This window comes from Anolis sagrei, chromosome 2 (assembly GCF_037176765.1).
Source record: "Anolis sagrei isolate rAnoSag1 chromosome 2, rAnoSag1.mat, whole genome shotgun sequence".
NCBI classification, from domain to species: Eukaryota; Metazoa; Chordata; class Lepidosauria; order Squamata; family Dactyloidae; genus Anolis; species Anolis sagrei.
Genome location: NC_090022.1, coordinates 215512224 through 215800581, shown reverse-complemented (window position 1 = coordinate 215800581; position 288358 = coordinate 215512224).

Below are 288358 nucleotides of genomic sequence, written 5' to 3'. Positions count from 1 at the left end.
CAGCTGCTGTGTTGATGCGTTGCCATGGAAACCAAGCTTGCAGTAGAAATGTATCTATTTCAGCAGAGCTCAGGAGGCAAGGGGGTGGAGCTAACTGCCAACAGGAGTAGAGTGGACATTTTAGAATGTTAGCCAGTCTTTGGCTGGCTGAGCCAAAGGAAAGGTTGGTTCTAGCTATGTTGGAGCTAGACCAAGTAGTTTAAGACTTCAGACTTGAAATTCAGAGTTTTAAATGAACCACTGTTGAATTAATAACTAGCTTGTGAGCTAAGGGAAAGAAATTCCCAGTAATATTTTGTGACTTCAGTGGGAGAGCTGAAGTAAATAAAAGGCAAAACTGTGCCTAAGGTCAATCACTGGAACTGAGGATAAAAGTGTACATTGGGAGATAAAGACACACTTAACCTGTTGCTAAAGTGAATAAACTAAAAGATTATATTTACCCAGTCAGAAGACTGAGAGAGAATAACATTTTAAAGTGAAGCAAATTATTAAAGACAGCTTGGCAAGAAGATAAGCCATTCTGCAAGTTACATAGAAACTGTTTCAAGTGTTCCTGATAATAAAAGTTAACTGTATCTGTAACTAAAGAATACTGAGAAGAAACTACTGTGTAACCATTAAGCTTTGTGTGCCTGAGAATCTTTAAATAAACATTTCTTTGTTCAATTTCTTATAACAAATACTTGTGTCCAGTTTCTGAAGTGAAGATTTACTTCAAGGAAGATGGCTGAAGATATTTTGGAACAGGATTCAGTATATGGTATTTGGTTACACATATTAAAGTGTATCCAACAAAATATTTTAAAAGTCAAGTCTCTCTCATACAAAAGTCTCTCTTACAAGCCTCATCATAGCCTCACTCAAATCTCTCTCAAATACATAAAATAAGCAATTGCTCAGTCACACCACCACCATCATATTCTATTCTTTGCCCTGTTTTATTTCTTGGATGTTCGTTCTTTTTTTACAGGAGGCAATCCTTTTTTGACATGGGAATCCAGCATAAATTTCTAATCTTATGAAAAATATGGCAATGTTTGGACATGTCTATTTTAACATCATAGTGTTGTTGCACCAGTGGGAATCATGTGGCATTCCAGATGTTATTGGACTGCAACTTCCAGAAATCCTAGATTGGATTTGCTGGGACTGGCAATCCAAGAATATTCCTGTTGCACTCCTGTTTCATTCCAGTACAACTTAGAAGGGGGCTCTCCCCAGCTTGTATTTTGTGGGTCAGCTGCCAAATCACCGAAATAATCTGAATTCCAAATAAATCTCTGGAATTCTGTGCATCCCTACTGTATTTATCAAATATTAGGCAATGACAGGGAATATATTGCATACTTCACAATTTCAGCAAAACACTGAAGCAGCTCCTCACTTCAGAGTGAGTGTGAACAAATGATATGGCTCTAATCTAAACTGGTTCACTGTCCAAATGGCCTAGTGCCACCATCAGCAGAGGAGGGAAAGGGGGCTGTATCAAGCCCCTGTTGCTCTTCCATTGCCATGGTAGATGACCACATGGCTCCAGAAAGCTTCTGGCTGTTGCTAAGCACATTTGTGACTAAGAAGTAGAAGAGGGATAGCTGTCCAGCAGCTGCAACAGGAACAGCCAAGGCAATGTAATCATCCGATGGGGGCTGAACTCATCCCATCACTGCTGTGAGATGGAGACAGACAGTTTATCTGCCCTCCCCCCAGGTCTGCCTCAAATTATAGGATACCTATAGATGGAAGCATCTCCTGCACTGGGGAAAGTTAATGGCTCATATAGAAATTCCAAATGATATAAGTGACATTCATATAGATATCAACCGAACAAATGAACATACATGTAAAATGTATGGATGGGTGAGAATTTTGTTTCAGCTTGTTTTTGGTAAGAATTCATCCAGATTTACAAATTTTGTTATATTTTCATGTAAACTACTTGAAATTGGAGGAAGAGGAGGAGGAGGATACAAGAATGAACGGTTTCCATTCATTCAGTGTCAGTGCTATGAGAGCCAACCTGGTGGCACAATGGATTAAACCCTTGTGCTGACAGAAATCTGGAGAGCGGGGTGAACTCCCATCTGTAAGCTCCAGCTTCCCATGTGGGGACACGAGAGAAGACTCCCACAGGATGATAAAACATCCGGGCGTGCCCTAGGCAATGTCCTTGCAGATGGACAATTCTCTCAGACCAGAAACTATTTGCAGTTTCTCAGGTCGCTCCTGACACACACAAAAAAAGTACTATGAGATTTTCACTTGTAAAAGCCATGGCTTGAATTCTGGTGATGAATTGGGTCTTTAACTTCACTTTATTTTATGAGAAACACATCATCTTTAATACTTACATGGGAGGTATTCCCCATGCTGGGGTCAATTGTAAGAAATGACAGATTTTACAGATTCTCTTTCTAGTTCACTTTATTCTTCCTTTCTGTGTTTGGCTTTACCCTTAAATCCTGAGCCTTTAGCTTGGTAGACCTGAATGGCAGATCAAAGCTCTGAAAGTTATTGTTTTCCATTAAAGCTTTTTAAAATTCATTTTTGTGCTTTTCATGATGATAACCCTGCCAGAAACCTACTTTGTAGATAGTGACATGATTAAGGGAATGAATATCTAATCTAAATTTATCAGTTCATTAACAGATCCAGGGCAGAACACTGGAAAACACGAAGACATAAACAGGAAATCAAATGAAGATTATCTGCTTTTCTGAGGAAAGAGTCATGTATAACCCTCTAAAAGAAATTACTAGTGAAAAGAGCTCTTATCTCTTGCTGCAGTGCTCTTTTACAGGGACTTCCCAGCACAAAGGAAGAGCTAATAATTAGGGAACTAGTTTGATACAAGGTGGGGTAGGCAGACTTTGTTTTGATAACTGCTGCTTCATGGACCATTATTTTTTCTGATAAAAAGGAGATAAATAACATGCTCCGAAAATCTTCAAGAAAGCAAATTCCTCTTTAAATAGATTCCAGGGACTTCCATGTGGCCCCTGAAGATTCCCAGGGGGAAGAAATTGGGCTCTGGATGTGTCAAAATTGCCTACTCTGGCAAATACGAGAGTCTTCTCCACAAGATTTGGATTGCAAGTCCCATAATTCCTATCCAGTGACTATCTTGATTAGGGCCAATGGAAGTTGCAGTCCAAAGCATCTCAACAGTACCAGGTTGTGGAATGCTGGGATAAAACATGTTTAATATTTAATGATAACTTTATTTAAATTTCCATTCAACTATTTTGTTCACTCATTGATGTTAGGCCAGTGGCTGTTATTCAGTCCAATCTAACACAAAGATTTGTTATGAGGATCAAAAGAGGAATGAATATTTTAGAGCTTGGAACAGTTATGGACTACAATTCTAAGGGCCCTTCCACACAGCCATATAACCCAGAATATCAGGGCAGAAAATACCACAACATCTGTTTTGAACTGGGTGATCTGAGGCCATACTGCTATATAATCCAGTTCAAAGAAGATAATGTGGGATTTTATTCAGCTGTGTGGAAGGGGCCTCAGAATTCTGCAACAATCATCATCCCTGGCAATGCCATGCTGACTTGGGATACTGGCAGTTGTCATACATAAGATAACTCCCAAGATCTGGACTATAAACATTTCCTTACTGAGTAACATACAATGGGTACTATACAATACATTGGAGGGAGGGAAATAATGTATTTTATTTACCTGAATTGTATTTTCAAACATCACCATTACCTTTCAGCTGACACAAGAATTAAGATTTTATCTGTACTTACTTGTTACTAAATCTATGAAAACTAGTGTTGTCTAATTTTAAACAGAGATACAGATACCTGTGTTGCAATTGTGATAGTAGTGTAGGATAAGGGTACAGGAATGATGCCTTTATTCAATTAGAAAATTCAGAATCCTCCAAATAGTACAAATAGCTGAGAGTTTCTGAGAGTTGTGTGCTGTTGTCCTCTGAGTTCCAAGGCATGCCAGTCCATGGTATAGGAGTCTCCCTCTATTACAATATGACATTTCTGAATCTTTAATGAGGCAACACTTGTGTGATAAGTGAATGAACTCCAGCTAATTCCTGATAAACTCAGCCGGATCTTTTTTACTCTAAATGGCACTTATATACTAGAATTCATCTATATGCTATATAGAATGAAACATTCTGCCGGTATAATTGTATCATTCAGATAGGGAGATTTGGCGTTATAATTATATTTTTGTTTATTTGTGTATTGTATCTTTGTATATAATAGAATAATAATGTTGCCATCAAATCACACTAATCTATAAGAATGTTCAGTTGAAGAGAATGTATTTTAATGCCCAGAAGACATGCAGGTTGATAACCATTATCTGAAATTCTGGGGACAAAAAGTGTTTTTGATTTCATTTCCCCCCTGCATTTTAGAATACTCATATTTGTATATACTGATAAAATGCGATATCTTGGAAAGGGAACCTAAATTGAAACACAACATTCATTTATGTTTAGTATACAGGTTGTACACATAGCCTGAAGGTCATTTTATACAACATTTTAAAAAGTTTTGTGCTTGAAACAGTGCATTGAACCATTAGAAAGCAAAGGTGGTCTTATCTCAGCCATCCAAGCAGACAATTTCAGATGTTGGATTTCCAGACAAAGGGTCTGCACTATCAACTAGTACAACGAAGTAAGAGTGTCCTCAATATTCTTCTACAAAGGTGATAATTTGATGCATACACAAAGGCTTGAGATGTTCATTGAATCAGGGTCTGATTGTGCCAATTGGGGCTGTAGGACCAACCCACTTCTACTCGTGGGTCTGGCGTTAATCTTGATATCAGGTGACTTTAGACTTTGGCTTGAAAGGCTGTTATCTGCACTGAATGGTTTCTGGGGTTCGGGTTTTGAAGGTAGCCTAAAGAATTATTATTTTTCCTTCTGGTCCATTCCTAGACCATTTGTAGAAGATCTAACCCAATGGCTTCAATAGCACTGCTATGCTAGTTTCGCAGTCCCATGCCCCTTTAAATATTTTGTCTGCTATGGTTTACCAAGACCATTCCTCTTTGCAACAGTATATAATAATTCAATATGTATTAATGATTTATACAGCTTCCAAAAGAGTGAATTTAGAAGCCGGAAAAAGTCTCTTCACAATAACGTCCTATTATCCCTCTAAATATGAATGACTCACGAGGTATTCAAAGCAGGGAACTGATTCATATACATTGTCCTAGTTGCTTTTAAATCTTTTTATCAGGGGAAAAAAAGAACATTTACAGCTGCCCTCTGCCTTTAACACTAAAGAACAGCTCTCTTGCTTTGCTTCAACGGACGCCCATGGGCAGCCTTTCAGAGTGCAAAGGCTTCCCAAGCGAAGTATGATAATTTGTGGTGTTGGCAGCATCGGTGTATTGATTCACCTTCTTCCTCTTAACATTAAAAGACCAGGGAGAAGATAACAAGTGACCAAACGGGAGGACGGATCACAGAAGGGAATAAAGGAGGCATCGTTTTGCATGACATTTCCCATTGACTCTTTTCGGTTTTCATATAATCAGGCAAGTTATTATAACATCTTCCTTTATGATTTTATGCAACTGCAGTGCCCTCTGTCTTTTAATGTTGCAGGAAGCACCTAATTAGTCCCACAAGACACAACACCTTTTTATTGTTCAATAGAAGAAGCAACATTTTGGGAGAGTAGTGGGAGGGATACTTTGCGACAGCAATATGGTAGCAATTATGCTAGGACTGCTTTCCAGAGTCAACTTATTATAAGGTATATAGAGCAATTTGTTATAGATTTAATGTCATCTGAGGACTTCCATGGTCTTCTAGAGAACCACAGTTGAATGCTTTCATTTTTAAGCTGAATTGGACTCCCTCCTTGACAAAATTAATTTACATACTCCAGAAACTGAATTCCTTGGTTGCCTCCAGTTAAAATTAACAGGCAATTTTAATAATATATCCAAATAATTAATTCACAGAAAGCTACTACCATGTTCAAAGGTGTTATTGCATTAATTAACACTTAATAATTAATATCTTGCACACACAAGTCCATAGGGTTCTTGGTTGCTCCATATTGTTCAAAAAAACTTTTCTTCTGGACCAACATCCCATTAAGTATGCCAAGGAATGCTAGTCTCCCAGGCATCCTGTCTGAGAAGCAGTTATGCAAGATAAGTGGTTGAGATGTACAGCAAAGAGATAAACAAATTACAGGCACAACTGAGCCTATTTCCCAAAGAAAAGTGAGCCTCCGGAGCCACATGTCAAATGATGTGGGGAGGGGAACGCCTTTGAGAAAATAGCCTTGGAAAAATAAGTAAGACAAAAGTGGCACCTTTGTGAAACGTTGGCTTTGTATTTTCTAAAGAATAACAGAAAAATATGTGACGACAAGGGTGCAGGGAGATTTCAATTTTTCTTTAAAGAAGCTCACAGTCCATACTTTAGTCTAAAAATGTATTTTGTGCTGTGATTCCGCATGTGTAGTTTGGAACATGCTTCGTCCTGTGTGTTTATCACATAAAGGTGATTCAAACAGCTTGCTTCATGGAGATATTATACCACCATTCTATGAAAATTCATTGTGGCTCTTCCCTCCTCCTCTTTCCCCCTCTCCTTCAGAATTAAAGCAGCACCCAGGAGAGCTCTGAAAGATGTATAGGCTAGAACAAAGGGAAGGAAATCTGGGGCACTGCCATAAAAGATGAATCTGGCTGGGTTTCTTCTGCAGCCTGTAACAGTGCAAAAGCATTAAACATTTACACATCTGCTTGTTATCAAAATTGCTTATCTTGTACTTTTTAAATAATACCTCCTTTGATTTTTTTTTTAAAAATTGCAGAATGTGATCTTTTCTTAGCAGGCGAAAAATACAGGAAGAAACGTTCACAGCCTAAGCTAATCTTGTCCCCCTGCAAAGAAATAGTTTATATGCAGGAGGATAAAAAAAAATCAGTTAAAAAAGGGAGGGGAGAGAATGCAAAGCAGTTTCAATATAGAATTGATATATTTCCCCTTCCTTTCCCCATCTTTTGTCTGGCTTAAATTGGCCTGGTTTATACAATTATACTAATACAGCTTTTATGTGAGAAAGGAGGTTGCTTCATGTCATGCTGTGTTTACAAAAAATGGCAGAAATTGCCTTGCCGTGAAGCAATAGGCAAGAGTCACATACAGATAACACATACAGATGCCACATTCTTCCTTTTCTTTGCCTCTGAGCACAATGTCTGTGTGTCATTCATTCTTTCTTCTTTTTGCCATGTCCCAGAAAGACTGTCATGTTATGCTGTGTCGGGTATGAAGAGCAGCACCACGCATGTCAAGAAATTAAACTGCTGAAATTGACCTATGGTTTGTGAAATCTTCACATGGTCTTATGTGGTCAAGACCATCCAGTTACTTTAATTCAGATGCTGAATAAACCTCTATCCACAATTAAGATACACACATTAGAAATTCACAATAGTAAAGTTTCTATCTATACAGAGGTTAAAGAAATATCTCTCAAAAGGCCAAACTGAATATTTGAGATCAGACAAAACCTATATTAGAAGAAGAAGAGGAGGTAGGAGAAATAGCTGTTGTTATTAGGGCTGTGCAAAACTATCATTAGTCCTCATAAGTTGTTAGTAATTCATTAGATTTTTGCAAATGAATCCTTGAGAAACATGCAGAAAAGGCAAGGAAAAAAATTAAGAATCAAAACACTCACCAATCATTTTTATTAACATTCTGTAACATTCAGAAGTCTCCCAAAGTCAATTTAATTTCAGTATAAGCATTAAGCAACTTTGGCAAAGCCAAAGAAGCTATTGCTAGTGTATAAATTAAGACCCAGGCTGCTTGCTGGTCACCATAAAGAAGGACAGCTGGGGCAGGACTATCTGAACTGAGCAGGAGACTGAACACAGTGTTCTGGGAAATGTAGTTTGGGAAGACAAGTCCCCCTTTGGCAGATAATTCAAAAGGTCCTGCCCTGAACTTGATTTCCCAGAATGCAGTGCTCAGCATCAGAAAGCCCCAGTGAGGGCTGCAGCAGCCAGCCAATTTGAGTCAGTCTAATAATAAATAAAATTATTGAATCTGCAAAGAGGACTAAAGTAAGTAATTAATAGTATATGTGCTGTCGCACGCTGGGCCTGTACATCAGACTGTAGACAGGACATAAATTCTGTCTGCCCATCAGGACGCCAGGCTACCTCAGATTAAAGGCCTTTGGATTTCCTTAAAACACAGAGTCTTTAGATTGCTTAAAGGTTCAACAATGTTCTTTATTAAGGAAAACAAACAGGTATTTTAAAGCTTTCTTAACAGTCCATAGGCTCTTTCAATCTTGTTCACAGGGAACAGGCACTATCTTCCTAACTGTAACTAATGGGGAAATCCTTAACGTCTAATCTGGGCAGTCTGTCTTTGCCTCTGCTGGCGTGGAGCCCCTACACCCGGTACCAACTGCTTCTGGCTTCTGCGAGAGGCCCTTACCAAGCAGATCTTTGTAGACTTCCAGGGGAAAAGGAGTTCAGGTTTCGGTGATGGCTGGCTAAAGTCCCTCAGCAAAGGAGCTGTAAGGCTGTATGATCCTCAGCCAAGCTGTGGGCTGTATATCTCCCCGGCCAAGCCGTAGAAGACGAAGCTTTCTACAGGAGCTCTTGGTATTATTTCCTGCATGGAAAGCTTCTCTGTGTGGACTGAACTCAAAAAGGCTCCTATTCCCTCCAAAAACCCAAAAAGGGGGCGGGACCAGGGAACCTAACTATAATTGACAGGTGGCTTGCCCTATGATTGCAGCCAAAAGAAGCCACCTATCTGCAGAGTCCCTGAAACTTGGGACTATAACAAACATTCAATGCAAAGCAAACAAAATTGGAGCTCCCGGTACAGCTATACCTGCACAGTATAAATCTGTGCTAAGTTGAAGTTCTATGGTTAATTGTGTGTCATATAGACACGGTGTTAGACATTCAAGGGGATTGCTGTACTGGCTTTTTGGTTAAATGTTTTTGTCTATTTTTAAAAAAATTCTAAAAAATCAGTAGATGCAAGAATTTTTCTGAAACTTCTGGAGATTGATACCCTGGTTATCTTGTGCATTGTAGATAAAATTCAATTAGATAGCTCTTGTAGTTTTTTTAAAAAAAAATGTTTGTAAAAAATTCCAAAATTCCAAAAGAAATTAATGGATGGGCTAACAGTGGATCCAAAATTCCAAAAGAAATTAATGGATGGGCTAACAGTGGAAAATGTGTGGTACAATAATAGCAAGCTCTACAGATGAGGGAGAAAAGAGCCCTTGCAGTTTCCCCACTTGTTCAATTGCTTAGCAAAAAGTAACAAAAATGTTACTTCATTATAATTACAAAAAATATCTATAATTTCAGAAACACCCTCAAAAATGATTTCCCCCCTCCCCCAATTTAGTAATGAGTAATTAAACTTTTTTTTCATTGATCACACAGACCTAGTTGTTATACAGATTAAGTATTCCTTATTCAAAATTATTGGGACAAAAAGTGTTATAGATTTTAAGTTTTTTCTCACATTTTGGAATACTTGTTTATACATAATAAATATCTAAGAGATGAGACCTAATTCATATATGTTTCATATACATATAGTCTGAAGGTAATTTTACACACAATCTATCTATCTATCTATCTATCTAAAAGGTTAACGTCATCATTAGTGGTTCAAAAACGGAAAAACTACAGGACCAAATATCACCAAATTTGGCCTTCTAATGCCTCATACCCCAAGGTATGACCAACAATCATCAAAATTCAAATACACACCAAAACAAACTCACAAATTCAAAACAACACAGAGCATGCGCACAGGAGTCCTGGGAGGCCTGGCTGTCCCTCTCTTTCCCCCTCCACGTGTTCCTTCTCCTTCTCTCCACCTGGATGGCTGATGATGATGAGGAGGATGCAACCCTGAGGCTGAGGCTCCCTTTCCCAAGCCTACCATGCTGGGCGCCACGGGGGCCAACCTGGCGCTGAACCCACGGGCCAAGGCCAGACACAGATCTGCCGTGCGATGAAAGCACCGCAGGGCCGGGAGGGGAAGAAGCAGCACGGCGCGGGTCACCTGGCGTGCACTCATGGCCGGACCACGCCCCCTCCGCGCAAGCCATGCCCCCTCCCTTCGCCAGCCTGCCCCTTCCCACCCTGACGCAATCCTTTGCTTCTCCCCCTCCTCCTCCACTGCCACCATCTTCAGCAAGGGCAAGGCTTCTGGGATTGGTTTTGGGCCTCCCTCCCAGGCAGGCACGGGCCTCCCCCACACAATTCCTCACAGCCGGTAATAATAAATAGTAATAATGTAACAATATATTTACAAAGAATTATAATCTTTAGAAGTGGCAGTGATGTGTCTCTTTTGGGGTTTTTGGCACCAAACTGTGGGGAGTAGATGGTGCGGCCATCTTTGAGAATGGCGAAACAACAAAAATGGCGCCTTCTGGTTGGAATGTGGCCAGGATGAGGAAAAGTTGCACGGGAATAGAAACATACATAGATAAAAATAATAACATTCTAAGGAAACAGTACAAATATGTTATATATAATAATACTGTCAATAATAATACAATATAATAATAGAGTATATTTCATATTTAGTATTACTAATAATATAGAATAGTGGTGTCAGGAATATAAACATAAATAGAAATAATAACATTCTAAGTTAATAATACTAATATATATATAATACTGTCAATAATAATACAATATATTTCATTTTACATGTAATATTACTAATAATATTATAGTATAGTGGTATCAGGAATCTAAACAAAAATAGATAGAAATAATAACATTCTAAGGTAATGATACTAACATATTATATATAACAATACTGTCAATAATAATACAACATTGACCTTCCATTTTGGAGTTGTAGTTCACCTACATCCAGAGACCACTACAGACTCAAACAATGATGGATCTGGACCAAACTTGGCACAAGCACTCAATACACCCAAATATGAACACAGATAGAGTTTGGGGAAAATAGACCTTGACATTTGGGAGTTGTAGTCACTGGAAGTCACAGTTCAGCTACAATCCAAGAGCATTCTGAACCCCACAAATGACAGAATCAGGTCAAACTTCCCACACAGAACCCCCATGACCAACAGAAAATACTTAAGGCCATCCAATCCAGCTCCCTTCATCAGGGCAAGAAAATGTAATCAAAGTCCTCCTCACAAAGAGCCACCCAGCCATAGATAGATAGATAGATAGATATGATTCACACAAGAGATATAGTATCATAGATTTGAAAGGGACTCTTAAAGAAGGACAACTATATGTTCCATGTTCCAGGGTGGGCAAACCAGACACTCTCCACATCAACGCTCACAAAGAAACAGCAAGAAATACTGTTTACCCACAAGCAGAAAGAAATTACATATATTAGAAACCAAGACTTTCTCATTACTTTATTTGCCAGATCAACAGACTGGGCCACAGCAACGCGTGGCAGGGGACAGCTAGTATTTTAATAATTTTGTGCATGTGTACATTGAATCTCATAAAGAAATGGCTTCACTATCTCATCCATTGACATGGACAGTTAGGGATTTTGAAGTACTTTGGATTTCGGAATTCCGGATAAGAATATTCAACCTGTATTAGGTGACAATTAGGTATACTGTTTCTCTGGAAATAGGGCCCTTTGACAGAATTGAATTTACATCTAAGGTTATAAATATAACTTTTCACTTTAACATAATATTACCCCAAAGGACACTGAGTTGGAAGACTATGCATTAAAATATAATAAATCACGATTCTTAAAAAAATGCTGCTTACAAGTTAAGCATGTCTTTAAACTTTCCTGAACAATAATGTCTCAACATAACATCAGGTGAACTCCAGCAATTCCCATGCACCAACAGAGCATTTACTGTTGATGAAATTAGTTAAATAATTGGGTGTCCATTTGGGAAGTTGGTGAGTCTGGATGTCTCTCTCTCCGATCTATATTTATATCCCTATATATACATATAGATATGTTAAGTAATAATTACAAATCTGAAGGACATTGCTGTATTTTTCTCAAGGGGCAATGTCAAGAAAAGTCAGATTTTTTCTGCACAGAAAACCATATTTCTGTTTAGAAATATCTTTTTCTATACAGAAAATTTGTTTGGTTTATTGTCAATATTCTTAGGATTCTCACCAGCCCAAAAACTGTTTTAGATAATTTTTCAAATATTCTTTCCACCCCTAGAGAGGAACTGGCATCTCAGGCTAATTTGGATGGCAAGATCTCACAAGGAAGTTGGAGGGAAGCCTGCAAATGTAGTCTTGTTATGCCAAGATGACAGTTCTCATTTAAAACTGAGGAATTCTGAGATTTCTTTCCATCCCCACTGGACCTCGCTTATAAAACTCTATCGTTTATTTTCTATCTTGTATCTGCTATAAACCTCTCTTTAAATTCCAAGTAAATATGTTTTCATTTATGTAGGTCTTCAATTAGATGTAGTGGGTTTGATTAAAGCAAACAATTCATTGCTCCTATCATAACTAGAATTCATCTATTCTGGCTTTTGTGAAAATTCTAATGCCCGTATTTTGCAAAATTTTAACAATGATAGCTTTATTTTACCATTTTACAAGCTGCATTCAATCTTAACATCTAAAGGCATAGTAAAATATTTTAAAAACCTACCTTTAACCAAAATAATAAAAGGAACAATTTACTTTATATTACTTCCCTTAAAAACATTGAAAAGATTTTGCCCATGGAAGCAATGACATACCATGTGTGTTTGTTCAACTACATGCAAAGTATATGTACAGTGGTTGTAAGGTTGGTATGAATTCGGATTGACCTGATCATGATCTCATGTTGATTTGCAATGAACCAGACAGATTGATAACACTGAGCAACACAGATTTTGGTGCCTCAAATGTTAGCCCTGTTTCTGGGTATATTTGACCTGCTAAGTCCATAAATGGCAGCAGATTTCCCCTTTAATTTTTGACATACAGAACATATGCCATCTATCAGTTGCCATCTGCTTACCCCTAAAAAACCATGATAACTATATTTAGGAAACTAGAGCTGATTCAATATATCCAATGCAGTTTCCTGTATCAGTGCCCCAAATAACCCCAAGAACAGACCTAAATATGAAGACACCAAGATTTGTTTTGTTGTGCTAGGTAATTAGCAATGATTAACAGGTGCCATACCAAGGAAAATATCTTGCAACCTTGTTTGAAGCAACCATGTAGAACAGAAGTAAGAGGGAGAGTGTGTTTGGGTCATGGTGATGGGGGCATTGGGATGGGGACAACATCCATGTTCAGAGAGCTTGGCTGTTTCATGAGATTTCTAACGAGTCAGGCCCCTTCCACACAGCTGAATAAAACCCCACATTATCTGCTTTGAACTGGAATATATAGCAGTGTGGACTAAGATAATCCAATTCAAAGCAGATTTCCTGCCTTGATATTCTAGGATAGAGTACTGTGTGGAAGGGCCCCCACAGCCTGCGAATCGACTCCAGGTAATTCAAGTAATTTACTTAGGACAAAAACTGCTTCATTGAAGAAGGTACAGATACACCCCATGCAGGTGAAAAGTACAAACATGTTTTGCATGAAAGGACAATGCATGCAGTCAGAATTTTTGTCTTGCTACTTCCATGTGCTAACACGCCCTGCCCAAAGTCATGTCATCAGCCTGAGTATGTGTGGCATGACAATATTCAAATAGGTCCCTGGAATTGGTGAACATCTCTGGAGGGACGGGGGATATATCCGCCCTCAAAACAAATTTGAAATATCTATATAGAATTTTCATATACTAATTGATATCTGTATTTTTGTAATAATATGATTACAACACAAATACTATAAATACTGAAACAAGGTAGCACCTGAATTTCAACAGGGTGAAACATATGGTACTACACTTAGGCAGAAAAATAAAATGCACAGATATAGGATGGATGACACCTGATGTAAAAACACTATATGTGAATGGGATCTAGGAGTCTGATGCCCCTTCCACACACTACTCCTATATCCCAGGATCTGAACCCAGATTATCTGTCAGTGGGGACTCATATAATCCACTTTAAATCAGATAATCTGAAATCAGATCCTGGGATTTAGGTCCCTTCCACACAGCTGTATAAAATCCACATTGAAGTAGATTATATGGCAGTGTGGACACGGGGCCCTTCCAGACAGGCTCTATATCCCAAGATATGATCCCAGGTTTTTATCTTTAAACTGGATTATATGAGTACGCACTTATTATTAATAATAATTATTATTAACTTTATTTGTACCCCGCTAGCATCTCCCGAAGGACTCGATGCGGCTTACAAAGGCCAAGGCCAGATAATCTGGGATAAACAGAAAACCCGGAATCAGATTATGGGATATAGCACCTGTCTGGAAGGGCCTCCAGATAATCCAGTTCAAAGCAGTTATTGTGGATTATCTGCCTTGATATTCTGGGTTATATGGCTGTGTAGAACAGCCCCTAGGGGCAGCATGGAAGGGGCCTTCTACACTACATTATCTGCTTTGAACTGAGTTATATTGCAGTGTGGTCTCAGATAACCCTGTTCAATCCAGATATTATGGATTATCTGCCTTGATATTCTGGGTAATATGGCTGTGTGGGAGGGCACTTAGTAGACCATGAGTTGAACATGAGTCAACAGTATAATGCAACAGCTATAAAAGCAAATGCGATTCTAAGCTGCACCAATAGACATATAATGTCAAGATTGCGGGAAGTAATAGTAATATCCTAGCTCTATTCCACTTTGGTCAGACTTCACTTGGAATGCTGTGTCTTCCAGTTCTGGGCATCACAATTCAAGAAGGATATTGACAAGCTAGAATGTGTCCAGAGAAGAGTGACCAACGTGGTCAAATGTCTGGAAGCCAAGCTCTATGAGGAGTGGATTAGGGTGCTCAGTATATTTAGATCGGAGAAAAGAAGGCTGAGTGAGGACATGACAGTGATGTCTACATATTTGAAAGGAAGCTTATTTTCTGCTGCTATGGAGACTAAGGGTCCTTCCATAAGCCTTATATCCCAAAGTATCAAGGCAGAAAATCCCACATTATCTGTGTGTGGACTCAGATAACCCAGTTCAAAGCTATATTGTGGGATTTTCTCCCTTGATATTCTGGAATATGCCCCCAGAATATCAAGGCAGAAAATCTCACATGTGCTTTGAACTGGTTTATTTGAGTCCACACTGCCATATATGCCAGTTCAAAGCAGATAATGTGGGATTTCATTCAACTTTGTTAATGTGTCCCTCCCATCCCCTTTAGTGCCTCCTCACAAAGTGCTTTGACCCCTCCTATCAGTCTCCCCCACCCCTCAGTTCCATACCTGTTACATTAACCTGTGTTTTTAAACTGTGATTTTAAACTGTTTTCCAATCTGTTTGTTTTTTTTTTGAATAACTGCTTCACTGGGGAGCTGTGTTTCCCCCTTCCAGATGACCTCTATGATTCTATCACTCAAGTGTATTTTCCAGGAGCTACCAGCTGGTAGGCAACTGCAAGGACCCTGCTCTCCCTTCCTACATTTCTTTGTCTTTAATCCTAGCTTTAACTGTGAAGCCCTTAAAACAGAGAACTCCCTTTTTTTTTTTTACAAAAAGAGGTGGTGTTCTCTAGCAGCCCTTTAAGTAGATTGCAGTTCTTTGTAAAGTAGGGCACATGACCTCCTTGCTTAAGATGCAAAGACTCAAACGTTTTCTGTGGCATTTCTATTCTCAGGCTCTAGAAAGGTAGAAGACCAAATATTCAGCCTCCTCTTCCTATGCATTCATTTGCTTCATCGGTGCCTGAATGATTGATTTCTTCAGATGGGTTCTGAACTGACAATTCTTTCCCCTCCATATCTTAATATTGATCAAAATGCTATGCACTGTCTTGAGTACTTTCTCTAAAAGTACCTTAATGCATACTGCTTGATTCTTTTACACTCTCTTCTCACTGAAATTTGAAGTGTTGTGATAAAGGGAAAAAGGAATGTTTAGAAAGAAAGTATTTGAGAATGGATGAATGTATATTCCACTTTGTTTTGCATTTGACTTTGCCTGCCATGATTCTACCCTATGAACTCCTAGAAATGCCTGCGTGAAAACCCCTAGTACCTCACCAAACCACAAACTCCAAGACACCAGAGGATGGAACCATGGCAGTTGAAGTGGAATAATTGTGCTATAGTTGTGTAGTGTAGTGTGAAAGAGTCCCTAGTTTTTGGGGTACAACATTTTTTGTTTTGATGAGTGAAGCAGTTCCATCAGGAGAACTGGGAAAGGTGATTCAAACTGTATATTTTTAAATATATTTTGATAAGTATGTATTTGATATGTATTTTGAGTTGAGGATTATTTTGAAACAAATATGAAACCCAATGGATAACTCAACTTGGACCCATGTGTCAGTCTATGAAGTTGAGATCAAGACCGTTCAAATTCATATTTTCCAGATAGTATGCTATAATCAACAGAATGCTGAATTGGGGAGATCAAGCTTCAGATTCAGCCTCTGACATGCAATTCATTGGTGATATTGAACCACACAATCTTTCAGCCTGATTCACAGAGATGCTGTGACAATGAAGTGCCTAGTCATGTACATTACTTTAAGATTCCTGGAAGAAAAGTAGGATATAATCCAGGGCTATAGCTGGGGGGGGGGGGGGGTTAGGGGTTCAACCCCCCCCTCATTTCTTCAGGTTAAAAAAACCTTGTTTACTCATGAATTTTAACTGGTTAACCAAATTCTCATGCTAAATTTATGAGAAGCAAAAATTAAACAAGTCCCTCCAGAACTGCAAGCACTATCTCAAGCAATTTTTGACAATTTATTCACAGTCATTACTTGCAGCAATAGCTGATATAGTGGTAGGCAAAGCCTAAGGCATGGGAGGGATTTGAAGCCCCCCATGAAGGAGACCAGAAAATTGATTTAATTAAGACTATATAAAATATAGAATGAACCATACTATTTTAATTATTTTGTGTTACGGAACTACTTCTTATGATTCACTGAAAAAAAATATTTTTAAAACCCCTCTCGAATGTTTTTCTGGCTATGGTCCTGATATAATCCAACTAATGAATAAAATGAGATGTAAATAAATCCTTTGTTTTGTATATTACCATTTTTGAGAGGGAATTTAGTCATTGATTGGTTAAAAAAAATGTGTATATGGCAATGATTTCCCAAAATACTTTCTTGTATGAATCCCCAAAGTTCCATAACATGGAACAATAAAGGAACAATAACATATTTGATACAGAGATTTGATAGTATCTATTGATAATTCATTCAAGAACATTGGCTGAAAAATCTCCCCTTATGATGTGAGGCTTCGCTAGGAAGTGGTTGTTAAATAAAGGGATCCACTGAATGACATGTTATTCCCTCCATATGACTGCATTCTAAGGTTTGTAGAAGTGGTTTCATCCATGTGTTCTTTTTAAAAAAATAAAGTTTATTGATTTCATATTATTGAGAGTCATGTTCATTGCTCCTTGAAAATGACCCTTTATGAGTAAACGGGAGACTTGACCAATACCCCTCAATAGATACTTGATTTGCTTCTGCATAATTTGATTTTTATGTACTGTGCATAATTTATATACACTTCATCAATGTCTCATTATTTTTTCTTCCTAACAATTCAATGACAGTGATTAATTTCTGAAGATTGGTAAACAAAAATATAGCTCAGGAAGGCAGTAAAGCTGAGCCGGAATATTTGTGAGCACATGCACAGATATTTGTCTTGCAAAGAAGGCTGGCCTATGTCACAAATGGAAAGAAACAAAGTGGAGGACACACCTCCTTAAGGGTGATTCACAGACTTTGTTTTCCATATACAAGATCTCTGTTGTGAGTGATTTCCATGATTTTGTATGTATGGAAATAGCTGACATGAACAAGTTACATGCAGAATATATTCTCTGATTTATCAGAATTACTTCTGCCTGGTTGCTTTTTGCTAGCCTGTCAGCTGAATGGCTTTTTATTTTGCCTTGAGAATCATTAGGTTGCCTGTACATCTGGACCAGTTATAAGTCTAGGGAAGAAGAGAGAGAAAGGTATAAGCTTTCTGGGAAATGTAACACATATCTGTGGTTTAGTCATCTTCTAAAGGATATGACAAAGCTCTGAATTACAAGATGATTATATTTCCCAGATTCACAGTGAAGAGAGAGATTTGATTTAAGTGCATATATAATGCCGAAATAGCCATTCTATAAAAGTTTAAAAGCGAAAATCCAACCAAATGCACAGGGCGAAGGCAAGACTTTATGACCCACTTGATCCTTTTTAAGGCAGGTAATAAGAGAGGCTTGTTTAGTATGCAGAGCTTTATGCACATCTACAAAATATGGTAACTATCAAGGTAAAAATACTATGACTGCAGTCCACTGAAGCAAAAGGTCTGGAAAAGCAGGGAGTTTTCAGAAATGGTTTGTGGTACCTTTGGGTAGGGAGGAATAGTGGGGAAAGTAAGATGTTGCTATTTCAGAAATAAAAGGAAGATTGTGCCATTGAGCATTCCTGCAGTGTCTTACACCTGCATGTAAATGTATAATCATTGCTGGCCCTCAAAAAAAAATTCACTCAATGCTAGGAGAGTGGAAGAGCTCACAAACTCATCAGGGGCCACACATACATTCCACACTGTACCCAAGGTCAAGCAGCTTCCTCCCTCTTACACAAGCAGACAGGCACTGCTTAGAGACTCCCAGGACAAGTCTGACAATACGAATGTGCTTGCAAACAAGGAAAAAAGCATATACTTTCCTATTTGAAAGAGGGACAAATATTGTCTTTAAAGGGTCCTTCCACACAGCAATATAATCCAAAATAACCTGCAAGGCAAAATAACGTGCAATATCTGCTTTGAACTGCAATATCAGAGTCCACACTGCCATGTATCCCAGTTCAAAACAGATAATGTGGGTTTTTATGCAGCTGTATGGAAGAGAACAATGTTTTCTCCATGGTTTGGGGGAATTCAAATTAATTTTGGGAGACTTTGAGGAGGACAAAGAAATAGACAGGGAAACAAATGTGGCCTACAAACATTGTGCCGTCCACTCCTACCTTAAAATATCCCGAGTAGATTTTCTACTATGCTTGATTTCTATATTTATATCTCATAATATAATTATTTTATGACATAATATGTTAGCACAGCATAAGATACCATTCTTAGCCCATTTTCAAATATATAATCTGCAATGGGAATAGGTCAAGGTAAATCATTATAATTTGAAGATGACTTTTATTACATCAAGGGGCGCATCTACACTGACCATTTAATGTGGAAAGCCCCTGGATCAGCTCGGTGGTGACCATACACCACATAGATTCAGAGCAATGAAGGCCACACAGGAATAGTTCAAATTCTAGCCCAGAATTGCAAATATCCCCTGACTTTGGCTCTGTTTGAACTATTGGGATGATTCAAAAACAAACCAGCTGCAAATGGTTTCACTGCTATCCTGTGTTTCTTGACCAGCCCAAAGAAAAGGGATGACACTATTTCTTCCCATTCTCTTTGTCATTGTGGTCTCCAGTTATGACATAAGTCCTGCCAGCTGGCCATCACCTTCACTGAGATCACATGGGGTGACTGGGGAAGGCAGGGAAGAGCAGAGGATAAATCCACCTCCCTTTTCCCTTTTTTCATTGCCGCATCACCCTGTCTAATGCACTGCATGTGATGACCAACCAGCAGGACCCATGTTGCATCCGGAGACCACCACAACATGGAGAATGGGATAGGATGATAAGAGTAACTATTTGGCAGGGACAAACTGGATTCAGAGCTGCTAGCACCTGGCACCAGTATACACCATATCAGATTGGTTCCAGGTCAGCAGGTCAGCATTGATTTACCCATATCCACTATCCACAGTTTTTCTGGATTTGATAAAAGTGATACCAACTGAAAGTATCAACAACAGGAAAGCTTTCCAGGTTTCCTTATGCTTATCCTTTAATTTTTTAAAAAAACCCTGGAGAATTGCCTTAGAAAAAATCAGTGCAGAGCAGGACAGCTGACATAAGGACTGCACAGTGCACATCAATGGTCTGTAGTACCTCCACCGTTGCCTCCTAGGGCTTCCAACAGCAAAATTGAAAAGTGAATATTTGGAGTGTGCAATTTCAGTGCCCAGTTTTCAGGTGCCTCCCCTCCCCCCTCCCAGTTCCATTTTTAGGGGGCTTCCTGAATTAAGGAGGGCTTTCTGTTTTCATGCTGAAAAGATTCAGTCCATTGTAACTGATGAGGAAAATTTAGAGGCTCATTTCTCCATCATGTGTAGGCCTTTCAGTATGAAACTCACCTCACTTGTAGGCCACATTTACTTCTGCAAGCCTATCAACATTCAGGACGTTTTACCAATCAACTATGTTTTTTTGGAAATTTTTAAAGTTTTTATCATAACATTTTTTAGAAAAACCACAAGAGGGGTTCAGGGAATTGAAATCCCAAGTTCACGCTACAAGAGGGGAGGAGAATGAACACAGTCAGCCAGGCCTCTGATTAACTGAGAATGAAAGTGAGAAACACACACAGAGAGAAACCTCAACTCCCATCATGCCTCAGGAGGGAGCACAAGGCTCCTTCAATGCTTGCATAGCACAAAGTGCTGCTGGGAAAGTGAGTTTTCATTTGCCTCAAGCAGGAGGGGAGGTGTGGGCCATCAGGAAGGGATGGAAGAGGCTGCTGGGGAGAAAAAGTAAAGAAGAAACAGTTGCTTTCCTGATTAGTAAGGCTCCTCTGCCCACACAAAGCCACATCCACCCCAGGTAGAGTGCCTCTCTCTCAGCATCATTGGTTCCTATTAGCCTTTATCAGCCAAAAAGCTCTGGGTGCTGTTATCTGTTCCAGCAAAGGCTTCGGCTGCCCCCTGCCTGGCTTGTTTCATGGATTTGGCAGCCAAATCCTCTAAACCATCCAGAGCCCATTTTCAAAAGCAGGAATGTGCACAGCCCTAGTGAATATATATGGCAAGGCATATTGCCATTCATAATTGTACCATCATTATCATCTAGAGGAGATTTCTGCAGGTGCTGTGGATTTTCAAAAAGACAAATAAATGGTCCCTAGAGTATATCAAGCCTGCACTCTCCCTAGAAGCCCAAATGACTCAACTGACACTGTTGTGCTTTGGATAAATCGTGAGATAAGGTGTGACTCACTAGAAAAGTCAAGAAGGCTTGGCAAGGCTCGCCAGAAAAGTCAAGAAGGCATTAGGAAAAGGGGAAGACCACATTTCAGGGCCATAGACTCAATCAAAGAAGCCAAGGCACTGAGTTTGCAAGACAAGGGATGCTGGTGACAGGTTGACCTGGAGGATGAAACATTTTGTCGAATTTGATTTGAGAGCAATTAACAACAACTATGGTATTGCCATTGTTTCCATCTTTTTAAGAGTCATCTTAAAATAAAGTTGTGTTTCTTTGACAGCTATAGCTGATTTACATTTCTCCTTTGCAAAGAGCAGAAACACTTTTGGAGTAATATGTTTGCAAAGCTAATTATTCCATTTCTTGTTTTTCCAATTCCCTCTTTGTGATGGCTGCCATGAAGTCTCTATGTCTCAAAATATAAACCCATCTACCTCTGAAAAATATGAATCTTTCTCAGGAAATGGTACTATTAAAAAGCCCCTTTGCCTTTCCTTCAGATCTATGTCTCAAATTATAACACCCCCCCCCCTTTATTGTGCTTCCATGATTAAGAGCACCATCTTGTACATATCTAACCAGGCACGATAATGTAGTAGTTAAGTGAGTTGGACCAGAACTTGAAAAATTCAATTTTTTAGTTCACAATGAGTAAAAAAGGAAAACATCCTTCCATATTGTTTTGAACATGGACCTTGGATGTAAATTGTCATTGAGAACTAATTTGCTTATTCTAGTTAGGAGGCCGTTGGTATCTACAGGTCTCCCATGGATACCAAAATCTGTGGATGTTCAGGTTCCATTACATACAGTGGCATAGTTTATTTTTAGTTTATTTTTAATATTCAAGTTATTACCATACTGAAAATGTTTATGTGATCTTGTGAGTAATTGTGCTATATGAGTCCTGTTTATTATTTATTTATTTATTTATGACATTTATATGCCGCCCTTCTCACCCCGAAGGGGACTCAGAGCAGCTCACAAGTAAAATGTAAATACAATATATTATATTATTAAAAGGTAAAGGTAGTCCCCTGACATTAAGTCCAGTCATGTCTGACTCTGGGGTGTGGTGCTCATCTCCATTTCTAAGCCAAAGAGCCAGCGTTGTCCGTAGACACCTCCAAGGTCATGTGGCTGGCATGACCGCATGGAGCGCCGTTACCTTCCCGCCAGAGCGGTACCTATTGATCTACTCACATTTGCATGTTTTCGAACTGCTAGGTTGGCAGAAGCTAGGGCTGACAGCGGAAGCTCACGCTGCTCCCTGGAATCGAACCTGCGACCTTTTGATCAACAAGCTCAGCAGCTCAGTGCTTTAACCCACTGCACCACCAGGGGCTCCCCATTATATTATTACCATAGCACAATATTAATATTACAATATAATATTATAGTACAAATAGTAATCTACAATATTAATATTATATTATTACCATAGCACAATATTAATATTGTAGATTACTATTTGAACTATAATATTATATTGTAATATTATTAGTAATATTACATGTAATATAAAATATATAATTAAATCATATAATTGTATTATTAGTAGTATTATGTTGTATTACATTATAATATTATCAAGATCAATGCAGTTTGTCATAGCTCAGTGCAATAGAATTCTGAGAATTCTGAGTAGTCCCACAATAGGTGGGACTACTAATAGGAGTCAACCTTTTATGTACTCAAGTTATGTCCAACATTTGATGCAACTAGCCAACAATTTCCAAGATAAACAAAAAAAAATGCTTTACTAATTACAAGAAATGTCAGTCTAACTATGGATAACACGCCTGGATATATTTAGCTCTGACAGTTTTACAAATGAATCTCAAGAGCAGAAAATACTATTAAAATACAAAGGGAACCATCTTTTATGTTAATCAGAAGATACAAAAATTCTGTCCACAATTTGCCCACTTATATTTAACACTAATTGCCAAGTGGGGAACTTAGTAGATGGAAGAATTATAACTGCTTCCAGGAATCCCAAAGGGTTACTCATTTGAGATGGGCTAAAGGTGTTTTCATAGGGAATCTATGAAGTGTGTAATAAACTTCTCTGTTTAAACTACTTGCTGACCAACTTTCACAAAGTATCATACTATATTAATAGCTCAGTCTGTTAGTTTCAGGCCTCAAGGGGAAAATGGAATCCTAGTAAACTCGTGCAGAAAACACAAAGTAAATTAAGCAGCAATAACATGGATCAAGAACCACGAAGAATTAATCAGCAGTCATGGGAGGGAGAAGCACTAATTCAAATTATTTTCTCCCTACCTTAGAAAATACTGTTTTGTTTGTTTAGTTCTGGTTTAATGCCTATATCCTATCCAGATCGTTGAAAGGATCCAGGGACCACTCTGAGGCATAGCATACTACTAGAATACATGAAGTAATAAAGGAGCATAGTAAAAATAAAAAGTGATCATGTGAAGGATTCTTGTCACCAAGTAAACATATCAGAAGGGAATTCTTGTAGATATCCATGTAAACATGACTCTTATCTTCTCTTCATCTCCCTTCTCTCTATGATGCAGTAATCATCCAGTTACACATTCTAAATAATAGTGCAATGTGTTGAAAATATGTTGGAGAAATATTTGGAGTGATTATAGCTAGGGAGAATCCTTATTATCTATTCCTGAAGTATGGGCTAGTTGGATCTTCTGGCGGTCCAAGGCACTCTCAAAACTTTCCTCCAGCACCACAGTTCAAAAGCATCTATCTTCCTTCGCTCAGCCTTCCCTAAGATCCAGCTCTCACATCCGTAGGTGACTATGGGGAATGCTATTGCTTTTATTATGCAGATCTTCATTGCCAGTGTGATGTCTCTATTCTTCACTATTTTATCAAGATTGGCTATTGCTCTCCTGATTTCCTGGCTGCAGTCTGCGTCTGTAGTAATCTTTGCACCTAGAAATACAAAGTCTGTCACTGCCTCCACGTTTTCTCCCACTATTTCCCAGTTGTCAATCATTCTTGTTGCCATAATCTTGGTTTTTTTAATGTTTAGCTGCAACTCAGCTTTTGCGCTTTCTTCTTTCACCTTGATTAGAAGGCTCCTCAGCTTCTCCATGCTTTTGGCCATCAAAGTGGTGTCATCTGCATATCTAAGGTTCTTAATAGTTCTTCCAGCAATTTTTACCCCAGCCTTGCATTTGTCAAGCCCCGCACATCGCATGATGTGTTCTGCATACAAGTTGAATAGGTTGGGTGAAAGTATACAACCCTGCCGTACGTCTTTTGCAATCTTGAACCAGTCTGTTGTTTTATGGTCAGTTCTCACTGTTGCTACTTGGTCCTTGTACAGATTCCTCAGGAGAGAGACAATGTGATTTGGTATGCCCATACCACCAAGAACTTGCCACAATTTATTATGATCCACACAGTCAAAGGCTTTAGAATAGTCAATAAAACAGAAATATATGTTTTTTTGAAACTCCCTGCCTTTCTCCATTATCCAGCGGATATTGGCAATCTCGTCTCTCGTTCCTCTGCTTTTTTTAAACCCAGCTTGAAATCTGGCAACTTTCGCTCCATGTATTGCTGGAGTCTTCCTTGCAGGATCTTGAGCATTACCTTACTGGCATGAGAAATAAGGGCCACTGTACAAAAGTTTGAGCAGACTTTAGCATCCCTTTTTGGTATGAGGATATAAGTTGATTTTTTCCAGTCTGATGGCCATTCTTGTGTTTTCCATATTTGCTGTATAGTGTTAGCAGAGGCATTATATACTTCACATTGTCAAACAAGACTCAAAAGTCTATGTGCACTATCAGTTTGATACTAGAGTTTAAGAACCTCTGCTCCAGACAATGAATGGCTGGTACAACTCATGTCATGCCTGCTGGCAGCAATGAGAAGGAGGTGACAGTGAGTGTCCCAGGGACATTCCTGTGTCCTTGAGCCACCTGAACTCAAGGAACATGTCATGGCTATGTAAACAGATGAGCCAGTTTCATCTAGAAACTAGTCCAACTGTTTACATGGACTCAAAGTTGCAATTTGCTCTAGGTTCTGGGGAAAATTTTGAAGGAACCCACAACTTTTGTTAATGAAGTCAAGGCTGCATTAAGCAGTTTTAACCCACATTAACTCAGAACAGCTTCATGTGCTACCATGAAGCTGATTTTACTGGCTTTTTACTGTGTCCCCTTCCCAGGTAAGTTGGAAGTTTAATTCAAGGATCCTTTGTCTAGAGCCATGACTATTATAGGTTTTCAAAGTGCTGTACTTTGTAGTGAAATAATGCTTCCATGAACCTTTACAGCCCAGCCCTATTTGCTACCTTGTTAGACATCTAGGGCTTCGTATGTGTCCCTGGTCAATTGTGCAACACTGGAAATGAAGCATCCACATCCATCTCCTCTTTCAGTGGTAGACAACTGAGGACTTATTTCCTCAGTTGTGTTTGGACCCCAGTCCTGGCAGGGAGCAATTGTAGAGATGTCATAAGACTGAATCAGTTCAAGTCATGCTGTGTTTACTTCTGGTTAGCTGGGAGGAACATTATGATCCAGCGAGAGAAGAGGAGATCTCATGTTGCAAAGAAGGCCATTTGAATCTATGCTGAATGACACTTCAAACATGTGAATCGGCCTTTGGAGTGTTTTATATTCACAGCAAGTATTCAGCCAGCTTAGCAACACAGCTGCTTGGCCACAATAAGCCTACTCAGTAACTCTCCAATTTTTAAATATTTTCCCTCTTTAGTTCCTTGTAAGAAATAATTAGTTCCAGTTAGTCATCATCAACCTGTTTCCATCTTTGAAAAGGGGTTCTTTAAATGAATAAATGAAAAGATTATAGCATGAATTAATTAGATATTTTGTACCAGATCAGCAATTATTTAGCCATTTTGTTTTAACAGAAATGTATTTACCGAGTTGCATATTGGAGAAAAATAAGCCCTGGAGTACAAATTATTGGCTGTAATAAAGAAACAGTAAATGTCAGTGTGTTAACTAGGCTTTATAGTGACAACTAGAGATTCAAATGCTAGTCATGTTAGCTCTCTTAAAAGGTCTGGGCTCTGGCAAGTGCCCAGTGTCACTAATACCCAATTCCATTTATGACTCTCGGTTTATCAAGTCAAGTGATGTTTCAATGCCATGTCAGTTATCTAACCCTCCCTGACCATCCATTATGTCCAACTCCATCAGTATTAAGAGACTCTTCCAATGCTGTCCCACTTTACACTTCTTACAACTTCATACTTACCTCTTGACTCCGTGAAGACAGATGAAAGATTCCTATTAGTTAAATATTAAATGCCATATGACCTGATCCTATGTATATTTAATCCAAATGCATTCCATTGATTTCAGCTGGATTAATTCCCATGGTGCTTATGCATAGACAGCACCCTAGATAATTATAGCTATATCAAATTGTGAAGAGCAATTAAGGAACACTCATTGAATTAATAGGATTTACATAAATGTTGATTTGCCAATCAGCCATTGATTCAATGGGTAGCAATTAGATGTAGGCAATAGATTCAGAGTTGTTGGGGTTTTTTAGATGTCGTTTTTAGTAACTGCTTGGAGTTGAAACTTTTTTTAAAAAAAGCTACAAAAATGAACTTGGACAGAGAAGGGCAAAGAAGTCACATTTTTCTCTAATTCAAAGGACATCTATCCTCTTTATCTGTTACCAGTAGATAAGCATAAGAGTTGGTCTATTAAAACAGAAATTGAAAAGTTTTTTTGAAAATCAAGGCTCTTGAGAGAACTGTTGTGATATATGTGATGAGACCAAAACACTGCTAGTTAATACAGATACATAAATTTTTGTTTTGTTTTTCAAAAGAATGTACCAACTATTTGTGCATAGACAAGACATAAATAAGGATACATGAAATTAATCAAATTCATGGTAAGATATGTTAAGATAACAAGTCTCTCAACCACATGTTTCCAAGCCTGTTGCAATAGATTTTCAAAACAAAATATCCCCCCCCCCCACCACCACCACCCACCCACCCACCTAAACCCAGATTCAGACGGGAACAATATTTGTTAGACTGCACGGTGCTCAGACATATTGACAATATTGATCTTTTATTGAGGGCATCCCTCCATATGATTTTTTGTGCTTAATTTTTGTCTAAGATATTTAATTGTATATAATTTAGGTAACTACAGTTGCAGATAAGCTGCATATATTCTGAAACTCCAAGCATTATAAAATATTGCCTGAAAATATTAATTTCAAATATGTAAATGTACTTTCAGGCTATGTGTATTTCATGATTAAGATGCGAATCCCATTTCAAGATATCTCATTATATATATGAAAATACAGGTATTCCAAAATTGGGGAGAGAGGAAATCTGGAATCCAAAACCTTTCTAATCTGAAACATTTTAGATAAGAGATACTCAACCTGTATCTCCACTTCCATCAGATGAGAGGCTATGGCAGGCAGAAATTCAATATCTGCATCTCAGTCCATGATGGCATTTCCATATAAAAAAAGGTGACATATGCTGACTTTGTGTCTGCTGCACAACTTGGAGATGTGGACTCTCTGTCATAGTGACAAGGTTATTATACATGCAGTTCAGCTAAGTGCTGAAAGCAAAGCATTGCTAAGAAAATGCATATTTCTATTGTAAATGTTACCAGCCAATGTGTTTATATGCTTCTGAGTGTAAGTATAGGTTTGTGTGTGTATACTCAGATGGGGAGACCTAACAGAAAAGGGTCAGCTCAGTAACAGCAATCATCCCTCAAAATATTTTTGCATCTCTGTGTGAGTGGATTTGTACATATTATTTCCCTCACTTTGCTCTGAAGCACTGCTTCCTTCCTTCACAGCTTGAAATTGGGCTGCTCGTACTATGATTAAGGTTTCTGAATGGGCTTGTTCCTTGAGTGCAGTCAGATCTACTCCTCCATCTATTTTTCAGCTGGTCTGTGTGGAGTCTTTGATGCATGAATGCTCTTGTAAATAAATTATTATAAGCTTAAATAAATGATAAGGCTCCCTGTCCTATAAACCCAATGACTATTGCTGCTCTTACCTCTTTGTGACCTACTTTTTACTCCTCCGTGCTTTTCATATGCGTGTTCCACCTAATACTTCTATACTGTTCAATATTTTACGGACAGAAAGAAGGGAGGAAGGAGGAAGTTATGAACACAACATGTTCTTAACATTCCACTTGGAGGGCCAACTGGGAGCAAGGCTAAAATGCTATAACCCCATGAAGTGGTCATGTTGGTAAACTTGTTCATAACCCTTTATTAGCTACATCTTATACAGAGCTGGACATTTATTGAACACTTTGCTAATAAAATATCTTCATGTTGTAGCTAGGATTGATCTTGGGGATGGTGGGAGGCTAGAACCCATAGTAACATATACCAGTCTTTTGGACCCTTCCTATTTTCTGGGTTTGGCAAACATGTTAGTCCCTAAACTAATGTCTCAAGATGAAGATCTGAATCCTTGAAAAAGATTCTTCTCCCTTTAGTGAGAAGAAAGGTGCCACATCCCCATTTTCTACTCAAACAGATCCCTTCTGGTACTTCCAACGTCTGATCCTGAATATGTGAGAGAGTGAAATTATACAGGTCACATGGCTAGGAAGGGGGAGTGGAACCACCATATAATAATGTGAGTTAAAATTTCTATCCAAACTCAGCCAATCTCTATGCAAAAAATACAATAGTCTCAAAAGATTGTGGGGAAGTTGTGGGCAAAGCCCTACAAATTGCTTTGCAGGAGTATTTTATGTGCTCACATACTTTACCAGAGAAAAGTCTCCATTCATTTCCCTCCCCAAAACTTGCTCCAGGATCAACTAGCACAAATTTATTCCCTAGCTTGTAGCAAGGCTATACCATAATCCAGACATTGCTGCTGATACTAAACAACAAGTGAGTTTTCTGGGCTATAGAAGACACTAAACAACAAAGAGCAGAGGGTCATCCTTCCGCCACACCTTGCACATCATAAAAATGGATGTTTTCATTGAACAGGGACCAAGGCTTTTACATGAAAGACTAGAATTCTCCTTACTCTGGTGTTTCCAAGGTATTCTTTATACCTGAGGCCTTAATATCACTCTGTAATGCATCGAAAGAAGTGGGTATATATAGCTGCGAAAGCTCAAACTAAAACAAAAACCAGTTAGTCTTAAAAGTGTTGTCACATTTTAAGAGTTCCCCCACCCATGGATTCTATATCCACAGATTCAATGACCAACAATTTGAAAATATTTTTAAAAATACAAAAAAGCGAACTTTGATTTTGTCATTTTATATAAAGGACACACTTTTATAATACTATTGTATACAATGGAGCTTGAACATCCCTGGATTCTCATATCTATATGGTCTCCTGGAATCAGACCCCAGTGGATGTTGTAACTCAGCGTGTGCCTCATGTATCTACTAGTGCTAGTAGGAGGAAACGAGGCTTGGAAGAGGAAGAGGCTCAGCAACAGCTGAAGCGCATTAGGGACTTGTTCTTAGAGTCTACTGATGAAGACTTTCAGGGGTTTACTCATGAGGAAATGGAGGTGGAGGATTACCGTGGTGTAAAGAGAGTAGCACGCAGCTCAGACAGTGATGAGGAATCCATTTCCAAGCGTCTTAAAGACGTAGCAGATAGCGATGCGTCTGACAGTGAGGATGAAGAGCTGGACTGTTCCAGGGTTCAGGAGGTTTTGGATGTGGTTAATGCTCCAACTTCCAGCGATGAGTTCCAAGGATTCACAGACCCATGAGTTTCGGATACTGCTTCGCAGGATGCAGCTCGGAGTGCAGACTGGCAGCAGTGGAGAGAACGCAGTTCACCTGTGGAACTGGAGGCACCTGGAGGGGAATCTAGTGATTCTGATGGGATTTAAGGAGTAGCCTTGGGTCCATCTTGTTGCAGAGTTCAAAGTGTCGTGTTCCTGTGCTTCTTGATGCTAACTCTTGCCTTGAGTCCTTGTATCCAGAACTGTGCCTTCGTGATCGTGCTGACGTCTTTGCCTGGCTTGGAATCGTGAGTCTTGTCTCCTGCCCTGACCCTTGGACTGTCTTGACCATTCTTCGCTTCTGCCTATCTCCTGTGACATCGTTAGATCGCTCCTCATGCTGTTTATTGCCTAGTGATTTATTGGACTGTCTTTATTCTGTGTTTATTGCGAACTGTCTGCCAGTTTTCCTTTCTGCAGCTCAGGCTGCCTGGGCTGCGGCTTTGTTTACATTCTTGCCAGCTGCAGCCTCCTTTGTTTACTAGCTCTGCTGTTAAAAGCCTTTTGAACTGTTAATTTGACATTAAAGACCTTCTGTTAACGCTTAAGCTGCTGTTTTGCCTTGTTGGTCCGCCTGGGTCTTGACAGTGGATACCAAGGCCCACTGTATAGAATGTTTGCTATAAATGTGTTGTTGCTGTAGATATTTTTGTTGCCCACGATCGTGGTTACCAGCTACAATAACACCACTCCTTTCTTTATCAGGACCCTTTTTGTTATCAGTTACACAATGTGCAAGTATTTATCCCTATATACACAAATCACAAAGCAGTCTGCTTCTCTTTTGGCTAGGACCACAAAAATCACTTTCCATTCATTGTTGTGACAAAAATTTGGCACCTGTAAATTAAAATATAGCACTGTTTTGTGAGTTATCTTTCCAATCCTGATTCCAATAGAATATTCACCAAACAATCTCCTTATTCCCCATAAAATGTTCCATGGTGGTGGTGGGGCATTTATCATGCTGTAGTGAGACATGAAAACCTACACAAAAGATCCATGTGTTTTTAGAAATAGTAATATCTGGATAGTCAACATTTTCCCCTCCCCACTACTAGCATATTCATTGCCAGTAGATTAAGCATGGTTCCAGTTTAGCTTGTCTTAAACCATTTTTCTCTTTTGAATAGTTCATTCTTAATTTCACAGTCAACTATTTAACTCAGTAGTTTCCAACTGATCTCAGCAACATATTAGAAGAGCATGAAAATATGAAATTGATATTATATGCCTGTTGTATTATAAATGCATTGATTTATTTTACAAAAATATTTTTTTTAAATAAATAAAAAGAAAGAAAGAAAATATGAAATGGAAATTCTGATTCTGACTATGCCTCTGCATTGGAATTCAGGGCCTGGTCAGCAATCTATACCTGAAATTTACTGATGACAACATTCTGAGTAACATAAGATGTGGTCAAGCTAAGTGGAACTAAAGGCAAAGGGCGGGAAGTGGCAAAGGATGTAGATAAATGTCATACCCCTTCTTAGACTGTAGTCCATTAACAGAGAATAATTTCGTGTCTCGGGACCTAATTCATTGGATGCACTTGATAGGTGTATGCATCTTCTTTGAACCTTTTGTGTGTTCCCCTCCCTTCCTCCCAGCTTCCTGGATATAGGACACACACCTCATTCCCCCTTGAAGATTTATCACGCTTCAAGGGAGAACAAGATCTCTTTGTAGATATTTCATGCTGCTGAAGCTTATTTTTTAAAAGAACTGCTGTTTTATGCCTAGTCTTGACCCATTTCCAGCAGTTTCTCCCTTATGTGGGAAAGCTTTCATTATTCAGACAACTGGTTCACAGGCTCCCGCTATGTGCATGCATGTGATATGTTTCAGAAGCCTCGCAGACATGACATGGTTTAACTTGAATTCCATGTTAACACTGCAGCCACTTCTGCTAATGGGCCTTCACAGCAGGAACCAGCAGTACAGCAAGATTTAATGAAGACTTTCTGTGACAAGTTGGGAAACAAATTCCTGTCACTACCAGGTTTTACACAGTCAGTTTTTTATCTTCCAATGAACTACTGATGGATTTCCCATAATCACTCTTGCAAATACACTACCTAGATTTGCCAATTGTCAGAAGATCCACCTTGTTACCTACTAACTTTCTTGTAAACCTGGGTTTATCAACTTTAACTAGGGTTTACACTGAAACCATGAAATTCTTAAGGATGTTGACATTTCCAATCAGTTTCATCTGCAGGGTTTTTTAGTTTACAGCCACATTGCCATCCATAACATGATTTTAAAAATGGGGGGGGGGGGGACACCTTGCATTCATCTATAACAGGAATGTGTTGGATCTGTTACAGCAGATTTCTTCTGTAGGCTTTGTTTGGCTTGCATTTCCAAGACTGGCTGCAGAGAGAATTGAATGGGTGCTTCAGAACTTAATAGGTGCTTTATGCATAGTTATGGACATATGTGGGAAAAGTGTGAATGTTTGAAAAATATAAATAAAAAGTGGTCACCTATCATATGTTCACCAAACAGTGCATAGGCATAATTTATGGGTCTTATCATATAGGCCAGGTGAAGCATCTCACTTCACTGAAAAAAGAAGAGGCAGCAGAGAGAATCTATTGCCCAGTGCGGCAACGTCGTGGGATGGGCAACATGCCCATCCATTGCTGGAGTGGTGGTGAAGCAAGCTACGATGCTTAAAAAGCAAGGTCTGGTTAGGTCATAAAAGCTATTTGAAAGCCATGCATAAAGTCTTTCAGATATACAGGGGGGAAATAATCCATTTAAATATTATCATCAGTGGCTGTGTTCAAAACTGGAAGGAGGTCTTAGGTGGAGTACCTTGAGGTTTTATTCTTGCACCATTTTTCTTCAATATTTTTATCCATGAATGACCTTATCGCAAAGGTCAGGCAAAATGTCCCACTTCCCCTGGCTTTACTGAAGAAAAGAAAGGCAGCAGGGTGAATCCATAACTCCACACATAGCTCCCTCATAGCGATTCTTCTCCCACCACACGTGGGAAGCTTTGCCCTCAGGGCAAGGATCCATGCAGGCTCCATTGCAGCCAGCACAACACAAGCAGGCTGCCATGCTGGAAGGGAAGTGTCATAAGATGCTTCCACTCCACTTGTGGGTGGGGCCTCTGCTCAAAGACCAGCAACATTGTGAAATGGGCAGCATGTCTAACCATTGCTGGACTGGTGGGGAATCATCCTAGGATGCTTCCCAAGCCCTGCCCAATAAGGAGGTTAGATGACAAGGTGGAGGGAATATTTATCCAAATTGCAGTTGACACAAAATTGGGGTGAGTTGGCTTACATATTACAGAATAGGAACAAATTTCAAAAGAAATTAGATTAACCAGAAATTATGCAAACATTTCCAAAAATGAAATGTAATACAGACAGATGTAAAAAATTTATAGTTAAACCACAAAAAACAATTGTATCACACTTATATGTGCTTGATTGAATTGTAATTTGAGCTTCTCATATTCAAGGGTTATCAAAGCCGCAGGCATGAACCCTAAGCTTTTTAACTTCTGTAGCAAAGGTCCCCATGTTGCCAGACAGAGTTGGAGGAGCCAGACTTATTGGAAGAAAACAAGCAGTTTTAATCAGCAGTGAGTCTTAAGGATTTATATCTCAGTCATAATTTGTCCCGCCTTTAGTCAGACCACTGTATTAGATACACACAAATAGAAGAGTTCCAAAATCAACATGAACTGGCAGGCCTGATTACTAGCTGACTATATGGATCTTCAAAATTTATTTCATTGGGGAAGTGAGCAAATTAAAAGTAGTCAACCCCAAGTCCCTAAAACTATGAGGTGACACTACACAACACATATTTTAGTACCTCAAATCATAGAATCATAGAATCAGAGTTGGAAGAGACCTCATGGGACATTCAGTCCAACCCCCTGCCAAGAAGGAGGAATATTGCATTCAAATCACCCCTGACAGATGGCCATCCAGCCTCTGTTTAAAAGCTTCCGAAGAAGAAGCCTCCACCACACTCCAGGGCAGAGAGTTCCACTGCTAAATGGCTCTCACAGTCAGGAAGCTCTTCCTCATGTTCAGATGGAATCTCCTTTCTTGTAGTTTGAAGCCATTGTTCCGCATCCTAGTCTCCGCATCCTAGTCTCCAAGGAAGCAGAAAACAAGCTTGCTCTCTCCTCCCTGTGGCTTCCTCTCACTTATTTATACATGGCTATCATATCTCCTCTCAGCCTTCTCTTCTTTAGCCTCTCCCTTAAGCCTCTCCTCATAGGGCTTGTTCTCCAGACCCTTGATCATTTTAGTTGCCCTCCTCTGGACACATTCCAGCTTGTCAATATCTCTCTTGAATTGTGATGCCCAGAATTGGACACAATATTCCAGGTGTGATCTAACCAAAGCGGAATAGAGGGGTAGCATTACTTCCCTAGATCTAGACACTATGCTCCTATTGATGCAGGCCAAGATCCCATTGGCTTTTTTTTTTACAACCACATCACATTGTTGGCTCATGTTTAACTTGTTGTCCATGAGGACTCCAAGACCTTTTTCACACATACTGCTCTCAAGCCAGGCGTCCCCCATTCTTTATCTTTGCATTTTGTTTTTTCTGCCTAAGTGGAGTATCTTGCATTTGTCCCTGTTAAACTTCATTTTGTTAGTTTTGGCCCATCTCTCTAATCTGTCAAGATCATTTTGAATCCTGCTCCTGTCCTCTGGATGTTAGTCCAGTATCGACCACTTCATCATATTGAGAGGGGGAAGCATGGGTGACCATCCCTTTTAAAGTAGAGAATCGCCCCCCCCCCCTATATTATCAGCAGTCCCATTTCTCATTCTGCCTCCCCATCACACTCACACTCATACTCACATGGGGAATCTTAAGAGCTGGCAATACATTCATTTTACATTCATCACAAGGTCAGATTAACTTTTTTGTTTTTAATCAGGAGAAACAACAATAACCAAAAAACAGGCAATCCCTTGCCTTGCCCAAAGCCCCTTACATTAAAGGAGACTGAGACAAGGTTAAAACCTATGGTTCTGCATCAAAGCCCACAGGATACAAGATACTGTGATCCAGGTTAAAAACCATTGCTTTCCATGGGATCCTATTGGTCTGCATTAAACCCTTTAAGATTCAACAGACTGCTGATGGTTGGGCAATGAAACAGGACATGAAACTTTTGATGATTTCCATTCTGCCTGTTTTTCAGTTGTAAACATGGTAGTAAAGTGCGATAAGAGATGAACACTATTGCTGTTGTTCTGAACACTATTGTTCTGAACACTATTGCTGACCCAAGTTCAGAGTTTCCTCCTTTCAGGACATTTCAGCCCTGGAACATGTGATGAGATCTGTGCCTCTCCATGCTTGAAAAGAGGCTGAAGTGTCCTATGAGGGGGAAATGTCTCAATATCTCTGATAAACACAGAATTTCTCACTGTTATAGGCAATCATATCTTAATATAAAATATAGAACTAAAATAACTAATTATACTAATTGATTTTTTTAAATAAAAAAAAAACATTTCCTTTGACTTTTGCAATGTTGCCAACCATACATAAATGGTGCTAATTATCTTTTTATCTTAAGGAGTAACACTTACATGGGAAGCTAAGTTTTATAACAGTTTTTTTTTTTACATGAAAGAGAAAGATACCTGTCAATATGTTTTCAAATTTCTTTGATCTACCTCTGGGAGGCTTTGAAAAAGTAATATATCTTCCTGCAAATTCCTCTTTTAGAGTGATTTGTGAGATTTGCCAAACCAGTAAAAAAAAAAAGCCCAAGGACCCAGGGCGTCAAACCACATGAAATTTAAAAAGAGATGTGATCTTCAAGTCTAACTCTATTTGTGGTCTACATCCCATGCCTTAAATAAGAACTATGTAACATTTAATGGAAGGAAACTGAACAACAATGTTAAGCAGACAGTGCTAACCAATTTTAAAAAGTCAAGGTGAGAAATTATGATCCTATCGTTAGTGTGCAGTGTTGTTTTGTTTGGAATGTTATTCTTTAGTATACTGCTTTTATCATGTTTTGTAGTGCATGGTATATTTTCCTGTTAGCACATATTGCCTTAATTATTATAATGAGGACTTCTGTCAGCCTACTGTTTTGGCTCCCTTTTTTGTGTGAAGGACTCATTTATTCCGACAAGCTGGAGCCAGTTTGGCTTCAGATAATCCTCTTTGGCTTCATTGGATAATAAACCATTGAAATGAGACCAGTGTGGTTCAAGCCCTGGTTAAGAAATTTATTTTATTTTATTTTACTGGAATTGTTCCAAGACTGACAGAAACAATTGCTGCTCCAAACAGCACTTCATGCATCAACACGAGGGAATAACTGTTTGCTTATAACCTGCTGCTGGCTTTGTATAGATGCTGGCTGCTTGGAATCAGTATAAAGGGCTATTTTAAATGAAAGCATTTCTTAAGGACATTGTGTCTAACAGAAACAAGTGGATGAGGTTTACGAGATCTGGTTGTAGACTGCTGAGGAGGAGGGGTGACTGAAGTCATATCTAAGAGTTTTAGTCTATAAGGCACAGAGTAGAAGGTCAGACAAAGGAAGGGGGAACGTATCACACAACTCCAACTACCTGTCTCTATTTCTGCTGATCCTCTAGCCACATGGTTGCTTTTGCTAACAAAGTGACACACTTTCCCACTTTCCGTATAGACTTCTTTAAGATAGCCATGTTAGCAAACCAAGCAAAAGTTGTTGTTGTACTTCAAAGGTCAATATATTGATTGTGGTATAAGGCTGTCACGGGCAAAAGAGGCATGAAGTAATTGCAGGCACTTTCATGTATGGATTCAGTGTCATGTGAAGGGCCAGGCAGGCCTGGGGCAAAGTATAATCTAGCATACACACAGTGCTTACTGTTGTTCATTAATGATATTGGTGAAACTTCAACTTTTTGTATTCAGTTTATATTCAGTCCACTTTCTCAAAGAGAAATAAAAGGACAAACTATCCTCTCTCTCTCCCCCGCTCCATGGTTATAACCCTTTAACAAACTCTCTTTAAAAATTGTTTAGGACTGACAGATGAGGATAAGTGCAAAATCAAACATTACCACCATAACCATTCTCCTAATCATGGTAAGAGTTTCTGAAAGATGTCTAGCTGGAACATGTCTGGAGGAGAGCTACCAAAATGGTCAAAGGTCTGGAAGCCAAACCCTATGAGGGGCTGGACATGTTTAACCTCAAGAACAGAAGATTTAAAAGGTAACACGATAGTCATGTTTAAATATTTGATAAGATGTCAGCAAACTTGTTTTCTGCTACTCCAGAAACTAAGGACCCATCCAGACAATACCTGTATCCCAGGAACTTCTGCAGCAAACAGGAGAGTGGCCAGACACCATTCCCTGGAAATGCGGAAGCAATCGCTAAAAAAGGCAAAACCCACAAGATTTCCAGCTACGGGAATATTATGGCTCTGAGCCGAATATGTCTGTATGTCCTTGCAATTGGAAATCACAGGATTTTTTAATCTGGGTTTTAGATGTTTGTTCCTCATTGTTCAGTTCACAAAAAAGGTGACATGTGAGTAGAAGGCAAAAACATTGTTTGTGTGCCAGAAACTTCATGAAACGTGTGGAGAGCACATTTTCTCTGGCCAGGACAAAGTTGGGAACCCCTACTCAATGTTGTACGTCTTTTCACAAGAAGAGCAATCAGGAACAGCCATGTATAACCCATGAACATCACCCCATTGTTTGCTGCCACAAGTACACAACCAAATCTGCCTGGACAGATGGCCAGGCAGCCAGGCTCTAAAAAGTGTCAATAATGACAAAGTTCTGTTCCTGACTTGAAAGTGTATGTTCCTGTTTGATTGTGCAGTGCTGACTTAGGCAGAAGTGGTCCTACCCTGTAAACTTTGTGTGACAGAAACTCCATGAAACATCTGGTGAGTAGAGTTTCTCTGGCCAGGACAAAAAACAGAACTTTTGTGGTGATTTGCATATCCAAATCTCTGAATATCCACATCTTGAGAGGTTTTGTTTTTTTTAAAAAGAAAAAACAACTTTAGAACTTTCCAGCAGAAGTTCCATGGCAGCCCTCTTGGGAGCCTCTAAATCTCACAACAAAGCATCAAGTCTGGACATTGGAGGCAGAAATCCCAGGACCAACAGGTCTGAGGGCATTGGTGTCACAACAAACTACAAATCTTAGCATTATATAGGATGGAGACATGGCAGTGAAAGTGGTATTACCCTGCTAATTTTTAGCATGTCTGGTTTCCAGGACATGGAATAAGAGATTCAAACTACAGGAAAAGAGATTCCACCTAAACATTAGAAAGAACTTTTTGACATTAAGAGCTGCTCAACAGTGGAATATGCTGCTTCAGAATGCGATGGAATCTCATTTGGAGGTTTTTAAATGGAAATTAGATGGAAGTGCTTTAGTTATTTATTCTTGCATGGCAGGCTGTTAGACTACATCACACTTGTGGTCTCTCGCAACTCTGTTATTCTATAATTCAAGTAGGAGAGGCTTCCTTCAGTCTCATTGTTCTGTTTATTGAACCAACTTAAAAAGGATGTATGGTGGAACAACACAATCAATTGACTGAATTATGGAATGGTGGCTAGGGCTTCTATAAGAAAGAGTTTCTTGGACTCAAATGGACCATGTACAATCCCATGATCTGATTGGATGAAAGTAAAGAATCTAAAAGATAAAAATCATGCTTTGATTTGTTGGAACCATGAACATGCAATAGACTAAAACCTCCCAGCGAAGAGAAGGAACACCAGATTGGATTTTGTTCCTGTGCAGGAAAAGGAAAGCAATTTTGCCCTCATACTAATGAACAGGCATAGAAATGGAATAACTAAAAGGATCCATCTCAAGTAGCCAAATGCTTAGAGGCATGATGAAAATGTTTGGAAGCAATACTTTAGACCTGAAATATTTCACCGAGTATGGTTTTATTAATGTCTTAAATGCGCCAAAACCACCCAGGACAGAATAAAATGTCCCAGAACACTAGCTCAGGCTCATTCCTACCATATTTTTTCATTGTGTTAGGATATGCCCATATCTAATATAATACTCCCTCCCAGATCAAAAGTGCTTCAATTTTTTATCATATACATGTATATTGGAGAAACGGTGGCCATATTCGAACACACCCCCTTTTGAAGGGTAGTAACATACCTCCATGCTTCAATCTGGTACTCTTAAATTGTACAACCTGCCAAACACTTTTTAAAGCAAGCAACTCCAAATAATACTAACTTTAAAAGGGGAAACTGAATATTAGGATGCTTCATCATTATTCTAATACACCATCAGCTTAACTGGATGAGTCAAAACATAATTCCACTAGCTGTGTCTTCCGGCAGATGCTACACCTGCTACTCCACTGGAGGTAAGAGAAGACTAACACAGAGACCTAAATCTATACAAAGTAGGAAAAGAGTTCACATTCTGGATAAACCAGACTGGAAATACATATAGTTACCCCTCAGTATTCATAGAGTTTGTATCCACATTTCCCACCATCTCAGGCTTGAAAGTGTATTTTTTAATTTAAAAAACCCAAACATTTTGCCATATTATGTAATATTCAGCATAGGAATCTTAAGTAGAATTACCATTCACACAAACACATATCCACATTTGGTTCTGACATGCACACATTTTCTCCTCTATGTATACAATTGCACAACCTATTTGTGATATTAAGGCTATATTTACAGCTTTAGGGAGAAAAACATGGCCCATGCCATATTTCCTTCAACTACCATTATTATATGCATTAACAATATCTTTTTAAAAAGGAATGAGGGTGATACTTTAAGACACAAATATGCTACAGGAACCACTTTCTTCTACCTCTTAAGGTCAAAAACATCCATATTATGGGAAATGGCCCAGGAAGCCAACTTTTGGGATAGCCATAACACCAAATTCACCTAGAAGAGTGATGCATTTGGTATAAATCTCTCTAAAAGGCTTTTACCAGAGACAGCGGGGGATGTAGCTAACTGCTCCTCATAAAAAAGGACTTTTTCCTGAATATCTAATAAGAATGCATAATGTTGCTGCATCAAACAAGCCATAAAAAACAGAATCTACGCAACTTTGAATACTAGTAAATGTATTCTAGCTTTTATCCTGCTTTGTTATGACCATTCTACTTTATTCCAATGGTGCCACTGCTTTCTGTGTAATCTTTGCAAGGATCACGCAAAACCGACTTCAGCAAGACTGTCTTTAAACTACTAGACTTCCTTGCATAACTGGAGACTCATACTGAGGCCCCATCTACACTGTCATATAATACAGTCTGAGAATGTATTTTAACCGCATTCAACTGGATTATATGAGTCTACACTGTCACATTGCTTAGCTAATGCTCTAACTCTGCTGTCACCAGCAGTGCTAGATGTGTGACTTCACTCATTGGTTAAAAGCAATTGAAGGGTACGCCCTCACACACATAGACCAGAAGAGTGCCTGTACATTTTTTTATTAGTCTGAAAGGATTAGTATTTGTTTTTGTATTTATAAAAATAGAATCTATTCTAAATCACAATCCAAATGAGCACTGAGTAGCATGCCCAGAAACCAGCATAATTCTGACTAAAGCCAATATGGCAGTACTTGACAGAAGACATTGAAAGATGGAATGGATATTATCAGAACAATCCTAAGGTTGAAAGGAAAGGGAGCCTGTGGCACACCAACAGTGACTTTCTAAATCAAGATCTCCATCCATTCTTTATTAATTCAGGTCACAGGATAACGTCTTATTTGGCTTTCTTTTGGTGGAATATTAGGAGAACCTTGAAGCATCTCCATACTGTTATATTTCCTCCAGAATTGCATATTTCCACTTACATAAAATTTTAGCATTGTTGAGACCAGTATGACATCAGAGTGAATCTAGCTGATGTGACCTTGCCCCACCATCACACATTAGTAGACTTTGATTTCTGGTTCTTTCTTTCTTTCTTTCTTTCTTTCTTTCTTTCTTTCTTTTTCTTTCATTTCCAACACTGGCAAACCCTTCCCCAACAATGTAACACATGGGAAAAATGTAGCACATGTTATGCATGGTTACTCCCTCTTATCTATTTCCCAGAACTGCATGCACTTTGTCCTCTTTATGTAATATAACTCTCACTGAATATGATTTAGAAAGAATAGCAGTTGGTTCATATTTAATACATCCTATTCCCCTCTATTTTGTGATGAATAGATCAGCTAAATTTATGGGAGGGGGGGGGGTTTCTGGGAGGTTCAGTTCTAAAACAAACTTTTCCAATCACTGGTCTGACCTACCTGGGATCATATAGTACTTTTAAAAAAGTGGTATAATGTTATATTACAAATACGATGTCACTACAGTATCATCTTCATTTTCCCCCAAGGAAACCAATTTACATGCAGTGGTGGGTAAATGAAGCTGTATATGATAATTCAAATGCACTTGTCTAGCACAGATTTATGAAAACTTTCAAAAGCTATTTTATACTGAAAGCTTACGTTTTTCACTGTTGAATTCCTTTGCCAATTTTAAACTCTTTCAGGAAGCAAACAAACTGTTGTTTAAATGAAAGGTCTTCAAGATTTTTTACACACACACACAAACACACACACATCTCCCTTTGATGAAAAGAATGTGGAAAGTATTGCTGTTATTACTGTCTTTATCACTATAGCAATGGAGCCCCCACTGGCACAATGGGTTAAACCCTGGCAGGACTGCTGACCGAAAGGTTGGCAGTTTGAATCCGGGGAGTGGGGTGAACTCCCATCTGTCAGCTCCAGTTTTTCATGCGAGGACATGAGTGAAACCTCCCACAAGACAGTAAAACATCTGGGTGTCCCCTGGGCAACGTCCCTACAGACAGCCAATTCTCTAACACCAGAAGCGACTTGCAGCTTCTCAAGTCGCTCCTGACATGAAAAGAAAACCTATAGCAATATTAGTTAGGTAAATAGATGCCTTAGAAATCATGATTACTTAATTAAGATTTCAGCACATATTGATAACATTGTCTAGTTCCAGTATTTTGTGGTGCAAAACTACAGAGACAGTGACCCATATGGTTGTGTCATAACCTGCTATATCCCTGCATTGGAAGAAAGGCAGGAGAAAAATAAAGTAAATAAAATAAACACATTCCCGTGATCCTTCGCCTTTGCTATGATGGCTGGGGATGATGTAATTTCTATACCACACAGACTTTGTGCTTGTTCCACAATTCTAGGTTACCCATAGACCATCTTGTATCACAAATTGATGTACATCCCTGATATAAGACAAGCTTTATTAGTAGTAAACCAGTGCAGTTAGTGGTCTACAGCAGAGGAAAACATCCCAGTCCTTTAGCTGATGGGCCCCAGTATCCCATAACAGCAAGCAATCAAATGGTGCCCTAAGCAATAAATTCTACCCAGAGTATCACTGTACAAATGCTCCTCATCTTTGTGGCTGGATAACAGGTCCCTTGGGCCAGGGTGAAATCCTCATCTCTACCTATGCAACAAGAAGAAGCATCTCTAATGTTGTATAGGGCAGACCCAAACAGGAAATTGAACTGCACAGAAGTGATCCATCTCCCATTGTAATAGCAATGAGAACGTGTAAATCATGTTGCTAACAGGAATGTTTGCTCCAAAGGTCTTTTTGCAGTTGGTTTGTTCCTAGCCTTGAACTCCCAGGATAAATTGGATGTCTCTAGCAAGAGCTAGTATTCTGTACAAGGCAACCTTTTCTTTTCTTTTCTTTTGCCACTGGACAGCTATAACCATCTGGCTATGATTCTAATGAGGATTCTATAAGCCATAGTCACCCCAGTATTGGGGAATTTGAGTAATCCACATTATCTTTAAAGATCACTCTCATTGTCATGTACGCCTAAAGTGTATTCTACACAGGAGAAAAGAAATCAGCTTCAACTCACATTTTCCTGATCTGTAATGATGGAGGGTGCATCTATTGCACTGTAAAATTAATGCATTTATGACACCACTTTAACCACCATGGTTCAATACTATAGAATAAGGAGAGTTGTAGTTTTACAAGGTCTTTAGTTTTCTCAGCCAAAAAGTGCTGGTGTCACATCAAACTATTTGAGGGAAGAAGCAATAGATCAGAGAGGTACTTTATTCCTGAAGCCCAGCATAAACAACAGAGTCTTGTGAAGCAGCATCCATTGTATTCCAATACTTTTTTTTCATGTCAGGAGCAACTTGAGAAACTGCAAGTCGCTTATGGCGTGAGAGGATTGGCTGTCTGCAAGTACATTGCACAGGGAACTCCCATATATTTTATTATCTTGTGGGAGGCTTCTCTTGTGTCCCTGCATGAGAAGCTAGAGTTGGCAGACAGGAGCTCACCCTGCTCCCCAGATTTGAACCGGTGACCTTTCAGTCAGCAGTCCTACCAGCACAAGGCTTTTACTCATTACACCACTGGGGGCTCCTTCTAATAAAGTTTAAAGTAGCAAAGCCACAAAAGAGGGCAGAGATCACACATGGGATAGTCCAATGGCATTATCATGAAGGTGAAGTTCTTGTGTGCTCTGCACACCTTACATAGTTTTGCCATTTCATATACTGTACTAAACATAACAAAAACTGGAGAGTGTCCAATAAAATACACAGGAAAAGAGAGAGACATATTTCAGGATGGTAGATTAGCTATTTGAAATATTTAAGGGTACATGCATGTATCTGTAAAGGGAAGGGGACTGACTGAAAATGCCAAAATATTTTATAAGAGTGGGAGGTAAGAAATGTATCTATTTTTTTAAAAAAAATGGTAACAAACTCCCAAGATTCTTTAAAAAATCATTTTATTCAAATGCTTTATTCCACCTCCTCCGCATTTAAATGTTATTGGAGTTTCTTGCTCGGATGTGCCAGCAATCATAGATTTTACTGGTATCTTTATAGGCTGAAAGTAATATACAAATACAGCAATTGTGAATTGATGCCACCAAAGTATGCAATTATGGCCAAGATAATTTGTTGGGAGGTGCATTCATGTCAATGGAGAACTGGGTAGCTGCAGACATGATTAGCATAATCTTGGGGATGCCCGAGGATGATGTCATTGCTATGTGTCTAGCTAAAGCAAAATAACTGAATTCTCTGCTTCTTTCCCTGCTCTGCGCAAAAACAGAAATTAACACTATGGGTGAGGGGCTGCTACACTGAAAAAAGTAGATTTGTGGGGGATTTGGTCATGGCACAATGAAACAAAACTCAAACCTACTCAGTGTCCCCAAAATGGGCTTCAATTAGGTAAGTTGGGCTTACAACATCATAACTCACCAATACGATGGCATCCATCCTTATTTTTAAAAAACCTCTAAAAAGACTTGAGTTTTTCAGTTAATAAAGACAATAGTCTAACATTCTCTGATGGTTCTCCTTTTTCTTTTGTGCAGTTTGTCTACACCCACATGCTATCAAATTCAGCTTTGTAGAATCAACTCTGGTTTTCCATAGTGGCATTTTTCAAAAAAACATTATTTCTATTGCACTTCTCACCTGCATCTTACCTCCATTTCAGGTTGTGTGGCTTTCTTTTTCTTTTTACATAGAAATGAATGTCACTTGTGTAACTACTGTGAAAATTTCCCCATTGCCAAAGGCATATTTGTGCACATTTCTCAATGATACACATTTTTAGCTATGCATATTTTCCCAATGGATGTGTGGTTTTATGTGCATTTTTTCTTCCTCACCAAAACCAACTGCAGGCTTCTGAAATAAGTGGATTTACATATAAGGCTAGAAGCACTTTTTCACACTGCCTGTGTTTGGGAAGTGTGAAGTGGATATTTCCATAAGAAAATGAGAACCCAATTAATTTCATTTCCATCCATAATCAAGACCAAGAATCTGGAGGCAAAAGTAATGAAAATGAGATATATCCCTGTGGTTCAAAAGCTTTTCTTCTGCCTCCTTTTGCATTGTGTCCAATCTAGGCCTTCTGTCTTGAATAAAATATACAAGGATAGTGTACATAGATGTGTGGATAATCTCTATAACACTATGGTCTAATGGGTATGAAATCCTAAGAAAAGACTATACTTGCCAAGTGTTTGTTTAGAAAGGGAGGAAAGAAGGTCCTATTGTCCTTGAATTCAAGTCCCCTTCAACTTAACATACTGGGCCACAATTTATGTCTATGTGGTTATGAAAGTGGCATTATACATTGTAATGTATCACTGCATGATAATTTTAGTACAGGCAGTCCCCGAGTTATAAAGATCCAACTTACAAACAACTCATTGTTAAGAATGGGGGTGAGACAACAGGAAGCGAAATAAATCTACCCTAGGAAGGGAAATCCACTTCTGAAAGAGTTATCATCTGGAAAAGGTTTCGCCACTGAAGTTTTTTTCCACAAGCCAATGTTTCAAAATCCTATTGTCACAGGAACAGAAAGTGAGGTGAAATCTTCTGAACAGGAACACATAAAAAATATACCTGTTCCGACTTACATATAAATTCAACTTAAGAACAAACCTACAGAACAGCCTTGTTTGCAACATGTGGACTGCCTGTATGTATTTTTCACACAGGCATACTTATGGCAGTTAGCATAGTAACAAAGTAGATGTCTTTCTGGTCTTTACTTCTTTAACAGAAAATTTAGCATGATAGGTAGAAATGTAGCATGGAAAGGGTAGCGATAGAGTCCTTCAGCATGAAAAAGAAGAATAGTACAACAAACTTTTATCCAAAGCAAACAGTATGTGCATGTGAAATGAAACAACCAGGTCAGAAAAATCTCGAAGAAATAAAACAAAAGCAAGGTTCTTGTGGGTTTTTTCAGGCTATAGAGCCATGTTCTAGAGGCATTTCTCCTGACGTTTCGCCTGCATCTATGGCAAGCTTCCTCCGAGGTTGTGAGGTCCAGACTTCACAACCTCTGAGGAAGCTTGCCATAGAAGCAGGCGAAACGTCAGGAGAAATGCCTCTAGAACATGGCTCTATAGCCTGAAAAAACCCACAAGAACCTAGTGATTCCAGCCATGAAAGCCTTCGACAATACATAAAACAAAAGCATTTAAAGTCTTTTAGATTCCACTTGAAGGCTTCTTGCAAAATGCATCCAGTGATGATAGATAGATAGATAGATAGATAGATAGATAGATAGATAGATAGATGATTAGATTAATAGATAGATTAATTCACCAGCCTCCACTTTTCTTATGATCTCCCCTTAGATGGCCAAACTAGATCTATGCTTCTTTAACGTGTTGGAAGTGGCAGGTGAGGCAGGCTTATTTGCTTTCAGTGTTTTCTCTGTTTTCTTGTTCATTCTAATACCCCTTATTGTAAAGCACGGTCTTGTTGATAGTCTAGATACCCACAGTGTCCTTTAGGAGCTATTCAGTAATTTATACCATACACAGCAGAGCAGTGCTTCTCTGTGTGTATGTGACTGCATGGACATGCGTGCATTTTATGGATATTTATGAGTTTCTAAGCTGCGAACTGAATCTGGGCTGCGAAAGCCAAATATAACCCAGCACCAGCTGGTTATAAAACCTGTTTGTCTTTCTAAGGGAGCTTTAAGGGAGCACTGGTTAAAATATTTGTGATTTGAAAGAAAGCCATGCAAACTGTTAATTTTATAATTGAGGAACAAAAATAGTGTTAGGTTTCAAGGGAGGGGGGAAAGAACCTGAAGTTTTTCACCTAGGGGTTTCTCTGCTTAAACAATGGGATTTCATATTAAACTATAAGCTCTTTTCTTTTTTTCTTTTTTTCTTCACAGAAACATCCCACCATTCTGTCTGACATCTAACACTTACCATAGCAACCATCTTTATAAGCATCTAGGAAAAGTATGTCCTTTGTCAGCAAATAGTTTTGAGAACACACCACCAATCAGCACCAGCAAGGTATTATTTGAAAGCCAATGAAAGCCCCTTTTGATGTTCAGTTCAACAAGTCATGCCAGTAGTCCTTGGAATATAGTAGAAACAAAAGTTGCACTGTTATTATCATTACGTTTATTTATACCCCCATGTTTTCACTCCACAGAGGAAATTCACTGTTGCCCTCAAACTGACTGATCCACAGGTCTTTCTGATATTATCCAGGTTGCCAAGTGAGGATGACACAATGAGGGTCTTTTTGCCTAATCATTAACCTTAACTATCTCATCTATCTATCATCTATCTATCATCTATCTATCATCTATCTATCATCTATCTATCATCTATCTATCATCTATCTATCATCTATCTATCATCTATCTATCTATCTATCATCTATCTATCATCTATCTATCTATCTATCTATCTATCTATCTATCTATCTATCTATCTATCATATCAGGAACGAACCAAACAGTTGTACTGTATTTTAAAGAAACAAAAATTACAAAGTTTGCAAGCTTGGCATTCTATTAAATGTCCTCTGACCAGTATCTGGCCACTTGGAGTGCTTCTGGTGTTGTTATAAGAAGGTCCTCCATTGTGCAGGTGACAGGGCTCAGGTTGCATTTTAATAGGTGGTCTGTTGTTTGCTCTTGTCCACACTCACATATTGTGGACTCCACTTCGTAGCCCCATTTCTTAAGGTTGGCTCTGCATCTCGTGGTGCCAGAGCGCAGTCTGTTCAGCACCTTCCAAGTTGCCCAGTTTTCTGTGTGCCCAGGGAGGAGCCTCTCATTTAGTATCAGCCATTGATTGAGGTTCTGGGTTTTAGCCTGCCACTTTTGGACTCTCGCTTGCTGAGGTGTTCCAGCAAGTGTCTCTGTAGATCTTAGAAAACTATTTCTTGATTTAAGTCACTGGCATGCTGGCTGATATCCGAACAGGGGATGGGCTGGAGATGTCACTGCCTTGGTCCTTTCACTACTGGTTGCTACTTCCCAGTGATTGTCAGGTGGTGCAATACCGGTTAAACAGTGTCATTTCTTCAGTGGTATAGGGCGCAGAACACCTCATGATAATGAGGCATGTCTCATTAAGAGCCACATCCACTTTTTTAGCATGGTGAGATGTGTTCCACACTGGGCATGCATACTCAACAACAGAGTAGCAAAGCGCAAGGGCAGATGTCTTCTTTGTATCTGGTTGTGATCCCCAGGTTGTGCCAGTCAGCTTTCATATGATATTGTTTCTAGTGCCCACTTTTTGTTTGATATTCAGGCAGTGCTTCTAGTAGGTACCTCAATCATTGATGGGACACATATCACACTGTAGCCTTTGCTGGTCACTATTTGGGCAAAGGACTGGAGAAGTTCCCTCCCACCAAGTCATACTGCTATTGGTTATAATCAATTTTGATCAAATCTTTATTAATCTCAATGGAGCTTTGTCGCAAAGTGTTATTGTTTTGCTGTAATAGATCCAATGTGGCTGTATTAAAATGTGTAATATGTTTGCTAGCCCCCTTCAACTATGGCTAAATGTTACCAGTAGACTGTAGAATGGACTGCCGTTGTAGGTGGTGAACTCTTTTTCTTTGGTGGTCTTCAAACAAAGGTTGGATGAGCAACCTTCTGGAGTGTTTCAGCTGTGTATTCCTGCACAGTAGCAGATTGGATTGGACTTCATTTTTGGTATCTTTCAGCTCTAAGAGTCTTTGATTCTTTAATTCAAATGCTACCAAACTCAATAATGACACTGAGAGCAACATGATTACAATTATGATGGCAAAGAATCCAGCATTAAATGAATGCCTCTACTACACAGCATGGACTTCTGCCTATCTCTACAAATCTGCTCTTGAAGAGCTCACAAAACTTCTGAATAGATTTTGGAGTAAATAGGTAGTTTTGAGAGGGAAGAGAAAACCATTCCATCAACTAGGGCTATTTCCCTGGCAGATGGACTAACTGGATTGCATTCAGTATTATTCACAAGGTTTTTCAGTAAGGAGTTCATTGGAAAATTATAAGTCTCTTTTTCTTCTCCTAGACTTGGATTGTAGTTATGTTGCACCTAAGAGTTGTGGAGGGAGGGGGAGACAAGATATAGATTCCCCTCCTTCAATGACCAAGTGAAATTATTACACACAAAAACACACCATGAAGAAGGTTAAAATTCCCACCCCATGACAAGTTGTTAAGATGTTCAGATGTGAAGGTCTTAAAAAGCGTCCCTCTTGCAAATGCCATCACCGGTGGAAGCCTCCTTAAAGGAAAATGGCTTTCTTGTGTTCACAGCTTTGATCAGTTTACTTTCTTGCTGCTTTTAGGAAGGGTATCCGACATGTCTCTTCAAAATGACCTTTTAAATTGTTTTGAAGCTCATTAATTACACACACACACACACACACACTAAACACATCCAGGTGATTGTAAATTTGACCCAAACAGGTTGCAACAAATAATTATGAAATAAATAAAAAGAGATAAGCTCTTTGAATTTGATGGTTTATTGTTTTATTTATTTTGGTTATCTTGTTAATTGCCATTATTGTTTTCTGCTTCACATGTGTAATACAAAAGTGAGATAAAATGCAATAAATAAAATAAAAATAATACTCTGGCTGGTGAGTTGTGGCATGGGTGCTCCCTGACATATTGTGGGCTCCTCTTTCCCATAATCCCCTTTGTGTGCTCTCAGTGAACTTCTGCAGCCAAGCTGCTACAGGACAAACCATGTAGCTCACTCTGATTGGCTACAGTGGGTGAACCTGGGTGAAGACCTCTTCACTCAGGTTTGCTTCTGGGTATAAACTCCTGTGTTGCTGCTTTCCCAGCTCAGTTGCTTTTGAGCTCTCCCCGATCTTCCTCTCCTTCTATTTGTCATTGTTTGTTTTGTACCATATATGCCTTTGTCAGAACTTGGGGGCAGTTAGCATGGGCCCTGGGTCCAGTTCTGGCTTGTCCTTCTCACCCAGGAGGGGACATCTGACTGTCCAACGGAGGGGCTTATCACTGCTGGGTACCTGGTGTGGCATTGGGTGGGGGCACCACATCCCCAGTTGTCTTGTGCCATTTTGGATTGCTGGATACCTGTAGATCCATATTTAGGCTCTCATTTGGTGTCATTGAACTAGCCGCTGGGCAGTCCAAAGCTGTGATCCAGGACCCATGTAGGACAGCAAAGTCTGTTTTCCATTGTAACCAACAATATCAAGTTGTGGCCTTTCTTATCCCAAGTTGTGGCTGGTTTTTGTTGGGTTGAGCTGGGTGGTTTCCCTGCACACATAATCTGAAGCACCCCTAGACATTAACCAAGACCTCAATATGTGTATAATATTTGCTAGTGTTGGAAGTAATATAAATTGTTTCACTCCTATATCCTTCCCAAATGCCACTCCTCCTTACTTTGCTTTAGGATGCTATTGTGCCAGAAACAAAAGGTAGGATTATTCTGTCCTTGTAAGAACTAATTCTGAACAGTATTTTAAAATGTTGTCTAGTTAGAGAGAAGATGAAGGTCCTAATATTCATTGTACACAGAAAACATTGTGACTGACAATATTTATTTTACAATCTGCTGTGTTATTGTTTGTTTGTTTGTTTGTTTGTTTTTGTCTCCCAGGACAAAAGAAGTTGAAATAGTTAGCAGCACCCAGTTTTAGGGTTAACAACAGAATTGTTAGCCAATAATGGGTGTTTTTTGTGTGTGGCAAGTTCACATTTGTATGCTGACTCTTGCCTCTGAGGCTGGTTCTTCTTTGAAGTAACACTGCTTTATGGGTATATTAAATGTTGTAGCCCAGGCTAATGCGAACAATTTAGACTGCTATTTTAAATCATTTGTGATCTGTGTGAGGTCAAGTACTGTTCAGACTTCCTCTTTGCAACAAATCAAAATGCTGCATTAACTGCTTAGATGATGTTATTAACCAAAGAAAACCACACAAGAAAAAGGGAAAGGACAGATTTGTAGAAGACCAAAGAAGAAGCACTATGTAGTCAAACTACCAAATATACATCACATTAGTGGATAATAAATGCAATAGTTTTGTGCAAAGTAGGAAGAGCAATATGATCAGGTGGTGCTTGGATGCAATACATTTACATTGTTTACTTAAAAAACAAGAAGGAAATGAAATTAATTTCATTCTCTGGGAAAATGTAGTAATTGCACCCAGGAGCTTATGACATAAGGTAGCTATACCACAATTACAGCAAGATAATTGTATCTTTGGCTAAACATATAATGCTATTGATCTTCTTTGTTCTTCTTGTAGGAGTCTTCAAAAAGTGTTTATTTTCTAACAATAAACCCTTTAATAACTACCTTCCCTACTACTGTTCTATTACATTTTCTAGTTTATAAGAAGTCTTCATACTGATTCTGAGTATGACTGTACTCTGAGTGTTGCTTAGGCACCCTCATTTGCATTGGACAGCTTTGGTCTACCTTCAATGATCAGGTGAGGAGAAGTGGTGGAAATTTCAATCTGAAATTGAAAGGTCACTGAGAAACATTAACTTGTTTGTGTATAGAAAGCAGAAGGTCCATCTGCACTGGCTCTATAATATGGTTTCAAGATGACTTGAAACTGTGATGTTTTTCTCTCCATACTAATTCCTCCTTAACCTTTCATCACCTTCAAATACAAGCAGAATGGTCACTACTCAGAAGGCAGAATACTCACTTTTTCTTGCACAATAGGAAAATTGAGGAATTGTTCATTCTTGCATGTGGGGATGAAAAAGTCAAAGATTTCCATCTGTACTTGAAAGAGATGCCTTTCTATATTGTCACTGTAGCCTCATGGCCATTTTACCCCTGCTGTTGCATTGTTATTCCTGCTGACATCACTACCTATGCTGGCATAGTTATGCAAACTAGCAGGAGCATAGCACGAGTCTCATCACCACAACAAAATGCCAATTTATGGTGAGTGACATATAAAAATATTTCTTAACTAAAGTATAATCATAAATTGCTTTTTAGATTTGCTGGCTGGAATTTATTAACACAGTTACAAATGCATAACATATACTTACGTATTTGTGACTGATTCATATTTAAAATCCATATATATCTACTGGTTTTTGGAATATGTTGTGGTCATGAAAATCCTCATCTCAGTTACTGGACAGCAGCCATAATGATCAATTGGGGTTTGTTCCCTGTTGATCACAAAGCAGTTGGCTGACATTTATGCTATCATCCCCTGTCTTGCACAAGTGATCTCTGACATGAGTGAAAATTTGCTTCAAACTGTTACACCAACAATCACAAGTTGGGAGTGGAAACATCAGTCTACTGCTCCATGATCAACAGGGGAAGACACCTCTGTTTGCTTCCCAGTAAGTGAAGATTGGGGGGAGTCAGACTGAGAGACACCACATATGTATATGGTGCCTTTGTAACTAAGTCTATAATACAGAACTCTTGCCACTCCTTGTTAAGAGACCTAAAAGATGTTTTACACATTGTAGACTTCAGAGTACAATTCTATATGTGTTTATTCCAAAGTATATTTCACACCATTCAATGAAACTCAATACCATGTGTGTGTGTATTGGATTAAAAGCATGGAATTCGTGATTATGTAGTTGAAAAAATAACTGAGAAAGAAAGCTATTCATGCCAGCCTTCAGCATCCATGACATTAACAAGGTCTGAACTTCTTTGATGTTGTTGAAGAAACCAGTTCATGAGGATGATAATAATATTTATCTTCAACAATTTCTTAGGTTTTATTGCAAATCCTTCAAGACATCTGTCTCTTACTCTATATTATTGCAAACCCTAAAATACTGTGGTGCTTACCCTAGTGGAGACCTACAGGAAATATCATAATATAACTATTAATTCTTAAAATGGCAGATGCTGCACCACAAAGTTATTTTCACAATTGTTACTGTGGCCAATATTAAGTGGGACGGAAATGTCTGGATTTATGAAGGAAGATTGCATGAACAGCTAAGAGGGATATTAACTGTCTCCATTTATTAGAAGTTATAAATTAAAGCTCTGATGCTTCTTCGTGGAAGGTTATTGCTATAACAGTGTCCAGGGTTTGAGGGAACCAACAAAATGATTCCAGGGTTTTCTTGAAGTTTTAAAATAAACAAATAGAGTCCAATGGAATTTGTCCAATGGAATTATTTGGGCTCTACACATATCCTATGGGGCATAGAATACAGCTAAAGAACTACTCCATGCTGTTGGTGAAAAAGAACATCCAGCAGAAGTCACCTTAGTACAGCTGAATGAAGGATTCTCCCGGTGCCAAAAATAAGGCATTCCAAGATCATGTTAGCATAAGCTGTGTGTCAGCATGGTGGATCCTAAGCCCTCCCCCCCCCCCCCATTTCTCAGACAAGCCATCCCAACAATCTCCAAACAAGGCCAACATTTAATTAATCATATCTCCATGTCAGTCAAGTGAATGATGAATGGAAGAAGTAGGAGAAGGAAGAGGGAAGGAGAAGGTGGAGGAGAGGATTGTGCCAAAAAGTTTTTGAACTACAGCTTTTTTTCTCTTCCACCACTACCAATGTTCTGTGAAAAATTGAAGTTTAATAGTTCAGGAAAATCCAAAATAAAGTGTTCTCGGAACCTGTAAATTTCAAACTATGAATTTTGCTAGATTAAGTTTTTAGTTTGTTTGTTTTTGTCAGTATTTTTCTTTCAATGAAGGGGCTGACTAAAAAAGATGAGGTCCTTATTATTTTTATGGTTCTATCAGTGTAGTAGTCAACTGGTATAATCATAGATGGAATGAGGGAATGATCTCTTCAAGTGCAAGTGAATTCACTGTGTTCATAATTCCTTCATTCTCCCATGATATCCTAGATGAGACCCCTTGAGGATATTATAATTATTTTCATTGCCACTAAAATCAATGAGATTTTTTTTTAAAAAAAAATGAACTGCTAAGTTCTGAAAACGAAGGAAGAAATGAAATCATCCACTTCCACCCACCACTTTGACTGGTGTGAACTGAAAGTGTTTTGAAAGTTGCAGGCCATCTGCCACTTCATTCCACCCACCCTACTTAGGTTTGCTCTTTCTGCTATCAGGTCAAGTAAGAATTCTTGGATTGTATGTATCTGTTTGCATAATTCATTTGTGTGTATTACAGAAGGGTGAAATATTCCCTTAAGAGAGAACAACATTTTTTAAAAAGCAATAAAATTTTGCATACAAACAAGGCATATTCCATTGATATCCTTCTTTGAGTAGTTCCTCTGGATTCTTAGATTCTTCGACTAGATTCTTAATATATACCATGCAGTATACAATATTGGATACAATAACAATAACATTCTTGGCATTTCTGTGAAAAAAATCATCCATTATTGCTTATTCTATATAAATTTGATAAATCAGTTGTACATGATATACAGCAGATTCCCTCCAGGCTAGTCCCACAGTTCTAAACTCTTGCTCTCCTGTTACTCCCCCCCCCCCCCAAGATGCCTAGATTTGGTATTTAGACCCAAAGTGACCCTATATGGATCATTGGATGTGTTATTGTGTGGGTTCACTGTGTTAAGTTTGACCAGATTCTCTTTCAAAACTTAAAGAAAAGAGACACAGTTGTAAAAAAGAATCAATTGGCAGAAGTTTATTAATCTTCAGTTAGAACATACATTGGCCTCTGAACTATTTAATCATTAACAGCTCCCGAAAATTCAAAATTATTCTCCTCACTGTATAAGTCGTCTTCATGGGTAAAAAAAGCATTTATTTATTTACAAAATTTCTACCCCGCGTTTCTCCACTCCAGGGGGGACTCAAAGCGATTTACACTTATTTATTTATTTATTTATTTATTTATTTATTTATTTATTCAATGCCATCAAACTATGTACAGTTAAAATAAACATATTAAATAGAATTATAAAATACATTAAAATTAAAACATATAAAACAATGCCTTCACTCTTAACCATGTTATCCAAAGTCGTAGTCTGGGCCATTCCAATTGTCATTGCACAAAATTCCATATTTATCTATTGCAAAAGATCTTTAAAGTCGATCAAAAAGCCATGTTTTTACTTTCATATGAAAGGTCAGGAGGGATGGGACTGATCTAATATACCTAGGGAGAGAATTCCACAAATATCCCTGAGCTACTTACAGCTCTTTGACATGTTTTGTGGCTTCTTGCCCCAACATTGTCATGTTAGCCACAGAATTAGCTGTTGCCACAAACCATACCACTGAAATCCTGATCCCTACAAGAAAGGTATGATTCTTCCCCTCAAGCACGTCCTTACTTTCTTTTCTAGAGCTTTCAGCCATGATCTCATAGGGGTGCTATGATGTGGGACTGTGGTTTGTCATGCTCTTATACCACTGGTTCAACACAGGAGGTGCCAAATATCAGAAGTGGTGGCCACAAAAAGGGAGAGGTGCAGTCCACAAAGGATCTGAAGAGGGAGACAAATCTGCATTTCCAATCCATAGAAGATATCCACCTGTTCTGCCCCCATGCTATCTTAACTACTTAGAAGGTGAGAACTGGCTGCACAGGGAACAGATCAGAGACTATATAGTTGCATCAAACAAGAATTTATTAACTGACAAGAATTGAAGACTTTCTCTTCTCCTGAGTCTCATTGCAAAGTCTTTATGAGGAGAGGTAAAGTCTTTGAGAGATAGACACAGTTCTTGCTGAACTGAGGCTCTTGAGTCTTTATTTATTCTAATTGTCTCTTTCTTGTATGGCGTTCAACTGTCTCTAAGATGGTCTCAATATTTAACTCCGACTGGACTTGAATACAGCTCCGACTGGACGTGCTATTTGTAAACCCTACGGTCTCCTTTTCTCTTCACCTTCCAGTTACAAAAATCTGGCTCTTCCCAGAACCAGAAGTGCCTTGTCTGAGGCTCCACCCCTGAGGGGATTCTGAAAGGGCAGGGCAACTGAGGCTTCAAATGCAAAGAGGCTGTCTAGACTGACCCCCCAGAAACTGTACATGAAAAGTATTAATCCCTTTAAAAAGGATTTAACTTGGGGAAAACATTGAGAGTCTTCATGGGGCATGACCCCACCTCTTGTGAACTTGAACAATAATTGCTTTTGGAAAGTTTTCATTGATTCCCCTTTTACGAAATGTTTATCAAGGCAGAGAATTACACAGGTAACCTATCAACACTAGACGTAAACACCAGGGTCTACTGGACCCATCATGTACAACCTAGATGATTTTTTTAAAAATAGATATCTTCCACAGAAGCCCCCAGAAACTACAGTTTCCTCTAACACCTCATTGATTTGAGAGGCCCAAAATTATTCCTGCTGGCTGTTTCTGGGTTTTGAAAAAAAATGTAGTTTGCAACTGATGTTCTCAAAGATTTCTCACTCTAGTTTTCAGTTACATACTTAAAATCTCTTTTGAAATGTTCATTTAAAATATGGTAAAAGGACTGTACACTAAACAGTAGATGACAGACTGGCGAAAACCCTGTTTCTGTTAACAATGAAGCAGTTACAATGATTTAGTCTAAAGATAATTAGAGATTAGACTGCTATTTTTTGTTATTAGGTCCCATTGGGGATCTCCTGGATATGCTCTATAACTTTGACTTCAGTTCAGCAAACACTTTCTTGCATGTAAATTCCACTGAATGTTTATTTCTGAGTAGACTTGTAAGAACTTAAACTGTTGGCCTTATTAGGCTGCTTATTTCTTTTTCTTTCAGGCAGTTATGTCTTTCCTCTTGTTTTTCTCCTGATACAAATATTACCGCTGGAGTGTTTTGTGTGCAAATTTTTCTACAACCGTCTTTTGCCTGCATGTGCCCATGGCACTACTTCTTTGAATCACCTTCATCTTGTGTTGCTTTACTTTTTGTGTCAAACTTTTGACACTCATAAATTTCAGGGAAAGCAACTATGACTGGAGGAGAATTTGCTAGGAGGGTCAAGAAGCAATGTGATAAAATTGCTCTTAGACCTACTGCTATTTGTTTCAGGAAAGTCAAGGGCTCCTGAGCATTCTTGTAGCCTGAAATTACTTTGCTCTCACAACTATCCCAAGTTACACTTGCTAGAGGGAAGCAGTTTTTGTCAGTGGCTCCTCGCAATCTGCAGATAATATTCAGTAACCCAATTCTGTGGGAAGGGACTGATCGTGGAGGTTTTGAAGCTTACACAGACATTCCCAAAGTTTTGTTCATTCTTTTGTGCTGTGCATTCTGTGGGCTGGAACATAAAATAGGCATTCTGCCAGAAGGTACTATATATGCTATCATTTCCATAGGAAAGATTTACACATGTTGAGATATCTAGAGTACAGATTTCTCAGAAAGCACTACAATGGGAGCAAGATCGGTTTGGGTCCTCAGAAAATGGGAAAACTTATTGTAGATGACACAGATTTCTTTATGCTGTGGGATGGAAATGGAAAGTCTCACAAGCCTATGATCTTCAACATCTTTTTCCTTTTATGCATTCAATTTAGCCTCCTGTACTAAAGGGCAGCATACATTAGGATTGCGGGTTTCAGAGGCAGATAATTTTTTTTAGCTCAATTGATCTAATTGACAAGTTTAAGAAAGGTAGTAGTAAGGACTTACTGTGGATTTATTTATTTATTTATTTATTTATTTATTTACAGTTCTTATATTCCGCCCTTCTCACCCCGCAGGGGACTCAGGGCGGATTACAGTAAACACATATATGGCAAACATTCAATGCCAGTTTGACAAACAACATTTAACAGACAAAGGCTATTTAACTTTTTTCTGGCCGCCAGGGGAGCTGCTGCTTTTCATCGTCCATCAACGACACCGATGAAGTTCTTCCGCATTCCACATTCCCCGGAGTCTTCTTTCTTTATGGCCTCATAAATTAGTTAAATTTAGCCTCCCACACAAGGTGGTCCCTTATTTTCCTACTTGACAGATGCAACTGTCTTTCGGGTTGCAAAGGTCGACAACGGGCTACACAATGGCTGGACACCCACTCCAGCCCGGACTGGCTTCGAACTCATGACCTTTTGGTCAGAGTGATCTTAATGCAGCTGACACTCAGCCAGCTGCGCCACAATCCCGGTGTCTTATGGATCTTATGCCAAAGGGAAATGGCTTGACATGGAATTATTAATATCAGTTTAGTCACTTTAGCTGGGTACCACAGACTTGGAAGAATAAAAGTTGAATGGTGGGCAGGCTTTGGACACCATTGGCTGACAGGGATTTCAGATTAGGACCTAAGGTTGGGTATGACTGTGGTGCCAGGAGGGGAAGAATCTTTGAAAACATCCTGAGAAAAACTTCCTCTAAAGTTGTGTGACTTGAGGGGGAAAGGGCTAGGAGCTCCCTGCTGCTCAAAAATTGGCCATCTAACCAAGGAAAATTGGTAGGTTTGTGAACTGGAACTGGTACAGCTGGGGAAGAGGCTTGGAACTTCCTGCCTGACTCCACTGAATTGTACATTAAGGAAGTCTTGCTGTAGATAGGGGGTTATAGAAATCAATAAAGGTACCCCTAGTCTACTCTATTACCACCCCCTTGTCTCTCTTTCTCTCTTTTCTTTTGTTAGGGCACACACAAAAACAGCTAATAAGGGAAAGAAGAGAAGCCATACGTTACTGGTGAGCCAAACCATTGGGTAATGTATTTGCTTGATGAAACACTATCCATAGCTTCTCTGCCCAGAAGTTGTGTAGAATTTTTTTTAAAAGAAATGCCTATAGCACACTACGTAGATACAGTTAGCCCTCTATATCCATGAATTCTGCATCTACAAATCAATTAAATCACAATGGATATCAAGGGCCCAGTCTGCAAATGTTCCACACACACACACACACATATACACATTGATCATTCTTGTTGGTGTGTGTTTAAAGTTGTAGTTCTTAAAAATAACTTTTCTATGTTCTGCCAAATTCACAAAATGATTATACTTATTCAAAAGCCAAGGACATAAAAGTTACTTCCATACAGCTAGAATAATTTCCAAAGCGACCCTTGAGAACCATGATGGCATTGGAACAGACTCCTTGGAATTGAAAACTGTACAAACACTATAAAAGAATATTTAATTTTCTCACTTAATATTCTTTATCTTTTTTAAAAAAAAATCACAGTGGAATCTAATTGACAATTGATAAGAGTATTTGCTTTATACTTTAATGTCAGTCAAAAATAAAAATGTAATCCACCCCACTGGAATTAAGGCATCTTTCTCTGTAACTGTGAGATTCCAAGTCTAGAATGGAAAGCCACCAGAAAGTGAGGAGCTCATATATTGACTCCTTATGGGACCTTTTTAGCTTCATACATAATTCCCCTTTAAACCTTTGCATTACTTTTTCTCATGAAAATGCTTTTTGCACCTACTTGATACTTTCAAGGCAATTTTCAATGTTATTCTGTTTCTGTTCAATGAAAGGACTTTTAAATATAGGAAAATATTGCAATAATGCAGCTCTGTCCAAATGCCCCATGGCCTCCCATATTTAGGTAGTATTTGGACCCCTTGACACTCTGTATGCAATTCCTTGTATCTTTCAGCCAGCATGGCAATTGACCTTGATGGCTAGGGAATTTTGGAACTTGGAGTTTGAAAAATAATTTTTAAAACTGTAGTCTAAAGCAGAGGTTCTCAGATTCTTTCAGCTGTGGAGCCCTTTTGAAGTAAAAGTTTATCATGGAGTCCCATGAAATGTTTATATATATTCTATTATATGTATGTATGTACGTATACTGTATTCAACTATTCAGGAGCTATTTACATACAAGCTGCTCCCATACAACAAATCTTTGGAAAGAATGAAAAAAAAAATCTGGTCAATTTTAGTAAGAATTCACAAAAATTCACACATTCTTCATAAACAGAACACAGAGTACTAGATACGGTTTATACCTTTATTTGTTAGAACAAAAAGTGGATGGATTCATCCTTCCAGATGGAGGAATTTTTCATCAATGAAAATCTAGAATTGATTTTTTGTGATTTTAACTATATTTGTGACACAGACTTTAGATTGCCCCCCTGCTATCACTAGAGACCAAGGTTCAAATGCCCGCTCAGCCATGGAAACTCACTGGGTGACTTTAGACAAGTCACACTCACTCTGTTTCAGAAGAAGACAAAGGTCCCTGAACAAATGTTGCCAAAAACCAGCAATAGGTTCACCTGAGGGTTGCAATAAGTTGCAAACAACTTGAGGCCAACCACAAGAAAATGTCTCATGTACAATCAGTTCAATGCATTCTGAGAGAAATAGGAAACTGTCCAGCTTGGCTTGTCGCACTTGCTGCTCATTCCCTATGAGATGCTACTAAATCCCTAGAGGAGTGAGAGCTTGTAATGGCTTGAAGCAACTTCTTTCTGCTTTAGAGACAGGAAAAGAAAAGAAAGTTGGTTGAAATGATGATATTGTTTTTAAAATGTGCACTTGTGATTGTAACTGTTTTCTGATGTTGTTGATTTTAATTTGTTTTTCATTTCATTTCATTTCATTTCATTATGTATGTTTTACTTCATATTTTCAGGTTTGACCCCTTGTGAGCCGTCCCAAGTTCCTTCAGGGAGATGGTGGCAAGGTATAAAAATAAAGTTGTTGTTATTATTATTATATAGTAAAAATGAATTCCAGCCAGCTAGCGGATTGTTTGTAACCTAAAATTGTACATACTGATGGGTCTGATATTCCTTTTTATTATTGCACTATATTTCCTTCAAACTATGGAAAGAAACTAGGAATTACTCCTTCTACTTTTTATAATCTTGTTTGCCTACTTTTCATGTGTTCCTGTTGTTGTTTTTAACCATCTCTTTTGATTCTTTGGCTGCTGGTCCCCATTGCTGCATTTGTTCTGTCACAGCTTCTCAGCAAGCTGCTAGTATCTGCATCATATTTAGACTTTTCTGGGGAGAAAAGCCAACACCAGAAAGTCTTTCACGTAACAAGATCAAGTAGTCTCTTTCCCCTTATTACACATGAATAATGCACGCTGAGGAGAGGAAACTGTGAAGTATAACTGAGCAGATTTCTTTTTTTAATTAATCTGTCAGGGTGCCTGGTTTCACAAACATTGTAACCCCTTAAGACAAATAGAAGAACCTCTTAAATAGTGATGAGGATAGGGCATTTTCAAAAGCCATCTGGATCTCTTTGGAAAGCTGGTTTCAATCCAACAATACTTATTTTTGAGCCACCAAATGCAAGGTCATGCATAGGGAACAAACAACATAAGCCAAGCAGGAGACCACGTTGGTGATATGGGGGAGTGAGTACAACTTCCAGTATCTCTGCTTAATCCAAGTAACTGTTAGATCATTCAGAATGGAAAAGCAAAGCTTAATTTCATTGGCATCTATGTAAAAGATGGTTAAAATAAATGAACGTTGTCGCTGTTTTCTTTGCAATAGACTCTTATTCAGAGAACATGAATGAAACTCTTTTCTATATGGCAAGTGCAGACACAGGATGTGGTTAATAAAGGAGACATCATGGAATATATCCAAAAAGGCATCTGTGAGAGATGCTTAACAACCTGGTTCATATATCCTGGCCCAGTTTGGAATGTAAGTTATTCATTGATTTTCATTTCTTTTGATACAGTTCTCAGTTTTCCTACATGAAGCAGGTTTTTTTTTACTATTTTAGCTATATATTAACTATGAAGTAATATGTATTTTAAAACATCAAAGTCTGAAATTATAGTTTAAAATGTTGTTTTGATAGAAACACAAATATTCATATATGTGTTTCAATGACAAATTTGATATGATTTTCAATGCCAATTTTGATGCCTTTTTCTTAATCACAGGTCCATGAATGTTGGATCCAGATGTTGTCACAGCATAGGCCCACTGACATCAATGAGATTTCAGTGAGTCATGACTACTTTTCTACTCATTTCAGTGGGTCTACTCCAAACATTATTCCACCTGGATCCAACCAAATGAAAAATATGGATTTATGAATGAATACATGCAAAAGAGACATGATCTAAACAGAAGGAGCCATTCATCATAGGCCTAGCAATTCAGTTTTAAGAACTGACTAAACAGGTACTCTGAGTTAGATCAACAGGAAAATCCTGGTTTTGGACCATATGAATAAGATATGAATCGCTGATAATAGTGAGGAATGTCATTCATATTTGTGTGTGTGTGATTTCTATAGAGGTAACTGAAGAGCATGTTTGTGGTTCCAGATTTGCTTCCTCTGCAACTTACGTTGATATTTTTCCTGTGTTTATAAAGAGGTTTAGTACAGGAATACATAGACTCAAGGTACCAAGGCAGCCACTGCTATGTTATTGAGAACAATACAAGAGCTATATCTATCAAATACCATTCTAAATATGAATGATGGGTCCTGCTTTTTAGGCTTTGCTTTAAGAATGATGCTATCACATAGATGTCTGAAGCTGTACTTAGAACAGTGTGGTAAGCTATTATATCTCTGTCTGCCTCACCAACTGGTAATATTTAGTGTAAGATTAACAACAACAACAACAACAACAACAACAACAACTTTGGGTTGTTGTAGGTTTTTTTGGGCCATATAGCCATGGTCTAGAGGCATTCTCTCCTGACGTTTCGCCTGCATCTATGGCAAGCATCCTCACTACCTCTGAAGATGCTTGCCATAGATGCAGACGAAACATCAGGAGAGAATGCCTCTAGACCATGGCATTTATAGCCCTACAACAACCCGGTGATTCCGGCCATGAAAGCCTTCGACAATACAATAATAACTTTATTTTTATACCCTGCCACCATCTCCCCGAAGAGACTTGGGGACAAGCCTGAAAAATACAGGTTAAAGCAAACACAATAAAATCAAATCAATAACAACACATCAGGAAAAAATCAGTTACAACAAACATTTTAAAACAATATCAAGGCTGAACAATTAAGTACTGAATACAGAGGGCCAAGGTAAAGTGCAAGATTCAATTCAAATACAATATTGCCCAGCTGGGAGGGTAATATCCGTAGCCATTTAAAGTGTCAGGATTACAGGAAGGAGGGCCAACTGAAGTGCAGAAACGTTGGTGAGATTGAACCAATTCTTTGGTGAACTGCCTAATCAAATGCACAATGGAACAAAAAAAAAAACAACTTATAATCAACCAAAACTAAAAGATAAATGAAATAAACACAGTAGAACACAAAGGGTCAGACCTATTAAAATACAATACATTTAAAGCATATTATGGTATTTCACAACAGCGGGCTGAGGTAGGTATCTAATGTTAAGGCAAGGATATGTGTAAAGAATACTAATCCTTCTCCATAAGCTAGATTGCACAGGTAGGTCTTTAAAAGCTTTTTAAAGGAGAGGAGAGAGGAGGCTATTTTTAGTTCTTTAGGAAGGGAGTTCCAGATGCAGGGAGCGGCCACAAAAAAGACCCCCTCTCTTGTTCCCACCAACCATACTTGAGAGGGGGGTGGGACCAAGAGCAGGACCTCCTCCTCTGACTGCAGTGCTCATGCTGGTTTGTAAGCAGAGATGTGGTTTTTCAAATAGTCTGGGCCTGAACTGTTTAGGGCTTTATAGGTAATGACCAGCATTTTATGTTTAGCATGGAAGCAGACAGGCAGCCAGTAGAGCTGCTGTAGCATGGGATTAAGTATTTGCATATAACCCAACAATGTTCCAAAAATAAATGTAGCTGGAAATTGATATGCAATGATACTGATAATATCTTATAGCTGAATTGCAAATATAATTAAGTAATGTTCATTTAACTCCCCGAATAGTCAAAGTTTAGTATAGAAACATGACAGGACACCACTGTTATTTGCAACAGTAGTTTTCCATCAGATTCAAACCTGCATTGACGTTGGTTTCTCCCACTGCGAAGGCATCACTATGCTGGGATAAATTTGCTGTACTGATATCTCATAAATCCTATCTTATCAATTATAATGCCAAAATTAAGCATTTTCAATGTAAAGAATCTTATCTCTGATTAACATGCCTCAAGGAAAGGTTCAATAAATTAGCAGGGAAATGTTTGAGAACAAATTGAATCTGGAATTTTCATTGTGTTTCCCAAATTATATAGGATCTAATTATCTCATAACTTCAATGGCCTGGTAAATATTGCTAAAGTCGGGTAAACCTTGAACCCCCAAATAGATACCAGAGATTTGTAGTTTAAAGAAATGGATTTCTGGACAGAACAAAAGTAATACCTTAAAAATCATAGATAGCATTGTATGTATATTTCTTATAGAAAATGGAACTTTGAGGAGAACTAATAGATACATTAATACTGAGAATAAAGAACTACTCCATTAGATGCATGAACAGATTTAGATTGACAGAAAAGATCTCTGGATCTTTTATCACTATGGTGGATAGATGCGAAGCTTGAAGAGTCAGAGCTGTCAAAGAGATTTTAGCTTTGTGTGTGTGTCAGTCATACTACATTTTGTCAGGGAATCTGAGTGGCAGGTATATACATACAAGTGATGTCTAAAATCATACACCATGTTCTTATACTTAACCTGCCCATCACAGATAGAAAGTTACATTTGCAGTCTGTTATCTTCTTGTATGAAATGTACCACCTCTATTATAGATGAAATAAGTTGTTTTTTTTTTAAATGCAACACAGGATGTTGATAGATTTGTGAATGCAGATTATAAAATTGTAATTTGTCTGTACTTAGCCAACACACTTCCCATGCAAACAGCAAAATGCAACATCATTTAAGCTAAATAGCCTTTTCTATAATGTGTGAAGAGATAGTGAAAATTACTATATAATTTTAAAAAACTAGAGATGTACAAATCATACTGAAGATGTATAAAAAACTGGAGATGTACAAGTCATACTGCAAAAGACATCTACATACCTTCAATTTTTTTAGGTTGTCTACAATTTCTTTACAGGATAAAAAAAATACTGTGTGGATAACCGAGAACCTCATCACAAAGGGGTATGGCTTTGCCACACATCATGGTAAAATAGCCAGTAGAAAGAAATGCTTGTAAAAATAGGAAAATTTCAAAATGTAAAAGATCAGTAAAATGCAGTAATTCAAAGCAATGTCCACAAAAGATATAAAAACAATCCAAGGCAGTATTTACCCAGACAGGAATCAACAGGTTGCAAAGATAATCCAGAAGGCGCTAGACCACAGCAGAATGCTAAAAATCTCTATAAGAACAAGACCCCTTGAACAGGATTTCCAAGGCACATGAACATGATTTCCAAATGACAAAGCCATTCGGAGTGACATAAACATTGAGTTTGTTGTCGATCCTGGGTGAACTCTAATGTCTATTTTTCAACTCCTTTTCTGGCTGCTCATTAAAATTTCCAGATGTCAGATTGTTTTCCAAACTCAAATCTTAAGAGCTCACAGAAAGAGGGAGTAAACCATCATCCTTAAGCCCAGCAGGAATATTCTCATGAGAAACTGCCCTTTGCACTGGGTCCTCTCTGTCATTGTCTGCATGAAAATCATTGACCAAACCATCACCATCTTGCACCTCAGCCTCAGCACCATCATTGTCCCACATCAAGAGCATCATGATCCTGAGCATCATGAAACACAAACACAGGCTGATTCCCAACAGCAAGTCTGGAAGGGATGCCTGTTAAATTTGTTGCCAACCCAGATTTTGGATAAAATGGTATTCAGATAAGATATAGTTCACTGGCTTTATTATCTGGTATAGAGATCCAAACCAAATTCCATTTTGGATCAAATCTGGTTATTTCAATACAGATCAGCTTCACTATGGACCAGTTCAGACTGGTTTAATTCAAGTCGGACACCAAATCTGAAATTAGACTTAGAAGTCTAGATTGCCATTAGATAAATGTCTTGTCCCCAATTATGTGTACTAGGAAGCTGAAACACAATTAGCCTATGAGCTCCCTCAGGACTTGGATTTGTGCCCTCATCTGTTAAACATAGATATGGGACTACCCTGAAACTGCCTTGAGTCAAGGTCATCTGATCTGACGTGGACCTGGAACAAATTAATCTAAATTTGTCCAATGTGATACAAAATCAGTCCAGATCAAATGCACAACTATAGCCAAAATAACTTGGCTGGCTTTAATTTTTGATATAGGGAGGAGGGAACTTTCTGCTCTGTCAAGTAGCAAAATGTCTTGGGTCAAGTGTACTAGTTCTGCTGTTCTTCTTACCTATTCAAATGATAGGAGTCACAAATGATGACTCAGAATTGTGATTTCATTTATTGTAAAGAAGATGCCACAAATAATTATTTTCAAACTAAGACCTGTTCCATGTCAAAATCTCATCCTATTTATTTCCAGTTCAGTTTTTCACTGTCCAAGAATAAATTTTAAATTGAAATGAATACAAGTGGCATATTTTTATTTATAACTTCTGTTATCCCAAGGAAAGGAAAAAAATATAACACAAAATGTAGTATAATGGTTTTTGTCATTAGTTTCCAGTACGAATCTGTTTTCTGGGTTATTGAGGAAAAAAATTCCCATTTGCAAGCTGACATAATTCATTGAAAGCAACTTATATTCATTTTTGAAAAGATCTTAGTGAAACATCAAAATATATATTTGAAAAATGCAAATCATATAGTTGTGAATATTAGAATCTTTTTTTCCAAGGAAATTACAAAAATCAAATTTATAGAAATAGAAGCATTGTCCAAAAATCTTCAGGATGCAAAATATAAATTTAACCTTTAATCTGTTAATGCATTTAGTATCCTTCAATTTTTGTCTTGAGGCACTGTAAAAAAGAAAGAACACAACTTTTCCAATTCATTGTATTAATCAGGTCAGTAGATTTGCTAAGAAGCAATGGTCAATCTGGCAGTGGACTACAGAAGATAAAAAAGTCACAGTGAAATAAAAAAAACTACAGAATGTAATGTGCAAAGCTATAATCTAATGTAAGTATACACTTCATCATTCCTTGAATAAACCACCAGAGTAAACCAACTCTAGGCTGATAAAACATCTGCTCTCCAAATTTCTATGCAAATTTTATCTCAATTGTCAAAATTACAGCTGGAGACCAAAAGCTCAAACATTTAAAACTCACAGGGCTTTTTCTTCATACTTTGTGTTGTGTTCAAGTTGGATTTTCTTATCATGAGTAGATACCAACTTCCACATATATGCTGAATGTGAAATTTGCTTGCATTATATTGTCATCTTGTTGTGGAATTACAAATGCAATTAGACAAAAGGAGGTAACCAAAATTAGTTATATAATCCCATGTCCTCCCAAAGGTCTTACCTTCTGTTGAAAATTCATCACATTGTATGTTGTCTTGTTCCATAGGCAATTTTTTTTAAAAAATGTGTGTGCAATTCTCATGGGTGATATATTCACAAATGATGGAAATAAAACATGAATGCTGGTTTTGCCTGCATCTCGGTCTTATTCAAGCTTATATTCACATGACTTCACATCAGTGTGTGCAGTGCTATACCATACAACAAATGATTTTATTTATACTCATGTCTATGTCAAACCTCCACATTGCATTCCCATTTTGTTTTTAAAAGATGGTTTCAATGTTTCAGATTATATCCTGACTTTTGGAGGATAAGCAGAGGGAGGGGTATGGAAACCCACCCTCGTGGGTAGTCTTTATCTTTCTGTTTTTTCCAAAACCCGATTTCAATGTTCTCACAAGAAGCCTTTCACAGTTCCTGCTAGTTTCCTTATACATAAGTGCCCCTGAGGTCTATTTCTGGTCTACTCCCTTTGCTAGTATGTCTGTAACTACCACCCTCCTTGACCCCGAAGTATATGTATTGAAGGTGAAGTGAAGATGCACGAGAGTGACAGAATCGCCCATTACACTTTAAAGCTCTGGTGCATCACTCAATTCAACAATAGCTCTTTTCTACATCTAATCCTGTGATGCTCTTTTAAAAAAGAATGCTTTGAGATTCAGGAAGCTAACAATTTTGCTGTGTAATTTTCCTCAGATTTCCCTTTGTGTTCTGAATTTCCTTTACTTCTTCCTGTTAAGAGCAGGAGAAAATTCTACAAATGTCAACTCTTTCTTCTTTGTTTGGTTTGAAAAGTCTATTTCCCAACAACAGTTTCCAAAGGATTCTTGAAGCAAGGAAGTCCTCACCCACCAATGGAAGCACAGGCTCAGTAGGAATGTATATAAAGTACAGAATTAATGTAGTTTGGCAACACTTTAACTGGCATGGCTCAATACTATGGAGCCATGGGATTTATAATTTGGTGAAGCACCAGCACTGTTTGGAAGAGAAAACTAAAGACTTTGCAAAACTAGAACTCCCATGATTCCATAGCATTGAACCATGTCAATTAAAGTGGTGTCCAACTGCATTAATTCTACAATGTAGATGCACATTAGGAAAGGGCAAACAAAACCGAGGAGCAACTATGAAGATATATATCCCGCCCCCAGCTCTCTCTATATATATGAGGGTTATCGGGAAAGTAAGGTTACAAGGCACATAGCTCTCATGGGGAATTTTTACGGGAGAAGTTGGCATCACTGCCATGTAGCAGGATGCCAGTAGAAGAGAAAGAGCAGTGCCAGTAGTCAGTAGCTCATTGATTGGTGTTGGATCCCATTTCTGGATCCCCCCCCCCACCCCCCAATTTCTGAACATTTCAAAAACATTGAGGAAATGAAGTACAATGGAGCCTATCACACATCCATTATGCTTTGTTAGGGAAGTGTTTTAGAAGTGTAAATAAATGAGGAAAGGGGAGAGGAGACAGGAAGAAATCTCTTCTGCACTACCTTATAAAATCCTGATTATCTGTTTTGTAGACTCATATAATTCAGTTCAAACCAGATAATGTGGATTATCCGATTTCATAATCTGGATTCTATGGCAGCGTAGAAGATGAGACAAAGGACATTCTGGTTTGTTCCCTAAATCTGTGATTCTGAGGCCCCTTCTAAGCTGCCATATAATTCAGTTCAAAGCAAATAATTTGGATTTTATATGGCAGTGTAGAAGGGTCACAAATTAGACTGGAAAATCCTTTCAACTATCATGGATATTAGTAATCAACCAAACTATCCCTCACAAATAGGAAGCAACTGTTATATATAAAGGGAAGAATTCAAACTTATACGATAACTAGGGAATGCATAAAAATGATACATGGAATAAATGAATATGTCTGGTACTTTCAAAAAAAAGAAAAACCATTTAAAATATTGGCAATACCATAACACAGTGTTTCACATATGACATATATTATATGAAAAGCAAGCTAACATTAAAAAGCAATGCAGAGCAGTTTGGTTAATAATATTTAGAAATGGGTGAGGGGATATCTATTCATTTTTTAAAAAATATGTGTGTTAACATTTGTTAACAACCAAATCACACGTCTTAGCCATGTAGTCTTTGCACATGTTCAGTTTTATCAACCCCCTTTCAATAGACGTGTAAGAATTATAAAGAGCTTTCTCCTCAATATTCTATTCTAATATGAGGTTTATATTAAAAAGTGACAGATTCTCATGAAGAGAATCAAAGGAAGACAGATTTTCCACCATTTCTGCTTTCCAAGCTTTGTGTCATTTCCTGTGTTTACTTTAAATGAATTTTTAAAGTTGGGTTTGTTTACCATAGCCATCTGGATATCACAATATATGTGCTTCTCCATAAGTCTTGTGTAGTTTCAAATATATTATTTTTAAATGAAAAGATTGTTTTGCCCTTTTATTTCAAATATAAAGTAAAACTTACAGGAGAGATTTTGGTATATAGTTTTTAGAAGGTTGCAGGTTTTAAATAACCATGGCAGCAGAAATAACAATAGCAGCAACAACAAGAACAAGAACAGGATTACATCTTTTGACAACATCCATTATTAAACCCTCAGTGACTTCCCGGCTGCAATGTTTCCTCTTGAAGAAGCCCCAATGCTCACTCTCTAGGTTACAAGTGCTGATGAAGAAGTACATTACACCTCCTATAGAGTGGGTCCAGCTACAGGCTTGGGTAAGCTTTGTTGCTTGGGGAAAAGCATCTGTTCTATGTTTGCTAACAGACTGAAGTGTAGTTTAGTTTGACGGATTGATTTATGATGGCATTTCTTAAATACTGTGAATAATTTTTACTATCAACCCAAAAAGGGAAACTCACAGCAGTTGGCAAACCACAGCATTCTTCTCATATGTAAGTTCTGCATAAGTCTTTGAGGTATAGGAGCAGGGATGAGTATTGATAGCTTTGGTCTGTCCCCACTTCTTCATGAAACCCTATACACCTGGAGGGTGACTCTCTGCAAAGGATAATCTCTTCTAACTATACAGGATCTTTTCACATGTATGTAAAATGCTCGAAAACACTAAATGGTAGGCCTGGGTAACAACGGAAAAATTTGTTTCTAAAATCGATTTGTATTTGGGGTTTTTTTTTGTTTCAATATTTAAAATAATTACAAAATTTTCCTTTTAAAAAGTTCGATATTTACAAAATTTCGTAAATGGTAAAAAATTAACGAATCAATTTCCGAAACAATAACGAATCGATTCGTTAATGGCGGACGCGACCGCGAAATACGCTAAAAAACCTCGAAAACCTTCTGAAGCTTCCCTCTCCCTCTGTTGTTGACTGTTGGTGTGATATTATAATTTTTTTTCACTAATTAAACCATAAAACTGGCCCAGACATGCGGAAATAATAACGAAACGACCTCAAAACAATAACGAAACGAATACAATATCGAAATACGAAGCATTTACAAAACATTTTTGAAAATTCGTTTTTTAAATAATTGCTCCAGAATGGTTCATTATCGTTTTGTAATTGAAAAAATTAACGAATTATTAACGAATTACGAATTAACGAAACGAAACCGCCCAGCCCTACTAAATGGTTTTGGTTTCTCGAGATGAAAGAAAATGTGTAAGGAGAGAGGCAATATTTATTCCTATATGTCCTTTACTTAACAAAATTAAATGATGTATTGCCAGTCTTGTGGTATTTAGTAGGGTTGTTAAGTTTGGTTCAGAAAAACCTAAAATTCAGGAAAACTTACCAAATTTGGACTTTTGAACCAATTTCGAACCATACAGGAATAGTGGGACGAGCAATTCTGAATTTGAACCACTTAGCACTTACCCATTGTTCGGAATTATTTTCAGATGTCTCCCACAGTTATTTTGATTTTCAGAACCGTTAAGCAAATTTGGCAAAGCCTAAACAAACGGTTTTAAAATCTCGCAGTTTCACTTCCCTGTTTCAAATCGCAAAGCGATTCTGAAATTTCTGATATTTCCAATCTTTCTTTTCCAGAAAGTTTCAGAAATCATTTCAAAATTGAATCGCCATTATAAATCGCCATTACATCCGAAACGGGTTTTGAACCATTTTTTTTGGATCAAACAAGCCTAGTATTTAGGGTTGTCAGTTGTCCCGAATCCCAGATTTATTCCTGGCATGCCAGCTCTGACGGTTCACAGTCAAGGCATGCAGAGATGAGGGCAGAATCAGAGGTTGGCTTTATTGCTTCGTTGATCAAGAAAGGATGTCAGTGGAAAGAGAGAATCCCTGACATGCCTTCCATTCATGGTCATTGATGGACTCAAAATAATGAACTTTGTGTTGACTGGCTCAAAGATACAATCTGTTTTTGCATTGGTTTGATGTATATTCATTGATGTTTACAACTATGATTGGTGGGTTGATCGGTAGGGACTTCAATAAAGCTTTATTAGAGAAAACCTGAATTTGTTGCTTTGCTGTTGTCCATCCCTCCTCTGTGAGTGAGGACTTTCCGGAGATGGGTGTTGCTCTATGAAAATAGTGACAATGGTCCTTAGGTGAAGGGATTTCCTAGGCCCTCCAAATGGGACAATGGGGAGCTGGGCTATGGTGATGAGCTTTCAGATCACCTTAGATGAGATTTATTATGTTCCTGAATAACTCTCTGAGAAACATAACTATACATTATCTGTACATATTAGAAATTAGGTAGGGCTGGGTTGAAATATCAGCTCCTCTGTAGCTGACCTAACTCAATATGGAACAGATTAAGCAATTCTATTGCTGGGGAAGGGCCAGGTGACATTGCAATTGGAAAGTTTTGTGAATTGAGTCGAAGGTTACTATTTCATCCTTTTGAGAGGAAGAATCAGAAGGCTTCAGGTATTGTGAAATGGATGTCCAAGGACCCTTCCACACAGTCATATAACCCAGAATATCAAGGTAGATAGTCCGCTTTGAAATGGATTATCTGAGTCTACAGTGCCATATAAATCAGTTCAATGTGGATTTCATACAACTGTGTGGAAGGAGCCCAACATTTTGGAGATTAATACAATCCTGGGCCTGTTTAGGTAGATTTTATGGTGTTTTTTTCAAGCCTGATTTTTCTCTGCAACCCAAGAAATTTTAATAAATGCCTTTTAATTAAGACATTGAAGAGGAATAAGTACTGTTTTGTGTCCAGGAAATGACAGGCTTATGCAGGATATGGTGCTGAGAAGGGGGTACTAATCTGGCTTTGGGTTCAGTTAATTCCCACACAAATAAATTTTCCTTTGTTTCATACCTTGATTGGAAAAAATCAAGATATAGAGGGGGGGGGGAATTCTGGGTGTGTGGGAACAAATTGAAATTCCACCCTACTTCACCCAATTGCTGAATCTTGTCTCTTTCTCTGAGATGTAAATGCAACAGTAGTAGATGTCAGAGAGAATGAAAGCTAATGTTCAGAACAGAGTTCTGTATTTTATGCTCCTAACAAAAACTTGCTTTCACCATGTGTGTGCAAGAGGGTCATGAAATCTAAAGCACATTATCACTTTGAAATCACACTGGAGCCCTTGGATAGCAAAAGTGAAATTTCAAGGTGTAGCATAATTATAAATTTCCACTTCAAGTTCACATAGCAGCTTGACCCCCCCCCCCCACATATATATTTTTCTAAGACTGAGGGAACAAAAAAGAAGCAAAATAGATTCACTGGAGTATTGAAGTAATGTTTCCCAAACACTGAAGTTCCCAAGCATTTTGCATGTGTGCTTTTATAACTGCTAAGATCTATGACTGCTAGTAAATACATTAATGACGTAATGCTATGGTCCCTGGAACAGTATAACTAGTGCCATAGAAAACATTGTCATCCTCTTCTGAGGTTGGAGACAAACAACATTAATAAACATAGTTCTACCTGTACATAGTCATGGCCATAGTTCACCTTCTATCTTTGCCTTGCCATTTCTATCTAGATCAGGGGTCCTCAAACTAGGGCCCGAGGGCCGAATATGACCCTTCAAGTCATTTACCTGGCCCTTGCTCAGGGTCAACCTAAGTCTGAAATGACTTGAAAGCACACAACAACAACAACAACAACCCTATCTCATCAGCCAAAAGCAGGCCCACACTTCCTATTGAAATACTAATAAGGTTATATTTGTTTAAAATGTTCTTCATTTTAATTACAGTATGTTTTAAAGTGTTGTTTTTTTTTTGCACTACAAATAAGATATGTGCAGTGTGCATAGGAATTCATTCATGCTTTTTTCACATTATAATCTGGTCCTCCAACAGTTTGAGGAACTGTGACCTGGCCCTCTGTTTAAAAAGTTTGAGGACCCTTGATCTAGATCAAAAGGCAAAACTTCCTTCCATCATCTTATATTGGTGGGCAAAATGATCCAGAAGGCAAAACCTGTATTTCCACCTTTCTATATTGGTGGGCAAAATGAGCCAATCTGTAGAAAAACCTTGAGTCAGTTAGACAGTCTGGTGGATTTAGCTGGAATAAAAGGAAGTCAAAGGTTTATTCTGGCACTGACACGTTCCTTTTTAGAAGCATTCTATTTCATGGGTGGCAGATCACACTGCAATGTGTTGGTTATGACACTTTCAGTCTCTTGCATCGTGATATGTCAGCATCGACTAGGAAAGTCACATTCCATCTCACCATGCATCAGAATGTAACACAAGATGAAATGGAAGCAAACCCTGCTCTTGGGTTCGATCTACCAAGGGGTGCAATCTGATTTGTAACCAGGAAGCGCAGGGTGGTTGGGGAGAAAGAGAATTATCCGTTAATATAACTGTTACTGAATGGGCTGGATGGGCAGCCTTACATGTTGAATTAATGAAGCATTTCCCCCTTTTCATATCATTTTTTAAAGAAGTGCTACTATTCACGCAGTCAACCATCAACAGTGACAGCTGAAGGCATCAATATTCCTGTTTGTATTGTTTATAATATTAGTCTAATTAGCAGCATCATTCATAATAACTAGACCTAGCATCCAACAGTGACATTTATGTCATTAGGCAACAATTAGAGCATAATGTGTTACTAAACAAAATATGAACAGAATTATTTATAAATGATTGGCTGACTATACCAGTTTGACTTCAGTCTACTTTTCATAACACATTCTTTATTGACAGTTAGTGTGTGGTACAGGTGTCTTTTATTGCTCTGTTACCAGTTCAGACAAGAAAACTCTTCTAAATTAGTCATCAAATTAGATTTTTAAATTTTCAGGGACAGACAAATTCTACAAGGGGGATTTAAGGGAAATTCCAAAGATTTTCCTTATAGTTGGTTTGACATATTCTATAGATTGTTAAATAGAAACCCTCACCAAGTGTATTAAATTAATTGGTGACCAAACAGAGACAGAAACGTCATATGAAGTGAAACTGATTGGTTGCTAAACTACCATCTGTTTCACACATGCCTTTCCCCACATGAGAACCTTTGGCTCTAACTCCCTCTCTGACCCTGGAATTTTCTAATAACAACCCGATTTGCATTTCAGTAAATGTTACAATTCTTAATTTCCTTAGGGATTTTTTAAAGATGTGATTATTTCCACCTGGTAATTCTTTTACTCTGAGCTTGTTCCTGGATATCCTTTCATCTATTCTGATGTTCATTTTGAGCATGGGTCCAATTTAGAAAATTTCTGAAAGAAGACTTTGGAGCATAAGAATCTTCTTTATTCCACAGTACTTTACCTTCTCACTTTTTAGTGGCAGTTCAATTAAGTAATTAGCAATTCTATCTAAAGTCAGATAATGCCCCAAGGACCTCTTAGCCCCACCTCACTGCTTTTCAAGCCATCAATTATCAGATTGTTTGGCACTTTTGTGCATCTGTGCAAGAAATAATATATGCCTCTATTGGTTTTTAGCACACTTGTTTTCTCATAAAGGGATATGGTTTGCAGTCTGATGCAATTACAAAATGCCTGGTTGCCTCTCCATTGTTTTTGTCACCCATGGGAGGGTGCTAATTTAGGTACCTGTTTTTTGAAACAGCTTTGTGTTGTTTCAAAAAGCAGGGTGAAGTTCTGCAGTAGACCTGTAGCCATGATGTCATGACTACAAGCTGTCTCTCAATCATACCCTGGGAAACCATCTTAAAAACCAGCCAACTGTACTGAGTAGCGGAATTCTGCAATGCTGGTGAGCAAGGAACTGAAGGATGATGTGTCCAGCTCCTTCCTGCCGGCAGGAGCAGTTTCTCCTTTGCTGGCTCTGTCACCTAATATTCACTAACTAAAATTGCTGATCTATTTCATTTCTGCTAAGAAATCTAAATTCTTTCCCTTGGCATTACTGAAATCATAAAGAATACTCTCTGGTTATTATTCCCATTTCTTTCAATTTAATGTACCAAGCAGGGGTAGAGAATTCTGGGGGTCCAGTCACAACTCCTACCTATATTTTAAGGTGGGTTTCAGAGATCGTTTATGCTTTTGGCAAAGGTACCATTGTCGTAAATATGAATAGCAAGCAGTTAAAACATTTCCTTCTGAGGAAATAGACTTAGGATGCCTCCACACTAACTCAACAATCTGGGGCTGATCCAGTGTTGTGTATGAGGAATTGCCCCATGTGTGGGTCAGACAGGCACTCCCCCAATTGCTCCAGAGGTGGAAAGAAGTTCTTACTGCTCAGCAGCACCAACAATAGTTTGTCGCCACTGGACAGCCATCTTTACCATTCCCTCCCATTGTCCCTATGGCACCCAGAGACTGCTGTGAAATGGATAACAGCAGAGAACAGTCCCATGTCCCTGGATCACTTGAGCCCAGGAAACATGGAATGACAGTGGGAACAGTTGCAGCTGGTTCTGCTGCAGAACTGGCCCAACTATTTAGATGGGCCCAAAGGATAGCCCAAATTCTGGGCCAGAATTTGAACTATCGCACATCTTTGCTTGACACAGGACAAGCCTGCATTAAAGTGGCCTTGCCCTGTGTAACCCTTGATCAGTTTTGGTATTTGGCCACCAACCTAAATGGTCAGTGTAGTCCACAAATTTGTTCCATATTCAGAGGCAGCAAAGTGCATCATTTTTCTACGCACAAACTGGGAGTGCGGAGATTAAATGTAGCCTGTGAGGGAAAGAAATCTTAAACTTACACGCACACACAGAAACATTTATTATTGTCATTATAAACTTGTACAATAATATGATAGTATGAGAAATGAATGTTTTCCTCCATCCCACAGTTGCTAAGCATGCAAGCTGATAGATACCTGTCTCCCCTGACAGCAATATTTCATCAACATTTTGAAAAACTACCACTGGGAGATACACAGTTAGAGGTAGCAATTTTTTTCTTTCCCACCAATGACAGCACACAGAATCAAAGTGTTTAGTAGGGGTGGGGGGCACGTGTGCATTTTAGAACATGTGTGTGATTTTAATTTGCAAATAGAAGCCTCATGGAGGTGAACATGCTTTCAGATTTCTGACTCAACAATTGAATAGGTTTGACAGTAAACGTCAGAAAACATGTTTTCATAAAGAAAAGTGATGCTAGCTTGTGCTTCCTCCTACATATAAGTTACACTGCTCACATTCTGTTTATTCCTGCTCCTCTAAAAGGCTCTGTGGCTAAATCTTCTACAATTCAACAGAAGCCCTGTTCTATAATTTGACCTTCATAATGAAGAAATGCCCCACCTCCTTCCCTTGTAGAGGACCAGTTAAAGAAACAGGAAACTTAATTTGCAACTTGACATTCTGGTCCAGTGTAACTATCCGAATGCACCTCCCTTTAAGGGCCAGTTAGAGCATTAAGATCAGCTGAAGAAGTCCTGCTCTCAGTCCTGCCACTGTTGCAGGTGTGATTGGTGGGAACAAGATACAGGGCCTTCTCGTTGGTGGCTCCTTGGCTGTGGAACTTCCTCCCCAGCAAGATTAGATCACCCCCCTCCCTCTTGGTGTTTAGAAAACAATTAAAAACTTGGTTATGCAAACAAGCATTCATTCATTGAGTGACATCAATAATGTAGCAGATACATGACAACCTCAGGATCAATGCAATGTTAAAATGTTAATAGTTTAATTTATAGTTATATGTTATTGTTTTAGATGTATGATTTACTCTTTTTATTGTATGTGAGGCATTGAATTTTTGACATTTATTTAATATCAACCACTTGGATTCTCCTCAGGGGTGAGAAAAGCAGTATATAAATACAATAAATAAATAATAAATATATGTATAGAATCTTCTCTAGAATTTCATTTTGGTTTTGAAAAGTAATACCATTTATTAATAGGAGATCTGGGAATGGGAAAAACACATTTTTTTTTCAACAATTAACTGACAGTGAAGGATAGAATAACTTTGAAATAATTGTACTACCCAAATATATCACTTCATTTACAACATTAATTTGTATTATTATCTATATAATGTAGCATGGCATGAAGACGGTAGGAGAATGATGGTGTTGAAGAGGACTGGGGCCCAAACATCACATAAAGTGGAATAGAATTGAAAACAGCATTAAATTTCTGTAAAAGATTGCCTTAAACAAATATATACACATTTGAAATGCTAAAAAATCTCTTCCCCTCCCTTTTATTCCATTGCTATTCACAAATAAGAAGACAATTCACATGAACTATATCAGATGATTAATTTTATGTAGTCATTAGTTTCTTCTTTGCTGGCTCTACTGCCTAATATTCACTGACTAAAATTGCTGATCCATTTCATTTCTGTTAAGAAATCTAAATTCTTTCCCTTGGCATTACTGAAGTCATAAAGAATACTCTCTGGTTATTATTCCCCATTTATTTTAATTTAATGTTTATTTTATTAGCTGCATTGCTTTGCCATGTTCTCATATCACTTTCCCTAAAGCATAAAGCTATTCAATTTTTCTTTTTAACTAACATTTTGAACTACCGAAAAAGAGATTTCACCTATACTTTTTATGGTGTTCAAGAAATGGCTGTTGGCAGGAATTTAAGGTATGTTTAAATTGTGATCCCACTGAGGGGGCAGATGCTAATATTGAATTATTTCAAGAGCCGGTTTAAATACACTTACAGATAAAATGCAGTTACAGTATTGCTTTGTAAATTGTGAAATGCTTGTCCCTTACTACTTGGTATGCCTAGAGGGAACTGGATTCTTTCAGATGCACACATATACAATGCATACTCTATGACCTCCTCAAAGATGGAGGGGTTTTCTTAGCATGCTTTATTGGGGGATGGTAGTGGGCCAAGATGGATTCAGGCTCTTCCAGCTGGGTGCCGTATTAGTGAGCAGATGAAAAAAAATGGAATGGGATGGAGGGTGAGGGTGAGAGAAAGTAGCTGTGGTCTATAAAGATCATCTTAATTGGAACAGATTACCTACTAAGGAGTTGAAACACATTGTGTGTTTTAGCTAAATATCAAAACTAGGGATAGATTGGGGATTCTGATAGTGTACCATCCAGTCTGCTGCCTAACAGAGTATCGATTTCTTCCATGATGGCTTCAGAAAACTTGCTCATGGTTGTCAGAAATCTATCCAATTGTCTGGTGATTATGTGGAAAAGTGAATAGTGGTAGTTAAAGAGCACATTCTAAGGATTATTTCTGTGTTTGATTTTAAAATATTCCCATCCAAACCCAAGTAACGAAGGTGGAGGCATTACTTTTCATTCAACACTTGTAGTATCACAGCTACAACCCTTCCATGCAGGGATGGAAAACCTATTAAAATAGTCCACCTTCAAAGGCTAATGGATCCTTTGAGATTTCAGGGGTTTTTTGAGGGTTCTATGGCTGGTATCACCAATGATCTTGTTGAAGTAGAATCTTGGTTAATAAGTAGAATCAAAACCTAACCGGAGCTATTGACATGATTGCTCCAAACACCCCTTTCAACCTTTTACTAACCAGGCTGCCTGGCATAGAGGGACTCTCATGGAACTGAAATGCGGAAGAGAATGACTAGAGCGCAGATGGCAGAAAACTCGACTGCTGTGTTATTAGACAGGATATAAAGAACATCTTTGTCCCTATAAGATAGCAATGCATTCAATGAAGAAAGCTTTCTTCTCTGCATGTATTGTGTCTGCTAATTCACATCCACCTGAGTTTTTCAGGGTGGTGAGAAGTTTAACCCTGGTACCCTACCATCTGAATCCATTATTAAAAGCTTCAGTAGCTCACTGTGATGCCTTCAGTGACCATTTTTCAGATAAAATCTCTCACATACGTGGTGACTTAGATGCCATCATTGGAGCAGAAGTCAATAATAGGGCATCTAGCAACTGAGTGGGATTACACAGGATCAATTTCAATAAGTTTGTACTGCTGATGTGGACAGGCTTCTGGGGCAAGTAAGGGGGACAACCTGTTTTCTTGATCCCCGCCTCCTCTTAGCTGGTTGTCCAGGGAGGAGATGCAATTTGATCTCAAATATAACAAATTATCAATGCATTTCTGAGGGAAGGGACATTTTCACACTGTTTAAAAGAGTTGTTTATGAGGATACAGTCAATATCCTATATAATTACCAGAAATGGCACAGTATTCCAGGTAATGTTTTACCAAAGCAGAATAGAGGAATGCTTTTACTTCCCTCAATCTAGACACTATATTTTCATAATCTCTTTCATTTATTCCCACATGTGTTCCTCTGGCAATAATCTGGAGACAATTTTTTGAAACCAGCTTCACTCTTGATAATCATAAATGCATTTCAACCTATGCATATGCTTATGCACATTGAAAACATACTAACTGAGCCTTGACCTGACAGTGAAGGCTCAGTTAGTATGCTTTCAGTGGGTTTTGAGTCTTCCACTCACTGAAAGAGCTCTGTTCTCTAAGTCAAAAAGAAATAATTGCCTGCATTTTAAATAAGATAATTATCAGGAATTCCTAAACAAATTTAGGGAAAATTACTGAAGATTCAGATTAACTTTTTTTTTCAGTGATCAATAAAACCAATATATGAAAAGAGAAAATGAAAAATAATCAAATTCTAATGAGATTATAAATTTTGGTTGTTCTAAAATACAGCCATATGGACACACACATACTGTAAGTGTGCTCATCCAGACACCACCACTCCACATCTATGCCTTCTTGACTGCAAAAAAAGAGTTCATTTCTCAAAGCTTACTAAGTTGCAATACAATGACCATTTCCACACTGGAAGAAGTGGGCCAAAGGGGAAGTAAAATCTCTCACTTACTTCCAAAAGCATTGTGCCACCAGGGCCCTTAACTGGTCAGCTGCAGAAGGGTTTAATGGGCAGGAAGAAAAGGTTAACCATCTTTGTCAAATCCTTCAAGAGAGCGGATGCTTACTACAGCAGAAGGGCTTATGTAATAATTAGAAATGCCTCCAAGGGATCAGAGGCCAGCTTGTGTTTTCTGTCTACTCTCTTTTGTCGGCCTCCAGCTGTCTTTCACTCACAGTGCATTAAATGACTTGAAGGTGATAAAAAAGAAAGGTTTAGCAAGCTCAGGTACATGTATTATAAACTATTAGATTGTCTAAATACTGTCACAATATTACTGAACCTTTCTTCAGTGGGATTGTGTTTCTGAATAGACTCACCTTCTTAAAGAGGATTACATTGAGCCAGATTTCAAGAAAATACAACTTGACAGATTGATTTCTTATTATGGAGACCATGTGGCTGAAACAGGTCAGAACTTGTTGCATACAATGCAAAGCCTAGAGTGGAAAGGTGCATTGACTGGAAAATTATTTGCAGGAGAGTGGGACCAGGGGACACATTGCATTTTTCTTTATCACATACATACACAAACACATATGGGGTATTTATCTCATACTATTTGATAGTGGATAATCACTGGTCACATAACCAAATGGAGGATTATGACCTGTTATGATCATTACCTATTGCATTATGATCAATTGGGAAAACCATGATATTTATATATTTTAAGAAAAGAAATGATACCCACAAGTATTTGTGCTTGGTTATTGGTTTTCAGCTGCTAGACTGATTTCTGGGTGACTCTGAACTATTAGGAACAGAGAATATGCCGATGCATGATATATAGAGGGGGGGGGGGAGGGGGAGAGAGCAGATCTTCAGAAGTGTTGTTTAGTGTTCACAAACATCTATGATACTTCCCACAAATATATTGTTTCTATTTCATGCTCTCAGGAGACAAAAATTCAAGTCGACTTCTTTAAAATAACATGTTTGTTTTACTCACAGCTTCATAGATATAAATATACAGGCACATTTCTTGTCAGTTTAAACTTTAAAATGTTTCAGTTTGTGCCTTTAACTTTCAGTCGGGCAGGAAGTTGAATTGGATTGTGCCATTTCTGTTGGGCTTCCAGAGCCCTTTTAAGCCACCTGTTCAGTCACAGGGTGATATCTTACATCAGCACAGCACAGTGTAAATCACCAGAAAAGTTATGTTATGCTTGTATTATGCAGCTTCTGTCCTGGATACCATTGTAGTGTAATGTATGTAGATCACTGCTAAATGTGCTTGAATGTGGAATACAAAGTTTCAACGTGGAATACAAAGTTCTCCACTGGGCTTCTGCATGCTCCATAATAGCGTCCCAGGTCCCATTACAGAAATGAGCAGAAGTCCAGTGAGGATTGCACAGTTATTACATAATACATAATGCATACCAGTATGTTGTTCTGCATGCAGAACACCATTTATTTGGGCAACTTATATCTGCAAATAATAATAATAATAATAATAATAATAATAATAATAATAATAATAACATGATACCATCCACTAGATCAGTAGTTCCCAACCTTTTTTTTGACTAGGGACCTCTCTCCAACATTAGTACCAAAAGTGTTATGAATCGGTTTTTGGTCAACTTTAGATTCAGTTTGGTTATTTGGAGTACTGATTCAGAAAATTTCATTGGCTAAACCACATCAGCTCCAGCTTCTGATACAGACATATGCCATCCAGTAGTCTCCATCTGCTCACTCACATAAAACCGTATTTAAAAATCTAGAGCTGACGTGGCCTATCCATTCCAAATAATCCTAGGAACTGGCCGAAAAATGAAGACACCAAGGGGCCCCTGCTTACAGGTGCCACATGGAATGGCTTCACTCAGGAGGAGGGAGAAGCAGGAGTCAGGAGGCTTGTTGTCATGCTTTTCATGGTAGTCTGTGTCTCCCCTCCCTACATCCCCATTGCCTCGGCAGTATAAAATGGTTTCATGAGAGCAGTTGCTCTCATGGCAACAGTGTAGTATCGGTGAGGCCATGAACCATATTTTAGTTCTTGGGGAAAACTGACGGTCCACTGACCACAAGTTTGGATCCACTGCACTAGATGCATCCTGTGCACCTTGGAATTTTCTTTAATGAAAAAACATTGAGCTTGGTTGTAGGAAATGGGACTAGTGGCAGTCACCAGCCATGCCCCACAATAATTAGCAAGGAGACAAACCTATCCCATCCCAACCTCAATGTAGGATAAAAGCATGTTTCTGGGCTTTACTATACCTAGAACTCATTATTCTCTTTTTATTGCCATTATCATTGATATTCCAAAGCACAAAATGTGACTTGCTACAATACACCATGCCAAGATTAAGAGCTCTAACTTTTAATATTCTCATGGTACTATCTCTGAAGTGCTCTATCAGGCTTCAAGAAATTTAAATAACACAGAACTGCTAAATAACAGCTCAGAATGCTTCTGTTACAAACCCTGTCAACTGGTAAGTAATTAACTTAAAAGCCCTTATTAGAGACTGCAGTAACAGAGTGCCAACTTTTCTTAGGTTAATCGCCTGAACCACTGTGAAATCTAAATATCCTTCATTATGGCAATTGTTCTACGAATGCTACATTTTGCAAGCTGAGACACTTTCAAAGGCTTTCTTTTTTCAGAGTAGCATAACTGCTCATCTTTAAAAGAAAGATTTACACAACTTAGCAGATAATGAAAGAAATTGAATTGGGGTGATATGTACATTACAAAGAGTTTTTCCTTTTCTTTCTGTCCCCCCCCCCCTCTTTTTTAGCAGATGGCAAAATATTTAGCAATTTAAATTCTAGGCAAGAAGAAATTGATGCAACTGAATAGGCAATTTAGATCACTTTTTTTAGTAAATGAGAATAAGAGACACTTGCTAATGAAAAGGAGTAATTATTTTCAGAGTTATGTTCTGACCCTGTTTTCTCAAATATGATAAAACAGTAGTATCTTGTATAGTTAAGTTGACATCTTCAGCTAGTTCACTTAATAGTGCAACCCTATTTGCGTTATTCTGAATGTCAGTGGAATTTATTAAAACCCAACCCAGAGTTCTGGTATCCCGCAATCAAATTCTGATGTAGTTTTGCATTTTTGTGTTCAGTGTGGAGTTCCTGCTTTGATGGTCTTCATGATGAGAGAAAAAAATCTCAAAATAACATGGTTTCCTCCCAAAACAAGATCTTTTTAAAAATCCCTCATTTCCTGGTATCATTTTTATAGCAGTTACCCAATTCACATGTATGATATAAAAGTATGAATGCAGTAACATCAGCACTGAACACAACCGTGGCATTGTACATTGTAGCTGTCTGACTGTACATTATGGCTATCCCAAGGCATTTGGTGTTTGAAGCAGAGCATGTACACACACACAGAAAAACACAATTCAAGGTGAAATGTACTTCTCATCTCAGAGCAGTTCCTGGACACATTTTCAAAATTTTGATCAGGAAAGGTTTGTATGGCTTTATTTGAGAAAAAGCATTTAAATACCAGTTTGAAGGAATATTTTATGAAAAGTGTATTTTCAAAACTTGTGACTATCAATATTTAAATTGATAGTCACAAGATAGTCACAAGATTGAATATTTAAAGGAACTCATTCTGAAACTCACATCACAAAGATATTTAAGGGTCAGATTATAACTGCAGGAAAGCTAGTTGGAAGTCACATTTTTGTCTCTGTTATCTGTTAGTTTTTATTAATGTTAAGGTAGATGTGGTAGGTGCTGTGTTTAATTTTTGTGTTATATAGTTTGTAGTTGGTAGATCATGGTTTGTGCTTTTATATGAGTTATTCATTACACAAACACACAAACACATATTATACACAAAGACAGATCAGTTATTTTGGCATAAAATGCCACAAGTATTTCCAGGCAGTAAAAATAATGATGGTGCTGCTGCTGCTGATGATGATGATGACGACGACAGTGGCGATGATGGCAATACAATATGCAAGACAAGGAAAATTGCTGTTCACTTTCAACCCATTCCACATGGAAGGGTTGACTAGTTGTTGTTGTTCATTCGTTCAGTCGTCTCCGACTCTTCGTGACCTCATGGACCAGCCCACGCCAGAGCTCCCTGTTGGCCGTTACCACCCCCAGCTCCCTCAAGGTCAGTCCAGTCACTTCAAGGATGCCATCCATCCATCTTGCCCTTGGTCGGCCCCTTTTCCTTTTGCCTTCCACTTTGCCCAGCATAATTGTCTTCTCTAGGCTTTGCTGTCTCCTCATGATGTGACCAAAGTACTTCAACTTTGTCTCTAGTATCTTTCCCTCCAGTGAGCAGTCGGGCTTTATTTCCTGGAGGATGGACTGGTTGGATCTTCTCGCAGTCCAAGGCACTCTCAGAACTTTCCTCCAACACCACAGTTCAAAAGCATCGATCTTCCTTCGCTCAGCCTTCCCTAAGGTCCAGCTCTCACATCCGTAGGTTACTACAGGGAATACCATGGCTTTGACTAGGCGGATCTTTGTTGCCAGTCTGATGTCTCTACTCTTTATTATTTTATCGAGATTGGACATTGCTCTCCTCCCAAGAAGTAAGCGTCTTCTGATTTCCTGGCCACAGTCTGCATCTGCAGTAATCTTTGCACCTAGAAATACAAAGTCTGTCACGGCCTCCACGGTTTCTCCCTCTGTTTTCCAGTTGTCAATCATTCTTGTTGCCATAATCTTGGTTTTTTTGACGTTTAGCTGCAACCCGGCTTTTGCGCTTTCTTCTTTCACCTTGATTAGAAGGCTCCTCAGCTCCTCCTCGCTTTCGGCCATCAGAGTGGTGTCATCTGCATATCTGAGGTTGTTAATGTTTCTTCCAGCAATTTTCACCCCAGCTTTGCACTCATCCAGCCCCGCACATCGCATGATGTGTTCTGCATACAAGTTAAAGAGGTTGGGTGAGAGGATGCAGCCTTGCCGTACGCCTTTCCCAATCTTGAACCAGTCTGTTGTTCCGTGGTCAGTTCTTACTGTTGCTACTTGGTCCTTGTACAGATTCCTCAGGAGAGAGACAAGGTGGCTTGGGATGCCCATCCCACTAAGAACTTGCCACAATTTATTATGATCCACACAGTCAAAGGCTTTAGAATAGTCAATGAAGCAGAAGCAGATGTTTTTCTGAAACTCCCTGCCTTTCTCCATTATCCAGCGGATATTGGCAATCTGGTCTCTCGTTCCTCTGCCTTTTCTAAACCCAGCTTGAACATCTGGCAACTCTCGCTCCATGTATTGCTGGAGTCTTCCTTGCAGGATCTTGAGCATTACCTTACTGGCATGAGAAATAAGGGCCACTGTACGGAAGTTTGAGCAGTCTTTCGCATTTCCCTTTTTTGGTATGGGGATATAAGTTGATTTTTTCCAGTCTGATGGCCATTCTTGTGTTTTCCATATTTGCTGGCAAATGGCATGCATCACCTTGACAGCATCATCTTTTAAGATTTTAAACAGTTCAGCTGGGATCCCATCATCTCCTGCTGCCTTGTTGTTAGCAATGCTTCTTAAGGCCCATTCAACCTCACTCCTCAGGATGTCTGGTTCTAATTCATTCACCACACCGTCAAAGCTATCCTCGATATTATTATCCTTCCTATACAGATCTTCTGTATAGTCTCGCCACCTTCTCTTGATCTCTTCAGCTTCTGTTAGGTCCCTGCCATCTTTGTTTCTTATCATACCAATTTTTGCCTGAAATTTACCTCCAATGTTTCTAATTTTCTGGAAGAGGTCTCTTGTCCTTCCTATTCTGTTGTCTTCTTCCACTTCCATGCATTGCTTATTTAAAAATAGTTCCTTATCTCTTCTGGCTAACCTCTGGAATTGCGCATTTATCCCTGTTTCCTTTTGCTTTCCTCCTTTCTTGGGCTACTTCCAGTGTCTCAGCAGACAACCATTTTGCCTTTTTGGTTTTCTTTTTCTTTGGGACGTACTTTGTTGCTACCTCCTGAACAATGTCTCGGACTTCTGTCCATAGTTCTTCTGGGACTCTGTTTACTAAATCTAGTCCTTCAAATCTGTTCTTCACTTCCACTGTATATTCGCTAGGAATGTTAGTGAGATCATATCTAACTGGTCTGTGTATTTTCCCCGATCTCTTTAGTTTTATTCTAAATTGGGCAATAAGAAGTTCGTGATCTGAGCTACAGTCAGCCCCAGGTCTTGTTTTCACCGACTGGATGGATGTCCGCCACCTTTGGCTGCAAAGGATATAGTCAATCTGATTTCGGTGTTGACCGTCTGGAGAGGTCCATGTGTAAAGCCGTCTTTTAGGTTGTTGGAAGAGAGTATTCGTTATACACAGCGAGTTTTCCTGGCAAAATTCTATCATCCTGCGTCCCGCTTCATTTTGTTCTCCCAGACCATGCTTGCCTGTGATCCCAGTTGTCATTTGATTTCCCACCTTGGCATTCCAGTCTCCTGTAATGAAAATAATGTCTCTTTTTGGTGTATTATCCAGTAGGTCCTGCAGATCCTCATAGAACTGATCTACTTCTGCTTCTTCAGCAGCTGTGGTTGGGGCATATATTTGGATCACTGTAATGTTGAAAGGCTTTCCTTGCACTCGAATTGAGATCATTCTGTCATTTTTTGGGTTGTATCCAAGCACCGCTTTAGCGAATTTCTTATTAATTATGAAGGCTACTCCATTTCTTCGATGTTCCTCTTGTCCGCAGTAGTAGATCTGGTGGTCATCTGATGTGAAGTGGCCCATTCCAGTCCATTTCAGTTCGCTGACCCCCAGAATGTCTATCTTTAGTCTTGACATCTCACCAATAACAACATCCAATTTGCCCTGGCTCATAGATCTTACATTCCAGGTCCCTATGGTGTGTTGATCTTTAGAGCATCGGATTCGTCGTTCACCTCCAGTACCGTCGGCCGCTAGCCTTCCTTTCGGCTTTGAGCTAGCTGCGTCATCACATCTGGGGCTAGTTGAACTTATCCTCTGCTCCTCCCCAGTAGCATTTTGGCCATCTTCCGACCTGGGAGTCCCATCTTCCAATGGCATACCGACATATCTCTGGTTGTACTGGTCCATTTAGTTTTCTTGGCAAGGATACTGGAGTGGTTTGCCATTGCCTTCCCCAGGGATCACGCTTGGTCTGACCTCTCTGCCACAACCGTCCCGTCTTGGGTGTCCCTTCACGGTTTCGCTCATGACATCATTGAGGTGCTCAAGCTCCAGCGCCCCGACAAGGCGGTGATCCTTTGCTGGAGAGGGTTGACTAGGCTGGCAGCCAAATCTTATTTCAAGCATGGACACAAGGCAGCTTCCTGAACTATTTCAGAGGGAATACAGGGCAGATTTTGACTACAGGCTAGGCACCACATGCAGCTTTGCCATCTGGCATCTTGGCACATGGTTCCGCATTGTGCAACCGGGCACCAAAAATTAAGAGTGTGAATTTCTTTTAACCTCTACTGCTTAACTGCTGGCACCATTCAAAAGACTTCTCACCCATGGATGCTATGGGCTAGATCTAAAGCAAATCAAGCTTAAAACCTGGCTCTTTGAGCAAGCGTTTGGCTAATCAGCGCAATTAAACATAGGATGACGGTAAACTGAACATAGGAACGGCTCAAGGATTATGAGATTGGATTTCATTTGTGATCGAGGCATTATGTATGATTGTTGTGTGTTTGCTTCTGTGTATGATGTGTTTTAACTGTTATTGCTATGTTAATTAATATTGTGTAAACCGCATTGAGTCACCTAATTTAGGTTGAGAAACGCGGTATAGAAATAAAGCAAATAAATAAATAAATAAATAAATCAGAGTATCACTTCATCAGCAATGAAGGGATGGAGGGATATACAGCTTCACTAATTTTATTCAAAAAAGAAGCAACAAATCCTTTCAGAATTTTTCTTCCAGCTGTGAGGACAGTTTTCCACTATGACAGTCAGCCCTCCATATTTGCAGGTTTCTCTTTTTGTTGTTTGTGGATTTGCTTTAGAGATTCAGTCCAGGAATTTGAAAGTCCTCCAGTATAACTCTATGGCAATCCTCCACTAGAAGTTGACTACAGAGTTGTGCTGGAGGACCTAGAGATTCCTAGAGATAATACATTTAGGCATTCTTAATTTCTCTAATGCATTTCTATAGAGATGTTTACTCAGCTAAAAGAACAGCATTTTTGGCCATTTTTCCATTTTCAAAAGGGCTTTGTTTTCTGAGCCTCAATGAATGCAGAGGGGTAATTATATACACAGCATGGGCTTATTCCATGCAAAACTTTCTGGTGGCTTTTCCCCACATAAAACAGAATTTTCTATTATTGATAACATATAAAATAATACACATTTTTATGCAATTGCATACTGTCTAAAATAATGTGATCGTATTGTTTATGCACAGGAAATGTTTTTTGTAGTGTGCAGAAAATGCTGTTTTCTGCACCAAAAAAGTATCAGACATTAATGTTATGCACTTATACACAATAGGACTACGAAAATTTTCATCAGTCCTAGATTTTCCCATCAGAATTACCCAATATTTGAGAAACATAATTTTCAGTCTTTGAAAAAACATTTGTGAATAATTTTCCATCTGTAGATAAAGATTAGGGGTGAAGAATCTTTGGTCTTCAGAAGTTTATACCTAATTTACATCCGCCCTTTTCTCCACTATCTGGAAAGCTGTGGACCAAATTATTTGAAGGGCCCAAGTTTGACTACCCCTGCCTTAAATGTGATGACTTAAACAAGTACTTTGTATGGGCCTCTAATATGTTTAACTCAGCCTTGAATATAATTATACAGTTTAATCTTACATGCTACTACATTTAGGTAGAAAATCTATTTTAATCATTTTTGAAAGGAGCTTCTCTGCCTACTCAACTTTTTAAAAACCCGAAGAAGAAGAAGAAGTAGCTAATGGACTTCCAGGTGAACTTTCTATGTAATTCTCAGCTATTGAATATATTACAAATATGGCACCACAGTGCTTGGTAAACTGGAGGCATCTTACATATGTAATATCCATATAATAAAATAGTCCATAGAGTAGAAACGTTGGATGAATCCAATGCAAATGTCTTCACATGTCTCATCAATTTCTGATATAAACCCAAATGCTTGGGATTAATTAAGCTTCTATAATGCATGCATTGTTGGGAATGAAACAAGGATTGGAAAAGATTATGCAGAGTTCTTATAATGTTTAATGCAAGGATGTATGCATATGGTATCAGCCAACCCAACCTAGTGCTCTCTCCAGATGTTTTAAATTACAACCTTCATCAATACTAATGGAAAAATAAGATGATGATGTATGAATCCAAAGTATCTGGGTATCTAATGCAGTTTGAAGCCAACTTGAGGGTAGGATGTTATCAAAACATACACCGAGTTCACACCACAGCAGACATCATGCATTAAAAAACTCACCAAGAAATCTGGAACAAGCTAGACAATTGTGCTGCATATTCCATTCAGGAAAGAAAACCAAGATATGCTCTGATATTCTGCAGCACATCAGTGAATTTCAACTGACTGCTTAAGGGATAGAAAACATGTTTTTGGATAGTTGTCTAATCACGAATACTGTGATTTCTGGATTTTGTTTCAATTCACAATCCGCAGATTGTCCCAATCTCAAACAAATTTCTGGGGTGTTTGTGCAGGCACTGTACAGCAAAACTGATTTGTTTAATCTCCTTAGAAGCAGCTGTAATCCAAAATAGCTGTAATCCAAAAACCCTAAGACTTTCATTTCATTTCAGCACTTTCCTATACATTGGAATTTTCTCAGCTCTTTTTGCTACTCCAAAACTCTAGTCTTGCTTTGTTGCTTACTGGGTATGATATGTCAATAGGCCCCCCTATTAAAAGAATTTAAAAGGGTCTAAGTATTCATGCAAATTTCCCCTAAATGTTCCCCTTTTGCAAAATAACCCCAAACAGATGCAGCAAAATAGCCTGCTATAGGGCCAAACCGGGCCATTTTTAAAACCAAGCACTTCTCTGTGTTTAACATGACTGACATTTTTGTTATTTAAATACAGGATTGAGATCAACAGTTATGCAAGGAAGAGATAGTTATTAACATATAAATTGGAGGGATGTGACTTAATAGCCCCCTCTACACCACACTATTTCAAGGATCTGATTCCTAGATTATCTTGCAGTGGATACTCATATAATCCAGTTCAAAGCAGATAACCTGGGATCTGATCCAGGGATACTGTATAAGGACAGTGTAGAATGGGACAATGTCATCTTCTCTGAGTTTTAATATGAACCTTTAAGTAGCTACCTAGATGGAGAACCTATTTGAGCCTAGGGTCCAGGGTATTGGATAGGTCCTAAAAGGTTAGGATAAAGCCTAGAGCTAATGCAACAACTTACTTTGTTGGAGGTTGGTCACAATCACAATCAATACACAGTATTGTGATCTCAATGAAATAGCATCTATGGCAGGATCTATATTGACCCTGTGATGCAGTTCAGATTGCATTATCTGGCAGTGTGAATCCTGTCTAAGGCCCCATCTACTAGACATGTATAGAGCCGCATCGGATTACTCGTTACTCGTAATAACTTTGTTAAAGTTACCTTTTTGAAGCGATTTTGAAGCATTAAAAAAAACCCGGAAGTCCCTTTGCCTTCCGAAGCTTTCTCCGCCATTTTTGTTCTGACTCAGGAAGTGAGTTGGAAATGATTCAGCGTATTTGGCACTTTCTTGCCATACAGGTCCCAGCTGGGAGGCTCCTTGCCTCCTGTCGCAGCCAATCAGGGGAGAAGTTTTGGGGAGGGGAAGGGTTTTGGCATTGGCTGCCATGGCTGTATATAAAGGAGAGTATATAATGGCCCAGGGGCTCATTCGAAGCTGGGAAGGGAAGGGAGAAGGGGGGAAGGGGAAAGAGAAAAAGAAAGAAAAAAAAACAAAGACCAAGGGAAGGGAGGTTGGAAGAAGAGCACAGCGGGCAAGCAAGCAAGCAGAAAGATAGAGGCAGGGCTGGGAGAAGGGCTATTGACAGCCATGCTTGGCTGTCCACCTGTTTCTTTTTTTCTTTCTTTGTTTGCTGTGAGTTGCCTAAGAAGACACTAGAAATCCCATACATTCTGTCCTACCTAGAGCCTATACTTCCCCAACTAGGGAAATCTGCTCAAAAGCCCCATAAACCTCTCCGGGCTTGTTCTTTTTTTCTTTGTTTCTTTGCTATGAATTGCCTAAGAAGACACTAGAAATCCCATAGTTTCTTTCCTGCCTAGTGCCTATACTTCCCTAACTGGGGAAATCCGCTCAAAAGCCCCATAAACTTCTCAGAGCTAGTTCTTTTTTTCTTTATTTCTTTGCTGTGAATTGCCTAAGAAGACACTAGAAATCCCATAGTTTCTTTCCTGCTTTTCGCGTATTGTGCAATTGCGTCCATCATTAACAAAGTGATTCGGAAATTTTGGAAATTTATGTAAGTCCCAAATTTTTTGGGGGAGGGGGAATTCAGAATTCAACTCCGAATCAAACCACCAGTGTCCCCTACATCCAAAACGAGTTTTGAACTATTTTTTTGGATCAACCAAGCCTACCATCTACACTGCCATATAATTCGGTTTCAAATTGCTTATATAGTTACTGTGTAGACTCATATAATGCAGTTCAATGCAGACATGCAATTACTGCATTATCTGAGTCTACACTGACCATATACTGCAGTTTCAAACTGCATTTTATGACAGTATAGGTTTGGCCTAAGTCATCGCTAGCCTTAGAGGATAATCTTCTATTGAGTTTCACCCAGTGTTGTTTCAACAGTTTGCCTCCACCAAATAGGAAGGCTATCTCACTGAATGCTAAGCCATTCACAGGCCCCTTCCACACAGCTGAATAAAATCCCACACTTTCTATTTTGAACAGGAATATATGGCAGTGTGGACTCAGATAACCCAATTCAAAGCAGAAATTGTGGGATTTTCTGCCTTGATATTCTGGATTATATGGCTGTGTGGAAGGGCCCATAGTCTGCTCCAGAGAATTCAACTTTCTGTCTGATTTAATTGGTCACTGTGGAGCTTTATGGGAGCTGGGACCTGTATGGCAAGAAAGTGCCAGTTCTGCTGGCAGACAGATAAAGTCTTTGAAAAGTTTTTACACTGTAGGAAAAGAGCTTAGACTGTAATTCCCAAACTCCATTAAAGAGCAACAAATGACCAATTATTTATTACATATTATGTTTTCCTATGGGAAGGAGAATTTTATTTTCATCTTGAGCATGAGAAACCACATGGAATACCTTCCTGAATTAAAGCTTTTTCTATATATTATTTTTGCAGGCATTTGACTGAGTCCAATTAAATATCTTTTTTAAAAAGAAAGAGTAACATGTATGATAAATAAAAGATGAAAAATGATTAGACCTTCTTGTGCTATTAGACTCAGAAGCTAAACTGGAAGTGTTAGCTCTGAGAAAGTTGTGATTCAGTGTCGGATTTTAATGCAACTTGATCTCTTAAACTTGAGATTTATGAATCAGCACCAAGTATACATACTTGTACGTGATGCAGCAAACAATATTTAAGATATAACCCGTTTCTGTTTATAAATGCACTATTGCATTATTTGTATAGACCTGATAAGAGATCAAAAGTTATGTCAGGAGAAATTTATGTTGTATGCAAATACATTGCAGAAAAACCATAAGTAACCTGATTGCTGAGGCAGCTCTTTTGTCATTGCTCCATCAACCCTGGCTGAATTTTTGGACCATTACCGTTTGAAACCAATCTGCTATTAAGTATGTAGTTAAGCCTCCTGTACTTTTGTCTCAAAATCTGACATAGAAACAAACTGCTTCCTCTTGCCCACTCCCAAGTCAATTCTAATTTGTTTCAGTGGGACCTCATTTTTTTCCTTTAATTATAATCCAAATTATCACTTGACAAATGCATTTGATGCAAAGGAAATGTAGACCTTGAAGTCATTCTGTGGGGCAAGATGTTGTTAATAAAAACTCAAGCAATAATGAAATGCAATTAACTCTATGCCAAAGTTTAAAACCTTCAATTCAGCAGCATGGAATAAAAAAATGGGGAACTAAGGGGTGTGGTAGTGTGGAAAGAAGTATTCATTAGGCAACAGAAATGGGACAGGTTTGTTGCCTGCATATAGTTTGGAAGCATCCATAATGCTCTGCCTCCGCTAGTCCATCACTTCTGATCCTCTTCAGCCATTTTAATTAACATGTTAATAAATTCCCTGATAGATTTAATGACAAGTGACAAGTGAAAGGTGGAGGCTGAAATAAAATCAAAGACTGCAAATTTGTAACTTGTTTAAAAGAAATCATTACTGCCTACTCAACCACTGTGGACCTTTCTCCCCACCCCCTCCCCACCACCCACCCACACACCCATTTTGCCTGAAGGAAAGATTACTGCTTCAAAAAAGATTTAAACATTAGCCCCCACATATTAAGCAGAATTAATGATCTATTTGCTTAGATGCCATATATTACCTCCAGTTTATCCATCCACTGGGTAAACGATAGACATTACTTGGTCACTATGATAGATTTGAATGCGGGCAAGGACATCAATCAGCCGCAGCACCTGATTAGTTGTTTGTGTCTAGGACAGGCTCCTCCATCTCACTGAATGAAAGCTTGCTGATTGCCCACACTTCTCTCCACATTCATTCCTTTCCACTGCCACTATATTATATGGCTAACGCTGATGGTGGAAAATCCTCTTTGACAGCTAGCTGTGAATTTCTCCCATTCCCTTATCATTACACACACATTACTCTATGTTTCACTGGGAGCTGGAATGACTGAGCAAGATGGTCAAGGATGCTGGATACTCCTAACCCATGTTAATCAAGAGGGGTGGTGCATAGGGCAGGATGGTTTAATTTACTAAGAACATCAAGATCCTCAAGACGGTATTGTTAAAATAAAATGTGTTGCATAAAATATCACAGCAGGATAAATTCAACTTTAAGCAAGAAGATTATTTCTGTTTGTAGAAAAAGGGTTTCCTTTCTCCTTCTCCTCCTTGTAAATTCCCACTGCAAAAAAACCTCAGTGTACCTGTACTTCCAACCCTGTACAGCTGGACAAGTTCCCTAGCACACTTTGTCTAATTCCTCTGAGAAAAGCTGCCTGTCACTCATTTTTAATGACTCACATTTTCCTGATGTGTAAGTAAACAAGTTAACACATGGAAAAGGAAAACAAATTAGCCCTTAGACTAGGCAAAAGAGTAAGTTGACTTTAGTTTCCCATGCAACACATTTCTTTAAAAACCATGTGGGAAAAGGTTAAAAAAAAAAGCAATCAGTTATTTTTCAGATGAACAAACAAACCATTAGCTAACTCAATTAATTAGGATCCTAGGAAAAACTCACCAAAGTATCTTTAAGGGAAAGGAATTCTGATCACAAATATAGTTATTCATTGCTGTAGGCCAAAGAAGGTAATTCAGATCAACCAATTAATAAACTTGAAGAACTTTGGAGGATACATATCCGCTCCTATGCTACACATTGTTGTTGTTGTTTTTGTTGTTCTTCTTCTTCTTATTATTATTCTTCTTCATCATCATCTTTATATCCTGCTTTTTCCCCCTGAAGGGAACTCAAAGTGTTGAAGGGGAAGGGACATTTGCAATGAACAGAAAGCATCCTGGCACTGGGTAGTTGGAGATTTGACTTGGAAGTATGCATTAAATAAGTGATCACTTCACGGTTACTGAAGGGAGAAAGGGTGAAGGGTAGGTACCTGGAGCTGCCCCTCCATGGCATCAAACCTGAGGTCAGGTGGGTGGGTAAGAAGATTATCCTCAAGGCTAGCCTGAGGATTCAGTCCTAATTTTAAGTAATGCAACTTAGGGTCTGGATCTTCAGGTTGGCTTTGTAGTAGCAGCACAACCGAGGGGGAACACACTCTTTGGGCTCTCCCTGTAACTCAGGTTAGGTTTTCACACAGAAAAAGCTGTGGAGAACATTTGAGAGAGTCCACCTGTCTCAGCTGCTCTACATTAGATTGCTCCCCCTTTTGCACATCTTAGGGGATAAAGTTTAAATATTTTAAATAAAATGACCTACCTTCACTCCAAGTCCTTTGTGATGTCTCATTGTTTTATGGTTTGCTCAGCAATATGATATATTTCATGTTAGGATGGAACCATGGCAGCTAAAGTGGAATATAACTTCATGACAGATGCATTTAGAATTCTCAGGTGGAGAACTCTAGCATCTCTATCCAAACTACACTGGGAGCCCCCCGTGGCGCAGTGGGTTAAAGCCCTGTGCCGGCAGGACTGAAGACTGACAGGTCGCAGGTTCGAATCCGGGAAGAGGCGGATGAGCTCCCTCTATCAGTTCCAGCTCCTCATGCGGGGACATGAAAGAAGCCTCCCACAAGGATGATAAAACATCAAAATCATCCAGGCGTCCCCTGGGCAACGTCCTTGCAGACGGCCAATTCTCTCACAACAGGATGCTCCTGACATGACAAAAAAAAAATCCAAACTACAAAGCCTAGAACTCCATAGGGCGCCACCATTGCTATTAAAGTAGAATCATAGTATTATAACTGCCTAGTGTGATAGGGTCTCATATCTATTTAGCATAAGGTGTTTTTGTTTTGTTTTATGTTCTTTGTTAACAGGCATTTTTGAAAAATTAGATGTCACACCTCTTCTGTTGCAATAGATCCATCTCGATCCTCTAAAATTCAGGGCATGGACTTGTCATATGTGTCTACTTAACTGGCATAAGAGTACCCTTGGATATACATCAAGATGGGGGGTTTGGTGTGTCCACTTGGAAAAAGTAAAATCCAGCTAAGATAAAAAAAATAATTGCCACTTTATCATAATAGAAAATAATATTATCACCGGGAGCCCCCGCTGGCACAGTGGCTTAAACCCCTGAGCCTGCAGGACTGAAGACTGACAGTTCACAGGTTTGAATTCAGGGAGAGGCGGATGATCTCCCTTTATCAGCTCCAGCTCCTCATGCGGGGACATGAGAGAAGCCTCCCACAAGGATGATAAAAACATAAAATCATCCAGGCATCCCCTGGGCAATGTCCTTGCAGATGGCCAAGTCTATCACAGCGGAAGCAACTTGCAGTTTCTCAAGTCGCTCCTGACACAACAACAAAAAAGTGGAGCCTCCGGTGGCGCAATGGGTTAAACTCCTGTGCTGGCAGGACTGAAGACCGACAGGTCGCAGGTTCAAATCCGGGGAGAGGTGGATGAGCTCCCTCTGTCAGCTCCAGCTCCCCAAGCAGGGCCATGAGAGAAGGCTCCCACAAGGATGATAAAAACATCAAATCATCCAGGCGTCCCCTGGGCAATGTCCTTGCAAATGGCCAATTCTCTCACACCAGAAGCAACTTGCAATTTCTCAAGTTGTTCCACACCCGACCAAAAAAAAAAATCACTATAGTGCTTTCATCTCAGAGATTTACATTTCATTATTGTGTGCCATGGTTTTGGAAGTAGAAAGATTCAGTGGATGTGCAATCTTATTCAGCAATTGATATATAGTGGGATAAAAGAAGGGATTGCATGTGTTGGTTTTTCCAACATCAGAACACTCAGACATAAACTTGAGATACATAACTCAAAATGCTCTCAAAACGGATTCACCAGCAGATTATGACAAAAACATTTGTGATCCACATAGATATAAAATTCTCTAAAAGTCAACATCACAGGAGGATGTATCATTCTTTGCTTTGAGCAAAGAGTTTAAGAGGTATGGAAAAGCATAAGTGTTTCAATGCAGATGCTGGATTAGTCCATCTTGGATAGTTTTCTAGCCTTTAACTACATTATCAAACTTCAGGCTATGCAGCAGAAGTAAGGACTGATAATCTTAGTATCTCTAGAGTATAAACATTAAAGACTTTATCTTCATTTCAATCAGGAAGGTTTTTAACAACAACAACAACAACAACAACAACAACAACAACAACATTTTATTATGGTCCAAGGACCCTTATTACTCTGTAGGTGTATGAGGTATGCAGTTTAATAAGATTATCAACAGCCTACTGATTAAACACACAGTTGGATAAAATTTACAGCAGTTACAAACTGCTTAAAATGCGGAGTTGATGCTGTATATGATGGCTATGAATGTAGGTAAACTACTACAAAAGCTACCAGCGTGTTTCAGCCTGTGTCTAAAATTGAGAATTGCTTAATCCTGGCTATCTCAAAAAGTAACTTGGCAACTACCAAAGGCAATGGGGAAGATCGTCACCAAGTAGAAACTTCATATAACATTTCAATGGCTAGCTGGTAAATCTCTAAGAAAGGGATTGATTATGTGTGTGACAGCAGAATGTAGTAGATGCCTTCTACTTCCTGTTTTTGTTATATGGACAGAGTCTTTCATTATATGGGATACCCACGAATCTCCCACACAGCAGTTCAGATGGGAGCACATTATACCTTGGTTTGGAAAATAGGCAATGGTATTTGGTCACAGTAAAGTTCTTTAAAGAGTCTGCTGCGTGGGAAGGCCCAACATAATGTATGGGTAGGGCACTTGGGGAGCAAGATACATATGAACGAGAGCACGGTTCACAAAAGGCAATGACCCACAGCCTCTGTTTTATTGATCTGAGAGCCATGTCAAAACCCAGATGAGTTAAAAGGGATGCGAAAAGGCTGATGGAGGAGGCTTTTTTATAACTGATATTAAACCAACTGCTTATGTACTCATCCTGAGCTAAGTGATGGATCACACTGGATCCTAAACTGAAAACTCTGATCTTGAGCCAGTATTTAAATGCTCATCAATAGGCTCTTATTGACAAGGGTGCTTCCCCATATTTAAGTAATAAGGCATCTAGGGAGCTGGAAGAGGGCCCTCAAAAATGTGTTTGCTGTGGAGCTATTTTTGATGTTAAGCCACCAATCCAGATGCTAGAAGCATACAGCAGCTGGGAAACTAATCTATATAAATAAAATGTAATGTTTGTTTGTGATATTCACAGAATTCAAAAACCACTGGAGGAACTGACACCAAATTTGGACATGATACACCTAACAACCCAATTTATGTTCTCCACTAAAACAAAAAAATAATAATTAACTGGAAAGAACATATCCCCCACAAAGCTAAATGCCTATATAGAGCCTGTGTTAAAAGAACCCCTTCCCCCGCCCCTCGCTCCTGCACGAGGGGGAAAAATCCAACTGCTGAGAGAGAGAGAGAGAGAGAGAGAGAGAGAGAGGCGGCACAAGAGAGGGAAAGGTGGCTACCCCCTGCCTCTCTCTTCCCAAAGGATTCAGAGAGAGAGAGAGGGAAAGAGGGACAGAGAGAGGGAAGGAGGGACAGACACACACACACACACACACAGAGATCCTTTCCTTCTTGCCTTGCTGCCTCCGCTCGGCTGCTGGGAACTCACAGGGATTCTCTCTGTGTGTGTGTGTGTGTGTGTGTCCAGAAACCTCACCCATACTGAGTTATGGGAAGGCATTTTGGGAAATGAAGTCCAGTATTCAAAGAAGCAACAAAAAGGCATGCTCTGTGAGTTAGCAAAGGCTGTCCGGGAAGGCAGAATCAAAACACTCCCAAAAGATGGCCATCCATTTTTACTTTATAGCCACCCTGGGCTATAATATATCTACAATAATAATAATATCTATATATCTATCATAATAATATCTACCAATCTATAATAATATATATGTCTATGATATCTATATGTCTTTAGCAATAATATCTGTACATTTATAGAAACAATATGAGTAATAGAAACAATAGAAACAATATGAGTGGGCCAGGACAGTTTGCAATAAAGAAACCCCCCAGATATTAGAAACTTCTGACCTGTTCTAGAGTATGCCCATCAAGAGACCAATGGCTTTGGGGGGGGGGGGGGAGAGGGGAGAGAGATTCAAATACCATAGTTGATTTTTAGGTCATTCTGGGAACAGTAATTGAGGAATTTTCTTAGTAAGTGATATAGATCTGCACTGGAGTGTGATATGATAGCAGCACCATCTGCATAAAGCAGTAAGGGAAAGATTGCAGAAAGGACCCTGCTTTTGGCTGTTAAACCAGAGATTTATTAAAGGATAGTGTGGGACTATCACCCAACTGTTTCCCAACTGGAAGGGAACAAACTCCCATTCATCACAATAACTGCTGCCTGGTAAAACTACAGTAATTACATATTTGTGAGTGAGTTCTGGCCCATATTTTAAATTTTCTAAGAATTCTTTTCTCTGTCACACAAATAATAATAATAATAATAAAAACTTTATTTATATACCGCTCTATCTCCCCGAGGGGACTCAGGGCAGTTTCCAAGTAACAGCATCAAAACATACAGAGTAGACAACATAAACATAAAATTAACAAAACAACATAAGCATAAAAATGTCACAACACACACATATATATATTAAAAATAATCCTGCCTGTTCTTCATGCCTATTTGTTAGGGTGAGGAAAAAGGGTCAAGACAATTTTAAAAGGCCAGGCCGAAGCTAGTACAAAATCAAAATATAGGGGCTAGGGAGTTGGGTAAAGTACTATAACCGGCTAACAGCAATAGTAAGTAAGGGCTATTATACTTCTTGATGGCATTTGTTGATCTGCACAACTGTCACAACACTGATCAGGAGTAGAAATAGTAGTTTTTGCATTAATGTCACCTTTCAATTTATTGTAACCCCTTGAATATTATAATATTTTCTTATGCAAGAAATATTTGGAGGTGGTTTGTCATTGCTATCATATGAATTGAATATAGCCTATAAAATCTGTCATTCCCTGGGAGTCTCCATTACAGCTACTAACTGGGCTGATCCTGCTTAATTTACAAAATCAAACAGGTATCACAAAAATGAAATAGGTGGTTATTAAGTCACATTCTTAGAATCTTTAGAAACATTTACTATATTAAACTTCTTTTCTCTCTGGCTACATGTCAGATGGCCTTTGTAATGATGTGTTCTTGGTACAGATCAGTTGTGCCATTATCAATAATGAAGATAAATCAAGATAGATTAAATCAGATGCACAATGCTTTGCTTTTAATACAAAGGCCTTCCAATCAGTGGTAGCTTTCAGCTTGTAAATTCAGTTTTTGGCTAGAATCTCATCATCCAAATAGAATTTGGTATCTTGGGGAAAAGTATAGCCATATACTTAGAACCAAGGAGCAGCTCTCTCTGGGCACATGCCTAACCCAAAGGTTTAGGTTTGAAGACCATAACTTATTGGTTAGAGCTTTCATATTTTCTCAACTGCTATGAAAACAATTCAGCATACCGTTTTTCACATCATCAACACAGGTGTACAGTGGGAAGAAAAAATGATTTTTTTCATTCTTTGATATAGGAACAAAATAAACTGATATGTATGTCCCTAGCTGATTTCAACCCTTAATATTCTATGTTTCCTTTAGCACCTAAAAGCTTTATATTGCTGTCATTGCTTAAAAAGTTATGCACGATCAGAATCTCAGTAATCTATTGGAGATGTCATACAGATCTACCACTGTCTTATGAGCACTTCTGTTTTAAGATTTCACACTGGAACATTTCATTTTCAAGTACTGCAATTCTCCCTGAGAATTTTTCATAAGGTAGGCTAAGAATTATAATAAGCAAGCATCGAGAATCTGACTGAATTTATGTGTTGAAAGCAGTGAGACTGAGTGACTAAACATCAAAATATTTGGCAGCACCTTGTGAAGAAGAGAGTCTAGTTCCTACTAACTTGCTTGTAATCCCATTCTTCATTCCAATTTGCTGGCCTGTGCCCTTTGCTTATATCTTCAAATAAAAATCCAGACAAAGCCTGCTTCAATAGGATTTAAACAGCCTAACTGTGTACTGGATTTGCAACCAGAAAGAAGAGAAAAGTGGGCCCCTGACTTAGAAAATTTATTTTTAATCTATTAGATAATTATAACCGATGTAGCACTTCGAACAAAATTTACCTGCTATCGTGGTGGACTTATACAGACATTTTGTATGATGAGGTACTTAGACAATGTCATTTGATATGGTTCAAACAAATTACTGCTGTGGGTCCAGACAATAAACCTTCCGGCTTCATAGGCACTGGAAAATCAAAGCCCATTTTGTACAAAAACAAAACAATAGATTCTGACACTTTCAGTATTAAAACAAAATGAGTTATAGCCAAAGAACCGTCAGCTCTTGTTTCACTGCAGTCTTGTGGAATATTAAACAGAGGACACTTCCCAAGACATTCTGATTTCAACATAGTTTCCTAACAGAGTTCTAGAAATCATAGTTTTTACTGTAAGGTACTGTGTTATGAGCTCATCTTAATATAAAATGCAGCAGATGCTTTGTTCTCAAAGGATAGTATGACAATTATAGTATGTAACACCATACAGCTATCTATCTACATTTTAAAAGTGCTATTTAAAGTGATTTTAGATCAACTTTGATCAAAAGAAAAGAGAAAAAGGTGTATATGAAAGCAGGAAGAGGTGTCTACCTTTAAAAAAAAGCAGTCATCTGTTCCCTAAAAAATGTGGGTAGTTGAAGATGCCTTCTATCTACAACATTGCTTTTAATTTTAGAAACTGTTCTTCTGAAGTGCACTTTCAAGAGCTGAAATCTGAGACTGGCTTGATTGATGGGGTTTCTACATTAGAGATAGGAAGGCAATAGGATCTCAAAATGAATGGTCAATTTCTGGCTGGTGCAACTTTTGGCTGTATTCCACACATTTGTTCCACCCCAATAATCTGTGATCTTTTTTAAAAAAAACTCCATGCACATAATTTTAAAGTAATAATAACTTTTTGTAGTTATCTGTGCCTCCAAAATGCTTATAAAACTGTTTAAACTGCCAGGAAATATCTTCCAATACCATGTTCAAGACAGTTGAGGAAGAAATTGCTTAGAGATTATTTTCCGATCAGTACATTACTTTTGAACTAGATCAGTACATCGATCATTTGAACTAGAATTTACAACCTATCTTACGTTTGACGAGCTGGTTATTATTTACCGTGGAAATATGGAAGAGGTAATTTTGGTATTCTTTGTATGGCCACTGAGCTCTCTTCATGGCTCAAAATCAGTACAAAACTTCACATTTTTTTTTATCTTCTCTCCTTCCCCTGCCATTTTCTTTTATTTTCTTTTTTTAATTTCTTAACTGCTATATTTGCATGGTGACCACACAGGCAATTATAAACTTATGCATCAATGCCATGGTCTTTAACAGCCGTTTCTTAGAATGAGTGAATGTCTCAAGCAGCAGATGCAGAGAGGTGGCAACAAGGCATTGGAGGAAAGAGCTGAGAGCCACCAAACTTGGCCTGCACTTCTCTACAGTATCCCACTTTGATATGTTAGTGAATAATTGTTAATAACTATGTACTTATTTATTTATAAACTGTATTTTAACTGAATTCTTTTAATAATTGTCAGTTTAATTTTATTTTAATATTATATTTACTCAATTCTAAGATGCCATTGATTGTAAGACACACACTAATTTCAGTACCACTAATACAAAAAAATTGAGAGAGAGCACCCATGATTAAGACACACCTAATTTTTAGAGACATTTATATGAGTGGTGGGAGTGCATCTTAGTATCAAAAAACTATTGTATATACTAGGTCTGGGCGGTTTCGTTCGTTAATTTTGTAATTTGTTAAATATTCGTTAATTTTAGCAATTACAAAATGATTACAAAACTTATTTTTAAACCCGGAAGTGTTTTTAAATATCGAAACGGCATGCGCCAAATATTTTTGTATTTCCGTCCATTTCGGAAATACGTAAGATGGCTAGATGCTTGCTGGGAGCTCCGGGAGCCAATCAGAAGAACCCACAGAGCTGATTGCCCTGTGGGTTCTCCTGTTTGGGCGGGCTCAGGTGCGGCTCAACCATTATGCGAAGCAAGTAGCAAGTAAGCCGTTGCGGAACACTTTATTTTGCCAGGGGCGCCGAGAGCGAGGGACGCGGGAAGCTATCAGAGGCCAGAGGGACCCTGCTGCTGGTGGTAAGCCTGCTGCTCCTCCTCCTCCCATCCTCCTCCTTCTCCGCCTCCAGCAGCAGCAGCAGCAGCAGGGTCCCTCTTCCTCCCCGCCCCCACCGAGCGGCGCAGCCTGCTGCTCTTGCCCTGGCTGCTCTTGCCCCGCCCCTGTGGATGGCCCCTTCCACTGCTGGCACCCCCTGTCACTCCAGGCTTGACAGGGAGCCAGGGGCGGGGACAGCTCAGCTGGCCACCACCCCGCCAGTCTCCCTGGTCATGGGGCCTTCCGTTCCTCCCCCCCCCCCACTCCTCCGACCCTTTCTCTTCCTCCTCCTCCTCAGGCCGCGCCGCTCGGAGATGCCGAGGGCAAGGGGGGAGGAAGAGGAGGAGGAGCGGCAGGCCCGGTTATCAGGGAGACTGGTGGGGTGGTGGCCTGCTGAGCTGTCCCTGCCCCCGGCTCCATCTCAAGCTTGGAGTGACTGGGCAGCGGCGGCAGGAAGGGGCATCCATGGGGGTGGGGCAAGAGCAGCCGGGGGCGACCTCTCCCACCGACCTCCTCACTCCACTCCCAGCCACCCACTCCCCGTGAGTATATGGCAGTGGAGAGGGAGGTTTAGGGCAATCTGCACAACTACATGATCCCAATGGAAGGGGGATGTACAAAAACAAAAAAAAACACCCCAGAGTTGATTGGATTATCACAGGGCCCTTCCAGGCAGAACTTATATCCCAGGATCTGATCCCAGGTGTTCAGTTTATCCCAGATTAAAAATTAATAATTAAATTTAAAAAATATTGAAAAAATATTGGAAAAAAAGGGCGCCATCTTTACAAAACGTTTTGTAAATATTAACAAAATTTCGGAAATACCGAACTTTTTAAAGGGAAAATTTTGTAATTATTTTAAATATCGAAACAAAAAAAAAAACCCCAAATACAAATTGATTTTAGAAACAAATTTTTCCGTTGTTACCCAGGCCTAGTATATACTTCTTACATGTTTTTTATTTTATCGTTGTTTAAAAAGGGAGGTCCCCCTGGTGGCATAGCTGTTAAACCACTGAGCTGCTGAACTTGCTAACCCAAAGGTTGACAGGTTGAATTCGGGGAGTGGGATGAGCTCCCGCTGTTAGCCATAGCTTTTGCCAACCTAGCAGTTCAAACAAATGCAAATGTGAGATGGATCAATAAGTACTGCTTCTGTGGGAAGGTAATGGCACTCCATGCATTCATGCTGGCCACATGACCTTGGAGGGGCAGTCACTTCAAGGATACCATCCATCCATCTTGCCCTTGGTCGGCCCCTCTTTCTTTTTCCTTCCATTGTGTTCTCTAAGCTTTCCTGTCTTCTAATGATGTGGCCAAAGTACTTCATCTCTGCCTCTAATATCCTTCTCTCCAATAAGTAGTCAGGCTTTATTTCCTGAAGTATGGACTGGTTGGATCTTCTAGTAGTCCAAGGCACTCTCAGAATTTTCCTCCAGCATCACAGTTCAAAACCATCTACCTTCCTTCGCTCAGCCTTCCTTATGGTCTGGTTCTCACAACCATAGGTTACTATGGGGAATATAATTGCTTTGACTATGCAGATCGTTATTGAAGTTGAAAGCAGGTAGCATCAACTGCAATGTGTCTTCACATATTAGTTTTGTTGCATTCAATACATTTTATTCCCTGATTAATGTATATGGTGTTACAAACTTAGGTCAGAAGTCACATGAGATTCCTTACCAGTTCTTCTCTATGCATATAAACCTAGGGAGGCTGGTCAATCTGTCACAGGATGAGAAGAAGCTTGTAACACATTCGAACCAAAACAGAGGAAACATTGGCTTGACTATAGGAGAGAACTCCTATAGATTTCTTTGACTGCTTTCCATGTGGACTCCTGCTTATTAACCACAGCAGAGTCTAAAGTGGGCTGTCTAATATTTTTAAAGCTAAACTAAGTGCTTTTAATCTTCCAATGATTTCATAAAGCAGAGTCATGTCCTCTGCTCTCCACTGAAATCAGTGAGACAGATTTCATTAGAGAGGGTAAGGTAGTTGCCTCAAGCAGCACATATTGGGAAGCAACTGGCTGACAGCTGAGTGTTAGATGAGATCACTGTGTGCTTTGCAGCCTCTCCCATACCCGTTAGCTTAGTTTGCTGCCTTTAGCCAAAGTGATACATTTTGTCCCAGTGCCAGCATATACATTCATTGCTGTTTCAGCTGGTATTTAGGCAATGGGAAGACAGCAATTTTTTTATTGACCCAAGCCTGCTGAATGTTCTTTACCCAATCCCAGCTTAATCCTGTGCAAGTCCACTCTAGGGAAGCTCCTCTGAATTTAACAGAGGTTGTCTTGAAATATAGTTAAGCATGTGTAAGGATTCATTATTATCCATATCCTTACACATGCTTAACTATAGTTGTGCCAAAGAGACTTAGATTCTATTTGTCTAGCTATCTTTTAGATATAGTCAGACCTCCATATCCATTGATTCAACCATCTTCAGCTTGAAAATACAGTCAACCCACCACGTTTGCTGGAATTAGGGTCTGCCCGTATTTTTAAGCTGGAAAAAAACACAAAACAAGTTGTTGTTTTTTAACCTGGGAGAACATATCTCTAGGAATTTCAAGACTGAGAAGGAAATACTTTCCTTCTCAGTCTTTCATCATGACTGTGACGGTGCGTGTGGCGCCACATACATTTAGAACTGTTAGTTGCAGGATTTAAACTGTCATTTTATCTTGTCTACCTTGTATATGTATAGTTAAATTTCATTGGTTATTATAGCTGTCAATTTATTGTTGTTGTGCACCAACTGGCTTGTTTCCCCAGTTCATTTGTTTAGGCTCTGCCCCTTCCAAGGGAGAAAGGAAAGGTATCTCTCTCACCTTTTTTACCTCAGAAAAAGACTCATTGGATGGACGTGTGCAAAGCTTGGCCCAAAGCCCCTGGTCAAAGCATTTTTTACAACCAACTCTTAGGTTTTTACCCCTGAGTCTTATTCTTTATGTTCAGACCATCCTGAATGAAATTGTGAAGATCTCAGGCGCTTTCATTCCGGTTTTTTGGCACTAAAGGAAGGTCTTGTCCTTCAACATAGGCCATTGAACTGGGGTTGTGGTTTGCTCCGGCATTCACAACCATTGAGAGAGGGAACAGGAAAAGCTTCTCAGCTTATAACACCTAGGACTCTGGACTTTAACGTTTGTAAAGTATTTTTCCCTGTTGAAACATCAAGTTTGTGCCTAAGAAAGAGAACTCATTGTCAACAATAAACACTGTTTCGAGTTACCTGTTGTGTTCTGGTCCTTGGGAGTTCCAGTTTCCCTAAAGGAAGGCAAGAAGCAATCCCCTGTCACGTCCATGCCTTTTTCTCTAAGACCTATAGCCCCAGGCACGATGGCACAATGACTCTATTGTTGATCTCTGCTGGAAGTTGGCCATAGAATCACATAGGAAGAGGTATTTTTCCAGATATCTCTAGGGTTTGCAGTGAGTTTTTTGGACTGTATGGCCATGTTCCAGCAGCATTCTCTCCTAATGTTTTGCCTGTATCTGTGGCCGTCCTCTTCAGAGGTCTATTGCCAGTGAGGCAAGTGGAGTGTGTGTGTGTGTGTGTGTGTGTGTATGTATGGGATGAACACCGTCACCTCTTATTATATTGTATCTGTTTGTTTGTATGTTTTACTTTAAAAATGTTTATATGTGTCTTTTTAATGTGTAAATCCATAATGTACTGTATTCAGCTCCAATTTAATCTTCAGCTGTCTTCCTGTAAAATATCTTTAATTCAATAATGTGACACAAGTCTTTAATGTAGTAATTGAACGAAAAAATATTTACTGAAGGATTCTCAGGCACATAAAGCATAATGGTTACACAGTATTTTTCTTCACAGTACTTCCTGGATATTGTTACAACTGGCTTATCCTATTATGAATGAATAAAACTGTTAGTATATAACATTCAGAGTGGCTTATCTTATGCCAACTTGGTTTGGTCACTTTCTTCACTTTTAAAATGTAATTCTTTCTCAGTCTCCTGACTGGGTAACTTATATCTTGTCTTTTCTTATTATTATTATTAATAGTTTAACTGTAAACTAGTTCTCAAAGAACACTTTCCTTCTCAGTCACACTGGCTGATGACTTATATTCAGATTATCATTTTGTTACTTTAGTTCTGCCACAGAAGGGACAATCCTACACTGGGATTTTCTTTCCCCTAGCTCACCAGCTGGATCACCATTCAAAATGGTTCCTTTAACACTTTTAAATATCAAGGCTGAAGACTTAAACATTAGAATAGGAACCTCCTCACTCCAGCACTCATAGCCAGAGACATCTTCCTTTTAGTTCACCCGACTAAAGACTGCCTCATATTTTTAAAATGTCCTTCTTCTACTTTCAGTTAGCTTCGCCCCCTTTTCCTCCTAGCTAAACTGAAATGAATACATTTATACTGCATGGGCTATGCTGCTATGGCAAAACGTCAACCAATCAGCTGTAGCCAACTCCTGCCTGCATCTGACATATATCAACATTACAAAACACAGTTAAAACTTCAATTAAATTAGCTATTCTGTTTCTCTCTCTCTCTCTCTCTCTCTCTCTCTATATATATATATATATATAAGGGCTGTGCGGTTTCGTTCGTTAATTTCGTAATTTGTTATTAATTCGTATTTAAATTAGCTTACGATCCGATATTGAGCCATGCAGGAATAGTGTGAGGAGCAATTAAAAATTGAAACAATTTTTCCAATTTATTTCGTATTGTTTTGTAATTGTTTCGTAATTGTTTTGTAATTGTTTCGTAATTGTTTCGTAATTGTCTGGTGCAAGTTTTATAGTTGTTTGTTTTATCAGTGATAAAAAATAAATTATCACACCAACAGTCAACAACAGAGGGAGAGGGAAGCTTCAGAAGTTCCTCCTGTCCCATTTGGAGGTTTTTTTTAGCATATTGCGCAATCGCGTCCGTCATTAACGAATCGATTTGAAATTAACAAAATTTCGTAAATAACAAAATTTTGAAATCTCAAAATTTCAGAAGTATTTAGAATTTGGAAACGCTAGCGCCCCCTGGAAACAAATCGAGTTTAGAAACAAATTTTTCCATGGTTACCCAGCCCTAATATATATATATATATATATATATATATATATATATATATATATATATAAAAATGTCGAGCGTGGGAGAAAGAACTCTTGTCTGGTTAAAGCAAGTGTGAATGTTGCAATTAGCAAGCTTGAATTAACATTTGAGTAGCCATGAAACTGCAAAGTCAATCAGTGATGATATCTGCATAGAGGTAGTCTGGCCTTTGTTACCTGCAGATGTTAACTGGCCCTTGGTTGCTTGTTGTCTGGAGTTCTCCTGTTACTGACTGGTGTTTGTTATTTACTGTCTTGGATCTGGTGTTTTTCCATACTGCTTACCAGATTTTTGTTCATTTCATTGTTTCCTCTTTTCTATTGAAATTGTCTGCATGCTTGTAAATTTTAGTGGGTTCTCTGTATAGTCTGACATGATGCTTGTCAGAGTGGTCTAGCATTTCTGTGTTGTCAAACAATATACTGTGTTCAGGTTGGTTCATCAAGTATCATAAATGATTGAAGTTGCATTTTTAAAAGGAAGCATGTTTGAAGATAGGGACAGTATAGTATGAATGTGGAAAAGCCATATCCCTACATATGAAGTCATTGTACTCAAAATTACCTTTAAAAATTATTTGTACAGTTAGACGAGAGACTAGACAAGCATATTCTCATCTTAGCCGATATGGATTTACTACAAAAGAACCCATTTTAAGAGACATATGTGATAATGTCCTAGATCACGCAGCATGACTGGAGGAAGTTGACTAAAGAGTCAAACTGGAGGACCTAGAGATTCTTATAGAAACAATGTTAATCAAATCCATAATCAAATCCACAAAATTCAAAACTGCGAAAGTGGATTCCACCCCCTCCAAAGTAAGCCACAATTTTGTCACACACACACACACACACATTAGGGGTGTGCAATTTTTTCATTAGCCATCAAAAGTCAAATCAAATTCATTGACTTCATGCTTACGATGTGATATCTGACATGTGGGCATTGCCCACCAAAAACTTAAGAATCAAAACTTACTCAATACTTTTTCATTTGCATTTTATAAGCTTTGAAAGCCTCCCAAAGTCAGCATCATTTTCAGCGCAAGCAAACAAACAAAGCTAAAAGGGCTGCCATTCCTCTTTAAATTAATGGCCTTTCACCATTCAGATAGAGAAGCAGCAAGAAGAAAGCAGTGTTCACTGGGAAAGAGACAGAAAAAGCATAGAATACTAGGAAATGTAGCTTGGGAAGGCAAGGAGCCCTATGTCAAAGAATTCAAAAGGCCCTGCCTTAAACTACATTTCTCAGAATTCTGCTCAGCATCAGAAAGCCCCAATCAGTATAGGGAAGATATGTGTCCCTTCTAACAGCAGCCAGCCAGAGTTCCAATAAATTGTTGAATCTGCAAAGAGGAGGACTACAGGTAAGTAAATCTCTGTGCTGGGATGGTAAGAAATTCCTAAATGGAAGTTCTATTGGTTAAAATGAGATAGCTGTTGTGGCTTTTCAAAAATGATTTTGTCATTTTTTTTAATCCCTAAAATCAGTAGATGCATTAATATTTCTGAAAGTTGTAGAAATGATCCCTTGATATCTTGTATTTTTGTATAGAAAATTCAAGGAGATAGCTCTTGTAGATCTTTTTTTTTAAAAAAATGTTTCTTGTAAAAACTGAAAATGTCCCAAAAATCCATGGATAAGTGAAACATTCTGAAACTTGATAGGCTAACAGTGGTAAATGTGTTTTATCACTTTAGCAAGTTTTACCCCCAATAGCTGCAAAATTGAGGGAAAATTGAGCCCCTGAATTTTACCCACTTGCTCAATTACTGTAACAAAAAAGTAACAAAACTTCGCCACTCTCGCTATTTTCACTGACTATACTTTAGAAATGAAATGCCAGTGCCCCCTAATTTTTTAATGATTTTCAAAACATTTTTAATCGATTACACGTGCCTATATATATGGGGAACACAATTTTATCACACCATTGTAGATAATGGGACTTGAACATCCACAAATGCTAGTATCCATGGAGAGGAGGGGAGTCCTGGAACCAAACTCCAATGGATAACACATCCCCAGTATGTATGCACATACATAGAGAGATTGATAGATAGATCATAATCAGTTAGGATCTCTGAACTTCTTGTAATCATTCCTATTTAATTTTTGACATTTATTTGTCTGGGGTTGTGTCCAGAAGAATCTACAATCTAAAACCAAACAAATCCATTATTGTCCTTTATTTTTTATACAACCTTATCCAGCATGGACTGTCAATCAAAGACAAAGTAGAATTTAAAAATAAATAAATAAATCGATCTGCCTTCTAGACTTCCAGCTGTGCTTATGTCAGAGTTGTCAAAGAAAGGCATGTGAAATCAAGGGTAAAAAAAAAGACTATTTCAGAAACAGCATGGTATGCAAACTAGGTACACTGTGTAAAGCTGTGGCTACAAAAGGGCTTTACCGTCAATCCTGCCTGAGGTTCTTCTTTTCAAAAAGGAATTACACAGAAACAGTGAGATGACATCACAAGACAATCACTGTCCCAAATGCAGAACTATGTTAGTTTGATAAATAATCATTATGCTAAACCAGAATAAAGACAGCAAAGAAACAGAAGCACAAAGTGACATTAAAGAGAATGTGTGAGTTCTATTTTATAGGGTTTTTTTTTTTAAAAAAAGAAGGTATCAAATTGTGATTGTTCAGTTATCCTTACTTGCCTGTCTTGAAAAGCTGTAGAAATGATGTACATTTTTTTTTCAAAAAACCTGGGTTCTGAATGTGGCTGGAGAGATGTATTGATAAATAACTTTTGAGAAATGCAGTTCAAGTGCCCGAGGCAGAATGGGCTTTGGGGCACAAGCCAAGGTCTTACAAGTGTCTCAGGACAGATTATTTCACAGCTATCTACCACCCAGTTCTTCTAAGAAAATTGGCAAAAGTCATTTGAGTGGTGCTGTGTCTTTTCTTCTCTCCTGATATTGGTGATATTGCAGGGTTAAGGTTTCTGTGAAGAATTTGAAATTATACTGTGTTGGTTTTTTGTTTTATTTTATTTTTTTTAAAAAAGCATTAACTCTCCACTCCCTTTTATTTATTTGTTTGTTTGTTTGTTTGTTTTCATGCGAAATTGTTTCTCATGTTCATTATTTATTGATGTATTTATTTATACCCTGCTTTTCTCTCTGGATTGAGACCCAGCCTGTATAGCTCAATTTGCCAGTTATCAAACTAAGGGTGCAACTCCACTGTATAATGAATGCAGTTTGACAATGCTTTAACTGCTAGTGCAATGGAATCCTGTGAAGAGTAATTTGATTGGTACCAGTGCTCTTTGGCAGAGAAGGCGGAATACCTTCTAAAATTACAGCTCCCATGATCTCATAGCATTGAGTTAGCATTGAGTTAGCAGTTATAGTGGTGTATATATATGACCTCATCATGCAGGGTCTGTTCAGGCGGCATATGCTGGTTTAGCCCTAGGTCATCCATGGAGCCTGCTGGCTCCCATCAGATGATCAAGAGGAAATTTGGGCAGGGCTCCGTGGATGATCTAGGGTGGAACCAGCACATGCTACCACCACGGCAACAAGGGAGGCACTTCCCCTCATGGAATCAACAAAATCAGGAGCTGGACAATGCATAGTGTGGGACGGCAGGATCCCCAAGCTTCCCCTATTAGGATCGCTGGATTTGCAATGATGTGTGGTGATTCTGACAGCCTCTTTTACCCCATTTGCTAATAGTAGTAGTAGTAATATAATAATAACAAAAAAGTGAATTGCACAGTTTTTTTGTTAATTCCATGCAGTGACCGGGATTTCCTTTCTTGGTTAGGCATTTCCCTATTGTTTGCTAATTTTCCTTTTTTTTTTTTTTTGCAAACATTGCAGCAATTTCAAAGATAGGTTATGCAAACTCTAGCCTGATCTGGTTTGGTAATGAGAAGTAGACCTTCTCCTTGCAGAATACACAAAACAGGAAAGGCTAGCAATTGCAAAATACATCTTTCCTTTTATAAAAATAAATATCGAAAGTGCTAAAAGGGACAATTCTTATGAACCTGCAGAAGTAGTTAATTGTGAAGCCTCAGTCTTAGGAGGTTTTGAACTCAGAGAGTTGTGGAATTCTTCTGGGAAAGAAGAATTCCATTGAATTCTTCTTTTCCAGGGCATTGAACACATTTCAGCAGTCATGGTAACCAAAAAGTGCTTGTATGTTTCTTCCAACACTTGAGGAATTGATTGGTATGATAAGATTAGCTTTTCTGGCAATCTCCAACTCAAAGCAAGATGGGTTTGTCATGCTAGGACCCATTTTGAGAGAGTTATGTTTCTCCTTTCCCTCTGGTATGAAGATTAGGCTTGGGCCCAGATCATTTTGACCAAAAGTCATTTGTAATATTCAATGGTCTGTTTTATGTAATCCCCAAAAATAGAATAGAGAGGAGGAAACTGAAAAGCTGGGCAAAACAGACAAAGAGAGTTGGATTTATTGGCTACTGGAGAGGATGAAGTTAAGTCTGCAATATACCTGAGGCAGGGGTCTGCCGTAGGGCTCCTGGAGAAGATGGGATTACCTGCAGTGTCTTTTCTCCCACCCTGGCAGCAAAGTGTCAATTTCTATTGGAAAAGTTCCTTAGGCTCCTACTCCTGAGAGAGCCCTGCTGGGAACTTGCTTTCATAGCAGCATTTGTATGGGGTTGGCATTGAAAAGTCTCCGAGTTACTCTTGAATATGATGGGAGTTGAAGTCCCCCCCCCCTCTATTTCTCAGCTAATAAAAGGTGTGGTTGTGTCCATGCTCTGATTGGCTGAGAATGGACACAATCGGTGACTACAATTCCCAGAACCACCTCTTGTGGTTTGTCTTATTTTAAAAAATGTTATTATAAAAATTTAAACTAATTCTTTAAAAAATCAGAAGATTGACGAATCATTCTGAAACTTGGCAGGCCTGCAGTTGTAAATGGGATAGATTTCATGCAGATAGGCCTTAAAAATAATTGAACACTGAGCCTTTATAACTTTCTATTGTAGCCAATCCTTGCCTAACAAAAATGGCAACATGCCTCCCTATTTGAGTAACTTCCTGGTAAACAGAATAAGTGGTAAGCCGAAAATGGAACCCAAAACGCCATGGCTTTTTGGCCGAATTGCACAAGCCTAATGAAAATGTAAACAAGTTACATTTCATAAACCATACAATGCATGAGAAGTTACTTTATGAGTCTAGTGAGTAACCTTTTAATTATATTTTAAGAATATTTTAAGAATTAGGCATTTTGAGAGGAATTTTTCCATTCCACTTGTTTCTCTATAGCTAGATTCCTTCCCAAAGAATAATGATATAAATGAAACACAAATGCAACGAATAATACAAGGTACTTTATAAGATTACAACGAGTGATGGGAATGAATCAATTTTTCAACACTGTATTGAGGAACCGGAATTAACTTTTCAAGTAACATTCCAAAGCCCCATCTTTTCTTACAGTTCATAAGAGTTGCAATAAAATGTTAAAAAATGCTTTCTTGAATAACAGCTACATTTGTGAATATTTCAGGTATACATTTGAATTACAGAACAAAATTATGCTTCTCTTCGATTCCTACAAAAATAACTGAAACTACCCTTTTTTACTTCCATGGAGCAAAAATTACTATATTTGCCTCTAAACATTTCTACATTTATATATGTGAAATTTATTCTGAGAGTCACATATAATTTAAATTACTAGTTTAAGACTGCTATTCAAATGCCATAGCATAGACATTAGACAGGCATTTTTGCATTCCGTGCCATCTCGGGCATGTACTACCATTATTTAATGTGATATAAATGATGTTAATGTTATTAGTATCATAAAATTTGGTTTTGCTCTGCCAAAGCAAAAGAGAGAGAAAGTAATAATCTTTACTACCTGAATTTAATTCAACAGAGTAATCCTCTAATGTGAATGGGTTTCAAGGACTGTTTTTTTTTTTTTACTTTAAACCATCTTCATTTTCAATTTTTTTGTGAGCCTGTTGGATATTACACACTACATTTATATGATAAAGTATATTCCACAAATCCATCAAAATTAGATGGATTCCAGCTCTGGGGAATGTATAAACTGAGGAGACATTGTATGAGAGATAGGATTAGCATTTTGCTAGAGGTGTGGATTATAACTATACCTTCACAATGGTCAGCGAAGATCCAGGCACAGAGTTCTTTTGCAACTCAACAGATGAGCAATTTTTACCCCTTGGCCATTTGTATGTTTTTGAAGTCAGTGTAAAGGTGCAGGTAATGACACAGCAGCTTTCTGTAGATGTCCTTCAGTGGTTATCTACATTTACTTGGCTCTTCTGAATGACAGCCTACAATCCAATTGGGGTCTAGTGGGTGACAACATGCACTCCAGCCAATTTCACAAGCTGCATTCTCTTTTCTGCCTCTGAATTATGTTATTCAATATAACAACAGTATTTTGTTACAATAGTGTTGTGTAGATGCTGTGATAAAAGTTTGAATATTTATTCATTGGAATATTTTTATCTCACTCTACATCAAAAGATCTCAGGGTAGCTTACAATTAGTATTTAAAAAAATGAATATACAGATGTGATCCAACATGGCTACTCTTTCACACTTAAGGATATCATAACTTACCATGAATTCTAGATAAAGTTCTAACTCTATCTATCTTAGCTGCCTTTTAACAAAAAGTAGCTAACATCCATAAAATAAATTAAAACAGAATATTAAATTATATTAAATCATATTAAACATGATTTCATCACCCCACTCATTTTCCCTTCCCCACTCCAAATCACATAGACAAATGGCAGCAATGGTGACCAGAGATGGCTAGGAGCTCTTTGGAGCTTCTTGGTCACAACTGTGATGTCAACCAGACAACAAATTAAGGGTGATCATCCAGTGGGGCCAAACCTGGTTTGCCCCCACTGGATGGTCAAGACTTCATCTTGCCACCACAGTGGGATGGAGATATTCACCTCCAAGACTGATGTGGAGTATTGCACTCTGGACCAGCCCTATGTTTACCTGCTCATGTAGATGTGCCTTGTGAAAGCTTATGCTACAATTCCTTTCTCTCAGTTGGTCTCAAAGATCCCTTTAATTACTCACATGCTTTTTGTACCAATCCAAGTACCGACTAGATCAACAGAGATATTCAAATGGAAGTTTATGTGATAACATTACAGTTGTCCAAACAGTTTTGGTTGTTATATGTAATTATCAATTTTATGACCAAAGCAAACTTTTCATATTGTTATTCCTTCAGATAAATATCTTGGCTTCAGTTCATGCTTATACAACATTGTTATGAGTTTTCTATTTATTGTTTTGTCTCCATAAACACCAAATTATTAGCCTATGGCTCATGCTGGTCCAGTATAAAGTTCACAAACCATGTTGCTTAAGAAGCCACATTTCATCAACAGAGTAGCTGCCTTGAGTTCCATCTGTGTCTTAGATTTTTTTTTCTTTTTCTTTTTTGGTTCACACTGTGCTCATCATCATTCAAACACTGAATTTGGGGACTTAATCTTTCTCATCAAACACGATCATCTTTCCATTTCTTGCCATTAGCTTTAAAGCTTTAGAAGGGAGGGGGCTCTACGAAAAGCAGATAGGTTTACCAGCTAATGCACTGATGTGGTTGATAGTCAAGGATAATTTGATCGAAAAAGAAAGGAGGGGGGAAGAGACCAGAGTGTTTTTTTTATTACTGCTCTCACACAATCCAAACTGAGCTTCAGCTAATAATAAAAGGCAGCAGGAAACAAAAAAAATCTGCAGTAGGAGTATTTACATTTCCAGATCATAAGCCTAAGAGCATTTAGATGAAATTAATTTCCACTAGTGTGCATGCTGGAGCATTTATCCCCCTATAAATGTAAGTAAAAATGTGTCAAAGGGTATTGGAAACTAGCCCGCTAGGGTTACAAGGAACCAAAGTAGATGAGATAATGAATTGCATTATAGATGCAAAGGAGAGAGAAACAGATTTGAAAGAGACTAAGCAGTGGGTACATATATATGTAAGACAAAGACCTTGTATGAGGTTCAGCAGTATTTACTCAGTGCTTTGTTTCCTCTGTTACACCTCATTTAATCCTTCTAAAATAATGATGTAGAGAGACAGGGATGGTGGAGTGGGGAGTAACTATGAGGCCTTCAGATGCAAGTGCTCATTTCTTCCTTCCCATTTTTCAGTGGATTGGCAGTCAGAAGGAATCTTACATTTCACATTTAACCTTTACTGGTACAGTACTTTTCACTTTGGCTCCTTCTTCTCCTTTAACCCTCAAAGCAATCCCACCCCCATGCTTTGTAGGAAAACCCCCTGTTGGGAGTGTCAGTGCAAAGTGAAGGAAGGCTGCATTCAGAGAAACCTCTTTCCTGTGGCTTGCTTGGCTGAACAGGAGTGGATGTCTGTTCTGACCTGTCTCTTTCTCTTGCCAGCAGCATCAGCATGATGAGAATAAAATAATTGCCCTGCTGCCTCATCCCCAGCATCCATCTACCAGCTTCGTGCTAGTGGGAAAACTCAGCTTTGGACTTGGCAAGTTTTTATTCATATTCTATCAATGTCAAAAGCAAAAAAAAAAAAAATGACCGCAACAAAGAAATAGCCCTTGGATATGGAGGCCAAAGCAGTAAGTAAATATGTTTGACCATCAGGCTGCTAGTGTTGTTAGTTGATGTTGTTTGGTAGTTGAAGATGTTTTTCATTGAAAAGGGAATCAAGCTAAGGATTTGACCTTAGTTTATCCAAGAACAGGTCTACAGAAAGATTTCTTTAAAGTGTTTGCAGGTTTCATAGAGCTTTTTATCAAATTCAAAGAAGGTTGACCACAACTAATTTGATCAAAACAATAAGGGTTATTTTAATAAACTACTAATAAAATCTCATGTTTTTTCTCCAAAAACTGGCTTCAAGTTGGCATGGCCTCATCCTCTCCAGTTTGCCTCCCACACCAACCTCTTCCTCCTCCATAAATAAATGGAATTTCTATATGAATATTTGCCACAGAGGACTTTGTGAGTATAGTTGTCCCTCCATATTCACATATGCTGTATCGTGGATTCAACCATCCATGACTTGAAAATATTCCACTCCCCCCCCCCAAAAAAAAAATCCCTAAAGGAAACCTTGGTTTTGCCATTTTGTTTAAGAGACACCATTTTACTAGACCACTGAATATAATGGGACTTGTACACCTATGCATTTTGGTATTTATCTTTCTATTTTAACCATGTTGTACCCAACTTCAAATTGCAAGGGGAGATGAATAATACATGATGATGACAACTATGATGATTCTCTTTGCTCTTCAGCTTCTTTTTGCATAGGAAGAAAGAGGAATTTGGCAAAAGATAGAGGGTTAAAATGATAAAAAGTGCATCAGTTGGCATGAGCTAAAGAGATAACTTGTTTTGTGTCTGAGCAGTTTGCCACCCGCTTTACCTTCGGGGAGGGGGGGAGCCAGGATGGGCATTGAGTGACAGAGTTGGACTGAATTACTTTTATCAGCTCTATTTCAAGATAGGCCAGCTCAAACCTCATATTCAGGTTTGTTCAATCCTGGGTGGTTCATATCTTTGGCCTCAGGTTAGAAAAGAATTTTGATTGGCTAATATTTCTCTAATCTGTTGTTCACCTCCCTTGTTTAATATCTTGGATGAAGAATTCACAGAATCTTGTGGTACATACATACTGTCAAATAAATCCATGCATAAATGTGAAAAGTATGTATGAATAGTGCATGCAAAGATGTTTTAGCAGAGCTTGTAATTAACATGCTACAAGGAAACATGCTATAAGTAATAAGTCAATAATCAACAGTATTACCTAAAACATTACTTTGTTGGGGGTGTGATACTAGTGCACAATAGCACTATTCAACAAAACTCTTGGTGACTTTTTTACCTTTTGAAATAACAAATTTACAGGGGGTATAGGAAATTTTATCACCCTGTAAACTAAACACCATTTAGGCCACTTTGCCCACCACACCTTAAAAAGGGTTTGGGGAAAGCCATTTTGGGTCTATCTTATTTATTTTTTTTTTTTAAAAAGCTAACATGTGATGTGTCTTAAGAAATAACACCAATTACTTAAAACAATATAACAAGCAACAACATTCCTAGAATTTATCAATCCTTTTGGGAAAACATGTATGAAAATAAATTACTATGCAGGGTAAAAAAAACCCTTCACATGAAGACCAGAGCAGAACATCAGTGGGACTTTGAGCAATAAAAAATAAACTGGCAAATTTATACATCCCTACCTCTGCCACTTGGAAGTTGGAATATTTCCTTTGTGTTTAGTTTCAAGTTCCCATGATAGTAAAGGAAGAAGAAAAGTGTAAACTGGCATTGTATTAACAAAAATGTAAAAATGTATGTTAAGTCTTTTGATTGTGGGACTGTCCATGGTACTTTTCTTTTAATTCTTAAGCCCGACATTTCTGAAAAATCATTATTTTGAAAAGTGGGATGTAACAAAACCCAGGAGCTTGAGGATTTTCTTTTCAAAAATGTCCAGTAGTTCTGAAAAAAAATCAATAAAAAGCTGAGTGCGGATGAAAGGAAGATCTGATAGTAACAAAGAAGCACCAGCAGCATGGGAATACTATGAAGGTAAGGCCAGCTATTTTAATATATTTCCTTGCACCATATTCTCTTGTTCCAGACCAGGAAGCAAGGTGCCAAGTATATTTTAATGACTGTGTCTCCAGCATGCACCAATTCCTAATAAACCCTCAAAGACAGAAGGCAAACTGGAATCAAGTCTTCTTAGAAGCAATTATAAACAATGAGCTGATGTAACAAAGAAGCAGTAAGTTAAAGCTTATACCTGAGGGGAAGGGAAGAACAGAAAGAAGTAGGTGCTTTGAGTCCCCCTAGGGATGAGAAAAGCGGTATAGAAATACTGTAAATAAATAAATAATAGCCATAATAAGAAGAAAGAAGAAAGAAACAATATGCATGAACATTAATCTAATCCTTTGTGCTGACTTAAGAAAAACAACTGAGTCAGAAGTGGAACAAAACAAACCTAAGAATGAAAAAATAGAACCTGGGAAAAGGAAAATGTACTGTTTCATTAAGTCTTATAACGACTACTTCTGATGTCAACTAAGTGGTGGATGGACTTGATCGCACAGCTAGTTCAGCTATAAGAACAACATTTAATCAGCACAGTAATCAGTGAAGTAAATAACCAAGGACAATCCCAAGGCTAATGATGTTTGGCTGAAAAAGTGTGTTATTTAATTTACGGAGTACAGAGGAAGGGAGACGCTCTGACAAAAAGAGAGACGTTCTGCATATCTTCAGCCACCAGGACAGGACATATATGTGGTTACTCAGATGGACAAATCTATGAATGACCAATGGAAAATAATGTGTATGAGGGGAAAACTACTGTATACCTATGTATAAGTCAAGGCCAGGTTCTGATGCTTGTGATGGACTCAAGCATCAACCCAGGAGATTCAGTCTATCACATTGTGGAGGGAGGCTGGGGAAAATGGGAAGGAGCTGAGAGGTACCAACTCTGTCTATTGATAATGAAGAAGATCCACAAAATATTGTTCTATCTTTAGTAGAACTCCTTGCAGAAGTGCACTTGTTACATTTTGCCTTATTGCACTATTTTGTAGAGGTATACTGAATTCCATTTGGCAATTTGAGATTCAGGAAAATTTGGTAATCTGTCACAACCCAGCCTAAGCCTTAACCAGAACAGATCACGAGCAGCCTGCTCTTTCAGCTAATGGGGGTAATGGAACGAGTGGTACTCTACCTAAGGCAGATGCCACAGCATGTTGGTGGCCTCACAAATAAGGCAAGAGAGGGCACCTCATGGTAGCAGCTCCTCCATCACTTTCTAAATCCCCCCCCCCCCCACAGAGTGCCTGCATGGGGCAAATAAGGCTGGAGAAAGAGTGAAAGAGAGAGAAAAAAGTGGGAAATGCTTCTCTGTTTTTTTTAAATGTTATGGTAAATACATTTTTAAAATTCCCAAAAATCAGTGGATTGATAAAATATTCTAAAACTTGGCAGGCTTACAGTTGTAATTGTGGCCTACAAGTGAAGCAAGTTTCATCCTGATAAGCCTAAAAATGATGGAGAAACAAGCCTCTAACCTTTCCCTATTGGCATCAATGAACTGAATCTTACCAGAATAAAAACATCACGCCCCCTCCTGGAATTTCCCAGAACACAGAACCAAGGGAGGCAGGGGGGGGGGGGGGAGAGCTGAAAACAAAACTGAAAACAGTAAAGTTTTGAAGCATTGTGCAAAGCCCTACTATTTTGTAAAGATTGGTACTTCCTGCCAAAATATATAATGGATAATAATAATAATAATAATAATTATTATTATTATTATTATTATTTATTTATTTACTTTGCTTATATACCGCTGTATCTCAAGCCCGAAGGTGACTCACAGCGGTTCACAAACAGTAAAAACAGTAGAAACAGCAGTGGTTCCATACAACATATAACAATTGACTTAACACATTATCCATAAATTACCAATAAGCAATTACAATGCACAATTATTACAAAAAACAACCGTACCCAATCTGCTCATCATCCAAGCGTACTCCAGGTTCGTTGTCCATTGTTCCATTCCTATGTTCCATTACCAGATTGCACTAAATTACTCAAACGCCTGCACAAACATCCAGGTCTTCACCTTTTTGCGGAATACCATTAGAGATGGTGCTAGTCTAATGTCTGTAGGAAGGGCGTTCCACAGCCGAGGAGCCACCACCGAGAAGGCCCTATCTCTCGTCCCCGCCAGCCGAGCTTGAGAAGCAGGCGGGATCGAGAGCAGGGTCTCCCCGGAAGATCTCAAAGTCCTGGTGGGTTCATAGGCAGGGATGCGGTCAGATAGGTAGCTTGGGCCGGAACCGTTTAGGGCTTTAAAGGCCAATGCCAGCACTTTGAATTCAGCCCGGTAGCAGATCGGTAGCCAGTGGAGTTGCCGCAACAGGGGGGTTGTATGCTCCCTGCGCTCCGCTCCTGTTAAAATCATGGCTGCCGAGCGTTGGACTACTTGGAGCTTCCGAGCTGTCTTCAAAGGCAACCCCACGTAGAGAGCGTTGCAGTAGTCTAAACGGGATGTAACCAGAGCGTGGACTACCGTGGCCAAGTCAGACTTCCCAAGGTACGGGTGCAGCTGGCACACAAGCTTTAGGTGTGCAAATGCTCCCCTAGTCACCGCCGAAACCTGGGGTTCCAGGCTCAGCGATGAGTCCAGGGACACACCCAAGCTGCGAACCTGCGTCTTCAGGGGGAGTGCGGCCCCATCCAACACAGGCTGTAACCCTATGCCCTGTTCGGCCTTGCGACTGACCAGGAGTACCTCTGTCTTGTCTGGATTCAATTTCAATTTGTTCGCCCTCATCCAGACCATCAGAGCGGCCAAGCCCCGGTTCAGGACCTGGACAGCCTCCTTAGTAGCAGGTGGAAAGGAGTGACAGAGTTGGACATCATCCGCGTACAGATGACACCGTACCCCGAAACTCCGGATGATCTCCCCCAGCGGCTTCATGTAGATGTTAAACAACATGGGAGACAATATTGAGCCCTGAGGAACCCCACAAGACAGTGGTTGTGGGGTTGAACAGGTGTCCCCCAACAACACCTTCTGAGATCGACCCCCAGGAATGACTGGAGCCACTGCAAGACAGTACCTTCGGCACCCAGAGGCTTGAAGGAACCCTCTGGGGGGCTTTTTGGCGAGTTCCATCTAAGAGAGGGGAGTTAAGAGGAAGAGGGAGGAGAGGAGAGGTAGAACGCCGAGGAGAGGTAGAACGCCGAGGCCTCCCTCAATCAGGGCTATCAAACGGACAGCTAACAACGGACTTGCAGAGCGGGCCGGTGAGACTATCTATCTGATCCCAATCCCCCTCATCCAGACTCTCCCCAACCACCAACCGCCACCTTCGGCACCCAGAGGCTTGAAGGAACCCTCTGGGGCGCTTTTTGGCGAGTTCCATCTAAGAGAGGGGAGTTAAGAGGAAGAGGGAGGAGAGGAGAGGTAGAACGCCAAGGAGAGGTAGATCGCCGAGGCCTCCCTCAATCAGGGCCTAGGAAAAGCGTTCCCTCCGAGCTGCGACAGCCGGCGGACTACCCAACCCTCTCGACCGAGCCACGGCCCGAGAGGTGTGTCAGCCCCTTGCCTGTCCCCTCACTTCACCGGGGGAAGCGAGGCCTGACCTGTCGCCGTCGCCGTCACCATCGCGGGCGCCATTGCTGAAGCCTATTGGGGCATTGCTCTGGCTGCACCATCCGGCGCCGTGGGGCGCTCCGCAGCCGGCACTCTGCTGCTTCGGCCGCCTGCCAGCTCAGCATCCCAGCTGATTAGTGGGCTTGCTACGGCGGCCTTCATCGCGCCTCAAGCTATTGAGAGGGGCAGGCCGCGATCTGCACCGTCTTCGCGGCCGCCATTGTTGCCGGAGCGCCGATGCGCAGCCACTCCTCGGCCTGGCCTCAGCTGATGCCAGACTCCAGCTGACGCCCCACCAGTGCCTGCTGCTCCGGCGTTCCAGCGCCCCTGTGGTCCCTCAGTGCCTCTCGGCTCAGGAAGGCTGGCTCTCCATCGTACCTGTCCCCTGCCATCTGGCCGGCCCCTGTTGGACTACTCTGGCTCTGGCTCTCGGCTCCGGGTGGAGCTGGCGCTTCCCGTTGTCCCGCAACGTCCCTGACTCAAGGAGGGCCAGCTTTTCATTGCGACTTAGCTGGCAATTACTACCTTGCCTCCACCTTGTGGTGTTTACCATCCAGAAACATTGTTTAATCCACCGCCATCATACCAGACGCCCACCATCGCATATTTTATTTTATTTTATTTTATTAGAAATTTATTTTGTTGTGAGATGTTGTGTGGTATGTGTGGGGTTGTGTGGTGGGTGTGTGAGGAGTTGTGTGGTGTGTGTGAGATTGCTGGACGTATGTGAGATGCTGTGTGTTTTACATGCCGTGGCTAATTGAGTAACCTTTTACAGAGCTCCATTCCAAAGAACTGGACATTCATTCCTCCCATACTGCCCTCTGTGGCCAAGATAGAAAGTGCAAATAACATCTATTATACAGTGGACAATCTGCAAACTGTGCTGCTAATTAGCAATAACTGTATATACTGTCTTCATTACGCAGACTAACATCTGTTCTCCTGGGTCATCTCCACCCAAGACGGCCAAGAAGAACCGGAGACCTGACCTGACCATGCCGAGGCCTCTCTTTCTGGTGCGGCTCAGGACTTCATGGCCGCCATGGCAACCATGGGCCTGTCCCAGCTAATATCTGGTCCCACTCATAGTGCCGGACACACCTTGGATTTGGTCTTCACCCAGGGATGGGATGAGGGTGACGGGATGGAGGAGCCGACCATCGCCCCTTTGCCATGGACCGATCACCACCTGATCAGTTTTAGACTGTGCCTTCTAACCTTCGCAGGGGTGGTGGACCCATTAGAATGGTCCTCCCCAGGAGACTTATGGATCCAAATGGCTTTCTGACGGCTCTTGGGGATTTTTCCACCTCCTTGGCTAGCGACACTGTCGACGCTCTGGTCTCTGGCTGGAATAGTGAATTGACCAGGGCAATCGACACAAGCGCTCTGGAACACCCCCTCTCGAGTAACCGAGCTAAACCAGCCCCTTGGTTCACTGAGGAGCTGGCAGCGATGAAGCGAAAGAAGAGGAGGTTAGAGCGCGTGTGGCGCCAGAACCCCACCAATCCAGCCCAAACACACCTGAAGGCCTTTTTAAGGTCCTACGATGTGGCAATAACGGCAGCCCAGAAAACATTCATCACAGCCAATATTGCATCAGCGAAGAATCGTCCAGCGGAGCTTTTCCGAGTTGTCAGAGGCCTGTTAAATCCGCCAAAAAGCGAGGCCTCGGATAACTCGGTGGCTCGCTGTGAAGCATTTGCTCGATCCTTCGCAGATAAAATTGAGCGGATTCGGTCAGGTTTTGACGTCACGTTAACGGCAGTCTCTGGGGATGTAACGAGAGCATCTGCTTGTCCAGTTTTGTTGGATTCGTTTCAATTGGTTCAGCTTGAGGATGTGGACAGGATCCTTGGAGAGGTGCGACCCACCACATGCATCCTAGACCCCTGCCCTTCCTGGCTGATCAAGGAAGCCAGAGGGGGTTTGGCAGGGTGGGTGAAGGTGATGGTTAATACCTCCTTACAGGAAGGAAAATTTCCAGCGAGCTTAAAACAAGCTATTATAAAACCGCTGTTGAAGAAACCATCACTGGATCCCACTCAATTCGACAACTATCGGCCAGTTTCCAATCTCCCCTATTTGGGCAAAGTCATGGAACGTGTGGTGGCCTCACAACTCCAGGTATTCTTGGTAGACACGGATTATCTAGACCCGGCACAGTCTGGCTTTAGGCCGGGACATGGAACTGAGACAGCCTTGGTCGCCTTGGTAGATGATCTACGCAGGGAACTAGACAGGGGGAGTGTGTCCCTGTTAGTTCTACTGGACCTCTCAGCGGCCTTCGATCACGGTATCCTTCTGGGGCGCCTCATGGACATGGGGCTCGGAGGCACTGCTCTGCGGTGGCTTCGATCCTTCCTTGAGGGATGGACCCAGGGGATGGACCGTTGCTGTGTGGAGTCCCACAGGGTTCAATTCTGTCCCCGATGTTATTTAACATCTACATGAAGCCGCTGGGAGAGATCATTCGGAGTTTCGGACTAAGATGTTATCTCTATGCAGATGATGTCCAAATCTGTCACTCCTTTCCACCTGTCACGAAGGAGGCTGTCCAGACCTTGAACCGGTGTTTAGCTGCTGTATCGGACTGGATGAGAGCTAACAAATTGAAATTGAATCCAGACAAGACAGAGGTCCTACTGGTCAGTCGCAAGGCCGAACAGGGTATAGGGTTACAGCCTGTGTTAGACGGGGTTATACTCCCCCTGAAGACGCAGGTTCGCAGCTTGGGAGTGATCCTGGACTCATCGCTGAGCCTGGAACCCCAGGTCTCAGCGGTGGCCGGGAGAGCTTTCGCACAATTAGAACTTGTGCGCCAGCTGCGCCCGTACCTTGGGAAGTCTGATCTGGCCACGGTGGTCCACGCTCTTGTCACATCCCGGTTGGATTATTGCAATGCACTCTACGTGGGGTTGCCTTTGAAGACTGCTCGGAAACTTCAACTAGTCCAGCGAGAAGCAGCCAGATTGCTCACCGGAGCGGCGTACAGGGAGCATACCACCCCCCTGTTGCGTCAGCTCCACTGGCTGCCGATCCAATTCCGAGCACAATTCAAAGTGCTGGTTTTGAACTACAAAACCCTATACGGTTCCGGCCCAGTGTATTTGTCCGAACGGATCTCCCTCTACATCCCACCTCAAAGTTTAAGATCTTCTGGGGAGGCCCTGCTCTCGACCCCGCCACTCTCACAAGTGAGGTTGGCGGGGACGAGGAGCAGGGCCTTCTCAGTGGTGGCCCCCCGCCTGTGGAACTCACTCCCCGGGGAGATTAGATCGGCTACCTCCCTTCTGGCATTCAGGAAAAAACTGAAGACCTGGGTTTGGGATCAAGCCTTTGGACACACTGGCAACTAAATTAAGGATCTGACGATAGACGAGGACAAATGGAATGGAATGGATATATGGACTCTGAACCCGAGCATGAGATTGTTTTAATATTTTATTATGCACTGATGTTTTAATTTAACTGTTGTATTGCTTTTTTGTACTTTGTATTGCTGTTAATAGTTTTAGGCATCTAATTGTGCCTCCTCTGTAAGCCGCCCTGAGTCCCCCCCGGGGTGAGAAGGGCGGGGTATAAATAAATGAAATAAATAAATAAATAAATACCTCCAAGACCCATCCCTGCGAGGCGTCCCAGAAGGATACCGTGGTCGACGGTATCGAAGGCCGATGAGAGGTCCAGCAGCACCAACAGGGACACACTTCCCCTGTCGAGCTCCCGGCGCAGATCATCCACTAAGGCGACCAAAGCTGTCTCGGTACCATGTCCCGGCCTAAAGCCAGACTGTGCCGGGTCTAGATAATCCGTGTCTACCAAGAATACCTGGAGTTGTGAGGCCACCACATGTTCCAAGACTTTGCCCAAGAAGGGGAGATTGGAAACTGGCCAATAGTTGTTGAATTTAGTGGGGTCCAGTGATGGTTTCTTCAACAGCGGTTTTATTATAGCTTGTTTTAAGCTTGCTGGAATCTTGCCTTCCCGAAGGGAAGCATTAACCACCACCTTAACCCACTCAGCCAATCCCCCTCTGGCCTCCTTTAGAAGCCAGGATGGGCAGGGGTCCAGGATGCATGTGGTTGGCCTCATTCCTCCAAGTATCTTGTCCACATCCTCAGGTTTCACCAATTGAAATGAATCCATCAAAACTGGACAAGCAGGTGCTCGTGTTACATCCTCAGAGACTGCCATTAACATGGTATCCAGACCAGAATGGATCAAAGCGACTTTGTCTGCAAAGAATTGAGCAAAAGCTTCACAGCGAGAAGTTGAATCGTCAGGGTTCCCACCTTGAGTGGTGGGATTTAAAAGGTCTCTGACAATTCGGAACAGCTCAGCCGGACGGTTCTTTACAGACGCAATAGTGGCCTCAAAGAAGGCCTTCTTTGCGGCTTTTATTGCCGCGGCATATGCCCTTAAAAAGGACACAAACTGTGTTCGATTTGGCTCACTCGGATCTGAACGCCACACACTCTCTAGTTCCCTCTTCCTTCGCTTCATCGCTGCCAGCTCCTTGGTGAACCAGGGAGCTGGTTTAGCTCGGCTACTTGAGAGGGGACATTCCGGAGCGATCGTGTCAATTGCCCTAGTCATCTCCCCATTCCAGAGAGTGACCAGGGCCTCGACAGGATCACCTACCGAGGCGGCGGGAAACTCCCCAAGAGCCATCAGGAATCCATCCGGATCCATAAGCCTCCTGGGGCGGACCAACTTAATGGGTCCGCCACCTCTGCAGAGGTTAGGGGGCGCAGTGAGCCTAAATCTGACCAGGAAGTGGTCGGTCCATGGCAACGGAGAGATGGTCAGCTCCTCGACCCTACCACCTTCCTCCCATCCCTGGCAGAAAACCAAGTCCAATGTATGTCCTGCACTATGAGTGGGGCCAGATAAATGCTGGGACAGCCCCATGGTTGCCATGGCAGACATGAAGTCCTGAGCCGCTCCTGAAAGGGCCGCCTCGGCATGGACATTGAAGTCCCCCAGCACAAGGAGCCACTGGGATTCCAATGCCAGGCCTGAGACCACCCCCGCTAGCTCAGAATCCCTATTCTGTCCTGGTCACCCAACCTCAAGTGGACACATTCAAAATTTGTTGACTGCGGGATGGGGCCCCTGGTCAGAGGGATGGAATCTCTATAGACCACTGCGACCCCGCCTCCCCGCCCTCCGGATCTCGGCTGGTGCTGCACGGAAAAACCTGGTGGGCAAAGCTGGGTCAAATTCACGCCTCCCACTTCGTCCAACCAGGTCTCCGTAATGCATGCCAGATCTGCCCGCTCATCCAGGATTAAGTCTTGGATGAAAGTTGTTTTTCCATTGACAGATCTGGCGTTCAACAGCACCACCTTCAATCCAGAGGGACCGCCATCCTGGTTACACCAGTTTACCATATCAGGAGACCGGTTTGGAATTACTAATGTTGTTACATGATCCCTAGGCCGAATTAATGGTCTCCTTTTCCCGCATCTCCCCTTCCCCACCACCACTTCTATGGGGGCCCCTCGGCTGGCGCAACACCCCCCCCCCTCCATGCCGCATTCCATACCCAGAATCTCAATATGTATTTCATTGTTGGCAATTTGCATTGTTGGGATCTCAACTTGCCATTATTATTATTATTATTATTATTATTATTATTATTTGTACCCTTCCACCATCTTCTCAATGGGGAATCGGGGCAGCTTACATGTGGCCAAGCCCAAACAATAATTACAATAAAATAAGATACAAGTTACAATAAAATAAACAACATCGCAGTAAAATACAGAACATATAACTGCAATAAACAAAATACAAAAAAGCAATAAACCAAACATAATGGCAGTGAGTGGGCTGCATGTACATAAAATGATTTAAAAACTCAGGGTGAGATAAAGGAGTAGAATTATTTGTGAGTGAGAACTCGTGGAGAGACAGGGTGATAGACTGATCTTCGAACAATGGGGGTATACTCCTAGGACAAAAATGTTGAGGGGAGCAATAGGTTAAGAATATGTAACTACTCTCCAAAAGAGCAACAGCAGAGCCAGGTCTTGAGGTTCTTTTTAAAGGTTTCTAATTAGGGGCTTTCCTAATCTCTCCAGGCAACGAGTTCCAGAGTCGGGGGGGCACAGAGGAGAAGGCTCTCTCCCTTGTACCCACAAGGCGAGTCTGAGAAACTGGCAAGGGTGAAAGGAGGGCCTCCCCCGAAGATCGAAGAATTCGGGCTAGTTCATGGAGAGAGATACCGTTTAGGGCTTTATAGGTTAGAACCTGCACCTTGAATTGGGACCTGAAAATGAAAGGCAGCCAAGGGAACGGCAGCCAATGGAGCTCCTTAAACAGTGGGGTTGACCACTCCCTGTAAGTTGCCCCAGTTATTAATCTGCCTGCCGACCATTAGACAAGTTGTAATTTCCGGGCCGTCTTCAAGGGTAGCCTCATGTAGAGTGCATTGCAGTAATCCAGTCTAGAGGTAACTAAGGCAAGGACCACCATAGTCAAGTCAGACTTCATGAGGTATGGTCGCAGTTGGCGCACGAGTTTTAATTGTGTGAAGGCTCTTCCAGCCACCACCGAGATCTGTGCTACAAGCATCAGCGCTGAGTCCAGGAGAACCCACAAACTGTGGACCTGTGACTTCAGGGGAGTGCAACCTCATCCAGCACAGGTTGCCACCCAATATGCTGGTCAGATGGGTGACTGACCTGGAGGACCTCTGTCTTGTGAGAATTGATCCTCAGCTTGTTCATCCTCATCCAGCTCATCAGAGCAGCCAGACACTGGTCCAGTATCCTTGGGGCTTCCTTGGAGTCTGATGGAAATGAGTAGTGGAGTTGGGTGTCATCTGCATAGAGATGGCATCGTACTCCAAAACTCTGGATGACCTCTCATGGGGTCATGGGGGACAGAAAGAATCCTTGTGGGACCCCACAGGCCAATGGGCAGGGGTCTGAGAAGGAGTCCCTCAGCTTTACCAACTGGGAATGACCCTCCCAGTTGGTGGGAGGGTCATTCCCAGGGAATTACCCTCCAACTGGGAATGACCCTTCAGGAAGGACCGGAGCCACAGAAGTACCGTGCCTCCAAGTCTCATCCCAGCGAGCCTCCTCAGAAGGATACCATGGTTGATGGTATCGAAAGCTGCTGAGATGTCAAAGAGAACAAGCAGGGTCACACTCCCCCTGTCCAGTTCCCTATGGAGGTCATCCACCAAAGCAACCAAAGCCATCTCGGTAGTGTGCCCAGACCAAAAACCAGACTGCGAATGATGTAGAAAATCGATGTCATTGAGGAATCCCTGGAGCTATGAGGCAACCACCCACTCCAGAACCTTGCCCAGAAAAGGGAGGTTAAAAATTGGTCTGAGGTTGTCACATATGGTCAGAGGCTTTACCACCGCTTGCTTAAGGCAGGATGGAAATTTCCCCTGGATAATAAAAGAAGCATTTATTATCATAACAAACCATTCCAACAATCTCTCTCTGGCCAGCTTAACTAACCAGGAAGGGCAAGGACCCAGAGCGCAAGTGGTTGCCCTCACAGCCCCAAGAATCTCCTCCACGTCATCAGGATGAACAAGGTGGAAAGAATTCCATAAGGTCGAACAGAAAGATTCCTCGTTTACCTCATCTGGCACTGCATTTAAACTGTAGTCCAGCTCAAGACGTATCTGAGGGACCCTGTATTACTGGGAACCCTGAGTTGCAAGCGATTCTCCCTATCTAACTGTGGAGAGCCTTCAAGGTCAAATAACTCATAATCCTGGAGCTGGGAATCAGCAGAATTGACAGGCAGAGAGCTGCCAGGCTGGCTCGCCTCCTCCGCCTGCATCTGTGAAGTTTCACTAAGATCAGAAACATCTTTTAAAACATCCCTTCCCATGGGAAACTGGAACACCTCGTCTTCAGCATCAGCATCAACATCGTCAACAATAGGAACATGTTCAGGAATCTGAAACCCATCATCTTCTTCCAGCTCTTCCTGAGGCTCCTGCTGAGCCACAACAGGCTGCTTGCAAAGCCATGGTATAAGCCCTAATAGCGGCTTTAGCCAGTGCTTAGTCAGATACGTCACGAGACTTCCTTCAGATGCACTCTAGACCCCTCCTCCAGCGCTTCATCACAGCCAGCTCCTTGGTGAACCAAGGACTCAGAGTGACTCTGCGCAATGAGAGAGGACGTTCAGGAGCGATCATGTCAATCATTAATATGAAGTCCAATCTACATTATAGATAGCAGGTGTAATACCTATTGTCTAGACATGCACATCTCAGATATCCATATTTTCTATAGGCATCAAAAGCTGAGAGCAAAAGCTGAGGGTTTGGGAGTTACTTTTTAATAGGAGCTCTTTCTGTTATTTATCACACATTACACTGATTGTTGCAAAACCTGCTATTTGTTCAGTCGGATAAATCCGCTTTTTTTTTAAGGAGGTCAATTTTTAAAAAGTAGGTTAAAAGGCGAATATCTGGGAGGGACTTCCCAAAATGCATTTATTGCCACAAGAGTAAGCACTTAAACAGTACTTACTCTTGTGGCAACAAATGTTTAAAATATTACTGCCTATTTATTATTACTATGCATTTTAGAATAGTTTTAATTGATTCTTTAATCATTTAATCAATGTAACTTATATTTTAACATGAATAATTTATTGTGTTTTTATTAGAATCTGTTTTAATTATACTGGAAGTTACCTAACATCCCAACCTTTGTAGGAAGGTGGGAAATAAATAAAGCTAAAACAATATTGGGAAAAGAAACAGGGGCATAGAAAGTCACAAAAGGGAAACCATTATGTCCTTGTTACCTTAAAACTTAATGTATTGCAGACAGTATTTGTTACTTAAAATGCATTACTTTCGAGTGTGGAAAAACTCTGCACAAACAATACATCCAGGCATAATAGACCTCAAGAAACCACAGATAGTATTTCTTATATTTCGCACGTAGGCGGGTCCCAAACCATTCAGGGCTTTGAACCTGCACCTTGAATTGGGACCGGAAAATGAATGGCAGCCAATGGAGCTCCTTAAACAGGGAGGCTGACCGCTCCCTGTAAGTCGCTCCAGTTAGTAACCTGGCTGCCACCCGTTGTACCAATTGAAATTTCTGAGCCGTCTTCAAGGGCAGCCCCACGTAGAGTGCATTACAGTAGTAAACCCAAAATATCTGCTTCAAACTGGGTTATCTGAGTCCACACTGCCACATAATCAGTTCAATGTGGAAAGAGCCTTAAAGAGTAGTTGTGAGCAGCAATGCTGGGATATTAGTCCAGCAATAGACTGCAACTGGCTGGATGCTTATGTAGTCTTTCTAACGGGTTGCTGTCTAAGTATATGCCGTGTCAGAAGGACAGCAAGAATAAGAGGGATGGGGTGCATTCCATCAAAATAACAGTTCCCTTGCCCTAGGCATGGCTCTAAAACTCCTGCCCCCAGGCCCCTAACACTAATCCCAGGACACCTGCTCTCCATTTGCTTTCCAAGGAGTCCCAGCCCACAGAACCCAGGAAACCTGTCCCTATGGCCTCTTCTATGACCTCTGTTTGCCAAGCCTTCATTGGTTGTTTTATGGGTGTCCGCAGAAAGTGGACATTTTACTTATATCCCTGTCCAAGTGTTCATGGCAGTGTTATGAATTTTATGAAATCTGTTTTTAGTGGAACTGGATGTCTCAGGTCTTTTCAAAGAAACAAGTAGACACACAGGCACTAGTACTGTTTTTTATAGACATTTTATTAATTACACAGAGGGGAAACATCTCATTCAGTCAGACATTCACTCAAAATCCACACAGTCAACATGCACACTCACCATCCATCTTCCTGATGAACTGATCATGCTGCTAGAAAGAGAGAAATGGTAAGTGGGCAAACATTATACGTCTGAAGGTCTGGCACACACTCAGTTTCGGAGGGTCTTCCTTATATAGGGATTTTCCCATCCATCATTCAATTGTTTGATGGTCGTTTTCCATTTTGTTTTTGGCTGCTGTAACTTTTTCTTCTTCGTCTCTCTCTCTCTCTGGTGTGTCAGGAGTGACTTGAGAAACTGCAAGTCACTTCTAGTGTGGGAGAATTGGCCATCTGCAAGGACATTGCCCAGGGGAAGCCCGGATGTTTTACCATCCTATGGGAGGCTTTTGTCATGTCCTCGCATGGAGAAGTTGGATCTGACAGATGGGAGCTCCCCCCACTCCCCAGATTCAAACCTCTGACCTTTTGGTCCTGCCAGCACAAGGGTGTAACCCATTGCACCACCAGGGGTTCCTATCAATCTCATGAACTAATAGGTTGTTCCAGTCACATTCTGTAACTTGATTAGCTCATCTTTGGGAATGCAAGCATACCAGCTTGAACCCAAGGTTCTCAGTACTCATTCAATACTCATATTCACATTCAATACTCATATTCACTTGGCTTATCTGTATCTATGAGTGTGTTTCACTTGAAACGTATGTTAAAGAGCGGTTAGTAGATCAAAAAACTTACATAAAGCATAAACTGGCAAGAACGGAACTCTGGAATAAATAAGATAGTTATTTCTGATGTGGATTCTCACAAAACTACAACAAAGAATATACATATTAATGTATGGGCTGCAACATGGAAAGATAATATAGGCACAGGTAGTCAGGGCCTTTGAGATCATTTTTAGGTAAGGGAGGGTGCCTTGCAATTTGCAAACAGAGAAGTTGATCCTCCATAAATAGGAGAAAGAAATGGTTGATGAAAGAACCTGGAATTCACCACATTGTTGCCTACAATAAAGTCAAGGTGTTACGAGTGGAGAGGTTTCACAGGGCTTTAGCTACATATGTGGAAGCATTTCTTATTTAATTTCAACACCTACAAGTATGCTGATGTGTGGCCTGAACCCATAAAATTATAATCACAGTTATGTGAATATTAATTATACTAATTCTTCCAAGTCTGGAGAAGGATTTATGGCTCTAGTTTTAAAACAGAAGAGCAAAATGTTCAAAGAGGGAGACCAGGTAAAGATATCAACAAGTAAAAGGGTTTTTTTTTCCCCACAAAAGTTAGGAGGCAATGAATTCCAGTGGGATTTTCATTGGTGATAAAGTCCTCAGAGGAGGAAAGAAAACCCATATTACTGTTAAAAGATTTGTTGTCATTTATTCATTCAGGAGCTTCCGACTCTTCGTGACCTTATGGACCAGCCCACGCCAGAGCTCCTTCTGGCTTTCCCTCAAATACAAATTCTGGGGTTTTTTTTGTTTTGGTTTGGTTTTGGGTTTTCTTTTCTTTCTTTTTTTTTTGGGGGGGGGGGGGGAGATACCTCTGGATTTACATCAGATTGGGAAATGAAACTGACAGAGATACAGTCCCTCCACAACTGGTATGCCATCAATGGCCACAATGTGTTTGAATTTACTGATAGTTTAAAGCAATGAAAATTCCAGGTACATAGAAGATATTACAGAGACATTACAGGTATAGCAAAAAAAAACATGAATTCTGCTGTGCTGGCAGAATCTGTATTTCCCTGGATACGTTTTTGTTATGAACTGCTGCCTGGTAAGATTAAATACAGAAGAGCTCCGGTGACATATGCATTTTCTGCTCATGAGGAATCAGATCATATATTGGGAGTTCCTTCAGAAAAGCAGGCCAAAAAATTACTCCACTCTCTGACATTACGGAGGGCTTCAACTGTCTCTTGTGTATAATGAATATTATTGAACATTTGATAGTGGGAAATTTCTATGTGCCTTTTTTGTATTTTATGATGGTGTGCGGGAAAGTGTATAAGTTCAGTACCATTTGCTATCAGAAGCCTCACTATGTGCCCTCCACATTTTGCAGATTTGATAATTCATAGATTTGATTAATTAAGTTTCCTCTAGGAATCTCTAGATTTTTAATGACTCCTTTATTGGTTTACCACATTTCATCTTGTAATAGTCATACTTTTATCCTTTTTTTAGTCGAAAAAAAAGGGAGTGCGACTATTATGCGGTGGAAAAAAATCCAGCAATGGAGCTTCACTTGGCAAGCTATAGCTGGAAAGGGGATGGGTGTGCAGGCAAGTAAAGCTCATGAGAAAAGAAAGGTGGCAGTCACATGAGTTATTGCGCCTGCCCCTTTCCATCTACAGTAGGAGTGAAGCCCTGTAGCTTCAAGGGGGCAGTTCCCTTTCCATGTGTACTTCCTTTCCAAAGAGATGGGTGTACTGGTGAAATTTTTCTTGCGTGCACACCTGCCCCTTTGAATCTATGGGAACCTATGGGACTTCAAAAGGGGGGGGGGGTCACAACTTTTATGCGGTGGTGACTGTAATGTGAACAAATTGAAACTGAATCCAGACAAGACAGGGGTCCTCATGGTAAGTCGTATGACCAAACAGGGCATAGGGTTATAGCCTATGTAGGACTCCCGTGAAGACACAGGTTCGCAGCTTCGGAGTTCTGGACTCATTGCCGAGCCTGGAACCCCAGGTCTTGGCAGTGGCCAGGAGGGCATTCACACAATTAAAACTTGTGCACCAGCTGTGCCCATACATTGGAAAGCCTGACTTGGCCATGGTCCACACTCTGGTTACATCCCGTATAGACTACTGCAACATGCTCTACATGGGATTGCCTTTGAAGACTGTTCTGAAACTTCAAATAGTCCAATGGGTGGCAGCCAGATTGCTCACTGAGTGGTGTTCAGGGAGCATACAAACCTCGGTTACGCCAACTCTACTGGCTGCCGGTTCGCTACTGGGAACAATCCAAAGTTCTGGCTTTAGCTTATAAAGCTCTAAACAGTTCTGGCCCAGCTTACCTGTCCGAACCTATCTCTCCCTATGAACCATCTAAGAATTTAAGATTGTCCAGCGATCTCTCAGTCCCACCTTCTTCACAGGCACAAGTGGGGGGGATGAGAGACAGGGCCTTCTCAGTGGTGGTCCCTCGATTGTAGAATGCCCTCCCCAGGGATCAGCCCCTCCCTCTTGACATTCTGTGGCTATTAGAACAAGCCTTCAGAATCTAATGCAACAGTAAAACATGATATTAGACAAAAGCGAACATTGGAACAACTCAAATGATGATTTATGGACAATGAGACTAACAATAAAGACATTGGTTTTATATATTTTATTGAATGTATTTTAATTCTGGTCATTGTATATTGTTAGGAATTGAATTGCTGCCTGGTTGTAGCCACCTTAAGTCATCTTTGGATTCGAGAAAGGTGGGATAGAAATATCTTAAATAAATAAATACAGGGTTTTTTAAAAAAAAAACATAATTCAATAGATAATGATATAGTACATGGATGAAGAGTGCAAAAAGCTAAATTCTATTTATTTGCATCATCAGAAAAACCTTTCAAATTCATCTAAAAAGTCAGAACATCCATTATCATCTCATGAGGCTTGCTAAGTAAACAATGGGTAGACATGCTAATGGAAAATAAACTTCAGGTGGGGCAGTTAGAGCTATACATATCCATCTTTATGTTACTTGAACCTTTCATTGTTGACAATATTGTCCTGAATTTGGAATTATACATCCTTCTGTAGTCTGACTGCAAGCAATTTGCTGTACTTAGCACTTGCTGCTTGTTCCTGAGTTCTTTGTAATTATCTGGTGCTTACTAAGGTTAGATAAGCTATACTATAGATTTTCAATCAAACTGAAGGGAAGAAAGCCTGCATAACTTACAAGATAAGGCAGTTTGAACATCAACAAGGCAAGGGGTTGTGATAGGAGACTTGAGAACAATGTAAAAGAAAAAGTAGTAAAAATAATAAAGAGCGAAAGATAGCAGTCATTCCCATAGAAAGATCGGAGTTGATAGAAGATAGGGTGCGTCTTAATTGTTCTTCAAGGTAGATCTGAGTTATTCATGCTGCTTTCAATCCTTGGAGCACAGTTAACTGGATTATCTCATTGATTTGGAATGACAGGATGGAAGTGTTTCAACAACATTCATGCTCAATACCTCTAGAGATAAATGAGGTAACCTCAAATGTGGAAGATTTATTTTAAATCACATACATGTATCTTAATGAATACAGCCCTAAACATTTTGCTAACACAGGCAGATTAAAATGTTGTAAATCTAACCCATTTACCTCACATATTGACCTTGAAGTGGGTAAATTTGGTAGATGCTTGGGATTTTATTTCTCCTCCAGAAGATGCACAGATGACTAACTATGCCTAATCCTCGGGGGGGGGGGGGGGGGGGATAAAATTGATCGTATCTTAAGAGTCACTGCTCCTTTGGAAAAGGGTGTGAGTGTGTGCTGGTTTATCCTTTTGTTTTCTCCTTTACTTCCTTCCATGCAGGAAAAACTGTGGCCTTGAGCACCATAATGTGGTCCCAGAACCATACTTCATCTTGCTTTATGCATTTATATAGCAGAAGTGCGTGAAATAATTGAAAGATGACTGCTTCATTTTCTTTTGTAATATTTGCCACTTTAGTTCCTACACTTTCCAAATATATAGGTATTGGAGATAGACAAGAGAAACCAGAAGAAGGCTGCTCATAACTTTATCTACACATAAGTCTCATGAATGGAGGTGTGGGGTACATATATCGGCCAGATGCCCAATACTTTCCTCCATTGTCTTTCTTGACTTGACCATGTTTAATGAAAAGTAAACTTATGCATATTCTAATGCTTAAATTTACCTTCAGTCTGTTGGTTAATGAGTAAAGCCAGGAGAGACAAAGCCAGCATGGAACAATTGGGCTCGATTTTTGAGGTGAGAGAGGCATCTTATCAGGGTTCTTTTTTCCTGGAATACAGGAGATTAATCACTAAGTTATGTCAGAGGGCATGGGGAACCCAGCACCCTATGCCCCACATTGTTTGGCTCCAGCAGAGGGTGATCCCATTGGGGGAAGCATGGAACACCCAACTTCCCGCCATGGATTCCAATAGTGACACAGGAATCCTCCCATGTTGCTGTGGTGGTGGCATGCAGCAGCTCTGCACTATTTCACCCACAGTGCTCTACTGGCGTCATTTGATGTGAGCCAGTGGCTCTGTGGGTGATACTAAAAATATAAAAGAAAATAAGCCATGAAATGTGTGTTATCCATTAGTTTGTATTGTTATAGTGAACTCTTGCTTTAAAGTTCTTTATCTAAGAAAGTGTTTTGGATTCTGAGACCACAACTCTATTAGGATAATTTGGACAGATTTCAGAAATGTTCTAACTGAAGCAGCATTTATCCAAACCAAACCAAACCAAACCTGTATCATAAAATGACTTTCCACACAATATGGCCCTTGCTTCTGCATCTGTCCTTCTAAAATACCACTACTTTTTACATAGATACCTCTATGACACATCTAATTTTCATATAAACTGCCCCAAAGATATGGATATTATGGGAAACAATTTATACAGACCCACAAACAAAAATGTGAACACACTGCTTTTGTATCAAACTCTGCACATGCCTGCATTTGCTGGTTTATTACCTTTATTTTTCATGTCATTCTCATAACGACCGTCTTTTCTTTTAAAAATAATAAACAGATAAAAATCTAGATGAACCTGCTGTCATTTCTCTGAAATATGATATGCTTAGAGAACTAGCATGTCTTCAAATTTTATACTTATTTGGCATGAAGACTTAAATGTATAGCAACATATTGATTTTCTAGTTAAGTGGAGCCATTAATATCTGAATTTTCAAATCAAGATTTGGACCCAAGTCAAACTGGTTGGCTGCTACATTATTCTGAGTCAAATTAAGTTATTTTCTCAATTGCCAATTCAGGCTCTGAACCAAATGTTGTAGCTGGTTAAAATTAATTTACAAATGATTAATTTCTAATGTAAGATATATCACACCCTGCATTAAAAACAGAAAAAACTAGAACATAACTTATTCAGCCTGATTTGTAATAGATGAGATAATATGAAAGATCAAGGACATAGATTTGCTTGTCTAGAAAGAGGGTAACAAGTGTAAGATGACACCCACCAATTAAACTCATTAGCAGTATCTGAAGATAATGTACTAAAGATAACAATAATGAGAATTTACAAAGACAATTTGAACAAAAGGATCTACAAACTTCCAAATCATTTTGATTCCAACCAAAGAAAACTTAAGAGCTTTTTCTCCATTCCAAACGTTCTTAACTCTTCTCTATACTGCTATCAGATTCGGAAAGGAAACAAATTTCAGACCTATTTACTAGAAACAAACAAAAAAAACCCCCTATGGATTATAGAAATGCAAACAGATGTTCTCACTGGTAAAGGTTATAGTTGTATAACCAGAAAAGGGAGAAATAAATGCTATGACATGCTCAAAATGGCTCAAGTGTCATTTTAATGTTACACTTTGTAAAACGGATGCAAAACTGATACATGTTTCATTAATGATTACTTCTAATTTGAAGGGTTTTGTCAAAATATGTTGCTAGAGATTTTTTTTCTGGGGTCAAATACCATAAGTAAAACTAAGGTTCTTAGAATTTAACCTGATGTCTGAGGGATAATTTATTGAAATCTGATGAAATATGATTGCCACACATGCATTTACAACAGGCTTCTTAAACTTTTTTGACTCATGAATCCTTTCAGGCTGAGACATTTTATGTGATTCGGAGTATATAGGCATATAGATATAAAAATCAAACATTTAAATCAGCATTAGTAAGACTTGCTAAACAGGCTGATTTTCATTTTTATGAAGTACAACTGAAGCATTTTCTGCAGTCCACCCTAAACACTGCACGTGGTTGCTAACAGCTCCATGTAAGTATCTAGGTGACAATCAGAAACCTTTTACTGTTGCCAAAGTTTACACATGCCCAACATTGAACTAAGGAGTCAGGACCCACAGTTTAAGAAGCATCCACTTCCTCCCAAGAAAAGAGAAATGCTTTCAAAATAAAGCACAATGATTGCTCTTTTTTAACTTGTATCTCTCATATAGATTGGGCTTGCAGGCAGCATAGGCCTTGATTCATTTAAAGCAGCAACAATACTAAATTCTTTACAAATTCACACTGGTGAATGGTTTTTATCATCCTCCAGCTCATAAAAAAGGCTCCTGAAAAGATTAAGAGAGCCCATACATCTAAAACCCTTTTACCCCAGAAATTCAACACACAAGGCTTCAGATAAGATTTCTTCTAACTGTCTAACATATGAGAATGGTAATCACACTGGTGTTTTGCAACAGGCTCTTAGGAGGAAGAGGACAAGCCTGGCTCCATTGGGATATGGCACAATTTCTCACACTGAAGACTGGAGACCACCACTTGGGGTACAAACGCACTATAGAATGAATTCAGTTTGATGTCACTTGAATTGTCATGGCTCAATGCTATGGAATCATGGGAGCTGTAGTTTTTGTGGTTATTACTTCCCTTGATATAGATATTATTCTCCTATTAATGCACCTAGAATTGTTTTGGCCTTTTAGCTGCTCCATCACACTGTTGACTCTTACGATGACAACAGAGGGACAAAATTGCCCATCCTATGACACTTCCACTTCAATTGAGGCATGTAGCCCATGGGCTCCCATCATATGGTATTAATCTATTATTGGTGGGGCTCTGTGCCTCAAGTAAAATGGAATTGTCACAGGAAGCAGCAACATGGGAGGCTTCCCATGTTGCATAAGAAACAATGTGAGAAGCTGGATGGTGATGCTTTCCCCCTTGGGAGGAAATGAGGGGAAAGGCGGGAGATGTGGAACATCAGCAACAGGCTCTCCAAGTTCTTACTGGGCCCCATCAGATTTTTCACAATACATGGCGAATCCCAGCATTAATATGATGAGGTCCTTGTACAGTTTATGGTCTATTATGACTTGGATCACATGTACTGTTTTTAAGCTATTCCATTTCTGTGCATTTTATTATTTTTTTCTGCCTAGGTGTAACTACAGGCAGTCCCCAAGTTATGAACAAGATCAGTCTTTAGGTTTGTTATTAAGTTGAATTTGTATATATGTTGGAACAGGTACATGTTTCAAGTGTAACTCCAGCCAAAATATTTCTTAGCTTTGGATAACATAGGAAAGGGTTAATACGCTTGTGGTGTTTGGTTTGCTTTCTGTGCTTCTCTTTAGAAGATTTTGTCTCACTTTCTGTTCCTGGGATAATTGGATTTTGAAAAAAATGGCTTGTTATGGAAACAAGGATTGGGGAGAAAGCTTCAGCGGAGACACTATTTCCCCATGATAACTCTTTCAGGACTGAATTTCTCTTCCAAGGATTAGATTTCCCTCACTTCCTATTGTCTCACCTCCCATTCTTAACTATGAGTCATTTGTAAGTCAGATGTTTGTAACTCAAGGATGGCCTGTATACACACACATGAAAAGGAAACTATGACATAAAGTCAACATGCAACTGAAGCTACAATTCCATGCTATAACTATTGAGTTCATATCCAAGACCACCCATATATAACAATAACACTGGGAAAGATTTTTTTAAACCTATATTTTTCTTATTGTGTATTCATATACTAGCTAGAGCAGGATGAAACAATCTCATTTTAGCCCATTCTACTTTAGCTCATGTGCACTCCTAATTCTGTTCTAGTGAATTTCTGAATTAATCTGCAATTTTATATCAATTTTTTTTAAAAAAAACCTGCACAACATTGCTCCCAAATATGTACTTAAAAGCCCTTGTCTAAATGTCTCCTCACTCAAAACATTTTATTTCCATTCATTTCTGGGCTAAGAACTTTGTCAGAACATTCTGGATGAAGAAAAAATAGGATAGTTAAATTCCAATGGAGATACAAATCAATTCATACTGGAAATACCAAAGATCAAATTGCACTACTACATCTAATGCCATTTTTATAGAAGAGCTAATTCTAAAAAATGTTTTTAATAGTAGCAGCCGTAAACCACAGGGCCGCCAGGTTGACTACAACTGACAGTGATTTAAAATGTAAAACTTGTCAGAAAGATCTGAAGTCACAGCCAGTGGCATAATTATCTTGAAGTTACTCAGTCAGTGATTTCAAAGAATTATTCATAGCACAACCTGTACTGTGAGAGGATGTCACACTGAGAACAGCAAGGGGATTAGGTTTTCATGTTGTTTCCCCTTACAAAACTCTATGTATGCAACCATATTAGGACAAATTGTAGAAGGTGGGGCCATCAAAGGTATCACCAAAAATCTTTAGCAAGTTGATCCCATGACTGAAGATGACCAGAAGGCCAAGATTTTAAAACACAAAGAAGAGTGTGTATTGCAAAGAAGAAATCTCGGAAAATGCAACCTTCTTAAGTTGGGACAGATTGTGGGGCACTGTAGAATCCCAAGTGTATTTCTAAGTTTATAAACTTTTCCTCTGTTGTTTCTCTCTGGAAAAACAGTTGTCTCCGAGCAGCTGTGCATTTCAACAAATCATTTCTCTTTTAGAAACTGGTATCCAGCAAATCTTCCAAACTGACATTTTTAACTAGTAGCAATAAGACTTTTTTCCCCCATGCATTTCTACAGACTTTCCAACTTTTGTGAAATCCCTTGGTAAATGATTTAGAAGCCTTAAACTAGTGATTTAGATAGAGCACCTTAAGCCAGTAGAGAGAACGACATTGTCAATTGTGGAAACTCACTTACACTTTCTTTCTTAAAATACTGAAAACTCCACATATAATTCAGTCTTTCAGACATAACAGAAAGTTTTGTGCTAATAGCATCCGTGACCAGTTTTTCTTCATTTTTAGAAAAGGAAGATATGAGTGGAGTCACAATGCAATCTCAAACTGTATCTCAGTCATGATGCTGGGAAGTGTTTTTAACTCTTTCCCCTATGTTATCATTCCAATTTAAATGAGTCCCAAAGCTGGTTTGTTTGTTTGTCTATTTTTGCTGCTTTTCAAACATTGCCTTTACAGCTTATAACAGTAAATACTTGGAGGACTTTGCAGCTAGAATGGTAAAGTGAAAGCAGCTTTAATGGTTATGAAGAACAAGGAATTTCTTCAGGTGCTGCCCAGGGAAAGAAAAACATTTCTCTCTTGTTGTTATTTGCCTCTGAGTCATTTTTGACTTATGGTGACTCTATCACAGATTTGTTCAAAGCCTTTGTCCTTCCTCTGAGGCTGAGAAAGAATGGCTTGCTCAAAATCACCCTGTATATTTCTATATCTGAATGTAAATTAAATCCCAGGTCACCAGAGCCAATGGCAACCAGCATTTTTTGGCAGAGGAGGATAAGAACCTTGTAAAAGTACAACTCTCATGATACCATAGCATTGAGCCATAGTAGTTAAAGAGGTGTCAAACTGCATGAATTCTACTATGTAGATGCATCTATATTCAGTTCTCAAATCACTTCATTAAGTTGCTTTCAGTACCTCTTCGACACAAATATTAAAGGTAAAGGAATATGTCTCCAATTTTCATTTTAGCAACCCTATTAAGTATTTTTTTAAGAAAACATAATTTTACACACTTTTGTAGTTAGCATGGTATGTTGTTCTTCACAGTACAAATAACTCAGTGAAAAGTCAGTGATTTAAATAAAGGGAAAGGACTGAAGGGGGAAAGTTCAAAATCACTTTTGCTCATCACACAGCCCAATTTCCTTCTAATGCTCTTTTCCCCTTAAAGTGGTTTATTTTTCAAGTCACTGATCTCCTGACAGCATTGCTTATTTTCATCTGTCTCCCCAGTCCAATTTCACAGCACCATTTTTTCCAGTTCGAAATTTGGGGAGGAATTGTCTAATTTTGACTATAGAGGCAAGAAATATTTTGCCATTGTGCAGAGGATTTACCTCCAACCTTCTTATGTCCCTATTCTCTAATTTCAGCTTTGAGGTAATGAGTAGTTTTAGATACTTTCTTCCTGCTGTGAGAATTTGAAACTGTTTGAAAACAGCATAATTCTCAAAGATTCTTTGCAGTGTATGTTTTGGAATTTTTACATAGAAGATACTGGTTTCTTCATGCAGAAAGTAACATTGTTTTCTGTGCATAAAAATACTGTTTCCTGAAGAGAGATTACTGCAGTTGGAGACTTTTTTTTTTTTTTGCAAAATTCACATGTGGTATCTTTGCATAGAAAATATCATGTTTGTGTGCCAAAAAAGGAGAAATTTTACACAAAATAAATCTGAAACTGAGAAGATGGTCATTAGTTCAGGGTTTGTTTGTTTTTTTCTTTTCAGGGTTTCCCAACACTCAGGTTTTTCAACCATTTCCCATTGGATCCTCTGAAGATGCCAAACACAGATGCAGATGAAATGTTAGGAGAACATGGCCATACAACCTGGAAACAACCACATTCCATTTCCCATTTCCTTCATATTCTTTCACTTTCTATTAGCACTGCTGGTGATTCTTTTTTAATATTTCAAAGAAAAACTTTATTTTTCTACTACACCAGAGCTCCCAATTTGGTTTAATTCCACTCCTTTTCCTTTTCTCACAGATGGCTTTAATAAAGTGTTTTTCCCTGGATCACCACTGGAATAAAATGTTGTACCTGTTACAGTGATGCAAATGTTAATTTATGTTGATTTTAATTGTCTAGGTGCTTTGCAATAGTGGTATTGTATTTTAAGTCATTCTCAGCACTTGACAATTAAGCAATCTATGCACGAAAGAAGAAAATTATGTATAAAAATTATTCTAGTCCAGGCTTCTTTCCTCAGGTGGTATATAGATATAATGAACCCGTGTCAACTTAAATACAAACCTGCCTCCATTTACCAGATGATTTATTGAGTCATATTCCATTAACAAATCTCATAACTGAAACATGCTTTTGTTCCATGTATAGATATGTTTACAGTTTTTTCTAGTTGAAAAAGCTCACCCACTGGATGTGAATTTTTGGGTAAAATTTGTACTGGTCAATAGTACTTACAACACTAGAGGCAAATTGAACAGATAACAGGGAAACTCAAGCACGCAACCTCATTGGCTTAGTTTCTTCCCCTATCACCCATTAAATGCAATGATGGTTCTTTTAAAAAATCATTGCTTCCCCCATCAATCTATTAATCATTAAATGATCCCTATTTGGGGGGGGGGGGGTGGATTTTAGTACTGCATGTTAGAACATGTTTGTCACACTCTATTTAAAATGAAGCAATTGCTTGCCTTAGGGGAGCTTCCTTTCTGAATATCCTAATTGACAGATTTTGCAATTTGAGAGTATATTTTATGCATGAAATTTCACATTATAGTACATGATACATGCATTTTGTTTAAAGATGTGCCTTTTTCAAATGAAGTAAAATATCCTTAAAGAGGAGGGGGTAATGTAAAGACAACTGTTTTTTAAACATACTTTATAATTGTTTCTTGCAATAAAAAGCTGCAGTGGGGAGTCTTCCTGTTACATCCAATATTAACTGTTTCATGCATGCTCTGTCCTATTTCACTTTTCCTCATTTTTTTGTTCTCTTCATTGCCAGCAGTAAGAGAACTCTGCCACCCTGACCATTTTCCAGTTCTATGGGTTGATCAAAGCTTCAAAAGAATTGCCTGCTAAAGGGACAGAAAAATCACCAAGACTAATCAGAAAGTCATCTGGATCAAGTAGAGTGCTGAAACACACCATCTTAACTGATCCCTCATCCCTGCAAAGCTCTGAATCCAGATGAGCCTAAATCTGATTGTGAAGTAATGTCTATAATAATAGAAATGTACTTCATGCCCAGATCATCATCATTTCACCTAGCTTAGAAACCTATGTTTAGGATGGTTGAAGTACAGTGATGCCTTGACTTAAGAGTTTAACGTGTTCCACGACAAGCTCTTAACTCAAAACACTCCTATCTCAAAGTGAATTTTCCCATTGAAATGCATTGAAATGCTATTAATCCTTTCCAGTTGCCTGAACTCCCCCTTCCCTCACATACACACACAATTTTTGTTACGTGTTTTTAAATTTTTTACTTTTAAAACAATAAATAACATATCAATGTGCATTCACATGGAACAATAAAAAAGAAAGATCAGCTTTAAAATGGTAGAAGCTCAAACTTGTGGCAAGGAAGCAGAAAGCACAAAGTGAAGTGGCAGAAGCATCATTTGTTTCATACTGTACACATTCCAGCCTCCCTTCCTCCCTCTCTTGCTCTCTGTCCCTCTCCATGAAGCCAAACAGGAATAAAAACCACACAAAATCAACTAATCCGAAGTTCCTCAAAGTGGACATGAGCAAAGCAGTCAACAATCTCCCAAAGCAAACAAGACCACAAGGCACAGAGGCAAGAAGCATGGAGGCTGTTCCCTTGAAGCCCTAAAGCCCTATACTGTGGTGCTAGCACTCCTTCTGGTGCTATCTCTTAACTCAAAACACTGGCTCTTAACTCAAATGCTCTTAAGTTGGGACTCTCTTAAGTAGAGTTCCCACTGTACTGCCTATATGTTATATGCTGCCCCAGGGCCGATTGTGGCCACAAGATTCCTCAGGGGATCTAAAATTGGTTTGTTTCTCAATTAAGACTCCAAAATATTTTTCAAAATGTTTGGAGGTTGTCAATCCCCTCAGGGATGGAACAATTATTTTTGCAAAAAAGAAATTACAAATATTTTCACGTTTATTTGCTACAAAATGCCCTCGGTGGTGGTGTAGTGTTTACTAGACTTGTGCATTGATTCGTTTTAGCCGTTTTCCTTCAATTTATTCAGCTTGCTTGGTTTTTCTGGAAGGCCATAAGGGCAAGGGCTCAGCCGCCATGTTGTTGTTGTTGTTGTTGTTGTTGTTGTTGTTTTTGGTTTTTTTGCTCAAAACAACCCACATGGTTGCCAGGCGTGGCTTTTCCCCTTCTATTCAGGAACATGTAGCGCATGCTTTCTTAAACCCATTGCGCAAACCCAGGCTCCCTTGAAAGGAAGAAAGAAGAGGAGCCCAAGAAGGATGCTTCCTTAAACTCATTCCTCAAAGCCAGACACTCTTGAAAGAAAGACTGGAAAGGATCCCAGGAAGGGTGCTTCCTTAACCCCATTGCTCAAACCCAGGCTCCCTTGAAAGGAAGAAAGAAAAGAGTTGCAAAAACACAAAAGGGGAGCCTTGTAAGTTCCCAATTGCTGCCAACAGGCTGAATCTTCCCTGATCTTTCGACTGCCTAGCCAAAAACATATTTTTCTATTAGCTGATTTTTGGGAGGCTCCCAAAAACAGATCTGGGTACTCAATGAAATTTGGATACTAAGAAGGGATCACCCTTCAGCTGAATTGCACAAGCCTATTGTTTACAGTATATTTTGGCTACACTGTGGGATAATTTTGACCAAAAAGAGGCATTTTCTGAAACAGGAAGTGAATTCCAGTCATTTCCTGCTATTACAAAGGTATTGTGTGGCCCTCCTAACCTTCTCCAGATTTCACCCGCTGCTGCATAGTGAATTCCAGTGGACAAAGCTGCAAGAGATTCATTTTCTCTTTGGATCTTGTCACACACACCACAAGAATCTTTATGAATTGCAGCAGATTCTGCAATCTTGGCAGCACTCACCCAGGGGGCATGAGGACCATCCCGGCTTCCTACCTATCTCACCACAGGGGGGAAGCCTCTTTAAGCTGGCTCACTCCATCTTTCCTTATGGAAAGACAGGTCCCCTCCCATTATGCACTGCTGGCAATTTTTCAGTGATGGCAGGGTTTTTGCAACAGTTCCACTATGGAGTCTCTCCAGAAGTACTTTTACTGAGTGTGATGGGAGCCAGCAGTCTCTGTGGCAAAAGGGAAAAACCCCATGTCTCCTGAAAAGTTTTGGATCAGGGGTCCTTAATCACACACAACCTAATCCAACCAGTTCTTGGTGATACATGTCAACCCAACATATTCATGATGTACTCTTCTAACAACATTTTTAACACAAGGAGACTATTATCAAGGCTATCCAGGTTATCTGAACTGGGAGAAACTTTGGTGGAAACTAGCACCCAATTGCTCTTTCATCTCTCATAATCTTCCTCTGCCCTATATAATTATGATGGCTACTCTCTGATTCTGTATTTCATTAAAAATGATTTACATACATGGTAAATTATGTTATATAAAAGATTGCTTGGTGCCAAACATAAATCATATGAAACCGAAGAAATAGTTCCATATCTTTCCATTCTGCCATTGCATGTAATAGCTGAATTCTTTTCATCCTATACATTGTATCCTGCTTAAACAAATACTTTCAAATGAATGCATAGTAATATATGCACACCCATGATTTTAAGCTAAGGGGATTTGAAATGTTAACTTCATTTTACAGTGTTTGTGTCTTTTAAGTCAAACATTATTAGATTTTTATATGTAAAATATTCAGGCACAACATTTATGCAAATGCATCTAGATGGAGCTAAATAAATGGAGAGTGTAATAATTTTAAACAAGATGGTGACTGCTTCCTATTTTAAAATAGGAGGATGATGAGTAATAAATTGATTAATTTGTTTCATTAGTGCTAAACCAATTTATTAATAGTTCTCTTTGGTAAAGGGAATTCAAGACCAGAATCTTTGTATAATTGGCTTTATCATCTACCTTGTAATTAGGAAAACCTGTGTCATTCTTTGTTCAACCAACTAAGATTTAAACCAGATGAAACAAAACTAAATATATTCAACTTGCTTATCAAAGAGATGCAAAAACTAAGAACTGCTTCCCATTACATTTCAAAGCTTAGGTTGATATTTTATGAGCTACAATCAGGTATGAAAACATGCCAACTGTATGAAAGAACAATGTGTGTATCTATTTCACAAAAACATATTTATTTTTATAGAGCTGATGATGAATTGTGACTCAACTAATGCTTTATGCTGGATTTCAGGAATTTGGTATGATCAAACTTTCAACAAAAATAATACAGTTCAGTCAAGATACTGTGATGGTGGTGGAAATGGCAGTCCTCAGGTAAGGATAATCCCACAAAACTGGTGACTGCAACTAAATATTATTTTAAAGACAGTTTTCACTTGACTGAACTCTCAAGATGAAAATTCAATTTTTGCTTGGTCTTAAACTGTAGAATCCCTTTTGTAGAATCATATAATCTGGAGCTACTTTGTAAAGTAAGTTACCATATCTTATACAAGAAGAAAACCTGGAAACAAAACAATGGAATCCACAAAGAAAAAATTGTTTTTATTTGGCAAAAAGGCAATTCATTTTGACCACTGTATCTTTTTGAGACCTGTATGTAAAATAGATGCCATTTCTGTATATGCTTTACCATTGTAATTTGTTTGTTTGTTTTACTGTTTACAAAATGGTTGCCAGAATTTTGGGTACTGGCAGAATTTTAGGGCCCTTCCATACAGCCCTATATCCCAGCATATCAAGGCAGAAAATCCCACATTATCAGAGTGTGGACTCAGATAACCCCGTTCAAAGCAGATATTGTGGTATTTTCTACCTTGATATTCTGGGATATAGGGCTGTGTGGAAGGTGCTTTGCTGGCTTCTCAGATCTTACTGCAGGTAGACAAATCAAAGTATAAATGGTCCTGAAAGTACAAAAAGTTTAATTTTGTGTATGAGGCAGTTTTTAAACCCATATACTTCAATTCCCACTTGGTGCCAGGACTCAGTGTTTCACCTTGAAAGTCATGGTATGTGTATTCTATTTGCACAATATAAACAAAACAAAAATGGGAATGTGGGGAAGATTTTGGAAGAGAGCCATTTGGGGCTACTTGGAGCATGATAAGAAATTGAGTGCTAATATCTTGATTCTGGATTGTCATATTACCTAATTAGAAAAGTTGGATCTGAATTGCTCATGTCCTCATTCACACAGCCAGCTGACCCAAAAGAAATTAGGCCCTTTCCCATTCTCAACAAAATGACTGCCTCTCTCTTTTGATATCACAAGAACCCCCCTAGTCTCATTTTTGGACCCTGAAATCTCAGGGATTTGGGATTGTGCTATTCTGGGTTAAATTGTAGGATGAGGACAACATGTGCTCTTAATTAAAGGAAACTTATCACTCATTCCTAAATAGGACTAGAAATTATATTTTGGAAATTAAATTTATATTTAATTTTACCAAAAGTAGAAGAAAATCAGGTTTCTGGATGAGCAAACCCAGAGAAAAAATCCCAGATTGGTAATAATATTCACAATTCAGAATTTATTTTGTATAAAAACATTTTATCTGTGTAGTAAATGTCATTTTCAGAATAAAAAAGGAAAAACCTGAACGATGAATAGCTTTCATAAACAAGGCACTTTCCCTCAACTTTCTCATAATAAGGAAAAATGGTAAAAATTGATTTGCCTGCCAACCCACCAAATGAAGACACAACACAACAGTTATGGGTTTAAAACTGGGCAACTTTATTAATTGTTACCTAATTAACTCAATAACTGAATATCATAATCAGACTAGCGTGAACGTGTATTGTCTAAAGCCGAGGTAGTGTCCCTTCCCGGCCTACCCCTCGGCTAAATAGGGCGAAGCACCCGGTTCCCGTGTGACATAAACCCAGGGTAACCTTTTAGCCAATGTTGGAGGAATCTTCCTCAAGGATGTTGAGGTAAGACCCTCTCCATTTGAAAGCCATTTATCCAGTAGTCACCTCGGTTAGAGTAACAACCGGTGATGTATTACGTTAATGGCTTTTTCCCAAAAGGGGATGCTTCGGGTGAACACCAAATGTATTTCATTCTAGCTGTTTTTCCGCTAAACCTATTTATAACCACCAAAACCCAATCTGCCCCCTAGTAACAGTATAGGGTAGGCGAAAAAACCCTCCTAGAACATAGGAGGGGAAAAAATTCCTACCCGGCCCCTCTAAGGCAACCAACTATTATACTGTTAATGGGTGGGTGAGGTGGGTTGCCGTCAGGCAAAAGACTGAGCTGGAGGGAGGCTATCACCCTCCAAGCTCCGCCCCCAAAGTAGTTCCGGCCGGAACTACTTTGAGCAGGTATCTTCTTCTCTGGTGTGAGGAGGCAAAGCTTTTTCTCCTTCCTCCGCTGCACTACGGGGAGAAAAAGGATTGCCTGCCAACCCACCAAATGAAGACACAACACAACAGTTATGGGTTTAAAACTGGGCAACTTTATTAATTGTTACCTAATTAACTCAATAACTGAATATCATAATCAGACTAGCGTGAACGTGTATTGTCTAAAGCCGAGGTAGTGTCCCTTCCCGGCCTACCCCTCGGCTAAATAGGGCGAAGCACCCGGTTCCCGTGTGACATAAACCCAGGGTAACCTTTTAGCCAATGTTGGAGGAATCTTCCTCAAGGATGTTGAGGTAAGACCCTCCCCATTTGAAAGCCATTTATCCAGTAGTCACCTCGGTTAGAGTAACAACCGGTGATGTATTACGTTAATGGCTTTTTCCCAAAAGGGGATGCTTCGGGTGAACACCAAATGTATTTCATTCTAGCTGTTTTTCCGCCACAGGATGAGGGCAAGTGTCTACTTAGCTCCATCCCCCCACCCCTTAAAACAGCTCTTAACCAACTGCTAGCCTAATCTGTAATAAAGCTGCCCAGGTATGCGTGCATGAGCTAATATCAACACCTCATTGTGTATGCTGACAGTTGTCAAATGTGGTGAACTCAATTTATAAGAATGACTGTATCGACGTTGTCACCGACTAAACCATAACTCAATATTGTATTATGTAACGTGGCGTGTCATCGTGTATGATAATGCTAGTGCGACACAGGCTGGGGGTTACCCCAGTTCTGTACAATACAAAGTTGTCACCAATATTACAAGGAAAACATTTTCTTCAAACAGTGAAATTGCACTAGGAGAAACCTTTTCTCCAACCAGCTGTGGGATCCAATGTCCCCAACACCTTATCAGTACTCTACCGTTGGTACTGGTGAGGCCGAACTCACATGCTGGCACAAAACAACTGTGGGATCCGATGTCCCCAACAACCATATCAGTACTCTGCTGTTGGTACTGGTGAGGCCGCACTCCCCTGCTTAGCACAAGACAACTGTGGGATCCAATGTCCCCGACGACCATATCAGTACTCAGCTGTTGGTACCGGTGAGGCCAATCTCCCGTGCTTGGCACAAGATACCGCTTCCGAGACCTGGTGTGTCTCCCATGACCCTGTGTTCCGTCGGGTCAGTCATCAATGCGTCAACGACTGGGGCTGTAAAACAAATAACAGATAAAACAAAAAGGGGGGAGGGGGCGTCATACCCCTCTGCCCCCTAACCCAGTCCTGTATCATCCAGGCAGCCTCCTGATATAATGGCCTCAGGGAACAGAAATAACGTTACCCCAATGGGTAAACCATTGAATGTGAGACTCGGCCTGGCCTCACTCAGGCCATCTGATGTCTGGTGCCATGCCGAAATGACTGTAAAATTAGTGACTGTATAAAGCACTCTCCCCATCTTAAGTTGAGCCACCTCATAATCCTCGTGGTGTCTCTCAAAAATACGTGTTTAGCATGCTTGGGTAAGGAATTGGAGAATCTAGCATTGGGTTTAGTAACTAGTGGTTTTAATGTGGTAATAGACGATAGTAATGGTGCTCAAAAGAACCGTAAGGCCTTGTCAACATAAATCACGTAAATATAGTCGCCTTATCCTCCTCTGAGAGGCCCATTGAAAAATGAACTTATATCCCGATCACGAGATGGTCGGGTGCAGCTATTGCTAACTTTTAGCAATATTAATCGTGACCAAACGGGTTACCGCTAAGGCCTTTGATAACTTGGAGAGCCAGGTTAAATCAATAAATATGTAAAAACTTCGCAATGAGTTGAGCGGCACACCAGCTTCAAGAGCATGCCCATGTTTGCTAAATAGTCGACCTCTCCAATTAACGCTAATCTCAATCTGACATCCGTCACACTTGTTGACATTTGTCCGGCAGCTGTCCCATGGACTCTTGGTATATAGTTTCGACTCTTTTGTTGGCTGTGTCAATCACCAGCCTATCAACCTAATCGTAAATACTGTCCTTTAAGGATTGCCTAATCATCCCAGGATGTGGATGTTAGCGTCTATTGCCAGTTGGCGAGACATGTGCCAGAGGAACCCAAGAGCCCCACCCGAGCTTTACAAAGCATAGGATGATCCTTGACAATAGCTTTATCAGTTATTTCAGTGTTGTTTATTTTGTATCATGGCCGAAAAAAAAAACCCGGCTACAGGAAAAAAGGGGAATCTCGTTCTACTCTGGGGCCCACCCAGTGGACCACGGACTGACTAACCAAAAATGGAACATATTAGTTGGGCCCACTAATAGCAGGTGTAAGTTAAAGTTATCAGGAGAGGGACTCCGAACCCGCAGCCCCAATTTGGATAGTTTACATTAATTTATAGCTAGACAAAAGTGTCTATAGCTTAATTATTGTCAAAAACATGATCTAACAATGCAATCACAGGATAACCGGTTAGCTCGAGCCACCCCTTATTAACCACATGGCATCCAAGTTAGGTCAGGGTACCCTAACCTAAGCTCACTTTTGAAAGGAAATACCACTGATATCTGTTGTGCGCACCACGAAACCTGAGACTGGAAAATTGGAATGGGGAAGCGCCAAAAACTTATTCCGCCAACTTCCTTTAACATTGTTGGCCTATATCGCCCTTTTTGTGAATTATCCTTGTTTTAAGAGTGATAACCTGCCTACTGACGTGTGTCAATACGTAGCTCAGCATATACCCATCATCAGGCCTGACCATAGTTGGTGTCCTTGGAATAACTTCACCTTGTGCTATGTCTGAAAGGGCTATCGTAATTTTCCAAAAACGTCTATTCACCAAATCTCAACAAAGTAAGGGATCATTAAAACCTTTTTGGTGAAAACAGCCTGTCTCCTCGGGGCGAAGCATCTCCAGGGAACTGAAGTATGCCTAACGACTGATCCCAAGATATGTAAAGGGAATGATTTTTTGTCAGATAATGGTGTATTATCACTCTAGCATAATTACTAATTGGTTGACCAATTGTCTCAGCTCTGATCCATCATGGTTATATGAATTATCGCTTGTGGCCTTGGTAGGTGCCATCAACCTGCGTCCCCTTTGAATAGGTTGGATAAATCTAATATTCTAATCTAATTGAGACCCCCAGAATGTGGGGGCCAAAACCCTCCAGTTATGGCCTTGGTCATGTGGCTCTACCCACTGGTTGATCGATGTTGTTTCCAATGAAAGCTGAGCTGGTCCTTACGTCAAACATCTGGGTGATGAAACCATCCACCCATAGGTGACTTTTTAAGTGTGCAGTGTATCATAATGAAGCACCCTTCCTGTGTTTTGGGCGTAGCTATATCGACTCTGGTTGCAGAGGCAAGCCAATATAATATGGCAACTCAGTCAGTCACCTAGAGATATCGGTTGTTTCTGACCTGTGTTGGTCACCTGACAATGCATTGCTGGTACGGACAGTACCGATGAAGGCTCTGAACTCCGCCGCTGGTCATCTGAAGGATGTGATAGGTCACGGTCTTGGTTAGGCCCCCAATCAACATCCGGCACTAAGGTGAAGAGAAGAAAATTGGGTGATTCAGGTAAAGGAGCCGCATTGATACGTGGAATTAGCTGAAGGTATAGTTTTAGCCCGCTTCGATGTTGGCTAGCAAATTGCTGAATAATTCCTTAGATGTTGTGTCGTCAGGCACCAAACTCGTGAGGGACTGAATGTTTTTAACTGCCTTTTATTAGCTGGACCCTCGTCGTTTGTTCCTCCCAAATTGATTTTTTGGTAACTTCCTGTAACAACAAATCAGCATGAGTATTAAAATCGTAGAATCATAGAATAAAAGAGTTGGAAGAGACCTCGTGCCATCCAGTCCAATCCCCTGCCAAGAAACAGGAATATTATACACAAATCCGCCCCGACAGATGGCCATCCAGCCTCTGTTTAAAAACTTCCAAAGAATGAGCCTCCACCACACTCTGGGGCAGAGAGTTCCACTGTTGAACGACTCCCAAAGTCAGGAAGTTCTTCCCCCTGTTCAGATGGAATCTCCTCACCATCAATAATAGAATAAAGCATCCGTAGACCCAGGACTCATTTTAAGGAATGTGGAATCCCTCACCCTGAATCCTTCCATTTATATATACATATCTAGACACATATACACGCATATATATATATATATATATATATACACACACATGCCTATCTACATACATACATACAATATCAGGAGCGATTCCAGAAACTCCAAATCGCTTCTGGTGTAAAAGAACGGCCGTCCGCTAGGACGTTGTCCGGGGGATGTCCAAGTGGATTGATGTTCACAATCCTTGTGGGAGGTTTTTTTATTATTATTATTATTATTATTTATTTATTATTATTATTTTATTTTTTTTGGATGAGGAGCTGGAGCTAACAGAGGGAGCTCCTCAACCTGACTTTGGACCAAACCTGCGACCTATCGGTCCTAAGTCCATCTGGGGGCACCTGTTTGGTCCGACAAGGTCTATTTTTCTTTGTATTTGGGTTACATTATTTTGTTGTATAGTCATCTCATAGATGGGCTAACCTTTAGTCCTGTGATAGGAAGAATTAACATAATATCAAATAACTTAGGCTATGAAGCCTTAGAAAAACTCTATAATTGGACAGATCTTATAGCATAGTAGCCCACTTCTTATTTGGCCAACATAGAGTATTTCTTAGGTCAACAGCAGGCTATACACTATGGCTGGAAGCTCATTTAGCCCCGGGCTGGCTTGAACTCATAGTCACTGTTCAACAGCGATCACCGTGCAGAATGACTTTCATCAAGCCGAGCCACCGTCCTGGATAAGTGAATGGCTATCATAGAATCATAGAATCAAAGAGTTGGAAGAGACCTCATGGGCCATCCAGTCCAACCCCCTGCCAAGAAGCAGGAATATTGCATTCAAATCACCCCTGACAGATGGCCATCCAGCCTCTGTTTAAAAGCTTCCAAAGAAGGATCCTCCACCACACTCCGGGGCAGAGAGTTCCACTGCTGAACGGCTCTCACAGTCAGGAAGTTCTTCCTCATGTTCAGCTGGAATCTCCTTTCTCATCTGTTAAATATAGATGTATGCACGCCTCTATATATACACCCACTCATATATATAGACATATATATCTATACACAAACACACAACCCAGCCACATATCCAAAGATGTAATAAGTGAACACACATGCATAGTTGTGATGAACAATGGCCTTATCGTAAGGGATGATGCCCACATTAATTTTTATCATTGTTGTTGTTATTGATATTATTATTGTCAGTGTTAATATTATTATTGTAATCCAGCCTGGGGTTAACAAATAACACTGAACTGTGAAAATTGTTTTCCAGGTAGCAGGCTCTGTAGCTAGCATTCACTGGCAGATAGTTAATTAGTGAACTGGCTCTAAATTGTTTAAGAGTCCAAGATGGCCGCCATTTCATAAAGAGACTGGGCTATCAGCAGCTCACAAAATGGCTGCTGGCCATGAGGCCAAGTTAAAATGGCCGTCGGCCATGAGGCAGACCCTCTTCTAGCCTTGAACAAAGCATATCACATATCACCAGACCTCCATGCATTTTTACCTATACAGACCCACGTAAGCCAATGTACGTTGGAGGCCAATCAGGCCCCAGAGAGCCAATGGGGCCCCCAAAAACCTTGTTGTCTAGAGCAATGAGAGTATCTAATGGGTAAACACAGACTTAAAATGAAAGTAAACGCTGATGTAAATATGCAGCCCAATCCACTTGGGATTGGGCTGTTTTTGTGTAAACCACCATTAAGCATTAAGGTATAGATAGGCAAACGGCCGAGGCAGCCGAGCAGCGCCCAGTTCACGCGCGTCCCCTGATTCCACGGGGGGAAAATGAAATAGGAAAGAATGAGGGGGTGGGGAGGGCATCCTCGCCAAAAATGGGGCCTGAAAAGCCAAGGCCAGCCAAATAGGGAAAAAGGAGGGGGTTGGAAGAAATGGGGCCGGTAAGGCCAAGTCCAACCAAAAGGCCCCATGGCGAGGGGCGCCACCCACCCCGGCGCGCGCAGTCCCAGAAAAGAGGGCCCCCAGAAGCAAAAGGCCGAAGGCCTACTCGCCCCAGGGAAGCCCTTAGCTACTTGCGCTTGATCTGCTTTCCGCAGACGCCGATTCCAGGGCCCATGCAGGCCTTCTTCAGGAGGCCTGCTCTTCACGTCTGTCCTCTTCGCCGTCAGGCAAAAGACTGAGCTGGAGGGAGGCTATCACCCTCCAAGCTCCGCCCCCAAAGTAGTTCCGGCCGGAACTACTTTGGGCAGGTATCTTCTTCTCTGGTGTGAGGAGGCAAAGCTTTTCTCCTTCCTCCGCTGCACTACGGGGAGAAAAAGGATTTTTCTTGGAAGAATGAAAATTGTCAATATTTGCATCATTTCAAAAATATATCCTCCCATTTTTCCTTCTTTGTCACTTATAGGGTTACAATGGCTACAATCTGTGAAGAAAAGGAAGCTAAGATCCCTTTTGTGTCTAAAGAGCAAACTCTAGACTTAGATCTTTGCATACTTGTTGGTGAGAACAGACTTATTGAGGAGATACATTTGTCAAGTTCATGGGAACCAGATACAATCAGAATCATTATCTTCAGTTATCTTTTCCAATTATCAGTTTTATTGGAGAACAGAGTATCCAGAAAAGCAGATACATTTGTGGTTATCAATAACACGAGGTGCAAGGTTTCTCTTTTTCTTATCTAATTGCCAGAGTTCCAGGAAAGAGATATACTCACCAGTTGAGTGGAGAGTGACAGATACAGCAAAAACAGATTTCTTGCTGTTTAAATAGAAAAAACAACAACAGGGAATCAGACACAAGATAGGTGAGGATTCAGGATCAGCACTTCCAGGTTCTGCTTCAGTTGCTCACTGGGAATCTAATAGAGGCTGTGCAGATGGCTCATTGCAGTACATTTACTGTACTGTGCTCATATATTAATAAGTAAAACAAATTGTATACAGAAGAAGTACTTCAATTCTGCTCCAAAGATTCAAAACCTGGCACTGCAGTGCTTTCTACTGCTTGGAAATTCTTGAGCAAGTATATTCTTGATATGAAACCAGCACTGATAATCTGGCTTCATGATTGCTATAAAGCTGATAAAAAGAAAACTTAGCCACATAACTATACTTTAATTTGTCAATAGACATGAAGCTCAGCCCCATTTGTTATTCTACTGGCAACTATTGTATATATTAAAGTACAGCTTCAAGAAGTTGTGCTTCATCTTAAGTTTTGTCATCATAAGAATTGTGTCCATTCACACCTTCATATCTAATCTGCATTATGTCATTTGAGCATGTGATGTTCACAAATGATCCCCAACCAGGTTATGCTGTATGGCCCTCAAGTCAGAAAATACGGATTTATGCCAATTTAGTTTCATTGATTTTTTATTTAAGCAGAAGTTAAATCCTTGTACTCTGACTTAACCAGTTTGTGGGTCACTGTTTCTGTCACCTGCATATGCTAGGTTAGCTTCCTTATGACAACCTTAGCAGTACAGTTGCTGAGCCAAATGAAATCTGACATACTGAGCTACAAAAAGGATGATAAAGTGACAGGGCAGACACAGTTGCTCTGGAAAAGGCGATATAGTATACTGAAGGGTTGTGGGTGAAGAATTTACACCAGAGTAGCCTCATCATTGTAAATTAGACTCCTCCAATCTGATTGTCTATGATTACCATTTAGAAATGGGAAGAAATGCAGCAATCACATAATAATCTCCTGAACAGATATTTTAAATGACAACATTTTTTAAAGTAGGAAGATCATTATTTGGAAGGAGAAGTCAAGTCTAACTTCTGTAGTGGTATACATGGACATTAGCTTTCTGCAAAAGCAATTCCTCCATCACTGATTGAAAGGGGAAAGTGTAGTTTTTCTATATACTGCAGAAGGGGAATGTAGTTTTATGTAGTTCATATGGTCCAAAAGCAGGATTGCCATATTCTAGTCTCCCAAATCCAAGAATTTAAACTGAATATTATGACAATTATTTTGATTATAAAGAATTGCATTTTGATTTCCCTTTTGCACATTAATTATTTCACTTTTTGTTTTTCAAGCTTGATATCAATTTTTTATAGTTGTAAACACTGAATCAAAAGAACCAATATATAGTAAAATGTAAAGTGCTGAACCTGAAGATCCAAGTTCAAATCCTTTTTTTTTATGTCAGGAGTAACTTGAGAAACTGCAAGTTGATTCTGGTGTGAGAGAATTGGCCATCTGCAAGGACATTGCCCAGGGCATGCCTGGGTGTTTTAACATGCTGTGGGAGTCTTCTCTCATTCCCTGCATGGGGAGCTGGAGCTGACAGAGGGAGCTGATCCACACTCTCCCTGGATTTGAACCTCCAACCTGTCGTTCATAAGTCCTGCCAGCACAAGGGTTTAACCCATTGCGCCACAGGGAACTCCAGTTCAAATCCATGACCAACTATGATAATTATGTCATCTGGGTCCCACAAGTGAGGTCAGTATACAGTGAAAAAGGATGACCCAAACAACTACTGTCTGGTCAGCCTCACGTCGATACCGGGCAAGATTCTGGAAAAGATTGTTAAGGAAGCGGTCTGCAAACACTTAGAAACAAATGCAGTCATCGCTAATAGTCAACGTGATAGTCAGACTAATCTGATCTCTTTCTTCGATAGAGCTACAAGCTGGGTAGATGCGGGGAATGCCGTGGATGTAGCGTACCTGGATTTCAGTAAGGCCTTCGACAAGGTCCCCCATGACCTTCTGGCAAGGAAACTAGTCCAATGTGGGCTAGGCAAGACTACGGTGAGGTGGATCTGTAATTGGTTAAGTGGACGAACACAGAGAGTGCTCACTAATGCTTCCTCTTCATCTTGGAAAGAAGTGACAAGTGGAGTGCCGCAGGGTTCCGTCCTGGGCCCGGTCCTGTTCAACATCTTTATTAACGACTTAGATGAAGGGCTAGAAGGCATGATCATCAAGTTTGCAAACGACATCAAATTGGGAGGGATAGCCAATAGTCCAGAGGACAGGAGCAGAATTCAAAACGATCTTGACAGATTAGAGAGATGGGCCAAAACTAACAAAATGAAGTTCAACAGTGACAAATGCAAGATACTCCACTTTGGCAGAAAAAATGAAATGCAAAGATACAGAATGGGGGGCGCCTGGCTCGAGAGCAGTACGTGTGAAAAAGATCTTGGAGTCCTCGTGGACAACAAGTTAAACATGAGCCAACAATGTGATGTGGCGGCAAAAAAAGCCAATGGGATTTTGGCCTGCATCAATAGGAGCATAGTGTCTAGATCTAAGGAAGTAATGCTACCCCTCTATTCTGCTTTGGTTAGACCACATCTGGAATATTGTGTCCAATTCTGGGCACCACAATTCAAGAGAGATATTGACAAGCTGGAATGTGTCCAGAGGAGGGCGACTAAAATGATCAAGGGTCTGGAGAACAAGCCCTATGAGGAGCGGCTTAGGGAACTGGGCATGTTTAGCCTGAAGAAGAGAAGGCTGAGAGGAGATATGATAGCCATGTATAAATATGTGAGAGGAAGCCACAGGGAGGAGGGAGCAAGCTTGTTTTCTGCTTCCTTGGAGACTAGGACGCGGAACAATGGCTTCAAACTACAAGAGAGAAGATTCCATCTGAACATTAGGAAGAACTTCCTGACTGTGAGAGCCGTTCAGCAGTGGAACTCTCTGTCCCGGAGTGTGGTGGAGGCTCCTTCTTTGGAAGCTTTTAAGCAGAGGCTGGATAGCCATCTGTCAGGGGTGATTTGAATGTAATATTCCTGCTTCTTGGCAGGGGGTTGGACTGGATGGCCCATGAGGTCTCTTCCAACTCTTTGATTCTATGATTCTATGATTCTATGATTCCTAACTGTGTTGTTGTAGAGTTTTCAGGCTATATGGTCATGTTCTGGAAGCATTCTTTCCTGACACTTCACAAACATCTATGGCAGGCATTCTCAGAGATTGTGAGGTCTATTGGAAACTAGGAAAATTGGGTTTATATATCTGTGGAATATCTAGAGTGGGAGAAAGAACTCTTGTCTGTTTGAGGCAAGTGTGGATGTTGCAACTAGCCACCTTGATTAGCATTTAATGGCCTTGCAGCTTCAAAGTCTGGCTGGCTCTGATTTATTCTTACCTGGAATTCCCCTGTTTTTGAGTGTTGCTCTTTATTTACTGTCCTGATTTTAGAATTTTTAATAATACTGGTAGCCAGATTTTGTTCGTTTTATGGTTTCCTCCTTTCTGTTGAATTTGTCCACATGCTTGTGGATTTCAATGCTTTCTCTGTGTAGCCTGACATTGTAGCTTTCAGAGTGGTCCAGCATTTCTGTGTTCCTAAAGAATATGCTATGTCCAGGTTGGTTCATCAGGTGCTCTGACTTCTCTCATAACTGTGTTATGATACTAACAGTTAGTTATTTGGTTTTTGCACAGTTTTCGCAAGGAGCTCTACAAAGCATTCCTCAGTTACGTATGACTTTCCTCCAATATTATAACACTAGCTGTGCCCTGCCACGCGTTGCTGTGGCCTATAGTAAAACTTATCAAAGTTGAGGTTGAGATCTGGACTATTATGAAAGAGAGGTCCCTACCTATTCCTTCCCCCTTTTCCTCCCCCTTTCTCTACTTTCTTCCTTCTCTCCCTCTTTCTTTCTTTCCTTCTTTCACTACTTGGTTTCATCCTTCTCTCTTTCCTTCATTCCCTCCCCCTTTCTTCCTTTGCCTTTCTTCCCTCCCTGTTTGCTTCCTTCTTTCACTTTTTATTTCCTTTTATTTCACCACCATCATAACAATAACAATAATGCAATGCATTGCCTCTGGGACCTGACACCTCTCCCATTCCCCCTAAAAGGGTCTCAGAGGAACAATAGCATCATCATAATAATCATAGAAATAACAACCTTTACCCGCCACGTGTTGCTGTGGCCAATCTTCCCTCTTTCTCTCCTTCTTTCCCTGCCTCCCTCCCTCCCTCCCTCCCTCCCTCCCTCCCTCCCTCCCTTCCTTCCTTCCTTCCTTCCTTCCTTCCTTCCTTCCCATCTTTCCTTCTCCTCTTCTTTCTCTATCTCTTTCCTTCCTTCCCCCTTTTTCTTTCTCTTCTGCTGTCTCTCTTTTCTTTCCTTCCATCTTTCCTTTTCTTTCCTTTTCTTCTTCCTCTAACTTTCCTTCCTTCCCCCTTTTTCTTTACCTCCCTTTCTCTTTCTTCCTTCTTTCCTTCCTTCCTGTCTTTCCTAGATTTTGACAGGGCGGGAAGGGGCGGGGTGGGGTTTGGAGGTGGCCTGAAGTAAAAGGAGGTAAGATTGGGGCAGGGGAGTGATGGAGCATGGGGTTGCGTGTGTGTGTGCGGCGGCAGGGGGAGTGATGGAGCGTGGGGTTGCGTGTGTGTGTGCGGCGGCAGGGGGAGTGATGGAGCGTGGGGTTGCGTGTGTGTGTGCGGCAGGGGGTGTGTGTGTGGGGGAAGCGGCGCGGCGGGGCTTGGAGTGGGCATGGTTTCCGCAGAGGGAACGTTGGACGCGGGCCATGTGCGCGTGCGATGGAACTTGCGGCTGGGCGCCAATGCGCATGCTCAGTTGTTTTGCCGTTTTGTGAGTGTGTTGTGTTGTTTTTCATTTTGAGTAGATATGTTTGTACCTTGTGGGTTGTGTTATGGGCATGGGAATTTTGGTTAAGTTTCGTTGGGGGATTTTTGAGTTTTGTTCTCTTGCCGTTTTGTGAGTGTGTTGCTGTGTTGTTTTTCATTTTGAGTAGATATGTTTGTACCTTGTGGGTTGTGTTATGGGCACGGGGATTTTAGTTAAGTTTCGTTGGGGGATTTTTGAGTTTTGTTGTTTTGCCGTTTTGTGAGTGTGTTGTTGTGTTGTTTTTCATTTTGAGTAGATATGTTTGTACCTTGTGGGTTGTGTTATGGGCACAGGGATTTTGGTTAAGTTTCGTTGGGGGATTTTTGAGTTTTGTTGTTTTGCCGTTTTGTGAGTGTGTTGTTGTGTTGTTTTTCATTTTGAGTAGATATGTTTGTACCTTGTGGGTTGTGTTATGAGCATGGGAATTTTGGTTAAGTTTTGTTGGGAGATTTTTGAGTTTTGTTGTTTTGCCATTTTGTGAGTGTGTTGTTGTGTTGTTTTTCATTTTGAGTAGGTATGTTTGTACCTTGTGGGTTGTGTTATGGGCACGGGGATTTTGGTTAAGTTTCGTTGGGGGATTTTTGAGTTTTGTTGTTTTGCCGTTTTGTGAGTGTGTTGTTGTGTTGTTTTTCATTTTGAGTAGATATGTTTGTACCTTGTGGGTTGTGTTATGGGCACGGGGATTTTAGTTAAGTTTCGTTGGGGGATTTTTGAGTTTTGTTGTTTTGCCATTTTGTGAGTGTGTTGTTGTGTTGTTTTTCATTTTGAGTAGATATGTTTGTACCTTGTGGGTTGTGTTATGGGCACAGGGATTTTGGTTAAGTTTCGTTGGGGGATTTTTGAGTTTTGTTGTTTTGCCGTTTTGTGAGTGTGTTGTTGTGTTGTTTTTCATTTTGAGTAGATATGTTTGTACCTTGTGGGTTGTGTTATGGGCATGGGAATTTTGGTTAAGTTTCGTTGGGGGTTTTTTGAGTTTTGTTTCCTCGTTGGATGCCCCTAACAAATTTATATATATAGATTAACCAAGGGAATTGGTACTGGGAGTCAGGCATAAATCTCTGAAAATGTTAGTCATAGAAATAAGACTTTATTAACTGACAATAGTGTCTTGTTTCTTGCTAAACAACTAAGCAAAGTAGAAATTGTACAATTAACCCATACCTTAATTACTACAATGCTTAGAGATCTTATCTTTTCAATGAAAGCTTGAAATCCAAGCCCTCGATTTGTGCGAATTGGCACCAGGTGGCATGCCTCAAATTAGTGTAAAAGCTGGCCAGCCAGGTGTTATGACAACCCTATGCAAGGACAGGATTCTGCTGACATTGCATATCCTAATGAATATTTCATACTACAATACACAGGCAAAGAACAGCATCAGCAGCAATATTTTCAGTTTTCCAAGAAGTGATCATTTCTCATCTTTGATGAGACAGGAAAAACAGTATTCATTGATAACATTATACAAAATGAGGGCATCCTATCTACAATTATTACTTATTGACATTTGTATTCCAATATCAGGGGCATGATCAGTGATAGAAAGTGATAGAAGCCTACATTAGTATGCACTAAAAGTATGTTTCTACTGAAAGGGAGAATAATTCAAATGTGACATTTAAAATATATTTTCTGTTTTGTTGTCGTGTGCCTTCACAACATTTCTGACTATGGCCAAAAGGCAAATCTACCACAAAGACTTCTTGGCAATCTTTGTTCAGTTTGCCATTGCCTTCCTCTGAGGCTAAGGGAGTGTGACTTGCCTAAGGTCACACAGTGGGGTTCCTTGAATGAATGAAGGTTCATACTTTGGTCTCCCAAAATCCTGTTCTACACTCAAAGCACTAAATCACATCGTTATGTTACTGTCCTGAACACCATACTGGAAAGGTGATGAAAAATCACATTCCCTGACCTTTGTCACTGTCTTTTGAACTTCAGGAAAAGGAAAGCAGCTGGATTAGGAAAAACAATTTTTTTACTTATCTATCCAATAAAAACAGAAACGAGATTAAGAACTGGATCTACACTGCCATATAATCCAGTTCAAAACAGATAATCTGGATTTTATATGACAGTGTAGATCCAGCCTTAGGGTCACCATATTTCAGAAAAAAATCTTAAGGGCAAACAAGAATAATAATTCCCATAGAGGGATATATAGTTTAGCAATTGTACTCTTAGCATTCCTTTTCCATCTTGAGATAGACACTCATCTCTATGGCTCCTTCTACACTGCCAGACAATTCAGGTTATCAAAGCAGAAAATTCACATTATCTGATTTGAATTTAGTCTACACTGCCATATAATCCAGTTCAAAGCAGACAATGTGGATTTTATACAGCTGTGTAGAAGGGGCCTATGTGTTCATATAAGTGCGTATGCCTTGCTCTCCAACATTAGGCTGTTCTAGATTTCCTTTATATGTTGAGGTTTCTGTAGTTGTGGGGAATGGGGATCTGGGAACAATCATCCAATCATCCAAAAAGATAACTTTTCAAATGCTTTCAAATTTCAAATGCTTTCAATTTCAAACTCTACAAAACCCTATACGGTTCCGCCCCAGCGTATCTGTCCGAATGCATCTCCCTCTACGTCCCACCTCGGAGTTTGAGATCCTCTGGGGACATCCCTCCTTTCCTTCAGAAAGAAATTAAAAACATGGATGTGGGACCAGGTGTTTGGGCAAGCTGGCAGATAAATAAAGGACTGCGACGACGGATAGGAATAGACAATGTGGAACAAAGTATGGACTCTGAGTTGGCAAACTCTGTGCATGAGATTGGCTATTGACTGTGATATATATTGTTGTTTTAATTGTTTTAATTGATTAACCGTTTAACTGCTTTTTTTATACGTTTACTGTATTATTGGGTAGGCATCAAATTGTGCCATTTTGTAAGCCACCCTGAATCCCCCCTCGGGGGTTGAGAAGGGCGGGGTAGAGTATACGAAATAAATAATAATAATAAATTATTTGGTGAAAGTAGTAGATTCATGTAGGCTATGTTTCAGAGAAAGGGACTAGCAAACCACCTCTTATTCTTTAACTAAGGCCTCTTCTACACGTCCTTATAATCCAGATTATCAAAGCAGATATTCCACACTATCTTCTTTAAAACAATTAAAAAGGGAAAAGATGCATTTAAGCACATACAGCTTTCTCCCTATATTTCTACCTCTCCTTTTAGAATAAGATAGCTCTCTGCACACCCTCAAAATCATGTGTGGTACTACTGACTTCCTGATAAATCCTTGAACAAACTGTTTTTTTTCTGCTGTTTGCCAAAACGTGCACAGATTAGAAAAGTAGTTTTAAAACTTGCTGTTTGCTGCATATTTAGATTTGAGGAGGGTTGGAAAGTACACTTGGCCCTGTTCAACGAAACAGTGGATTGAGAAATGATTCTCAGTATGACTGCAATGTCTTAGAAAACAAGGAAAGATCATTAAATAGTTATCTCATTAGAAGAAACATATATGCATGGCTTTAATCATCTCATTCTTGATGCTCAGAAATCTTACATGCTTCTGATGAAATATTATTCAGTTTGTAGTTCACGTCTTAAATAGATTGTGGATTTAAGTTCACGTTGCTTCTGTTCTACAACGTCTCTATTTCTAACCAACTTTCTAAGACATAAAGCAATAAACACACTAAACTTCACTCATGTCAGATTTTTTTTTAAAAAAAAACCCCACAGTCTTCATCTCATAGAACTGTAAAGATACCCTTAACACAAATTAATTCCACAAGGGATCGCATAAGGCCTTGCTTGAAATATTAAATATGAAGAAATTATTTCAATAAACATGATGTATCTTAGCTTGAAGTCCCTAATGTACTTATTTAGGAAGTATTTACTGGTGCTAAATTAATTCAGAACTGGAGCTGTCTTCACTTGTTTCCTGAAGTACAATTGTTTCATTTATTTACTAAGCTGATATATTATCTTTCTCACCATACTCACAAATGACACTCTAGGCAACTAAAAATGATAAAACTCTAATAAAAATACAATGCATGCATACAACAACAAATTAATAATACAATTAAAACAGACAAAGGACAAAAAGCTATAGCACCAAAGTGGTCAAACCTTCTTTCAATAAATAATTAATAGAAAAAAAGCAAAAATTGGACAAAATGGTCTTTTACTGAAACAAAAAGTCAAGGGAGAAGAGGCTAGTCATTTTTGCTTAGGGATTTGAAAACTGAGGTGAAACCATCAAGAAAGCCCTTTCTCTCATCAGAGAGAGGGTGAAAGGGATTGAGTTATACCAGAAACAGACATTGCATTATTGTTTATCATTTTGTGAACACTGTATCATGCTATTCCCAGGGTTTCCCATGAATAGCTGAAATGGTGTTATCATTGTCTGTTTTGTATCTCTGACAAAGGCCAAACTTCACTAAACTTTGAAACCAAAGCTTTTAGAAGAAAGTTTACAAATGTTTTTTTTTTTACAAACAACATACCACTCCTAGAAGCTAATACTTCCTAATACTTCCTCAAAGACATCCAGGCTGTGATCTCAAACATACTTACAATTAGAGTAAACCATTCTTCATCAGAGCTATGAGGTTATTTTTTGAACTACAGTTTCCAGAATCCCTTGATATATACGAATTAGGCTTGTGCAATCAGCGTAAACCACAATCCATTTCTGTGTCCCAGATTTCTATGGGGGTCCCAATCATTTTTTGGGAGCCTCCCAAATTTGGGAGGACAGAAATCCATTTTCGATTTGAGAAGCCAAAAGATTCATTTTCTACCTGGCCCATTGGTGGCAATGGGGGAACTTCCCACAGGCTCCCCATCCAGTCATTTTAGGCATCATGTTTATTTGTTTGTTTGTTTATTTATTTATTTATTTATTTATTTACTATATTTCTATACTGCCCTTCTCAGCCCGAGGGTGACTCAGGGTGGTTTACAAAATTGCACTATTTGGTGCCACAATAATATAAACAGTTAAATCATATAACATCCATAAAATACCATGAACAATAAAATCACTAAAACATAACTCCTATGCATCTCATTTCCAGAATCATTATCCAATCGCAATTGTCCAGCCATTCCGAGGTCAAGTAATTATCTTCTACATTGCATTTGAGAGAGCCTGCTCACAAAGCCAGGTATTGACTTTTTTTTTTGAAATGTTAAGAGGGTGGAGGCTGATCTAATGTCCCTGGGGAGGGCGTTCCATAGCCAAGGAGCCACCACTGAGAAGGCCCTATCTCTCGTCCCTGCCAACCGAACCTGTGGAGGCGGGATAGAGAGAGATACGTTCAGACAGATAAAAAGGGCCAGAACCATTTAGGGCTTTATAGGCTAAAGCCAGCACTTTGAATTGTGCTCAGTAGCAGACTGGCAGCCAGTGGAACTGGCGCATCAGAGGAGTTGTACGCTCCCTGAGCGTCGCTCCTGTTAGCAACCTGGCTGCCGCCCGTTGGACCATTTCTCTTGATTCAGTTTCAATTTCTTTGCCCTCATCCAGACCGTCATAGTGGCCAAGCACCAGTTCAGGACCTGGACAGCCTCCTTAGTAGAGGGTGGGAAGGAGTGACAGAGTTGGACCATCACCTGCATACAGGTGACACCATACCCCGAAACTCCGGATGATCTCCTCCAACGGCTTCATGTAGATGTTAAACAACATGGGAGACAGTATTGAGCCCTGCAGGACTCCACAAGACAATGGTTGTGGAGTCGACCAGGAGTTTCCCAACAACACCTTCTGGGAATGACCCTCTAGGAAGGTCTACAGCCACTGCAGAATGGTTCCCGCAAGGCCCATTCCCATGAGTCATCCCAGAAGGATACGATGGTCTACGGTATCGAAGGCTACTGAGAGGTCCAGCAGAACCAACAGGGACACACTTCCCTGTCTAGCTCCCGGCGAAGATCATCCACTAAGGCGACCAAGGCTGTCTCAGTACCATGTCCCGGCCTAAAACCAGACTGTGCCAGGTCCAGATAATCCATGTCTTCCAAAATTCCTGAAGTTAAGAGGCCACCACACATTCCACATGTTCCTTTTTGAGAGGCCCAGAAAGAGGAGATTGGGAACAGGCCGATAGTTGTTCAATTGAATGGGGTCCAGTGACTGTATTTTCAACAGCGGTTTTATTATAGCTTGTTTTAAGCTGTCTGGAATATTGCCTTCCAGAAGGGAGGCATTAACCACCACCTTTACCCACTCGGCCAATCCCCCTCTGACTTCCTTTAAAAGCCAGGATGAGAAGGGGTCTAGGATTCATGTGGTCACTCTCATCCCTCCAAGTATCTTGTCCATATCCTCGGCTTTCACCAATTGAAATGAATCCATCAAAATCAGACAAGCAGGTGCTCTAGCTACATCTACAGAGACTGCTGTTAACATGGTGTCCAGACCAGAACGGATCAAAGCGACTGTCTGCAAAGAACCGAGAAAATGCTTCACATCAAGCTGCCGAGTTTTCAGGGGTCCCGTCCTGAGAGATGGGACTTAATAGGCCTCTGACAACTTAGAACAGCTCTGCCGGACAGTTCCTTGCGGACGCAATATTGGCTGCCAGAAAGAATTTCTGAGCAGCTTTTATTGCCGCGTCATTGATTGGAATCTTAACATTGATTGGAATCCTAACAGGGCATCTAGACGTGTTTGATTTGGCCCACTCGGATCTGAACGCCACTCACCCTCTAGTCCCTTCTTCCTTTGCTTCATCGCTGCCAGTTCCTCATTGAACTAAGGAGCTAGTTTTGCTCAGCTACTTGAGAGAGGATGTTCTGGAGCAATCGTGTCTATTGCCCTGTCCATCTCCTCATTCCAGAGAGTGACCAGAGCATCAACAGGATCATCAATCAAGGTGGCGGGAAATTCTCCAAGAGCTGCCAGGAATCCATCCAGATCTATAAGTCTCCTAGGGTGGACCATCTTAATGGGTCCTCCACCCCTGCAGAGGTTGGGGGTGCAGCGAGTCTAAACCTGATCAGGTGGTGATCGGTCCATGGCAACAGAGCAGCAGTCAGCTCCTCCATGCCACCACCTTCCTTCCATCCCTGACAGAAAACCAAGTCTAGTGTGTGACCAGCACTGTGGGTAGGGTCGGATATCTGTCGGGACAGCCCCATGGTCACCATGGAAGACATGAAGTCCTGAGCTGCTCCTGATAGGGTGGATTTGGTATGGATGTTGAAGTCCCCCGGTACAATCAGCCATTGGGACTCCAACACCAGGCTCGAAAACACCCCAGCTAGCTCAGATAGGGAGACTGTAGTGCAGCAGGGTGGATAGTACACTAGCAGAATCTCTATTCTGTCCCAGTCACCTACCCTCAGGTGCACACATTCAAAGTTGACTGTAGGATGAGGCACCAGGTCAGGGAGATGGAATCCCTATAGACCACCGCAATCCCGCCTTCCCGCCCTCCGAATCTCGGTTGGTGCTGAACGGAGAATCCTGGTGGACAAAGCTGGGTCAGATTTACACCTCCAGCCTCATCCAACCAGGTCTCCGTTATGCATGCCAGATCTGCCCATTCATCCAAAATTAAATCTTGGATGAAGGCTGTTTTACTATTGACAGATCTGGTGTTCAACAGCACCATTCTTAATCCAGAGGGGCCGCCATCCTGGGTACCCAAACTTACCATGCCAGAAGACCATTTTAGAGTTACTAGTGTTCAACAATCCCTAGGCCAAATCAATGGTCTCCCTTTACTGTATCTCCCCCTCCCCGTAATTACTTTTATGGGATCCCCCAACTATTAGAACCCCCCATCAGGTTTAACTCCCTCATTTTCAAACCAAGGCATGATGGTAAATACTTGATTCAATGACATTTCCTCTACCACTATACCTCTCTTCCCTTCAGTTCCCACCCCTGTCCAACAGTTTCTATATTGCTCTAACTCACCCAGACTCTTTCCTGCCTCATAAAGTGCAGATATAATTATTATACATGAGGGACTGAGGAGCAACATGAGAGCAATTTTCTTTTTTTCTAATAGTCTATAAAGTGCAGTAGATAGTAAACAAGGTGCAGTCTATAAAATGCTGATGGATTATACGAGCAGATGGTAAACAAAGTGCAATCTATAAAGTTCTGACTAATTGTTCATAGCCTATAAAATGCTGGTGGGAACTGCAAGTTATTAAAGTGCACAATGATTAAGATGTCTAATATAAAGTGCAACAGAGGGAGGGGGTCATAGGGTAAAGTGCAAAATGGGCAAGCTAGCAACAAAATGGGCAAGCTAGCAGTTCACGATAGCAGTGTAGCAGCTTATACTATGTCCAATGTCCTTTGAACTTTAGTACTATTATAATAGTTCTTAGATGACCAGCCTCTCCCCCCCCCCCCGAATGACAGTTTCACACTAGCCAAAAATATGATGTAGTAGGCTGTATACTCTTGAACAAGCGGCTAGCTAGAATTGAGGGATATGGAGGCACCACAGTAACACTGGGCAAAATGGTGGACAGAACTTCCTGCGAAAGGAAATTGAAGCTGGTATCCCCAGTATATGTCGTAGTGCAGTTTTGATGATGTAACGCCAGCAGATGATGACTCCTGAAGAAAGCCCCCTCTGGAAAGAGACCCAATTTGGACCCAGGATCTTTGGTGCCTGAATCTTCTGGTGGAGGGTCTTGGCGATGGATGCAGCACAGCCACAGTGCGAAGGCAGCACAGGCACGGGTGATGGCATGGGAATCTGGTCAGAAAGAGGCCCAGTAGAGGCCTGGTGATCTGGCGACCTGGCAGAGCTCCAAGGGACGGATGAGCACGAAGCACGGGAACACAGCAAGCAGAGCAGACTCAGTCCCTGGCAGGCCTGTGGGCTCAGCTTTATAGTGTAAGCCTCCTTGCAGTTGCTGAGCCACACCCAGCTGGAGGAGGCCTGGGCTGCCGGCTACTCACAAGGGTCTCAAGGAGCAGGCTGGAGCTGTTTTATGCCTCTTTATAGCAGGCAGAGCAGACTCTGCCTTATATCTTTCATTAAGACATGTATTAAAAGCATCAAAGTTAAGATATCATTTTTATTTATTGATTTATCAATTGATTCAGTGTTTCTAGTCCTGTTCACACTATTTGGATTTAAAAACTTTAAAAATAAGTACACAAAAAGCATGCTATGTTTATTACCATATTATTTGGCTACCATGAGCTAAATTTCAGTTTAGCTCATGGTAGGAAAATGAAATTGCCCTTCAAGGTTTTGGTCACATGTTTGCTGTGTTATATATGCTAGTTTGCATATGTTAAAAAGTCATCATACCCAAGAAACTTCCCAAGTGGGTGTCATTTCATTCAGCTTCGATGCTGCATATTATTCTGTAGAAAAATGTTTTTAGAATACTTCCTATCTTGTTGTTATGTATTATTAAACTTCTTTCTTTCTCATTGTGAATTAATCAGTTCTTATCTGTGCTGTTTTTGATACAGCTTTCTAATCTTAAATTGAACATTATCATTAGTTGCAGAATTTAATATAAATCATAACGGCATCCTTCCCACAGCTGAGTGCATAAGATGAGCTGGTAGCTGCTTTTACTCAGCCATATTTTATTTTCTATAGGAGAATAAAAGAGCCTGATGATCAATAATACAGAAAACCTTCCAATTAAATGATGCAAAACAAAGCAGCAGGTTGTACATTGTCAGACATCTTGTTAACGTTAGAGGTGTGTGTAGAATCTGTGATAGAACCAGAAGTGAAACATGGTAGAAATCTGCTCATTAAACCTGCTTCATGCATTCATACTTGAAAGCTTGGGTGAGGTAGATTTTCTCAAATTTATTTCGCTGCTTGATGGGATCATTGAGAAAGGCTTTCTCTAAAAATGAGAGATCAATTAGAGATGGCCTGGCACAAGGTTTAAATTCATTAGGACTTTCTTCATCGGTGTGCTTTGGTTGAGAGGATTAATCTCATGACACAATAGTCCATGGTGGCAAACACGGGAAGCCACAAAATGGGACACTTATTGGACTTAAAGTTACACAAAAGGGGGAGAAAACCAATTGGTGTATTACCTTTTTAAAAAACCTTTCTGACCCACTAAGGTAACAAGCCCTGCAGATTTAAAACTCTAATTTATTTTTCAAAAATTAACAAAATGAATACAGAAAGCCAGACCTATTGAATTTACAAGACCCATTAAGGAAGCTATGTTCCATACATTTGTGGTAGCAAGCATAATGTATCACATGTGATTGTTGTGATAAAGTAGTGCATATGATATTTACAATACCATGGCAAACATTGAAACAATGGATAGTTTTCAGGGTGTCCACCTGAGATTTGTATAAACATTCCAAGCTGACATAAGTGAATTTTTGAAAATGGGGACTAAAGCTCACCAGTGGGAAAATTTGGCATTGCTTAGGCCTGCATTCAATTTTCCCCACTCCAAATAAAAGGAATTCTGTAAATGTTGGTAATTACTTTTTAAAAACTGAAGTAAATTTTTGTCACATTTGCAATGATGAAATTAAGTAAATACAATAGGCTCACATATAATGCAACATGTGTTATGTAGATTCACATATATGCAATGACCACCCCCATGATGGTCAAAGACAAGGGCAGCAAGAGACCATGTTGTCCATACTAAGGTCCCAAAAGGAGCCCTTCCTCTCCCAGTAGAAATCCCTGTTGTTCTTCTCTTGGCAAAGATGGGAGACAAGCTCCTTTCCTGACTAATGACCTCATCATATGGACAACACCCCCCCCCCCCTTCCACGTGCTGTTTCGCCAGCCTCTGTGGTGAAATGGCAAGGATGTGGAGTGCTTCTATAACCCTGAATGCTCAGTGGTGACACTTTCCCCATTAAGCATCACTGAAGTGTTGCTGCAGTTTGCTGGCTCAATTGGAGCCAGCACAACATGAGAGCCTTCCTATGATACTGTTACTCCAGTTGGGGTTGGAAATTCAGCAGGAAGTCCAGCAACATCTTGTGATGAGCAGCATCCTAGGATGCTAAAAAAGTAAGTATGATGATGTTGCAAGAGAAGTGACAGATGCCCAGTTGCATTTCTTGCAGCAAAGGAAGGAATTCACTCTTCTTCTGCATAAGGAAGCGATAGAATCACAACTGTGCTTCTCTTGGCAGAAAAAGGAAATTAACCCTTCTCTTGATGGAGAAGAGCAATAGAAGCCTGGATGCACTTCTCTCAGGAGAGGAAGGAAAGTGATTATTCTCAAAGAAAAAGCCCAGCTCCACCAGATCTGGCTTCTGGGGAATGTAGGAGTTATTTTCAGGAGTTCAATATGGGAAGCCTGCCCTCCCAAAATGTGAGTCTTTTTTCAGCTATTGTCTCTTCCACTGGGCAGCAGATAAGGATGCAGATATTTTGACTTTGAAAAGCATTTTCAGCCTTCAGTAACATACTAGCAAGAAGCAAGGCCCAACTGGAAAAATCCCTCCCTGAAAAAAAGGGAGATTCCGGATTTTATGCAAAAACTCTATAATGTTAAGGAACTCAAAATGGCTCCCTCATGTAATACATGGACCAATTTTACAGGTATTCCCCACACAGAGAATGCCATGTTGTGTTTGCTTGCAATTTAGATGGGAAGTTATACCTATGGGAAATGGCAGTTTCTTTTTTTTAAGTGCTAGCATGCCTGAATACACAATGGACTAGACACGGGGCACTTAATATTTCAACACTTAAGGCATTGTATGAAACTGTTTGCAGTATTTTTCTACTCTTTTTTTCATAGCCAAATATGAGGAAAACAGAACCTCTGGGGAATTTCTTCAGAAAAAGACACTGATATAAAATTTTCAGTCCCAAAAATAGCCCCCAAGTTTAGCTAAAGCTCTCTTTCTCTTTAGCACTCTTTCTCTCTACTTGAAGGCTGGAAAGCTGCTAGCAGTAAGAGAATACCATATACATGTGCCCTACTATAAAATAATTGTAGGGGATCATGCAGAGGCCAAACTGCTATTTTTCTATCCTCCCAACCCAGCATGAAACACATCAGTACCCAAACCCAAAAGTAGAAGTGATATTGGAGTTAAAATGTCGTGTAATTTTTTTCATAATATGCTTTCCATTTCTTTAATTTGTTTTAGAATGATAATTTCATTTCAGGCCTGTCCAGTAGAGCTCAGGTCATGAAAAAAAAGAGAAGTAGCAGAAACCCCACTAGACAGAATAATTAAAAGTACAAAAAGACAAAGGAATTATTGGGTTATTGTACAAGGAATTAATCACTTTATCTTACAACACAAAAACCACCCTTATAGAGAATTGGAAACAAGAAAAAAGCTTTAGTGATAAATTAATCGGGTCTTGGATTGACAACATTCAGAAAATTAAACATATGAGGATCAAAGAAACCCAAAGGAAAATAATCTCTAAATGGTATAGAACCCCCTTCAATTAGCTCATATAATGGGAAATATTTCCAACAAATGTTGGCGTAAGTGTGGGGGAATAGATTCATTCTCCTGCATGTGGTGGGAAGGTAGAAAAATTCAGAACTATTACATTATAATAAGAAATGTAATAGAAGAAATAATAGGGAAAAAATTAAAGTGGCATAAAGCCAGATTCACAACAATTGGACAGATAACAATAATTGGCCAGAAATCCTAAAATATATGATAGCCGCAATACAGGCTATGATAACCCAAGGATGGAGAGACAATACAAGATGGGATTTGAAAACTTGGTGGTCTTATCTCTCAGAATATAAAATCAATGATTTCATTAATCAAAGGAAAAACAAGTATATGAATAGTTATACAAAACAAGACTGGTATAGGAAATGGTCTATTCTAACCTATAAAATAGGCAGATATGATTGATATACCACCTTGAATCAGACTTTCCATGTGGTTAGATTGATGTAATGACATAATTTGAAATTGCTGTTCCAGGAGGAAGGGGGAAATGGGAGGTATGGGTAATGGGAGATGCACATCTCAGATATGTATAAGTGTCATATATGGTAAAGTGACTTTTGGAATAATGTATATCAAGATAAGACTTGTATGGCAAAAGTTTATTAATTGAATGGGTGAATCAATAAATGGAAAAATTTAAATAATAATAATAATAAAGATAATTTCAATTCTGACAACTTACACTGTGACATGCAATTTGTCTTCTTCCAATTGTCAGTGGGACAATAACTCTTAGCATCCTTCTCCACCAATAACGCTGGCAAGATCTGATAGGAGGTGTGGTGCCACAACATGTGGAAGAACCTACTCTTATGTAAATCTAACCTTGTTTTGCTTTTTTTATAGGAGACATTTAAATAGTGATTTAACAGTCCAATCCCCCCTCCTCCTTCCAAACCTGGCTGGCAAATATGTACCTCTACAATCATCTCCTGAAAGCTGGCCAGACTGCGAGCCAGACTTTAGCAAAGTCTCAGCCATGTTCAAACGTTATTGGGTTCAAAGCAGGAACTGGCTTGCCAAATGGCAACTCTCATATCTTTATTTACTTTTTAAAGCCACAACTGTTTTAATTGAAAAGCATATAAATAGCATAAATTTCCTCTGAGTTTCTTGTGGCCTTCATGGAGATAAACAAAAACAACAACAACAAAAAGTGAACAGGAGGTGGAGAAATGATTGGATCATTTCTATTAAATTAAATTCAATTAAATATGAACAGGTGCAACATCAAAAGCATGGTAGCGCTGATTCGGTTTTCTTGCAGTTAATGAGCTTAGTTTTCATGACGATTTTTCAGAAACCAGACCTATCCACTCAGACACTGAACTTGGAATAATTTACATTTCCAATGAGGAAAGATTTGATATAAGCAAGAGAGAAAGCTTTGTGGGGGGCAGAGGAGACAAATATCAACAGAAGTTGCCAAAGTGCATATACATGACCAAAAAAAGAGAGATTAGCATAATGAAAGAGCTGGTTGTCAAATTAATTGTGGACACCAGCCCAGAAAGCAGACGTACAAAGAAAGGATTTTTATTTTGCTCTGCCTTCCCCTCTTCCCCCCTCCCCACCCAAAAGATGATGAAACATTTGGCAAAGAGGTGTAGACACATGAGTACCCACACATATACATTATATGCCCTTACATGCACAAAGGTTCTCTCAAAAGAGGGCAGAAAGTATTAAAGTGAAAACATTCTGTTTGTCCAAATGGTGAGTTGAAATGAACAAGTCCCTCTAGACTTCTGGGATCAGGATCAGAAACGGTCTTTTAACTGGCAGGTTTTTCTCTCCCTTAATTCTTATTATAGGATTCTCTCTAATCTTGCAGAGAGCAGGCTCCGGGTGAATGATAATTACATTCAGATGGAGATCAGCCACATCATTTTCACAATAAGGGTAATTAGGCCTGGCTACAAATAGAATCACCTTGTATTCTTCAAACTGGAAGCAAATGGCAAACCCCTGAAAGGTCTCTTGCTGAAATAAAAGATAAACACAGAGCATAACTTAAACAGGACTTCAAGGAGGAGTAGCTCTAGAAATAACTTTTATGGCTACGCTAAAGCTGAATCTTTACAAAATAGAGCCTCCCTTTTCTCTCTTTGCTTTGTATTGCCTTTTCCTTGTTTCCATAGACCTTTGTTCTCCTTCTCCACTCCTTTTAAATTTAAGCAGAGCATCAGTGCCCAACTGAATAATAAGCAGTAACCTGTCTTTGGCCCTCACAAGGTGTCAAAGATGAATGACAATAAAAAATGCAGAAAGAAAGCAAAACAATGAAAATAAATAAGTTGAAAACAAGTTTCAAAACATACAAATAAAAGAACTTTTGCCCAAATTGTTTTTCTGCACTTTCAAGCTGTTTCTGACTTATGGCAATCTTATCATGGGGTTTTCTTGGCAAGATTTGTTGTGGGTGGGCATGATCAACCCCCCCCCCCCCCCAAATTAAAGCCACAACCAGGACTCTGCTGAATAATATTAGGGGGTCTCTGGCCACAACTCTGGAATTCCTCAAAGAACCCAACCAAATCCTCTTTCCCAAACCTTTGCCCATTTACCCAAACACAAGCATTACACTTCCTCTTTTGTTGCATTGATTGGGAGTGATAGCATCCTGGGAGGACCTGAAATTTCAGACAACAAGTGCATCTCAGCAGACTGGGTAAGTGGGGAAAAAAACCCTACATGTTTCAGCAGCTGTCTAGCCACAAACATATGTTTCCTAAATTCAGTTTGATCCACAATCAGTGGATACTGTGACTACCGTCCCAGTCTCCAACAGATTCCTTTAGTGTTTGTGTAGGCCCTGCATAGTAAAACCAGTTTGTTTAATTCACCTCCAAACTGGATTACAGTGTCTGTGTAAATCCATCCTGTCTAAGGAGTTGGTCCCATGAGATTCATCAAGAACAGGGTGACAAATCCCAAAGGCTATATCTTATTGTGCTAGTTTGGATACTATTTAGGACCGGTTTGTCCCAATTAACGCTCTGTCATCCCACTTTTTCAACTGATTTATGAATGTCCCAGTGTTTCTCTCTTCCTTCTCCATTAACTATAGTTTAGTTCAACTGATTAGAATTGAGTTCAAAGTTCAGGAATGGCTTTCACTCAACCCAGTGTGAAGGAATTCCATACTTTTTGAATTAAATTGTTGGTTTAGGATTAAAATATCAGATGTACAGTATCTCCCAAGTGAAATATGGAGCTAGAATAAGCCTTGACGATTAGCAGGAAAGCAAACAGACAACAAATAATAACTTTGATCAAGAGTCCCAGCATTGCTTTCAGTCCAACCTACTCTTCGCACTGAACAAGGCAGGTAAAGTTTATTCAAAACATTTCACAGAACTTTAGAGGTATGCACATTATGGCAAAGTGTGCATCAGCAATAGCTAATGCTTATGTTGCAATTCTTATCTGAGGTCTATGTGACCAGCAAATAATTTATGAAGAATATATGTGTTAATGAGGATATTTCTCAAAGTGTGGCACCGAATGTGATCTTAACTTCTGGTTGTTGGCTATGGGAATGTAATATTGCAAATGCAAGATTTCTAGCATAGGACAAATGACAGAGCCCAGCAAACAATACTGGCCATGGGGAGATGTCAGCGATTGTCAAAACGGAGTTGGTCAGGCTCCCCATAACCCTAAAACAGATCATCGTACAGAGAAATCTTTAATTCTTATTTTATGCCAGTGTAACCCTGTAAGTATCCATGTGGTAAACAGTGAATAATTGAGTCTTGTATAGCATAGTTTTCTTGTTGGTTACTGCTGAACTGATAGTGAAAAAATATCCAGATATTATTTTTACCTGTCTTATTTGCATAGCACATGAAATGATGAGATCTGAGCATGGGTAAAACTTATATCAAGGCAGAAAGTCCTACAATATCTGTTTTGAACTAGATAACGTGGGATTTTCTGCCTTGATATTCTGGGATATAGGGCTGTGTGCAAGGGCTCTTAGAGAGGTTTACTTTTGCCAGAGTGGGTCATCTGTAATAGTAAAATCCTATGTTACTTTCCTAAAATGTAATGCATAATCCATATTACTGGGGTTGTATGTTTTGGAAAACAGCACAAGTAATTCTATTATTACCATGCAACAACAAAAGCCTATAAACAATCTAATGAAAGATTATTTGGCTCAAGGACATTTTTAATGGCACAGAAAATGAAATTCACACAAACAAATATACAGACATGAACTCATAGAGTTTGTTTACTGTGATCAATCACCACAATTATATATTATTTATTGCTTCCCACTCTGACCATTCTCTCTCACTTTTTTTGCAATGGACTTAATGTTAGTGCTGGACATGAAGGTTGAAATTATATACTACCTAAAACAAATCCTATAGGGAAAATGACCTTCTGTGATGTTTGTTCCTGCCTGCTGTGAAGCAGATGTTTTAGCACCCTTGTAAAATATATGGGGATTCTTGATTTCACCTCTGACAAAAAACCATAGAGCTAGAAAAGATTTTGGGAAAAGAAGTAATCAGGGAAATGAAATATCTTCCATCTAATGAATGGTTTTAGAAATTAGACATTTCAATTTTGACTCAAGATAAATGTAGAAAGACAAAACAAACCATATGTGAGGACACTGAGATTCAGTCTATGCTGGATGGGATTACATTCCCCTTTACAGGATGATAGCTCCAACATACTCTTGGAATCAACCCTGAGTCTGGTCAGAAGTAATATGTGCCTTCAAGTCATTTCTGACTTAAGTGACTCTAAGACCTATCATAGGGTTTTCTTGACAATATTTGTTCATGGTGGTGATAGATGAGGACGAGAGTGTGACTTGCCCAAGATCATCCAGTGGGATTTCGTGGGAGTAGAATTCTGATTTTCAGAAACCTAGTCCAACACTCAAGCCATTACACCATACTGGCTCTCACTTCATGATGATTAGGAGTATGCTTGTACAATTAAATCAAATGTACCAGCTATGCTTTTTCCTTGGGATGTTAGCTGCCTGGCAACATTAATGCATCCTGATGAATTACTGTAGCAGGCTTTATGTGGAACTGTTTGGAAAACACTGCAGCTAAACTGCTGACAAACACTGGGTGTAGAGGACATTTAATTCCCTGTCTCTAAATAGCTTCACTAGCTTCACTAGCTACTAGTCCATTTCTAGACATGATTCAAAGTGCTGGTTGAGACCTATAAAGCCCTATATGACATGGGTCCTAGCTATTTGCAACATTATATCTCATTATGCATGCATACCCAAGCATTAAGATGGAAATGAGAGGGCTTTCTCTCAGGACCTCATCTGAAGCAGTCTTCTCTATATCTTCTCTCTGTTTTCAGGCTCTGGCAAAATGGAGTTCTGTGGAGGCCATCCCACAATGCATGGCCACTTCTGGTCACTGTCCATAAGAATCCATGTTGCCAGCCTGTTGAAACAGAGAGAAGACTTTATTTTCAGGAGTCAGGTGTTATCTGACTCCTCTAACTTCAGAAAGCAGGGAGGAAACAGAGAAACCACAAAAAAATGACGGGAAATGATGTGTGAGGGCCAGCCATCCCAGAAGACACGGAAAGACAGTAGAGAACGAAATAAGACAGTTCCACCCACTTTCTCCCGCTTTCCCGCTGCCCATCTAATGAAATCCTCAGTCTCACAATCAGCACAAGTAGAGTTGGTGAGGATGTGGGAGGAAACCTTCCCAGTGACTGCTCCCTGACTATGGCTCAGTTGGCCTTTTCCCTGCTCTCTTATTTAATCAGGCCCTCGGTTTTTATCTGTTGTGCTGGTTTGTAATAAATAAAGGTTTTAATGTGTTTTAACTGGTCTAAATTAATGCTTTGGTGGACTGTGTTCTATGCTTTTTAAAAACTGTATGCATTTCAGACTGTTTTAGCTATGTTGTATGTGTTAATATGTGTGTATAAGCCACTTTGGATCCTGTATGAGAGGAAAACTGACTATAAATCAAATAAATAAATGAATAAATTCATAATAAACTCATTTGAAAGGAGGCAGAAAAAGTCTGGATAAAATTTTCCTTCCAGAAAAAAAGGCTATAATTAACAGTTCAGATTAAATATGATCCACAAATGAACACATTCTATGTTTACTTGTTTTTGTAATTATTTAAAAGTTTTAGAATAACAAAATACATCTTCAAATGGGGTTAAATATTGTGAATGTTTATAGACATCAGGAGCTAGTAGTGTTAAGTAGTTGATTCAGGGCCTATCCAGACAGGACCTGTATTGCAGGAAATCCCGCAGTAAAGTAGGGGCTGTCCAAACAACGTTCTGGACAGTCCCGAATTAATTCACTACAAACCAGGAAAACTCTGGTTTGTAACAAATTAATTTGATAGTGGATTTATTCTGCGCCTTCTTGGAAGATGTAGGATAAATCCATTATTTCTGGGTCTGCACTACAAAATACTGCAGTCCAGACAGTATTCCCACAGTTTACGAGGCTAAATAAGCTATATAAACTAATAAATCTAATAAAAAGTGATGTGCCCACAGTTCAGTGGGCTAAATAATTAAATAAGCTAATAAAACTAATAAAAACTGATGTGCCCTCCATTAGAAGCCTTGGTGGGCTCTCCTGGCATGTAAAAATGATGCGCCAGGAAAAGTGAGGAAAATTATTCCCCCCCCCCCCCCCCCCCGCTATCCTGCCACATCATTTCTATGTGCCAGGAGGGCCCGCCAAGGCTTTTTAATGGAGGGCACGTAAGCTTTGATTAGTTTTCTAAGGGGTCTGGGGGCTTGGGGAAGGGGGTAGGGCCTCCACACATTAGTCCCTCAGGCTAGTCCTGAGAGAACATGTGGCCACCCATCCCAGAAAGCACACACTTTCTGGGGTGGGTGTTGCAAGGCCCCCAGAAACATCCACGGTTTTTTAAAACACAGATGCTTCTGGGATAATGGCCTGTCTGGATCCTACCTTAGAGTCTCTAATCATTCTTACTGTGAATGCTTGTTGCAGACATAGGCTGTAAGATTGTCTGCTTATAAATTTGGTTGAAATTACTGATGGTATTAACATTTATTTATTTATTTATTTATTTATTTCATACATTTCTACCCCGTCCTTCTCCCCACCAGGGGACTCAGAGCTGCCTCGCATAAGCATCAAATAGTTTGGAGTAATGTTAATAGAGAAGACTTTTTCAAAGGTAGTGCCTCATCTATAACATGCCACCCACATATAGCCTAACATTATGGCCTGGAATCCTACCTTGGGAGCCAAATAAGTGACACATGGGGGCTTTCCAGACAGGACCTATATCCCAGGATCTGATCCCAGATTTTCTGTTTATCCCAGATTGTCTGGCAGCGTGGAGCCATATAATCCATTTATTTAACTCCTAACCTGGGATCAGACCCTGTGATACAGAGTCTGTCTGGAAGGGCCCCTAGCTGCATCTCCTAATGCCTCTCTCCCTAGAGCACCCCTCCCAGACATACGTAGCATATCAATTTCCATGCCACTGGAGAATGGTTATATCAGCAGGGACATATTGGGCTATTTTCCTTCAGCTGAACACTTTAGCAGGCATCTGTTATGACTTTTCAGGAGTTCTTGGAAAGTCCTGAAGTTTAGGTCCTTGCAGTACAGGAAAAGCACTGGAAATATCTCCTCTGATCCTCCTGCTTTCCAGTGTGACATGAAAATGACTGTGCTGTGGGAGCTGCATCAATTAAAAGCTGGATACTGATGGGATTTTGACTTTTGTAATGACCCAAAAAATGAAATGTGGTAGTAGAAGTCAAACTCACATAAAAATTAACCAACATGATTCCCCAAGTCATGTTGGTACTGGATAGTGTGTTTACTCTTAGGATATTATTAGGTTTAAGAGTAACTGTCATTCATGCCCAAGACCATGTGACTAACAGCCCTGTGAGTGAAAAAGTATAGGAATTTTATCCCATTTAAATGGGGTTTTTAGTCTACCCTGTACTATATCAGGAGGACTTTCACGATTGACTGTGGGTGGTGTCTATAACTAGGTTGCCCTTCATAGGAATTTGTAAGAATGCAATATTTTTAATATATAAATTAGCACCCGTTTGGTGCTAAATTATATATTAAAAGGCTCTTTATATCCTTTGACCAAGGATGTTGCAAAAGAGCCCTTGGGACTAGCCAAGGGGACTTAATGTGTTATAAAGTTCTGTGACTTGGGAGGGAGTGCCCTAGGGTTGCCTTACAGAAGACAGCTGGCTGCTGTGAACAACCCATAGCATTGGATTGCCCTCATAGGCATTTTCTCCAGGGATGGCTGAGGTCATAGTCAGTTTGACACCTGGCCTATGCAGACCCACATGAATCCCCCCCCCTTTTGTTTATTTTCAGACATAACTTCATTGAGTAGATTCGAGGTCAAATAAAGTGGTCATTCTTTAACCCAATTCTGTGTGCCTATCTTATTATTACATGGTTGCTCATTAATGGCAAACTAAAACCATCCATAAAGGAATACTGTTTAGATAATGGTCTGAGTATCTTACACCCTCCCCCCAGTCCACTTTTAGATAGTTTCAGCATGCCATTGTAACCTTGCTTCCTAAAATCATATTTCCAAACAGAACTGTTTCCACTCTGCTGATAGATAAACCTATGGTGCTTACTTACTTACTTACTTACTTCTTACTTACTTAGGCGATCCCTCGTTGGACGAGTAAGATGGTCTTCCATTATGGATTTCCTTGTGGGTCCGTAGGTGGCTGTGGAGCCCTATTCTTGCTCTGCATCTTCTTCCGCAGTGAGGGCATTGGTTTCCAGGTGGAAGGCGTTCCCGGTCGGGGTTGGCTTGACGCGCCTTCCTCCTGGCACGTTTCTCTCTTTCACCCTCCACTCGTGCCTCCTCGAATTCTGCAGCACTGCTGGTCACAGCTGTCCTCCAGCTGGAGCGCTCAAGGGCCAGGGCTTCCCAGTTCTCGGTGTCTATGCCAGAGTTTTTAAGGTTGGCTTTTAGCCCATCTTTAAATCTCTTTTCCTGTCCACCAACGTTCCGTTTTCCGTTCTTAAGTTCGGAGTAGAGCAACTGCTTTGGGAGACGGTGGTCAGGCATCCGAACAACGTGGCCGGCCCAGCGGAGTTGATGTTGGAGGACCATCGCTTCAATGCTGGTGGTCTTTGCTTCTTCCAGCACACTGACGTTTGTCCGCTTGTCTTCCCAGGAGATTTGCAGGATTTTCCGGAGGCAGCGCTGATGGAATCGTTCCAGGAGTTGCATATGACGTCTGTAGACTGTCCACGTCTCACAGGCATATAGCAGGGTTGGGAGGACAATGGCTTTATAGACAAGCACCTTGGTCTCCCTACGGATGTCCCGGTCCTCAAACACTCTTTGCTTCATTCTGGAAAATGCTGCACTTGCAGAGCTCAGGCGGTGTTGTATTTCGGCGTCGATGTTGACTTTGGTGGAGAGGTGGCTGCCAAGGTAGCGGAAATGGTCCACATTTTCTAATGTGACACCATTAAGCTGTATTACTGGCATTGGAGAGGGATTGGCTGGCGACTGCTGGAACAGCACCTTGGTTTTCTCAATGTTCAGTGACAGGCCGAGCTTCTCGTATGCTTCTGCGAAGGTGTTTAGAGTGGCTTGTAGATCTTCTTCTGAATGCGCACAGACGACATTGTCATCAGCATACTGGAGTTCTATAACAGATGTTGTTGTAACCTTGGTTTTGGCTTTCAGTCTGCTGAGGTTGAATAGCTTGCCATCTGTCCGATAGATTATTTCCACTCTGGTGGGAAGCTTCCCATCAACAAGGTGAAGTATCATAGCGATGAAGATGGAGAATAGAGTTGGGGCGATAACACATCCCTGTTTGACACCGGATTCCACTTTAAATGGGTCACTTTGGGAGCCACTGCTGTCCAAGACTGTTGCCATCATGTCATCATGGAGGAGCCGCAGGATGTTCACAAATTTGTTAGGGCACCCGATTTTGTGGAGGATGGTCCAGAGAGCGCTGCGATTCACTGTGTCAAATGCCTTTGCAAGGTCGATGAATGCCATGTACAGGGGTTGGTTTTGTTCCCTGCATTTTTCTTGGAGTTGTCGTGCAGTGAAGATCATGTCCACGGTTCCTCTGGAGGGGCGGAAGCCGTTCTGGGATTCTGGGAGGGTGTCTTCTGAGAGGGGGAGAAGGCGGTTTGCAAGGATTCTTGCGAGGATTTTCCCAGCGGAGGTTAGAAGGGAGATACCTCGATAGTTTCCGCAGTTTGTTCTTTCCCCTTTTTTGAAGAGGGTGATGATGGTGGCGTCCTTGAAATCTGCTGGGATTTTCTCGGTCACCCACACTTTTTCTATGAGCTGGTGGAGTTGGTGTGTTAGCTCAGGTCCTCCCTCTTTAAAGATTTCAGCAGGGATCCCATCTGGTCCACTGGCTTTGTTATTCTTCTGTTGGCTGATGGCATTGCTGACTTCTTCCAAACTAGGCAGTGCTGCAAGCTCATCCCTGGTTTGTTGTTGTGGGATTTGTGAGAGGACCTCGTCGGCCACATTGGAGCTGCGGTTCAGGAGGCTTTGGTAGTGTTCTTTCCAACGTAGTGCAATTGAGTTTTGGTCCTTCAGGAGTTTGGTTCCATCTGATGAGCGTAGAGGCTGTATGCCATGGTTTCTTGGTCCATAGGTGCCCTTTGTGGCTTTGAAGAATCCCTGAGCATTATGGGTATCTGCCAGGTGTTGGATTTCTTCGGCCTTCTTTGTCCACCAGATGTTCTTGAGTTCTCTTGTCCTTCTTTGGACCTCAGCTTTTGCACTAGCATAGATCTTTTTCTTAGCAGCACAGTTGATGTCTCTCTGCCATGCTTGGAAGGCTTTCCTTTTCTTGTCGATTAGCTGTTGGATCTCGATGTCATTTTCATCAAACCAGTCTTGATGTTTCTTGGCTTGGTATCCAATAGTTTCTTCGCAGGCTTGGATGATGGAGGTCTTCAGTTTGTTCCAATGTTCCTCAACATTTTCGGGGTGTTCTGTGGGTAGATGGTCCTTGAGTGCTGTTTGGAGATGGGCTCGCCTGGAGGGCTCCTGAAGGGCTTGGGTGTTCATTTTGCGCCTTGTCTTCCTTCCTTGGAGTCTGCGCTTGGGGGCGATCTTGATAGCCATCGAGGATCGAATTAGCCTGTGGTCAGTCCAGCAGTCGTCAGCACCTATCATGGCTCTTGTGAGGAGCACGTCACGGCGGTCTCTGGCGCGTGTGATTACATAGTCTAAGAGGTGCCAATGCTTTGACCGGGGGTGCTTCCATGATGTCTTGAACTTGTTTTTCTGGCGGAAGAGCGTGTTGGTGATGACAAGGTTGTGCTCCGCACATTTGGTGAGAAGCAGGATGCCATTTGAGTTGCTGTTTCCAACCCCGTCTTTTCCTATGGTGCCTGGCCACAGGTCGAGGTCTCGCCCGACTCTTGCATTGAAGTCCCCCAGGAGAATGATTTTGTCCTCCTTAGGTATCCCCGATAGGACGGTGTCCAGCTGACAGTAGAATTTCTCCTTGATGTCTTCATCAGCGTCTAGTGTTGGTGCATAGGCACTTATGATGGTTGCCCGTTGGTTTTTGGCAAGATCAACTCGGAGGGTGGAGAGACGTTCGTTGATACCAGTGGGTGCTTCGGACAGATGTTTCATCAGATCATTTCTTATAGCGAAGCCAACTCCGTGCATTCTTTGGTCTTCTTTGGGCAGTCCCTTCCAGAAGAAGGTGTAGCCTCCTTTTTCTTCTTTCAGCTGTCCCTCTCCTGCTCTCCGGGTCTCCTGAAGGGCTGCTATGTCGATGTTGAAGCGTCCCAGCTCCCTTGCGATGATGGCAGTTCTGCGTTCGGGGCGTTCACTGCCACTGTTGTCCATCAGAGTCCGTACGTTCCACGTACCGAAGTTCATTTTCCTTTTTTGGCCGCAGGGTGGTGACCCCACTGGACGCGGCAGTCCAGTCAGGGATGAGTGAGGCAGACTATGTTTGGGGCACCTTTTCTAGCCCCCTCCCCATGTGGGGTGAGCAGAGTGGGTCCTCAATAGGGCTGCTCAGTCGTGGATACAGCTGCCGAACTACTCAACTGCCTCGGACCTTGAGGTAGAACGACTGAGTCCGTACCCACCGCCCATGTGCCAGTCTGTGACTAGGGGCTTCCAGATTTCACAGTCCTGCCCCCGTCGCCACTCGCTGATCGCCATGGGACTTTGGTTGCTTGGTTTTTATTTTCTTTGGAAGACGCCTGTGCGTGGGTTTTTTTAATGTGTGGAGGTCAGTGCACAACTGATCAACACACAGACTTCACAGAGTGAGGTTCCACTGGTGATGTAGTTTAACACAATGACCGTGGCTTCTCAGTCTGTTGCAGCCTTCTTCCGCCTTCGCAGCCGTTGTAACATGTGCCATGTTATCCTCCGCCTGCTCCGCCGTTGAGGTCTTTGGGTCTTCAGACTGTGCTTGGTCTGGAACCTCCCCCGCAGCCACTCCTGGGAGTGCACGACTCCAGTTGTTGTGCCTACAGGTTCATCGGAACACGCAAGCCCCCTCACCACGACAAGGTGACAGTCCATCGAGGACTATGGTGCTATTATGTACCTAAATACAGCTACAGGGCACAGATAAAGCTATATTTCCAACATTTGTTATTGTTGGACTTGTTTCTGAGGGTAGTCAGTGTATCACACAGCCCTATATCCTAGAATATCAAGGCAGAAAATCCCACATTATCTGAGTGTGGACTCAGATAACCCAGTTTAAAGCAGATACTGTGGGATTTTCTCCCTTAATATTCTGGGATAAAGGGATGTGTGGAAGGGCCCTGTGTCTCTATCAGATGCATGGCATAAATAACTTCAACGGATAAAACTTCATATTGATAAAAGTGATGCAAAATGCTCCCTCAACCTAATTTATGGACATTGTGTAGGAGCTCTGTCAGTCCATGTTTGGTATGTTTTGCCAGCTTAAAGGCCTCCTTCTGTTAAGGCATATGCAAAGAAGGAATCCACAAGCAATTTCAGAGTGTCTGTGCTGTGATCATGGATTTGTTTCTTAAAGTACCCCTGGTGTTAAGGAGATAGGAATTGCAGGAGGAACCCTAGCTGAAAACTGAAATTAAATGAGCCAGCAGCAAAGAGAGAAGTTCATTTTTAATTAAAATTATTCTCACTCCTCTATATTTGTTCATATGTAAACCACAAAAGACATCGGCATGCTCATGACACATGCATACAAATTTCAGTGTTACATTTTCATGAATTTGTGAGATGAGCTAGAGGCGTGCGTTTGCCTGTGCATTTAAGAATTCATTCCAAAAGGAAAGAAGCAGTACAATAAAGGGCATCTTTAATCACAAGCTTGCTATTTGAAAACAGAGATGTAATAGCACAATTCAATACATGGCTGCTCAAAAATTCTATTGAATTTAGCCTAAGCAAAAGCCCCTTCTACATTGCCATATAATAAAGTTTCAAACTGCATTATATGGCACTGTGGATGGTACCTAAGATACAGTTGGGGATGGATGTGAAATCCAAAAAGCACCAGTCAATAACATTAGTGAAACTGAATATTTTGTTGCATATTAAATAATAGCACATTGATACATTGTTACAGCAAACCCTGGTATGGTTGACTGAAATATGGCTTGTGATGCAAAAATCTCTTCTGCCACATACCATCATTTTTTCCATTCACAAATCACAACCTGAACCCATAGATATTGTTTGGCCTATGAACTATGGCTTGTTTAAACCATAGGTTGTTATAACATTAGAATCCACAACTCTGGCTTTTCCCTAACTTGTTTTCCCAACCTCTCAGAACGACAGAAAAACTGACAAAAGGAATAAATGAGGAAAAATGAAAAACGGGGAAGATGGAGTGTGGTTTATTTGGTTCTCTGCCATGCATTTGGTATCTTAAACAATAAATGAAGGTGACACAAACTCTGGCAAATGCAACACTATGGCATGAGCCAAGCTGTAGAACTCTTTATGTGGTGAAAATGGCCAGAAAGTTGCTTCTTATATGAACAGATGAATACAGTAATGGAGAAAAATAACTATTTTACAGTGTGAGACTTATGGACAAAGAAAATGAACACAGACTGTCCTTAAAATATATACTGCAACAGTATAGTTATTCATGGTTTAAAAAATTGTAAGGCTAAGAGCTAAATTGTCTTTTCAAGTAGGTGGTATGCTAAATCTATAGTTTGTTCAGCAGTTAAGCTTAATGGGTTACAGGAAAAGTCTATCCATTTGTCTGCTATTGTTGTTTTTATGAAATCTATCTTCTTGTCATGATAATTGCTCTAGTTTCATCATAAGCAGAGCATGAACTGCAAATGCTTCTAAATTATTGTAGCAAGAGAAGATAGAAAATTGTGCCGGGTGCAATTTATTACATCTCCTGTCTTTTGGGGTGCTTAACTTGGTTGAGATTGATTATGTACAGGATTAATTTAGCATCCCTCCCTGCAAATCACTATTCCTTTTCATGCACTAAAAAAAAGAGAACTGTTCTAATAAGCAGCTTTCTCTCTTCTTAAAGCTGAGTACGCTTAAAATACAAGGTCAGTGGCTTGTCAGGGAAATATGCCTAGGCAATTCTGCAAGCGTGCTATGTCCCTAAGAAGAAGAAGAAAGATGGGGAGATGATATAATTGCAATGCTGTTATATTGCAAGCCTTCATAATTAGTGGCATTAATGCCATCTTTGCATAGGTAAGTTTTTGTTTGCAAAGAGAAAATTAGTGTCAAAAATGCTTAGGCATCGCACTGCCTTTTTTGTAGGCCTGTGTGTTCTGTTAATGTTCAAACACTTTCTCTCTTTCCAAGACCTGAGATAATCTTGGCAAGGTGTAAGCTCTTACTTCTAAATATAGTGGGAAACACTTTTATAAGTGCATTTTACCATGTCAGTTGAGTCAGTGATAAAGTGTTGATGAGGCTGCTGTGATAGCTCTCAGAATTGGGTGTTCATTCTTATCTCTGTATTTGGTTTAGGTAATTCATATAGGATTTAACAACTAAGAGCTTTGTTGCTCTTTTTTTTTTTTTTTTAGTCTTATGACTTGATTTTCTTGTACTTCCAAACTTCAGGATGAAAAGGAGGATGGGAGGAAGACAAGAAAGGGAGAAAGAATGTTGCCCCTTTGAGGCTAACTAGTTTTTAAAGAGACTAGTTAAAATAGATTATTAATTAAGTTGAAAATTGTCTAATGAAAATGGGCAATTTAATTTTAATGGAATGCCATGACTTCAATTCTAATCTCAGCATTAATTTAATCCTGGAATTAAGTTAATCTAATTAATTCCTTAATTAATTAACTTAATTACTGAATTAATTTATTAATGAAGGCATTAACTAATTTCTATAAAAGGCAACTGGATATGTCTTACAGCAAACCAGGCCTGGCCTCTGACAAGGAGCCATGAAGAATAACTTGAAATTGAGGTATTTTGGACATATCGTGAGTAAATATGATTTATTGGAAAAAATATGTCAATGGTAAATTGGATGACAGTTGGAAGAGAGAAAGCCTGTATTAGAGAAGGAAGAAAAAGCCCTAAATTTGCAAGATCTGAGCAAGGCAATTGATGAACCAGATTTGTGAAGGTTTCCCATTCATATGGGAATGGTAAACTCTTAAAAGTTTACTGGAATCCATGTGAAAATCAGTGTGCTGAAAAAAAAGAGATAAAAGGATGAGAACATAAGGTAGGGCAAAAAGCAAACAAACAAGCAATTTGTTTTGGGGGCTTTTTGTGATATCGGTGAGAAATATGGTCTTAAATTCATGCAGCTGTTTCCTACTGACAAACTGGAAGGTGTCCAGAGAAGGGAGACCAAATGATCAAAGGTTTGGAAGCCAAACCCTATGAGGAGTGGCTTAGGGAGCTGGATATGTTTAGCTTGGAGAAAAGAAAGCTGAGAGGAGAAGTGATTGCCATTTTTAAAAATTTGAAAAGATGGCATATTGAGGAGGGGGCACGTTTGTTCTCTGCTTCTCTGGAGACTAGGATATGGAAGAATTGATTCAAATTGCGGGGAAAATATTCCACCTAAACATTTGGAAGAACTTCCTGGTGGTAAGAGCTTTTCAGCAGTGGAATATATAAACCTTCTCTGGAGGTTTATAAATTGAGGGCTGGATGACCATCTGTTGGGTGTGCTTTGTGTATTTCTGCAGGGCAGTGGGTTCAATTGAATGGCTCTTGTGATGTCTTCTAACTCTATGATTCCACTGTCCCAAGCTAAATCAGGGAATAACTAATCGCAATACACCTTGTGGTTTACTGCAATTTGTTTAATGCTGCAGTATGATCCCCATATCCATAGAGGATAAATTCCAACACACACACATGCCCATGGATACATGAAACCATGCACCATCTGAAACCTCATGTTTTCACTATAGAACAAAGAATAGTACTAAAAGATCTAGAGAAACCATAAACATTTCTAGGAGGGAATATTTGTAGAGCATGAATAAGTGAAACCATAGATATTGAATCCATGGATAAGGGAGTCATATTGTACTTCTCTCTAGTTTATGATTTAGGAACACAGGAGATTCCATCCTACAATTTCAAGGTGAAGTCCAGGACGCAGTTTCCTTGCTACTTACCATTCTTTTCTCAGCTGAAAAGGCTTCCCATGAAACATTGGGTAATAGCTGCTGATTTAGTATTAGTTCTGACAGTCCAGGATCCCATTCTGTTCTGTACGTAAGGTACTCTAAGCAATATCATTAAGCTCCCAGAAGTGTGAACATGTGAATAGCTTTACAAAACTAAAAATGTATCAAATGAAAAGGGAGATATCTATGCACCTTTAATTCGCAAGCTAAACATCTGAATGGATACCCGTACAATTTGCTAACCTTTGAAATGAGAAGAACCAGAAAGATATCTGTAGGATAGAGATTATATTGACAATATTTAACATTTGTAAAAAATATATTTGGCTTTATTGTTCAGAGTACTGTAATGCTCTGTGAGCCAGCTGGACGTATAGTGATAAAATTCACATAAAGACAGATTGTGAGACCAGTAATTCAGAAAAAAAATCAATGTAGCATAATTGAATGTCACATGTGATTTCAGTAGGTTAGGTAGGTACACAACTTGTGCAATTTGTGCAGATTGAGGATGTGAACATGATCCTTGGAGAGGTGAGAGCCACCACAGGTGTTTTGCTCTTTGTACTTCCTGGCTGATCAAACAAACCAGAGGGGGAGTGACAGAGTGGATGAAGGGTGTAGACCAGTGGTTTCCAAACATTTTTTGGCCATGCCCCACCTAAGCATCTTTAAAATCCTGATATCCGTCCCATAACATATTCTTATTATTCAAAAAGTGACCTCCTCAAAGGCTATTAACTTGATCTAAACAAGCTTCCAAAGAACATGGCATCCATGGAATTGGTCATGGTGCTGCATGCCTTAGTTGCATCCCATTATTGTAATGTGCTCTATTTGGGTTGCCTTTGAAAAGTGTTTAGAAACTTCAGCTGATCCAAGAAGCTGCAGCGAGATTATTAACCAGGGCTAGACATAGAGAGGATACAACTCCCCTGTTGCAACACCTCCACTGGCTGTCTGTTTTTATGCAAAAAATGAAGTACTGGTTATAGCCTATAAAGCCCTATATTTCTCAGGTCTAGACTGTTTGACAGAACGTATCTCCTTATATGAACCTGCCCAGGTTCTGAGATCCTCAGAAAAGGCCCTTCTCTCAGTTCTACCACCGTCACAAGCTTGATTTGGGAAACACAAGAGTGGGCCTTCTTGGTGGCTGTCCCTCATCTCTGGAACTCTGTGCCTATGGAAGCCAGAATGGCCCCTCCGTGCTGTTCTTCTGGCAGCAATTTAAAACTTTTTTTATTCAAGCAAACTTTTAAAGATGAAAATTTTAAGCATGAGCAAGGGGAATATTGCATGATATTAGAATTTTTTTTTTAAAAAAACAGTTTATAAGTGCTTTGAGCTGTTTTAATTTACATGTATGTTTAAGTCTATTTTAATATTTGTATGTTGTGTATTTTAAGTTGCACTGTTTTAATGTTCTGAGATATTTTACATCTAAATCTGGCCGAATTTTGGTAGACCTCCTGATCTGTTTTCGCACACCTCCCAAAAATGAATGGGTAGCTGAATAGCAATTTTTGGTCAGCAGCAGAAAAAATTGGCCTTCCAATCATTTTTACAGCTATTGGGATGAAAATGACCACACTTGGAGGACACACCAAACATTGTTAGCCCACCAAATTTCATGAAGCGGATGAGTTCCCTCTATCAACTCCAGCTCCTCATGCGGGGACATGAGAGAAGCCTCCCACAAGGATGATAAAAACATCAAATCATCTGTGCATCCCCTGGGCAACATCTTGCAGACAGCCAATTCCCTCACACCAGAAGCGACTTGCAGTTTCTCAAGTTGCTCCTGACACAACAACAAAAAAAAAAAGCTTCTCCACTCTACAACTGTAGCGTGGAAGTCCTGAATGTATTTATTTATTTATTTATTTATTTATTTATTTGTGTAAATGTAAGTTGAGGGAAGTACATCTAGTTCTAGCACCAGTCAGGAGTGTCTGTTTTTACTCTTTGGTATGGATTTATAGATGCTTCCTACAGGAAAAAAAAGATGCAGAAAATAATAGCATAAAGTTTGCTTCATAATAATAAGTGACTTCCAAACAAAAAATGTGCACACAATCTAAAATAAAAATCAACACTTACATCTAGTAATGGAGCATCACTTTTTTGTTGGTGGTGTTCTGTCTTGGCCTATTTTTCATTGAGGCAATTAACCAGGATCTTAGCTGGGCCATTTTCAATAGGAAACAGGCATTCTTCACATGGTGTCTTTTGATCTATTTATCTATCTGATTCATTTATACTCTCACCATGTCAAAAATGGCATCTATCACAAGTGATGTGATAGAAGGTTCCACCTGAAAAAAATGACACTTTTCCTTGCAGAAAACTCACTTGTCAGAGAGAAGGTCAGAGTAGAACATTGCTTCATGCAATCCAGTTTTCCTCGGGAGTGGGCAAGGATGGATTTGAATAGATACAATATGCAAGGGAAGCACTCCAAAGTGTGTGCTCCCAATTGCAGTCAGAAGCAGCACTGCTGAAATGCAGGATTACCACTTCAGTGAACACCAGGCCGTTGGGTTCAATGAAACTATTCATGTGAGTAACAGCTTACCAATGTGAGGCTCCAAACATTTAAGGCAAATTGTTCTGTACATTTGAGGTGGCATTTTATGAGGGGATAGAACATAACCCCTGCTGTGTATGGTGTGGGAGAACATATGCTGCCCTTATGGCACCATCTATTTTGAAACCAGCCTGATGCTAAACTAAAAAAAAAAAAACACAAGTAATTCCTTTGTTTTCATAGCAACTTCTATTTTGAACCTTTACAAACTGTTATAGAGGAGAAGCAAGGTTGCTTTTGTGTTCTAAACTGGCATTGATACAAGGAAGAACATTTCATTAAAATGAGTAAATTAAGAACTCTAAGTATTTTTCTAGATATTTTCTGAAGGTAATTGAGGCACATGATATCAAAAATACCTATTTTTCACTCAGGAGCTGCAGCCAAATTTTGTAGCTTAGTTCTCTATATCTTTTTTTTCTTACCAGAACTAATTGCTTTAAAAAATATAGGAACAATTGGTAGTTTATAAAACAAAGTTTGAAAGACAGAGCCTCTATAGAAAATGTGACTGAGACAAAGCATTAATAAAATAACTTAATACTTCAAAATGGTTGTCACAACGAGCCGGCAAACCGAAGGAAAACCTCCATGCATTGCATAATTAACTTCACAGAACTTCCTCTTCTGTTGTTTGCTATTTATCATATGCAAATACGGAATTTGTAATATGTTTTTGGAGCATTTGTAATATGTTTTTGTAGTTTACATTGCTGGGGAAAAAGGATATTTATAGCACTATATAGTGGTTTTACAAATACAGATAACCAGTGCTTGCCTTACTATTAGTGTGGCTAAGTTCATCTACACTATTAAATTAATGCAGTTTGACACTGCTTTAACTGTTATGGCTCAATGTTATGGAATTGTGGGAGTTATTTGTCTATGCCCCCACTTTTGTTCCCGGAAGAATTGTGCAACTCTGTGAGTTCAAATTCTCACAACACTGGAATTTTGCAATTAAATACTTCTACAAATTCACAAATACTGTCCCTTTAAATACTTTAAATATCAATAAAAAGGAAATATGAATTTTGCCATTACAACCTTTTCCCTGGTTTGTGTACTCTTCAAGAGGTGTGTCTATTTCTCATGAGGTAAAAAAAAGTTGTAAAAAAAGAAAAGTTGTGGCTTGGCAATCAGAATGCTTTTTAGGAACTTATCACATGGGCTTTAAGCCCTGACCTAGGATGCTGCCAAGATACAGCCAGGACAGAGACTGCTGGAGCCCATCAGACAATGCAGGGCTACTTCTGGCAAGGCTCTGTGCTGGTTCTGTGCATGCTGTGTCTCAGCAGCATTCTAGGTGGCAGTCCTGAGAAGACAGGTGACTACTTGTGTTCTCATTCACTAAGCTGGGGACAGCATGGGATAAAGCCAGGGCCAGATTGATTTCAGCATGGGAAAGTCAGAGGGCAATAAGAAAATTAAAAAGGAGAAGTATAAAGAGTTAGAAAGAAAAAGTATTTGGAAATGGTACAGGACACTAGACCAACTAACAAATATGGAGATGGGAATAAGTTCAACATGATGGCATTGTGGAGTAAATAAAGCTTGGTATGCCCACATGTGGTGGGAATATCCAAAGACAATTATTTTCTGGGAAAAAACAGTAAAGAAAATAGAGAAACTATTTAAAACACCAGTTCAGGTAAATATGGATTTAATAGTAATGGGAATACTAGGGAATAATAAGATTAATATAAAAAAAACACCAAAATTTATTCAGAACAATGATTTTAGCAGGAAAGGCGGCAATACCATGGGATGGAGAGACAAAGAATGGAATATGGAAAATTGGAACAATTACCTATTTGATTAAGTCCAATCACACATTATAGCACATATAGTTCGAGAAGATATGCGGGAGGATAAAACAGAAGAAATTAAAGAGAAATGGGTGACCTACATGGAATGGATAGAAAGTGGTAAAGACAAAATAGATATTGTACAAAGATTAAGAAAATTGTGTTCATGGTTAAAGATGAAATATAGATGAAAATGTGGTATAGGTTTGGAGGGGGTACAGTGGAGGAAAAAAAGAGGGAAAGGGTGAAAAGAATAACAACTTTGTATAAAAGATTAATAGATAATATAGAAAAGCTCTATTATATATAATGTATACATGCAATAGCTGCCAGTGCCTATTACCTATTCACAGATTGCGTTATTATGTAAAAAAATTAAAGAATGGCAAGCAGCAATGCTGCCATCCCGACAGTTTACTTCATTGCCCCACAGATTCACCACTCTGCCCTACAGATGCTTTCACTGTCTCCTGGCTTAAGGACCTCCATGTGATGAGGTCCTTAGTTTGATCGCCAGATATAAAATAACTAGCACCATGGCCATAGGGAAGTGAATCACAGTCACAGTCTACAAACTCACTACAGAAGTGCTGTTGAATTATCCCACCACTTGAAAACACTTTGAACACAGATTCAAAGTACTTTCAGCTGACTGAAAACAGGAGTCACTCCCCTTTTCATTAACACACATATGGGGGTAATGGATAGGTGTGCCTATGTTAATTTGTGAAATGCTTTCCTAATAAGAAGTTTAGTTTAAATATAAAATTAAATTACAAGAAAAAAAGGGTAAGACAAGAAAAACAGTTGATCCAAATCCTCAAAGCTATTATTCACAGATTGTATTTTGGACTCCTGAGATAATGAAATTGTCCTCTTATTAAAGAGCATCCTGCTTCATCTAGCTTGGGGGAGAAAAGAGAGGGGCAATGGGGCGAATCTCTCACTGCCATTTTACTCATCACACAGGAAAGTGTTGCCCTTCCATGAAGGCCCCCCGCTGGCTTCATTGGAGCCAGCACAACAAAGGAAGCCTCCTGTGTTGTGGGGGAAGCCTCTGGTGATGTTTTCACCCCAGTTAAGGGTGGGTCCTCTGCCAGAAATCACACAACATTGTATGATGGCTGCCTTGGGGTTCCAATCCAGAAGACATAGAGAATTTCTTGCATAGAGAATTTCAGAGGAGGCTAAAAAAGTTTCCATCAGATGAGAGAGATTTCTCAAAGGTGTTTTCTCCCATCCACATTCTTGCATAAGTGAATAATCATGTGTATGAGGAAAGGCTATTGTTCACTCATACAATATCTGATTTTGAAATTCAAGCTGAAAAGAAATTAAGCAAAGAAACTAGGCTTTTTGATAAAGATTTTATCATTGCTGGCAAACTGATATGTCCCCAAAATTCAGCTAAACATCAATGCTAAAGTTGTTCATATAATTTCATTTCTTCCTTCCATCAGAAAAAGAAAACTTTTCTGCCCAGACCTGCCAGCTTCTTTGAATCATAAGGTTGATTTTCATATAAATCCATTTCTTCCTTCCATCAAAAAAGAAACATTATCTACCCAGACCTGTCAGCTTCTTAGGATCTTAATGGCTTCTGATAAAGTTACAAACATATTCTAAATTCAGGAATAGCCTGGACTTTGAAGTGTGTTTTCCTTTGTTAGGGCAATTCAATAACATCTAATGATGTGGTTATTCTGCAGTAGTTTCCCCTCTTGTATAATGACAAATAGCATTGATCTTTGTGACGTTCTGATGCTGGTTCCTATATATTTTCGTTTAAAGAGCTTTGTACAGTGGATAAATTGGCATAGGCTCTGATGTGAATCTGACAACTGAGGTTTCTCTTAATGCTTACTGTTTGCAGCCTGCCATCAAGTGATGGATTATAACAGTTCAGAAGCAGTACACCATAGCAAAGATCACTTTATATCTTACATTGGACTGACCTTCTTTAATACTATGAAGTTGGCAAAGTGCTAAGGGGTACAGTACAAGCAAAAACGCTCCTGTATTGGCTTTCATTTGGGTACAGACCCGCTAAAGATCTCTGAAGCTGCAGTTAGAGTACCCATGAAAATAAGCTATGTGTAAATCTACATATAAAACCGGCAACATTCCCCTCTCTAAAAACCATAGAAAACAACCTTTTATAGGCTTTTCAGACGAGAAACATGTCTCTGAAAGTTCCAGGGTTCTAATTTGGAGATCTATATGGTATCTTATCCCAAAGCATCCCCAAGGAATGTGTTACAGTATCAAGAACTCTTCATCCCCATTATCCAGGTCAGATTGAATTAGTCCACCATTTCCTGAAATGCAACGTATGCCTCCATGCCTGTTTGTGTTATATTGAAACTAGCTAAAATGGCTATTACAATGAAACATAGCATTTTCCCCAAGGATGTAGATTCAACAGAATTCAACAGAATTCAACTGAGGAAAATAGGAAAGTCACCAATAAAAAAAATGATCCTAATATTAACTCGTGTAATATTACTAACACAATTTCACACTTTTGATTGTAACTCCTGAATAATCATTAAGGGGGGGGGGGGGCATGACAGTTCAAGAATGCTCAGTTCTTGTGAGTTTTTTTCGGGCTGTATGGCCATGTTCTAGAGGCATTTCTCCTGACGTTTCACCTGCATCTATGGCAAGCATCCTCAGAGGTGAGGTCTGCTGGAGCTGGGAAAAAAGGGGTTTATATATCTGTGGAATGACTAGGGTGAAGCCCTTTGTCTCACAAGAACTGAGTGATTCCAGCCATGAAAGCCTTCGACAATACATTAGTTCAAGAATGGATTTTAAATCCAAAGGAAAAATCAAAACTTTCAGGGATATTTTTCTTTCTGTTCAGTCTGGTTTAAAATATTCTCCTTAGATATGCTTTATCACAACTTTTCATGGCTAATAACTGGTCTGTTTTATAATGCAACTGTGATTCTTCATGCAGATTTTGCATTAAGCAGTTCTGCTGCAATTCCAATATTCCAGTAATCACATGGTTTGTCTATTTCTTTTATTTTATAGTTTAAAATTGTTTCATTTTGATGTAATTGCAGGTGACATGCATGGTTAGCTCAATTGTGTGTGTACATGTATTTTAAGTGGACTAACAATCTATAGGAGAACGCCCAGCACATAGGTCCACCTGTCCTCTTCCTGCTACCCCACCAAATGATTCCCAGGCCATGAGACCCAGCCATCTCATGTTTATTTATTTATTTACTGTACTTATACCCCACCCTTCTCACCTCGAAAGGGAACTAAGGGCAACTTACAAACTATGGCAATAATTCAATGCTAGATTCAGATAATAACAATATCAAGAGAACACATTATAAAACTGTAAAAAAAAACCCACATACATATAAAAATAGTCTTTCAAATGATTAAAACAAAACATATTAAAACATTTCAAACATATCAAACACTGAGATATGGTAAGCCACAATGACAATGGTGGTTGAACAAGCTGGCGGTGGAACACAGCAGCCAAGGGGGCAATAGTGGAGGAGGCCCCAATATTGCCAGTCTGGTTTGAATGCTTCAGCAGTGACACCAGAGGGGACGATGATGGAAAAGGCTCAACATTAGAGACAGCCCAATGTGGCTACTCACCGGAGGCTCCTCTCTCAGCTGTTCTTACCAATCTGTGAGGCAAGATTTTAAAGTGGCCAGCAGCATGGTGGAGAATTGTAGAAGCTTCTCTCTCAGCTCTGTTTCCTTAGGAGTAAGCCAAGTGGAACTAAGCATAAGTGTATTTATTTATTTATTTATTTATTTATTTATCACACTTATACCCCACACTTCTTACTCCGAAAGGGACTCAGAGCAACCTTACAGTAGGCAACAATTTGATGCCGCATAAGTACATGCAATAAAATAAACAAATATATTAACACCCAAAACATTAAAACATCAACAATAAAACCACTCATTAAAACCATGTAGTCCAAAATTATAATCCAGAGCCATCCCATTTGTCATTATCCTATTTCGTATTCACCTATTGCACTGGTTGAATGTTACAAATCAAAAGCTTGGTCACATTGCCATGTTTTCAATTTACACTCAAGTCTACACTCAAGGATGAGATAGAAAATGCACCCATGGGATTTTTGGTGTATATTTGTGCACCAACAGTGATGACCCATTCCCTGGGATCTTTATCATGCACAGGGTCCATTTGTCATAATGTGGCCTTGTGCCACATTTTTTAAAGCTACAGGATGCTCCAGAGCTTGGACACACTTTGGGCCCTTCCAGACAGGCCTTAGATCCTAGGATCTGATCCCAGGTTTTCTGTTTATCTCAGATTCTCTGGCAGTGGGGACTCATATAATCCAGTTTAATCCAGAAAACCTGGGATCAGATCCTGGGATATAGGGCTGTGTGGAAGGACCCTGAGGGCCCTTCCACATAGCCCTATATCTCATAATATCAAGGCAGAAAATCCCACAATATCTGCTTTGAACTGGGTTAGCTGAGATAATGTGGGGTTTTCTACCTTGATATTGTGGTATATAGGGCTGTGCGGAAGGGCCCTCATTCTCAGAATAACCAGTTGGACTGCTTTCTAATTTGAAGTATCCACAGCTATTCACACAGCCGTCCCCCTTTTCCTCTGGGCTCAGGCAGCTTAGGGACATGGGATGCAACTTACCTTCCCCCTGTTATGGCCTTAGCAGCAAGTACTGGGCACGAATCTGGCAGTGGTCTTTGCTTTGCACTTGTGGTGACACTAGCAGAGCAATGAAGCAATCAGAAAAGAGGGGGGAAGTGATTCCCCCCCCCTTTTCCTATCTCATGACACTTGGTCATTCTGCCTAGCATCAATACAGGTGCTGAGTGATGATCACCACCAGTTTCATGCCCAGTGTTGGTTGCCAAGTCCAGAACAAAAGGACTATGCTAAGGGTGGTCATCTACCAGTTATGAACCAGTTCCAGCACTACCGGGCTGTTTGGATGCCATCCACCCACTGGGCCAGCTTGGTGCTACTCAGTATGCATATCTAGCAGCCTCCAAGCCGCCAGCTATTTGTGGCATTTGTAGATGCCATAGACCCTTAGCAGAAAGGAAGGAATCAGTGAAGTGGAGTGGAAGACTGATCACAGCAGCGTTCATATTGAAGCAGTACCAGAGCATTAAGACAGAGAGGTGTGATACTGATGGTTTCTGTGCTAGTATGTTTCCATTTCTTTAAACAACATTATTGCTGCAAGGCAATAGACTGGTATGAGAAAGACTCAAGTGGCTAACAGTGATAAAATCATACAGTATGTTTAAAAGGTAATTGTAGCATGAAACAGATTGAAAATATAATTGGAAACTCATTAGTCATCGTTCTGTTTAAAATTAAAGGCAGGCCTGTATGTTTACTTTCTATCAGTGTTATCTGCCCCATTTATTGTGATGAAGACAATTCCTAAGTTATCTTCACTTTTCATCCTGGGATTTCCATCAATCCATCCCTCTTTATTAACCTCTCCCAAGATTATCATAAAGAAAATTAGAGTGACTCATAGACTGTTTATAACACACATACATATTGTCACTGTATTTATTATATTACCTAACTTTTTCTACTTGGTTAAAATCTTGAGTCTACTCACCTCCATTCATCTATGTCTTTTTTCTTAACTGATCAAAACTTACACCATAACCAACTAATTGCATTACAATCCATTTCCTTCCTGATCTAAACCTTCAGTAAATATATTCTTCTCCATTTCCTAGTGGAAATGGAGAAGAATATATTTACTCCATTTCCTAAAACATTATTTATGTTTTAATTGCCAACTCAATTTCAACAACTTCTCCATTTTTCTCAGCCCCCTTTCCAACATTCCCAGGGGTCTGATAGACTAAATCCATGGAGAGTGAATTTTCTACCTGTCACAATCTCCTACCCAAAAGCCATCAGAGTGTAAGATGGCAGCATTACTTCCTGCTCTAGGATACCTTCTTTAATGCACTCAAGTTACAATATAATGTGCCTGCCAAGAGGAACACATGTATTCCTGCAAAAATATTGAGGGAAAAGCACACTTTCAGAAAACCTTTCCTCCAATTTTATGGGCATATTTTACAAGTTACAGAGACCATGGTATCATATTCCTGCTTCCTCCTCAGCTTCCAGAAGAGAGATTTCAGAAATACTCATGACTTCATTGAACAGCTGTGATAATGGTGCTCCGTTTTGGAACACAAAGTAAGAACTACAGAAGATAACACTTATGCTGATTGAAATAACAATAATACTGGTGAGGTCTGGCTGATTTGCTTTTCCCTATATTTCTTTCAGATTTTGCACTTCCTGACCTGACATTTACAAGCTACTTAATATCAGCTTGTTACGTATCATTTAACACAAGTATATTTTACCAGTCTAGAATGCTCATTACTTGACATGATTTTTCCACTATCCTCAATGTGCCACTCTGTGTAACTTTGGTAAATAATGCATGTAGATTATAGGATGGAGTTGGGGATGAGTTGGGGACACAGAGCACAAATTTCCCATAATTCTAAGTGAAATTTATTACACTTCTATATAAGTAGCTTTCCCAAGAACAGACATTGTTACTTCCCCCTCCCAACATCCTCTTATTATGTGCCTCTATTTACCAACTGATGGTATGTTACCTGAGTGCAGTTGTGTATGTTATTTTCTGCTCTGTTTGCAGATAAAACCATTGCCTTAAGACTCTACAAGGTGTCGCTTCCACTTATTCAGGGCCAGTGTGACATGGCATGCAAAATTGCACACCATGTTGTTGCAGCCAGAAGGATAATGGCTGTCACCACAGTAATTGCCAATAAAAATTTGGTGTTTGATGCCTGAATCAATTATCCACCAAAGGCACTCTGTGCTAGGGCTCTCTGCAGGAGGAATCTATTATAGCATTCCAACCCTCGAGTCAATCAAGATAAATAAAGAATGATGAACCTTTAACCAGAGATATTAGAGAAGCAAAGTATGTGTCTGTGAGTGTCAATCAATATAATGACTTTTAAAAGAGTGAAAATGTAAAAATGTCAAGTACATTTGAAATTAACAATGAATGATGAAGATACAAAGTTTCTCTCATCTATTTGGAATATGTAACCAGTGACTTGGATCTACAGAAAAGGAAAGCCAGTACGGATCAAGAAAGGGGACATCCTGCAAACTTGATATGAACAGTTAGGAGAAAATAAATAAAATAAAATAAATATAATATAAAATAAATCACTCATAAAAGCCCCAAAAGATAACCAGTCTGAAAATCTACCATAGGCAATGAATAAAGGAGGTCATGAAGGAACAGTTAATAATGGAGAACATGAAGCCAGACTAAGATAGCATTTGTATATTTAGGGACAGTGTGTGCTACTTAAAGGAAGTTCTTTGGAGCAAGAAAAGTGGGACAGCACAAAGTTGACAGCGCTAGTAGAAAATAGAACTATATAAAGCTGAGGGCAAATGCAGGAAATGGACAGTGACATGCTATCACATCAAGCACATCTCATCTTTTTCAGCAAAGGGGCCATGGAATAATAAGATGACATATTCAAAATGTAACAAGGAAAAAGAAATAATAAACGGTGTTAACGCAATTGCACAGGATGATTATGAGGAGCAGAACCAAGTTCAAGATCTTTCTGTTGACATTTAAAGCCCTGAAAAAATTGGGACAAGGGTAATTGGCAACCCTGCTTCCCTATTATAGATCTGTGTGACTGCTAAGGTAATTGGAAAAGGACTTACTACCTGTTTCAAGACCTGTAGCTTGCCACCCAGAAGAGAGTTTGTTCCATAATAGCCCCATATTTTGGGATGCTTTTCCCTCTTGGGATACAGGAGGCATGAACTGTAGTATATTCTGTACCTGTAAAGGACATACCTCTTCTCCAGACCATTCCTGAATAAGAATAATACTTTGACTATAATTGATGGATATTTATCATTTTGCATTTGGGTGCTATTCTCTTTTTAAAAATTGCATTTATACATTATTTTCTGATATTGGCTAGAATTTTCAAACATTTTTGCTCTCCACAGACTAATTATTCTACAACATTTTGGGCCAGTCAAATTCCAGGACAAAATTATTCAAAGTCTTTGCCACTTTACAATGTTTTATGTCTCATCAGGAAGAATTACAAACATTGACCAGGATACTACATCATAGTCTTATTTTTTGTTACTTTACGAACTTGTAGCTATGTTGCAGAAGCACAATGAAACCCTATCACATAATTACAAAGATTTGCATCTGGGCACTTGCAAATGCATTACAATTGTGCCCCAGCACTTCCCAGCCTGTGTGTGCATATGCATTAGGGAGTGCATACTGATGCCTATTGCACATTGAGACATGGGGCATCTGTTACTTCACTGACTACTACTGTGAAACAGATACTCATATGGTACCATGTGACAGCAGTCCCTAAGTGAATATAAATGTTGTGAAACTATTTTATTCAGTTCTGAAACATATATAATTTTATTTATTTATTTCGTATACTTCTACCTTGCCCTTCTCAACCCCCGAGGGGGGACTCAGGGTGGCTCACAAAATGGCACAATTTGATGCCTACACAAATACAATAAACGTATAAAAACAGCAGTTAAATGGTTAAACAATTAAAACAATTAAAACAACAATATATATAGTCAATATCACAGTCAATATAAGACCATTTATGAAGACATAATTCCAAGCAGAATGCCGGTCAATCTTTTCATCCTCACTCCTGAAGTCCCTGACACACACACACACACAATGATCATAGGACAATGTTTTATATTGTTATAGCTTTGGGAGTTATACATCTTTAAGTAAACAAACAAATAAATAGATAGATATATAATAGCATTAAATATTAAGGCCAATGCTGTTGCATCTGGACTATCAGTAGTGCTTGTCTAAACATTATTCTATTATGAGGGTATCTTTGATCTATTGAAAATGAGCATCAGACATTTTCAAAGGAAATTTAAAAATAGGAAAGAATGCAGCTCAGAGAATTAGAAATGGGCTACAATGTCTTTAACCTCTTAACTGCAAGATCAAAATCTACCAGCTCTTATGGTATGAACAAGACAGTGCAATGGTTCTTGACCTGTGGTCTGTAGACTAACAGTGGGCTGCGAGGATGAAAATCTGGCCTGTGATCCTCCTTCATCTTTATTTATTTATTTATTTTCCACTCCTTTCGTGCTGTCTGCCACTCCTTCCCTATCGCTGACCATAGCTTATGTTCTGTATCACAAACTAGAGATGATGTGGTCTATCCAATGCAATTTTCTGAATCAGCACCCCAAACCGAATCTAAAGTTGACCAATAACTGATTCGTAACCTTTTTGGTAATAATATTAGAGGATGGTCCCTGGTCAAGTGGTCCCTGGTCAAACTGGTCTCTGGTTAAGTGGTCCCTGGTCAAAAAAAGGCTGGGAACCACTGATTTAAAGGGACTAGAAAAAGACCTTTGATCAAGGAGAGAACCCCAAGTCCTGAACATCTGCATTCCACTCTAATCAATATCCCAAATCACTGTTTATTTTCTGATTTCTTCTGAAGTTGTTTCTATTGTACACCTTTTTCCCCCAATACAAGTTCCATTGATTTCAAGAGTTTTCTGTGGAATCATTTCTAACGCACATTTGCTATGATAGCTAATGTAGAATATCAAAGTTAGCCCAATTTCTACAAAACTGTAATTAATATGCACCCTGTTTATCCATAAAAAGAAAAGGACAAATGCATCTTCATACCCAGAATCTACTTTTGATATAAGCTATTCATTGTATTTATTCATTGTCAAGCGTAAAGATCACATTGTCTGCCAACCCCCGAAGTAAAGACTCACGAATAAAGACACAACAACCAAGTCAATGGGTTCAAATTGGGCAACTTTTATTTAACGTTACCTATTTAAGTGCTTAACCTAACTCAAAGGGGTGTCGGGAACTGGTATAACAAACCCAGATAGAATCACTACCCAATCTTAAGACAACAATTTTCGGGCGAAGCACCTGGGTTTCCTGGTAATAACCCCGGACCACCAAGCAAGGGAAATGAGTGAGGAGTCTCTTCTAAAGATCTTGCAGCCTGACTCCTCTCATTTCATGCCATTTGACTTCACTTCACCTTTTAACTAAACAGTAGGTGAGTGTTTAACTTAATGGCCTATCACCCCTTAAGGGGGTGCCTTAGGTGCACACCGACTAAAGGATTTCCCTAACTATTTTACTCTAGCCTATTTAGCGATAGTCCACCATTCTATCTAGCCCCTAAACAGTATAGGGTAGGCAAAAAACCCTCCCCTTGAAACAAGAAGGGAAAAAATTCCTACCCGGTTCCATAGGCAACCTAAATTATACTGTTGATGGGCGGGAGTGGTGGGCAGCTTCCAGGGTCAGAATGAGCCTGGGTGGGGGCTGGCTTGTATAAACAGGCCACACCCCCTAGTCCTCTGGAAGGTTCCATTGGAACCCATCCCTGCCTCGTGGGAGGCAGACAAACCATTTTCTCTCTCCCCATTTCACGGGGAGAGGAAATTTATTGTCTGTAAAACTGACTCTACATCCTTGAGCTGACTTCTCTCCATGCTTCTTTTCCCACTAGACTTCTAGCTTAGATGATGAAAAGGCTGACTGGTCAATGAAAGTATTTGGTTGTTATCTCAGTGTGCGAAAGCTCAATAACTCAGCTTTAATACCTGAGTATGCTAGAATTCTTGTGAAGTCCAATAACTCTTGGTCTAAACTTTATTTCCTGTTTGTAAAAGCCTCCTGGCAGAGACTCATTTTTCCCCCACCTTCACAGTGATGTTAAAATAAAATTATAGCACTTGAGGATTGAATAAGGTACTTGCAATGATATTTTTAACATTGGAAAAATGACACAAGAATAAAAACATTCAGTCTGCCTTACCTCATCAACCTTTTACAAAATGCACAGCCAATTAGCACAGTTTAAGGGGAATGACACAATTCTGCAACACACATGCAGACTGAAATGTATTTTTGCATCAGTTGGAAAAAATGGGAACTGCAGCCATTACGATGACTTTTTTCTCCACATTGCACTACAATGGGCATTAGGGAAAAGGTGGCCAATAAATCACTGGAACCTAGATACCTAGAATATATAGCATCTGCCAGCTGTCAGTACAGTAGGGAACCTCTGCTGAGCTGACCTATTTCTTGCTTCATGTAATATTTTCTTTCCCATCTTGGCTAATTATAGCTGTAGAGACAAAGCATATTATAAAGGTGGGGGATCTCCAGTACTCGCGCAGTTTTGTTGTGACCTAATTACATATTCTCTTGTTGTGACCTGATTACATATTGTGCTATTTACTGTAATTAAACATCAACATTTACACTTTTGTTAATGGAAATTATGTGCTTTATGCAGCCATTCCCAGGTAGCTAAGTGCACTTCTTCCAAACATCAGTGTATATCATACTACAGTCTCACACCTTCCAACATTTCACAGATGAAAATAGAGACATGTAGATGAGCAAATCGTATTAATGAAGAAGAATATAAGCATTGAAGTGCATGATTAACAATAAATTCAAAATTAAAAATGTACTTTATCATTTATGCAGTATCTCATAGCCACTGTACGTCTATTCACTACCACCTTCTCATCCCAGTGTACTATATATATCAGGTAAAATTCCAGGTTCCCCATTAGGATCACACAGTTACCTTAGAGCAGTGTTTCTCAAACTGTGCTTCTCCAGGTGTTTTGGATTTCAACTTCCAAAATTCCCAGCCATCTTATTTTATTTATTTATTTATTTGGGGTGCTTCTACCCCGCCCTACTCAACCCTCGAGGGGGGACACAGGGCGGCTTACAAAAGGCACAATTTGATGCCCAACAATTCACAAAATACAATATACAATTTACAATATAACGTCAAGAATTATAACTAGTTAAAACAATCAAAACAATACAATAGCAGCAATAAAATCATCTTGTGGTCAATGTTCGCCAATTCATAAATCCATAATCCATCTAGCTTCGTCATTGTCCTTTCCTACTCTGGTCATCATTGTCTTTTATCCATCCGCCAGCTTACCCGAAGGCCTGGTCCCACATCCAGGTTGTCAAAAAGACAGTTCCACCTTGTCTCCTGTGCCATCAGTCAAGGGCCCTTTCCCCAGCAACAAAATAATACTATATAATGTGAATATTGTGCTATGATAATAATATAATATATTGTATATACAGATAATATTGATAACAATATTATAATGTAATACAATATGATAATAATAAAATATTAATTATATATTATATATTACATGTAATATTACTAATAATATTATTAATATCTCCCTCTAAGACCCACCTTGGAGTTTCCAATTGTCAGGGGAGGCCCTGCTCTCAATCCTGCCACCCTCGCAAGCATGACTGGAAGAGATGAGAGACAGGGCCTTCTCGGTACTGGCCACCCATCTGTGGAATGCACTCCCCAGTGAAATCAGGGTGACTCTACCTCTCCTCTCCTTCAGGGAAAAAAACCTCAAGTCTTGGCTCTGGGACCAAGCATTCGGGCAGTTGGCTAAGCAACAACTGTAATGACTTGTGAGAATTGTCAATGAAGAGACCTTGGACTGGAACTTTGGACTATGATTTGGATTTGAGGAACTCAGACTTGGTTGTGTTAATATTTTAAGGGCCATTATTTTTAATGTATTTTAATGTATTTTTTTACTGTTGTTGACCTGTTTATATTAATTGCTGTGCTGTAATTGTTCTTTATTGGTATCTAATGATTGCCAATTGTAAGCTGCCCTGAGTCCCACTTCAGGGGTTCTGAGTCCCCTTCAGGGTAAAAGAAGGCAAGGTATAAATGTAGTAAATAAATAAATAAATATCATAAGTGATCCAGATTAAGGATCTCGTCACATTGAAGTCCAAAACATGGGCAACAGTGGGGAGATTTGCCAGGCAGTGTGGTCAATCTGTGGGGCAGCAGGGGAAACCATTGCCCCACACCCCGGATCACCACTTTCCTCATCACATGGGGGAAATGTTAGCACCTGGCTTCTCCCTGAGCCAGCCCCATTACTAAGTAATGAGAACATGGTAAGCCTCCAGTGTTCTCTGTGCTCTGTCCTAGGATGTTGTCAGGACGGAGTCACAGCAGAAGTAGTCCTGTGTCATGTGATGGGCTCTAGCATTCTCCGTCCTAGAAGCATACTAGGATAGAGTGAGAAGGTAAATGTGATGAGGTCCTAAGAAGACATCTGGTGCACTCCTCTGGAGGACACACCCATAAGTAGTTATTCCACAGAATATACAAAAATACAAACCTCTGGATGGTTGAACCTTTAAAAATTGCTGAGAAAGGCAAGACTCCAACCCCTTCTTCTCTTCTGACCATGACGATAGTCCAATTTTGCAGTAGGAAATCCACATATTGCAGAATGCAGCAATTTCCTGCAGGATATGTGGCTACAATTGAACTGCCCTAGTGTGCAGATGTTTAACAGAAACCACATAGAAGAAAGTAAATGCCAGGAAAATCATTGGGACAAATTTTCTGAATAAGCATATTAAAGGCTTTTATATAGTTGTTGTTTTTCTTATATACATTTTAAAAGATTTTCTCTAAAGGCCCTGAAGAGGAAAATGAGGACTTTTGTATACACAAAGATGATGATGGTGAGTGTGGTAGCAATCATGATACGTAAGATACATTTCTGTTACAATGGTTGTACTATAATTGTTCTTTCCAAAACCAAATGTGGATTTCTTGGCACCTTGATATTTGGAAATCATGTCAGTTCATTTGGTCCATGGAGCAGCAAATTGGCTGCCGTGGTTCGAAAATCACTCCATACCACTTTAGAACAGAGAGACTGAAGTAGTTAAAAATATCATCTGAAAACCTTCAAAGCATTCCTTCTAAAATAGACTGTTTTTAAGCCCCATTGATTTCATTGGGAAATAGCCTGATTGAAATCAATAGGACTGAGAAGGACTTCCCAGTAGAGTCTCGCTAATCCAACCTTCGTTCATCCAACGTTCTGTATTACCCAACACAATCTGCCTCCTGCCTGGATCCACAGCTGTTTCAATACATTGTGATGTTTTGGTGCTAAATTCATAATTACAGTAATTACTATTTGCCAGCTAACCCCCCAAAAGAAGACACCAGACAACAGTTATGGATTTAAAACTGGGCAACTTTATTGTTACCTAATTAACTCAGCAAGAGAATCTCTTAATCAGACTAGCATGAACGTGTAGTGAATAAAGCCGAGGTGGTGTCCCTTCCCGGCCTACCCCTCGGCAAAATAGGGCGAAGCACCCGGTTCCCGTGTGACATAAACCAGGGTAACCTTTTAGCCAATGTTGGAGGAATCTTCCTCAAGGATATTGAGGTAAGACCCTCCCCATTTGAAAGCCATTTATCCAGTAGTCACCTCGGTCAAGGTAACAACCAGTGATGTTTATGTTAATGGCTTTTCCCAAAAGGGGGGCTGCTTCGGGTGAACACCAAATGTATTTTTTCCTAGCTGTTTTTTTTTTCCGCCACAGGATGCGGACAAGTGTCTACTTAGTCCCATCCCCCCACACTTAAAACAGCTCCTATAAACCTGCTAGCCTGAGCTCTCCAAAAGTTCCCCAACGTATGACTCCCGACTTAATTTAAACATCGTGTTGTATATAGCATGGTTTTGATTTTGTGTTGTCAAGAATGGATAAAGAATGTCTGGATAGGAATCCTATGTTGAGCCATATTTGCCTTCCTGGCATGGCCTTTATAGTGTGTGTAATGGTGATAAGCCGGGGTCGAGGCTGGGGATTGACGACCAGTCCTCACCCATATCATATTTGTATCACATGAAGCAACTTGGGACATGCTCTTATCCCCAATAATCATATCACACTGAGAACCTTCTTTCCACTTGACCAGGAGATCTGCCATCCTTTGTAAGCCCGATCCACACACTTTGTGGATGCCGCTGGATGCAGCTCACTGTGGAATGTGGAGAAGCCATGTCTCAGTCTCTCTCAACCCCACCGACTCCACCGGTCGTCCGTCAGCACGCCAAACCGACAGGGGCTGCCAAAACTCAAACACAAAGATTAACCACCACGCGAAGGGGGCGTCGTACCCCTCTTCCGTAAAATTAACATATCACCAGGGTGGCCCTGTGATATAGTCACCTTGGACACAAAGTCCACGTTAGCCGGACAGGTAAATTAACTGAAGTCTGGCCGCACAGATCACCGTCTGGGTGGGCATAAGTAATCACAGGTAAGCAAATGACTCCTTGTGTTTTGGAGGTGTTGTCATCACAGACCCTGGGTTTCTATTGGGCCACACCAGTGTGCTTGGTATAACTCTGAAACATTGTTTTCGTGGGTTTGGTTAAACCCTAGTAGGTTGTGAGGAACAGCTTTGTCAACTGGACTTATTAGTCGAGCCCAAATGACCCTATCTTAAATCATTTTGCGTATTATTTGTTGTTTGAGCTTATTTGTAATCCCCAATGGCTCCAAGGCCTGATGATGTTCTCTGCAGGGGTTGATAGTCTAACTATGGCGTGGGCTTGTCCACCCCCCTGGCCAGAAAGAGAAGATCATTGGCAGACCAGACACCTAATGAATGTGATGTCTAGTAATTGTTTGTTAGTGAAATTTCCATGTCTAGTTTATTATCGGTATAATAGAACCATAGCTGAAAACATTTTTGACATTCCTAAACTTCCCCTAAACAGCCAGCATGGCCCGCTGCATTTTATAGTGACTTGGCTATAGTCTGGCCTAAGGAACATATATATATATCTGGTCCATGAAATTATATGAGTTTTGTTGTAGCTGAGAGTCAATAGCCAAATATCTGTTTAATGACTTGCATAAGTAGAAGCGAATTTAATATAGTTGGCTTTTGGTCCTAAACCCATGGATTAACCACGGGGCCTTAATTTAACCAAATCATGTTTATTATTTCTATGAGTTGTATCTTGTGACTATGCGGACCCTAACTCCAGTGGTGATGGAACTTTAAGATTGGGCCGACAGCACTAGGGATAGCCGCAACATGCGGTTTTGATAGTATAGGACTGAGTCTATCCGCTGGCCCGGTTGTGTGGCTTGTGGGACTTTCTTTTAAAGACCCAGCTTGACAACTAAAACCCTTGAGGTTTAGCCTGGGAGCTTGTTAAGTTAAGCACCAGGAATAAAATTATATGGGAAAAAACAGGGGAGGGGTATTATGCGTAGCCTAATTTGGATGTCGTTAATAATCATCTTAGAGCAATCAAAGAATGTCAAAACTCTAACCATGGTGATGACCTGGTTCCATTAGGACGGGGGGAAAGGGGGGGCTTCGTTGTAAAGCCAAAACTGTATAACCCCCTAATCGTAACATCTACATGTGCAGCCACTAAGCAGGTGACCTTGTTATGGTGGTGTGTCAGCAAGTAATAGCCAAGCTGTAATGGGCTATGTATTAATAACTTTCACCAGCCAATTGAGGTAAAACATAACTGGGCTATTTAGTATTTATAAGCCCCTCTCCCCTTATTGTAAAGATTAACTTAGCCTTGGCTTAACAGTGGCTATCATAGATTTTGGTTGACCCAACGTCTAATCCTGGATGGTTAAGCAGTAGTGCCATTAAACTGAACACCGGCCAATAAAAACCTGCATTGATAATGTTGGGCTGTATGTAGCAGCTTGATGCTAGAGTAGACTTAAGTGCCGGACGAAACCGTGTATTTATCTTGAAATCATAATCGAACCTTAGAAAGAACTGCCTGTTGGGGGAGGGGTTCGTGTACAAGCCCCCCCCCCTTTTCAAAAAGTAACTTTATTTAAACAAGCCCTGAGGCAGGTGAGCCTTTGGTTACTAGTTTGGTAGTCAGTGGACAATAAGACCCTGTCTACCAATAATCGGCTATATACATCTCTAAAGGTGTCGTAGTCGCTCCGACCCATGAATGCAGACAGAATTAACTTCAAAGCTCACATTATATCATATCCCCACACCAGAGGGATAGCACGCAGCCCTTGTCGGGACCGCCCATCGTATTTGAGCAAGACACTCCCAGGCAACTAAAGTAAGCCTCACGAATGATGTCAAGATATTAGAACGTGAATGAGCCCGGATCTGTTGATGTTCAGTTAAACTATTAGCATATATCACCAAAACGCTCAAACCAATTGGCCCCAGTTCAGATCAATCCTCCAATTTTGTGTTGTCATGCAGAAGGGGTCCCCGTTGTCAACCTGTGTCTCTTTTGTCACCCTAAATAAAAGCAAGCCCCGTCTCTTGTGGCAAATGTGAGTCTAAAGACGCAGCGGAACACCTTTTTATCGGTGAGATTAACTTGGGTTTCCCCCACTACTTAGTCGGTGATGACACTATCAGCTAGCTTGGTTATTGCGGCCCATGTCTGGGTGTCATGGCAGAAAACCGCCGGGCCATTATCCTCTGTGTGCAGCTCATTCTGGGTCGGGCATCTCTGTTTTGTTTTTGTGTTATTATGTCAGCCCAAGGGACCATAGGCAAGTCAATAATATCTAATGATGCAGCTGGGGTATCCCGATGCATTAGTGCATACAGACCTGTACAACCGGCTGGGACCTCTGTAGCAGGTACAGAAGATAACCACGGCCGCGCTGATCTTTTGAACTTATAGAGCTGGGCACCTCTGTCTTAAGATGGGTCAGGGTCTTGTTTAAGCTCCCCTTCGGCAATGGAAACTAAAGAAAACATACAGGAAAAGGAACGTTATATAAGTGGCCTCGCTTATCTTTGAGGTAATCATAGAGCATGTCCGGGCAGCTAAATGTCTGTCATAGCTTCCACCAATTAAATGCGTGCCACTAGTGTATGGCATACTTCCTGATATCTGGTCTTTGGGAGCCACAATGGTATGTGTCTGGTGGCACCTTGTCGGCCCTCACTTGGCCGGGCCCCTGCCCTTTGGGCCACTCATATTCTTTCTAGACACATCCTGTAACAGAAGATTAGCAGAATTATTAAGGTCGGTGAATAAGGTAAATCTGAGTTGCATTGGACCATCATCATATGACAGGAACATATATACACACATGCATACACACATAAGCGTATAAAGAAACACAACATACACACCCACATATACACACATGTGTATACACAGATACACTCCCTTATATATTAGATTAAATGCGATTGACATCATCATCATAGTCAACCATGAAGTCTGCATATAGCCCTATATCTAGGCTGTGACCACTATTATTAATTCAGTGATAGCCCTGGCACACGAAAGAGGTATTATTACTTATTATTATTATTATTATTATTATTATTATTATTGATCTAATAAACATATGCCTGCGTGTATGCATAGAGACACACGCACACACACAAACATATAAATATACACCTAGATCTGCCTATAGAACCTTGTAATGTTCGTTTGTGGGATCAACACCACTCCGAAAACACCGAACGGATTGACCCCAAATCAGGACACAACAAACCCATCGGCTCAATGAGTGTCCCTCACTGATGAAAAACTGAAATATCGTGAAAAGGATCCGAATGCCAAAATGTCAAACGACACTAGCGTATGTATAAAAACCACATATATAACCCTATGTATATATATATATATATATATATATATATATATATATATATATACACATATATACACAAAACGCATCTATTTAGCTTGGGCCACTGCGACGTGTAGCAGGGGGCCAGCAGTATATATACATATATACATTGTATTACCATTAGTAAATTCTTAATTGAGAGCCAAATAGAATCATAGAAATAAAGAGTTGGAAGAGACCTCCTGGGCCATACAGTCTGACCCCCGCCGGGGTATTGTTTTTGTCAGGGTTGGCCTGAATGACCCGAGGAGCCCTCCAAAGTGTATATTTGTGTACATCTTATTGAATAGTAGCCCAATTTTCTATTTGACTGTTATCAGTATACTTCAGACTGTAGGTCGACAGCTGGCTATACACAATGGTTGGGAGCTCAATTCTGACCAAGGCTGGCTTGAAGTCACAACCATTGGCCCATAGTGATCTTAACGCAGCTGACTACCATCCAGCTGCACCACTGTCCCGGCTAGTGAATGGTTATAATTATTTGCTCCACACATATATATATACACATATATATACCCACACACACGTGTGTGTGTGCGCGCGTGCGTGCACACCCACACATATATGTACACACACACACCACACATACATGTAGAAGCGCACATGAGCACATACATGTATAGTTGTGATGACTAACAGCCTTATCATAATACATAACACTTACATAATAATTTTATTATCATTATCATCATTGTAACCACTGTCTGGGGGTTAAAATCAAATGACTCTGACACAGCAAAACTTGTTATCCAGGCAATGGGAGTTGTAGATAGCATCTGCTGGCAAGGTAAGTTCATCAGCAAACTGGTCCCAATCTGTTTAAGAATCCAAGATGGCCGCCAGTTCATAGAGCAACCTGGCAGTCAACAGCTCACAAAATGGCCGCTGGCCACGGGGCAAAGTTAAAATGGCTGTCAGCCATGAGGGAGGCCCACTTTTAGTCCCAAACAATATATATCATCTGTCCAAAGACATCTATACATATGTAAATATACACACACACATAAGTCAAGAATATTGAAGGCCGATTAGGTCCGGCGAAGCTCCAATAGGGGCCCCAAAATCCTCGCTGTTTGGAAGCAGTGGGAGTATTCAATATTTTATTTATTTATTTATTTTTTAATTTATTTATTTATTTATTTTATTTTTTGTTTTTTGGGGGGGGGGAGGAAGGGAGCAAAATGCGAACATTTAGCAAACAAGCTGTCCCCTCCCCAGGTATGCTAGCCATTCCCATTGTGTGACTTGGGGTCGACTCTATAGGCCCTGTGAAGGCCTATCAAGTCAGCTGCAACACTGGGGGCCAAGAAAAATTGTGTTTTCATAAGCAAGGCCCACGGGGCCAACGCCACCCAAAACTGTGCCGAGGGGAGGGCATGAAAAAGTGGAAACATAACCACTTGGTAAGGTGTCCGCCATTATAAGCGGCGAACCGCCACTCCCATAACATGCACCCACCAAGGAGCAACATAGAGCAGCAGCTTTAAAGGCCCCCGGGAGGATGGGAAGCCCATCCTCAAAAACTAGCCCGCCTGGCTGATAGCCATAGGCTTGCCTACCGCCGCACGCGCGGCCCTCCGGCAATAGCCTGCGCGCATGTAAGGCGCTCCGTGAGCAGGCCTTGCAGGGGGGGGGGGGAGGCTGAAGGCCACCCTACCCTCGACAGGCAACTTACCCTGTGCAGGCAACAATCCCTCGTTGGGAGTGCTGGGCCTACAAGCCCCCAGGGCTTGTCCAACAGCCAGGAGGGCAAGGATCCTACACCCATAGTGAGTGTGTTGTTGATACCCGGGCCCCTGGGGCAGGAGGCCAAAAGCCTCGCCGCCCCAGCAGGCCCACCTACCGACCTGCATCGAGCGTCTTTCCTCCTCGCCGTCAGGAAAAGACTGAGCCGGAGGGAGGCTATTTCCCTCCAGGCTCCACCCCCAAAGTAGTTCCGGTAGGAACTACTTTGGGCTGTTTACTTCTCTGGGAGGAAGTGGCAAAGCCCTTTCACCTCTCCAGCTTCTCTTGGATCGGGGAAAGGTAATTATTACTACTACTACTACTACTACTACACGTTACCGTGTATTGAACTGCTTTTTCTGCCGATTTGTAAAACATGACGTTTTGGTGCTTAATTTGTAAAATCATAACGTAATTTGAATTTAAGAGGCGTTTCCTTAATCCCTCCTTAATAGCCAACATTTTTGCTTATCCAACATTCTAATATTCTTGAAAGCAAGGAGCACAACCAAACCTACAGGAAAACAATAAGGTGTTTTTGCAACTTAATGCCCAATTGAGTTAGCTTATGTTAAAGTATTGATTATGCATTAAGGAAGATAAATGTTAACACATTGACAGCTGAATGTAGCTCTTATTAAGACTGGCAGTTTATAGACAACAAGATACTGCACAGTGGACAATCTTGAGGATCACTTTAGTATGTTAATTACTTGCCATTACAACAGTGCCAGAATGCTTAGTCAGGTTGGTATCTGCAGTGCCTGAACTTCCATGCCCAAGTGTTGCAGTCCAGGTCAAATGCTTCATGCTTAAATTAAATAAACAACACAGAACAAAACCCCTGAGCTGATTATAAATCATTTTATATCATACTTTCTTGGTTTAACAGAAAATCCATCAGGGGAAAGAAAGTTTGCAGGCATCTTCTGTCTTAAAAACAATTTTGAAAAACCTTGTGACCTTAGTCTTTGTTTCAGCTGCAGTTTGGAAAGTAAATGCTCTTGTTGGCTCCATGTCTAGCACGTTTTCTTCCATGTCAGCGTAAGAGGCCACCGTATCAGGAGTTGTAAGGCAACTTTGGAACTGATTGGGCAATTAAAATAAAAACCTGAAGGACAATGTAGCAGTAAGCTGTTGGACTAGGAAGCAAGAACCCAGGCCCCTTCTACACTGCCATATAAAATCCAGAATATCTGCTTTCAATTGGATTATATGGCAGTGTAGACTCATATAATCCAGTTCAAAGCAGATAACGTGGATTATCTGATTTAATAATATAGATTATATGGCAGTGTAGAAGGGGCCTCAGTTTTTAATCACTGCTAGACCTTCAGTCTCACAAGGGGATTTTGAGCTAATTATAGTCTCTTGAGTCTCATCTACACTGTAAAATTCATGCAATTTGACCCCACTTTAACAGTCATGGCTCAATGCTATGGAATCCTGGAGCCCTACCACACAGCCATATAATACAGAATAGCCATCACCACCACCACCACCACCATCATCATCATCATCATCATCATCATCATCATCATCATCACTGCTTTGAATTGGATTATCTGAGTCCACACTGCCATTTAATCCAATTCAATGTGGATTTTATACAGCTGTGTGGAAGGGTCCTGGGAGATTCTTCCTAGGTAATTGGGGAAGAATCAGCACTCTTTGGCAGTAGAGTCTAACAACCTTATAAGGCTCCAACTGTGATTCCATAGCATTAAGTCATGACAATTAAAGAGGGTTCAAACTGCATTAATTCTACAGTATAGATACGCCCTTAATCTAACAACTCTCATGGGTTTGTTTTATTATTTAAAATCAGAAATACAATCAAGTAAACCTCTTGCATTTTTGACAGGAAAGGGAAAGTGTAATAACTAGTTACTAAGGCCCCTTCCACACAGCTGAATAAAATCCCACATTCCCTGTTTTGAACTGGAATATATGGTGGTGTGGACTCTGACAACCCAGTTCAAAGCAGATATTGTGGGATTTTCTGCCTTGATATTCTAGGTTATATGGCTATATAGAAGAGCCCTAAGATAAGAATGAGGGATCAATCCACACCACTGTTGCAATGTTTCAGAGTAAAACAACCCTTCCCATCTCACATTCCCTGGTAAATGATATACAAAGGTATATCACATATAATACTGGAGGTGATATCTAGCATTCCTAGTATCTACCCATATTTACTCAAATATAATCATTAAATGTAATGTCATTGAATGTAACATGCTCTTCAATTTTGAAGATACACATTACCCCCCCCAAAAAAAAAAAAGGATTTGCCCTCAAAAGTAAGGTGCTCAATAGCACAGGCTGTAGCACATCAGAGAGACAAGCAGAATTAATGAGGCCATTTGGGAAGCCATGTCCCTCCATCAAGCTAGGCTAGTGAACTCCCCAACTGTCCTCATTCACAAGGCCTTCAAAACCAAGGAGAAGGTTTTGAAATCCTCATGAATGAGGTCAGTTAAGAACCATATGAGACTGATGCTGGGGAGTGGGTGGGTGAGTGACCCCAAGGGGCCTCCAGGAGATAGGATCTGTGACTAAGCGGCAGGAACACCTGTGTCACCAGCCAGGTACTCTGCCTCCTTCTCCAAGCACCACAGAGCCCCAAAGTTGCCATCACCACTGAGAACAGCTTCTTCACAGACCACCACCTCTCCTTCCAGCCTCTGAGGTTTTGGGTTCCTCTGGGTCTTTTCATGCACAATTCTATTGCACCATAGAATCTAATGTGTCCCTAAGTTTTGGCAATGTAATTTAGCCCAAAAAAGGTGAACATGAAATATGGTACAAAACACAGCTATCCCTATCTTTCATGAGTTGATCTCACTTCCTTTCAAGCTGTCCATATTACAGGAAAAGAGGTACATTAAACATTAAGCAAACATTAATGTAAAAGTAAAACCTGGCTCTGGAATCAGGCTTTCAGAGAATAGTGCAGTGCAATAACATATTTGTAATATATGCAATGATTATGGAATGGCTCTGGAGTGAAATAACAGATTTGTAATATATGCAGTGATTATTGATGGCATGATTTTATATGGAATATAATGTTTTTAAATGCTTAATATGTATTAATATTAATTAAATTTTAATTTTTGGTGGTTTTGGAATTGTATGTGTTTTAAGGCATTGAATAATTGCCTATATGTAAGCCTCCTTGAGTCCCCTTTGAGGTAGAGAAAGGTGGGGTATAAATAGGGTAAAATAAATAAATAAACTTCTTTATAATCAGAGCTGTTTGACAGTGGAAATACGCTGCCTCAGAGTGTTCTAGAATCTCCTTTAGAAAGTTTTAACAGAGGCTAGATAGTCATCCATTGGGAGTGCTTTGATTGTGTGCCCCTGAATGAACTTGGGGTCTCTTACAAGTCTATGATTCTATGAAATTGGCAGCATCTCTACATGCTATCGTGTTGACTGGTTTTCTATGCAGGCCAGGCCCGTAGCCAGGATTTCGTTTCGGGGGGGGCTAAAAAATTTTCAGGGGGGGGTTTCGGGGGGGGCTGAGTTTCGGGGGGGGCTAAGTCTGAGTGAAAGAGGGTCTAGCCTAGCAAACCTTTTGTATCATTACCCCAATACCCCCATGCATATGGGATATATTGAGAATGGTGATCAAATCATGATATTAATAAACATAACAGTTTAAATAATGCACCAGTAAGGCCTTTTCGCGAACCACCATGAGAATTTCGGGGGGGGCTGAAGCCCCCCGAGCCCCCCCCCTGGCTACATGCCTGATGCAGGCTATGAAGAGTTAGATCCTTTCTTTTAACCTGGACCTTCTTTGGTTAAGCTTCATGGGAAGATGCTAGATTTGAGTATTATGAGCCACAAGAGAACACTTTATCTCACTTTTTCAACACAATCCATGTTCTTATGTCACATTTTGCTCACTTCTCCCTTCCCAAACTTCAAATATTGCCACCTTTTCTTATAGCACAAAGATGCAGTCCCCTGTTCATTTGCAATGTTTTTCTTCACAGTCACAGTATTTGCAAAAAGTGTCATCTGATCATGACTATATAGATCATATCTGATAATATTTATATAGAGCTTTGATGTTAGAGATGTCATACCTTCCAAACACTCTAACATCTTATCAGTTCTCCAGGGCATGCTGATATGACCTTCAGTGTGTTGTTATAACACCCTAGAATGTAAATCAATCACCATTGAGCCGCCCTTTGCTTTGCCATGCTCCGCAGAAGTAGAAAAGAAATAGGACATGGTTTTTGCTGTTCTCCATGCTGTTCTGCTCTTTGTTTGATGTCACATAGAGTTTTGTTGATGTCATCTGAACAGGCCTGCCATTTGGGAAGAAAGACAGTCACTTAAAATTTTACCAAGTTGCCATCTTTATCAGCCTATCAGCAATAAAATGGGCTCCCCTTTTCAGACTTCAGAGGAAAATGCCCACAAAGGATTAGGCTGTTTACAATGCCATCTGTATTATGAAACACATTATAATAAAAAAGAAGATGTTTCCAAGATACGGTTTGTCAACTCTATTTTATCCGCATTGCTGGAAGTGCAATACTGTAGACAGTGAATGATCACCCTCTAATGATTAATGATTAGCTGAGAAAATTCAGATGAAAATTGGAAAGAAATGTTTTAGCTTGCAGGGTGTGGGTGGGCGGATGCTCATGCAAGCACATGGCAGTAACATAGTGCCAAAAGTTAACAACATTGAGAGGAGGAAAACCAAGTTGTTTCTCATAATGACTGTGACAGAAAGCTTTCAGTGAGTCAAAATGGATGTATTCCTTTTTTCCTCTGAATTTTTATACACAATTACTATCTTTTTACACACCCACAAAGCAAGATGACTAGTTCGATGGCAGGCATTCATATTCTTTTCTACCACATCAGTTCCAAGTACAGTGACATTTATGTTCAACAGTTTATGGGGGAATCTGGGTTGATTATATTGGCATATGGCATCATTTCAAATTTTGGGAGAAGGATACAGTCTGACCCCTGTATCCACAGAACCGATATTTCACTTAGAGCTTCCTGTACAAGTTTCACTTTCTCTTCAGTAAATCTATTTGTCCTATTAAAAATAAAGGGGTTTGCTGTTATTTGTTATTTCATGTATCCATGTGAAATTGGGAGTGTATCCCTCATGGATTTGGGGAATATATTGTACAGGAAACAGACTGAAAAACAGATGAGCCTAGCTGATCACCGAGGCCTATGTTGTCATCTATGGTTCCTTGTAACTGCAGAGTTGTAGAGCACAGGTCTTTCGCATCACCTACTGCCTAATCCTTCAAAAACAAACGAAAAAGATTAGAGAGATGGGCTAAAACTAACAAAATGAAGTTCAATGGGGACAAATGCAAAATACTCCACTTAGGCAGAAAAAATGAAATACAGAATACAGAATAGAATAGATACAGAATAGGGGACTCCTGGCTCGACAGCAGTACATGTGAAAAAGAACTTGGGGTCCTTTTGGACAACAAGTTAAACACGAGCCAACAATGTGATGCTGCAGCTAAAAAAGCCAATGGGATTTTGGCCTCCATAAATAGGAGTATAGTGCCTAGATCTAGGGAAGTCATGCTACCCCTCTATTTTGCCTTGGTTAGACCACACCTGGAGTACTGTGTCCAATTCTGGGCATCACAATTGAAGAGAGATATTGACAAGCTTGAATGTGTCCGGAGGAGGGCGACTAAAATGATAAAGGGTCTGGAGAACAAGCCTTATGAGGAGCGGCTTAAAGAGCTGGGCATGTTTAGCCTGCAAAAGAGAAGACTGAGAGGAGACATGATAGCCATGTATAAATATGTGAGGGGAGGTCATAGGGAGGAGGGAGTAAGCTTGTTTTCTGCTACCCCGGACTGGATGGCCATGAGGTCTCTTCCAACTCTATGATTCTATACTCATGCTTAAGGCCAGAGGTTAGAAAATCTTTCTTTTAAGATTTGAATTCTTAGGATTCTCTATGCTAGCTATAGTAGTCAGAGAGTTGTACTCCAATAGCATAATATTCCAATGGCCCATCCAGACAGTATTGATACTGTGTATCTACTGCAATAAAGGAGGGGCTGTCCAGACAATGTTCTGCATAGTCCTGAATTAATTTGCTACAAACCAGGGAAATTAATTAGTGGATTTATTCCGCACCTTCTTGGAAGGCGCAGGATACACCCACTACTTCTGGTGTCAGGACTACTGGACTAAATAAGCCCCCAGACCCCTTTGAAAAGTAATGAAAACTTACCCAGCCTCCATTAGAGGTTTCAAGAAACTCCCCCGGGAAGTAGAAATGATGCGCCAGGAAAGTAGGGGGGGGGGGGAGGAGGGAGGAAAATCACTCCCCCACCCCACTCTCCTGGCACATCATTTCTATGCACTGGAAGAGCTGCTCAAAGCCTGCAATGGAGGCTGGGTAAGTTTTATTACTTTTCAAAGGGGTCTGGGGGCTTCGGGGGGAGGGGGGTAGGGCCTCCAGACGTTCTCCCAGGCTAGTCCTGGGAGAACTTATGGACACCCACCCCAATCAAAATATTTATTTCGGTCATTGACCAGCACAGGAAATAGTGTCACATTTCCATACAAACCTGGCATGTTTGGTACATTAAAAATATAAATATAACTACTAAAAACACAATATGGGTGAGGGAGCAGAAGGGGAAACAGGGTAAAAACATACAATGCCCAGATCCATCACCAAATTGTAGATTCAGGGAAGAAGATTACTGGACACACAGTTGACTTTTGGAACTAGTCATTCCCTGGCAGATTTTGTATGCTGCTGCACAGAACTTTGTGACATTGTAGGTTGTAGCTGAATTAGTATCTGTAAGTAGCAGAGAGGTATAAAATTGTCCTGAATGGCCTGGGTGCTTATCTATCAGAGGTAAGATAAGCCTGGCACGGATATCCCTGTAGAACGGGCACTGAAGGAGCACATGTTCTATTGTTTCTACATGACCCGAGTCACAGGGGCAGAGCCTCTCTGGGAAGGGGATCTTCCGGTAGCGGCCTTCGAGTACAGCTGATGGGAGAGCGTGGCATCGGGCCAGGGTGAAAGCCCTTCGATGAATAGGAACCTCTAAATATGTTAAATATGCCATAGGGGAGGCAAGGTATCTGCTGTCTTCACTGATAAGGAAGCTTGGAGCCGAGGCCAGATCTAGTTGACGCTCTGTGTCTGTGATACGTTGTTTAATAAGTGCTTTGGCTTGATTGTAATCCAAAGTGCACGCTTTCTGGGATTGGTGTGGACAGGCCCCCAGGAAAATCCACATCTTTAAAAAATGCAGATTCTCCTGGGATAAAGGCCTGTTGGATCCACCCCAAGATGTACCTGAACATCATCTTTGGTTAATCACCAGCTATTATAACAGGTTACATAAGAGTGCAGTGTACACAAGTCAAGGGTTACAACAATTCCTCTGTTAGGATTACTGGACCAGAAACAGTGATGAAAGCAAAGGCAATTAAGTGTGCTGGTTGTCAGAATAGTAACTCTTTTCTATTCTAGTTAGGGGTCACTGTTACTGCTATCTGAAACTGTTATGATCTATTCCTCCTGTTTACTTCTTCCTTTTTTTTTACTTGGATGAGTCATACAGAAGACCACAGCCAGCAGGATGATGTCACTACACTCTATAGCCAAATAAATTTGTCTATGTGATTATGAGTCATAATGCTGAGGGCAAACAAGGCAGTTTAAAAGGACAGAGCAGCATAAAACATCCTAGTTTCCTAGGATTTGGAGTTCCCACACTAATAGAAGTTGTGTGTCTTCTTGGATACTTCAGAAGCTGTTCTGGAAAAGAAGTGTTCTCTCAGAGTCCAGCCATATTAGTAAATGGCATGGCATGGCAATGGAGAATTGCATGCAGCTTCAGGGCTTGCATGCAATTATGCCATCATGCCCTACCCTAAGGGCCATTGTGCACTTTCAGACTTAATGCATGGACTGTATTCAATGCAATATTAATTGTGCAAGCAGTTGTGCATAGCAGTTGTTTGAGATTTGCCCTATAAAATAATGCTGGACCCTTGAGAGTTCAAATAGGCAGCAGATGACAGGATAGAGGGAATCTTCATCAAGGTTACAAATGACTAAAAACTAGGAGGCATAGCTAACACATTGGATATTAGGAACAGAGTTCAAAAGGACCTAGATAAATGAGAAGAAAATTAATAGAGACAAAGGCAAATGTCTACATTTAGGCTGTAAAAATCGAATATACAAGTATAGGATGATGGATGTATGACTCAACTGTACTATGTGCAAAAAGGACTTAGAGGTTATTGTTGTTAATTTGGACAGACGTGCCATGCCACAACAAGGGAAATGCTATTTTAGTCTGCATCAATAAAATATTGTTTCCAAATTAAAGAATGTATAGTTCCACTATACTTTGCACTGTTCAGGTCTCATCTGGAGTATTGCAGTCAACCTCATTTGAAGAAAGATATAGACAAGCTGGAGCAGGTACCGAAAATACCAGATGATAATAGGTATCACAAACAAAACATGTTAGGCACACTTGAAAGAAATGAGCAATATCAGCTTGGTGAAGACTAAAGGGTGACATAATTAGTCTCTTTAAATACCTCAAATGCTCTTACAGCAAGGGGCAGGCCTGCTCTCTGCTACTTCAGGTGGGATCAGATCTAATACTTTAAAATTATAGTAGGGTAGCTTTCCATTGAATATTAAAATTAACTTCTTGACATTGGCCTAGAGAGGTGAGGAGACCCTCTTGTCTGGGTATGTTTTTTAAAAAGGAACTGAACGTGATGGGGTTGCTTTAGCTGAAGATCTTGCATTAATCTGGGAGTTAGGCTGGATCTACACTGCCATATATAGTCCAGATCACCTGTGCTGAACTGGATTATATGGCACTGTAAGCTCATATCCACTTCAAATAAAATAATCTGGATTATCTGATTTGATAATTTGGATGATATGACAATGTAGATACAGCCTTAGATTCAATGGCCCATGAAGTCCCTTTCAACTCTACAGTTCTATAACTCACAAATAGTTACACATTCTCATTGCAGAATCAGTAGAGCAAAGTTTTCTTGCAGAGCATCTTGTGAAATCCTTTGCAGAATGTTTGTACAACCACTTATACAAAGGTGTAATCCAGCACAACTGAATGAGTAGTGATTTTAATTGTCCTAGTGTGAAACTGAATTGAGATCTAGAAATTTGCACTGCAAATTTAGGAACATTATTCTATGAAAAGCAACAATTAGATAATTGCATTTTTGAAACAGGTAAAGTATCTCTCACTGGTTTGTTAGAAGCTGGCAGCAAGAATAGGCAAGCATCCTTCAGCATTTTCTACCTCTTTGCCTGACAAAGTTTTGACTTATTCAGTACTTTAGTGGGTCATCTTTTTAAAGCACTCTTCATTTGAAGATGTGCTGGTAAAGGCTTTTTTTGTTGGAAAAAATAGATGTGATGAGAAAGAGACTGTTCTGCATGGTACAAAAGATCTGTATTTGAAAACTATTTTGAAGAAAAGACTAGAAATTCCACAGGGACACTGTTAAGAGACTGAACTGTTCCACATCATGACAGCCAGTTTTCTGAGGTCATCAAGTTGGGCTGCCCAAAGTAAGCTTAACAATGTCTTAACTACAATACCAGGATACACACAGAACTAGTGAGACTTAATATTAGGAAGCTACAATATACTTTTCCAAGCTCTAGCTACAATTCTGAGACTTGGGAGTTTTTTTTTAATGTCTTTCAATCTGCATTTCCATACTTATCTACTGGTTTCAACATGTCATTCACAAGAGCTTCTGTTTTCCTAAACTTTGGTTTCATAGAAGGCATAGTTTTACACATTAGAAGCCAAGAAACAGAGCTGACATTTCATTTATTTCCCTTTGAGGTCAAGTCTTTAACTCTTATTTTCCCTTTCATAAGATGAAGGAATGTTTGGGAGGTCAAAATTATAGATTTGATATGAGCCATAAATAAATCAAGGGGTGCTTTGAATGCAATTTTCCTGCTTCTTGACAAAGATTTGGATTGGATGGCCCACAATGTCTCTTCCAACTCTAACTTTCTATTATTCTATGATTCTACAGAGAGAGGAAATGCCACCTAAGGAGCTGTTGTCTCCATTTCTCCACTCAGGCATTCAAAAATACCAGAAGTGGCACCACAGAGAGTAGAGGGTTCAGTGGTTCTTTTAGGTTCTCCCAAGATGGACTAAGCCCTTTACTTTTGACACTTTATTCAGAGAAGCTTTTGGTTATATTGGATTGATATTTTAATATAATTTCTAGACCTTTACATAAGTATATAGGATATGTATTCAAAATGATTGACCACCACAAGGAGATAATAAAGAAGACTGACTTGCTAGAAGAGCCCTGTCAAGAGTATCATGTTTAGCCATACACTCAATGGGATTTTAAACACCAGTGCTCAGTGTGCAAGAGAAGCTGACTACAAGGAAAGGAAATAATCTCAGAGACTATAAGGGAGAGAGTGGAAGACAACCATTTATATTTCTACAGAATGCTGTGTTAATCCGTATGGCAAAAGCAACAAAGAATCATGTGGCACCTTGAAGATTAATGAGCTTCACTTGACATACACATTTGTGGGCAGCAGCACATTCCATCTGTGTCTCTCTGTTGTTCTTTGCTCTTTTTTCTCCTTCTGCTTTGTCCTCCAAGAGCAAGAGCAAAAGCAAAAGAGCATGAAGAAAGAGAAGGGTTGGTCTAAGACATTTTTCTGCATGAAGTACAGCTCCACCCAATCAAGTCTACATAATGCCTAAAGGCAGCCTGGTTATTTTGCCACATCAAGCAGAAAATCCCAGAAGAATCTCTCCTCCCATTAACAGTAAATGAACAAACATTCAGAATAAATTAGAGAACTAGCACTTTGCTTCCCTTTCATGACAACTGAAGTTGGCTGCACAGGATAGATTCTCCCTCTTTCCAACTGGAAAGCTAACCCAAAGGAAGGAACACAGACTTGAAAATACCTCCTACCAGGACAAATCTAGCACCCTCTTAAAGAAGGCCATGTTCCATTGTCTTGCATGCTGAATGGATGTATTTTAAATATTAAAAATTGATCATGGTTATGATGATTGAACATAAAGTGATGAGGAATCATATCTGCAATGCTAGCAAGTTATTTCCCCATGTTCCCCCTCCCCTTCCTGAAGGTCCTTCTACACTGCACTAAACCCTGAGAAAAAGCAAGTCAAAGTAACCTGCTTCCTCTCAGGTTTCAGTCCCCACCTCTCACGCAAATCCCGGACTTTCCTGGGAAGGGTTGACCTGAGATGCCATCCAGCTCCTCTCCAGACTCCCATTTCAACCCCAAAACTCCAGACTCCCATTTCAACCCCAAAATCACAAAAAATTGACATGTCAGGAGGGGGAAATTCCTCCTCCTCACCCCCACCTCCTGACACACCATTTTCTTGCACCATGAGGACTGTAGAGAGTAAGTTTTAGGGCCAAAATGGGGGTTGGAGCAGAGGGGGTGGGAGCCATTCCACTCATCTGGGCTTAAGTCAATTCCCAAAGGCCTGGCACCTCAACAAACCTGAGCCTTTCAGTAAGGCCTGGATCTGTTTGGTGTTTAATCAATTTGAAGTTAACTTTGGATTAATCTGTGTTTACCAGAGGTGTTGTTTGGATGCCTCTGGTAAACCTGTTACCTATCACAGGTTTTGGGTCTGTCTGGAAGGGCCTTCAGGTGTAGACTCAAGTTAGAGAGGTGCAACAGGAACACGCTGTGACATTTTGTTGCAGAGCCACCCTTCTGATGCTAAGTAGGTATCCTATATACTCATGGATAAGTCTAATTTTTTTTATTTTAAAAGATAACCCAAAAAAATCCTGGATAGACTTCTCCACTAGTCAATGTGTGTACTGTTAACTCTTATCAAACAAACAAACAAATGGAACCATCCCCTCCTCTTAGAGTGATGAAGGGTTATAGCTTAATCCATTCTGGGAGAACCTTTAAAAAGCACTGACCATTTTATTATCTCTACCATGGTGCCTTTTTTTGGTCTTTTTGAATGCGGGATGGGGACATTATCAGGGTCACCTGACCCCCTAAATTGGCAATTGTGCTTTCTCCTCTTTGTAGAATGACCTCCAACTTTTCCATAGGTCATGTCAAAAACCATAGTTTTGGCCCCCCAAACTCTCCCTTGACTTATACATGATACATACAGTAGTTGATGCCAAAGTATATGGAACATGAATGTTGTACAGACGTTAGAGAAACAATTCCTCTTTTGCTGACTAAACATCAAAGGAAAATTTAGGAATTATATCATTATTGCAAGGTATTTTAAAGCAAAATATTCTGGAGCATTTTATGATCTTCATACTACATATGCGAATATAAGGCTGAGAATGGTGGGTTAACATCGCTTCTCGGCCTTTTAGCTAAGATCAAGTGTGGTGAAATGGGTTAACAAATGTTGTCTGCAGATGATATAGGGTAGAACCAATGACTGTCCTGCTCATAATGCTGGAATCTAGAACTTTTTGACTTACAACTTCCATCAGCTCCAGACTTCATGGCCAATAAGAGTCCTTTCAGCCATGGAGAAGGATTAGGATTCAGTTTGGCAATATTGTGGCTTCTCTGTCTTTCTCAGACATATTGATAGCAACAGGTAGCATTAATAAACAGACAAAGTTCAAGTTCCTTTGTATTTCTGGGTAACAAATCCTTCACAGCGGATGGGACCCAAGGTAATATTTCAACTCTTTTTCACAATCTTGACTCAATAGTGTGCTTTATTTTAAGGTTCTATGTGGCAAATGTATAGCTCATATTAGAATACACAGATCAAATCCTCAGTAGCTATATCTCTAGGCTAGCCTTCCCTCGGCACCAACCCCCCCCCCCCCAAAAAAACCTCATGTCATAAACCATGCCATGCCTCCTCAACATGGTTAATTTTCTTTTAGCAAGATATTTTGTGACATCCTGGAATATACTTTCAGATGACGTTCTTGCAGTATGTCCAGCTAAAGAAAAATACAGTATGAAATAGTCCTACAAGATATGTTCCTGGTCTTCTTACAGATATATGAAACCATGGATAATGGAGAACCCTATTGTTTTCAATGGGATGGATGGCAGAGATACTGAGAAGAGGCTGTAGCTTGCACAGTGGCCTCTAACTGAAAAATTGAAGTGAAACTGTGGCTAAGTGAAACTGTATATCAGTTCTTCAGATATGGTAGTTGTACTGTAGCTGATTGGATCATCACCAGTTCTCCTACTCTTATTTATTTATTTATTTATTTATTTATTTATTTATTGCACTTATTGACCGCCCCTCTCAGCCCGGGGGCGACTCGGGGCGGTGAACAACAACAAGGAGACAATGTACAGTGAGTCGTGACAATACAAACTAGACAATACAACATAACATATACTTATACTAAAAATCCGCTTCGTCAAAAATCCTGGGGTCATAGCCAATTTCATAGTCCTAGTTCATTCCATTGTCATTCCAATTAATATCTTCAAACTACTCAGAAATTGTCTTGTTGGGGAAGTTACATAATTTGGAAAGTGGATTTGTGGTAGGGACTTTGGTTGTTGTATAATCTGAATAGAAATATGTTTTATGTGATGAGTGAAAAGGTGAGTTGCAAAGTTGTGAGGCTCATCTACAACATCATGACTTCTAGTGAGTTACAGACACCCTTTCATATAATGAAATATCAGCAGCTATGCAAACATTTGCAAGAGATTTAGTATGACAATCTAGTCTTATTGCTCCATTCGAATCTTCCCCATATTCCAAAGAGAGGTCACGACTAAGCGTTGAAAGCACTGCTTTGCTACATACATCTAGCTACAACATTTCATCAACACTGTGATGAGTTCCCCATGGAGGGCCATAAGGAATTGCATTCTGGTATGTGTCCAAACTTTTAAAGGCTATCATGAGTTTAGCAGGACACTTTAAATGTAAGCTGAAATGATAGCATAACATTTCAACAGAGAAGTTTCCTCTTAGAACTACAGATGAAGGTTGTCTGTCAATACTCTTAGTGCTCTTATTTTTGTAGCATAAGACTCTCTGACATCAGAGCCAAATAAATCCAATGCTTCCTGGATTGCTGTGGAATGCATTTTGGTATTTAAGTCTTCATTCCTGACCTGCAACTGCTTATATGGATGTAAGCCACACTCAGGGACTTGCTTCTGAGTAGATGTGTATAGGATTGTACTGCTGATACTCCTTTTTTAAACCTGAGCAATCTTCTCTCCATGACCTATATACAGTGTAGTACTTCTAGCATTCTGTCAGCTAAATTAAAGCTAAGGAAGCCACGTACAAGCTCAGAACAGCCTTTCTTCTTCCAAAGATATTAATAGCTCAGGCTACAGGGAATGACAAAGACTAGGAAACAAAGTTCATTTTCTCCTAGCTACATCAAGAGACCTCCTTAAAATGAAACACAAAAATCTCTTTTTAAAACCACAATTTTGATATGATATTTGAAAGGAAATTATAACTAAAAGAGGGCCATGCAGTGGCAGGCATAAAAGTAATTCTGGAGTACTTCTACTGTATCAGAGTAGAAGAGATGCAAATAGAGTCTTCTAATATAAAATACAGCAATCTGCACATCAAGGTAAGGGCTGGTATGTATATGATTTCAGGGAAAAGATAATGTTTTCCTTCTCCTGCTGAACCTAGATTCTATTTAACATTTTGGAAAATGCAAAAGACATTTCTTGCACAATGCAAAACCAACATATCTATATTTATTACACTTGAAGATTAAGACTTACGTAACAAATACACTACATCCTTTATATGATGTAGACTTTAAAGTAGCTGCAATGGGAAATTATTAAAACAGATATAGGGGTAGGCATTAATAGATATTCCCAACTCAAGAACGGAAAACAGAATGTTGGTGAACAGGAAAAGAAATTTAAAGATGGGCTTAAAGCCAATATTAAAAACTGCAGCATAAACACCAAGAACTGGGAAGCTCTTTCCCTTGAGTGTTATAACTGGAAATCAACTGTTAACAGCACTGCTGTAGAATTCGAAAAAGGCATGAATGGAGTGTGAAAGGGAGAAACGTGTCAAGAGGAAGGCGTGTCAAGCCAACCCTGACCGGGACCACCTTCCACATGGAAATCAATGTCCTCACTATGAAGGAACATGCGGATCAAGTATAGGTGTCTATAGTCACCTATGGACTCACTGCCAAGACACTACAATTGGAAGGCAATCATACTCAAACATGAGTGATTGTTGAAGATGTTGATTAAATTCACACTAAGTAGTGTTAGAAGCCATAGGTGGGAGTTCACAGATGTGGAGAAGGAAGGTAAGGTGTAGCGAGGGAGGGAGGCTATTTCTTTATTTAAGAAAAACCTCTTTGCTCTTATACTGATTTAGTTTCTTCTTTTATATTAGCTGGGACTTTCTGTGTGCTGTTAAACCTTTGTACAGACAAAGAGACACTCTTCTGTATAACAAAGTAACACAGTTTATTTATAACTTCTGGCTCCAACGCTTGCGGTTACAATTGTGTTTTGTTGCAATCTTGAGGTTTACAGTCAGTATAATATGCTTGGTTTACTTTTCTGAAGTAGACTTTCAATGTTTCACATTCACAAATATGTTACTTGCTTTACACACTCTTGACTGGAATTATATTCTGATTAAAGCACCACTGGCTTTCTTTATATTCCTAAAACTTAAGCTCTATTTAACTAACTGCTTCTATATATCAGAAGTAGGGCTGGGCGGTTTCGTTCGTTAATTTCATAATTTGTTATTGATTCATATTTAAATTAGCTTACGATCCGATATTGAGCCATGCAGGAGCAACTAAAAAAAGAAACGAATTTTTCAATTTATTTCGTAATTGTTTCTTAATTGGTTCAAAATCGTTTCGAAATCGTTTCAAAATCGTTTCGTTATTATTTCCGTATGTCTGGTGCAAGTTTTATAGTTGTTGTTTGTTTTATCAGTGATAAAAAAATAAATTATCACACCAACAGTCAACAACAGAGGGAGAGGGAAGCTTCAGAAGTTCCCTCTGTCCCATTTGGAGGTTTTTTTAGCGTATTGCGCAATCGCGTCCGCCATTAACGAATCAATTCAAAATTTACGAAATTTCGTAAATAACGAATTTTTTTAAAAGAAAAATTCGGAATTCTTTTAAAAAACGAAACGCAATGGACCCCCTAAAAACGAAACGAGTTTAGAAACAAATTTTTCCATTGTTACCCAGGCCTAATCAGAAGTCTTTAACACATCTTCATAACTGCTTATTTCTAACAAGAGTTCTGAACTCTGTTCTGTCACAGAAGTTCCTAACTAATCTCACAAACAGCAATTTCTAACTCTTTTCACAAATTTCCTAACTTTCTAACTGTACCTCACAAACAACAAATCATAACTCACACTTTTGACTCTCTAACTGCCTATTTTTAAACTTTGGCTCCCCCCCTTTGGAATGTTTAGCTCGGCTCTCCCCAACTGTCATTTTGGCCTAGCAATCTGTTCAAATCCTGGGCCTACGCTAATGACCAATCAGCTTCCATATGCAAATGAATCCTATCTCTGCTGTTGCTACCCTGTCTGTGCCTATTCTTCCCTATCTGCCATATGTAAACATAGAGCGATACACCAAATACTTAACATAGAGTAGCAATTTCGTTACATAAGGGTTTGCTAAGATGTTGTAAGTGTACAGTTTCTGTTAGTTACTATACTATTTGTACTTGATTTTTTAATTTTTGATTGTCATTCACACACAATAAAAGGATTTGTTTTGGCACAAAAACAGGCCAGTATTTTGCATTAGCTACTTAGACAGCTTCTACACTGTCAAGTAATGCACTGTGGGCATCTTATTCACCTGTTGCATCAAGACAACAACACACACACAAGGAAATGCAATTTATCCTGGGGTAAGCTGGATTGTGTCCTCACAGTCATCCCGTGCTCCCTGGACTCAGACTCCCCAGGAGGGTGTGGTGGGAGTTCCTTCTTGCTCCCTAGTACCCCAATTCCCCAGGAAAAAGCAAGGAAATCTCCCTTTACCAGTGCCGCCTCTTGTTTCATTCCTGTTTCATCATTAAGTGAGCCCAGATGCTCTGGAGGAGGGAAGGGGGCTCATTGCTTCCAAGCTGCTTTACTCACTTAATGATGATGAAATAGGAAAGGAAGAGCAGGCAGCACTAATAAAGAGAAATTTCTCTGCTTTTTTTCAGAAGAATTGGGGTGCTGGACAGGTTGGAATCTTGACCCATTCCCAGGTTGCCAAATCCGGGCTGATGTCCTGCTGTCAAGTGGCCTCAATATAGCTCAGAACTGACATTGTTTCACTCCAGCTCCAAGCCACATTACATACCTATGTAGAAGGGCCCTTAATGATGTAAATCTAGGCAACTGTAACTTTCCTATTTTAAACATGCATAACTTGCATTGGGAGAAGGAGATAAATTCTACCAGTGATCAGAGCACCAGTGAACTATATTTATATAATTTAAGAGGTGGGGTCAAGCTAAGAAAAGCTTGTTAGTTAAGTATACTTCACTATGTAACTAATGTAAAATAATCACCAACGTATTTGATAAAGACAAAAATTTCAAGAAAGTTTGGCAAAGTTTTCTTTGAAAAAAATCGTGAATGCTGGGAGAAAATGAAAACTATCTTGCATATTTAGAAGAAGGCTTATTTTTTTTTCATTTTTGCCCCCCAAGAGATAGCCACACTAGTCTTTTAGCATAAAGGCCTAAAGTTATCCAGTAGCACATCTGAAACTAACTGGTTTGTTCCAGCATAACCTTTCATAGAGTCCACTCAAATATATTGATGAAAAATCAGAGTACAGTAAATCTAAATTGGATCCTTCTGATAGAGCTTCCATTTACACTGCTTACTTACTTACTTAGGTGATCCCTTGTTGTTCGAGTATGATGGCCCTCCAAGTGTAGTGTCTTGGCAGTGGATACGTAGATGACTGTGGAGCCCTATTCTTGACCCACATGTTCTTCCACAGTGAGGGCATGGGTTTCCAGGTGGAAGGACAGGGTTGGCTTGAATTACCTTCTTCTTGGCACATTTCTCCCTTTTGCCCCCCCATTTGTGCCTCTTCAAATTCCACAGCACTCCTGATCAAAGCTGGCCTCCAGTTAGAGCACTCAAGGGCTAGGGCTTCCCAGTTCGCAGTGTCTATGCCATAATTTTTTTGAAATAATTTTTTATTAATGTATCACCATTACTACATTTGTTATACATTTGTTATTGCTGTTACATATTGTTCAACCATTCTTTAACATTTTATTTTCTTATTTTGCTTAGACATTTTTCCCCCATTTATTCCCCCACCACTCCCTTCCCCCCGTCTCAAGTCCCAGTTTTTACATATCATCTGTCCAAAATCTCCTTTCTTCTTGTGACGGTAACTTCCCTTCCTTATTTTTTAAACCATGCACAACAAATTTTCCCCATACAGCATTAAAGTCACTTTGTTTCCAAGTACCTTTTTTAACCCTTAATATACATGTCAATTTATCATATATTGCTAATTTCCATGCTTCCTTATACCACTCCTCTATTAGTATATTCATTTCTTTTTTCCAATTCCTTGCTATAAGCAGTCTTGCTATTGTTAATAAATTTGTTATCGCTTCTTTATCCTCCTTTTCCAATTGCTTATTATTATATATTGATAATAAGGCTATACTAGGACTTTTATCAATTTTCATATTCATTATATCTTCTATTTCTCTAAATACTTTCTCCCAAAAATTATTTACATATTTACATTGCCACCACATATGTATATATGTTCCTGGTTCATTACACCCTCTCCAACAATTTTTTGATTTATCTTTATTCATATATGCTATTCTTACTGGTGTCAAATACCACTTCCATACTAACTTGTAATAATTTTCTTTAACCCTTATTGATAAGTTTTTTAAATGTCTTTGTCCCCATAATTATTGCCACTCTTTTTCACTTATTTTAATCCCTAAGTCTTCTTCCCAGACCTCCTTGAGGATGTTATTTTTTGTTTTTCCCTCCTTCATTTCAATTAGTATCTTATAAATTTTACTGATTGTTCCTCTCAGGTTTTCATGCTCTTCTACATCCCTTCCCTTTTGTATTATTTGTTCAAATTGGTTAAGTTGGCTTCCTTTTCTATTGTTTTTTCCCCAATTTTTAAGCCACTGTTCTAATTGCATGCAATGGAACCATGTCAATCTTATTTCTTTAAACTCTTCCATCATCATTTCCTTCTTCATTCCCACCTTTATCCAATCCCCTATCCTATCTAAAAAAAATTCCCTTACCTTTTTATCCATTATTTTTTTAAAAAAATTGGAAACTTCTTTTCCATCACTACTGGGGTAATGATTGACCCCTCCGTTATTAACTTCCTCCTATATTTGTTCCATACTTCTAATATATTGCTCAACATTGGGTTGCTAATTTCCCTAATTTCTTTCCTCGTAAGCTGTTTAAAAAATATATTCCAAGTTTCTTCTTCCACTTTTTCTGAATCCTTACTAAACCACTCTATTCCCTCTTTTTTAACCATTCCTTCTATGACCTGGCTTAATCTACTTGCTTCATAATATTTTTTTATATTTGGCAGCGTTAGTCCCCCCTCTTTTTGCGATCTATACTGTTTATTTAATCTATTTCTTTTACTACCATTGCAAAACTTATTAATCATTTGTTGCCATCTAGTTAACTCTTCTTCTGTAATTTGAAGTGGTAGCATCCTAAATATAAAATTTATCTTTGGGAGTATTTTCATTTTTACTAATGCTATTCTTCCAAACCAGGATAAACGTATATCTTCATACTCTGTTAATTTTTTCTGAACCTCTTTCCTTAATGTTACCACATTTACCTCTTCCATTTCTTTCAAATCCTTTGTTATTGTTACTCCCAAGTATTTTAATTTATTCTTAATTCTTATTCCCATTTTACTCTGTTCTATACACTCTTTTTCTTCTTCCTTTGTGTAATTGAGTAGCATCATTTCTGACTTATTCCAATTAACTTGCAAGCCTGTTGTTTTTCCAAATGTCTCCAGATGTTCTTTTATTTTATCCATTTTTTATTTCTTTATTTTATCTATGCCATAATTTTTAAGATTAGCTTTAAGCCCATCTTTAAATATCTCTTCCTGTCCCCCAACGTTCCATTTTCCATTCTTGAGTTGGGAGTATAGTGACTGCTTTGAGAGATAGTGATCGGGCATTTGTACAACATGTACACTTACAATGCACACAGATATTGATCTACATGCATGCATTGTTATTCATACATAAGATACATATTTTAATGTATTCCTAAAAGCTTTTACATATTATCTTGATATTTCTTAACCCTTTTAACGGACAGCCCAAAGTTCAATATTTTAATATTTCCATTGCTGCAAACATCTTGTTAAAGAAATAAGAAATTGTCAGATATTAAGTTTTTTGTTCTTTTTAAAATCCAAATAACACTGCTACTATTTCTAGTTTTATTAGAAACAGTTTTAATGTGTTCACTGGGACTTTCTGCCTTAGGCATTATAAGCAGAAGTCCAGTTGAATGTAGCTTTTATAAGATACCAGGGCCTCAGAAATGTTACATTTCATAAAGAAAAGAAATATATCAATAAAAGTCAGAAATGTTTGCAGACATTTATTTTTAATAAGTTTGGTGGAAAGAGACAAAGAAGCGATCGAAGGAATTCAGCTAAGAACATCAATCCTTTAATCATCAGACTGCACAAACTGAGAAATGGGTGCAGCAATATTTTTTGCACAAAGACATGCTGTTCATTGGGAAAAATACAATAGTTGAGAATCTTTGCAAAATTCGGGTTTTTTAATCCAAAAAATATTTTCTTCACAGGAAACATTTTCAATGCAGATGACAGTATTTCTGTGAAGAAATATAACTTTATCTGCAGACATTATTTCCCTTGCAGAAAAAGCTATTTTATTTGCAAAATGTCACATGCGATTTTTGTACACAATGAGTCCCAAACTGTGAAGATTCTCAAAAGTCCAGGATTCTTTTTATTGCTGAATCTCAATTCTGAAGAAACATAGATTTTGAACATTTTTCAAAAATTTTCATAGATTTTTTCTATTCTTCATCCCTGGACTCCAGAATCTTGCACAGTGAATTCTATATTTTCAGGAAGTTTACTTCCTTTTAAGTTATCTCCCTACCATAGTCGTTCAAAACAAAGCAGGACAGAGAAGTGCTATTAAGCGCTATTAAGTGATTTTAAATGGAGTCAGAACTGTGAAACTGCAACCCCTATCTTGTCATCATTGTCTCTTAGACACCATCAACACTGTCATATAATCCAGTATGATGCAGTTGAACAGCATTCCGACATTGCATTGTATGGCAGTGTACATGGAGCTTTAAAGTGAATCTGTCTGCTAAAAGAACTGAAGATAAAAGCAAACATTATATCAAATTAAAATAGTCTTCATTTCACACTACGAAGGTTTCTTACATGCTATGGATTTTGCTGTTGCATGTTAGTCTTTTCATGTATTTGTCCGATTAATTTGTTTGAGTTTTATCATGAATTGTATTTATTGGATTATTACCATGTTGCTTGTGATTGCATTGCATTGATAGTTGTTGTAATTCTTGAAATCTCTAAAAGAGCAGGGAAGATAAATAATTCAACCTGGAGCATATCATAGTTCTATATGTATATATAACTTAAAAACCAGATATAGCTTTTTCATTTCCACCATTTCGTTTAATGGTGACACAAATGAAGTACAATACTTTTACAGATACTTAATTTTTAAGCATGTCTGGATAAAACTGTACACAAAGAAAAGGATAGCATTACAATCAAGAATAGCATACAGAGTTTATTCAGTGGGGAAACCTTGCATGTGAATTGCTGTGCTTTTTAAATAAATCATGACATGATACTTAGGGGGATAAAATTCTGTTTTATCAATGGCTTCCAGCAACATGACAACCTGTTGCTTCATTTGAACAATTTCAGCTGCATTATAGAGAATTTACTTTCCTCCAGAGAACTTCGGGGATTTTATGACAACATAATAACAATTCCAGCTGGCTGGCTCTTTGTTAAATCTTCCATTAGTTTCTCTAATCTTAACTGTAACCACTGAAACTAACTGAGCCCTGACATAGGATTCTGCATGTCCCACTGTGCCAACCTGCTTAATCCAGGACTGTTTCAAGAGCTGTTTTCTTCAATAAGAAACTGAAGTGAATAATTCATACCTGTTTCTGCTAGTTTTTCAGCCTTCAAGTTCTGTTTCTCCAAATGTACTGAATAATTGGCTAAGTATACATAGGACCACATGCCACATTAAAACATTATTTCAACTATACTGAGGCTGCTTATCTAAATCCAGCTGCCAAATGGTAAAGTGACATTAAACGATCTCTTTCTACCCTGTTTATAGTCAAATTTGAATTTCCAGTGAGCAAGAAGCTACCTGATTCCATATTGTGGTGTCTGCTTCCTTCCTTACTTATGGTATTTATACCCCGCTCTTCTCAACCCCGAAAGGGACTCAGAGCGGCTTACAGATTATGGCAACATTCAATGCCACAACATACAACAAATGATAAATATAACTTAGAATCATAGAATCAAAGAATCAAAGAGTTGGAAGAGACCTCATGGGCCATCCAGTCCAACCCCCTGTCAACAAGCAGGAATATTGCATTCAAATCTCCCCTGACAGATGGCCATCCAGCCTCTGTTTAAAAGCTTCCAAAGAAGGAGCCTCCACCACACCCTGGGGCAGAGAGTTCCACTGCTGAACGGCTCTCACAGTCAGGAAGTTCTTCCTCATGTTCAGATGGAATCTCCTCTCTTGTAGTTTGAAGCCATTGTTCCGCATCCTAGTCTCCAGGGAAGCAGAAAACAAGCTTGCTCCCTCCCTGTGGCTTCCTCTCACATATTTATACATGGCTATCATATCCCCTCTCAGCCCTCTCTTCTTCGGGCTAAACATTCCCAGCTCTTTAAGCCGCTCCTCATAGGGCTTGTTCTCCAGACCTTTGATCATTTTAGTCGCTCTCCTCTGGACACATTCCAGCTTGTCAATATTTCTCTTGAATTGTGGTGCCCAGAATTAGACACAATATTCCAGATGTGGTCTAACCAAAGCAGAATAGAGGGGTAGCATTACTTCCCTGGACCTAGACACTATGCTCCTATTGATGCAGGCCAAAATCCCATTGGCTTTTTTTTGCCGCCACATCACATTGTTGGCTCATGTTTAACTTGTTGTCCACGAGGACTCCAAGATCTTTTTCACACTTACTGCTCTCAAGCCAGGCATCCCCCATTCTGTATCTTTGCATTTCGTTTTTCCTGCCAAAGTGGAGTATCTTGCATTTGTCACTGTTGAACTTCATTTTGTTAGTTTTGGCCCATCTCTCTAATCTGTCAAGATCATTTTGAATCCTGCTCCTGTCCTCTGGACTATTGGCTATCCCTCCCAATTTGGGGTTGTCTGCAAACTTGATGATCCTGCCTTTATAGCTTATCAAATTTATCAAACTTATCAACTTATCAAATTATAAAACAATTAAAACATATAAATACAATAAAACATATTAAAATATAGTTTTAACAGAGAAGATGTTCCATCAGGGGAAGAATGAGATGCCAAATCAGGGTGACAGTTCACTCAAGAGAGTGCTCAGTTGAATCAAGGGCCATGGCTGGAAGAAACAAATGTTGGTATCTCTGTGCTGAGCCAAGAATGCTGAAATGGAGGCCAGTCAAGATAGAGTCTGGCATCACCAAGCGGTCCCTAGAAGCTGAGCCAGAGGCAGCAAGGGAAACAAACACTGCCCCTTTCCTCGAAGCTCCTGGTAATGGTCCTTCACCTCTTGCTTAGACCTGAGACCCTGCAGGCATTGTTCTTTTTATTCCCCAGCCTCTGTGGCAAGCAAGTGTTGTTGCTGGCCTTGAGCTGCAGAGTCAGGGCCTCAGTTCTGCCAGGAGTGAGTCAACAGGAGTTGAGCCAGAGGCAACAGGAGAAACAAACATTGCCCCTTCCCTCAAAGCCCGTTGAAGCTTCTTGCTTAGCCCCCCTGCTAAGGTTTGGTTCCCAAAATCCATTGATACTCAAGGGCCATTATATAATGATATATTTCAAATTGAACATTTGGAATTATGAATATATATATATATATATATATAGAGAGAGAGAGAGAGAGAGAGAGAGTAGTTGGTTGAATCTGTGGATAATGAATCCATGAGCCAATTGTACAACTCTTTAAAGCAGATTAAAACAAATTAACATAAAATATTTAAAATCCAACATGGAAATTAGTCATTGTGAAAGACAAGAGGCCAGTGACACTTACGTCCACATAACTATGCTCATTATTGCAGACTTGCAACATATTTTAATATATGATTACTCAGTAGTAAGGATATTAATGGATGTCAGTTTTTTCATTGTGTTTCTGAGAATCTGGCCATCATCCTTGGTTGATCTAAGTTTGAAATCAAAGCGATATTTTTATCCCAAAATAGATATGTATGCAAATTTGTATATGCATTTTATTTATTGTAATTAATGTATGCATTTCTCCCCATTCATTAAAGCACATATGTCCAGACTGTATCTGTTAACATTTGCTTGTACTAGTATATAATCTAAAACCGGAAGTCACCATATGTTGTTTGATGAACGACGTGGGGCTCCATGGGAAACTGGGACAGAAGATGTGGGGCAGAAGGACACTTCAACTGCTCCATGCGACGATGCTAAAAGTACGTTTCATTGAATTCAGTGCTGCTGGTCACTCCCAAATAATTAGCCTTAGGCCAGCACATTTAACTAGGGGTCTAAGTGATATATACCTCCAGAAACACCAACTTATGTATAAGCCTTTAGGGGCATCATGAAAGGTGTCTTGTACCTCTTTATGCAATGACCCTTGACATTGCACAATGAGTGTAGGGGATGATTCAGCCACTGATTAGCTGAGGAAATGTTCGCCAGGTACTTTTCTGTTTCCCTTGTTTACAAGGGAAGAAGTAGTGGCTTTATGTTGGGCCTAGAAATTGCTCCATGTCAAGATGGATGCTTTCAGGCATACCCATACCAACATCTGAACTGAGTCTGGAGTGTGAAACTTCAACATACAACTTTTCCGTTGTTGCTGTACAACTAGAGCAGAACTGTGCATGAAGGGGGCGATTTCAACCCCAACCCCACAACAACATAAATATGGCAGCAGAGACAAGGCAGATCTAGGTCTTTGGGTGCATTTACAGGGGCCCTCTATCCTGGGCATAATCCAGAGTGGAGCCGTATACATCAGGGAGTCTACCAGCCTCCATGCTACTGCAGTGGCAGGAGGGAATACCCACTATCCAGTAGAGTGAAACCTGATTTGGCACTGCTGGGCAGCCAACCTTACCATTGTCACCTTGTCACCATTGCAGTAGTGATAATGGAACTCAAAAGTGCCCTTGGTCATCCATCATTGTCTTTGCTGATGCTTGCAAAATACCAGCACAGTTTGGTGAGGGAGGAGGAAAAGGGAGGATCAAATCTTCCTTTTCCCCCTCCCCTCTCTGAGTCATGGAGGCGCTTTTGTAAGTGTCAGTAAGACCAGGAGTACTTTCGAGCTCTGCGACCACCTCTATGAGGGCAACAAGATTACAATGGTAGGTGTGAGCCTGGGGAAAGTGAGAAGGCCACTTAAATAGCCCTACTGTTTACACAGACCCACACGGCAGGGAAAGTAAGGTTGCTTACCTGTAATCATGTTTCTTCTAGTGGTAACTGTGAAATTCACACCTGTGGTATTTCCCTGCGTCCACGCAGCTGACTCGGATCTTTCTTGAAAGCTTTTCCTAATTAGGGACTCCAGCCCCGCCCATCTACTCCTAATAAAGCCAGGCAGCGGGGCTTGGAGCCTTAATTCCGTACCGCGAAAGACAGTCGGAGATAAAAGGCATGACAGAATGTGGGGAGGATGGGCGGGTTGTGTGAATTTCACAGTTACCACTAGAAGAAACATGATTACAGGTAAGCAACCTTACTTTCTTCTGCGTGGTACTGTGAAATCCACACCTGTGGTAGACTAGCGAGCAGTCCCACGGACGGCGGGTGTCATGCTAGTGCAGAAAAAAGTACTGCTCTCCCAAAAGCTGTCTCCTTCTTGGCAGCTAAATCCAATTTATAATGGGAGACAAAAGTATGCGGTGTTGACCATATGGCCACTCGACAGATATCATGCAGAGGCACACTGTGCAAAAAAACCATGGAGGGTGCCAATGCTCTAGTGGAATGAGCATGGATCTGAACAGGTAAATCCAGTCCTGCCATTTCGCAAACTAGCCGGATAGCTGCAACTATCCAGGCCGCCACCTCTGGGTAGAAACAGGAAGGCCCACAGTATCCCTACGGTACTTAACAAAAAGTCGTAGGGACTTCCGTAATGGAGCTGTGCGGTGGACATAAAAAGCAAGAGCCCTCCGCACATCAAGAAGGTGCAAAGACTGCTCCAGGGGAGTAGAAGGATTTGGAAATAAGGTTGGAAGGACAATGTCCTGAGACATATGAAACTGTGATGCTGCCTTAGGCTGCCCAGCATGACATCCTTATGAAATTTCAGGTAAGGACTATCGACCCAAGAGCCATAAGCTCGCTAGCGCGACAAGCAAAAGTAATAGGCACTAAAAATGCCGTTTTCCATGATAGATGGAACATGTCAGAAGTGACCATTGGCTCAAATGGTGGTTTCGTAAGGGCGAAAAGAACAACCTCCAACCTCCAAGGGGGGCACAGGCCTACTTGGGGCCAGAAATTTCTAAAGCCTTGCAGAAATCTCTTTACAAAAGGATCGGATAAAGGAGAGGGAAGAGAATGCTCGCTTCTAAACGAATCTATATTTGCCAGATTGACCTTCAAGAATGATAATGAGAGTCCTGAATCTGACAGAGAGATCAAAAAATCCAGGAGGAGGGAAGTGGAAACAGACAGAGGCTGAACCCCTTGCTTTTGTGAAAAAATGCAAAAATGACACCACTTACAAATGTAACAATGTTTAGTGGCAGGGCTCAGGGCAAGGTCCAAAATGCCCTTTACTGGTTGAGAGAGGGCTGAGGCTGGAGCTGCCACGCCGTCAACCGGAACTGAGTGACCTGGGAGTACGGGACTGGGCTGTTGCTCATAGCCAGCAAGTCTGGTCTGAGTGGCAACTGAATGTAACAGCTGCCTGCAAGTTGGAGCAGAATGACAAACCATGGCTGGCGGGGCCACCATGGTGTGATGAGAATGCAATCTACCTGCTCTGCTTGAAGACGAGAGACCACGCTGGACAGCACTGGCAATAGTGGAAAGATGTACAGGAGGGTGGATGTCCAATCCAGGAGGAAGGCATCTCCCAACAGCCTGTCTGGTGGAGGCAAGACGTGCTCCAAAGACAAACAAGTCCAGAAGGGGAGTGTGCCATCTGACAAAGAGTTCCCATGCCTGGGAAGGATGAAGGGACCATTAGTGGTCAGTATAAACTGTCTGACTGAGGGAGCCAGCAAGAGAGTTCTTGATGAATGGCACTGATGGTTATGGTATACCAGTCCCCGATTCTGATGATGAGGGCAAGCAAATCACAATCGTAGTGGTGGTAGTAAGGTGGACAATACTGTCCATGAGGAAATGAGAGATAAGGTGCAGTGCCATTTGTACTACGAGTAACTCCAAATAGTTGATGTGCTCCATGCCCTCTATGGTCGCCTAAGGACCATGGATGGTGTGACCCTTGAGGTGAGCTCACCACACTGAGAGGGAAGTGTCGGTTGCTAACATCGCCCACACAGAGAGTGGAGCGATGAGTCCACTAGTTGAGAGACCTGTGGATGGCTAGAGGGACAATGACACATTCATTGGGCTCATCCTGCATGGGATGAAGTGCCCGAAGAAACCAATTCTGGAGAGGCCGAAGGTGCAAACAGGAGAAAGGAGTGGCAGCTGTGGTGAATGCCATGTGTCCCAAAAAGCACTGGACATCCTTGGCATGGATGTATGGCTTCTGCCAGACTCAAAGAGCTAATGAATGCAGATTCAGAAACCTGTCTTCTAGCAAGTAGGCTCTTGCATGCCAAGAGTCCAATACAGGCCCCATGAATTGGTTGTTTGGATAGGCTGAAGAAGAGATTTTACCTTGTTGATAAAAAGACCAAGCGTCTGCTATAAAGAGAGTAAAGTGAATGTTCCTCTGTAGATACTCACAGGACTGTGCACCAGCAACCAGCCATAAATATAGGGGGAAACTACTACCCCGTGCACCCAGGGATGAGCCGGCATACAGCCATCTCCTTAGTAACACCTGTGGAGCTGTGGAGATACCAGAATGAAGAACTTGAAATGAAAAAACCTGACTGCTAGTAAAAAGTGACAAAAATCTACCGTCTTGTGATCTAATACCACATGAAAAAAGGCATCCTTCAAATGCTACTGAACCATGTCTTGCTGGATAACAGAGGCAGGATGGTTGGTAATGACAATACCTGAAATTTGCAATATGCAATATATGCATAAAATCCTGTAAGGTCCAAACCTGGCCAAAGCCCACTGCCTTTATTGGAAACCAAAAAACAGCTGGGGAAAAGGAAAAAGAAGGAAACATAGAAAGATGTAAAGAAGCTACTGCTCCTTTTGAAACAAGTAATTACCTCCTGCTATAACACAGGAGGAGGAGTGGCCCGTAGAGTCCCTACTGGGGACAGTTTGAAAAATTCAATTGCATAAACATGCTCTGTAATCTCCAACACCCATGAGTGAGAAGAGATCTAATGCCATGCATCTAAAAATGATGAGGTGGAGCTCCAAAAACTGGAGCTGAAGGGTTGGAAGCTATTAAAGAAGATCAAATGCATGCGAAAAAACGATTGGCCCTGATCTACTTCTTCCCTTTAGTTTGTTGTCACCCCTGGATAATTAAGCTGAGGGGCTGGCCACCACAATCTAGGCTAGATTGTGGTAAAAAGCCAAACTTAGAAGCAGGCTATGTTCTGCCATGGGCAGTTATCCTGCCATTGCTCTGCCTACTTTGGAGAGGGTAGAGGATCTACACATGCTGGTGGATGGCTGCTGCAACAGCAGCAAACACCTTAGTACTGTATCGGTGCTGTGCTTAGCCGTAGCGTTGTGATGAGAAGCTAAGGTGAGATACTACTGACAGAAAGCCCTTGGGATCTGTTGATGTTGTAGGGGAAGAAGATCCAAATAAGGTGCTGAGCTATGCCACAAGAGCACCTGAGAGGCTGCCAGACAAGCATGGTAATGAATCATGCAAGTAAGTAGGCTAGCAGTGGGGTGGATCTTCTTATAACAGTGGATTAAACAACTTTGACCACAATAAAGTTCAGTTTAGTAGGCTTAACTAACCACTCTGCTGAAAAGGTGCGTATGCAGTAAAGTGCAGTTACAAACTTAGAAATTCCAGACACAGATACAGGAGTTGCCCTTTGTTTTTCTCCAAGCTTAAGCGAATATGGAAGTGCTGGGAGAACTGGGAGAACTGTACTTGGAGCTTGTTTCTGCTGTTGCTCAACTGAGAAAAGCAGATCCTCTAAGCAATCAAGGAGGAAAAATTAGGTAACACATCCTCTAAGGAAGCTGGGATGGAAAAGTCCTCCTCAAGAGTAGGAGAAATCTGCTACTCATAGGAGTCAGAATCTACATCAGACTCATTGACTGGTTGCAGCTGAAGGAAGCACCAGAATGAGCTTAGGAAAAAGTTTTAATAAACTCCTGAAAACCAAAAGAAGGGACTACAAATCCTTGAAAAGGAAAGGAGGGTGCAGTTTGCCTATGCAAAAGAGTAGCAACCTACCTGTTGAGGCATGGGCCAAGTGGAGATGGGGCCCAAAAGACACAGTACTTACAGTCTGAGCCGTCACTGAAGCTCCCAGGCAGCATGACGCAGAGGGAGGATAGTAGCCCGAAGTTATATTCCATGGGCTTAGACCCAAAGCCTTGGCAGCCATCACTCACACAGGTGGCGTGGCTGCCTTGAGCCTCCCCTCCCCCTGAGGGGGGGCAAAAGCATGGCAGGAATTGTTGCAACCCGAAGGCCCCTCCAAGGCATTATATGCCATGGGCGTGGAGGTAAAGCCTTGGCTAGCCATCACTCACATAGGTGGCGTGGCTGCCTTGAGCCTCCCCTCCCCTGAGGGGGGCAAAAACATGGCAGGAATTGTTGCAACCCAAAGGCCCCTCCAAGGCATTATATGCCATGGGCGTGGAGGCAAAGCCTTGGCTAGCCATCACTCACACAGGTGGCGTGGCTGCCTTGAGCCTCCCCTCCCCTGAGGGGGGCAAAAGCATGGCAGGAATTGTTGCAACCCAAAGGCCCCTCCAAGGCGTTATATGCCATGGGCGTGGAGGCAAGCCTTGGCTAGCCATCACTCACACAGGTGGCGTGGCTGCCTTGAACCTCCCCTCCCCTGAGGGGGGCAAAAGCATGGCAGGGATTGTTGCAGCGTCCACTGCCTGCTGGGGTAAATGGGGCAGGGAAAGCACGGGCAGTGAGAGCAAGCTGTCCTTAAAAAAACAGAGACAGCTGAGAGGCGTGGCTGTAACCCAAAACAAAGTTATTGGCACAAAGCCACAGTGGCAGTTTGTTGCCACAAGCTCTACCAGTTCCTGGGTCTGTAAGGGGTGGTAGGCTGGTAAAAATCTTCTTCCCTCCTGCTTTCTGAGCGAGGGGAACAGAAGGAAAAGAAGGTAAGTTACTGCCCATTGCCAAAGGCAAAAAAGCCTGCGCCTCAGAGGACACGGCATTTTTTTTTTTTTTTTTTTAGAGGGAGGGAGTGGGTTTGTCCTCCCACTAGCCTAAATAGGATAAACAAAGGTCCCAGAACACAAGTTGGAATTGCTGTCTGTTAGAGTAGTCAAACTGGAGTCCTTGAGTCAAACCAATAGTTGTTTTAGGAGAGAACACCAAGTTGTTGCTGCTTTCGCGGACAAAAGGAATTAAGGCTCCAAGCCCCGCTGCCTGGCTTTATTAGGAGTAGATGGGCGGGGCTGGAGTCCCTAATTAGGAAAAGCTTTCAAGAAAGATCCGAGTCAGCTGCGTGGACGCAGGGAAATACCACAGGTGTGGATTTCACAGTACCACGCAGAAGAAATGCTGTTAAGTGGGCTTGCACAGTGGACTGTGTGTGTGAATTTGCTCTGTGCATCATTTGGATGCGACAGAGTCTATTCCCCCCTGCCTTGGGTTATTTGAACCATAAAGATGAGTCCTTAATTTCACCCAATTTAAAAAACTGTGTTTACAAAAAAATTCAGCCATACAGTACAATATCAATCAGTAAGTCCTGGCAGGGTGACCTGCCCCTTACCCCCTTTTAAAAAATTGATTTTTTAAAAAATACAATTTTAAAAAACTCTTGAATAATTGCATCTTAATCTGTAGGTTCTGTAGCCATGGTTGCCATGAGTGATATTAATAGCAAGTTAACATTATCTGTAAGAGCCTCCATTCCCTTTTCTATTATAGAGTTTATTTTAATTAAACTGTGATCCTGAGTGATTTACTTTTAAGAAAGAAAGCTGGGAAATTTAAATTCTGATAATTCTGAACAGGGTAGTCTATTTCTGTGGCTACAGTGTATGCAGAGCTAGATATCACTCACACAGAAAATTGCCCTTTTCTTTACTTTATATGCATTTAATTTTAAAAAATAAATATACCATGTCCCATTGTATCACAGTACTAGTGAAAACTCATTTTTACCTAGATAAAAGAAGGAATGGTTCCCTGCCCTTTTTTTCATTCTCTTGTACTTTCACTCTATAAATTTTGATTGTAAAGCCTTTTGACCAGGGATCTTTTTAAAAGCACTTCTTATTTTACTTTTTATTCTGTAGAGCACCATGTACATGAGCAGCATTCAAGAAATGATAAGAAATGAATTAAAAGTAAAATATTACATTAGAAATGTAATATCAATTGCAACATGCACATTGAGCTCACAAAATTAAAACAAGAGAATAGGCTGCAAAGGAAGGAAGGGTTTAGTGCAATGTAATTTTCTTTACCTGTGGATTTTATCACACAAGGCAGGCAAACTTGCATTTCAGCTGGACCATTAGCTTTGGTGACTGTCTGTATCACATGATGTCATGATCATTCCACTGGTGGGTTTCCACTTCCCTATGATTCTTCTGCCCCTCCCCATTTGCAGGTAAATCCCATCAATAACTAACATCACCTACCTTGATGTAATGTATCCCTTCTGATTGAACTATTTAGTGATGTCAGGGGGCAGGATTCTTTTCATCTCCCCATCTTCCCCCTTGCGGATCACAAGCTGTCAGTATGTCACAAGCTGTATATATGTATAAATATATATCTTTTAGAAGTTGAAATTGCAAAAATGCTCCAAAACTGAAAAGAAAAAAAGAAAAGTAAGAGCAATATCATGGGATCTCGTAACGGCAAGGGCCCTCCTGGTATGAAAACCCACCCACAACTAAAGCAAGCAGGAGCCGATCTTGACTCATCACCCCCTATTCGACATCACAGAATTATTTTTTTTATTTCCCTTTATTTTTTTCTGATGCTTTTTATTTAGTGGTACTGACTAGAAGTTGGGGACCTCAGGGGTGGTGAGTGGGGTGCACGCACACATTTGGGCGATTTTACCCTTTTCACTTCCTCTTCTTCAAGAAATACTTCTAAAAGATTATTATTAATAATAGTAATCCCAGCAAATAAAAAGAGAAGCTTACCTCTTTTCTAGAACAGAGACACAGCTTTAAGGAAGCAAAACCCCAAGCAAAAGAGGGGAATTTTAAGGTAGTCCAGGGGGAATAGTTCCACTGAGTTTCAGGTCATGGCTCTTCCTTCCCTGGGCCTCCTTAAAATGCCTTGGAAAGCTGTGCATGGTGTGCTGCTAGTGCTGTGAGAGAAAGTGTACTGCCTTCTCCTCTACAAACAGAAGGGAAAGGATCCAGAAATGTAAAAGTGGTAACTCTGATGCTTTTTAAAATCCGGGTCTTAATAAAGGATATGGGAGGGGAGCCTGTGGGAAGTCCTCCTCATAATGGGCTGGATAGAGTGCTCTCTTAACCCCATTGCTGACACCCAGGCTTCCTTGAAGGTAAGAAATCAAAGGCTCTCAATGGGCTGAAGAGGACCACTTTTTCAGATGTGGAAAAAAAAAAAACCATTCGGCAGCACATCCATTTTTGAGGCACTGGAAAATGGCTATGGGGGGCTTCTGATATTCAGAAAGTAGAAAAGGATAGCGATTCACCTGAAATGCACAAACCTAATGCAGAATATGATTGTGAAACCATAAATTTATGAATTGAACCAATTGCACAATTTAATATATGTGTGATATCAATCTGGTATGCATCCACTATCATATTATATAATGACTATAGTGGAATAGCTGGTCAGTGTTGATAAGAATCAGCCCAATGGCAGCAAAATGCCATACACAGCTGATCCATAATAATGCAGGTCCACTTTATGCCAACCTTGCCCTCACATTATCTGAAGTCAGTGAAAAGTCCCAATTCTACCTGTCTCCACTGACTTAAGGCTAGTGAAGATAGCTGAGCCAGTCCTGGAAAGCCCAGAGACACAAGACGTCAGTCTCCTTCTCCTCCTCCTCCATGTCACCACAATTTCCAGCCATGACATGGGACCTATCTTTCCCTATGACATGCCCTGATGGGGAGTTCTGGAAAGGGAGGGAAATTTCCTCCTCTTCCTTCCCCCTACCTCAGTGCCCATAACATGGAAACAGCTGCAACATGGGGAGGGGGGCAGTTATCATGGCTGCTTTTTTTCTTTTGTTCATTTGTTTTGTTTTCTATATACACTATAAAACAATACATTTTTTTAAAGTTATCATGGCCGCCCAGCTGCATCAATTTGTGTTCAGTGCTGCTGGGTATTAGGGATTCTCTTCTTGCCATTATTTTCTGTTCTCAGATCTTAAATATAAATGCTGAAATATGCATTATTTTGCAAGAAGTTAGAATGTAGGTTCAGTGTACTTCTAGTTTTGATAGTCATGGTTGATAGGCATGGACGTTTTCAGTCATGGTTGCCAGGCAGTCAGCTTTTGAAATTGTATTTTTAAAATCTATGTTTATAATATAAATCAGAGATGGAAAACCATTCATCTTTCCAACAATTTCAGCCAACAACTTCAGCCCACAATTTCTATCAGCCCCACCTAGCATGGTTGATAAGGGATTATGGAGGTTGTAGTTCATTCATATAGGCTATGTAAATAAGGTGTGTGTTAACTTGGTTTTCATCTCTAAGATATTTTATTATGTATGCATATGCAAATACAGGTATCTCAACATCTGGAATCAAAATCCAAACCCCTTCCGATCATGAAGTAGTATTCTAGTCATATGAACTTTGTTTTGTTCATGTACCTGTTTTGTAATGATAATAAAGTTCATTTTTAAAATAACATCTATTGGTATTAGGAAGAAACAGATAGAATCATAAGTGCAGAATAATATGAGAGAAACATGATTCTATATAAAAGCAGGCAAGGACTTCGGTTGTTTATTTGTAAAATGTATATGTGACCTTTCCTGACCCTGAGGCATTTTATGTTTAAATAGATTTGCAAAATCAAAATCCACACTGTAAGATAAAAGCTTAAACATAAAAGTTCTAAATCAATCTGTATGAAAGAGAAAATGAGACCGTTATGGATGTTATCACTTGTCTTATGTATTTGCTTTTGTTGGAAAATACAAAGAAGAATAATTTGCAATCAGATTGCATATGATGAATCATGAAACACATCCTCATCTGAGATGGAAAACGATTCCCTCTTTATTGCTGGTGTCAGCATAATCAATAAATAACAACTCCAGTAGCAGGTAAACAGACAGCATTAGAGCAATGAAAAGAATTCTGATCAGCACAAATAGCAAAAGGACACAATCCCCAGGGAACTTTCCTTGTGTAAGCTCTGTCACAGACTGAATTGCTTTCCATAGGAATGCATGGGAATTGATTTTGGATAACAAGAGTGCTCTATTCACTCCCATTAGCTGCATCCATCATTAACCATTAAAATGGGGGAAATGGCTCATGACCTGCTACATGTCCACCTGAGTGTGATTTAAAGATGTGGTGAGCATTTAAATAGTTATTATTTGTTTTAGTACCAACTCTAAAACTGAGAAAGGAGTGGTGCCATAGAGTACTCCTCCTTTATCCAGTACTAGAAATTTCAATTATGGGGAGAGGCAGCCTACAAGCTTTTCACAACTTTCCCATTAAAATATCATAGCTCACCATTAAAGAGGTGGTGTTTCTTTTCTCCCAGCTGCAAACCTTTTTTTTCCTTAAGTGAATTTCATTTTTGCTCTGGAAATTGACATGTAAGCTAACTTGCCTTTGAGCAGCCACTCAATGGGGAGCTTTGGCAGTGGCTATTCTGGTGTGGAGTGATACCGATTCATGCTTGTTGGGATTCCATTTAGGATTACTATGTTTTGGAGTGTGGGGAGCATGGGGAGGGAGGGAAAGAGCAGGAAAATGGTGACTACTTAAAGCTGGATGAGATTTTCATTGGTTTTTGATTTTAAAAATGTTCAAAATTTGCAAAGAATGTAAGATTTAAGTTTTTCGAATGTGAGAGACAGCAAAATCAACAGATTTCTCCATCTGAGCACAAGAGAGGGCAAAGCTCTTATGACAGGGTTTCACAGTTGTATCTTCACCTATGTAGTTAAGGATTGACTATGCTACCTGGATCATGGATCGAATTGCAAAATTGCTCAACTGAATGGATTGCACAACAAGAAAAGGAAGCATGCGTATAAGCAAATGTGCAGCTTGCATGCATAAAGAAGTAATGCTGCTGATTTCAACAAGAGGCTGAAACACATTAGGCAAAAGTGCACCTTCATAGGGGCAACAGCAGCACTTGTACAACTCTTCATCCCTCACTTTGAACTGAATGCAGATGTTACACACTGAAAAAAATGTCCTGGTATTTTCCTCAAATAATTATTAATTTGTGAGTTCCCACCTAATCCATGCATTTTCAGATGTTTTTGTATTGATAAATTAGGGTTACCATCTTTTTCTTCCATTTGAATGTCTTCTCCATTCTAGAGTAGCTGGATGTATTTTATTTCACCACCGGAGAGGGCTGGAAGATTCATTTGGTTCATTTTTAACAAGGATTTAATTGAATTGGCATTTGTAAAAAAATGATGGGAAAAAATCTGAAATTTAAACAACATAGTGGAAGAAAGACATCTGGAGGAAGTCTCACGATGTATCTGACCAAGCATGGGCTAAAGCCGCTATTAAGACTTATTCCACGGCTTTGCGAGCAACTGAGAAAGCATTCTTGACTGCCCTCATAGCGTGTGCAGCAAATAGACCATCGGAGTTGTCCGGATCATTGGGGGGCTCCTCCGGCCTCCTGAGGTTGGGGGGCTTCCTGACGAATCAGCAACTTGGTGTAGCACTTTTGCACACCATTTTGCAGGCAATGTTGCTCAGATACGTCTTGAGCTGCACACTAGTTTAAATGCAGTGCCAGAGGAGGTAATCGAGGTGCCTATCCATAGTAACCAGTTAGTTTTATGGTCCTCACTTCACTGTTCCTTGAGTTTGCACAGCACTATAATCCCCAAGCTGTTGTTGAAATCAGCTTTAATGGTATTTAATAACAGCCAAACTCCTGAAAACTGAGCACTTAAACTGTAGTATTCACTGCACATTAACACTGGATGAGCATGCATACATCTTTATTGGTGGGGGGAGATGGGGGGAATAACATAAAACAAATTGTTATTGTTAAAAAAATCTGTTGTGTAGAATAATATATGGCTAGCTCAAATCTAGAGATGCAATATTTAAAAATTAATGAGTTTTAAAGTGAGTGTCAAAAATATGTGGTAAATTGCTTTGATGATGTAACTGACAAAAATTGTGTGGTACGCAGTCACAATACCAGTTTGTTTTTAAGTGTCTGTTTCATTATTGAGATCATACACCATTTCTTATTTTCTTAAAATTATGCAGTGATTTCATATGCCACACCTTGCTCTTGATGCATATCATTGGCTGTTCCTGCATGGCTTCATTTTTTTTCCTTTTCATCTTACTAATTTGAGAATTTGTAATCTTTTTTTGTCAGAGTAGAGCTGTACGTGAGCATATGAATTGTTCAAAAACCAGAATATACAGTAACAAAAACATATTGAATGCTAAATATACAGAAATGCATACTGAATGAATCTTGAAGAGCGCTTATCAAAAACATCCAGTTAGTTCATAGCTTGGTACTATTAGGGATGGCATTGTTGCTGATTGCTGACCTGATGTGACTTCCGATTACTGAGATATGAACAGAACTGTACTCCAAAGTGAGCTCTGCGGCTTTATAATATGATATAGATGATCCTTGATTGAGTAGAAGAACATAATTCAATTGAAGAGTTCTGCTGACATAAGAGCAGACTTCAAGTGATTTATAAAGAGGAAGCAAAAGCTTGCAATTGAATTACGGGCTTGGTATTCTGCTCAGGACCAGGTATGCAATATGCATGATTATTCTGAAGAGAAAAATCAATGGGGGTGGGGGAATTAGTTCCAGAAAACAAGAGAGAAAGAAGGGGATGTTTTTAACCATCCAGTCCTGTGGGAAGATGGCTGTCAACACTTCTCAGATCATTTCCAAGGGCCAGTCACATAGGCAACAGCTCCCGATCATATTACAGGTAACTTTTTGCCCACATCTCCATCACTTCAGCCATGACATGTCACCACGTTGATTTCAAATGATGTAATACTGAGCAGAAGTTATGCATTAAAACCCTGATTCTGACTGTACATGATATTTCTGAAGCTGCCCCATACTAAAAGTCATGAAAAAGTCAATTTCAAGTTCAGATCATTTCTATTTTTCCTGCTCCTCAGTTTTTTTAAATAAATTTAAAGATTCACTACCTCTGAGGATGCTTGCCAAAGATGCAGGCGAAACGTCAGGAGAAAATGCCTCTAGAACATAGCTATATAGCCCGAAAAAACCTACAACAACTTAATTTAAAGATTTATTTTGCTTATCAATACAATTTACAGTGTATCTATTTTAAAGCATAACAAAAATGTATGTATTTGCCTTCACACAGCATTGTATTGTTATATTCAATTTTCATTCAAATCTACTTTTTACAAAAATATTCCTTCAATTAATGCAGATATACAATGCATATTATTATTATTATTTCTTACCATTACTCACTGGTAATTGAGGCAGCGAACAACAACAGATAACACAACATGTAACATCTTTTAAAAGCACATATGAAACTGATACATATTAAAATACACAAATATTTTAAAAACCATAATCAAAATATAATCTGGATAGATCTACCAGAAGAGACTGGTCTTTAATGCTGATTTAAACTCAAACAGCATCTTAAGTCAATGAATCTGTTCCAGCAGGTCATCCCACAATCTGGGGGAAGACAAGGAAAATATCCTCTTTGTAATAGTCACCTTAGGATAGGACTTTACCATATTAAGATGGTAAGCGTTTGAAAGAGGAGAGGAATCATAGAATCATAGAATCTAAGAGTTGGAAGAGACCTCATGGGCCATCCAGTCCAACCCCCTGCCAAGAAGTGTTGTGTCTGACTCTATTTAGTAAAAAGACAACAACAGGTGCTTTCCTTACCTGTTACCACATTGATTTACTTTTCCAGTGCACTCAGCTTTTCTGGAGACATTAGGCCCCGTCCACCATCTCTCAGTGTTTTTTTTTCTTTAAGAAACCTCAGTGTGTCCCTTTGGGAAGCTGCCAAGAAGAGAGGAGGGAGGGAGGAAGAAAGAGAGATTTGTGATTTTAATGTCATTTGTCGCATGGGGGAAGGGGGACAAACTCTGCAACTTAGCTGTATGTGTTCTGAGAACAAAGGTGCTTATACATCATATAATACTTTCATAATCATATACAAACAAATTACAAGGGGATACTTGCATCATTGCATAATGGCAGTCAGGCTTTGAAGCTGCAAGGTGATTCAATGCTAATCAAGGTCACCAATTGCATTATTCCCACTTGCCTCTAATAAGTGGGGGGCCCATCTACACTGCCATATACTCCAGCTTCTGAATCCCAAAGATCTGGATACTTGCATAATTGCATAATGGCAGTCAGGCTTTGAAGTTGCAAGGCTATTCAGTGCTAATCAGGCTCACCAAGTGCTACATTTACACTTCCCACAGAGGATGCCTGCCACTGATGTGGGTGAAACCTCAGGGGATAATGTTTCTGGAACATGGCCAGACAACCCTGAAAAGTGCTAACCGAACTCAATGGGGCTTATTTCAAAGGCTTTTTTAAAAAAAAAAGAAGAAGAAGAAATTGTTTTGGCAAAGACTTATGAAATGGCGGCAACTAGGAGCAACGAATGCTACTTCATTAGAAATCTGGCAAAAAAAAACCCCGGAGAATTGAGAAAAATCCATTTCCTCACTTCTTCCTGATGCATGCTACCCCCTACATTTAAAAGACTTTAACCCAAACTAATGTAGTAACTCCAATAGATGCTCAGATTTTGAGTGTAGAATTCAGTGGAATTTAATGTGTTGAAGCCCTTAGTTTTGGTTGAGTGAAATAGAGGTCTCCCAGAGAACCTGGATGTCCAAGGCAAAGTAGGAATGAATCTCTTCCTCTTTTGAATTCTTTACATTTTGTGGCACTCAGAAACTAAAAAGGGTTAAATTGACATTGTTGCCACTTGACACATGGAAAATATTTAATACTGTAAAAGTCTAAAATATTGTTACTGTTTCAAATGATGGAAGACACACAACTTCTTAAACTATGGGTCTCTACCCCAAATGGAGTTCTCTTAGCTCTAGGTTGGGATCCCAAAATATCTGGCAACAGTAAGTTTTCTGAATGTCACTGAGTAGCTGGTTTAGACATTTACATTGATCTGTTATGCAGTGTTTAAGTAGACTCGGTAGAGGATGCTTCAGCTATATTTCATAAAAAGGAAAATCAGCCTATTGGCAAGCCTTACAAATGCTGTTTTTTTCATCAGTAAATGTTTGATTTTTATACCTATTTTATATACCTATATATAATAAATATTTTGGGGTCAAAAGGGTTGTGAGTGGAAAACTTTAAGAAGCCGTGCTCTACAAGACATTTCTTCGAGTCAGAGTAGATGGTACAAGTCAGTGACTTAACTAAGAATTAATCAATTAAAAGATCTGAGTCTTACAGCTAATCCCATCTAAAATAAAATAATTGAATAAAAGTGAATTATGTCTGTCTTGATTCATTACTCAACAATTTATTGAATGAATGGGCTGTAACTGAGACTAACCATTAGGATCAGGCTCAGTGTGTCCTTTCAGTTGTCAGTAGAAAACTGCCTTTTGCCTGGTTTCAATAAAGTACAAGGGATGAAAAACAAAAGAAATGTAAGAATGTCCAGTTTTCCTATGTTTGTTCTGGCTGTTTGGGAAAGCATTGGAATAAGATGTAAGTCTTTGCACAGTAAGATAACCTGGCATTATGAAATTCAAAGACATCATTGATTTTTTTAAAGACTCGAATAAAACTGATCAATTTGGATATATCCAGCTAGAAGATTTATTATGTGGATTTGTAGAGAGATCAAGAACTCAGCAAAAATCAGGCTTTTAGTTTAAGCCTGTAGTGGATAATTAGAGCTACATGCTTTTCATCTTATCCAAGCTATATCTGAGTAAATATCTAATCTTATCTTTCTAGCTTCTTTAAACTCAATACCATAAAATAAAATGGATGGTGCCAGTAATTACATTTTCCAAAGTGTACCTAGCAGCCATATACCATATGGATTTCTGTATTTCTTGTTCTTAACAACAGAATGGGATGCAGAGTTCAAAATCCCCATGGAACTGCATCAAGCTTGGAGGAATGAAACACATTTTGATCGCTTCATACTAATAAGATTTTACTAACCCAATTTGCTTTCCAGCCTTAATTAGGAAAAAATAGAAGGTAGGAGAAAATTAAAAGTGCTTGTTTGCTGCATCACAAACAGTAATCTAAACAAACAAAACCAAAGAAATTTACAAGGACAGGTATTGTTTCAGATGGTGTTATTTCTTCTGAAACCTGATCTGCACATTGTGCATAATGACTTTGTAGAATAAAATGGCAGAGGCTCAAAAATGAATGGGCAATTATATAAATTAGGGGCCATTTTGTAAACAAAAAAAGTATATTTGAGAAATTTTGTAAAAAAAAAAAAAAAAGTTACAGAATACCGAATATAACATCTATATGAATTTATGTATTCAATTGCAGACAATTTTGTAAATTGCACAGAATGAACTCAACACTAGTCATTTGCATTTCAGCTGAACTTTGATCCATTTCTGTTGGCCGAATTTTGGGAGACCCCCAATCCATTTTTGTGCACCTGCTGAAAATGGGTGGATAGCCGAATAGCTGTTTTCAGTTCACAGCCAAAAAATGTGGCTAGACTGAGCCCATTGGCAGGAATGGGGGGGGGGGGCTTCCTTGGTTCCCCTTCACATCATCTTTAGGGCTATCTGGATGAAAATAACTACGCTTGGAGTACACATCTACTACTCTTAGCCCACCAAGTTTCAGAACATTTGGTTCTTTAGGAATTTATTTTCTTTTTATAAATAAAACTTTAAAAATATCCCCAAAAGGTATCTCCCCACTGGCCCTGCCCTGAAACTTCTCCAGGAGGAGCAGCAGGGTACCATTCCTTCCTGACAAATGTCAGAGATGCACTTCCACGTCACACAGCTCATGCCCCACTATTACACTTTCTTCCTTACTAATAAAAAACAACAGCAAGCAACTTTTCCCAAAGCTTTTTTCATTTCTTGTTCACACTTTCCCAACTCCCAGTCCCACTAACCAAAAAGAATCAAGAAAATAAAGGAAAGTAGAAAAGATTCAATGCTAGAGAGAAGCCAAGCCAAACAAAAAGAATAAATAAAATTGAGAGCAAGCGGCAAGGTAATCGGACTGAAACACCTGTCTAGAGCCAGGATGAAACTAAAAACAATGTAGTTGCTCACTAGGCTTGTGCATTTGGGGTAAACCTTGACCCATTTCATGTCCCAGATTTTGGTGGGGGCTCCGATCCATTTTTGGGAGCCTCCTGAAATCAGGAGGGCAGACTCAGGATCATAGAGCCCAAAAGCAAGATCAGGAAACATTCCACTGATTCTATTCTGTACAAGCATTTCATAGACCTGGACCATAGCCCTGAATCATTTTGAGTACAGATTTTAGAGTTGGTCATGCCACCCAGGGACACTGATTTCCAAACAAAGCTTTTACAATGAGAATCTTTCTGGATCTTTACCCTGCAAACAGAACATCCAAAAGGGTTAAACAACACTAATCCATATGACTGTTTTTTTATAACTATGGAAGTGTTTCCCCAAAGGTATTCAGAAATAATAATGACATCACCCACCTGACCAATGGACTTGCTATATTAGTAATGGGTTGAGTTACTTCGATTTCATACTCGCTACAGAATCAAACATCTTTGCAGAGTATGCTGGCAAACAAGGACTTGCTGTAATATATATATATATATATATATATATATATATATATATATATATATATGTGTGTGTGTGTGTGTGTATGAATGTCATATGATTCATGTAACAATGTAGCTACTATGTATATTCCCTTCAGGATCCACTTTTCAAGAACACTGTCAGTAGATCACTTGCCTCAAATATTGAGCCTTTTTGATAAATGAGTAACTAGTGTGTGTATAAATATATACTTACAAACTTGATGTCTCCAGTTGTGTGTATTAATAATATGTAATGTTTATAAACCCAACTACCTGATGAAGACTCCTGTGAGTCGAAACCGGTTGAATGTTGGAGTCTACTCTTGTGTAATAAAGAGAATAGGACATTTACTGTGAATGTTGAAGTCTACTCTTATGTAACAAAGAAAATAGGACATTCATTGTGCAAGGACCTGTAGTCTACTCATCTGTAGCAAAGACACAAGGATTACTTCCACACATGTGAAGATTTTTTTTTCATCTTTCAAGATAAGAAAAAATATTTCTGTTTAATGTGAATGTAGCAATCTTATGTTTTATTGACATGTGTATTTGAATGCATACATTGAGTTCGTTTAGATACATTTGCATTACTGCAATTAGTGGACATTGTTCTCTTCAGGCATAGGCATCTGCCAGTGCCTACAGCCATGTGCCTCCACTCGGCTGCAGGCACAGGCAGGCACCCTGTGCTTTCTGGGCCTGCATACCACACACACATTCTCTTTCCAAGGCAAGGAGGCAAGTTTATGAAGGTTTATTTTTTTTGTTTCCTGCAGAATTAATAAAAAAATTAAATCGTGATGCCCAAAAGCAATCCAGGAGCTGAGACCTGCTCTTGCTTCCTTTCATTGCAGTTGATTTTCTTGCTGGGTGGGGCCTTTCCATTCTGTGATCCTGACGTACCAAAAGAAATGAAAGAAATGAAGGAAATGGGAGAAATGAATTCCACGCACAACTCTAGCGCTCGCCCCATTAAATAGACACAGCTTGCATGAGACACATCATGGCGTTCTTCTTTTCTGATTGGCCAAACAGACAGGGCTCACAGGAAAGCCCCGTGCAAACACAGAGCAGCCTCTTCACATGTCACATAATACCAAATAGGAGAGGAGGAGTCATGACCGGCTGCTGCATGGCCCATTTTGGCCAAAATATAAAATAAATAAAAATAACATGGTAGCTGAGGCCTTACCATTATGGCCAAACAAGTTAGATTGGCTGAAGGAAACCAACCAAACTGAATCCATGCACATGCCTACTTGACAATGAATACTTCTGAAATTGATTGTAAAAGTGATCTCTCCATCATACCTTTGGATCACATGAATCCCTCTAAATTGTCATTTACTTGCTCATGTGTAAGTGATACATATTCACATCTTCTACTATCCAACTGTTTGCAGTTGTCTTTTACATTTTAGATAAATCTTGCAGTGTGAAGTGTGGATAGGGCTTGGTAAGCACACCAGCTGAATACTTGCAAAGCTTGAGTGAACAGAAATTCTGATAAGTAAGACCAACCTTCTCATTAGGCAAAGTGAAGCAGCCATCGCAAGTGACTAATTATCAGAATCAGTTAATTTTCCATTTCCTCTCAAGAGCCATCATCATTCCAAAGATCTACTGTTGCTTTCTGTAATTCTTTTAAGATGGTTTCCCCACCCCATGCTATGTTCTGAGTTGATTTTCCCAGTCAGCCAAACATCTATGTATGATTTATACAGTGTGGTGTTTGAATAGTAATCATTGGGATGGGTAGGTTTGTTCAGAAGAGACTGAAAGTCATAAAAAACTTCAGAATTTTGACTTTTGAAGCATTTTTGAACCATGCAGGAAAGGGGGGGGATCTGAATTTGAACCACTTATTTTTTGGAAATATTCCATAATGTTCAGATGTCTCCCTAGGTTATTTTAATTTTCACAACCATTAAGCAACTTTGGTAAAGCCTAAAAAGTTTTGAAATCTCATGCTTTCCCTCCTCCGGTGATGCAAGGATGGATGAAGTGGGTGTGGCTAAGCGCAGACATTATTTGTGAAGGCCAGGCCTCCAATGGTAGAGATTGCAAAAGGCCCTGCTGTTAAACTACATTTCCTACACTGCCCAGCTGCTCATTTGCCAAAATGGCTGAAGGACCCCTATAGCTATCTGTAGCAGTCTTTATCTAAATATAAAATAAACTGATTGAACTATAAAGTTGTCTAAAGAAGGTAACAAAGCAGTAAGCAACTTTTGCAAAGCCAAGAGAACATAAACTGCTTAAAAGCCAATCATTTCACTTTGGTCTGATTGCCATGAACAAGGCACTGGGGTAGCCAGCCACAGCCAGCCAGCCCTTTACGGCAGTAAATAATGTTAAAATAAAATAATTGATTGCATCTGCAAATAGGAATAAACAGATGGATGTGTCTTGGGGGTCCCCTCCAACTCAGTAAAGGGAGCAAATGGATGTCAGGAAACTTTGGATCTAAAAATGAGGGAGGGAGAATCCCCTGAAATTTCCCCAGTGCCAGTGCTGTTTTTTTCCTACTGTGCATGCGTGTCTCCCATTAATGAAGTGATTTGGAAGTTTTGGAAAGTTTAGATTTTTTTAAAAATTGGAAGTGACTTTAGAATAGAACCACCTGTGCCCCCTACATCCGAAATGAGTTTTGAACCATTTTTTTTAATCAACCAAGTCTAGTAATCATACATGCACTTGAATCCAGTCATGACTCTCCTCATGCCACAATAGACGTGGTTCCATTCTCTACTTTCCTACATTTCATTGCTGGTTATAAAAGGGTGTTATCCCTCTTGAGGCCCTCAATAAAATGATGGAAGATGGAAAATGGAATAATGTGTTTCCAACCTATCAATGAGAAAATATTTCATATATTTCACATCATGCTGAAGGAGATGTGATCACTTGACTCCATAGACGGCTGGACAATAAATATTTTTGTTTGCTGAGTGAAGGAAGAGGTAGAAGCCCTTCTTCATTCCATGTGCAGAAGCTGACTAGGTTGCCATTTATTAACAGGCTCTAGACTAACAACTTTCTACATAACTGATGGCAGTTGGACCATTTAAGTAATGAAATAATTATAAAACCCAGATAACTTTGTCAATCAACAAGAGGAAGCGACCAGGAGATGTCTCTTCACTCTGCTGAGTAATAGGACTGCCTTTGATTGAAGCATGGGAATAATCCAAAATACATGTGGATCTGGGTGATTGTATCCTTATTTTGAGCCATTTTGAGTCCCCTCCCACTGGATTCCTCACAAATACACTAGAATGGGACACCTTTGTTCTCTGAAGCCTCTCAAGAATGCATTCGGCAATTCTTTACCTCATTGCCCATGTTAAGCCTGTATAAACTTTTACAAAATATATGGTCATTTTAATTTTAAGTTTTGGGGAGAAATGCATGTACCTCATATTTTCCAGCTGTCCCAATTTGGCAGAGACAATCCAATTACATTTTTGTCATCACACTTTTTGGGTCCTTCTATAATGTCCTGGTTTCTCTTTCCTTCTCTCCGCCTACCTTTGTCCTTAAATTATTACAATTCCAGAAAAATACGTACAAAGTGCTATAGTAGTTTGTTTTCCATTAAAACAGTAGACAGGAAAGTAGTGGGACATAATCTTGCCTTTCCTGGTAGGGTCAGGCCTTACTGCAGTTTTCCCAAGCTGGCATGTTCCTCTCATTAATTAGTTTTGCCATTTTGAACACAATCCGATGTTGCTTAGCCAAATGTACCCTGGTTTTCATCTATCAAAATATTATCAGTAACTTATCTTTATGGCCACTTCCTTCATCTGGAAGTTTTATGATCAAGGAAAGACAAAGGCACTCTTGATATTCCCTATTAAGTATATCATTTATATCTGAATGCTATTTTCTTTTCTATTTTTTCAAAAAAAAATAGCATTGACTTGCTATTTTCACCTACCTCCAAAACACAAGAGGGCAAGGGAAACAAGGAGTCAAAATTGTCAAATAGTGCCCCAGAATCCTGTGGCTATGGATTGCCATTTAAAGACTATTTCTGGACTTTTTTGCCTTCTTTCATGCTTGAAATAGCCTTTATTTTTAGAAACAGGGACTTAATTCCCACATGAATTTATATGTGGTTCCATCAAAATTATATTAAAATGATTTTCTTTTAAGAGTGTAGAGGATGGTGAAGTAACACAGTAATAATAAGATCTAGGTATGCATGTTAACAATTCATAAAACTGTGGCTGTATTTGCTGATACATTTCTCCTGTAGAAGATATTCCTCTTTGATGACAAAGAATTATCCCTAAATATAAAATCAGAGGTTTTACACATGGATTTTGTCTATACTTAACATTATCTTCTATCAGGAGAAGCTATCTGTTTCACTGCAATTATGTTGAGATAGTGACACTCGGTAGTTTTTGTAACTTTATTCCCTTTTCTATCAATGTTTTGCTGCAAATGATTCATGAAGTTTAGACTGGGCTTGTGCTCCTCCCTCGCTCCTATCATGCTTGCTTGAAATACATCCCTATTAAGCAAAGTATTGACTATTAAATTGCTCTCTTGGTTTATATGGCATTGCATTATAAGCCTCCCACTTCTCAATCCATGCATTTATTTTAATTGTGGATTCTTTCATAGGTGGATTGCTCCGTCTTATGGATTCTCTTTCTCTATATTGCTTCCCGCTGCCACTAATGGATATTTTGCTCTGATTGCAGGGTGGGGTGGGAAGAGAAATCTGTATTGTATTAATAAAAATTGTCAGACTATTTATTTAATGGGATAAGTCTACAGTTAAATCACAGCTCTCTGCACAGACATTTCCAGAGCCCTGCTGGGGCCATGGTGGGAGGGAGGGAGAACCAGCAGCATTCTCTCTTTTCTTCATGCTCTTTAACCATTTCTCCACTCTTCTGAGCAATGGACCCAGAGCTTCCATCTATTCCATCCAGATCATATGCCTTGTTCTTCCTTCCAATTCCCATGCAAGAATTCTGACATCAAAGTTTGAAGGCTGATGATCGAAAGGGGAAGTCTAAATTTCAACCTTTCATCCATGATTTGTCTCTAGACTCAAGGGATGAGAGTGAATATTTTCTATGGTCTCTAGAATTCCATCCCTGGACCGTAAATGCTCATGCACTCCCCTGTTACCAAGTATTGGTTATAAATCTGGACACATAGTGGCATCATTGGACTGGTCTGACTATTGTTAATGCTTCCAAGGAAAGTATTAACTTCATTGCCAAGCTGCTTGGGTTTGCTAATTCGATTTGTGCACGGATCCATTTTTAACTGGTCCCTTTGGCCATTCAGCTTTTCCATTTTGTTTGGGTACTTGAAACAACAAGGGCCCAGACATCACGGATTCCCAACTGGAAAGGGATCACGTGGCAGATGATCACACCTCCACCTCTCCTATTTGGCATCACATTTGACTCCTTTTCATTTTCCTTTATTTTCCTGATTTTTTTTATTTAGAGGGACTGACTGGAACTTGGGGACCTGAGGGATGGTGGGTGAGGTGCGTGCATACATTTGGGGCTTAGAGAATCACCCTTAGCTTCTTTTTTTCCTTCTTTTCCTCTCCTTTAGAAAATACTTATTATTATTATTATTATTATTATTATTATTATTATTATTAATCATCCCAGCAAACAAAAAGAGAAGCCTACCTTTCCTCCAAAGCAGAAAGTAGAAACAGCTTTAAGGAAGCAAAACTGCAAGCAGAAGGGAAATGAAGGCAGTAGAGAAAACAGAGGGGATTGTAAAGGTAGTCCAGGGAGGATAGCTTCACTGAGCTACAGGTCATCGCTCTTCTTTCCCTGGGCCCGCCTTGGAAAGCTGTGTGACATGCTGCTGGTGCTGTTAAGAGAAAGTGTGCATGCCTGTCTCTCCTCTAGAGTAAAAATAACATTAAGAAGCATTAAACCTGGTCTCTTTTACAAACAGAAGGTAAAGGAAAAATAGTATCTTAACTCTGATGCTTTTTAAAAATCCAGGTCTTAATGAAGGATATGGAAGGGAAATCTGTGAGAAGGCCACCGCCATAATGGGCTGGATAGGGTGATTTCTTTACCCCATTGCTGACATCTAGTCTCCTTTGAAGAGAAGGAAGGAAAGGCTCCCATGGGAAAGGGGAGCCTCGTAAGTTCCCCATGCTGACAATGGGCCAAAAATACCAGTTTTTTCCAGAGGCGTAACAAAAATGCCCATTTGGCAGCGCACCCATTTTCAGGAGGCATGCAAAAATGACTATTGGGAGCTTCTGATATCCAGCAAGCAGAAACTGATAGCGATTCACCTGAAATGCACAAGCCTATTGCTAATAGTACAAAAACTTGCATCACCATCCCAACTAAGTGTGGTAGAAGAGGAGCTCAAGGATGGTCATGTTTGTTGTGGAGCAGTCTAATAGGAATGATGCAGAAGTCCCTTATAGTTTTGAAGCCAGAAGTCCCTTATAGTTTTGAACCACGTTGTGCTCTTTTGCTTTGGACTGAGGAAGTGAGTCGGAAGAATCATGAAGCATTTTTTCTTCAGTCAAACCTGCTGGGAGGCAAAGCCTAAGATGCTTGCCTCCCAGCCAGTCAGGGGATACATTTTCAGGAGGGGATGGGTTTCAGCAGTCATTGCTCTATATAAAGGGACGCACATGGCCGAGAGGCTCTTTGCGAGCCAAGAAAGGGAAAGGGGAGGTTGTGTGTAGTGGAGCTATTGCCTTGGCACTGTTGGGTGTGTGGGCCTGGGGTGGATGAAGGATAGCAGGGTAGAAGAAGAAGAAGGGCTGGGAGAAGGAAAAGTTTTGGGAGAGGGGCTGTTGCCTGCCTTGCCACTTCTTGTGTATTGTTGGAGTTAGGTTGTTGGGGTTAGGCTATTGCCTTGGCACTGTTGGGTGTGTGGGCCTGGGGTGGATGAAGGATAGCAGGGCAAAAGAAGAAGAAGGGCTGGGAGAAGGAAAAGTTTTGGGAGAGGGGCTGTTGCCTGCCTTGCCACTTCTTGTGTGTTGTTGGGGTTAGGTTAAGGTGGGCCGTATGGCTTTTGCAGTGTGTGGGTGCGTGGCATGGATGCAAGGCAGTCAGGAAACCATTTTGAAGAAGACAGAGGAAACCGAAGCATGGAGGAAAGGAAGGGAAGGGAAGGGAAGGGAAGGGAAGGGAAGGGAAAAGGGAGGCTTTGTATTGTTGTTTGTTTGGAGCCATGAGCCAGGGGAGAGAAATATCGTAAAGTGTGTGTGTGTGTGTGTGTTTCTTTGTATTTTGCCACCAAAATCTATATCTCCCATTCCCTCAACATTCATTTCCAGTGTTTTGAAAAGGGCCAGGGCCACTGCTGTGGGTTATTCCTCTCTGAGGGCTCTGTGTTTTTTGTATATTGCCACAAAAAACTACATCCCACCAGTTCTTTGTCGCAGGCAGGTGGCATTTGTGGCACAGGTTCCAATGAATCATCTGATCAAAAGTGTTATGCCTCTGCTTGTAGTCTGTCCTCGCGATCTTCTTGCAGCAGCTGAAGATGTGATCTATTGTTTTGTCTGCTTCCTTGCAGAGTCTACATTTGGGATCTGTCATCCACTTTTCAATTCTGGCTTCGATGGCATTTGTTCTAATGGCTTGTTCTTGGGCTGCCGGAATCAGGCCCTCGGTCTCCTTTTTTCAAAGTTCCACTTGTGAGCCATAGCCATGTTTTTTTTCCTCAATTTGGCTCTCATTTTTTCCCAGGAACTGTCCATGGAGAGCCTTTTTTTTCCAGTTTTCTCTTCTGCTCTGGATTGTGTTTTTACAGTATTCACTCTTTGTCTTTTGCACTTTAAGCAGTTTACTACTATTGACTTCCCTCAATGTTGGTTCTTGACTGCCTTTCACATAATCTGCCAGTGCGTGTTTCTCTTCTTCTACCATTTGTTTCACTTACAGAAGCCTTCTGCCTCCTGATTTTCTGGGCAGGTAAAGTCTGTCGACATCACTGTGCGGGTGTAATGAGTAGTGGATTGTCATCATTTTCTTGTTTTTCTGTCCAGATCATCCAGTTCTGCTTGTGTCCAGTTCACAATTCCAGCAGTGTATTTAATGACCCAGGTGTTGATAGCCTTGATAATATTTCCGCCATTTAATTTGCTCTTCAAACCTTTCTGATTCTTTGGATATATTCTTTGCTAACCACATTTTTCACATGTTGTAATGGACTCGTACCTTTGTAGGCCGAAGCCAAAGCCTAGAAGTCAGTAAGTCAGCCTCCATGTTGGTGAGGGAATACCAGGAGAGTCAGATCAGCAGAGGGGAAGAGCTTAGCTATCACAGGATTGGCTAGGACAGATGGGAGGAGCTGGAGCTGTGAGTGTAAAAAAAGGCAATTGGTTTCTGAGAGGGAGAGAGATTGGATTTTGATCTGAAGGGAGAGGGTGGTTTTTCAAATGAGCTGAAGATTTCCTGAGGGAGAGTGTTTGAAGGCAGGTGTGGCTATAGAGTGGCCTGGAGGGTCAATAGCCACCTGTGAACTGGTGTGGGTGAAAACACACTGGTTGTTTGTACACTCTAAAAGACAGGGTATTCTAGGAAAGCTAGATACGCTGAGGAGACAGATAGGTTTAGTCTGTCAGAGGGAAATTGCTCATGTTGAAGAACTGATACCCAGTTGGGGAGTCCAGTAAGCTTGTTAGGACTTAGAACCCGTTTGAGAAGATTGTGCTGTGCTAACCATATACGCTTGCGTAACTCTAAGAAGAATTCAGTTGTTTGTTCCAGTATATATAAATAAACTTTGTTCTAGTTCAACTTTCCATAGAGTCTTCACATTGATTCATTCCATCAAGTCTGTTCCAGTAATCTCTAACATCTTTCGACCTCAGACACTTTAAAGGGAGTTAAAGGAAGGGCTGGGGAACAACAAGCTTTACCTCAGGCATAACATCAAGATAAATTCTCAAATCTATTTGAGTGGTGGCAGTAATTCCTCAATACACATTGAGCTTTGTGACAGGTGTCCAGTTGGAGCCTTAGAAAATAAAATCATCTACTCTGAACCTTCAAATTGGTGCCAACGGCTGAACGGTCATTCAGTTTTATTTACGTTGGTGAACAGCTGTGAGCAATATAACAGCCGAAGGAACTTGTGGGTGTGTGTGCTAGGGAATATATTAATTAAGTATTATTCCCTTGGGCTCTGGCTATTGTTACGCATGTCCATGCTTGCTATGGCCCAACTGTAGTATGCCCAGATATTTATAGGCTTCAGGCTGATTGCATTTCATAGTTTGTCCGTTTGGCATTTCTATGCCCTCGCTGTGTGTAATTTTCCCTTTCTTTAATGCCACTGTGGCACGTTTGTCTAGGCCGAATTCCATGCTGATGAAGGTGCTGAAGATTCTGACTGTGTTGGTCAGTGACTTGACTTCAGTTTCTGATTTTCCGTAAAGCTTTAGATCATCCATGTACAGTGTAATGAACTGTTCTACCTTGCAGGACCAGTGTTAGCTCTTTAAGAGGCCCAACAGCTAGGCATCTATTTTATGGAGAAACCAGCAGGCATCCATCTTGTGGAACACATTGCCAGTAGGGGGCAGTGCCAGGAGGCAGCCTGAGGGAATATGTGTAACTACCTGATTGGATAAGGAGAAAGTGGGCGGAGCTAAGGTGAGGCAAGGAAAAAATGCAGTTTGAAAATGACGGGTTTGGAATTTGGTTGACAGTTGGAGTCAGCTGGAGACTGTGGGAGCTAGGAGTCAGTTAGGGAGAAGGATTTAGCAGTTGTGGAGAAAGAGTTTGACAATAGTTTTAAAAACAGACTCTGGAAATTGGGCTGTTTGGGAATAAGGAACTATTTAGTTGAAGGCTAATAGTTTCCTGTGTATTTAGAAGGTTGATTGGAACCTAAAGTTTAAAGTGTTGGACAAGTTTTCAGTAACCATTAAGCTCTGTACCAATCTGTAACCATTAAGATTTCAATACCTGTTCTCAGTAAATGAATAAACATCTTTCTTTGTTCATAACAACTAAAAGCCTCTGTGTGCCTCAACCAAACTACACACTTAAAGTAAACTGTGGAAGATCAGTTGGTAGCAGCATGCATTACATATAAAAGGGGTCCCTCCTTACAGAATGTGGAGGCAGCCTAGTCTATTAACCCCAGGGTCTTTACATAATTTGGTAGCAGGGATGGGATGACTAAAAGAAAGGTCCCCCCTGCCTGAGGATTTTTGGGTTTGCCCTGTTAATTGAATAATCCTTTTATATACAGCAAGTGGGAATTTTTTGGTGAATTTCTTGCTGTTTGGTAGGTTTGTTTTCTATAGAATTACTGACAGTGGGATCATTGCAATGATGAACAGCAGTGGTAACAGTGAGTCACCCTGGAAAATTCCTCTCTTGATGTTAACAGTTCCATAGCTTTTGTTGCCCACGAACTGTTGTTGTTGTTGTTGTTGTTGTTGTTATTATTATTATTATTATTATTATTATTATTATTATTATTATTATGGGTGTTGTCATTGCTGGTGGTTATAGATGGCAACACTTGTTCATGAGCAGAGAACTTCAAAATTTGGAATAGCAATCTTTAATTGTTTTTAACTCCTTAAGAAGAGAAATGTTGTGCAAGATTTAATTATAACATGGCACCTATTATGATATTATCCCCCTATACTAGAATTCATTGCAACTTCAAAGGAAAATCATTTAAACTAACACAGCTGTCACAAGTTCAAGGGATGGTTGGATTGCACCTTAAGATATTCCAAAGACTTTGGTAAATTCAACCAATCAGGTTGAGGATCACAGATTTTCCAAACAGTATGTAATGAACTATTTCAAGGACAATGATAATGATTATCCAAACAGTGTGTAAGGAACTATTTCAAGGACAATGATAATGATTTTTAGAGCCACCTAACTTGCTATGTGCCTTGTACTTTATTTATGGACATTGCATTAAAAGAAAGTAGGGGTTAGGAAGGATGAACTGCAATGCTTTATAAGTACCCTAGGCTACTACAATTTGAAGTAAAGGTTCATTCATATTGAAAATTGGGAGTTGAAGAAGCTGATTTTATTGCTCCAGTAAATCTGTTTGTTTAACACAATGACAAAGTATTGTATTTCAAGAATTGCCTACTGTTTCAGAGAAGAGGGGAGGGGAAAGAATTGTCCTCATAATGCTGTCAATGTCAGTCAGTTTGCTTGTTTTGTCATCAATGTAAGTGCTGGTCCCAAGAAGTAAAACTGCGCAAGGGAAGCATTAACTTCAGTGCCAAGCTTAAATGGATCACTTATGTTTTGCATCTTGATTTCAGTGGGCTGACTGGAACTGTCCTGCTTCCTTTCATGCTTTCTGGTCTTAAAAAAGAACCATGTTGAGTACTTGCTTCCTTAAATGTGAGCTATGACTCATGGGAGAAATGGCATACATTAAAATATCTTAAACTACATGGTAATCAAACTACCAAAGAATAAGTGAGACCGACAGTGGGATGTGCATGTGCTTAATGGATTTTATGCTACTAGTTTCTGCTGTGCCTGGTCTCCTAGTCCACGTCAGCAGTTTAGCTTTGTGTAGGGATAATGTGACAGTTCATCCAAGTTGATTTTGCTTCAGACCCATGGTCTGCAGAATTCCCAAGTGTAAAGAACTCTGAAGGAAAATGAAGGGAAGAGACCTTCTCATTTTCCTACTTTCTAGACCATGGGTCCTCAAACTTTTTAAACAGAGAGCCAGTTTATTGCAAGGATTTTCATGGCTGGAATCACTGGGTTGCTGTGAGTTTTCTGGGCTGAGTGGCCATGTTCCAGAAGCATTCTCTCCTGATGTTTCACCTGCATCTATGGCAGGCATCCTCAGAGGTGATGAGGTCTATTGGAAACTTGGAAAATGAAGAATGTACAGGGTGGGAGAAAGAACTCTTGTCTATTTGAGGTTGGTGTAAATGTTTCAATTGGCTAGGCTAGGCATTTAATGGCCTAGCATTTAATGGCCAGTTCACAGTTCTTAGGACTGTTGTGGGGGGGGGGGCAGACTATACTTTGAAAGAAAACATGAACGAATTCCTATGCACACTGCACATATCTTATTTGTACTGCAAAAAATTGAAAGAATAATACAATCTTTAAAATGAAGAACAATTTAAACTAACATAAATATACCAGTATTTCAATGGGAAGTGTTGGCATGCTAGTCAAGTTAATTAGGATTGTTGCTGTTGTGTACCTTCAAGTCACTTCAGACTTAGGATGACTGTAAATATAATGGGTTGTTGTAGGTTTTTCCAGGCTATATGGCCATGTTTTGGAGGCAATGTTTCTCCTGACATTTCGCCTGCATCTATGGCAAGCATCCTCAGAGGTAATGAGGTCTGTTGGGACTAGGAAAAATGGGTTTATATATCTGTGGAATGACCAGGGTGAGACAAAGGACTTTTGTTTGCTGGGGCTAGCTGTGAATGTTTCAGCTGATCACCTTGATTTGCATTCAATGGCTTGGCAGCACCTGGGGGGAATCTTTTGTTGAGAGTGATTTCATGTGCCTGTTTGTTTCCCCTCTGCTGTTTTGCTGCTGTAATTTTTGAGTTTTTTAATACTGGTAGCCAGATTTTGTTCATTTTCATGGTTTCTTCCTTTCTGTTGAAATTGTCCACATGCTTGTGGATTTCAATGGCTTCTCTGTGTAGTCTGACATGGTGGTTGTGGGAGTGGTTTTGAGTGGGGGCTGGGTTAATGATTTTGGAGGGTTGCATCTGGTCAGCAGGCCGTAGTTCGTGGACCACTGTTCTAGACCATCACCCTCCAACTCTATAGTAATTGTTTTGCCCCCATGCTATCTTAACTACTTGGAAGGTGAACTGGCTGCTCAGGGAACACATTGGATACTATATAGTTAATAGGGCTGTCCAACCACGGAAACATTTGTTTCTAAACTCGATTCGTTTTTAGGAGGTTTTTGCGTTTCGTTATTTAAAAGAATTCCGAAATTTTTCTTTTAAAAAGTTCGATATTTATGAAATTTCGGAAATTACGAAACAATTTCAAAACAATAACGAAGCAATTCGTTAATGGCGGACGCGATTGCGCAATACGCTAAAAAACCCTCCAAATGGGACAGGGGGGACTTCTGAAGCTTCCCTCTCCCTCTGTTGTTGACTGTTGGTGTGATAATTTTTTTTATCACTGATAAAACAAACAACGACTATAAAACTTGCACCAGACATACGGAAATAATAATGAAACAATAACGAAACAATTACGAAACAATTTCGAAACAATTACGAAACAAATTGGAAAAATTCGTTTCGTTTTTTAGTTGCTCCTGAATGGTTCAATATCGCTTCGTTATAAAAAAATAACGAGTTAATAACGAATTACGAAATTAACGAACGAAACCGCCCAGCCCTAATAGTTGAATATAGTTGAATCCAACATACATTTATTAATTGACAAGAATTTTAGACTTTCTTTCCTCCTGAGTCTCACTGCAAAGTCTTTGTGAGGACAGGTAACACAGTTATGGCCAAACTGAGGCTCTTGGATCTTTATTTCTTCTTATTGTCTCTTTCTTATATTGTGTTCAATTGTCTCTAATATGGTCTCAGTATTTAACTCTGACTGGACCTGAATACAGCTGACTGGACTTGAATACAGTTTTGACTGGATGTGTTATTTTGTAGGCTTTCTGGCCTTCCTCTCTCTTCACCTTCCAGTCATTGGGAAGGGTGACTCTTCCAATAACCAGAAGTGCCTTGCCTGAGGCTCCACCCCTGAGGAGATTCATAAAGGGTCAGGGTGATGGAGGCTTCAAATGCAAAGAAGCTGTCCAGACTAACCCTCCAGAAACTATACATAAAATATCGATCCTTCTAATAAAAAAAAGCATAACTAGGGGTAATCAGTAAGGGTCTTCATGGGGCATAAAATGCATATTTGTGAGCCAACTGTAACACCTAAATGAGGGCTAACTAGAACTATATAACATAAGAGGGTAGGGAAAGTCTGAAGGAGTTGGTGAAGGCATCCTCTGAAATCCTTCAATAAGATTCTTGGGCTGCAGAGCTCCAAACAAGAATATGTTTTATAGGAGTTGTCTATACCAGCCAAAGTAACTGAAGTGACCCGGAAGTCACTACTGGATGCCTACAGGATGTTCAGGAAAATCCATTCCAAACCAAATGTTTATCTATGGCCACCTTGCAGTCATCCATCCTCATCAGTACAGTTTATATTAGGTTAGGATATAAATTAAAATTTAACACCATTTAAAAGATATTTATAAAACCTTACTCTGACTATAGGTTTCAAAAAGATAACCTGGATATTAAAATTATATCATGTTAAAAACAACCCATCCCATACTATCTCACTGCTGGATGTCCCTTTTTTACCTTTCCTAATTGATGCACAGAAGTGGGTCATTAATCGTGTAATTCTGAGGTCACTCAATATGCCTTGCAGAGCCCAAAGGGCTCCACAGAGCACATTTTGAGAAACCCTGCTTTAGGGAATCTTTTTCAGCAAGTGGGCAGCGGCAAAGCTACTTTTCAAATGGAATAGTCTTATATTTGCCTCTTACACTTTGGAGGGAAGAGAGTTACATCTGACCAAAGTGAACAATTTTCTCAGGATACTGCTATCAAGGAAATAAAAGCAAGGTGCTGTGGTTATTTGCCATCTTAAATGTTCTGGTACTAGAAATTTAGGTGCCTTCATGAGCTCTATTTGCCTTCCTATATCAAAGATTATCTGTTTGACTAATGCATTGGCTCTATCATCTCCCATAGCTAGAAGGGATTAAGTGGAAAGAACCATCTATATTGTAAGACCTCTTCATACTGTCCTGAGCCAGCTGTACTAAAAGTTGTCATAAAGAACAAGGGGGAGAAGGCCTTGTGGATTATAGTGACAACTTAAAACTTCCATTCCTTAACATGGAGTAAACTGGGTTGAGCCAGTTTAGCCCCACACTAAGGAAAGTCAGATGATGCTCTAGATTTTCAGTGAATTCCAGAGCAACCCTTAGCTTTGGGCAGAGTGTGAACAGCATGGCTATCTCCAATGCAAACTGGTCCCCTGTCCACACCAGTCAGTAGTGCCACCCTCTTTTCCTGATACTCATCAGCACGTGATTACATACGCACATGCATGCACACACACACATATCACTGTGTCATGGCAATGGGGCATGTTTCCTTATGTTCATCAGGACACACACACATGTATAAATGCAGCACTAAATCATGATGTCATGTTTCTGTGGGGGGGGGGGTCCCAGTGGGTTGGATTGGGTCCAAAAAACACCAGATTTGTCCTTAAGTTGTAAAGCTCTTCACTCCACATCCAGTAAACAAAACCAGAAGATTTTTTAAACCTTTTGTCAGCCACCAAGATCTGTTTTGGTTATCGAGGTATCGTCTCTTGTTTAATATAGTCCACAAGAGGTTAATATTCTTTTCCCCAAATAGACTATCATTTTCAATAGAATTTATGGCTATATTTTGGATTGCTTACTCATATATTTAAGCAGTAATACTGGCAGATTTTTTTCTCAAGTGTGACCTTTGGACAATCACTTTTTTGGAATGCTGTCCATTTAATTCCTATCTCTATAGTGCTCACCAAGTCAATGAGAAATGGGGATGATATGTTTGCCAATCAAAGTATAAAATATGGAAAGGTCAAGGTAGTAAAACAGCATATTAAGAATAAAAATTATGATATCTCATTCCCAAGACAAAGTGAGTAATATGGGGAAAGTGTTATGTGACAAAGTCTTTGATGAACCATCACAAGTGCTTTCTTGTTTCATGCCTGAAATGTCAGTTCTTCTTTGCTTCTTCTTTTTTTGGGGGGGTGGGGGGCGGGGGGCAGGTGCAATTTCTATATTCAAGATATGTCCTATGCATGTATATGTGTCATAGATATCAGTAGAGCCTACTCCATAGTAAGTGTTTAGGGTTGCAGACTGAGAGCTTGGAGAAAAAAGCAGAAAGCAAAACAGGATTTAAGGCTGTAAATGAAATAAGAGGCAGCCTTGAAATAAGAAGGGCAAACGCCGACAGTGTGAGGTCTCCTTTACGCTTCAGAACCCAGAATTCTACTAGTTGAAGCCAGGTGCAAAAGATGCCTACTTAAAATTAAACAATACAGATTAATCAATAATAAAACTCCCAACACAGCCCAATTATAACGACCACACAGCAGCCTACCAAATTATAACAATGACACCACCAATACAGACTAGCTCACCAAAATAAAGAGGGAGAATAGTTGTTGAACCAAATGTATATTTAAAAGCTAGAAACTGGGAACCACTGGAATTGAGAGACTTAAAATGATTCTTTAAAAGATTTCTGCTGCCACCATATTACTAATGAATAAGCTGAGGTACTATTGAGAGGCTCTTCTGTGACCCACTCTGTGTCACTATAGTTTTCTTAGAGGGTGTTAAAAAACTGACTTGAATAACACTTTGACCACAAGGTATTCACACTGAGGCTGGTATAAGTTGGTAAAAATAACAAGAACGTTTATTGAACAGGCTTGAAATATTCAGGTACAAAAGCTTAATGGTTTCAGTAAAAAATCTAATATACAAAGCTTGTGGTTACATTTGAGAAGAGATCTTAAAACTTCTGGGTTACAAGTCTTAAAGTTTCAACACAGAAAATTACTTCAGGAAATGAATCTCTGAAAGTAACTCCCACAAAAATCCCCCTTTAGGAACCTAGCCAAAACCTGAACTAGCCTTCCTTAGGAAAAGAACAGACCACTAATGGGGTTCTGCTCCACACAGTATTCTAGCTATACTTCTGTATAGCTACCCTGAATACTAAACAAAAGACTGACCCAAAGTTCTTCTTCAAAACCCCAAACTGCTCTCACTAATACCCAATGTCTTTGCTCTACCTTTTCCAAGCTCCAACCCTCAACTCAACTGGCAATCTGGGAACTCAAGCCTCAGTTTCAAGAGTCACTTTTTCCTTCAGACCACTTAGGCTCCACCCCCATCTTCCTAACCAATCCTAACCTTCTGATAACCTAAGCTAGTCTGCCAAGGTAAGGGATTCATTACAGCTTCCTTTCCCTCATTTTTTTAAAATTTTGACTTCTATTTGTAGGTGGGGAGTGTTGTTTGCTATTGTAATTTCAAACAACCACCAGTCAAAAATCTTTGATGTTTTTCTACCAATAGGGCACATTTTCAGGAATAGATCCAGATTCATCATCTGCCCATCTTTGGATTTTCAGATGCATAAGTACCTGTGCAGATCCACTTTCAGTTTTAAAAAATGTAAATACTTGCAGTTTTATTACAGAATGACAATATGACAAAGATTGAAAGGAAGGCATAGAAACTAAGGGCCCTTCCACACAGTCATATAATCGAGAATATCAAGGCAGATCATCCTCAATATCTGCTTTGACCTGGATTATCTGAGTCCACACTGCCATATAATCCAGTTCAACAGATTTTATATAGCTGTGGGGAAGGGGCCTAAGAGAGGCTGCAGAAGTTTGCTTCTGCTGGAGTCTACAAGAAAGTACAAATATCCTTTCCTTTCCACATTTCCCCTTGCTGAGTTGAGTGTAAACTATATTTGCATTTTGAACATTGTCTGTATCAATTGAAGTAAGCTGAGGACAAAGTGGAAAATGGAAGTAAGAAAGAGAACCTGGAATATTTTAGAGTGAATTGAATAAGTGGGATGGCAGAGGATTAATTGGGACTGACTCTGTCAAACTGGAATATTTGGAAGGAATATGTGCGATAACTACTAGAGAATCTCCAGTTTTTTATTCTTAGGCAAACTGTTTAGATGACTCTGTTTTCTATATACATTCAAGAAAGAACTACTTCGAAATATGCATATGTTATTAGCAATGGGTTGGGTAAAAGCAAATAGAAATGAATCCAAACTGTGCTAGATGGATATACACTTGTACTCAGATTCAAAGTTTGGATGTCCTCCTAGATTTGGCTCTGCTGGATGTTTGGGTTTCAGCTGTGTTTCAGAGTGCTTTGCACTAGTCACCTCTGATGTGACATTTGTCCTCCTTCCTAGAGATGCCCATTCCAGACATGGTGACAGGTGCCCCATTTATATTCAATTTTGGGAGGATACTTTAAAAAGAGTACAGACACTTAAGTTGGCCCAAAATATCATAGGTAGATTATTGATACAATTCCATTGATGCACCAGTTTCAGTGACTAACAGTCTGCTTCTGGGTTTCGTTCGTTAATTTTGTAATTCGTTAATTATTCGGTTTTTTTTATTTACAAAATGATTTCAAAACTTATTTTCAAACCCGGAAGTGTTTTTTAATAGCGAAACAGCATCCTCCATCTTTTTTACAAGCTTCCGCCCGTTTCGGAAATGACGTTTAATGATGGAAGGATGCTGGGTGTGCCGGGAGCCAATCCGGCGCTCCCAAGCACCGTGTCTCCTTCTGATTGGGCGGGCTGCCCTTTAAAAGCGGCTCCGCGTGGCCGAATTGCTCAGTCTGGGCTGAGGCAAGGAGCCGGGAGGTGCGGGTGGCTTTAAAGCGTTGCTGGCTGGCTGTGGCTGCTGCTTGGGACTAGGGAGAGCGAGGAGGGTGGGAGCAGGAGGCATTGCTTGCTTGCTGCTCTTGTGTGTGTGTGTTTGTCTTTGTTTTTTTCTGCTAAATATTTCTTTTATTATTTAAAAAAATTTAAAAAATATTCAAAAAAAAGAAAAAAAGCACATTTCTCTTTGGTGAAACAAAAGCTGTTTCACCCAGTTGTTGTGGCTGTTTTTGTCCCACTACAGGGCAAGCACTTCATTTCTGTAGTTCCAACCAGTGCGGCCCTTTTGCCAACACAAAGTGCTTACAGTGCTCATTCTTTGTGTAGTTCCAAGCAGTGCGGCCCTTTTGCCAACACAAAGTGCTATAATACAGTGCTCGTTTTTATAATAACATTATTTTTATATATTATTAATAATTTATAATTTAATTTTATATATTATTTTAAAATAAATATTAAATAATTATTATTAAATGTTATAATATATGATATAATAATTATTTATATTATTATTTATTTCATTTATATAATAATATATTATATATTATATTATTTTATATTATATAATATATAATATATAATTTTATATTATTTATTATTATTTATTATTATTATTTATAAATTATTATTATTTATTATTATTTATATTTATTTAAGTTTTATTATTATATTATTGTTTATTTCATTATATTATTTGACTCAGTTTTGGCTACTTTATCTTATTACTTTTTAATTTAATATCTTATTCTATTTGATTATTTTATTTGATTTATTTTATGAAATGATTTTGTTTGTAGAGCATTCAGCATTGTGCAATCGCGTCCGCCATTTTAACGAATCGATTCGTTATCATTTTAATAACGAGTCGATTCGTATTTAATAACGAAGATTCCGAAGTCCGTTTTCGCGCATGTGCAATCGCGTCCACCATTTTTACGAATCGATTGTTAATAATAACGAAATTTCGTAAATATCGAACTTTTTAAAAGGAAAATTTCGGAAATATTTTAAATATCAAAACGCAAAAAACCCCAAAAAACGAATCGATTTTAGAAACAAATTTTTCCGTTGTTACCCAGGCCTAGTAGTTATGATTATAAAGGCTTATATTGTCAGAGTTAGACTCTCCAATCTCGGCACAGCAAGCGTGAGGTTTCAAAATAAACAAACTCAGGCAGCATTCTTCTTTCAAGGTAGCTTTTACTTAAAGCATCTATACACAAAAAACTACATGATGGAACTAAAAGATGGCGACGAACAATGTATAGCAAGAAGAAGACACAGCAAACGAAAGATCCACCCTTCTGTGTTATCTATGTTCTTGGCTGGTGCACTCCCTAATTTTCTCAGGGCAAAGGAATTCTGTGTTATCACAGTTTCACTGTCTGGCCTGTAACTTTGTAACAATAACATATGTGAGCTGAACAATAAATGAACATGACTGAATCCATCTTTGAAAAGCAATACTAATACATTATAATACTAATGCAAACACATTGAAAAACATACATATGAAATAACTATAACTATTCTGACATATATGATTCAGGGTCCTTCCACACAGTCCTATATCCCAAAATATCAAGGCAGAAAATCCCACAATATCTGCTTTGAACTGGGTTATCTAAGTCCACACTCAGAAATTTGTGGGATTGCCTACCTTGATATTCTGGGATATAGGGCTGTGTGAAAAGGCCCCCAGTTTAGGCTAAGTGAAGGACTGTATTCTCCATGGGCTGTAACCATCATTTTGTAAGGGATCTTTACTGAGGACCTACGACAAAGGTTCCTTAGAGGCCACTTCCAGGCCCTTTAGCTCCTTCCTGTGAGAGTTATTTTTTTGCCAGCAGACTAAAAACCTTTTCATTTAGACAGGATTTTGAAAACTCAATCCCTTGCTGGAAAAGAGGCTTTTAAACTATTTTTAATGCTATGTTTTAACATTATCTCTTTCTGTTTAAGCAATCAGTCATCACTTGTTCTAATTATATATGTACTCTGTCCAATTTTGATTGGATTGTAAATAATCAGATTACAAAGGAAGTGGGCAGAGAAAGAGAAGAGAAAGGGATAAATAAGATATGAATGTGAGCTAGTCTTACGCATTAATGTGTACATTACAGTAGTTGGTTATATTTTCAAAACCATATTTTCTTGAAGTTAACATTTATAAAACATATATTCATAAGTAGCTAGTGCAATCAGATCTTTTGACCACTGAACAAGTCCTTATGACACAAATGTTCTTTAAATAATATATCCGAAATATTAACCAATGGTTAATGTAGTCAGATTTAGCAACTTTTTACTGTTGCTAAAGGTATATTTACTTGAGTATAAGCTGAGGTTTTCAGGCATTTTTAAGGCTGAAAAAGCCCCCCTCAGCTTATATTCAACTCAAGGTTATTTATTATTTTACTCTGTTATTATTATTATTATTATTATTATTATTATTATTATTAAACTCTATTTATTATTATTACATTTATATTATTGTGTTATTATTATTTTATTATATTTATTATTTTACTCTGTTTATTATTGTTATTATTGCATGTATTATTTCACTTTATTAATATTGTTGTTATTACATTTATTATTTTACTCTATTACTATATTTATTATTTTACTCTATTGTTATTGTTATTGAATTTCCAATATTTTACTCTACTGTTAATTTTTTTTTATTATTTTATTAATTATTTATTTATTTGGGGTTCTTTTACCCCGCCCTTCTCACCCCGAAGGGGACTCAGGGTGGCTTACAAAAGCAAAGGCACAATTTGATGCCTGCATCATAAAGACAATCAAACACAAAATTACATCAATACACAGTTAACAACAAATATACATTATAACCATAAAATCAATACAATCAATAAAACCAAATACAAACCCAATTTCTCCTCTTAAATGGTCAGCGTTCGCTACTCATAGATCTAGTTTTACGTTCCACTTCATCAATCCTGCTGGTCTTACTCGCCTGGTTGTCTGATTTAGTTGCCGGAGTGCCCAAAGGCCTGGTCCCATAACCAAGTCTTCACCCTTCCCCTAAAGGCGAGGAGGGACGATGATGCCCTGATTTCCCCTGGGAGTGAGTTCCACAGGTGAGGGGCCACCACTGAGAAAGCCCTGCTCCTCGTCCCTACCAGCCTCACTTGTGACAGTGGTGGGGTCGATTTTACTCTCTTTATTATTATTGGAAGGATACGTAAGCACATTTACATTGAAGAAAGCAAAGTTTCAAAAACATTTAATCTACTGATGTCTCAATTAATGTAATTTAATTGGTATCTATATTTATTATGAAATTTTCCAGTAGCTGCTGCATTTCCCAGCTTCGTCTTATACTCACGTCAATATGTTTTCCCAGTTTTTTTTGTGGAAAAATTAGGTGCTTCAACTTATATTCAGGTTGGTTTATTCTTGAGTATATTTGATACTTTGATATTAGAAAAAGAAACAAAGAGCATTTGGGTCTACAAATACTAAAGATTGATCATTCAGGAGAATATAACTCCTTTTGATTCTAATTTAATTTACATCAAATCTAACAAATATTAGATTTGATTACTTCATTTCCTCTAAAGATATAATTATTAGGCCTGGGTAACAACGGAAAAATTTGTTTCTAAACTCGTTTCGTTTTTAGGGGTCCATCGCATTTTGTTTTTTAAAAGAATTCTGAAATTTTCCTTTTAAAAATTTTGAAATTTGTGAAATTTCGTATAATTACGAATCGATTCGTTAATGGCGGACACAATTGCGCAATATGCTAAAAAAAACCTCCAAATGGGACAGGGGGAACTTCTGAAGCTTCCCTCTCCCTCTGTTGTTGACTGTTGGTGTGATAAAACAAACAACAACTATAAAACTTGCACCAGACATGCGAAAATAATTACGAAATAATTACAAAATAATTTCGAAATAATAATGAAACAATTACGAAACAATTACGAAATAAATTGAAAAAATTGTTTCGAATCTAATTTACTCCTCACACTATTCCTGCATGGCTCAATATTGGATCGTAAGCTAATTTAAATACGAATTAATAATGAATTACAAAATTAACAAACAAAACCGCCCAAGCCTAATAATTATGCTTCCAGTGCATCAGGCTCCATGTTGTTGTTGATGTTGTTGTTGTTTCTATTGCTGTTACTGTAGTTGTTGTTCTGCCTTCTGGTTATTTTGTAGTATTTCCTTAGCAAGAATTAATCAAAGGTTATTTGCCATGGCCCTCTCCTAAGGCTGAGAAACTGTGTCGTGCTTGAGGTCACCCAGTTGCTTCCATTGCTGATCTGAATCCTGCAGAAACATCAACTAAGAAATAGTATGAGGGGGGTGAAAACAAACAAAAAAGTGAATATGATAACAAATATTGTTCTGATATATATATATGGATAGATATCACAGAAAAACCAAAATCTCAAGGCTAATAAATATGGCTGATAATATAGAGTAATACAAACTGCATAATAATACAAAACAGATTAATACCAAACAGTATTGCTAACTATAGAAATGTATATATGAGGACAACTCAAAGAATATATACCAACTAAACCTTATAGCTCAATTTTATACAGCAGTGGTTCTCAACCTATAGGTCCTCAACCTATAGGTTGTTTTGGCCCACAACTCCCAGAAATCCCAGCCAATTTACCAGCTGTTAGGATTTCTGGGATTGAGGGCCAAAACATCTGGGGATTCACAGGTTGAGAACCACTATTATACAGTAAAGCAATGATATCTGCATAGGAAATCATAATTGAAACCTAAATGTGGAATCTATTCCTTTCTTGTAAATGGGCCAACTACATACAGCTACATAAAGGGTTAAAGACTTTGTACAGCTAAAACTCCCATGATTCCATAGCATTGAGCCATGGCAGTTACCGTGGAGTAATGTAGATGTTCCCATAGAGAGATAACGGGGGAACAATGATTTGTCTAAAATAAATTGAAGATATTTGGGTGATAATCTTGAGGACTTAATGAAAGCCTTACTACATTTCTCTCCTTCCATAATTATAGCACTACTAATGTTTCTTCTTATCAAGCAATGTTTACTTTCTTGTTTTCACATTTTATTTCAAAAATATGGGGAGAAGAAACAGAATGCTGTGCAGTTTTTTTTTAAAAAAAACACACACATGTTTACAAAGCCTGTATAGAATCATAGAATCATAGAATCATAGAATCATAGAGTTGGAAGAGACCTCATGGGCCATCCAGTCCAACCCCCTGCCAAGAAGCAGGAATATTGCATTCAAATCACCCCTGACAAATGGCCATCCAGCCTCTGCTTAAAAGCTTCCAAAGAAGGAGCCTCCACCACACTCTGGGGCAGAGAGTTCCACTGCTGAATGGCTCTCACAGTCAGGAAGTTCTTCCTAATGTTCAGATGGAATCTCCTCTCTTGTAGTTTGAAGCCATTGTTCCGCGTCCTAGTCTCCAAGGAAGCAGAAAACAAGCTTGCTCCCTCCTCCCTGTGGCTTCCTCTCACATATTTATACATGGCTATCATATCTCCTCTCAGCCTTCTCTTCTTCAGGCTAAACATGCCCAGTTCCCTAAGCCGCTCCTCATAGGGCTTGTTCTCCAGACCCTTGATCATTTTAGTCGCCCTCCTCTGGACACATTCCAGCTTGTCAATATCTCTCTTGAATTGTGGTGCCCAGAATTGGACACAGTATTCCAGATGTGGTCTAACCAAGGCAGAATAGAGGGGTAGCATTACTTCCTTAGATCTAGACACTATGCTCCTATTGATGCATGCCAAAATCCCATTGGCTTTTTTTGCCACCACATCACATTGTTGGCTCATGTTTAACTTGTTGTCCACGAGGACTCCAAGATCTTTTTCACACGTACTGCTCTCGAGCCAGGCGTCCCCCATTCTGTATCTTTGCATTTCATTTTTTCTGCCAAAGTGGAGTATCTTGCATTTGTCACTGTTGAACTTCATTTTGTTAGTTTTGGCCCATCTCTCTAATCTGTCAAGATCGTTTTGAATTCTGCTCCTGTCCTCTGGACTATTGGCTATCCCTCCCAATTTGGTGTCATCTGCAAACTTGATGATCATGCCTTCTAGCCCTTCATCTAAGTCATTAATAAAGATGTTGAACAGGACCGGGCCCAGGACGGAACCCTGCGGCACTCCGCTCGTCACTTCTTTCCAAGATGAAGAGGAAGCATTAGTGAGCACTCTCTGTGTTCGTCCACTTAACCAATTACAGATCCACCTCACCGTAGTTTTGCCTAGCCCACATTGGACTAGTTTCCTTGCCAGAAGGTCATGGGGGACCTTGTCGAAGGCCTTACTGAAATCCAGGTACGCTACATCCACAGCATTCCCCGCATCTACCCAGCTTGTAGCTCTATCGAAGAAAGAGATCAGATTAGTCTGGCATGACTTGTTTTTGATAAATCCGTGTTGACTATTAGCGATGACTGCATTTGTTTCTAAGTGTTTGCAGACCGCTTCCTTAACAATCTTTTCCAGAATCTTGCCCGGTATCGACGTGAGGCTGACCGGACAGTAGTTGTTTGGGTCATCCTTTTTTCCCTTCTTGAAGATTGGGACCACATTGGCCCTCCTCCAATCTGCTGGAACTTCTCCCGTTCTCCAAGAACTCTCAAAGATGGTTGCCAATGGTTCCGAAATGACTTCCGCTAGTTCCTTCAATACTCTGGGGTGTAGTTGATCTGGCCCTGGGGACTTGAACTCATTAAGAGCGGCCAGGTATTCCTGGACGACTTCTTTCCCAATTTGGGGTTGGATGTCCTCCAATCCCTCATCCACTCCATCTTGCTGAGGTTGAAGACTCTCTTTTTGTGAGAAGACCGAGGCAAAGAAGGCATTAAGTAGTTCTGCCTTTTCCCTATCCCTTGTCAGCATTGCCCCATCTTCTCCTCGAAGAGGTCCTATCGCCTCCTTGTTTTTCCTTTTTCTACTGACATAAGAATAGAAGCCCTTTTTATTGTTTTTAATGTCCCTGGCAAGTCTGAGCTCGTTTTTTGCTTTAGCCTTGCGGACCTTTTCCCTACAGGTGTTGGCTATTTGTTTGAATTCTTCTTTGGTGATTTCTCCCTTTTTCCACTTCTTGTGCATGTCTCTTTTGTGTCTTAGCACAGTTAGAAGTTCTTTGGACATCCATTCTGGCTTCTTTGCACTTGTCCTATTTTTTCTCTTTGTTGGCACGGTTTGCAATTGCGCCTTGAGTATTTCACTCTTGAGAAATTCCCATCCATCCGTAGCTCCCTTGTCTTTTAGTATCTGTGTCCACTGAATGCTGCTCAGCGTTTCCTTCATTTTTTGGAAATCAGCTCTCCTAAAGTCCAAAATGCGGGTTTGACTTGTCTTAGTTTCGGCCTTCCTTTGTACCTCAAATTGCAGGAGCACGTGGTCACTTGCCCCTAAGGATCCTACCACTTCGACCGCATCGATCAGGTCCTCCGCATTTGTTAGGATGAGATCAAGAGTCGCCCTCGGGCTGAGAGGGGCGGTCAATAAATGCAAAAAATAAATAAATAAATAAATAATAAGAGTAGCCAATCCCCTTGTTGCCTCTTCTACCTTCTGGACCATGAAATTGTCTGCAAGGCAAGCGAGGAATTTGTTGGACCTTGTACTCTTGGCCGAGTTTGTTTTCCAGCAAATATCGGGATAGTTGAAATCGCCCATGACTACTACATCTCTTTTCTGTGCCTGTTTGGTCAACTGTTGGCAGAAGACTTCATCAAGATCTTCCTCCTGGCTTGGGGGTCTGTAGTAGACGCCTACAACGACATCTTTTTGAGTCCCAGTTCCCTTGATTCTTATCCAGATGATTTCAAGCTGGTTTCCCAGATTGCTGTCTTGAATTTCTTGTGCAGCATAAGAGTTTTTGACATATAAGGCTACTCCGCCTCCTCTCCCCTTTGTTCGGTTTCTGTGAAAGAGGTTATACCCCTCGATATCTACATTCCAGCGATAGGAGTCATCCCACCAGGTTTCAGTGATGGCTATGATATCATATTTGTGGTGTTGTGCTAGAAGTTGGAGTTCGTCTTGTTTATTTCCCATGCTCTGTGCATTAGTGTAAAGACATGTGAGCCCCTGGGATCTTCCCTTGAGCTGTTTAATTGGTATTATTGTGCTTTTGGTACGTGGTCCTTGTTGTGTTTGTGCAGCCCTCCGTTTAGCCTTCTGGCGATTCCCAGACATTATGGGTAAAGTAGTGTTCGCAAGGCTGTTGTCCCCCTCCCCCGGTGGACCTAGTTTAAAGTGCGTCTAATGAGGTTTGCGAGTCTGTGAGCAAAAAAGTGTTTTCCTACTTGTGTGAGATGCACCCCATCCCTTGCCAGTAGGCCATCCTCCTGGAATACACAAGTAGGAAACACAAGTATTAACAGATGCAGACAAAAAAGGTGTGGAAATCAAGTAAAAAATCCCATTATGTCTCAGATGTAATGTCAGCATAAATACTGGGGAATAAGCATGAGGAACTCAGGAAGAAATTAATCTTAAATAAGTCTTGATAAGGAAATCCATAACTAAACAAAAATACTGCAATTTGTTGTAAAAATGTTCATAATAATAAACAGCTCGTTGATATTCCTTTGACAAATGACAACTGTTTCTACAATATAAGAACAGATGGAACCCAGCTGATTTGAGTTGTGAAATGTTAGCAAAGATCTGGAGAGGACAGATGGAATTGGGCTGATTTAGGTGATGAAATTTTGGCCAGGGCTGCTTCCACACAGCTATTGAATCGAGATTGGAATGTGTATTAATTAAATCCAGTTCCTCTTCTGAAAGGCTCCACAGGTACCCCAAGAACTATGAAGAAGCTCCTACAAAATCCACAAAGCTCCCCTTAACACTGAATTAGTCCAGCAGGCAGATTTGTTTTCTTACCCCAATGAGATAAATGTACTAAACAGAAGCAGCCCGTGGGATGAGAATCAGTGATGGTAATCCTAGGAGGGAGAAAATGAAAAAGTGAAAGTCACTTCCCCTTTGTGGGGTGTGTGTGTATATGTTTATTTACCTTCCTGAAAGCACAATTTCTGATACTTGCGTCTGGATATTCCAGTGAGGGCACTGTTTACAGAGCACTGTACATCTTGCTCCTGAATTCCTGCTCTTCAGTGAGTATATAATGGTCAGCTGCAGAGCATTCTAGTGCAGATTTTGGATTTTCAGGTGAGTTTTTAAATGTGTTGTATTGGGCTAAATGCTCATTCCAGTGTACACTGGGGATGTCATTCTCTGGATTCCCCCTTTTGTCCCACTTCCTTCCATATTTTCACGCCTGTGTAGATGAGACCTGAGATCAGGACTAAACAGATGTTTTTGTGTCAGGAGTGACTTGAGAAACTGCAAGTCGCTTCTGATGTAAAAGAATTGGCTGTCTGCAAGGATGTTGCCTGGGAGACGCCTGGATGCTTGATGTTTTACCATCCTTGTGGGAGGCTTCTCTCATGCCCCCACAAGGGGAGCTGGAGTTGACAGAGGGAGCTCAACCTACTCTCCCCAGATTTGAACTGCTGACCTCTCAGTCAGCAGTCCTGCAGGCACAAGGATTTAACACATTGCCCACCAGGGGGCTGAACAGATGAAATTGGGTTGATTCAGGTGTTCAAATGTTAAATAAGATCTAGACAATTCCTGATTCAATTTACTCAAATAGCTAAGCAGTGTTGTAATACTAAAATCTGAAATGCAAACATTGTCCATGGTAGCTCTCATAATCAAGCAGCCAAAGAGGAGCCAAAAAGACAAGAGGCCATGTTGATCCATACTTTCTTTATTATTATTAATAATAAATCAGTTCTATCCTATTTCAACCCGCAAAGTTTAGTCTTTCTCAAATTTAATACCTCTTAAGATCTTGACCAAGTCACCCAAAATCACGGCGAGGATATATCACACATATATAATATTCATGTGGATGTTAAAATCATGCAAAAATAAATAATATGTAATGCAAAATAAAGATAGGGATCCCAAGTAAAGTTAAGCCAAGGTTTGAAGAACATGATTCACCGATATTCCTGTAACTCCTCCTGCTATTGAACATTATCCAATTTTTGTGCACAAATATTGTCTGTACTCACTTAAGTTGGAAGTAGTTCCACTTTAACTAATGTTGTCATAGTGTGTTGGTTGGGACATAGCAATGCAGATATTCTAGTACTATCAAAATGTTATGCATTCCTCCTCTTGATCTGGTCATTTCACTTAATTTGGCTTGATTTAAACAATAAGGCATCTTCTATTATTCTCAATCAATAATATTATTTTGATGATATTTTGAGCAGAGGTATTTCACAGAATTCTATCACGCAAACAGCATATACCATAAACATGATGTTGACCTATTTGTCATTTAAATGTCACATCCCTCTCAAATAAAAATGTTGTTTTGTACAGGCTTGATCGTTTTGCGCCATCGGAGCCATGCAAAGCAATTAGAGAGCAATGGAGAACAGTGCCCATCTATCTAGTTCAATAGATATGAGTTACACCATTGCCAACTATTGATCTGGAGAGGAGAGAAATCTATCAGCGCAGAAGAAATCCACTAATCAGCATAAAAATCTCCAGGTCAACTGGGTAATAAATACAGACCCAAAAGAGAAATACAAATGATGTAAAAGAAAGAAATTCGAAACCATTACTGATTACCCCATTGCAACGGGAAATTAGAGGACAAAGGTAACTTAGGGGATATATGTTGATAAAGAAAGTATGTGGCCAAGAGACAGGAAAAAGCAAACCCATTTTTTATCAAAAAGAAAAAAAAACTAAGAACAACTTTATCACTTTTCAGTGCCAAGTTCTCTTAAAGCTATTGATTTTCCAGCTTCCTTGGCACCTAATTTTAGCATACTGACCCAATTGAGGTACTAAAAAATCATCTCCTTTCTATCACTTTCTGCACTGAATTTGTTAAAAGCATGTATGATAGCCATGGAATTCTAAGCAGCAAACCCGTACATACTTAACTGAACCACCTTGGGTCCCACTCTGGGAGAAAGATATAATATAAACAAACAAACAAACTGGCTTTAAATTTCAATGAATTTATTTGTATATATAGGACTGTACTTCTTGCAATGCTATTTGAACTAATTTAGCC